Source organism: Heterodontus francisci, chromosome 12 (assembly GCF_036365525.1).
Source record: "Heterodontus francisci isolate sHetFra1 chromosome 12, sHetFra1.hap1, whole genome shotgun sequence".
NCBI lineage: Eukaryota > Metazoa > Chordata > Chondrichthyes > Heterodontiformes > Heterodontidae > Heterodontus > Heterodontus francisci.
The window spans coordinates 20,844,965-21,114,317 of NC_090382.1; the positions used below are offsets into that span (position 1 = coordinate 20,844,965).

The 269,353-nt window shown below is 44.0% G+C and overlaps 3 protein-coding genes across 4 annotated transcripts in view; 2 read left to right on the forward strand and 1 right to left on the reverse strand.

The window, feature by feature from the left end:
• Window positions 1-8,381: 8,381 nt before the first annotated feature.
• Window positions 8,382-58,111, forward strand: LOC137375771 (programmed cell death protein 4-like). Of its 2 annotated transcripts, XM_068043177.1 has the most exons (11): window positions 8,382-8,928; window positions 20,245-20,496; window positions 22,834-22,931; window positions 24,965-25,078; window positions 29,431-29,652; window positions 40,581-40,678; window positions 45,001-45,112; window positions 46,404-46,511; window positions 47,746-47,856; window positions 54,166-54,305; window positions 57,554-58,111. In XM_068043177.1, exons 1-11 carry the CDS (start codon window positions 8,901-8,903, stop codon window positions 57,612-57,614), a joined length of 1,344 nt encoding a protein of 447 aa, XP_067899278.1. In that variant the 5' UTR covers window positions 8,382-8,900; the 3' UTR covers window positions 57,615-58,111. The 2 variants fall into 2 exon arrangements, with proteins under 2 accessions (XP_067899278.1, XP_067899279.1); XM_068043178.1 differs by lacking the exon at window positions 8,382-8,928 and having other exon boundaries at window positions 20,326-20,496; window positions 22,773-22,931.
• Window positions 58,112-60,439: 2,328 nt separating this feature from the next.
• On the forward strand, window positions 60,440-160,348 carry LOC137375775 (apoptosis-associated speck-like protein containing a CARD). The gene is made up of 3 exons (XM_068043182.1): window positions 60,440-60,528; window positions 74,298-74,340; window positions 155,687-160,348. Exons 2-3 carry the CDS (start codon window positions 74,328-74,330, stop codon window positions 155,953-155,955), a joined length of 282 nt encoding a protein of 93 aa, XP_067899283.1. The 5' UTR covers window positions 60,440-60,528; window positions 74,298-74,327; the 3' UTR covers window positions 155,956-160,348.
• A 38,208-nt stretch (window positions 160,349-198,556) lies between these two features.
• Window positions 198,557-269,353, reverse strand: part of LOC137375553 (serine/threonine-protein kinase 32A-like) — a 344,635-nt gene continuing 273,838 nt past the window's right edge. The window contains exons 7-12 of the mRNA XM_068042898.1: window positions 265,335-265,438; window positions 262,499-262,615; window positions 261,041-261,166; window positions 253,225-253,353; window positions 226,313-226,377; window positions 198,557-198,699 (exon numbers count right to left, since the gene is read on the reverse strand). Of these exons, the coding sequence (XP_067898999.1) occupies window positions 198,579-198,699; window positions 226,313-226,377; window positions 253,225-253,353; window positions 261,041-261,166; window positions 262,499-262,615; window positions 265,335-265,438 (662 nt within the window). The 3' untranslated portion in view covers window positions 198,557-198,578. The remainder of the gene's footprint in view (window positions 198,700-226,312; window positions 226,378-253,224; window positions 253,354-261,040; window positions 261,167-262,498; window positions 262,616-265,334; window positions 265,439-269,353) is intronic.

Here is a 269,353-nt window from a genome sequence, read left to right on the forward strand (position 1 = left end):
GGGGGCCAAGGATAGATCCTTGGGGATACCAGAGGTAACAGTAGAAGCAGGAAGAGAAACCGATTGCAAGTGATTCTCTGGTTATGGACAGATAGATAAGAATGGAACCAGGCAAGTGCAGTCTAACCAGCTGCATGATGAAGAGGAGTTGTAGGAGGATGGTGTGGTCAATGGTGCCAAAGGCTGCAGATAAGTTGAGAAGGATGGGGAGGGATAGTTTACCTTTGTCAAAGTCACACAGGATATGATTTGTGACTTTGATAAGAGCTGTTTCGCTACTGTGGCAGGGGCAGAAAGCTAATTGAAGGGATACAAACATAGAATTCCAAGAAAGATGAGCATGGATTTGGGAGGTAACAACACGTCCAAAGACTTTGGAGAGGAAAGGGGCGGTAGTTTACAGGGACGGAGGGCACAGGGTTTTTTGAGGAGGGGGTGATAACGGCAGATTTGAAGGAGAGAGGGGCAATACCTGAAAAAGAGAGAATATCAACTAACCCCAAAAGAAAAATTGTACTTCTGCAGAAAAAAGTGCTCCAAAGGGGCAAGGTACTGATGACACACCCTAACATCTTATATATCACAGAAGGAGTACATTATGTCCATCATGCCAGTCCTGGCTTTTTGAATGAGCGACCCAGTTAGTCCCACTCCCCTGCTCTTGCCCCCGAGCCTGGCAAATGTTTCCTTTTCAAGTATTTATCCAATTCCCTTTTAAAAGTTACGACTAATCAGCATCCACCACTCTTTCAGTCAGTGAACTCTCGATCATAACAACTTGCATTAATAAAATTCTCATCTCCCCTCTGGCCGTATTGCCAATTATCTTAAATCAATGCCTTCTGGTTCCCAACCCTGCTGCCAGTGGAAACTGTTTCTCCTTGTTGACTCCAACAAGACCCCTCATAATTTTGAATGCCTCTATTAAATATCCCCAAATCTTCTAAGTGCACCTTTTGTGGCTGAGACCATGGTTAACATAGAAACATAGAAAACAGGAGCAGGAGTAGGCCATTCGGCCCTTCGAGCCTGCTGCACCATTCATTATGATCATGGCTGATCATCCAACTCAGTAGCCTGTTCCTGCTTTCGCCCCATACCCTTTGATCCCTTTAGACCCAAGAGCTATATCGAACTCCTTCTTGAAAACATACAATGTTTTGGCCTCAACTGCTTACTGTGGTAGCGAATTCCATAGGCTCACCACTCTCTGGGTGAAGAAATTTCTCCTCATCTCAGTCCTGAAAGATTTACCCCATATCCTTAGACTATGACCCCTGGTTCTGGACTCCCCCCACCATCGGGAACATCCTTCCTGCATCGACCCTGTCAAGTCCTGTTACAATTAAGGTTGCAGCCTTAGTGTGCTGAAATACGGCAGTAATGTGATTCGAGTCCTGCTGCTTTTCAGTCTGCTGACAATCTGCAAGCACAAGGCACCCATTACTAACAGTTAACCTCCTCTTAAGCTATCTGTCGATTCACTCCTCCCTCCAGTCATGCAGTTGAACAGAATGCTCTATGACAATTTGATCCTCCGAATCCTTGTGAAATGTTTGTGTATCAGTTTAAACCCTGTCTTGCATTGGGCTGACTATCTGAGACCAGAAGCCCACCTCTCGAAAAAGAAAAAACTCCACTGAGGATGGAGGATGGGTTGTTAGGAACAGAGACTAAGTGCAAAACTTAATGTATTGCTACTACAGCCAAAAAGGCACATCAGAGCAGGAGTAAGTCATTGAGGCCACAGTCTTCGAGTTCAGACAAGACACAGCAGCAATGCTCCCGAGTTCAGGAAGCACATGGCGCCAGCACTTTCAATCAATCTATGTCGGTGTTTATGTGCTGCCCGAGCCTCCTCCTCCCTGACTTCATCTCACCTAATCAACATATAGAGACATGGCATATTTACACAAAAGGAAATTTAGTCTCCGAGTTACAAGGAAGACATTCAATCCCTGGAATGAGGTGCAGAGAACCAGGATTGAGAGTGGTGTGCGGCATCGGAGAGCTGAGTTATCTACAAAAAGCGAGAGACTTGGGCTTCTTTATTTCACATGTTCAAACTGATGAGAAGTTAATTTAGGACTGATAGTCATATGTTCTTCACAGAACAATCAACGTTTGTCTGCTGGGTGGGGGAATGGAGGCAACGACTGTGGAATCATTTTAAGGAACAGTTTGATGCTGCAATGGGGTCAGTAGGGGGCAGAATACGGATGCTTTTCAGTGGATGAATGAGAATGGGTAGGGCAAACCTCATCACTCCTTTTAATCTTGGTATTTTTTTGCAACATTTTGCACATTCATTGAATACTTTGGGAATTTCGTGGATGAGTCAGTTATCACGGGATACTGAAATCTGGAGGTGAAACTGCTTTCAGGAGACTTGTTTGAATCTTTGCAAAATGAGTTTCTTTTACCATTGCACTGAATAAAAGTCAACTTGTAACACTAGATTAGAAATGACACTTTTCAAAGTGTTCTTGTAGATTTGATGTTTTTCTTACAGCAAAGCTTCAACATGGTGCCTTATCCCATCTCATAAATGCCCCAAACATTGCATGTACAATGAATTACTTTGACAATTATTTATGTTGGCCAATGAGCACCTTGTGAGAAGGACGAGCAGTTGATCAGTTTAGAGCCGAGGGCGGCTCGATTAGCCCTATCAGGGTCAAGTTGGTACCAGACCAGTTGAGAATAAGGCCAGAAAAGCGCAGTCAGTATTTACTGGGAGAAAGGCAACTGATCGAATGGACATATTTCAGAACAGAAGAGTAGAGCGGTCATTCAAAGAATATTTTCCTGATCAGTGGTGATGGTTTAGTACAACTCTACGCAAACATGACTGTTTAGTTTAGTTTAGAGATACAGCACTGAAACAGGCCCTTCGGCCCACCACATCTGTGCCGACCATCAAACACCCATTTATACTAATCCTACACTAATTCCATATTCCTACCACATCCCCACCTGTCCCTATAATTTCCCTACCACCTACCTATACTAGTGGCAATTTATAATGGCCAATTTACCTACCAACCTGCAAGTCTTTTGGCTTGTGGGAGGAAACCGGAGCACCCGGAGAAAACCCACGCAGACACAGGGAGAACTTGCAAACTCCACACAAGCAGTACCCAGAATTGAACCTGGGTCACTGGAGCTGTGAGGCTGCAGTGCGAACCACTGTGCCGCCTGGTCTAGTTGGTGTTGAGTGTAACTGATGTAAAAGGTATAATAAATATATTCTAGCACTTTGCTAACTGACTTCTCAGAGTGCATCCACTGCAGCGTTTCTGAAAAGCTAATTGTTAGTGTGGACTGCCTGCCTCTTTTATCTGTGCTGTTTTGTTCCGATGGCAAATTTGGGACCGTTCAGTGTACCAAACACAGTGGCCAAGCAAGTCGGCAGTACAACAACAACCTGTATTTATATAGCACCTTTAACAGTGTAAAATGTCCCAAGGGGCTTCACGGGAACATTATCACAAAGTTTAACTCTGAGCCACATAAGATATCAGGATAGTGGTCAAAGAAGTAGGTTTCAAGGGATGTCTTACAGGAGGAGAGAGAGGCAGAGAAGTTTATGGAGGGAATTCCAGAGCTTAGGGCCAAGGCAGCTGAAGACATCGCCACCAATGGTGGAGTGATTAAAATTGGAGACCAGAAGTGGACAGGCATAGCGATCTCGGACTGGAGGAAGTTTCATAGGGTGAGGCAAGGCCATGGAGGGATCTAAACACGAAGATGAGAATTAAGAATCAAAGTATTGTTGGACTGGGAGCTCATGTAGGTCATGGATGATTGGGACGGTGCGAGTTTGGATAAAGGCAGCAGAATTTTAAAAAAGTTAGTGTTTACAGAGGGTGGAAGTTGGGAAGTGGGAGAACAGTGTGATGCATATCAGTTTGCTAGTGGTGGGGGGGTGGTTTTGTTCAAAACCTACTACACGGTGGTCACAAGCATGAGCCACTTTGGAGGCACATCTATTAAAATTGATCTCCATCTCCGTCATACACAGCCCGCTTCAGTGCGACTCTAACTAGCTCCATATGTTAAGACCGAAGACTTTTGAATACAAGAAGACCAGCTCCCCACTGTGGAGAAACAGGTAACTTTCAATTTGATAGGTAGATTAAGGGGAGCCGTTCATAGATCCACATTTTCACTATTCCACACGTCAGTTTCCTACACTTTAGGCCATTTATATTACGGAGTGTATGCACAGTCTAGGCTTTCATCTCTTTGAGTGTGGAAGATGATTAAAATTTGATAGAGTAGATAGAGAGAAACTATTTCCTTTGGAGTTCCTAACAGGGGTATAAGCTTAAAATGAAAGCTAGGCAGTTTGGGGTGATGCCAGAAACCACCTCTTCACACGAAGGGTAGTGGAAATCTGGAACTGTCCCAAAACAAAGGCTGTTGAGGCTGAAATTTCCAAACTGAGATTGATAGATTGTTGTCGGTCAAGAATATTAAGGGATATGGAGCAAAAATCTGTCATGATCTAATTGAATGATGGAGTAGGCTTGGGGGCCTACTCCTGCACCTATATTCCAATGGAGGAACAACCAGGAACAGTACAAAATTGAGGGTGGGAAAAATTTTATACTAATCACTGCTGATTTCAAATCTACTGCTTGTTAAAATTTCTTAATGGAAATATGTTTGGGGAACCTTTCTCCCGTTTCACTTACAAAGACTAAGGGGGGGGGGGGGCAATTAGATTTGGGAAGGGATGTAGTACGGGCAGAATCTCATTTGCTGCCTGTTGTATGACAGGCCTGAAGTCAATGAAACTGAATATCGGGCAAGACTTCATGTAAACCTCCAATGGAATGTGACATTGCCATGACAAAAGTAATCCACCATCTGTCTTAACACTTCAGCTTGTAGAACTTGAGAACATAATCTGGTTTGACACACCAGTGCAGTACAGAGGGAGCGCGACACTGTCAGAGGTACATTATCCTTCAGACAGCACTTTGAACCAAAGCCCTGCCTGCCCTCTCAGGTGGATGTAAAAGATCCCATAGTATTATTTTAAAGAAGTGTAGGGGAGTGCTCCTAATGTCCTTGCCAACATTCCTCCCTCAACTGACAACACCCAAACAGAACAACATGTCATTCATTTCTTCGCTGTCTGTTGGATCTTCCCATATAAACATGACTGTCAGATTAATCATTGAACCTCCAAGTAATTCGACATATGTGAAGCAGTTTGAGATGTGCTGAGATTCCTCCATGGCCTCGCACATCCCTATCTCTGTAATCTCCTACAGCCCAACAATCCTCCAAGATATATGCGCTCCTCCAGTTCAGGCCTCCTGAATGAGAACATAAGAAATAGGAGCAGGAGGAAGCTATTCAGCCCCTTGAACCTACTCTGCTATTTAATAAGATCATGGCTGATCTGATTGTGGCCTCAACTCCACTTTTGTTCCTGCCTCCATAACCTTTGACTCCCTTGTAGATCAAAAATCTGTCTAACTCAGCCTTGAATATATTCAATGACCCAGCCTCCACTGGTTCCTGGGTAAGAGAATTCCAAAGATTAACAACCCTCAGAGAAGAAATTCCTCCTTTCTCCATCTTAATTTTAAACTGTGTCCCCAAGTTCTAGGTTCCATCGCAAGGGGAAACATTTTCTCAGCATCTACCATGCCAAGACCCCTCAAAATCATATGTTTCAATAAGATCATCTCTCAATGAGTTTCGGCTCAACCTTTCCTCATAAGATAACCCCTCATCCTAGGAATCAGTCTAGTAAACCATATCTGAACTACTTCCAATGCAAGTATATCCCTCCTTAAGTAAGGAGATAAAAACTGTATGTAGTACTCTAGGTGTGGTCTCACCAATGCCCTGTACAGTTGTGTCAAGACTTCCTTACTTTTATACTCCATCCCCCTTGCAATAAAGGCCAACATTCCATTTGCCTTCCTAATTACTAGCAGTACTTGCATGCTAACTTTTTGTGATTCATGTACAAGGACACCCAGATCCCTCTGTACTGCAACATTCTGCAGTCTCTCTCCATGTAAATAAATATTCTGCTTTTTTATTCTTCCTGCCAAAGTGGACAACCTCACATTTTCACACATTATACTTCATCTACCAAATTTTTTCCCACTCACTTAACCTACCTATTTCCTACCATCTTTGTATCATCTGCAAATTTGGCTACAATACACTCGGTCCATTCATCCAAGTCATTAATATAGATTGTAAAGAGTTGAGGCCCCAGCACTGATCCCTGTCGCACTCCACTAGTTACAGTTTGCCAACCTGAAATGTCTCATTGATCCTGACGCGCTATTTGCTGTTAGCCAATCCTCTATGCTAATATATTACCCGCAACACTATGAGCTCGTCTTGTGCAGTAACCTTTTATGTGGCACCATATCGAATGCCTTTTGGAAATCCAAATACACCACATCTACTGGTTCTCCATCATCCACCCTGTTCATTACATCCTCAAAGTACTCTAATAAATTTGTCAAAACAATACTTCCCTTCGTAAAACCATGTTGACTGTGGCTAATTGCATTATGATTTTCTAAATGTCCTGCTACTACTTCCTTAAAAATGGATTCCAGCATTTTCCCAATGACAGATGTTAGGCTCACTGGCCTATAGTTTCCAGCTTTCTGTTATATTACCAGCGGCAGGTGGGCGGCTCAGGACCCCCAGGAGGCTGCTCAGTAAAACCTGCTGGCCTCTTTGCGGGTTGGGGGGGGTGGTGGGGGCCCTTGATCGGACACCCTGTGCCCACGGAGGGGCCCCCCCCATGGCACAAGCTGCCCCCATTGCAGTACATTTCCCTCCCCACACCCAAACTGACCCTCCTTGCGCTGGGGCCCGGCCGATTGTCCCCAGTGAGACCCCACACACACCTTCAATGCGGGGCTGGCTGGGTGCAGTCCCAGCAGTGGCCACTGCTCCTAGTGGCACTGCTGACCTTGGACAGCAACTCTTGGAGGCGGTACTTCCTGTCTCAGAGGGGCAGAAGTTCCGCCTAAGGCCATGTAAAGACCTGGGCCTCGTAAAATCTCTGTGCAGCTCCCAGGCCCGGTGGAGGTGGCCTTGCCCCTGACTGTTTGGCCTATGGGCAGGGTCTCCAGCCCAAAGTAAAATTCCAGTCATTAACTCTGTTTCTCTCTATATTGATGCTATACAAATATAAGTTGTTGTTGAGGTGTTAAATAAATGCACATCTGAGCTTTTAGTCCTGTTCAAAAAATAACATGCAACACATTTAGAAGACAATGGGCTGTTAAATATTTTATTGGGGAAGGGGACATTTTTAATGATGCAATCCAGTTCACCACCCGCCCCACCCCTTGTATTTAGCGAATCCCTGACAAATTGTTTACCCATGGAAAATGGTTAAATGTATTCTGTATCTGCCAAAACCATTAGCCTAGCTCAGTGTCTCAAACCCCTGCAAAACTGCTGACACAAGACCATGTATATTTCAGAACTGAAAACTTGAGAGGTCAGCAAGCCCCTTTGTAAGGGTTGGGATGAGGGAACAATTCCACCATGTGTCCTCGCTATGTGTAATCATCCTCATTTCAATGAGGAGCAGTGGACTAATTCACTGCATGGCCCCTCATGTTGAATCATCATGGTGACTTTTAATGTTTCTTTAAAGTCACAACTATCCAAAGGGGATATAAAAGTATGCATTCAATGTTTGAATTTAACCAATTTATTTGTGGTTGCTGCAGACGTGCCAATCTTATCTTCTGTGTATGGAGACCTGTCTCTGCTAGTTAGTAAGCTCCACGTCATCATAATCAAGCAGTCTATATTGACCAAAGTCTGCAGCAGCCAAGTACTGTGCTGCAGAGCAGCCTAGCCCTCTACATGCCATATCTCTTAGAAAGTGCAAAAAAGCTTTACAAGGACAATACCAGAACTAAGAGGTTACAATGATCAGGGAAGGCAGAATAGGTTAGGGGTCTCTTAAGACGGAGTGTTGATGTGATCGAGGTCCTTAACATGGTGCAGTTTAATGCGGTTGGCATAGAGAAGCTGTTTCTGCTCATGGGGAGACCAAAACTAGTGACTATAAATGGAAGATAGTCACTAATAAATCTAATAACTTCAGGAGAAACTTCTTTAGCTGGAGAGTGGTGAGAATGTGGAACTCACTACAAGGCGTAGTAGAGGAGAATTGCATTGATGCATTGGAGGGAAAGCTGGAGAAGGGAATAGAAGGATTTGCTGATTGGATGAGATGAAGTAAGATGGGAGGAGGATCAGGTAAGTCATAAACACTGGCATAGGCACAGAACTGCTGCGTCGAATGGCCTGTAAAATTCTACGTAACATTCCCTTCCGTAAACAGTTTTATGACATAGGTACACCAGTTTCTATTCATGTAGTAGTCGAACTGCCCAACCCGGCAGCCACTCCCATTGTTTTGTCAGTGCTGTCTCTGTAAGTTTCATGTTCATTTCACTGTTAATTCCTACGGACAGTTTGCTTGCGTCCTTTGCCTGGTTTCTAAACGCAACCCGAGCTTTTTATCTGTAAGCAAACATTTAAGATTTGAAAATATTCAGCACCGTTCTCCCCACCCCCCCCCCCCCCAGTGAGCCAATCGGGATCGGTGTTGGGACGGTCATGTGATTCGAAACGTGGAAAAGGAAAGTTAGCAACTGGAAGAAAAGTTTGGGCAAAGTTTTTTTTATTTTGAAAGCTGGCGAGAGGAGAAGAAAAACGTTGTGTCGGGACGAAAGGCGAAGAGGAGATCTGAAAGTGTGCAGGCCGAATTATTCATTGGAATAAAGCAAACAGCAGATCGATCGTGCTTGGTGTTGGTTGTGTTATTTTGCAACCCGAAGCCTGGAGAGAAGAATTTTTAAAAAAAGACTGCGGAGAAGCCAATGGCGACTGAAGGGAAGCAGGGTTTGGGTAAGAAGGAATGCCGTAGAAATTCAGACTGGGGGTGGGTGTTGTATTTAATGTATTGGAGAGAAGGGTGTATGTTGACAGAGAGGAGAGGACGCTGTCAATCAGTGTTTTCAACTGGCTGAGCACTTTGGGCATTTAGAGAGGTCTTCAGAATGTAGTTTCCCTTCTCTTTCTCCTCCCCCTCCAGTCTCAGTATTTGCAGTTAATGTAACAGGTTTCTGCTTTTTTCTCTCTAAAACTAGCACAGCACCAACTTGTGCATCAGTCTGTATAGAAAGATGGCATAGGAGAAGGAGCAGACTTTCAACAGTTGGGCAGAACCGTGTGTTTCTTCACGTCCTAGAATGACCGTCTTTCTCTTGTGTGAAATGTTAAACTAGTGTTTAAAAATCTGCATCGCTCAACAGTTTTGTCAATGTTTGGGCTGTGGTCACCTTTCAAACGTAATATTTAGTCCAATAACAAGCAAAGCAAAAACTGGACTGCTTCAGTCAGATACAGATACAACTTCTTAAAGAGTTTTAACATTTCCCGTCTTTCAGTAATTAGGAACACGCTGAGGGTGGCCATGCTTGAAGGAGCAGGTGACATTGGATCCAATGCTCCCTTCGCTCTCCAACGCTGGGGCTTTTCCTGGTGTTATCTCTGGCTCTGTTATAGACGAGTGCTGCTTATTTCAGGCACAATCGGGTGTTTAATGAGCGCTTGTTACCTTTATTCTATGTGGTCTCACCTAATGCAGATTATTGATCGGGTGAGATTTTTTTTTTATTTATTTAGAGATACAGCACTGAAACAGGCCCTTCGGCCCACCGAGTCTGTGCCGACCATCAACCACCCATTTATACTAATCCTACACTAATTCCATATTCCTACCACATCCCCACCTGTCCCTATATTTCCCTACCACCTACCTATACTAGGGGCAATTTATAATGGCCAATTTACCTATCAACCTGCAAGTCTTCACCGAGGAGAGGGACATGACGGATGTTGAGGTTAGGGTCAGATGTTTGATTACTCTAGGTCAAGTCGGCATAAGGAGGGAGGAAGTGTTGGGTATTCTAAAAGGCATTAAGGTGGACAAGTCCCCAGGTCCGGATGGGATCTATGCCAGGTTACTGTGGGAAGCGAGAGAGGAAATAGCTGGGGCCTTAACAGATATCTTTGCAACATCCTTAAACACGGGTGAGGTTCCGGAGGACTGGAGAATTGCTAATGTTGTCCCCTTGTTTAAGAAGGGTAGCAGGGATAATCCAGGTAATTATAGACCGGTGAGCCTGACGTCACTGGTAGGGAAGCTGCTGGAGAAGATACTGAGGGATAGGATCTATTCCTATTTGGAAGAAAATGGGCTTATCAGTGATAGGCAACATGGTTTTGTGCAGGGAAGGTCATGTCTTACCAACTTAATAGAATTTGTTGAGGAAGTGACAAAGTTGATTGATGAGGGAAGGGCTGTAGATGTCATATACATGGACTTCAGTAAGGCGTTTGATAAGGTTCCCCATGGTAGGCTGATGGAGAAAGTGAAGTCGCATGGGGTCCAAGGTGTACTAGCTAGATGGATAAAGAACTGGCTGGGCAACAGGAGACAGAGAGTAGCAGTGGAAGGGAGTTTCTCAAAATGGAGACGTGTAACCAGTGGTGTTCCACAGGGATCCGTGCTGGGACCACTGTTGTTTGTGATATACATAAATGATTTAGAGGAAAGTATAGGTGGTCTGATTAGCAAGTTTGCAGACGACACTAAGATTGGTGGAGTAGCAGATAGTGAAGGGGACTGTCAGAGAATACAGCAGAATATAGATAGATTGGAGAGTTGGGCAGAGAAATGGCAGATGGAGTTCAATCAGGGCAAATGCGAGGTGATGCATTTTGGAAGATCCAATTCAAGAGTGAACTATACAGTAAATGGAAAAGTCCTGGGGAAAATTGATGTACAGAGAGATTTGGGTGTTCAGGTCCATTGTTCCCTGAAGGTGGCAACGCAGGTCAATAGAGTGGTCAAGAAGGCATACAGCATGCTTTCCTTCATCGGACGGGGTATTGAGTACAAGAGTTGGCAGGTCATGTTACAGTTGTATAGGACTTTGGTTCGGCCACATTTGGAATACTGCGTGCAGTTCTGGTCGCCACATTACCATAAGGATGTGGATGCTTTGGAGAGGGTGCAGAGGAGGTTCACCAGGATGTTGCCTGGTATGGAGGGCACTAGCTATGACGAGAGGTTGAGTAGATTAGGATTATTTTCATTAGAAAGACGGAGGTTGAGGGGGGACCTGATTGAGGTGCACAAAATCATGAGAGGTATAGACAGGTTGGATAGCAAGAAGTTTTTTCCCAGAGTGGGGGATTCAATTACTAGGGGACACGAGTTCAAAGTGAGAGGGGAAAAGTTTAGGGGGGATATGCGTGGAAAGTTCTTTACGCAGAGGGTGGTGGGTGCCTGGAACGCATTGCCAGTGGAGGTGATAGACGCGGGCACGATAGCGTCTTTTAAGATGTATCTAGACAGATCCATGAATGGGCAGGAAGCAAGGAGATACAGACCCTCAGAAAATAGGCGACAGGTTTAGATAGAGGATCTGGATCGGCGTAGGCATAGAGGGCCGAAGGGCCTGTTCCTGTGCTGTAATTTTCTTTGTTCTTTGGCATGTGGGAGGAAACAGGAGCACCCGGAGGAAACCCATGCAGACACAGGGAGAACTTGCAAACTCCACACAGGCAGTACCCAGAATTGAACCCAGGTCTCTGGAGCTGTGAGGCTGCGGTGCTAACCACTGCGCCGCCCTAATGATGCAAGGTGGGAGGGGGCTCATAAACATAACCAGCATAGACCTGTTGGGCCGAATGGCCTTTTTCTGTTCTGTAAATACTACAAATGAAGGTGTTTGATAAAATTGTGAACACCAGTGATTGACCAATGTGTGAACAGGGACAGCTTTCAAGACTGATTTTTTTTTTAAATTAGTTGCTAATAGAGGGTTTTTCACAGGTTGAGGTGATGTTCAAATGCCGCATTCACTTTCAGTACCTCACAATTTATTTATTCTGTTTCAAGAGTTTATTTTTCAGTTTGCAATGAAAGTTCCTCCTTCAGTTCCCCTCACACACAATATAGGAACCATATGAACTGTATAGTGGGCACATCATGTTATGCACTCGCCATTAACTTGAACTTACCCAAAACTCTGCTGCCTGTACCCGAACTCTCTCTAAGTCCCATTCACCCAATGTCCCTATGGCTTACATTGGCCTCCTGTTCACTAGTGCCTCGAGTTTAAAATTCTCATCCTTGTGTTCAAGTAAATGCGTGGGCTCACCCCTCTGTATCTCTGTTATCTCCTCCAGACGCACAACTGTCCGAGATCTCTGTGCTCCTCCAATTCTGGCCTCTTGTGCAATTTCCTTTACTCTACCATTGTCAGCCTTTCCCTCGGCTGTCGGCCCGAACCTGTGGAATTCCCTTCCCAAACCTTTCCACCTCTCTTTCCATGATTAAAACCTGTCACCCATCCTAATATTTCCCCTTTGGCTCAGTGCCAGTTTTCGTCTGATTACACTCCTGTGAATGCTTTTGGGACATTTTGTTACAGTAAAAGCGCTATATAAATGCAAACTGCTACTGTTACAAGCAGTGTGGATTCTGCTGCATTGGTGTCTAATCCACCAGGTAACAGTAATGACCCATGTGCACGGAGACTGGAGTGGCTGGTGGAATGACTATGCTTAAGTCTTTAATGAAGCAAAAAAACTCGTTGCAGTCCTGATCAAAGGGTTGATCCTGAAATGGCAACATTTCTTTCCTCATTGGCACTGATTTGCCGAGTGATTCCAGCACTTTCTGCTTTTGTCTCAGCCTCTGCAGCTCTGAGTTTTATTTTTTGCTTTAATGAACAAGTTTGACAACAGGAAAGAAAGGACTTGTATTTATGTGGCGCCTTTCATGATCAAAGTTCTTCACAGCTAATGAGGTGTAGTCATTGTTGTAATGTAGGAAATGCGGCAGCTAATTTCTGCACAGCAAGATCCCACAAACAGCAGTGTGATAATGACCAAATAATCTGTTTTAATGATAGTTGAGGGATGAATGTTGATTAGAACTTGCCTGCGCTTCGAATTGTGCCATTCCTTTTCCTTCATCACAAGTTAATGGAAAAGAATTTGGGACACCCTGAGCTTTCGAAAGATGCGATATCAGTACGAGTCTTTTTCTTTTTCATGAATGGCTGGTGAGGGCTGGTGTGGCTGGTGAGGGGTGGGTGGCTGGTGAGGGGTGGGTGGCTGGTGAGGGGTGGGTGGCTGGTGAGGGGTGAGTGGCTGGTGAGGGGTGAGCCTGTCTAAACTCTTTATAAAGTCTGGAACTCCAGTCTCCGCTGCCAGGACTGTCGGGAATGAGATTTGAACCCTGCATCTTCTGATCTGGAGGTGGGAGTGCTACCATTGAGGCACAGGCTCACTTCATACTTGCAAAAGGTAGACTATACAGCAGTATAATAAGTGCTCCGTTAAAAGGAACAATTGTCTAAAAGGAATCTCCTCAGATGTGTGGAATCCTGGTGCTTGTTAAAGCGAGTAGTATTTGGGCCTTTGTCCAATTGAATCCACTCCCCCTACATTCCCCATCTGCAGTCTGTGACATTGCCCTTGTATGGGGATAGCAGCTTATCATATCTAAACATCTCAATTTTCACAAATTACATTTGCTTTGAAGTTCAGTGACTGTTCTGTTCTAATGATTTAACAAATCCGCCAGGGTCAAGAACTGTGACAAGTGCACCAATCCCACTTATGTGGATGTGGAAGGAGAGGGTTGGTTGCTGGAAGGGGAGTGGCTGGGAATGTGCAGCTGCCCAACCTGGAACTTAATCTGGAATGGCAGCTTTCGCACACAGGCTGCAATGTGTATTTGACATCTTCAACTTGCTGTACCCTGCCCTTGAAAATTCTCCCTCTGAGTCCTTTCTCGCTCTCAGCTTTCAAAGGATTCCTTAAACACCTCCTTGAACTGCGTTTTAATCCCACTCTTCGAACCTCCCTGTAAAACTCTTGTCCTTATTTTTTTTTATTCATTCATGGGATGTGGGCGTCGCTGGCCAGGCCAGCATTTATTGCTCATCCCTAATTGCCCTTGAGAAGGTGGTGGTGAGCTGCCTTCTTGAACCGCTGCAGTCCATGTGGGGTAGGTATACCCACAGTGCTGTTAGGAAGGGAGTTCCAGGATTTTGACCCAGCGACAGTGAAGGAACGGCGATATAGTTCCAAGTCAGGATGGTGTGTGACTTGGAGGGGAACTTGCAGGTGGTGATGTTCCCATGTATTTATTTTGAGATACAGCACTGAAACAGGTCCTTCGGCCCACCGAGTCTGTGCCGACCAACAACCACCCATTTATACTAACCCTACAGTAATCCCATATTCCCTACCACCTACCTACACGAGGGGCAATTTATAATGGCCAATTTACCTATCACCTGCAAGTCTTTGGCTGTGGGAGGAAACCGGAGCACCCGGCGAAAACCCACGCAGTCACAGGGAGAACTTGCAAACTCCACACAGGCAGTACCCAGAATTGAACCCGGGTCCCTGGAGCTGTGAGGCTGCGGTGCTAACCACTGCGCCACTGTGCCACCCTTGCTGCCCTTGTCCTTCTAGTTGGTAGAGGTCGAGGGTTTGGAAGCTGCTGTCTAAGGAGCCTTGGTACATTGTTGCAGTGCTTCTTGTAGATGGTACATACTGCTGTTACTGTGCGTCGGTGGTGGAGGGAGTGAATGTTTGTAGATGGGGTGCCAATCAAGCGGGCTGCTTTGTCCTGGATGGTGTCGAGCTTCTTGAGTGTTGTTGGAAGTGCACCCATCCAGGCAAGTGGAGAGTATTCCATCACACTCCTGACTTGTGCCTTGTAGATGGTGGACAGGCTTTGGGGAGTCAGGATGTGAGTTACTCACGACAGGATTCCTAGCCTCTGACCTGCTCTTGTAGTCACGGTATTTATATGGCTACTCCAGTTCAGTTTCTGGTCAATGGTAGCCCCTAGGATGTTGATAGTGGGGGATTCAGTGATGGTAATGCTGTTGAATGTCAAGGGGAGATGGTTAGATTCTCACTTGTTGGAGATGGTCATTGCCTGGCACTTGTGTGGCGCGAATGTTACTTGCCACTTATCAGCCCAAGCCTGGATATTGTCCAGGTCTTGCTGCATTTCTACACGGACTGCTTCAGTATCTGAGGAGTCACAAATGGTGCTGAACATTGTGCAATCATCAGCGAACATCCCCACTTCTGACCTTATGATAGAAGGAATGTCATTGAAGCAGCTGAAGATGGTTGGGCCTAGGACACTACCCTGAGGAACTCCTGCAGTGATGTCCTGGAGCTCAGATGAGTGACTTCCAACAACCACAACCATCTTCCTTTGTGCTAGGTATGATTCCAACCAGCGGAGGGTTTTCCTCCGATTCCCATTGACCTCAGTTTTGCCAGAGCTCCTTGATGCCATACTCGGTCAAATGCTGCCTTGATGTCAAGGGCAGTCACTCTCACCTCACCTCTTGAGTTCAGCTCTTTTGCCCATGTTTGAACCAAGGCTGTAATGTGGTCAGGAGTTGAGTGGCCCTGGCGGAACCCAAACTGAGCGTCACTGAGCAGGTTATTGCTAAGCAAGTGCCGCTTGATGGTACTGTTGATGACACCTTCCATTACTTGACTGATGATTGAGAGTGGACTGATGGGGCAGTAATTTGCCGGGTTGGACTTGTCCTGCTTTTTGTGTACAGGACATACCTGGGCAATCTTCCACATTACAGGGGAGGTGCCAGTGTTGTAGCTGTACTGGAACAGCTTGGCTAGGGGCGCGGCAAGTTCTGGAGCACAGGTCTTCAGTACTGTTACCGGAATATTGTCAGGGCCCATAGCTTTTGCAGGATCCAGTGCCTTCAGTCGTTTCTTGATATCACGTGGAGTGAATCGAATTGGCTGAAGTCTGGCATCTGTGATGCTGAGGACTTCAGGAGGAGGCCAAGATGGATCGTCAATTCGGCACTTCTGGCTGAAGATTGTTTCAAATTCTTCAGCCTTCTCTTTCGCACTGATGTGCTGGGCTCCCCCATCATTGAGGATGGGGATTTTGTGGAGCCACCTCCTCCAGTTAGTTGTTTAATTGTCCACCACCATTCATGGCTGGATGAGGCAGGACTGCAGAGCTTAGATCTGATCCCTTGGTTATGAGATCGCTTAGCTCTGTCTATCGCATGCTGCTTACGCAGTTTGGCACACAGATAGTCCTGTGTTGCAGCTTCACCAGGTTGACACCTCATTTTGAGGTATGCCTGGTGCTGCTTCTGGCATGCCCTCCTGCACTCTTCATTGAACCATGGTTGGTCTCCTGGCTTGATGGTAATGGTAGAGTGGGGGATATGCCGGGCCATGAGGTTACAGATTGTGGTTGAGTACAATTCTGCTGCTGCTGATGGCCCACAGCGCCTCATGGATGCCCAGTTTTGTATTGCTAGATCTGTTCGAAATCTATCCCATTTAGCACGGTGGTAATGTCACACAACACGATGGACGGTATCCTCAATGTGAAGGCGGGACTTCGTCTCCACAATGACTGTGTGGTGGTCACTCCTACCAATACAGTCATGGACAGAAGCAGCTGCAGCAGGCAGATTGGTGAGGACAAGGTCAAGTATGTTTTTCCCTCGTGTTGGTTCCCCCACCACCTGCCGCAGACCCAGTCTAGCAGCTTTGTCCTTTAGGACTCGACCAGCTCGGTCAGTAGTGAAGCTACCGAGCCACTCTTGGTGATGGACATTGAAGTCCCCCACCCAGAGTACATTTTGTGCCCTTGCCGCCCTCAGTGCTTCCTCCAAGTGGTGTTCAACATGGAGGAGTACTGAGTCATCAGCTGAGGGAGGGTGGTAGGTGGTAATCAGTAGGAGGTTACCTTGCCCATGTTTGACCTGATGCCATGAGACTTCATGGGGTCCGGAGTCGATGTTGAGGACTCCCAGGGCAACTCCCTCCCTACTGTATACCACTGTCCCGCCACCTCTGGTGGGCCTGTCTTGCCGGTGGGACAGGACATACCCGGGGATGGTGATGGCAGTGTCTGGGACATTGTCTGTTAGGTTTGATTCCGTGAGTATGACTATGTCAGGCTGTTGCTTGACTAGTCTGTGGGACAGCTCACCCAACCTTGGCACAAGCCCCGAGATGTTAGTAAGGAGGACTTTGCAGGGTCGACAGGGCTGGGTTTGCCGTTGTCGTTTCCGGTGCCTGGGTCGATGCCGGGTGGTCTTCGTAGCAGTTATGTACAACTGAGTGGCTTGCTAGGCCATTTCAGAGGGCATGTAAGAGTTAACCACATTGCTGTGGGTCTGCAGTCACATTCCTTATGTGAGGATTGATAATGTTGTGTACATTGAACATTCTTTTGAACTTATCTGAACCCCAATCCAGAAACTTCAACATGTAATCCAGACTGATGCTCCAGTGCAATACTGAGGGCCTGCTGCGCTTTCAAATATGATGTTAAACCCAGGCCCTGTCTTCTCCACCCCACCCCGCCTCACGTGGCTGTAAAAGACCCCACAGCACTACTCGAAGTAGAGCAGGGGAGTTCTACCTGGTCTCCTGGCAAATATTTAACCCTCAACGTCACTCAGAACCAGAATATCTGGCCATTACCTCATTGCTGCTTATGGGAGCTTGCTGTGCACAAATTGGCTGCTGTGCTTGCCTACATTACACTTACAAAAGTATTTCATTGGCTGTACTTCATAGCACTTCTTTGAATAGTATGATGGGACCTTTCATGTCCACCTGAGAGAACAGACTGGGCCTTGGTTTAATATCTTATCTGAAAGATGCCCCTCTGACTGTGCAGCACTTCCATCGTACAACCCTGTGACTCGAAGGCGGGAGTGCTACCAACTGAGCTACAGTTGACACTTAAACATGGCATTTAGCAGCTGGTACTGTGGACACTGGCACCCTATTGACCTTCTGCCTGTCACACTGACCTGAAGTTACCCCATTTAAAGAGACAGTTACAGCATACTCCAACATCAGTGTGACACTTGTCCCCTCCTCCCAGCCCTGACCATAGTTTGAGTATCGAGTCATTCTGGTTTTGTCCCATCCTCTCTTGGTTGGCGATGTGGTTACACTGGCATCAGTATCTTATCCAAACAACGATTCTTGGAATGTGAGCTTAAACAATTAATGTTAGCAGGGCTTTTAACTGGGGAAGGGATGTTGTACATGAATCACAGAAAGTTAACATGTAAATACAGTAAGCAATTAGGAAAGCAAATGGTATCTTACAAAAGAATTAGAGTGTAACACTCAGCTTTATACCAACGCCACTTCTCTCGATGACTCTGCTGTTGCTAAATTATCAGATTGTTTATCTGACTTCCAGTACTGGATGAGCCGAAATTTCCTCCAATTAAATATTGGGAAGACTGAAGCCATTGTTTTCAGTCCCTGCTCCAAAATCCGTTCACTAGCTCCTGCTTCTATCCCTCTCCCTGGCAACAGTCTGAGATTAAGCCAGTCTGTTTGTAACCTTGGTGTCACATTTGACCCCGAGATGAGCTTCCAACCTCCTATTTTCATCATCATTAAGACCGCCTATTTCCACCTCCATAACATCACCCGACTTCGCTCCTGTCTCAGCTCATCTGTTGAAACCCTCATTCATGCCTTCATTGCCTCTAGACTTGACTATTCCAATGCACTTCTGGCTGGTCTCTCGCATTCTACCCTCTGTAAACTTGAGGCCACCCAAAACTCTGCTGGCTTTGTCTTAACTCACACCAAGTCCCATTGACCTATCACCCCTGTACTTGCTGACCTACATTGGTTCCCAGTCAAGCAATGTCTTGATTTTCAAATCCCCGCACCCCCCCCCCCCCCCACCCCCATCTCTGTAATCTGTGATCTCCTTCAGCCCCACAACCCTCCAAGATATCGGCGCTCCTCCAATTCTGGCCTCTTGTGCAATTGGGGGAGAGGCTGAGTAGACTGCACCTGTATTCCCAGAATTTAGAAGAAATGATCTTGGTGAAAGGTGTAAAATTCTTAAGGGGCCTTAATGAGTAGATGCTGAGAAAATGTTTTCCCCTGGATGGAAAGTCTAGGACTAGGCATCACAGCCTCAGAATAAGGAAGTTGCCCATTTAGGACTGAGATGAAGAGAAATTTCTTCACTCAAAGGGTTGTGAATCTTTGGAATTTTCTACTTCAGGGAGCAGTGGATGCTCCATCGTTGAGTTTATTCCAGACACAGATTGATAGATTTTTGGATACGAAGAGAATTAAGGGATGTGGGAAGGTGGAGTTGAGGTAGCTCGGCTATGATCATGTTGAACGGTGGAGCAGGCTCGAAGGGCTAAATCGCCCCATGCAGCTAGTTTTTTTATGTTCTTATATTTTGTGGTGGCTGAGGGGAATAAGACTAATTGGATGGCTCTTTCAAGGTGCCAAATGGTGTCCCTCTGTGCTGTACAAACAACAATCAGAGGAACCTCTGAATGATTTGCAATTGACAGTGAGATCAATTTTAGATCCCACCATCAGGGAATCAGCTAACTTGGCACACACTGCAGGGGGAAGGGTTGTCACAGATTGTGAGAAAGGGACATGCTGCCACGATTGTGTTGGTTGGGAACATTAATCTGTTGTCTCAGTACCTTGAGTGTTCCTTGAACCATGACTCAGTAAGTAGCACTGTCACCTCAGAAAGTTATGTGTTCAAATCCCACTCCAGGACTGAAACACCAAAATCTGTGCTGATACTCTAGTGCGGCACTGAGGGAGTGCTGCACTGTTGAAGGTGCGGTCTTTCAGACAAGAAGTTAAACTGAGTTTTCGATCTTGATGTAAAAGATCCCTCAGCAACATTGTGAAGAACAGGGGAGTTCTCCGTAGAGATGTGGTCAATATTTAATACCTCAACCAACATCACTAAAATAGACTCTCATTGTTTTTACATTACTGTTTGTTGGAGCTTGCTGTGTGCAAATTGGCTGCCACATTTCCCAAGATTATAACTTTGAAAGTACCTAATTGGCTATAAAGTTCATTGGGATTTCTTGAGGGTGTGAAAGGTGGTATAGAAACAGGCAGTTCTTAAAATGCTCCTTAAAACCTATCTCTTAGACCAAGCATCTGGCCACCTCTTCTAAAGTCTTCTTCTTTGGCTTAGTGTCAATTTTTATTTGATAACATTCTTTGAAGCTCATTGGGATGTCTTGCTATGTTAAGGATGCTATATAAATGCAAGTCGTTGTTGCCTTGTTATTGCAGCAGCTGATAACTGCACTTTGACTGAAGCTGGAAACGAAGATGGGCAAGATGGGACCCGGGTGTCCCGGGAGGAGGAGTTACAGAAAGCACGTCTTAGTGCTAAGGCAAAAAGGAAGTTGAGAAAAAATTCTTCACGTGACTCCGAGTCTGGCCGCGAGTCCTTCTCCGACAATGCAGAGGCTGCTGGCACGAAAGGCAAAATGGGAGACAAGAAATCCCGATCCGGGAAAGGCCGGGGGCTTCCAAAGAAAGGTAATTGGAGAAGTTGGGGCAGAAGCATGGTGGGGAGGGGATGTTGAAGTTCAAAGGTAAATTTCAAGTCTTTCTTTGTATTTCTACATCTTCATACCAGGTAGCATCCCAGTTGTACCCTCTCCAAAGCCTCACTATAGTCTGGAGCCCAATACTGCACACAGCACTCCCTGAGGCCTTATTAAGGTTTTACATACGGTCTTCATCACACTTTGACATGCTTTGGCGAGTACTCTGCCCGGTTCTTGAAGAGATGATGGAGGTGAATTCTGATGGTGGGAATAGACTTGCTTTAATAGGTCCCTTAAAGGATTGCTCCTCGATGCCAGGCTGCCTGTGTTGTAAAGGTACAATGTACAGGGAGGAGCAGTGCAAATGGAGCTTTGGTTAAGCCAAAGTAATTGTTCCTGTGGGATTTGTAGCAGCTTCAGTGTTGGTTCGCTTTTCCCTGTCACCCTCACCAAATGCAGTGAGTTATGATGGAATATGTTAAGTAGTGCCAGCGCCAGGGTTTCCAACTCGGGGAGGTTTCATCACATGACTTCCTGACTCCAACCATCTGGCCCCAAGTTGGTCACTCAGTGCATTGATCTCTCTCAATGATGGCTACAAGACCCATAATAAACTGAGCCCCAGAAACTGCTCTATCCATTTAGTGTTCTTTTTCAGAGTGGGCATGCCCCGAGGCCCTGTTGCATCCCAGGAATGTTGCTGTCCCTATTATAAAAGCAAAATACTGCGGATGCTGGAAATCTGAAATAAAAACAAGAAATGCTGGAATCACTCAGCAGGTCTGGCAGCATCTGTGGAAAGAGAAGCAGAGTTAACGTTTCGGGTCAGTGACCCTTCTTCGGAACTGACAAATATTAGAAAAGTCACAGGTTATAAGCAAGTGAGGTGTGGGGGCATTGCTGTCCCTATTGTTTGTCAAAATCTGGTCAGAGCCAAATTTGGGTGGGGGGGTGGGGGGGCGGTTGGTGGGTGGAATGCGGAATGCCCGCTGCAAATGTCATTCTTTAATTCTGGAAAACTCCAGGACGAGTCGGGGGCATTGGCTTCCCTGACCCAGCACCAGGAGCATTTTGCTGCAAACTGTTTCGATTCATATGCGCTTGCCCTTTGAACCATTAGGGGGAGCTACTGTCTTTCCCCCCCCCCCCCCCCCCCCCTTTCCCACTGATGCTTCACTGTCTACAAGAAATTAAACAAGCCTAAATATAAATGAAACAGGAAAGGAGCATTAAGGACAGACTAAGCTTCTGGAGGACATAAATGGCCTGGAAATAAATAGTTGCAGAATAGAAGTGTGAAAAAATGGTTAAAAATAACGTGAGAGGAACTGCTATTAAAAATGAGTTAAAATGTCAGTATAGCCATGCACACAGTGTCTGTAACAAAACGGGGAAACTGCAAGCAATGATACATTGCGAGGAGCCAGACGTAGTAGGGATTACTGAGACATGGCTACTGAAAAATTAGAACTGGGAATTTAACATTGCAGGGTGTAACATTTCTAGGAAAGAGACAGAGTGAAAAGGGGAGGTGGAGTAACTACTTATTAGAGATAACAATGGCAGGAGACAAAAGGAGCACAAGACAGAAATAGAATCCATATGGATAGAGATAAATGATAATAAAGGGTCAATCATCATTGTTACGTGTTGTCTACAGACCATCCAATAGTGGAAGGGAGGTGAGGATGAAATGTGCAGATAAATTAGGGAACTGGATTTAAAAAATATGTAGAATAATAATCATGAGCAATTTCAACTACTAATGTAATTGGCCAGAAGAGTTGGATAAAGTTAAGGGAATGTGTACAGGATTCCCTTCCAACCCAGAATGTAAGAAGCACAATAAGGGAGATTTTTCTGCTGGATCTATTAATAGGAATGAACAAGAGCAAATAAAAGAAGTAGGGGAACAGTTAGGCAATAGTGACTATAATGTAATATGGTTTAGGATAATAATCCAGGAAGGACATGAGCATGATAAAGACCAGGTTAATAGATTGGAGAAAAGCTGATTTTGAGGGACTGAATAGAACTTTGGCGGGGGGGAAATAAAATGGACAACTATATTGGCAAAAATGATGTCGAACAGCAATGGGAAACACTTAAAACAGTGCTCAACAGAGTCCAGGAAAATATATTCCACTAAAAAACAAGAACTTAAGCTTCTGAGGGAGACAGGAATAGTGCTCTGTTGATAGTTAGATGAGGAAGGATGTGCTGTATATTTTAATTCTATGTAATTCACATGGTTCCCGCTGAAAGGTGGCACAGTTTCACTTCAGAAAATATGAGGCTCAATCTGATGCCGGTGTGTGTGTTGAAGGAGGCGCTGGCGGCAAAGGTGTCTGGGGTGCTGCAGCCCAGGTGTACGATGTGGAGCAGCCGGACATCCACGATCCCAACTATGATGATGATAAACAGGTAATCTTGCCTTGGTTTCAGATTTCGATGGTTAAGAGGTGACCTGGTTGAGGTCTTTAAAATGTTAAAATGACTCTCGAGTCAAAAATACTATTGTTGGTGGAGGACTCTCAAATGTTGGTTTTATGGAGGATGTTGTCATATATCCCTATTGCCCTGAGGTGACTAGTGGAGGCTATTGCCATTTATCCCTATTACTATTATTTGGAGGTATTATAGGATATTGTCATAAATGCCTATTGCCCTCCTGTGGTGATATTATTATAGAATCATAGAGTAATTTATGGCAAAGGAGGCCATTCAGCCAATCAAGTCCATGCTGGCTCTCCACAGAGCTATGCAGTCAATTCCACTCCCTGGTTCGATCCCTGTAACCCTGCAAGTCTATTTCTCTCAGGTGGCCATCCAACTTCCTCTTGAAGTCATTGATCGTCTCCGCTGCCAACACCCTTGAGGATAGCGAGATACATCCTTTACTTTTAGTAAAGGTTTGACGACTAGATAACACTGAAAATGTCTGGTTAATACTTTATTAAATCAAGGCAGTGAGCTGATAAAGAATAACTCCTTACATGCAGTGTCTGAGATACAGATAGCAATCACACTCCCTTACCCTAGGAGATACCATCTTTGCTGCTTACGCTAACCTCAAAGACTAGATTGAAGAGTCCCATTTTGAGTTTCTGAATGTTGTCTTATATAAAGAACAAAGAACAAAGAAAATTACAGCACAGGAACAGGCCCTTCGGCCCTCCAAGCCTGCGCCGATCCAGATCCTCGATCTAAACATGTCGCCTATTTTCTAAGGGTCTGTATCTCTTTTCTTCCTGCCCATTCATGTATCTGTCTAGATACATCTTAAAAGACGCCATCGTGCCCGCATCTACCACCTCTGCTGGCAACGCGTTCCAGGCACCCACCACCCTCTGCGTAAAGAACTTTCCACGCATATCCCCCCTAAACTTTTCCCCTTTCACTTTGAACTCGTGTCCTCTAGTAATTGAATCCCCCACTCTGGGGAAAAAGCCTCTTGCTATCCACCCTGTCTATACCTCTCATGATTTTGTACACCTCAATCAGGTCCCCCCTCAACCTCCGTCTTTCTAATGAAAATAATCCTAATCTACTCAACCTCTCTTCATAGCTAGCGCCCTCCATACCAGGCAACATCCTGGTGAACCTCCTCTGCACCCTCTCCAAAGCATCCACATCCTTTTGGTAATGTGACGACCAGAACTGCACGCAGTATTCCAAATGTGGCCGAACCAAAGTCCTATACAACTGTAACATGACCTGCCAACTCTTGTACTCAATACCCCGTCTGATGTTTCATTCTGTAGGACAAACATGTGTACCATTATGTCATCACCACCTCTCTGGGTGTATCCTGTTGCCATTGTTATTATTTAGTTTATTAGCTGTTATCTTTTGTTGCATTTAATATCTTCCAATCTTTATTAGCAAATAAACATTTCCTCTTGTCTACACTGGTAATCAAAGTTCCTACTTTACACTTTCCCTTTGCTGTGACAGAAACCTGTTTCTTTCAGCCTTGTGTGTGTTTTAACCTAACCCCTCCAGCTCAATATTATATAGTGCGCATTAGCTTCTGTTTAACCTATGTGTGCCTATCCTTCCATAGAGCAAGGGAGCATAATCTTAACATTAGAGCTAAGCCATTCAGGAATGAAATCAGGAAGCACCTTTTTGCACATAGGGTAGTGGAGATTCAGAAACTCTCACCCAAAAGGCTGTGAATACTGAGTTAATTAAACTATGCAAGGTTGAGCACAATAGATTTGTTTTTTAGTTGGATAAGGGTATCGAGGGATATGGAGCAAAGGTGGAAAAATAGAATTGAGATGCAGATAGCTCTGATCCATTTGAATGTGGGAGTAGGCTTGAGGGGCTGAATTGCCTTCTCCTGTTCTTGTGTTCCTCTAGTTAGGTAAATTCCACACTTAGCTTGCTGGTGTGTAGTCAAAATGATGAGTCTCCAAGTCTAACAGTGACTGATGTTTGGTTTGTTGTAGGGTGAGACTGTTTACCAAACGGTTGTTCCTGAACTGGATGACTGCGAGTTTGAAAAAGCGGTGACACCAATCATCCAGGAGTACTTTCAGCACGGAGATACCAAGGAGGTTGCTGTAAGTGAGATTCCCATGGCTATCCCATATCGTTCTGCATCAGAAATCTCATGGCAAAGCTGATGGAATCCTATCCCGAATCATTGATGGTTAGGTATCAATCTGAGTGAGACTTCAGAAACTCACTCCACAGAGCCACCCTGTGACCAAAGCCTGTGACCAAATGATACAAAAACATTTAAATATCCACACGATTATATTATCATTAAACGAGAATTAAGATCTAAAGTCTAGCCCCTTTGATGACCTAGCAGGTACAGGCACCTCCTGGTGTATTCCTGAGCCATACAGTTCAGATGGTCCCCGATTTAATTCACAGTCTATGCATACTTTTTCTGAATTCTTTGGATGTGGGCATCACTGGCAAGGCTGGCATTGCCCATCCCTAACTGCCCTGAGAAGACAACTAGGATCAGAAATTAGTTAAGTTCAAGTCTGGAGTCTCATCTCGGCAAGATTGGGTAAGGGCATCAGGTATCCTGTCCTAAAAGATAATGGTGAACCAACAACAACAACTTGTATTTATATGGTGCCTTTATCATGGTAGAATGTCCCAAAGTGCTTTACAGCAGTGTTACCACACAAAATTTGATACTGAGCCACATAAGGAGATATTGGGGCAGATGACTGAATGCTTGATCAAAGTGATAGGTTTTAAGGACCATCTTAAAGGGGGGAAGAGAAGTATAGAGTTTTATGGAGGGAATTCCAGTGTTTAAAGCCTTGGCAGCTGAAGGCACGACTGCCAGTGGTGAAGTGATTAAAATCGAGGATGCCAAGGACGCCGGAACTGGAGGAGTGCAGATATCTCGGAGGATTTTAGAGCTGTTGAAGATTACAGAGATAAGGAGGTGAGGCGATGGAGTGGTTTGAAAACATGGATGAGTATTTTAATAGCGAGGGATTGCTTAACCATGAGCCAATTTAGGTCAGAGAGTGCAGGGGTGATAGGTGAATAGGACTTGGTGTGAGTTCGGACATGAGCAGCAGAATTTTGGAAGACCTCAGTTTTACAGAGGGTAGAATGTGGGAGACCAGCCAGGAGTGTATTGGAATAGTCAAATTTCGAGGTAATAAAGGCACAGATGAGGGTTTCAGCAGCAGGTGAACGAAGGCAGGGATGTGTCAGGCAATGTTACAGAGGTGGAAATGGACGGTCTTAGTGATGGCGCGGATATATGGTCAAAAGTTCATCTCGGGGTCAAATACGACACCAAGATGGCGAGCAGTCTGGTTCAGCCTCTGACTTTTGCCGGGGAAAGGGATGGATTGGTGGCTAAGGAACAGAGTTTTAAAGGAAATAGGTGAGAATATTGCTGATGCCATAACTATAATCTTCCAAAGTTCTCTCAATTCAGGAACCTTTAAATTGAAAAATTGTGCATGTCGCTCTACCATTTAAGAAAACTGAGAAAGGGAAACCAGGGAATTATAGGTCAGTTAGCCTAACATCTGTTGTCAGGAAATTACTAGAGGCTATAATTAAGGATAGGGTGACTGAGCGCTTTAAAAATTTTCAGTTGTTCAGAGAGAGCCAGCATAGTTTTGTAAAGGGTAGATCATGCCTGAAGAATCTGATTGAGTTTTTTGAAGAGGTTATTAAAGTAGTGGACAGGGAATGTTTATGAATGTTATGGATTTCCAGAAGGCATTTTATAAAGTCCCTCATAAGTGACTGTTAGCTATAGTTGAAGCTCATGGAATTGTAGGAAAATTATTGACCTGTTTAGGAAATTGGCTGAGTAACCGGAGACAGCGAGTAGGGATAACGGGCAGGTAGTCTAATTGGCAGGATGAAACGAGTGGTGTCCCGCAAGGATTTGTGCTGGGGCCACAGATAGTCGTCATGTTTATTAACAACTTAGAGCCAGGTATCCAAATGTGCTAACGACAGTAAACAGTGTAGGTGGAAGCACAAAATTGCAAAGAGATGTTAATAAATTAAGTGGGCAAAACTGTGGCAAATGGATTTCATTGTCGGCAAATGTGAGATCTTCCACTTTGGACCTAAAAAGTATAGAACTTTCTAAATGGTGAAAATTTCAAAACAGTGGGGGTCCAGGTACATAGACCATTAAAATGTCATGAACAGGTTCAGAAAATAATCAAAAAGTTTAATGGAATGCTGGCCTTTATATCCAGAGGAATAGAATACAAGGGGATAGAAGTCATGCTTCAGCTATACAAAGCCCTGGTTAGACCACACCTGGAGCACTGAGCGCAGTTCTGGGCACCACATCTTAGGAAGGAAATATTGGCCTTGGAGGGAGTGCAGTGTAGATTTACCAGAATGATAGCTGGACTCCAAGGGTTAAATTACAATGAGAGATTAAACAAACTAGGGTTGTATTCTTTGGGAATTTAGATTAAGGGGTGATTTGATTGAAGTTTTCAAGATATTAAGGGGAACAGAAAGGGTAGATGGAGAGAAACTATTTCCGCTGGTGGGAGTTTAGGACTAGGAGCATTGTCTAAAAATTAGAGCCAGACCTTTCAGGAGTGAAATTCGGAAACACTTCCAGATATAAAGGGTGTTAGATGTTTGGAACTCTCTTCCGCAAATGGCAATCGATGCTAGATCAATTGTTAACTCGGTTTTAAAATGTTGTTAAACAAGGGTATTAAGGGATTTTGGGCAAAGGCAGGTATATGGAGTTAGGTTAAATTAGGCCTTGATTCTATTGAATGGCAGAACAGGCTCGAGGGTCTAAATGACCTCCTTCTGTTCCGATATTCAATGATCTTTGAAACTGCGCTTCATTTTCTGATCCTAGCAATGACTTGTGTGGCAGCGTGACAACTTTCTTTTGTGTCTCCAAGTTAAAGTTGGGGTGTGGGTGGGGGTGACCAGTTTGGAAGACTGGACAGTCTAGGGCTCTTCAGAAAAGAAAAAGCTGAGGGATGATCTAATGGTGGTCTTTTACAATTGTGAAGTGGTTTGATAGGAAAGACATAAAGAAGATGTTTCAACTTGTGGGGGAATCTAAAACTATTGGCCATAAATATACGATAGTTATAATAAATCCAACAAGGAATTCAGGAGGAACTTCTTTACCCAGAGAGTGGTTAGAATGTGGAATTCACGACCACATTGAGCGGTTGTGGTGAATTGTATTGATGTATTTAAGGGGAAACTGGATAAACACATGAGGGAGAAAGGAAAGAAGGATATGCTGATGGGGTGAGATGAAGTAGGGTGGGAGGAGGCTCATGTAGCATAGACCAGCTGGGCCGAATGGCCTGTTTCTGTGCTGTGTATTCTACATAACTCTTTTTGTGCTGGAATGCCTATGTCCAATCATTGCCTGGGCTTGGCTGTGATTCCTGTGTGGTATAGGAGCTTGCCCACTCATTGCCTTAATTGTCAATGGAGAACAGGACAGTGGAGGTGTAAATCAGTTTGACAGTTCAACTTATACAATAGCAATCAGGAAGTTTAAAGATCAAATACAATTATTTACACACTGTAACAAGGTGATAAGGACAAAAGACAGATATTACCTCAACAAGGTGTTCAAACTGTCTCAGCATTTGTTCTGACTCCTCTTGCTCTACCTTCCCCTTTTTAAGGCAGTTTTTTTTTTTACAAATCACCAGCTCCATGCAGCATCCACATGACCATGACATCATTCACCATGAGCTAATTTTCCTTGTATATGAAACTCTGCTGCCCAAGCCCTGTTCACCCATTATCTCTGTGCTCACTGACCTACATTGGTACCTGGTCTAGCAGTGCCTTGAAGTTAGAATTTTCATCCTTCTTGTCAAATCTCTCCATTGCCTCGCCCCTCACTAGATCTGTAACTTGCTCTAGTCGCTCAATCCTCTGAGATTTCTGTGCTCGTCCAATTCTGGCCTCTCGCACATCTCTGTTTTTAATTGCTCCACCATTGGTGATGTGCCTTCAGATGCGTAGGCCCGAGCTCTGGAATTCCCTCTCTACCTCGCTTTGCTGCTTTAAATCACTCTTAAAATCCAAGCTTTTGGCCACCTGTCCTAATATCTCCTTATGTGGCTCAGTTTGTCGATCATGCTCCTGTAAAGTAGCTTGGGATGTTTTACTACATGAAAAGCCCTATATAAATACAACTTGTTATACAGATGTGCTTCCAGTTTGTTTCCGTCAAACGCACTTTAAGGCATGTTGTAGAAAGTTAAGGTGACAGGAGGTGTGGGAGGAGGTGCTGATTCCTGCAGCGTCAGAATCCCTGGGAGAGGATGGAGGTGGGTGGGGAGGGAAGGGGATAAGAGACAGTGGCACACGTTGACACTCTGTGGGTATGGACACAGCAGTTGGTTGATGTAGTGGGTCTACACAAGCAATTGCTTGACACTGTTTCACCACTTTGCAGACCCTCCTGGACCAAATGAACCTCGGCAGCAACAAGAGCAAGCTCCCATTCCTGTCTGTGACCATGTCCCTGGAGGGCAAGGCAAGTCACCGCGAGCTGATGTCTCGTCTCCTGGCCGACCTGACAGGGAAGCGGCTGTCAGTTGAAGATGTGGCCTCGGCCTTTGACCAGCTGTTGCGCGATCTGCCAGACCTCGTCCTCGATACACCCGAGGCTCCTCAGGTACGTGGAACTGATTGATCCTGTCTGTATCTCTGCTATTAGAGGAAGCGTGGTGCAGTACTCACCGCACGTAACAGGTGGGTTCATGCTGATACTGCTATGCATGTTGGACAATTCAGAGAGGTAAGTATATTGCAGTACTGTACTATTGAACAAGAATGAAGAAGGCTGTCAGCCACAGCTCAGTTGTAGCACTGAGAGTGGAACACAGTGTCATCAGGGAACTTTGTAAACAGAGTGCTTAAGTTGGGAATTTTGTGCTTTTTTTCTTTTATCTCCAGCATCAGGCGAGTGTTTGTTTCTAAGCTAGGAGACTGTAAATTTCTATTACTTTACTAAATTAGTAACTAATTAACTAATCAAACAAATAAATAAATAAAAGCAAAATACTGCAGATGCTGGAAATCTGAAATAAAAACAAGAAATGCTGGAACCACTCAGCAGGTCTGGCAGCATCTGTGGAAAGAGAAGCAGAGTTAACGTTTTGGGTCAGTGACCCTTCTTCGGAACTAGCAAATATTAGAAATGTCAAAGGTTGTAAGCAAGTGAGGTGGGGGTGGGGCAAGAGATAACAAACGAGAAGGTGTAGATTGGACAAGGCCACATAGCTGACCAAAAGGTCATGGAGCAAAGGCAAACAATATGTTAATGGTGTGTTGAAAGATAAAGCATTAGTACAGATAGGGTGTCAACGGACTGAAGGTTGAACAGCAGCAAGTACAGACATGAAAAAAAACAGTGGGTAAGCAAACTGAACAAGCTAAGATGAAATGAAATAAACATGGAAAAAAAAGTTGTAAAAAATAACTAAAAATAAAAGTAAAATGGGGGGCCCGTCATGCGCTGAAATGATTGAACTCATTGTTCAGTCTGGCAGGCTGTAGTGTGCCTAATCGGTAGATGAGATGCTGTTCCTTGAGCTTGCGTTGATGTTCACTGGAACACTGCAGCAATCCCAGGACAGAGATGTGAGCATGAGAGCAGGGGGGAGTGTTGAAATGGCAAGCAACCGGAAGCTCAGGGTCCTGCTTGCGGACTGAGCGGAGGTGTTCCACAAAGCGGTCACCCAGTCTGCATTTTGTCTCCCCAATGTAGAGGAGACCACATTGTGAGCAGCGAATTCAGTATACTACATTGAAAGAAGTACAAGTAAATCAACGCAAGCTCGAGGAACAGCATCTCATTTACCGATTAGGCACTCTACAACCTGCCGGACTGAACATTGAGTTCAATAATTTCAGAGCATGACGGGTCCCCCATTTTACTTTTATTTTTAGTTATTTTTCTTTTTTACATTTTTTACAACTTTTTTTTCATGTTTATTTCATTTCATCTTAGTTTGTTCAGTTTGCTTACCCACTGTTTTATTTCATGTTTGTACTTGCTGCTGTTCAATATTCAGCCCGTTAACACCCTATCTGTACCAATGCTTTGTCTTTCAACACACCATTAACATATTGTTTGCCTTTGCTCCATGACCTTTTGGTCAGCTATGTGTCCTTGTGCAATCTACACCTTCTCCTTTGTTATCTCTTGCCCCACCCCCACCTCACTTGCTTATAACCTTTGACATTTCTAATATTTGCTAGTTCCGAAGAAGGGTCACTGACCCGAAACGTTAACAGATGCTGCCAGACCTGCTGACTGGTTCCAGCATTTCTTGTTTTTATTTCAGATTTCCAGCATCCGCAGTATTTTGCTTTTATTTCATTGAAAGAATAGTGGTTAAATAAAATAAAGGTTCTTTATCTGAATGCATGAAGCATTCGTGACAAGATAGACGAACTAGTGGCGGAAATAGAGATAAATGGGTTTAATATAATCCCCATGACAGAGACATGGTTACAAGGTGGCCATCGTTGGGAAATAAATATTCCAGGGTATACAACGTTTCAAAAAGACAGACCGAATGGAAAAGGAGGAGGAGGGTAAATAGACTAAAAGGTATGGTGATAAATAACTAGTGGGGAATATTTGAAGAAATGATTCAAAATGTTCAACAAATTACTAAACAAAAACTGAGAGAGATCCATCTGTGGCTTGCGAGGGAAGTTAAGGACAGTGTTAGATTAAAAGGAGAGGTATAATGGTCTGTAGAATAGTAGTAAGCATGAGCATTGGGAGAGTTTTCGAAACTGACAAAGGGTGACCAAAAAGCTGATTAAAATGGGAACAAAGTAGACCATGACATTAAACTGACCAGGAATATAAATATGGATTGTCAGAGCTTTTCTAAGTACATAAAAAGGAAGAGAATAGCTAAAGTAAACCTTGGTCCCTTAGACGCAGAGACTGGAGAATTTGTCACTGGGAATGAGGAAATGGCAGAGCCGTTGAGCAAATATTCTTGTTCACAGTAGAAGACACAAATTACATACCAGAAATAGATGGTAATCAAGGGGCGAATAGTGAGAAACTTAAAGTTATTAATATCAACAGAGAAAAAGTATTGGAGAAATTTAAAGGACTAAAAACTGACTAATCCCATGGAACTGATGGCCTACATCCGAGGATTCTAAAAGAGATAGCTGCAAAGATAGTGAATGCACTGGTTCGGATTGGAAGATAACAAATGTTGCACCGCTTTTCAAGAAAGGAGAGAGAAAAGAGTTGGCCTGATATCAGTCATTGGGAAAATGCTGGAATCTATTATTAAGGAAATCTTAATGCATTTAGAAAATTATAAGATCAGACGGAGTCAACGTGGCTTTACAAAAGGGAAGTTGTGTTTGATAAATTTGAGTTTTTAAAGGAATTATCTAGTAGGGTAGATAAAAGGAAACGAGTCGATGTAGTATATTTGGATTTTCAAAACACATTTGATAAGGTGCCACACAAAAGGTTAATACTCAAGGTAAGGGCTCATGGAGTTTGGGGTAATATATTAGCATAGCTAGAGGATTGGTTAAAAAGCAGGAAGCAGATTGGGGATCAATGGGTATTTTCCAAGTTGGCAGGCTGTAATTAGTGGAGTGCCACAAGGATCAGTGCTGGGTCTTCAGAATATTAATGACTTAAATGAAGAGACCAAGAGACCTATAAAATTCTAACAGCACTAGACAGGCTAGATGCAGGGAGGATGTTCCTGATGGCTGGGGATTCCAGAACCAGGGGTCACAGTCTGAGGATACGGGGTATGCCATTTAGAACTGAGATGAGGAGAAATTTCTTCGCTCAGAGGGTGGTGAACCTGTGCAATTCTCTACCGCAGAAGGCAGTGGAGGCCAAGTCATTAAATATATTCAAGAAGGAGATAGATATATTAATGCCAAAGGGATCAAGGGATATGGGGAGAAAGTGGGAACAGGGTACTGAATTAGACGATCAGCCATGATCATTGAATGGCCTACTCCTGCTATTTTCTATGTAATGTATTCAAGATACAAAGCCAGGTGGGAAAGTAAGCTGTGAGGAAGGACACAAAGAGGCTGCGAAGAGATCTAGACAAATTGTGAGTGTGCAACAAGGTGGAAGATGGAGTATAATGTGGGGAAGTGTGAGGTTATTCACTTTGGTAATTAAAAATAAAGCATAATATTTTTAAAAAGGGGTGAACTTTTAAATGTTGATGTTTAGAGAGACTTGGGTGTACTCGTATAAGGAACACAGGAAGTTAGCATGCAGGTACAGCAAGCCAGTAAAAAGACAAATGATATGTTGGCCTTTATTGCAAGGGGGATTGGAGCACAAGAATAAGGAAGTCTTTCAACAATTATATAGGGCTTTGGTGAGACCACAGTAGGAGCACTGTGTGCAGTTTTTGTCTCTATATCTGAGTGAAGATATACCTGCCTTGGAGGAGGTGCAGCCAAGGTTCACTAGCTTGGTTCCTGGGATGAGAGGATTGTCCAATGATGAAACACACAAGATTCGGAAGGGGCTTGACAGGGTCGACATAGAGGTCGTTTCCCCTGGCTGGGGAATCTAGAACACAAGGGCACAGCCTCAGGATAAGTGGTCGATCATTTAGGACTGAGGTGAGGAGAAATTTCCACTCCAGAGGGTTGTGGATACTCCATTGTTGAATATATTTAAAGCTGAGACAGACAGATATTTGGTGTCTCGGAATCGAGGAATATGGGGAGTGGGTGGGAAAGTGGAGTTGAGTCCGAGGATCAGCCATGATCGTATTGAATGGTGGAGCAGGCTCGAGGGCCCGTATGGTCGACTCCTGCTCCTATTTATGTTTCTCTCTCTCATCTGAGTCAGAGGTTGTGGGTTCAAACCCCACTATAGAGACCTGAGCGCACAATCCAGGCTGACACTCCAGTGCGGTACTGAGGGGGTGCTGCACTGTCCGATGTGCTGTCTTTCTCGTGAGACATTAAACCAAGGCTCCATCTTCTCTCGCAGGTTGACATTTTTATTTATCATTCGTTTCGTGAGATGTGGGCATCGCTGGCAAGGCCAGAATTTATTGCCCACCCCTATTTGCCCTTGAGAAGGTGGTGGTGAGCTGCCTTCAGGAACCACTGCAATCCATGTGGTGTAGTTACACCCACAGTGCTGTCGGGAAGGGAGTTCCAGGATTTTGACCCAGCGACAGTGAAGGAACAGTGATTATAGTTGCAAGTCAGGATGGTGTGTGATTTGGAGGGTAACTTGCAGGTGATGGTGTTCCCATGCGTCGGCTGCCCTTGTCCTTCTAGGTGGTAGAGGTCATGAGTTTGGAAGGTGCTGTTGAAGGAGTCTTAGTGAGTTACTTTTTTTTACTCATTTGTGGGCTGTGGGTGTCGTTGACTAGGCCAGCATTTATTGCCCATTCCTAATTACCTTGAACTGAGTGGCTTGCTGTATCTGGTATATAGTACACGCTGCTGCCACTGTGTGTGGTGCTGGAAGGAGTGAAAGTTGAAGGTGGTAAATGGGGTGCCGATCCAGCAGGCTGCTTTGTCCTGGATGATGTCGAGCTTCCCGCGTGTTGGAACTGCACTCATTCAGGTAAGTGGAGAGTATTCCATCACACTCTTGACTTATGCCTTGTAGATGACGGACAGGCTTTGGGGAGTCAGGAGGTGGGTTATTCACCGCAGAATTCCCAGCCTCTCCTGCTCTTGCAGCCACAGTATTTATATGGCTACTCCAGTTCAGTTTCTGGTTAACAGTAACCCCCGGATGTTGATTTTATTGGGAATTCAGCGATGGTAATGCCATTGAATGTCAAGGAGAGATGGTTAGATTCTCTCTTGTTTGAGATGGTCATTGCCTGACACTTGTGTAGCATGAATGTTACTTGCCACTTATCAGCCCAAGCCTGAATGTTGTCCAGATCTTGCTGCACATGGTCATGGACTGCTTCAATATCTGAGTTGTTGCAAATAGTTTAGATTAGATTAGAGATACAGCACTGAAACAGGCCCTTCGGCCCACCGAGTCTGTGCCGAACATCAACCACCCATTTTATACTAATCCTACACTAATCCCATATTCCTACCAAACATCCCCACCTGTCCCTATATTTCCCTACCACCTACCTATACTAGTGACAATTTATAATGGCCAATTTACCTATCAACCTGCAAGTCTTTTGGCTTGTGGGAGGAAACCGGAGCACCCGGAGAAAACCCACGCAGACACAGGGAGAACTTGCAAACTCCACACAGGCAGTACCCGGAATCGAACCCGGGTCCCTGGAGCTGTGAGGCTGCGGTGCTAACCACTGCGCCACTGTGCCGCCCCAAAAAAATTTTTTTTTTTTATACCCGGGTACAGTGAGGCCCGGACATCCCTGATTTGTTGCAGAGAGTGGGGAAGGGCTGGGTTGAGAGTCACCAGGGAACCTGGATTTACTTCAAATCATTTCTAGGTGAAATGTGCACACGACTGCGGGACAGGGATCATTTGATCGGGGGATCAGCTCTTTCCTGAGAGACGTGGGTGCTGAACGTGGTACAATCATCAGTGAACATCCCCACTTCTGACCTTTATGGTGGAGGGAAGGTCATTGATGAAGCAGCTGAAGATGGCTGGGCCCAGGACACTACCCTGATGAACTCCTGCAGCAATATTCTGGGGCTGAGATGATTGACCCCCAATAACCACAACCATCTTCCTTCGTGCTAGGTATGCTAGAAAGAGAGCTTTCCATTGACTTCCGTTTGGCTAGGGCTCCTTGATGCTGTAATCAGTCAAATGCTGCCTTGATATCCAGGGCAATCACTTGCAGCTCATCTCTTGAGTTCAGCTCATTTGTCCATGTTTGGACCAAGGCTGAAATGAGGTCAGGAGCCTCAGTGAGCAGGTTGTTGCTGTTTTAAGTGGGGCTTGATGTTGTGTTTCACTTTCTTTAACACAAACACGCCAACCACGAGGTTAGGTAACTAAGTTAAGTTGATTCTTTATTTGAAAATCTGAAACTCTGTATAACAATAACTGGGAGATTCACTAACACGTCTGGTCACTCTGACTGCTCCTAACTTCTGCTCGATGATTAAATGAGAATATACATCATATCCTGTCTGGTGATAGACAGCAGTTTTCGACATGCCCCTGAAAGGTCTACCACAACACTTGATAGCACTGTTGATGATACCTTCCATCACTTTGCTGATGATCGAGAGTAGACTGATAGGGTAGTAATTGGCCAGATTGAATTTGTCCTGCTTTTTGTGCACAGGATGTACTTGGGCAATTTTCCACATTGTCGAGTCAATGCTAGTGTTGCAGCTGTACTGGAACAGCTTAGCTAGGGGCGTGGCTAGTTCTGCAGCACAAGTCTTCAGTACCACAGCCAGGATGTTGTCAAGACTCATAGCCTTTGCAGTATCCAGTGCCTGCAGCCATTTCTTGATATCATGTGGATTTAAAATATCCCATGGTACTATTTGAAGAAGGACAAAGGAGTTCTCTCCAGTGTCCCTATCAATATTTATCCCTCAACCAACATCAACAAAAATATTATTGCATTTCTGTTTGTGGCAGCTTGCTGTGCACAAACAAAGTGATTCTTGACAACGTAGCCGGCCGCTGACGTCATCGGATTGCGCCAACGTGCGCACATGCGCAAACGGGCTCCTGCTCTCCGCGTGTGTTGCGTTCCACATTGCCAGGACCGGTTGGCGCATGCGCAGATGACGTCATTGCATAACGTGGGAGAGAGAGAGCATGGGAGAAGCAGCAGCTGAAGACCTTGGTGGCGGTGGGTGTGCTCTCCTCCTCCTCCTCCTCCTCCTTCCCCCCCCCCCCGGATCTCTCTGGCCATTCAGCAACCCCACCCCCTCCGTCCGATCTCTCCGGCCATTCTCTCCCCACCCCCCAATCTCTCCGGCCATTCCCCCCCAATAGTACATCACGATTGAATAAGTTGCTGCAGTCAGTGCTTAGTCAAACTGTAACCTCACACTTGTAAAAGGGATTAGCAGGGATTGGGTACACAAGGTACAACCAATAAGTTGACTTTAGGAAGGTACAAACTGCTGAGTAAGCACAGTTCTTTCTGCCTAAAATACACAGCACTTAACACACTTTGAGCAACTACTTTTGGTACTGGTTGATGTTTTAGTGCATTTTGGTGCTTACCTAATTTAAATCTAGGTGTTCGAGACTGTGGTACTAAAAGTACTTTCTCATTTGACCCACTCCTGAACCTCTTGGTTTTGGTCTTAGTTTGGCTGACAGTGCAGCCTGGCCTCCTCCTGTTGTTTCCTTGTGGGATTGATATATACTTATGCTCAGGTACAATGGTACAAAAGAATGATCTAAAAGGCTAATGGAATGTTGGCCTTTATCCCCAGGGCTGGAATACAAAGGGGTTGGAAGTTGTGTTACAGTTGTATAAAGCTCTGGTTGGACCCCATCTGGAATACGGCATTTAGTTCTGGGCACCATGCCTCAGGAAGAATCTGTTGACCTTGGAGGGGTGCAGTGCACATTCACCAGAATGATACCAGGGCTAAAAGGATTAAATTATGAGAGCTAGTTGCACAGACTAGGATTATAGTCCCTTGAGTATAGAATACTGAGGGGTGATGTGACTGAGATGTTTACAATAATTCGAGGATTTGATCAGTAGATGGAGAGAAACTATATCCTATGGTGAGTGTGTTCAAAGCACTTTTTCACACAAAGGGTATGGAAACTTCGAACTCCCTCAAAAAGCCGGTGGTCAACTGAAAATTTTAAAACTGAGATGAATAGATTTTTGTTGGTAAGGATATAGAGGGTTACGGAACTAGGGTGGGTCGTTGGAGTTAAGATCCAGATCATCCACTATCTATTTGAATGGCGGAACAGGCTTGAGGGGCTGAATGGTCTTGTCCTGTTCTTAATATTCCTAATTTTCAATACTGGCAACAACATTTGGTCCTCTGAAGGGCTTTGTATATATTAGAAAGAACTTGCAATTATCTAAATTAATTTCCTCAGGACATCCCAAGTTGTTTCACTGCCCGTGAGTCACTTGTGGAGACATAGTACACATCTCCAGCCAAGAAATTGGTCATGTTAGTGTTTCAATTCTGATTAGCAAGACCAGTTCATCCTCAATAAAAGGGTGGCAAAAAAAAATTCTGGTTGAAAAGTTCAGCTGAGCTTTGATGAAAGATCATCGACCTGAAATGTTAACTCTGTTTCTCTCTCCACAGGGGCTGCTGAGTATTCCTCGTATTTTCCATTTTTTTTTCCTGATTTCCAAAGCATTTTGCTTTTGTGTTAGTGATCCCTGAAACCCCTGGTTAAAAACCTCAGTAGCCCTTGCACTCTGAAAGGAGTTGGTCCATTTAGTGGGCCTGAGAATCTACCAGCTTAACTAGGCCTGGTGTGTGCTGCTTTCAGTCCAACTGGCACTTGGATCTCACCCGTGCCATCTGAGGACAAAGAGACCTCTCTGAGTCACCGATTCTGGGTAGGTGAGATTGTCCTGGGGGACTGTTTCACCCTGGTCAGTTTCTCTCCCTTTCCACCGTGTAAGAAAATCCACCGGCCTCAAGTTGGATGGCACCTGAATCCTGGTGCAGCAAACCCTTTGCTTACCTAAAGACAGTAAGGACATCGGCATAAAAACTGAAAGTGCTGGAAATACTCAGCAGGTCAGGCAGCACTTGTGGAGAGGCAGAGTTAATGGCTCAGGTCAGTGACCGTTCATCAGAACTGGCAAAGGTTAGGAAAGCATTAGGTTTTAAGCAAGTGTCTTTTTGTGGGATATGTCAAACATTCCTTGTTCCAGTCCGAGTCAGGCCCCCTCCCTCACTTCTTTTTCCGGTACATTGATGATTGTATTGGTGCCACTTCCTGCTCTTGCCCCGAACTGGAAAAGTTCATCAACTTTGATTCCAATTTTCACCCTTCTCTCACCTTTACATGGTCTATCTCTGACACTTCCCTTCTCTTCCTGAACTTCTCAGTCTCCATCTCTGGGGATAGGCTGTTTACTAAAATTCATTATAAACACACTGACTCCCACAGTTACCTTGATTACACTTCCTCACACCCTGTTTCCTGTAAGGACTCCTTCCCATTCTCTCAGTTTCTCCGTCTCTGATGCATCTGTTCTGATGATGCAACCTTCTGACATGTCTTCCTTTTTCCTCAACCGAGGATTCCCCCCCCACTGTGTTTGACAGGGCCCTCAACCGTGCCCGGCCCATTTCCTGCGCTTCTGCCCTCACCCCATCCCCTCCGCGCCCCCCCCCCCCCCCCCCAATAGAACTGCGACAGGGCTCCCCTTGTCCTCACTTTCCACCCCACTGGCCTCCACATCCAAAGGATCATCCTGTGCCATTTCCGCCACCTCCAGCGTGATGCCACCAAATACATCTTCCCCTCCCCTGTCAGCATTCTGAAGGAATTGTTCCCTCCATCACCCTGACACCTCGTTCCCTTCCCACGGCACCGTCCCATGCAATCGCAGGAGGTGTAATACCTGCCTTCTTATCTCCTCTCTCCTCACTATCCAAGGCCTCAAACACTCCTTTCAGGTGAAGCAGTGATTTATTGTACTTCCTTCAATTTGGTATACTGTACTTGCTGCTCACAATCCGGTCGCCTTTATAGTGGGGAGACCAAACACAGATTGAGTGACCACTTTGTGGAACACCTCCTCTCATCCGAGAGCATGACCCCAAGCTTCTGGTTGCTTGCCATTTCAACACTCCCCCGCCCCCCCCCACCTGCTCTCATGCCCACCTTTCTGTCTTTGGCCTGCTTCAGTGTTCCAGTGAACAACAATGCAAGCTCGAGGAGCAGCACCTGATATTTCGATTCGGCGCTGTGCAGCCTTGCGGACTCGACATCGAGTTCAATAACCAGAGCATGATTGGCCCATTTTTAATAATATTTTTATTTTTTAACCTTGTGCCTGTTTTTCATGCAGACAGAGCTGCTCATTATTCTGCTATTAACACTCTCTCTGGACTAATGCTTTGTCTTTCACCACAAGCATTAACACACCCTTTATCTTTGTCCCAGGACAGCTTTGTTATTTAATCTGTCCTGTCCTCTGCCCTATTTTGTTCTCTTCCCCACCAACCACCCCCACCCCCTTCACTTGCTTAAAACCTAATTCTTTCTAACCTTTGCCAGTTCTGATGGTCACAGACCTGAAACATTAACTCTGCTTCTCTCTGCACAGATGCTGCCTGACCTGCTGAGTATTTCCAGGACTTTGTTTTTATTTCAGATTTCCAGCATCTGCAATATTTTGCTTTTATTCTAAGAACATTTACATTCCGGCTTTGTTTGCTTATTGGCGGAATTGGGTGCAGCCCCAGAGGCAGCTCGGTGGTGTGAAGATGGAGCCCCTCAAAATGGTGACAAAACATGGGACACAGTTATCCAGAATTCTGGGGTGGTGGTGGTGATGGTGGTGGGAGTTGTCATGATGCGATGGGGCCTGGTTCGGTATCGAGTATCTGTGATGTTTTGAAAAGTGAGGCCTGTTTTAAATTTTCCTTCCTTCTCGTTGATGTATAATGCGCTGTCTTTGTGTGCAGATGCTAGGCCAGTTTGTAGCCCGGGCCATGGCTGACCACGTCCTACCTCCTGGTTTCCTGGACAGCTACAAAGGGAAGGTTGATTGTGAGCAGGCCCGGTAAGCACAGTCAGGCTGGCGGATACATCCAGACGATCTCATTGCAGGATCTTCTTGTGACAGTTGGATCCCTGCCCATCTTTGTCATTCCAGAATGCTGGATTGGGGTCATGTTGGAGGAAGCATGCTTGAGTAGGGCAGAGGCAAACATCTTCCCCCGCCCTCCCCTTTCCCTTTCCATATCATCCTCTATGAGGGCAGAGTGACCGTATCAGTGGAGACGAGGGCCCGGAGGTTCTGCCCCCACACTCACTCTGGCCTCCAGGTAGAGACCTCATTCCAAATCCCGGTTATTTGCTTTGTGCCAGTGATGCCGGTTCACAGACGTCAGCCAGAGTGTTGGAATGGCACCATGCCTCCTGCTCCCAATGACAGGGAGGTCCAGCGAGGAGAATCTGCTGCTTTGGGTACAATTACCAATCGCAGAAAAGGTTTGGGGCCTGCAAAGAGCGCAACTTCCTGTATAGCCCAGGCGCTCCTATGGACATTACTCCCTTGCCGTGGGTGGGGAGGGGTTTGACGGAAAATTCACACACAGCCCCACTCTAATTTAAAGAGTCACAGCAAGCTGGGAGACCTCCCAATTGAAATAGATTGCACCCCAAATTCCACGGTGGAGGCCTAGTAGCTTCGGCTTCCCAGAACATTGGGAGAGTGCCGGAATCTCTGAATTATGTTCTGACCAAGGCGGGAGGAGTGCACTGTTTATTCTAGTCCCACTTCTCCACGGGTTTCAACATATATTTACATTTTTTTCCCACTTACCGATACGGTCAATCATAGACTCTATTTTTATCCCAGAATAAAACACACTAACCAGGTTTCTTTAATAAACAACAATATTATCAGTTTATTATAAAACAAGTCTTAACCAGTAATGAATTAAAGCACAAACACACAGATTGAAATACTAAAGTTCCCTTTTTAACGCACACACACAACACCGGTTAATCGGAAAAATAAAAAGGATTTTTGTTTCGAGCTCTGTTACAAAAAGGAAAAAGACAAAAAAACCTCTTAGGTTGAATACTTGCTCATTCTTGAAGAACAAAGAGAAGATCTAGAAAGATGTCCCTTGTTTTGGTTTGGCATCCCAAATGCATATAAACGGCTGTCACTGGGATCTTCCTAGAACAGTTCTTTCCAGGCGCTATTGAAGATCAGTTTGGGTAGGCTTTCCAAGAAGTGCAGCAACAGAGTCTTCAGATAGGCCTTGCAGCAGAAGTGTGGCAACAGGGATTTCAGTTCCCACGCATTTGATATGCAGGGTTTTTTCAAATACAGGAAGAAAGAGGAGACTGCCACACTGCATATGCAGGGTTTCTTTCTAAGAGGGGCAAACAGATAAGCTGGGTTTTTCTTGGCAGGCAAAAACCAACTGTCTTTTTTAACAATTCAAAGTGAAACCAAAAACATTCCAGAAGTCAAGCCTCCTGACTTCTATAAATCTTGACCTGTCATTTCTTTGTAAACATCTCCCCAAGTCAAAACAACAAGCTCCCTATTAAAATACCCGCAGAAAACGGGTGCCTTCCAGTAAGGGCTTGTTTACAAGCCATGTCCAGGAACCTTCTGGCGACTTCTTAAAAAAAACCACAAAGTTCAGCATCTCTTCAAGCTTCCAGATGAATCAATGTCTGTAATTCAACTATAAGTCCTTAAAAATATATTTTACAAAAATAGAGCACTCTTGTAACAATTGCATAAAATTTCATACATTTACTGAGAATTATAAAGAATTGACTTACATAGAATAACATAAATTTACCGAGAACAATATAGATTTCCATGCAATTATATAGAATTTACAGCACAGAAACAGGCCATTCGGCCTGTATATGCTGGTGTTTAGGTTCCATATGAGCCTCCTCCCACCTGACTTCATTTCACCCTATCAACATACCTTTCTATTCCTCTCTCTCCCTTGTATCTCTCGCTTCCCTCTAAATGCATCTATGCCAGTCACCTTAGCCACTGCATGTGGTAGCGAGTTCTACGTTCTCACCACTCTGTGGGTAATAAACCAGTTTCTCCTGTATTCCTTGTTGGAATTATTAGTGACTATCTAATATTTATGGCCACGAGTTTTGGACTCCCTACAGGTGGAAACATCTCTGTCTAGCCTATTCCACTCTTTCATAATTTTAAAGACCTCTATCAGGTCTATTCTAGAGGAAGGAGCCCCAGCCTGTTCAGTCTTTCATGATAATTGTACCGCCTCAGTTTTGGTTTCATCCTTGCAAATCTTTTTTTTTAACTTCTCCAGTGCTTCTATATCCTGTTTTATAATGTGGAGACCAGAACTGAGCCAGTTTCATTTGTTCAGTTTAGTAGGTATTTGTTGTTTGCCTCATTAGGGACTGTAGAGGAGAAAAAAAGATTCAAGGATCAGTGATACAAATCATGAAAAGCCAGTTGTCAGGTACCGCAAGCAATTAAAAAGACTAATAGTATTTTCTGGTTTTATTATGGGGGTACCAGGATAGGTGACCAAACGCTTGGTCAAAGATGTATGTTTAAAGGAGTGTCTTTGAGAGGTGGAGACGTTTAGTTTAGGATCTAGGTGAACAGCCACCAATGATGGGCCGAAGGAAACAAGATTAACTGCCTTTATACTCTGTGGGAGCAGCTTATAGCTTTAATAGTGTTCAGCATTTTGTAACTTGTGGGTTTAGGGCACTTGGTGTCCAACTGGTGAGTGTGGACTGAGGCCACGTGTGTGAAATGAAAAGCAAAATATTTCTCTCTTCATTGGGAACGCTGAGCCATGACCTCACTATTAAAAAAGGGCTGTGCTCTCCTGCAATCATTGGCACATCAAGGGGAGATTGTATTGACCAGGATGCTGATCACCATAGTAACAGACAGCTCAAGCTAGGCCTCACTGTCAGCAATGGCTGAAAGATCTGCCTTCCTCTCAAACGGCTTGACCAGGAGAGATCCCGGCTAACAGGCTGATCTCTCACTACGCTCCAACATCTTTGGGGGAGTAGTATCTGGAGCGATTAGAGAAACTGGGATTGTTCTGCTTTGTGCAGAGAAGGTTAAGGGGCGATTTAATAGAGGTCTTCAAATTGGAGCTTTAATAGAGTAAATAGGGAGATCTGTTTCCACTAGCAGGAGACTCAGTAACCAGAGGGCACAGATTTAAGATAAATGGCAAAAGAACCAGAGTGTAGATGAGGTGAATTAGATCCTGTGATTCTAAGGGTTGGATATTAGCTTGGAGGCAAATTCTGTGCGCGGAAAGTGTCGGTGTGTGGGGGATGGGGGGTGGGGTGGAAACAGACGGTGGTGGTGGTGGCTAGTTTGAGGTTGGGAAAACCGGAAATGCAGTCAGCCTAGTTGACACACTAGAGGCCTGACGGGTGGGAAAGCCTGCAGCACAAGGCCACAGCTGAGCTGAGAGCAGGTAGGGTTAGTGGGGATGGGTGGCCTAGGGACGTCTGGTCTCTATGCAGGGTGGGGATCATGGCAGCGTAGGCGTGCCTGGGGGGAGCACGTGGTGGTTGGGAGGGATCCGATGGTGCTCGGGAGGGAACAGATGCAGCTGGAATGCTGGAGGTAGGGGTGGAAGGAACACCATTGCTGTTCCTGGCCCAAAACTGGTGCTGTAAAGATACATATCTCATGGAGTCAGCCCATCTCACCACCTTGCAGCTGCCGGGTTTCCCAAAGCCTGAGAAAACCAGCTGACTGTGGTTTAATAACAGAATCACTGTTAGCGGCACAGCGGCGCAGTGATTAGCACCGCAGCCTCACAGCTCCAGGGACCCGGGTTCGATTCTGGGTACTGCCTGTGCGGAGTGTGCAAGTTCTCCCTGTGACCGCGTGGGTTTTCGCCAGGTGCTCCGGTTTCCTCCCACCGCCAAAGACTTGCAGGTGCTAGGTAAATTGGCCGTTGTAAATTGCCCCTAGTGTAGGTAGGTGGTAGGGAATATGGGATTACTGTAGGGTTAGTATAAATGGGTGGTTCTTGGTCGGCACAGACTCAGTGCTGTATCTCTAAATAAATAAAATAAAAAAAATAAAATGAGAGCATGCAACCTTATTGATAGAATGGATTGATGGCCCACCCCTCATTTTGCCTCCATTAAAATCGGAAGTGGGGGGGAATTGAGGTGGGTTGCATTCCTGTTTCAGATTTTTAGTTTTAAACCTCGGACCTGACCCAAACCCACCCATTTTTGGAGGCTACAATTTCCCTCTGCATGTCATTCTAAACGCTCCCCCCATCGCTCTGCATGACTGACATTCTGACAACGGAGAGGCTTGGAGTATTGACAGTGCCCCCGCTGACCTCTGTACCTGTTTCCCATTAGTGTGGCGCTGGACAAGGCCACCGTGCTGCTGAACATGAAGCGAGGCATGCGTCTGGACAATGTCTGGGGAGTCGGAGGTGGCCTGAGACCCGTGAAGCAGCTCGTCAAAGAGGCAAGTCGGCAATCACTGGGGGGGTGGGGGGGCGATTCAGCTCCATCCTGCCAGTAGAATGGGAAAATTGGTGCAGCTGGCTGCAGGCATAGGGGTGGGGTGGGGGTTGGTGGTGGTTGCTGGTGAGGGCAGTGGCAGTATGGGCTGTTTTCACGGGTTCCAGCTGCAAAGAGGCCTCCCCCCCACCACCCCCCTGCAATTTTGAGACCTCGAAACGAATATGAATTCGACAGGCGAGCTGCAGAGAGCCAAACAGGCTTTACCAACACAGCTCGCCTGTTTGGGGCCTCACAAGGGCACCAGGATGGTGGCCAGACAGGTAAGCTATTGGGGAGGGCGTGTGACCATGGAGGCTCCTGGCTCAGCTGTGGCCTAGATATAATACTGTCCTAGATAGTTCTGTTCCTGCAGACCCTTTACATTTACCCTGGGCTCTTATACAGCCAGCGGAATCGGTCAGAGTGTGAACTGTGTGGACTCTGACCTAAAATGGTAGTTGGGGTCCTATTTTGACCACGTGAACTGGATTTCCATATTACAAGGGTAGACAAATCATTTGTAGTGTTTACACTGTGACCTATTGCATCCAGTAACTCCTTAAATCCAGCCTTTGTGAGACTGTTGGAAAGACAGGACTTGAGTTTATAACATCGCCTTTCACGTCCTCTGGATGTCCCAAAGCACCTTCACCGTCAAGGAGTTACACTTGAAGGATATCATTGTTATAGCAGAGGCAAACTTGGCAGCCAGCTTGTGCACAGTTAACGGCAGTTGCCCGTGGTTCAGCTGGTAACATGCCCCTTCCAGAGTCAGAAGGTTGTGGGTTCAAGTCCCAGTCCAGGGACAAAATCTCAGCTGACAGTCTGAGGGACTGCACTATTGGAGCTGCCATTTATAAACCGCTACCCCGTCTGTCCTATAAGATAGACGTAAAAACTTGCATGGCGCTATTCAAAGCAGGGGAGTTCTTTAGAGTGTCCAGGCCAATATTTATCACTCAATGAACATCACTATAATAGATGGTCTGGATATTATCACATTGTTTGTGGGATCTTGCTGTGTGCAAATTTGCTGTGGTATTTCCTACATTACAACAGTGACTATACATCAGCGAAAGGACTTCTTTGACTGTGAAGCACTTTGGGACACGCTGAGGTCGTGAAAGGTGCTATATGAATGCAATTCTTTCTTTTGTTGGAGCATGTACTGATCTGTTTAATGGAAGTTTTGCTATGCACACTGAGTAGTGGAAGGAGTTGGGGCAGCAGTAATCCTTTCAACTCTTCACCAGATGAACCTGTTGCTGAAGGAATACCTGCTGTCTACAGACACAACTGAAGCCGGGCTCTGCCTGCAGAACCTGGAGGTTCCCCACTTTCACCACGAGTTGGTCTATGAGGTACGTTACCCTTTGTCTCGCCAGATGGTCTGCCCTTTCAACCCCGTCCCCCTCCTCCATTTCTCCATCTGCTGATGCACATAAATCAGAGGTTCAGCTGTATCCCCTTCACAATTTTTTTTACGAAAGCAAAATACTAGAAATCCCAAATAAAAACACAAAATGCAGAAAATACTCAGCAGGTAAGACAGCACCTGTGGAAAGTTGAAAGGCCATCGACCTGAAACATTGGGGTGGATCTTATCGGACCCCCTTCGACACCAGGAAGGCCCTGCCCCATATTACTGGCGGCTGCGAGGCCTTGTGCTGACAGCCCCCGCCCCCACTGCTTGGCGACGGGACATCCATTTGAATATGTTAAAACATTAAAATGATGGAATAATTACTTACCTTGTCCCTATGGCCATCCCGCTCCGATATTACAGTCGGTGGCTGACACTCCTGCGCCGTTGGATCTCCAACCAGATATCTGATGCAGGACGCTGGTGGGGAGGGATGGGGGTTGCAGGGTGGGGGGAGGTCAGTATTTCTGTATGGGGGGTGGGGGGGGAGTGGGGTCAAACTTACCTGATTGGTTGACGGGAAGAGGTAAAGGGTAAAGGTAAAAGTTTCTGAAATCTGTTGAGGGGGAAAGGTCAGTCCGGAAGCTAAGTATTTGAGGGGGTGGGGGGAAGAGGGCAGGAATGACGTAAGGCTATTGGTGGGGGGGGGGGGGGGGGGGTGGGAGAGAGGCTGGAAAGATTTTTTAAAAATTATTTTTTAACACTTTTAAATGCACTGCTTCTTTAAAATTTTAAATTGCCATTTAGGGCTATAAGCCCTTTAAAAATGGCGCCTGTGTAGTGGTGCCGGACGCCGTTGCTGGGGGTGGATCGCCCGGCCCTCCACGTCATCATGGGGGGTGGTCCACCCCGGTCATCCAAATGAGCCGCCACATATAATATTGTGGCGGCTCCGCAGAATAAAGCCCGCGCGTGTAGACCGTCATCCTTGAAGCTCGCCCCTAAGATTGTCAGCGAGCTAGTAAAATTCAGCCCATTAACTCTGTTTCTCTCTCTACCGATGCTGTCTGACCTGCTGAGTATTTCCAGCATTTTCTGTTTCCATATCCGTAGTATTTTTGCCTTCTGTCACTCGCTGGCCCCCGCCGCCTTGGCGTTGCCCCTGGCCCCTTCCCTGTCATTTTCAGTGTTGCTGTGACCTTATTGACCGTATCCTCTAATATACTCTGCAGGCTGTGGTGATGGTTCTTGAATCCAACAATGGCAATGCCTCTGACCTGATTGTAAAACTCCTGAAGAGTTTCTGGGAGTCTGGCTTTGTTACTCTCGACCAGATGAACCGGGTGAGTTTGTTGAATACACCTCAGCATCTTAACAATTCTGCTCACAAGGGAAGAACACTGGAAACAAAATAAATTGAAAATCAAAGGGCTAGTCAAACATCTGAATTTTCATTGGTTCAGTCACCTTCTGATAGAATCATACAACACAGAAGGAGACCATTGGGCCAGTCACGACTCTCTGAAAGAGCTACCTAATTAGTCCCACTCCCCTGCTCTTTCCCTATAGGCCGGCAAGTTTCTCCTTTTCAAGTATTTATCCGATTCCCTTTTGAAAGTTACTTTTGAATCTACTTCCACTGCCTCTTCAGGCAGTACATTCCAGATCATAACAAATCATTGTGTAGAAGGATTTCTCCTCCACTCCACTCTGGTTCTTTCGCAAATCACCTTAAATCCGTGTCCTTTGGTCAATGACCCTTCTGCCACTGGAAACCGTTTCTCCTTATTTATTCTATCAGAGCCCTTCGTAACTTTGAACACTGCTAATCATTCTTCCCTTAATGCCACGGATTTCCAGGGGCTGTGAAAGTGATTGCCTCCGAATCCTTCCATGGCGCTACTGACAACATATCCAGGATCTTCCAGTTAGCTGCACATTAATACATAAGGCTGGTCACTGAGGAATTGTTTGCCAGGGCTGACATTTAAGACTGAGTTGAGGAGGAATTTCTTTACTCAGAGGGTGGTGAATCTGTAGAACTCTCTACATAGAAACATAGAAAATAGGAGCAGCAGTAGGCCAATCGGCCCTTCGGACATGCTGCACCATTCAAAAAAGATCATGACTGATCGTCTAATTCAGGACCATGTTCCCTCTTTCTCCCCATATCCCTTTGGCATTAAGAAATATATCTATCTCCTTCTTTAACATATTTAATGACTTGACCGCCACTGCCTTCTGCGATAGAGAATTCCACAGGGTCACCACCCTCTGAGTAAAGAAATTTCTCCTCATCTCGGTTCCAAATGGCATACCCCGTATCCTGAGACTGTAACCCCTGGTTCTGGACTCCCCAACCATTGGTAATATCCTCCCTGCATCTAGCCTGTCTAGTCCTGTTAGAATTTTATAGGTTTCTATGAGATCCCCTCTCATTCTTCTAAAGTCTAGTTTGGGCCTAGTCGACCCAATCTCTCCTCAATCGTCAATCCTGCCAAGAATCAGCCTAGTAAATCATCTTTATACTCCCTTCGTGGCAAGAACATCCTTCCTCCGATAGGGAGACCAAAAATTCTGATGTCTTACCAAGGCCCTGTATAACTGCAGTAAGACATCCTTGCTCCTGTACTCAAATCCTCTTGCAATGAAGGCCAACATACCATTCGCCTTCCTAACTGCTTGCTGCACCTGAATGCTTGCTTTCAGCGACTGGTGTACAAGGACACCCAGGTCTCATTGCACCTCCCCCTTTCCCAATCTCTCACCATTCAGATAATATGCCTTTCTGTTTTTACAACTAAATGGATAACCTCACATTGATCCACGTTATATTGCCAGGCATTTGCGCACTCACCCAACTTGTCCAAATCACATTGGAGCCTCTTTGCATCCTCAAAGCTCGCATTCCCCCCCAGCTTTGTGTCGTCTGCAAACTTGGAAATGTTACATTTATTTCCCTCACCCAAGTCATTAAGATATATTGTGAATAGCTGGGGCCCAAGCACTGATCCCTGCGGTACCCCACTAGTCACTGCCTGCCACCCGGAAAAGGACTCATTTATTCCTACCCTCTGTTTCATGCCTGTCAACCAATTCTCAGTGCTTTAATTTTGCACACTAATCTCTTATGTGGGACCTTTGTCAAAAGCCTTCTGAAAATCCAACTACACCACATGCACAGGTTCTCCCTTATCTATTCTACTGGTTACATCTTCAAAAAAACTCCAGTAGATTTGTTAAGCATGATTTCCCTTTGATAAACCCATGCTGACTTTGTCCAATCCCATTTATGCTTTTCAGGTGTTCTGCTATCACATCCTTCATAATAGACTCTAGCATTTTCCCCAATACTGGTGTAAGGCTAACTGGTCTGTAACTTCATGTTTATTTCTCTCCCTCTTTTTTTAAAATAGTGGGGTTACATTTGCCACCCTCCAATCTGTAGGAACTGCTCCAGAGTCTATAGAATATTGGAAGATGATCACCAATGCATCCACTATTTCCAGGGCCACTTCTTTTAGTACTCTGGGATGTAGATTATCAGGCCCTGGGGATTTGTCAACCTTTAACCCCATTAATTTCTCTAGCACTTTTTTTTAACTAATACTGATTTCCTTCAGTTCCTCCCTCTCATTAGACCCTTGGTTCCCTAACATTTCTGGGAGGTTATTTGTGTCCTCCTTTGTGAAGACAGAACCAAAGTATGTGTTTAAATTTTCTGCCATTTCTTTGTTCCCCATTATAATTTCCCCCGTTTCTGACTGTAAGGGACCTACATTTGTCTTCACAAGTCTTTTTCTCTTCACGTATTTATAGAAGTTTATAGAGTCAGTTTTTATGTTCCCCACAAGTTTACTCTCGTACTCTATTTTCCCTCGCTTATTAATCTCTTTGACCTCATTTGCTGAATTCTAAACTGCTCCCAATCCTCAGACTTGGTGCTTTTTCTGGCAATTTTATATGCCTCCTCTTTGGATCTAATGCTATCCCTAATTTCTTTTGTAAGCCACAGTTGAGCCACCTTTCCCGTTTTACTTTTGCGCCAGACAGGAATGAATAATTGTTGTAATTCAGGCACACGTTCTTTAAATATTATCCATTGCCTATCCACCGTCAACCCTTTTAACAAAGTTCCCCAATCTACTATAGCCAACTTGTGCCTCACACCGTTGTAGCTTCCTTTATTTAGATTCAGGACCATAGTTTTGGATTCAACTACTTCACTCTCCATCTTAATGAAGAATTCTATCATTCTACCATGCCAAGGGATCCCGCACAACAAGATTGTTAATGAATCCTTTCTCATTGCACAATACCCAGTCTAGGATAGCCTGTTCTCTAGTTGGTTCCTCAACGTATTAGTCTAAAAGACCGTCACGTACACACTCCAGGAAATCCTTCTCCACAGTATTATTGCTAATTTTGTTTGACCAATCTATATGTAGATTAAGGTCACCAATGATTACAGTTGTACCCTTATTGCATGTGTCTCTAATTTCCTATTTATTGCCATCCCTTACATCTCCACTACTGTTTGGAGGCTTATAGACAACCCCCACCAACGTTTCCTGCCCCTTGGTGTTTCTTAGCTCCGCTCATACAGATTCCACATCATGATTTTCCGAGCCAATATCCTTCCTCACTATTGCATTGATTTCCTCCTTTACGAACAATGCTACCCCTCCTCCTTTCCCTTTTTGCCTGTCCTTCCTAAATATTGAATACCCCTGGATGTTCTGTTCCTATCCTTGGTCACCCTGCAGCCATGTCTCCGTAATCGCAATAATATCATAACCTTTAATATCTATTTGCACTGTTAATTCATCGACCTTATTGCGAATGTTACGCGCATTAAGACACACTGCCTTTAGACTTGTCCTTTTAACATTGTTAGTCATCTTAGCTTTATTTTGCACTATTGCTCCATTTGTTTCTCGCCCTTGTTTTCTCTGCCTTCCACTTTTGCTTCTTACCTTTCTGTCTTTCATTTCTATCCTTGTTTCCCTTCCTCTGTCTCCCTGCTCAGATTCCCATCCCCCTGCCATTCCAGTTTAAACCCTCCCCGACAGCACTAGCTGAGGAAATTGGTCCTGCCCAGATGCAACTTGTCCAGCTTGTACTGGTCCCACCTTCCCCAGAACCGGTCCCAATGTCCCAGGAATCTGAATCCCTCCCCGCTACACCATTTCTCCAGCCACGTATTCATCTGATATATCCTGCTATTTCTGCTCCCGCTAGCACATGGCACTGGTAGTAATCCTGAGATTAGTACCTTTGAGGTCCTACTTTTTAATTTACGACCTAACTCCCTGTATTCAGCTTGTCGGGCCTCATCCCTTTTTATCTATGTCATTGGTACCGATATGTACCACGACAACTGGCTGCTCACCCTCCCCTCTCAGAATGCCCTGCAGCCGCTCGAAGACATCCTTGACCCTAGCACCAGGCAGGCAACATACCATTCTGGAGTCTCTTTAGCGGCCACAGAAACGCCTGTCTGTTCCCCTTGTGATTGAATGCTCTATCACTATCGCCCTGCCACTCATCTTCCTTCCCTCCTGTGCAGCAGAGCCACCCATGGTGCCATGAACTTGGCTCTTGCTGCTTTCCCCTGAGCCTTCTCCCCCAACAGTATACAAAGTGGTATATCTGTTAGAGAAGGGGATGGCCACAGGGGACTCCTGCACTACCTGCCTTCCTCTACTCTGCTTGGTGGTCACCCATTCCCTTTCTGCCTTTTCAGCATTTGCCTGCGGTGTGACCACCTCACTAAACGTGCTATCCATGATGTCCTCAACATCGCGGATGCTCCACAGTGAATCCACCTCCAGCTCCATAATGCGGATAGTCAGTAGCTGCAGCTGGATACACTTCCTGCACACATGGCCGTCAGGGACACTGGAAGCGTCCCTGATTTCCCACATAGCGCAGGAGGAGCATATCACGAGTGTGAGATCTCCTGCCATGACTTATCTTTAGATTACTTAGTTACTCCCTTTAATTAAAAAATACTAATTACGCTAGGGGCCTTGTTCTACTCCAAACACTACCCACTACAATCCAAAGTCCTTACCTATTTTAAACGTTAGGATTAGAAAGGCCCTTAATCACTTACCAGATACTCACCAAACAGGTAGCTTCTTCCCTGCTCTCTCTGTTGGTTGTGACATCACTCTGATGTCACTGATTTTTCCCAACCTCTGCTTCTGCTCTGTCTCTGGTCTCTGACTTTGATTTGGCGCGCTTTTAAACCTCCGATCCTGGGGCTGTGCTCTTCTCTCTCTCTGTCTCCGAGAGGGCTGTGGAAGCTCAATCATTGAACATATTCGAGACTGAAATTATCAAGGGATATGAGGATATTGGGGAAAAGTGGCGTAGAGGTAGATGATCAGCCATGATCTGTTTGAATGGCGGAGCAGGCTCGACCGGCTGAATGGCCTACTCCTGCTCCGATTTCCTATGATCTGATCCTATCCTATGATCCTTTTCCTCCTCTGGTCTAAAGAGAACAATTCTAGCTTCTTTAGTCTCTCCATGTAACCTTGTGATGGACCTTTTGCTCCTGCCTGCAGTCCCTGATGATAGGCCTCAGCTGCACAGTTTTCTTTCAGTTGCAAACCCTGGTAGATAAGCAGGGTGACTTTCCACTGAAGCCAAGATTAGTCTCATGATCTGACCAGGACTGTTGCAAAAAATAGCTGAGAAGTCTAATAATGGAAGGGAGAGGGTTCCACTCCAGAGACACGCAATTCAGATTAACACTCCTGTTGCAGTACTGAGAGAGTGTTGCGTTCAGAGGTGCTGTGAGGAGACATTACATATGAACATACGAGTTAGGAGCAGAAGTAGGCCATTCGGCCCCTCAAGCCAGCTCCGCCATTCAACCCTCCCATCTGCCCCCGATAACCTTTGATTCCCTTGCCTAAAAAGAATTTATCTACCTCCGCCTTAAGAATATTCAATGACCCCACCTCCACCACCTTCTGAGGCAGAATATTCCAAAGTTTCACAATGCTCTGAAGGAAAATATTTCTCCTCATCTCTGTCCTAAAAGGGTGACCCCTAATTTTAAAACAGTGCCCCCTAGTTCTGGACTCACCCACAAGGGGAAACGTCCTTTCCACATCCACCTTGTCAACACTGTTCAGGATCTTATATAATTCATTCAAGTCTCCCCTCACTCTTCTAAACTCCAGTGAAAACAAGCCCAGTCTGTCCAACCTTTCCTCATAAGACAACTCGCTCATTCCAGGAATCAGTCTAGTAAACCTCCTCTGAACTGCCTCCATGCATTTACATCCTTCTCTGGTCTGCCCTCCCAGGTTGATGTACAAAGCCCCATGGCACTATTATGAAGAAAAGCAGGGGCGTTCCCCCAGTGTCCTGGGCCAATATATGTCTGTCAAACAACATCACTAAAACAGATTATCTGGTTATTGTCACATTGCTGTTTGTGGGAATCAGCTTTGCACAAGTTGGCTGCCGTGTTTTGTAACTGTGACGATACTTCAAAAATATTCATTGGCTGTAAAGCACTTTGGACCGTCATGAGGTTGTGAAAGGATCTGTATAAATACAACTCTTTCTTTCTATCCTTAACTTACTAAAGACGCATCTTCCTATTCCCTTCCTCCATTGTTTTTTGGTAGGGATTCACGCGAGTGTTTGATGCCATGCCAGACATCAGTCTAGATGTGCCAAACTCTTACAGCACTCTGAAGTGCTTTGTGGACCATTGTCACCAGCAAGGAGTCATCACCAAAGCGCTCCAGGATCAGTGCCCTAAACGGTAGGATATGAAAAAGAGCGTTTGTTAAGAGGGGAGCTGGCACTTGAGGAGTTCAACACCATGAAATTGATCTTTCAGGGTATGTCTGAGCCCAGGAAGGTCCCAATATCAGAGGCTGGGAATTCTGTGGCAAGTACCTCACCTCCTGACTTCCCAAAGCCTGTCCACCATCTACAAGGCACAAGTCAGGAGTGTGATGGAATATTCTCCACTTGCCTGGATGAATACAGCTCCAACAACACTCAAGAAGCTCGACACCATCCAGGACAAAGCAGCCTGCTTAATCAGCACCCCATCCACTTCAAACATTCATTCCCTTCCCCACTAGTGCATAGTGATAGCAGTGCGTACCATCTACAAGATGCACTGCAGCAATTCACCAAGGCTCCTTGGACAGCACCTTCCAAACCCGTGGCCTCTACCAAATAGAAGGACAAGGGCAGCAGACGCCTGGGAACACCGCCACCTGCAAGTTCCCCTGCAAGCCACACACCATCCTGACTTGGAAATATATCGCCGTTCTTTCACTGTCACTGGGTCAAAATCCTGGAATTCCCTCCCTAAAAGCACTGTGGGTGTAACTGCACCAGATGGACTGCAGCAGTTCAAGAAGGTAGCTCACCATCACCTTCTCAAGGGCAATTAGGAATGGGGCAGCAAATGCTGGTCTTGCCAGTGAGAATCACATTCCATGAATGAATTTAAAAAAAGTCATACTTCAATCTCCTGAGGTGGTTGAGAGCCTGGGTGGCACTTAAAGCAATGCAATTGGTTTAAGTATGTCTGGGCTAGAGTGGCAAAAAATCAGCTGTGGTTCCCATCTGGTGATATCTTAGTAAACCTTTTCCAGTGCTTCAATATCTCGTTAATACAGAGACCAGAGCTAAACCAGTTTTGTTTGCTTATTTGTTTTCACATTTCGTGATTATAACACATATTTGGTATCACCAAGAGCTGTATAGAAACAAAGAAGTTACAAACATACAAACATATGAATTAGGAGCAGGAGTAGACCATTTTGAGCCTGCTCCGCCATTCAATAAGTTCATGTCTGAACTGATTACTCCACATTTCCACCTACCCCTGATAACCTTCCACCCCCTTGCTTATAAAGAATCTATTTACCTCTGCCTTAAAAATATTCAAGGACTCTGCTTCCACCGCCTTTTGAGGAAGAGAATTCCAAAGACTCATGACTCTGAGAATTTCTCTTCATCTCTGTCTTCAATGGGCGACCCCTTATTTTTAAACAGTTTGAGATTCTCCCACAAGGGGAAACATCCTTTCCACATCCACCTGTCAAGACCCCTTAGAATCTTGTATGTTTCAATCAAGTCGCCTCTTACTCTTCTAAACTCCAGCGGATTCAAGTCTAGCCTGTTCAATCTTTCCTCATAAGATAGCCTGCCCATTCCAGGTATTAGTCTAGTAAACCTTCTCTATACTGCCTCCAACACATTTACATCCTTCCTTAAATACAGAGGCCAGTGCTGTACACAGTACACCAAATCTGGTCTCACCAATGCCCTGCATAGCTGAAGCATAACCTCCCTACTTTTGTATTCAAATCCCCTCGTGATAAACGATAACATTCTATTAGCTTTCCTAATTATGAGCAGGGAGAGGCTTCCTTGAAAAGAGCACGCAGAGTGCGGACGGCGGGAGCGGCTGCATTGAAAATTAAAAGGCCCAAGAACCTAAATCTAAAAGCTAGTGGGAAGGCACAAAAAGCAACCAAAAAAGCTCATGGTATGGTGGCCTTTACCTCCAGGCGTGGAGGTTATTCTTCACTTGGGGACAGGGCCTTGGTTAGATCCGATCTCGTGTTGTGTATTCAGTTCTGGGCACTGCACCGCAGGAAGGATATATCATCAAGTAAAATGTAGTGGGCCCCAAACCAAAGCTTTGCAGACCACCTCCTCGTGAATGATATTAGAGTCTGAAAGTTTAAAATCCTTGTTTGATATTCCATTGTCCTCTATTTTAATTTATATACTAACAGTAACAACTTGCATTGATATAGTGCCTTTTATGTAGTAAAATATCCAAAGGCTCTTCACAGAAGTGTAATTGGACAAAGAATTGATACTGAGCCATATAAGAAGATATAAGGAGATTATAAGTGTGCTCAAAGGGGTGGGTTTAAGGAGCGTAGAGAGACAGAGATGTATAGGGAGGGAATCCCAGAACATTGACACCTGAAGGTATTGTCAGCAGTGGTGGAGCAAAGGGAGTTGGGGAGGCAGAAGAGGCCAGAATTGGAGGAATGCTGAGATTGCGGAGTGTTGTAGGGCTGAAAGAGGTAACAATGTGAAAGAGGGGTGAGGCCACAGGGATTTACACACAAGGATGAGAAATTTTACAATTGAGGGGATGTCAGACCAGGGGCCAATGTAGGTCAGTAAGCACAGGAGTGATAAGTGAACAGGACTTGGTGTGGGTTAGGATACAGCAGCAGAGTTTTGCATGAACTGAAGATTACGGAGGCTGATCTATGGGAGGCTGGCCAGGAGAGCATTGAAATCATTGAGTCTGCAGCTGACAAAAGGCATGTATGCGGGCTTCAGCAGCCAGAGATTCCATAGCAAGCTGGCTGTATTTCATTCAATGTTGTGTGGCAACAGAAGTTACTGGAGATTGCTTCTCTTGTCTGTTAATTTGCCATCATTTGGGCTGCCCCATGATGGAGTGGGATTCTTCAGGCACCTCACACTGTTGCTCAACCGGAGAAAAGACTGGCAAGGATTACTCGGACTGAAAGCTTTTAACTATCAGGAAAGATGGAACAGTCTGGCCCTCTTTTCTCTAGAAAAGAAAAAGCTGAGGGGGTGAACTGATTGAAGTCTTTAAAATTATGACAGAATTTTAGGATAGATGTAGAGGAGATGTTTCCACTTATGGGGCAGTCCAAAATTAGGAATCACGAATCTAAGATAGTCACTAATAAATCCAACAAGGAATTCAGGAGAAACCCAGAGAGTGGTTAAAAAGTGGGACTCACTAGAGGGAGAGTTGAGGTGAATAGCGTAGAGGCATTTAAAGGGAAACTAGGTAAGTACTAGTGTCAAATTTTGTTTCATCACACTCCTGTGAAGTGCCTTGGGTGTTTCTACTATTTTACAGGCGTTCTATAAATGCAAGTTGTTATTGTCGCAGCTCATTATTTTCTGTGAGGTTGTTTATTTTCTTCACTCCATGTTGAATCATTGCTTTTTTTGTGTAACTTCAGTTTTCTTTTCCTTCCCCAGTGAAGCCAGGCCCTCCTTGAATGAGGACATGAAGAACTGCTTCACGCAGACTGCCCAGTAAGAGGCCCCCAAAAGTTGGAAAGGACGCGCCTGAGCGGAGTGGATCGTTCACCGTATCTGAGGCGCAGCAAGAGTCGCATTTGGGTTCCACAGAATAAAGATGGGGTGAAGGATGTGTCAGGCGGGAAGGAATCCTTTTGAGGTTCCAATTAATTGGGCTGCCTTCCTGTCGTGATTTTAATAACAGCAAACTTGCTAAAAATGTGCTTTTGAACTCGGCTGTCAAAGGGAGTATGTCTCCTGCTCCATTTTGATCTTAGCTCAGATCATGGGGAGTCAGTACTCGAGAGTTCAGTTTCGAACTAAGGCTTGCAGAATGCGAAACTTTGAAATGTTTCCTGTTAGAAATGAGTGTCTTTTAAAGGAAAACTTATTGGGGAATTTTCTTTTTTACTCTGGGTGTGTTACACACTGCGGTGTAGAAAAGTCAACTGTGTAATTGCAGTTTGGTGCATTTATATTCTTGATGGCCTCTTGACAATAAAGCTTTACATTTTATTACTAGAGTCTGCATTTTTTAAATTCCAAACAACCCTGGGACCATGGGTGGATTAACACACAGGCCTACAGGGCCTGTGCCCGGAGCCGGGGGTGGATTAACACTCGGACCTACAGGGTCTGTGCCCAGGGGTGGATTAACACTCGGGCCTACAGGGTCTGTGCCCAGGGGTGGATTAACATTCGGGCCTACAGGGCTTGTGCCCAGGGCCGGGGGTGGATTAACACACAGGCCTACAGGGCTTGTGCCCAGGGCTGGTGGTGGATTAACACACGGGCCTACAGGGCCTGTGCCCAGGGCCGGGGGTGGATTAACACACGGGCCTACAGGGCCTGTGCCCAGGGCTGGGGGTTGATTAACACATGGGCCTACAGGGCCTGTGCCCAGGGCCGGGGGTGGATTAACTCAAAAACTAGCAGGGACTTTTGCAATCTCAGGGCAACCCAAAGTGCTTTAAAACCAGCAAAACTCTTGAAGTGTTCTCACGGTTGTAATGTAGGAAAAGCAGAAACCAATTTCGCACAGCAAGGTCCCACCAACAGAAATGTAATAATGACCAGATAATCTTTTTTTAACAATGTTGATTGAGGGATAAATATTGTTTGGAACACTAGGGAGAACACTTCTTTGAAATTGTGCATTGGGATTTTTTACATTCGTTTGAAAGGGAAGATGGGGCCGCGGTTTAAAGTCGTGTCCAAAAGATGGTACCTCTGATAATGCAGCACTCCCTCAGTACTGCACTGAAGTGCCAGCCTGGATTTATCTGCTCAAGCATCTGGAATGGAATTTGAGAATGATTTTTTTAAAAATGATGAATTCTGTCACCGTGTTGGCCATTTAGGACTGAGATGAGGAGAAATTTCTTCACTCAGGTTGTGAAGTTTTTGGAATTCTCTACCCCAGAGACCTGTGGCTTCTCAGTCTTTGGATATATTTAAGGCTGAGATCAATTGATTTTTGGACTCTAAGAGAATCAAGGGATATGGCAATAGGGTGGGAAAGTGGAATTGATGTAGAAGTTCAGCCACAATCTTAATGAATGGCGAAGCAGGCTCGAGGGGTCATATGGCCAACTCCTGCTCCTAATTCTTATGGTCTTGTGTGTGAGATTGTATGCAAGAAGTCATTTCAGTCAACCTGCCTCTCTCAAGAATCTGCACTTTGCCCCATTTGTTGTTTGACCAGAAGTTGCACATGAACTAGATCAAGGTATTGTATTGTGAGAGATCGGTGTCAGCCTTAAAAGTAACTGATCCCAAAGATCTAGCCACAGTTAATGGTAAGATATAGCAATTAACTTGCAACTAAGACAGCCACCACTGCAAACTGAGTAGATTTAAGAACATAAGAAATAGGAGCAGGAGTTGGCCATATGACCCTCTTGAGTCTGCTCTGCCATTCACTGGGATCATGGCTGAACTTATATGTCAACTCCACTTTCCCAACCCATCCCCAAATCCCTCTATTCCAAAGATCCATCAATCTCTGTCTTGAATATACTCATTGACTGAGCACCCACATCCCTCTGGAGTAAAGAATTCCCTTGTGGAGAAATTTCTCCTCACTCAGTCCGAAATGGGCGACCCATTTACAACATTGCTGTAGATGGGATCACTATAACCCAATACAATTCATTCCTCTATCAATATTAGAGTCTAATAATAACAGGCACAATCTCTCACTGGGTGACGGATTAAATGAGATGCAAACAGTTCAATCCCTCTGGTGAACATTCTCTTGCTCTTTGACGTTTGATAAGTCAAACCATCCAAGTAAATATCTGAACATGGAGTAAGGTTTGGAAATGCCAAACCAGCTTTTAGTTCCTATAGATCTTCAATCTCGAAGTATACCATAACCCAATGAACCTTCAAGGAGCCAAGTGTAAAGTCATAAATCACCTGGATACTTTTCCCTTGTTATTCGCACTTTGTCACTGCTTCATTACTCCCTCATTTTGTTACTGTTACTCCACTACTTGCACTATGCTATTGTTAGTTTGTCACTACTTCTCTACTTTTGTTACTCTCAACATGTTGCTTTTGCTTTGTCACTCCTCATTTCTCAGTTTGTTGCTGTGACTCAATTACTCTTCGTTTGCTACTCTCGACCTGTCACTTTTCTTACTCTCCCTTTATTGCTGTTTTTTTATTACTCTCACCCTGACACTCTTTGTTACTCTCATACTGCCACTCTGCCTTTGTTAGTCTTACCCTGTTTTAACCCTTTGTCACTCTCACCTGGTCTCTCTTGGTTACTCTCTCTCTCTCTCTCTCCCCCTCTCTGCTTCGTTGCTGCTTTTAGTTCCGTTTTCACATTTCACATGTCATTTCCTCCCCCTTTCCCGAGAGCAGCTCCTCTGTAGTTGAAGTAGAGCCGGACTGAGCCCGGAGCCGGAGTAGAGCCAGGACAGGTTAGTCATTGGGATATGTGTTTGTATGCTCGGTGATTCATTCCGATGATCAAACATTGTGTCGCTTAAAGAGAATTTAAATGTTGCCATTTCTGCGATAGACTTTAGCTGACACAGGAATGGGATGGCTTCAGAGGGCTTGTGCTGGTTTAATTCCTCCTTACTGCTTACCTTGGACCCTCATAAACCGACTCACTCTTCAGAAAAAGGTCCCAACAACAACTCACATTTGCATAGCGCCTTTAACATCCCTTCTACCCATCGTGTCCGTGCCAGTCCAAAAAACCCAATCCAGCTCTTGACTGTACCCCTTACAGGTTACGGCGCCTCAAGTGCATAGCCGACTATTTTTGAAATGTTCTGAGCGGTTCTGCCTCTTCAGTCTTTCAGGCAGTGAGTTCCTGATTCACACCATCATATGGGTGAAAAATAAAACACTGCTTCAGATCTGTGCGCCTTGGTTATTGACCTCTCTGCAGAGGGAAATAGGTCGTTTCTATCCACTCTTTCTAGGCTTCTCATAATTTTGTACACCTCAATTATTTTTCCCGTCAGCTTTCTCTGTTCCAAGGAAGACAACCCCAGGCTATCCAAACTTTCCTCCTGGCGAAAATTTTCCTTTCCTGGCAAAATCCTTGTAAATCTCCTCTGTACACTCTACTACCATCACATCCTTCCTGTAATGTGGTGACCAGACTGTTCACAGTACTCGAGCTGCTGTTGAACTAGTGTTTCAGAGAACTCTAACATAATCTATCTCTCATACTCAATAACGAAGCAAACTTGGACACTGAGCCACTTAAAGAGATATCAGCACAGATGACCGAAAGCTTGGTCAAAGAGGTAAGTTTTAAGGAGCTGTTTTAAAGGAAAGAAGAGAGAGGTGGAGAGGCAGAGGGGTTTAAGGAGGGAATTCCAGAGCTTAGGGCCCAGGCAACTGAAGGCACAGCCAGCAATGGTGGAACAATTTCGATCAGGGATGCTCCAGAGGCCAGAATTAGATGACTGCCGATATCCCGGGCAGTTGTAGGGCTGGAGGAGCTTACAGAGATAGGTAATAGTGCGGCCATTGTCAGGCAAACCCCAGCTGCCAAGACTGAGGCACACATGATTTCACCACATGAACATTAAAACCTTAAAAATTGCAATCCCTGACTGGAAGGACATTTGTATAGTACCAGACAATGTGGAAACAAAGGGAGCCAGTCCCTGGTCCTCCAATACACAGAAGCGGTTGGACCAGTTTTGGTCACATGGCTGACTGGCTGTGACAGAGAAATTTGAACCTCCAGCAAAGGATGTTGAACAGACTGTTCCATATAAGGAATAAAAACAAGAAATGCTGGAACCACTCAGCAGGTCTGGCAGCATCTGTGGAAAGAGAAACAGAGTTAACGTTTCGGGTCAGTGACCCTTCTTCGGAACTAGCAAATATTAGAAATGTCAAAGGTTATAAGCAAGTGAGGCAGATGACTAATCTGCTGAGCACTCTGGGAGCTTTTTGAATTTGAACTCCCAAACGAAGGGATGTGAACAGAGACAAAAGCTGTGTGCTCATGGAGTAAAGACCTTCTCCTGGAACTAAAAGCATCTCCTCTCCTGGCTGCCTGCTTCATCTCTTTCCACAGAACTGAATCTTGTGAAAATACGTGAAACCAAAAGAGAGAAAGATTTCCTACGTGTACAAGGTTTAAGACTAATACTGGGCCCCAACGAACCGCAAGACCATATCTTCAAACAAGGACTACAGCAAGCTCGAGAAACAGGAACAAGATATTGACTCAAACTGTTCTACTTATCTTTTCTTCTGTTCTTTTCTATTCCTATCTGCATGTTTATGTCGCGTGTGCATGCTAGCATGGGCGTGTTGTATATCCGTAGGTGTGAACCATATTAGTATTTAAGTTTTAAGGTTTAATAAGTTTCCTCTTTCTGCTTTAAACCAAAGAAAGCCTGCTTGTGCTCATTTCTTTGTCTGATAATTGGAAACTATGAACAAGGATTCCCAAAAAGGGGAGCTCAAAACTCAGTGTGTTTAAAATTAAACGCTGTTACGATAAGACCAGGTGAAGACAGCCAAAGATCCCTAGACACATTGCTCACCTGGTCGTAACACCATGGACGGACTTGAAAATGAAAATAAGAGGCATTGCTTGACCGGGAGTTAGTCAATGAGCACAAGAATAACGGGTGAACAGGATTTGGTGCGAGTTTTAGATGACCTCAAGTTTATGGAGGGTAGAATGAGGGAGGCTGGCCAGGAATGCATTGGAATACTCAAGTCTAGAGGGTACAAAAGCAAGAATGATGGTTTCAGCAGTAGATGAGCTGAGGCAGGGTGGAGTTAGGCGATGTTACAGAGATGGAAATTAACAGTTTTAGTGGTGGAAGGGTGGAGGGAGGTGGTGATGAAGCAGAGCTGGGTGTTGTCGACATACTTATGAAAACAAACGCTGTGCTTTCGGATGATGTCGTGGAGGGGCAGTATGGAGATGAGAAATAGGTGGGGGGCTGAGAATAAAATCTTGGGGGGTGCCACCAGAGGTAGTAGTGCAGGAGTGGGAAGCCATTGCAAGTGCTACTCTGGCTATGATTAGGTAGATAAGCATGGAACCAGCTAGTGCAGTCCCACCCAGCTGAACAACAGTGAGGAGACATTGGAGGAGGAGGGTGTGGTCAACTGTCTCAAAGGCTGCAATCAGGTCCAGAAGGATGAGGGGGGTAGTTTACCTTGGTCACAGTCACATAGGATGTTATTTGTGACTTTGATAAGAGCTGTTCCTGGACTGTGGCAGGTGTGGCAACCTGATTGGTTGAATTCAAACATGGAGTTTTGGGTAAGATGGACATGGATTTGGGAGGCGACAACCCATTTAAGGACTTTGGAGAGGAAAGGGAGGTTAGAGTTGGGGCACTAGTTTGCAAGGATTGTGGGGTCAAGGTTGTTTTTTTTCTGAGGAAAGGGGTGATGATTTAAAGTAGCCAGAAACCTACCTGAAGAGGAAGAAGCATTTACAATATCAGCTAACATGGGAGCCAGAAAGGGAAGTTGGGTGGTCAGCAGTTTAGTGGGAATAGGGTTCAGGGAGCAGGAGAACATGGACATGATGAGCTCAGAGAGGGCAAGAGGGGAGATAGGAGGGAAACTAGGGGAAAGTACAAGTTCAGGGCTGTGGTAGGGGGAAGCTTTAGAGGAAGTTTGGCCCGGTGGGCTAGCGGAAGGGAGGACGCAGCAGAGGCAGCTGATTGGATGGTCTTGTTCTTACTGACAAAGAAGTGCATTTCACAGAGGCCTACTCACATAAGGAAACATTGGGGGAAAAATGACTTACATTTATAAAGTCCTGTCACAACCTCAGGCAATCCCCAAGCGTTTTATAATCAATGAAGTGTTGTCACTGTTGGAAAGTTGGAAATGCAACAATGTGATAATCAGCAGATAATCTGTTTCAGTGATGTTGATTGAGGGTTAGATATTGGCCAGGGCACCAGGGAACTCCACTGCTCTTCTTCAAATATTGTCTTTTATATTCTGAGAGGGAACACTTGGTTTAACATCTCATCCAACAGTGCAGCACTGGATTATGTGCTCAGTTTTCTGGAGTGAGACTGAACCGACAACCTTTTGAACTAGAGGCAAGAGTGCTACCAACATGGATTTGCAAGGTTCAAAAAAATTGAGGATTTTTTTCTTGAGAGGTTAGTAGGGTGCGGGGTGATGATGCTGGGGGAAGTACGGTACCTTTGTCACCACTAGTATCCTCCTCTCTGGCCACTGTCTCAAGCTCAACCACTCTATTTTCAACCCCAAGCTAATCTTCTGACCCCACGTGTTCTGCTTCACAAAAGCTGCTTGCTTCTCCTTCAGGGACTTTGCTCCTGCCATCTTTACCTCAGCTCATCTGCTACAGAAAACCTCATACTTGCCTTTGTTACTAAGACTGCCTAATTCCACTTGTGACATTGCTGTCTCTGCCCCACCTCAGCTCTTCTGTGAATGATGCAGGGGGAAGAGAGGGTGATGCACATGAAGCCAGAGTTAGAGGAATGGAGGTAAAAGCAAAATACTGCAGATGCTGGAAATCTGAAATTAAAACAAGAAATGCTGGAAATACTCAGCAGGTCTGGCAGCATCTGTGGAGACAGAAGCAGTGTTAACGTTTCAGGTCAGTGACCCTTCATCAGAACTGGCAGATATTAGAAATGTAAAGGGTTTTAAGCAAGTAAAGTGGGGGTGGGGCAAGAGATAACAAAAGTGAAGGTATTGATAGGACAAGGTCACAGAGAATAACTGACCAGAAAGTCATGGAGCAAAGGTATGTTAATGGTGTGCTGAAAGACAAAGCGTTAGTGCAGAGAGGGTATTAATGGACAGAAAACTGAACAGCCTGGCCCCAAGCACAGTAGAAACAAACTAAAATAAAATAAACACATAAAAAAAAAACTAAAAATAAAAAGGGGGCCCTGACATGCTCTGAAATTATTGAACTCAATGTTCAGTCCGGCAGGCTGTAGCGAGCCTAATCGGTAAATGAGATGCTGTTCCTTGAGCTTGTACTGATGTTCACTGGAACATTGCAGCAATCAAAGGAACGGAGAGTTCTGGGGTTGTAGAACTGGAGGAGATTAAAGAGATAGAAAACAGTGAGGCAAGGGAGGGGTTTAAACCTGAGAATAAGAATTTTACATTTGAGGTGTTAAGGGACCAGGAGCAGATGTAGGTTAGTGAACTGAAACCCTCATCCATGTCTTTGTTCCTCCAGACCTGTCTATTCTAATGTACTCCTGACTGGCCTCCCGCATTCTACCGTCCTTACACTTGATGTATTCCAAAACTCTGCTGCCCATCTCCTAACTTGCACCAAATGCTGTTAACCCATCACCCCTGTATTCGCTGTCCTACCCTGGCTTATGGTTAAATAGCCCCTTGATTTTAAAATTCTCATCCTTGTTTTCAAATCCCTCCATGTCCTTGTCCCTCCCTATCTGTGTAATCTCCTCCAGTCCCACAACCCTCTGAGATAACTGCACCTCTCTAATTCTGGCCTGTTGAGTATCCCTGATTTTAATCCTTCTACCATTGGTGGCTGTGCTTTCAGCTGTCTAGGTCATAAGCTCTGAAATACCTTTCCTACACCTCTCTGCCTCGCTTTCCTACACCACTCTGCCTCGCTTTCCTGTACCTCTCTGCCTCGCTTCCCTCCTTTAAGACACTCCTTAAAACCTACCTCTTTGACCAAGCTTTTGGACATCTCCCCTAATATCTTGTTATGTGCCTCAGTGTTATACTTTGTTTTATAATGCTCCTGTGAAGCGCCTTGGGGTGTTTTATTACGTTAAAGGCGCTATATAAATACAAGCTGTTGTTTATCACACCCAGACTGGATTATTTCAGTCCTCTCCTGACGAGTCTCCTTTCCTTCACTGTCCATAAACCCCCTATCTTTCAAAACTCTGTTGCCCATTTCCTCACCTGCACAAAGTTCCATCATGCTTCACTAATCTACATCTGCTCCTGATCCCTTAACTCCTCAAATGTAAAATTCTTATTCTCAGGTTTAAACCCCTCCCTTGCCTGACTACTTTCTATCTCTTTAACCTCCTCTAGTTCTACAAACCCAGAACTCTCCGTTCCTCTGACTCTGGCCTCTCTTCCCCTTGCACCATTGGCAGCCATGGCTTCAACTAAGGTCCAACTCCCTAGAATTTGCTCCTTAAACCTTTCTAACTCTCCAGCTCCCTCTTCCATTTTAAGACCCTCTTTACAACCCACCTTGCTGACCAAGGCATTGGCCACTCCCTCCTATAATCTCCTCCTCCAGCTTGGACTCCAATCTCTTGTGAAGTGGCTTGGGCCATTTTTTCTATGTTAAAGGCGCTACATAAATGCAAGTTGTTGCTGTCACAGTGCTGATTGGTGGGAGGCAGCTCTGTACACTTGCAAAATATAGGAGAGTCCAGAATGCAACTGTACTTCCAGTTAAATAGGGCAGAATTGAAACAGCCTATTTTCTTATGATGGATATAACTCTACCACCAACAATGGCAAACATTTAAATGTTTCAGTTCCATTAGGTCTCCTACAGGCCGCCAGTCAGGGAGAGATAGAGGAGCTGATATGTAGGCAAATTGCAGAGAGATGTAAAAATAATAGGGTAATAATAGTAGGGAATTTCAAATTCTCCGATATCAACTGGGGGTAGTCTTCGTGCAAAAGGCTTAAAGGGGGTGGAATTCTTAAAATGTATACAGCGAGCTTTTTGAGCCAGCATGTAGAAAGTCCTACAAGAGAAGGGGCGGCACTGGACCTAATCCTAGGGAATGAAACCAGACAGGTGGTAGGAGTGTCAGTGGGGGAGCATTTCAGGGATAGTGACCATAAATTTGTAAGATTTAAAGTAGTTATGGAAAAGGACAAAGATGGACTGGAAATAAAGGTACTGAATTGGGGGAAGGCCTATTTCAATATGATAAAACAGGATCTGGCCAAAGTGGACTAGGAGCAGCTACTTGTAGGAAAGTCTACATCAGGCCAGTGGGAGTCATTCAAAGAGGAAATAGTGAGGGTTCAGGGCCAACATGTTCCCATAATGGTAAAGGGTAGGACCAACAAGTCCAGGGAACCCTCGATGTCAAGGGATATAGAGGATTGGATAAAGAAAAAAAAAGGAGGCTTATGGCAGATTCAGAGTGCTGAAAACAGCGGAGGCCTTAGAGGAGTATAGAAAGTGTAGGGGGGTACTTAAAAAAGTAATTAGGAGAGCTAAGAGGGGACATGAAAAAGCACTGGCGGGCAAGATAAAGGAAAATCCCAAGGCGTTTTATAAGTATATTAAGGGCAAGAGGATAACCAGGGAAAGAGTAGGGCCAATTAGGGACCAAAGTGGCAATCTGTGTGTGGAGCTGGAGGACATAGGTGAGGTTTTAAATGATTACTTTTCATCTGTGTTCACTAAAGAGAAGGACGACATAGGTGTAGAGCTCAGGGAGGGGGATTGTGATATATTTGAACATACTAGCATTGAAAGGGAGGAAGTATTAGCTGTTTTAGCGGGCTTAAAAGTGGATAAATCCCCAGGCCCAGATGAGATGTATCCCAGGCTGTTATGTGAGGCAAGGGAGAAGATAGCAGGGGCTCTGACACAAATTTTCAAATCCTCTCTGGCCACAGGAGAGGCACCAGAGGGTTGGAGGGTAGCGAATGTGGTACCATTATTCAAGTAGGGTAGCAGGGATAAACCAGATATTTACAGGCCAATGAGTCTAACATCAGTGGTAGGGAAACTATTGGGAAAAATTCCGAGGGACAGGATTAATCACCATTTGGAGAGGCAGGGATTAATCAGGGATAGCCAGCATGGCTTTGTCAGGGGGAGATTGTCTCTAACTAACTTGATTGAATTTTTCGAGGCAGTGACTAGATGTGAGGATGAGGATAAAGCAGTTGATATAGACTTCAGTAAGGTCCCGCATGGGAGATTGGTTAAGAAGGTAATTTGGCAAATTGGATCCAAAATTGGCTTAGTGGCAGGAGGCAGAGAGTGATGGTCGAGGGTTGTTTTGCGAGTGGAAGCCTGTGAGCAGTGGTGTACCGCAGGGATCAGTGCTGGGACCCTTGCTGTTTGTAGTGTACATTAATGATTTAGATGTGAATATAGGAGGTATGATCAGTAAGTTTTCAGATGACACGAAAATTGGTGGTGTCGTAAATAGTGAGGAGGAAAGCCTTAGATTACAGGACGATATAGATGGGCTGGTAAGATGGGCGGAGCAGTGGCAAATGGAATTTAATCCTGAGAAGTGTGAGGTGATGCATTTTGGGAGGACTAACAAGGCAAGGGAATATAGAATGGATGGTAGGACCCTAGGAAGTACAGAGGGTCAGAGGGACCTTGGTGTACTTGTCCATAGATCACTGCAGGCAGCAGCACAGGTAGATAAGGTGGTTAGGAAGGCTTGTGGAATACTTGCCTTTATTAGCCGAGGCATAGAATATAAGAGCAGGGAGGTTGTGATTGAGCTGTATAAAATACTAGTTAGGCCACAGCTGAGCTACTATGTGCAGTTCTGGGCACCACATTATAGGAAGGATGTGATTGCACTGGAGAGGATGCAGAGGAGATTCACCAGGATGTTGCCTGGGCTGGAGCATTTCAGCTATGAAGAGAGACTGAAAAGGTTAGGGTTGTTTTCCTTAGAGCAGAGAAGGCTGAGGGGGTACCTGATTGAGGTATACAAAATTCTGAGGGGCACTGATAGGTTAGATAGGAAGAAATTTTTTCCCTTAGCGGAGGGGTCAATAACCAGGGTACATAGATTTAAAGTAAGGGGCAGAAGGTTTAGAGGGGATTTGAGGAAATATTTTTTCATCCAGAGGGTGATCAGAATCTGGAACACACTTCCTGAAGGGGTGGTAGAGGCAGGAACCCTCACAACATTTAGGAAGTATTTAGATGAGCACTTGAAACGCTATAGCATACAGGGCTATGGGCCAAGTGCTGGAACATGGGATTAGAATAGTTAGGTGCTTAATGGCCGGCACAGACATGATGGGCCAAAGGTCCTGTTTCTGTGCTGTATAACTCTATGACTCTATGTACTGGAGCTGTTGGGAACTAATGATACAACCGACAGCTGCCAAGTTATCTGCGTACGATGTGTCACCCATCCTGTATAGTGGCACACCAACAATGCAATACAGCGGTGGCAAGTTGGCAAGGAAACTGCAAACATTCTAACTGGTAGACACGAGTGGATCAGCAGTGGCAAGACTACCAGTGTGTAAGTACCTCAACATCATAATGATCAACAAGAGTATTACCAAGGGGATGTCTCCAAGGACCGGAGCCCACTTGCAGACTCTGGCTAGCGTCAAATAGTGCAGTCTGGAAACCCAGCAACAGCACAACGATGCTACGTCCTCACCTCTGCTATCCAGAGAACCGCTAGCACCACAACGAGCCAGAACAGACAGGTACTGCCATGAGGCCAAGTACTCTTCCCCCTAATAGGTCCTCGACCTTGAGCCCAAAACCGTTAGCCATGGAGGATGAGAAGAGGCGATGGACGATGGACTCTACCTGAGGAGGCAGAGGAGGAATGAGTTGAAGCATTGTCTGTTGGATCTTTGAGATGAGGTGCCGGAACTCTCCAAGAATGACAAGGCTGCAAAAATGGTCGTCTTGAGAAAAGCAGCAGAGTATATTAGCAGGCTGAAGGCAGAGCAACAGAAACTGAATGCAGAGAGGGAGAAACCTCAGAAAGAAGAGCAACAAATGAGACACAAGAATTCAAGGAGCAAGAATTGTCAAACCACCAAAATCATCTATGGACTTTTAAGCCTCTGCACTTGTAAAGTTTATAATCTCTATACCTGTTATTAATTTTGATATCTAATTTTATGTATTTTTACTTTTAGCATACAAGATGTACCTTGGAAAGAAAGGGGATGTTGTATGATTGTTTTTAAGAGTGATGTCCCTTTAAGATCTTAGTATACTAATGAGCCAAGTACCAGGATGCAATCATGTGACTCGAAGCCTGAATCACTCTGTAACTGTAACACCTAGAGTAAGGTTCTGTAAATAGTTAGCTTAGTACGGTATATAATATTTAGCTGTAATAAACCTGTTTTGAGATCTTCAAACAACTGGACTTCCATGCATCCCATTTATCTTGCATCAGACAATATAAAAAGAACTCATTACAGCAGTTAGCTTGGGCTGCCGCTAGATGCTCCTCCTGTCTCCCTTGCTTTTTACCACCATCTTTCCTTTTTTATATTTAACAAACTGAATTGAGTCGGCTGTTTTCGAGATGGGGCTTTCCCTATCACCTCGAACCACGTATTGATTCTGTTTCCAGACCTTTGCTTGTCTGCTCAGTTGGATTGCCTTTGTTACGGTTGACTGAGATGAAGAGGAATTTCTTTACTCAGAGAACAAAGAAAAGAACAAAGAAAATTCCAGCACAGGAACAGGCCCTTCAGCCCTCCAAGCCTGCGCCGATCCAGATCCTCTATTTAAACATGTCGCCTATTTTCTAAGGGTCTGTATCTCTTTGCTTCCTGCCCATTCATGTATCTGTCTAGATACAACTTAAAAGACGCTATCGTGCCCGCGTCTACCACCTCCGCTGGTAATGTGTTCCATGCACCCACCACCCTCTGCGTAAAGAACTTTCCACGCATATCCCCCCTAAACTTTTCCCCTCTCACTTTGAACTCGTGACCCCTAGTAATTGAATCCCCCACTCTGGGAAAAAGCTTCTTGCTATCCACCCTGTCTATACCTCTCATGATTTTGTACACCTCAATCAGGTCCCCCCTCAACCTCCGTCTTTCTAATGAAAATAATCCTAATCTACTCAACCTCTCTTCATAGCTAGCGCCCTCCATACCAGGCAACATCCTGGTGAACCTCCTCTGCACCCTCTCCAAAGCATCTACATCCTTTTGGTAATGTGGCGACCAGAACTGCACGCAGTATTCCAAATGTGGCCGAACCAAGAGGGCGGTGGAGGCTCAGTCATTGAGTATATTCAAGACAGAGATTGATAGATTTCTAGATATTAAAGATATCAAGAGAAATGGGGATAGTGCAGGAAAATGGGGTTGATCTAGAAGATCAGCCATAATCTAGTTGAATAGTAGAGCAGGCTCAAGGAGCCGAATGACCTACTTCTGCTCCTATTTCCTATGTACCTATGTTCTTGACTGCAAGTGGTCAGACAAGGCATCTCAAACACTCGAACAACAATTCTGTCTCTGATTATTTTGTCTTTCAAGCCGCTGTACTCTCAGTCCTCTGCACGTTTGTATAGGTCATTTATAAATGCATCAACACTTTCTCCTTGACGTTGGGTACATTTGTTAAATTTGGCATGCTTCACGATGATATTCTTTCTCAGATTAAAGTATGTATCGAGTGCTTTGATTACTTCATCGTACGTGGCTTTCTGTTCATCGATACCTTACGTGACGAGTCACCCATCACATATAACCGACCTGATCACTGCTCGGTTTTGTAGCTAGGCCTGATGTGGTGTGATACCGGGCAAATCTTCAATACCACTTTGGCCGTGCCTCAGCTCGATTTAGGCCTGCAACTTTTCTCAAAGCTTTCTGGTAGGGACTTTTCCATCATTATTTTTCACCGCTGCCACCATTAAATATTCTGCACGTTGTTAGTCTAATACAGAGTATCTAAAGAGTCTGCTGGTTTAAAAGAAACGGGGCCTTTTGTTACGACTGAGGCGGGAAGAATGCACTGTTTATTCTACTCCCACTTCTCCACACGTCACAAAATATATTTACATTTTCCCACTTACAGATTCGGTCAATCATATGCTCTATTTTTCCCAGAATAAAACACACTAACCAGGTTTCTTTAATAAACAACAAAATTATCAGTTTATTATAAAACAAGTCTTAAACAATAATGAAGCAAGCATAAACATACAGATTGAAATATTAAAGCCCCTTATTTATCCCAACTCCTCACACACACACATCCATACACCGGTTATCCGGGAAAAATAAAAGGGATTTTTCTTACAAAGAAAACAAACAAAAAACCACTTAGGTGGAATGCTGGACCTTGGTTTTGGTTTGGCATCACAAATGCAAATAGATGCTGTCACTGCGAACTTCCTAGAACAGTTCTTTCCAGGTGATGTTGAAGATCAGTTTAGGTAGGCTTTCCCAGAAATGCAGCTATAGAGGCTTCATATAGGTCTTACAGCAGAAATGCAGCAACAAGAATTCAGTTCCCACACTTTCGATATGCAGGGTTTCTTCAAATATGAGTGGAACTAGGAAATGGACACACTGGAAATGCAGGCTTTCTTTTCAGGAGAGAGAGAGAGAGCTGGGTCTTCTTTGGCAGGCAAAAATTAAGTGTCTTTTCTAACAGTTCAAATTGAAACTTAAAACAGTCCAGGAGTCAAGCCTCCTGACCTCTATAAATCTTGACCTGTCACTTCTTTGTAAACATCACTCCAAGTTAAAAACAACCCTACTGGGTGATTATCCACAGATAGGTGCCTTACAGTAAGTCTTGTTTACAAGCCAAATTCAGGAACCTTCTGGTGACTTCTTCTTTTAAAAGAAAACACAAAGTTCAGCATCTCTTCAAGATAAATCAATGTGCATAATTCAACTATAAAGTCCTTAAAACATATTTTACAAAAACAAAAAAGGACTCTCATAATACTTTAGAAAACACATCTTACTGCTATGGCTTACATCTTCCAAGAGACTGCACGAGGGATCCATACCATGTATGGTATTACATCACTGCCTGTGATGAGGTATACAGTATGATTAGCATATTGGCCCAGTAACAACCCGATGCCCAGTATAACCCATTATACTACAGGAGTGTCTGCCTGGCTGCCCTTTCTCTTCAGACAACTATAAATCAATTTGTGAAAAGTGCAGGAAGAGCAGCTCGTGTTCCCATTCGAGCAGTGATTTCCCACTAAGCCTGTTCTAGCAACATCAGCTACAGAAATTACAGGCTTACATCATCAACAACAGCAGCTTGAATTTATATAGCACATTTAGTGTAGTAAAATGTCCTGAGGTGCTTCACAAGAGCATTAGCAAACAGAATTTGACAATGAGCCAAAAAAAGGATATATTATAGCTGATGACCAAAGCTTGATTGAAGAGGTAAGTTTTAAGGTATGCCTTAAGGAGGAAAGCGAGGTAGTGAGGCGGAGAGGTTTAGGAAGGAATCCTGGACTTAGGACCTTTGCATTTGAAGGCACAGCTACCAATGATAGAACAATTCAATTTGGGGATGCCTAAGAGATCAGAATTGGAGGAGTAATCTTGGAGGATTGTAGGGCTGGAGGAGGTTGCAGAGATGGCGGGGGGGGGGTGGGGGGGGGGGAAGGAGGGGTGGGGGGTGGTGAGGCCATGGAGGGATTTGAAAACAAGGATAAGAATTTTAAAATTGAGGTATTGCTTAATGGGGGCCAATTTAGGTCAGTGAGCACAGGGGTGATAGGAGAACGGAACTTGGTGCGAGTTAGCAGAGTTTTTGATGATCTCAAATGTATAGAGGGTGGAAATTGGGATGCTGACCAGGAAAGCATTGGCATAGTCAAGTCTAGAGGGATCAAAGGCATGGATGAGGGTTTCAGCAGCAGATGAGCTGAACCCATGTGGAGTCGGACGATGTTATGGAGGTAGAAAAATTGTGGTCTTCTAAAATTCCATCACATTTAGTTTTCTACCAATTTTCTCCCTGCTGTGTTGGATGGCTCCATGGACACTTAAAGCCTTCAGCTATCTGAATGAAGTGTGAGGTTTTGCTCTGTGCCAGTGGTTTGTACAGTAGAGAAGCTATTATAAGCTAAGTCTGATCATGCCCTTATATGACATCTCCACAAGGTTACTGCACAGTGTTGAGGAACAGGGGCCCTGCTTGGATTTCTGACTTCCTGAGACCAGTTGTGGCAGCTCAGCTTTTGTTCTGGCTCAAGTAACTGAGAATGGAAGTGAGGCCTCCCTGCTCTGCCTGGCTACCTTTCACACTGTGTAGTCGACATGAGCCTAGTCATTAAGTGACCTCTTATTTATATCTCTATTAAGCATTTTCTGTGACTATTGTAGACTTTGTTCATCTAGTGATTCCTGTGTTCTTAGAGCTGACAACCCTGAAGCATTTGGAAAGATTTGCAGATAGCAAAATTAGTGTCCTTCGGAGCTGATTGTAGTTACCATAATTTTATCTGAATCCATGTCCATGTTGTTTCCACAGGACAGGACACGCTGGCTGTGTGACTGAGCAATGAGTGGAACAGGTAATTCTGATATTGATTGTCAAATCTTAATCAAGTGACTTTTACAGACAGGAAAACTCCTTTAAGCTTACTTAGCCTGATTTCAATGCTGTTCCCTTTCAGTATTGTTCATTCCACATACATTGACATCCATTACCCCTGAATACCATCATTTTGTCCATTATGCTATCAATTCTGTTTGTCATTGACATACACTATGTCTTCATTAGCGTCACTCCCCCCTTCATTGCAATCCATCCTCCTCCATTACCATCCCTCGTTCATTACAATCTCCCCCCCTTCATCACTGTCACTCCACCTTCATTATAATCCATCCTCCTTCATTATAATCCATCCTCTTTCATCACCATCCCCCTTCATTACTATCCATCCATCCTTCATTACCATCCCTCCCTTTCTTCATTACTGTCCATCCTTCATTACCATCCATCCCTCTTTCACTACAATCCCTCCTTCATTACTACCCATCTTCTTTCAATTCCATCTATCCTTCATTACCATCCCTCCTTCATTACTATTCCTCCTTATTTCCTGCCCCTCCCTCTTTCATGACTATCACTCCTTCATTACTGTCCTTCCCTCCTTCATTACTATCCATTCCTCCTTCATTACTATTGCTCCTTCATTACCATCCCTCCCTCCTTCATTACCATCCATCCCTCCTTCATTATCGTCCATCCTTCATTACCATCCGTCCCTCCTTCATTACTATTGCTCCTTCATTACTATCCATGGGTCCTTCATTACCATCGTTTCTTCATTATCATCCATCCTTCCTTCGTTACTATCGCTCTTTCATCATCATCATCCATCCTTTATTACCGTCCCACCCTTCTTCATTACCATCCATCATTTGTTAAAATCCATCTCTCTCTCATTACCATCCATACGTCATTACCATCTCTCCTTAGGCAGCATCTGTGTCACTCTTCATTGTTATCCATTTTCTCATTCCGCCTCGTCTCAAAGCTGCCTCTACCTCAGTTCTGCTGGTAAATTAATGATGAAGTCCTTCTACTTCAGCACTAATCTTAACAATAAAGTAAGTGAACCTGACTCCATGGTGTGATGCATCTCCTCAGTGTCCCTCACATGGTGTGATATAATTTCGACGCAATGACCCTCCCATGGTGTGATATAATATCTCCTCATTACCCCTCTCATGGTGTGATATAATATCTCCACTGTGTCCCTCCCATGGTGTGACATTATATCTCCTCAATGTCTCATTCAGGGTGTGATACAATATTTACTGAATCCCCTCCAATGCTGTGATATATCTTCTCAACATCTCATAGAATCATAGAGTCATAGAGAGATAATGCACAGAAACAGGCCCTTCGGCCCAACAATTCCGTGCCGACCAACAACAACCCATTTGTACTAATCCTACATTAATCCCATTTTCCCTCTCACATCTCCACCGTCCCTCAATTGTCCCACCACGTACCTACACGAGGGGCAAATTTTACAATGGCTAATTTACCTATAAACCCGCAAGCCATGGTATGATATAATATTTCCTCATTCCCCTCAAATGGTGTGATATAATATATCCTCAGTGTCCTTCCTATGGTGTGATATAATATCTCCTCAATGACCCTCCCATGGTGTGATATAATATCTCCTCATTCCCTCTCAAATGGTGTGATATATCTCCTCAATGTCTCCGTGGTGTGATATAATATGTCCTCAATGACCCGTCCATGGTGTGATATATCTCCTCAATGACCCTCCCATGGTGTGATATAATATCTCCTCAATGACCCCGTCTATGGTGTGATATAATATCTCCTCAATGACCCTCCCATGGTGTGATATAATATCTCCTCAATTTACCTCCCATGGTGTGATATAATATCTCCTCAATAACCCTCCCAAGGTGTGATATAATATCTCCTCAATGACCCTCCCATGGTGTGATATAATATCTCCTCATTCCCTCTCAAATGGTCTGATATAATATCTCCTCAATGTCTCTGTAGTGTGATATAATATGTCCTCAATGACCCGTCCATGCTGTGATATATCTCCCCAATGACCCTCCCATGGTGTGATATAATATCTCCTCAATGACCCTCCCATAGTGTGATATCATATCTCCTCAAAGACCCTCCCATGGTGTGATATAATATCACCACAATGACCCTCCCATGGTGTGATATAATATCTCCGCAGTATCCCTCCCGTGGTGTGATGTAATATCTCCTCAATGACCCTCCCATGGTGTGATATAATATCTCCTCAATGACCCTCCCAAGGTATGATATAATATCTCCGCAATTTCCCTCCCATGGTGTGATATAATATCTCCACAATGACCCTCCCATAGTGTGATATAATATCTCCTCAATGTCCCTCCCAAGGTGTGATATAATATCTCCACAATGACCCTCCCATGGTGTGATATAATATCTCCTCAATAACCTTCCCATGGTGTGATATAATATCTCCACAATGACCCTCCCATGGTGTGATATAATATCTCCTCAATGACCCTCCCATGGTGTGATATCATATCTCCTCAAAGACCCTCCCATGGTGTGATATAATATCTCCACAATGACCCTCCTATGGTGTGATATAATATCTCCGCAGTATCACTCCTGTGGTGTGATGTAATATCTCCTCAATGACCCTCCCATGGTGTGATATAATATCTCCACAATTTCCCTCCCATGGTGTGATATAATATCTCCACAATGACCCTCCCATGGTGTGATATAATATCTCCTCAATGACCCTCCCATGGTGTGATATAATATCTCCACAATGACACTCCCATGGCGTGATATAATATCGCCACAATGACCCTCCCATGGTGTGATATAATATCTCCTCAATGACCCTCCCATGGTGTGATATAATATCTCCTCAATGACCCTCCCATGGTGTGATATAATATCTCCTCAATGACCCTCCCATGGTGTGATATAATATCTCCACAATGACCCTCCCATGATGTGATATAATATCTCCACAATGACCCTCCCATGGTGTGATATAATATCCCCACAATGACCCTCACATGGTGTGATATAATATCTCCTCAATAACCCTCCCAAGGTGTGATATATCTCCTCAATGACCCTCCCAATTTGTGATATAATATCTCCTCAATGACCCTCCCAAGGTATGATATAATATCTCCACAATGACCCTCCCAAGGTGTGATATAATATCTCCTCAATGACCCTCCTATGGTGTGATATAATATCTCCTCATTGACCCTGCAAAGGTGTAATATAATATCCCCTCAATGATCCTCCCATGGTGTGATATAATATCTCCACAATTTACCTCCCATGGTGTGATATAATATCTCCTCAATGACCCTCCCAAGGTGTGATATAATATCTCCTCAATGATCCTCCCATGGTGCGATATAATATCTCCTCAATGATCCTCCCATGGTGTGATATAATATCTCCACAATGACCCTCCCATGGTGTGATATAATATCTCCGCAGTATCCCATCCATGGTGTGATATAATATCTCCTCAATGACCCTCCCATGGTGTGATATAATATCTCCTCAATGATCCTCCCATGGTGTGATATAATATCTCCACAATGCCCCTCCCAGGGTGTGATATAATATCTCCTCAATGACCCTCCCAGGATGTGATATAATATCTCCTCAATGACCCTCCCAATGTGTGATATAATATCTCCTCAATGTCCCTCCCATGGTGTGATATAATATCTCCTCAATGTCCCTCCCATGGTGTGATATAATATCTCCTCAATGCCCCTCCCAGGGTGTGATATAATATCTCCTCAATGACCCTCCCATGTGTGATATAATATCTCCTCAATGTCCCTCCCATGGTGTGATATAATATCTCCTCAATGACCCTCCCATGTGTGATATAATATCTCCTCAATGTCCCTCCCATGGTTCGATATAATATCTCCTCAATGACACTCCCAGGGTGTGATATAATATCTCCTCAATGACCCTCCCATGTGTGATATAATATCTCCTCAATGTCCCTCCCATGGTGTGATATAATATCTCCTCAATGACCCTCCCATGGTTCGATATAATATCTCCTCAATGACACTCCCAGGGTGTGATATAATATCTCCTCAATGACCCTCCCATGTGTGATATAATATCTCCTCAATGAACCCGCCCATGGTGTGATATAATATCTTTTCAATTTCCCTCCCAAGGTGTGATATAATATCGCCTCAATGACCCCGTCCATGGTGTGATATATCTCATTATTTTTCTCATGCTGTGATATAAAATATCCTCAATGTCCCTCACATGATGTGATATAATATTTCCTCAATGACTCGTCCATGGTGTGATTTAATATCTCCACAATGACCCCGTCCATGGTGTGATATAATATCTCCACAATGACCCTCCCATGGTGTGATATAATATCTCCACAATGACCCTCCCAAGGTGTGATATAATATCTCCTCAATGACCCTCCCAAGGTGTGATATAATATCTCCTCAATGACCCTCCCAAGGTGTGATATAATATCTCCTCAATGACCCCGTCCATGGTGTGATATAATATCTCCCCAATGACCCTCCCATGGTGTGATATAATATCTCCACAATGACCCTCCCATGGTGTGATATAATATCTCCACAATGACCCTCCCATGGAGTGATATAATATCTCCACAATGACCCTCCCATGGTGTGATATAATATCTCCACAATGACCCTCCCATGGTGTGATATAATATCTCCACAATGACCCTCCCATGGTGTGATATAATATCTCCACAATGACCCTCCCATGGTGTGATATAATATCTCCACAATGACCCTCCCATGGAGTGATATAATATCTCCACAATGACCCTCCCATGATGTGATATAATATCTCCACAATGACCCTCCTATGATGTGATATAATATCTCCTCAATGACCCTCCCATGGTGTGATACAATATCTCCACAATGACCCTCCCATGGTGTGATATAAGATCTCCTCAATGACCCTCCCATGTTGTGATATAATATCTCCACAATGACCCTCCCATGGTGTGATATAATATCTCCACAATGACCCTCCTATGGTGTGATATAATATGTCCACAATGACCCTCCCATGGTGTGATATAATATCTCCACAATGACCCTCCCATGGTGTGATATAATATCTCCTCAATGACCCTCCCAAGGTGTGATATAATATCTCCTCAATGACCCGTCCATGGTGTGATATAATATCTCCTCAATGATGCCGTCCATGGTGTGATATAATATCTCCCCAATGACCCTCCCATGGTGTGATATATCATCTCAACCTCCCTCTCATGCTGTGATGTAATATCTCCTCAATGACCGTCCCATGGTGTGATATATCTCCTCAATGAACCCGCCCATGGTGTGATATAATATCTCCTCAATTTCCCTCCCAAGTTGTGATATAATATCTCCTCAGTGACCCCGTCCATGGTGTGATATATCTCGTCATTTTTCTCATGCTGTGATATAAAATATCCTCAGTGTCCCTCACATGGTGTGATATAATATTTCCTCAATGACCCGTCCATGGTGTGATATAATATCTCCACAATGACCCTCCCATGGTGTGATATAATATCACCGCAGTATCCCTCCCGTGGTGTGATGTAATCTCTCCACTATGACCCTCCCATGGTGTGTTATAATATCTCCACAATTTACCTCCCATGGTGTGATATAATATCTCCACAATGACCCTCCCATGGTGTGATATAATATCTCCGCAGTATCCCTCCCGTGGTGTGATGTTATATCTCCACAATGACCCTCCCATGGTGTGATATAATATCTCCACAATGACCCTCCCATGGTGTGATATAATATCTCCGCAGTATCCCTCCCGTGGTGTGATGTAATATCTCCTCAATAACCTTCCCATGGTGTGATATAATATCTCCACAATGACCCTCCCAAGGTGTGATATAATATCTCCACAATGACCCTCCTATGGTGTGATATAATATCTCCTCATTGACCCTCCCAAGGTGTAATATAATATCTCCTCAATGATCCTCCCATGGTGTGATATAATATCTCCACAATTTACCTCCCATGGTGTGATATAATATCTCCTCAATGACCCTCCCAAGGTGTGATATAATATCTCCTCAATGATCCTCCCATGGTGTGATATAATATCTCCTCAATGATCCTCCCATGGTGTGATATAATATCTCCACAATGACCCTCCCATGGTGTGATATAATATCTCCTCAGTATCCCATCCATGGTGTGATATAATATCTCCTCAATGACCCTCCCATGGTGATATAATATCTCCTCAATGACCCTCCCATGTGTGATATAATATCTCCACAATGACCCTCCCATGGTGTGATATAATATCTCCGCAGTATCCCATCCATGGTGTGATATAATATCTCCTCAATGACCCTCCCATGTGTGATATAATATCTCCTCAATGTCCCTCCCATGGTTCGATATAATATCTCCTCAATGACACTCCCAGGGTGTGATATAATATCTCCTCAATGACCCTCCCATGTGTGATATAATATCTCCTCAATGTCCCTCCCATGGTTCGATATAATATCTCCTCAATGACCCTCCCAATGTGTGATATAATATCTCCTCAATGTCCCTCCCATGGTGTGATATAATATCTCCTCAATGCCCCTCCCAGGGTGTGATATAATATCTCCTCAATGACCCTCCCAGGATGTGATATAATATCTCCTCAATGACCCTCCCAATGTGTGATATAATATCTCCTCAATGTCCCTCCCATGGTGTGATATAATATCTCCTCAATGTCCCTCCCATGGTGTGATATAATATCTCCTCAATGCCCCTCCCAGGGTGTGATATAATATCTCCTCAATGACCCTCCCATGTGTGATATAATATCTCCTCAATGACCCTCCCATGTGTGATATAATATCTCCTCAATGTCCCTCCCATGGTGTGATATAATATCTCCTCAATGACCCTCCCATGTGTGATATAATATCTCCTCAATGTCCCTCCCATGGTTCGATATAATATCTCCTCAATGACACTCCCAGGGTGTGATATAATATCTCCTCAATGACCCTCCCACGTGTGATATAATATCTCCTCAATGTCCCTCCCATGGTTCGATATAATATCTCCTCAATGACACTCCCAGGGTGTGATATAATATCTCCTCAATGACCCTCCCTAGGTGTGATATAATACCTCCTCAATGACCCGTCCATGGTGTGATATAATATGTCCTCAATGACCCGTCCATGATGTGATATAATATCTCCTCAATGACCCGACCATGGTGTGATATAATACCTCCTCAATGACCCGTCCATGGTGTGATATAATATGTCCTCAATGACCCGTCCATGATGTGATATAATATCTCCTCAATGACCCTGCCAAGGTGTGATATAATAATTCCTCAGTGATCCTCCCATGTTGCGATATAATATCTCCTCAATGATCCTCCCATGGTGTGATATATTATCTCCTCAATGATCCTCCCATGGTGTGATATAATATCTCCTCTAAGATCCTCCCATGGTGTGATATAATATCTCCACAATTTCCCTCCCAAGGTCTGATATAATATCTCCTCAATCACGCCGTCCATGGTGTGATATATCTCATAATTTTTCTCATGCTGTGATATAAAATATCCTCAGTGTCCCTCACATGGTGTGATATAATATCTCCCCAATGACCCTCCCATGGTGTGATATAATATCTCGCCAATGACCCTCCCATGGTGTGATATAATACCTCCTCAATGACCCTCCCAGGGTGTGATATAATATCTCCTCAATGACCCTCCCAATGTGTGATATAATATCTCCTCAATGTCCCTCCCATGGTGTGATATAATATCTCCTCAATGACCCGTCCATGGTGTGATATAATATCTCGCCAATGACCCCGTCCATGGTGTGCATAATATCTCGCCAATGACCCTCCCATGGTACGATATAATATCTCCTCAATGTCCCTCCCATGGTGTGATATAATATCTCCTCAATGACCCGTCCATGGTGTGATATAATATGTCCTCAATGACCCGTCCATGATGTGATATAATATCTCCTCAATGACCCGACCATGGTGTGATATAATATATCCTCAATGACCCCGTCCATGGTGTGTATAATATCTCGCCAATGACCCTCCCATGGTGCGATATAATGTCTCCTCAATTTCCCTCCCAAGGTGTGATATAATATCTCCTCAATGACCCTCCCATGTGTGATATAATATCTCCTCAATGTCCCTCCCATGGTGTGATATAATATCTCCTCAATTTCCCTCCCAAGGTGTGATATAATATCTCCTCAATGACCCTCCCATGTGTGATATCATATCTCCTCAATTTCCCTCCCAAGGTGTGATATAATATCTCCTCAATCACCCTCCCATGGTGTGATATAATATCTCCTCAATGATCCTCCCATGGTGTGATATAATATCTCCTCAATGACCCTCCCATGGTGTGGTATAATATCTCCTCAATGATCCTCCCATGATGTGTTATAATATCTCCTCAATGACCCTCCCATGGTGTGATATAATATCTCCTCAATTTCCCTCCCAAGGTGTGATATAATATCTCCTCAATGATCCTCCCATGATCTGATATAATATCTCCTCAATGACCCTCCCATGGTGTGATATAATATCTCCTCAATTTCCCTCCCAAGGTGTGATATAATATCTCCACAATGACCCTCCCATGGTGTGATATAATATCTCGCCAATGACCCGTCCATGGTGTGATATAATATCTCCTCAATGACCCCGTCCATGGTGTGTATAATATCTCGCCAATGACCCTCCCATGGTGCGATATAATATCTCGCCAATGACCCTCCCATGGTGTGATATAATATCTCCTCAATGACCCTCCCAGGGTGTGATATAATATCTCCTCAATGACCCTCCCAATGTGTGATATAATATCTCCTCAATGTCCCTCCCATGGTGTGATATAATATCTCCTCAATGACCCGTCCATGGTGTGATATAATATCTCCTCAATGACCCCGTCCATGGTGTGATATAATATCTCCTCAATGACCCCGTCCATGGTGTGTATAATATCTCGCCAATGACCCTCCCATGGTGCGATATAATATCTCCTCAATTTCCCTCCCAAGGTGTGATATAATATCTCCTCAATGATCCTCCCATGATCTGATATAATATCTCCTCAATGATCCTCCCATGGTGTGATATAATATCTCCACAATTTACCTCCCATGGTGTGATATAATATCTCCTCAATGACCCTCCCATGGTGTGATATAATATCTCCTCAATTTCCCTCCCAAGGTGTGATATAATATCTCCTCAATGGTCCTCCCATGGTGTGATATAATATCTCCTCAATGATCCTCCCATGGTGTGATATAATATCTCCTCAATGATATTCCCATGGTGTGATATAATATCTCCACAATGATCCCCCCATGGTGTGATATAATATCTCCTCAATGACCCTCCCATGTGTGATATCATATCTCCTCAATTTCCCTCCCAAGGTGTGATATAATATCTCCTCAATCACCCTCCCATGTGTGATATGATATCTCCTCAATGACAGTCCCATGTGTGATATAATATCTCCTCAAATTCCCTCCCAAGGTGTGATATAATATCTCCTCAATGACCCTCCCATGGTGTGATATAATATCTCCACAATGACCCTCCCATGGTGTGATATAATATCTCCGCAGTATCCCTCCCGTGGTGTGATGTAATCTCTCCACTATGACCCTCCCATGGTGTGTTATAATATCTCCACAATTTACCTCCCATGGTGTGATATAATATCTCCACAATGACCCTCCCATGGTGTGATATAATATCTCCGCAGTATCCCTCCCGTGGTGTGATGTAATATCTCCACAATGACCCTCCCATGGTGTGATATAATATCTCCACAATGACCCTCCCATGGTGTGATATAATATCTCCGCAGTATCCCTCCCATGGTGTGATATCATATCTCCTCAAAGACCCTCCCATGGTGTGATATAATATCTCCACAATGACCCTCCTATGGTGTGATATAATATCTCCGCAGTATCACTCCTGTGGTGTGATGTAATATCTCCTCAATGACCCTCCCATGGTGTGATATAATATCTCCACAATTTCCCTCCCATGGTGTGATATAATATCTCCACAATGACCCTCCCATGGTGTGATATAATATCTCCTCAATGACCCTCCCATGGTGTGATATAATATCTCCACAATGACACTCCCATGGCGTGATATAATATCTCCTCAATGACCCTCCCATGGTGTGATATAATATCTCCTCAATGACCCTCCCATGGTGTGATATAATATCTCCTCAATGACCCTCCCATGGTGTGATATAATATCTCCACAATGACCCTCCCATGATGTGATATAATATCTCCACAATGACCCTCCCATGGTGTGATATAATATCCCCACAATGACCCTCACATGGTGTGATATAATATCTCCTCAATAACCCTCCCAAGGTGTGATATATCTCCTCAATGACCCTCCCAATTTGTGATATAATATCTCCTCAATGACCCTCCCAAGGTATGATATAATATCTCCACAATGACCCTCCCAAGGTGTGATATAATATCTCCTCAATGACCCTCCTATGGTGTGATATAATATCTCCTCATTGACCCTCCCAAGGTGTAATATAATATCTCCTCAATGATCCTCCCATGGTGTGATATAATATCTCCACAATTTACCTCCCATGGTGTGATATAATATCTCCTCAATGACCCTCCCAAGGTGTGATATAATATCTCCTCAATGATCCTCCCATGGTGCGATATAATATCTCCTCAATGATCCTCCCATGGTGTGATATAATATCTCCACAATGACCCTCCCATGGTGTGATATAATATCTCCGCAGTATCCCATCCATGGTGTGATATAATATCTCCTCAATGACCCTCCCATGGTGTGATATAATATCTCCTCAATGATCCTCCCATGGTGTGATATAATATCTCCACAATGACCCTCCCATGGTGTGATATAATATCTCCGCAGTATCCCATCCATGGTGTGATATAATATCTCCTCAATGATCCTCCCATGGTGTGATATAATATCTCCTCAATGATCCTCCCATGGTGTGATATAATATCTCCACAATGACCCTCCCATGGTGTGATATAATATCTCTGCAGTATCCCATCCATGGTGTGATATAATATCTCCTCAATGACCCTCCCATGGTGTGATATAATATCTCGCCAATGACCCTCCCATGGTGTGATATAATATCTCCTCAATGTCCCTCCCATGGTGTGATATAGTATCTCCTCAATGACCCTCCCATGGTTCGATATAATATCTCCTCAATGACACTCCCAGGGTGTGATATATCTCCTCAATGACCCTCCCAGGGTGTGATATAATATCTCCTCAATGACCCTCCCATGGTTCGATATAATATCTCCTCAATGCCCCTCCCAATGTGTGATATAATATCTCCTCAATGTCCCTCCCATGGTGTGATATAATATCTCCTCAATGCCCCTCCCAGGGTGTGATATAATATCTCCTCAATGACCCTCCCAGGATGTGATATAATATCTCCTCAATGACCCTCCCAATGTGTGATATAATATCTCCTCAATGTCCCTCCCATGGGGTGATATAATATCTCCTCAATGTCCCTCCCATGGTGTGATATAATATCTCCTCAATGACCCTCCCATGTGTGATATAATATCTCCTCAATGACCCTCCCATGTGTGATATAATATCTGCTCAATGACCCTCCCATGTGTGATATAATATCTCCTCAATGTCCCTCCCATGGTGTGATATAACATCTCCTCAATGACCCTCCCATGTGTGATATAATATCTCCTCAATGTCCCTCCCATGGTTCGATATAATATCTCCTCAATGACACTCCCAGGGTGTGATATAATATCTCCTCAATGACCCTCCCATGTGTGATATAATATCTCCTCAATGTCCCTCCCATGGTGTGCTATAATATCTCCTCAATGACCCTCCCATGGTTCGATATAATATCTCCTCAATGACACTCCCAGGGTGTGATATAATATCTCCTCAATGACCCTCCCATGTGTGATATAATATCTCCTCAATGAACCCGCCCATGGTGTGATATAATATCTTTTCAATTTCCCTCCCAAGGTGTGATATAATATCGCCTCAATGACCCCGTCCATGGTGTGATATATCTCATTATTTTTCTCATGCTGTGATATAAAATATCCTCAATGTCCCTCACATGATGTGATATAATATTTCCTCAATGACTCGTCCATGGTGTGATTTAATATCTCCTCAATGACCCCGTCCATGGTGTGATATAATATCTCCACAATGACCCTCCCATGGTGTGATATAATATCTCCACAATGACCCTCCCAAGGTGTGATATAATATCTCCTCAATGACCCTCCCAAGGTGTGATATAATATCTCCTCAATGACCCTCCCAAGGTGTGATATAATATCTCCTCAATGACCCTCCCAAGGTGTGATATAATATCTCCTCAATGACCCGTCCATGGTGTGATATAATATCTCCTCAATGACCCCGTCCATGGTGTGATATAATATCTCCCCAATGACCCTCCCATGGTGTGATATAATATCTCCACAATGACCCTCCCATGGTGTGATATAATATCTCCACAATGACCCTCCCATGGAGTGATATAATATCTCCACAATGACCCTCCCATGGTGTGATATAATATCTCTACAATGACCCTCCCATGGTGTGATATAATATCTCCACAATGACCCTCCCATGGTGTGATATAATATCTCCACAATGACCCTCCCATGGAGTGATATAATATCTCCACAATGACCCTCCCATGATGTGATATAATATCTCCACAATGACCCTCCCATGGTGTGATATAATATCTCCGCAGTATCCCATCCATGGTGTGATATAATATCTCCTCAATGATCCTCCCATGGTGTGATATAATATCTCCTCAATGATCCTCCCATGGTGTGATATAATATCTCCACAATGACCCTCCCATGGTGTGATATAATATCTCTGCAGTATCCCATCCATGGTGTGATATAATATCTCCTCAATGACCCTCCCATGGTGTGATATAATATCTCGCCAATGACCCTCCCATGGTGTGATATAATATCTCCTCAATGTCCCTCCCATGGTGTGATATAGTATCTCCTCAATGACCCTCCCATGGTTCGATATAATATCTCCTCAATGACACTCCCAGGGTGTGATATATCTCCTCAATGACCCTCCCAGGGTGTGATATAATATCTCCTCAATGACCCTCCCATGGTTCGATATAATATCTCCTCAATGACCCTCCCAATGTGTGATATAATATCTCCTCAATGTCCCTCCCATGGTGTGATATAATATCTCCTCAATGCCCCTCCCAGGGTGTGATATAATATCTCCTCAATGACCCTCCCAGGATGTGATATAATATCTCCTCAATGACCCTCCCAATGTGTGATATAATATCTCCTCAATGTCCCTCCCATGGTGTGATATAATATCTCCTCAATGTCCCTCCCATGGTGTGATATAATATCTCCTCAATGACCCTCCCATGTGTGATATAATATCTCCTCAATGACCCTCCCATGTGTGATATAATATCTGCTCAATGACCCTCCCATGTGTGATATAATATCTCCTCAATGTCCCTCCCATGGTGTGATATAATATCTCCTCAATGACCCTCCCATGTGTGATATAATATCTCCTCAATGTCCCTCCCATGGTTCGATATAATATCTCCTCAATGACACTCCCAGGGTGTGATATAATATCTCCTCAATGACCCTCCCATGTGTGATATAATATCTCCTCAATGTCCCTCCCATGGTGTGATATAATATCTCCTCAATGACCCTCCCATGGTTCGATATAATATCTCCTCAATGACACTCCCAGGGTGTGATATAATATCTCCTCAATGACCCTCCCATGTGTGATATAATATCTCCTCAATGAACCCGCCCATGGTGTGATATAATATCTTTTCAATTTCCCTCCCAAGGTGTGATATAATATCGCCTCAATGACCCCGTCCATGGTGTGATATATCTCATTATTTTTCTCATGCTGTGATATAAAATATCCTCAATGTCCCTCACATGATGTGATATAATATTTCCTCAATGACTCGTCCATGGTGTGATTTAATATCTCCTCAATGACCCCGTCCATGGTGTGATATAATATCTCCACAATGACCCTCCCATGGTGTGATATAATATCTCCACAATGACCCTCCCAAGGTGTGATATAATATCTCCTCAATGACCCTCCCAAGGTGTGATATAATATCTCCTCAATGACCCTCCCAAGGTGTGATATAATATCTCCTCAATGACCCTCCCAAGGTGTGATATAATATCTCCTCAATGACCCGTCCATGGTGTGATATAATATCTCCTCAATGACCCCGTCCATGGTGTGATATAATATCTCCCCAATGACCCTCCCATGGTGTGATATAATATCTCCACAATGACCCTCCCATGGTGTGATATAATATCTCCACAATGACCCTCCCATGGAGTGATATAATATCTCCACAATGACCCTCCCATGGTGTGATATAATATCTCCACAATGACCCTCCCATGGTGTGATATAATATCTCCACAATGACCCTCCCATGGTGTGATATAATATCTCCACAATGACCCTCCCATGGAGTGATATAATATCTCCACAATGACCCTCCCATGATGTGATATAATATCTCCACAATGACCCTCCTATGATGTGATATAATATCTCCTCAATGACCCTCCCATGGTGTGATACAATATCTCCACAATGACCCTCCCATGGTGTGATATAATATCTCCTCAATGACCCTCCCATGTTGTGATATAATATCTCCACAATGACCCTCCCATGATGTGATATAATATCTCCACAATGACCCTCCTATGATGTGACATAATATCTCCTCAATGACCCTCCCATGGTGTGATATAATATCTCCACAATGACCCTCCCATGGTGTGATATAATATCTCCACAATGACCCTCCCATGGTGTGATATAATATCTCCACAATGACCCTCCCATGGTGTGATATAATATCTCCACAATGACCCTCCCATGGTGTGATATAATATCTCCTCAATGACCCGTCCATGGTGTGATATAATATCTCCTCAATGATGCCGTCCATGGTGTGATATAATATCTCCCCAATGACCCTCCCATGGTGTGATATATCATCTCAACCTCCCTCTCATGCTGTGATGTAATATCTCCTCAATGACCGTCCCATGGTGTGATATATCTCCTCAATGAACCCGCCCATGGTGTGATATAATAATTCCTCAATTTCCCTCCCAAGTTGTGATATAATATCTCCTCAGTGACCCCGTCCATGGTGTGATATATCTCGTCATTTTTCTCATGCTGTGATATAAAATATCCTCAGTGTCCCTCACATGGTGTGATATAATATTTCCTCAATGACCCGTCCATGGTGTGATATAATATCTCCACAATGACCCTCCCATGGTGTGATATAATATCACCGCAGTATCCCTCCCGTGGTGTGATGTAATCTCTCCACTATGACCCTCCCATGGTGTGTTATAATATCTCCACAATTTACCTCCCATGGTGTGATATAATATCTCCACAATGACCCTCCCATGGTGTGATATAATATCTCCGCAGTATCCCTCCCGTGGTGTGATGTTATATCTCCACAATGACCCTCCCATGGTGTGATATAATATCTCCACAATGACCCTCCCATGGTGTGATATAATATCTCCGCAGTATCCCTCCCGTGGTGTGATGTAATATCTCCTCAATAACCTTCCCATGGTGTGATATAATATCTCCACAATGACCCTCCCAAGGTGTGATATAATATCTCCACAATGACCCTCCTATGGTGTGATATAATATCTCCTCATTGACCCTCCCAAGGTGTAATATAATATCTCCTCAATGATCCTCCCATGGTGTGATATAATATCTCCACAATTTACCTCCCATGGTGTGATATAATATCTCCTCAATGACCCTCCCAAGGTGTGATATAATATCTCCTCAATGATCCTCCCATGGTGTGATATAATATCTCCTCAATGATCCTCCCATGGTGTGATATAATATCTCCACAATGACCCTCCCATGGTGTGATATAATATCTCCGCAGTATCCCATCCTTGGTGTGATATAATATCTCCTCAATGACCCTCCCATGGTGATATAATATCTCCTCAATGATCCTCCCATGGTGTGATATAATATCTCCACAATGACCCTCCCATGGTGTGATATAATATCTCCGCAGTATCCCATCCATGGTGTGATATAATATCTCCTCAATGATCCTCCCATGGTGTGATATAATATCTCCTCAATGATCCTCCCATGGTGTGATATAATATCTCCACAATGACCCTCCCATGGTGTGATATAATATCTCTGCAGTATCCCATCCATGGTGTGATATAATATCTCCTCAATGACCCTCCCATGGTGTGATATAATATCTCGCCAATGACCCTCCCATGGTGTGATATAATATCTCCTCAATGTCCCTCCCATGGTGTGATATAGTATCTCCTCAATGACCCTCCCATGGTTCGATATAATATCTCCTCAATGACACTCCCAGGGTGTGATATATCTCCTCAATGACCCTCCCAGGGTGTGATATAATATCTCCTCAATGACCCTCCCATGGTTCGATATAATATCTCCTCAATGACCCTCCCAATGTGTGATATAATATCTCCTCAATGTCCCTCCCATGGTGTGATATAATATCTCCTCAATGCCCCTCCCAGGGTGTGATATAATATCTCCTCAATGACCCTCCCAGGATGTGATATAATATCTCCTCAATGACCCTCCCAATGTGTGATATAATATCTCCTCAATGTCCCTCCCATGGTGTGATATAATATCTCCTCAATGTCCCTCCCATGGTGTGATATAATATCTCCTCAATGCCCCTCCCAGGGTGTGATATAATATCTCCTCAATGACCCTCCCATGGTGTGATATAATATCTCCTCAATGACCCTCCCATGTGTGATATAATATCTCCTCAATGTCCCTCCCATGGTGTGATATAATATCTCCTCAATGACCCTCCCATGTGTGATATAATATCTCCTCAATGTCCCTCCCATGGTTCGATATAATATCTCCTCAATGACACTCCCAGGGTGTGATATAATATCTCCTCAATGACCCTCCCACGTGTGATATAATATCTCCTCAATGTCCCTCCCATGGTGTGATATAATATCTCCTCAATGACCCTCCCATGGTTCGATATAATATCTCCTCAATGACAGTCCCAGGGTGTGATATAATATCTACTCAATGACCCTCCCATGTGTGATATAATATCTCCTCAATGAACCCGCCCATGGTGTGATATAATATCTTTTCAATTTCCCTCCCAAGGTGTGATATAATATCTCCTCAATGACCCCGTCCATGGTGTGATATATCTCATTATTTTTCTCATGCTGTGATATAAAATATCCTCAATGTCCCTCACATGATGTGATATAATATTTCCTCAATGACTCGTCCATGGTGTGATTTAATATCTCCTCAATGACCCCGTCCATGGTGTGATATAATATCTCCACAATGACCCTCCCATGGTGTGATATAATATCTCCACAATGACCCTCCCAAGGTGTGATATAATATCTCCTCAATGACCCTCCCAAGGTGTGATATAATATCTCCTCAATGACCCTCCCAAGGTGTGATATAATATCTCCTCAATGACCCTCCCAAGGTGTGATATAATATCTCCTCAATGACCCGTCCATGGTGTGATATAATATCTCCTCAATGACCCCGTCCATGGTGTGATATAATATCTCCCCAATGACCCTCCCATGGTGTGATGTAATATCTCCACAATGACCCTCCCATGGTGTGATATAATATCTCCACAATGACCCTCCCATGGAGTGATATAATATCTCCACAATGACCCTCCCATGGTGTGATATAATATCTCCACAATGACCCTCCCATGGTGTGATATAATATCTCCACAATGACCCTCCCATGGTGTGATATAATATCTCCACAATGACCCTCCCATGGAGTGATATAATATCTCCACAATGACCCTCCCATGATGTGATATAATATCTCCACAATGACCCTCCTATGATGTGATATAATATCTCCTCAATGACCCTCCCATGGTGTGATACAATATCTCCACAATGACCCTCCCATGGTGTGATATAATATCTCCTCAATGACCCTCCCATGTTGTGATATAATATCTCCACAATGACCCTCCCATGATGTGATATAATATCTCCACAATGACCCTCCTATGATGTGACATAATATCTCCTCAATGACCCTCCCATGGTGTGATATAATATCTCCACAATGACCCTCCCATGGTGTGATATAATATCTCCACAATGACCCTCCCATGGTGTGATATAATATCTCCACAATGACCCTCCCATGGTGTGATATAATATCTCCTCAATGACCCTCCCAAGGTGTGATATAATATCTCCTCAATGACCCGTCCATGGTGTGATATAATATCTCCTCAATGATGCCGTCCATGGTGTGATATAATATCTCCCCAATGACCCTCCCATGGTGTGATATATCATCTCAACCTCCCTCTCATGCTGTGATGTAATATCTCCTCAATGACCGTCCCATGGTGTGATATATCTCCTCAATGAACCCGCCCATGGTGTGATATAATATCTCCTCAATTTCCCTCCCAAGTTGTGATATAATATCTCCTCAGTGACCCCGTCCATGGTGTGATATATCTCGTCATTTTTCTCATGCTGTGATATAAAATATCCTCAGTGTCCCTCACATGGTGTGATATAATATTTCCTCAATGACCCGTCCATGGTGTGATATAATATCTCCACAATGACCCTCCCATGGTGTGATATAATATCACCGCAGTATCCCTCCCGTGGTGTGATGTAATCTCTCCACTATGACCCTCCCATGGTGTGTTATAATATCTCCACAATTTACCTCCCATGGTGTGATATAATATCTCCACAATGACCCTCCCATGGTGTGATATAATATCTCCGCAGTATCCCTCCCGTGGTGTGATGTTATATCTCCACAATGACCCTCCCATGGTGTGATATAATATCTCCACAATGACCCTCCCATGGTGTGATATAATATCTCCGCAGTATCCCTCCCGTGGTGTGATGTAATATCTCCTCAATAACCTTCCCATGGTGTGATATAATATCTCCACAATGACACTCCCATGGTGTGATATAATATCTCCGCAGTATCCCTCCCGTGGTGTGATGTAATATTTCCACAATAACCTTCCCATGGTGTGATATAATATCTCCACAATGACCCTCCCATGGTGTGATATAATATCTCTGCAGTATCCCTCCCGTGGTGTGATGTAATATCTCCTCAATAACCTTCCCATGGTGTGATATAATATCTCCACAATGACCCTCCCATGGTGTGATATAATATCTCCGCGGTATCCCTCCCGTGATGTGATGTAATATCTCCACAATGACCCTCCCATGGTGTGATATAATATCTCCACAATGACCCTCCCGTGGTGTGATATAATATCTCCTCAATGACCCGTCCATGGTGTGATATAATATCTCCTCAATGACCCTGCCAAGGTGTGATATAATATCTCCGCAATGACCCTCCCATGGTGTGATATAATATCTCCACAATGACCCTCCCATGGTGTGATATAATATCTCCACAATGACCCTCCCATGGTGTGATATAATATCTCCACAATGACCCTCCCATGGTGTGATATAATATCTCCACAATGACCCTCCCATGGTGTGATATAATATCTCCTCAATGACCCTCCCATGGTGTGATATAATATCTCCACAATGACCCTCCCATGATGTGATATATCTCAACAATGACCCTCCCATGGTGTGATATAATATCTCCTCAATAACCCTCCCAAGGTGTGATATATCTCCTCAATGACCCTGCCATGGTGTGATATAATGTCTCCTCAATGACCCTCCCAAGCTGTGATGTAATATCTCCACAATGACCCTCCCAAGGTGTGATATAATATCTCCTCAATGACCCTCCCATGGTGTGATATAATATCTCCTCAATGACCCTCCCTAGGTGTGATATAATATCTCCTCAATGACCCTCCCAAGGTGTGATATAATATCTCCTCAATGCTCCTCCCATGGTGTGTTATAATATCTCCTCAATGACCCTCCCATGGTGTGATATAATATCTCCTCAATGACCCTGCCAAGGTGTGATATAATAATTCCTCAGTGATCCTCCCATGTTGCGATATAATATCTCCTCAATGATCCTCCCATGGTGTGATATATTATCTCCTTAATGATCCTCCCATGGTGTGATATAATATCTCCTCTATGATCCTCCCATGGTGTGATATAATATCTCCACAATTTCCCTCCCAAGGTGTGATATAATTTCTCCTCAGTGACCCCGTCCATGGTGTGATATATCTCACAATTCTTCTCATGCTGTGATATAAAATATCCTCAGTGTCCCTCACATGGTGTGACATAATATCTCCTCAATGACCCTCCCATGGTGTGATATAATATCTCGCCAATGACCCTCCCATGGTGTGATATAATACCTCCTCAATGACCCTCCCAGGGGGTGATATAATATCTCCTCAATGACCCTCCCAATGTGTGATATAATATCTCCTCAATGTCCCTCCCATGGTGTGATATAATATCTCCTCAATGACCCGTCCATGGTGTGATATAATATCTCCTCAATGACCCCGTCCATGGTGTGTATAATATCTCGCCAATGACCCTCCCATGGTGCGATATAATATCTCCTCAATGACCCTCCCAAGGTGTGATATAATATCTCCTCAATGATCCTCCCATGGTGTGTTACATTATCTCCTCGATGACCCTCCCATGGTGTGATATAATATCTCCTCAATGACCCTGCCAAGGTGTGATATAATAACTCCTCAGTGACCCTCCCATGGTGTGATATAATATCTCGCCAATGACCCTCCCATGGTGTGATATAATATCTCCTCAATGTCCCTCCCATGGTGTGATATAGTATCTCCTCAATGACCCTCCCATGGTTCGATATAATATCTCCTCAATGACACTCCCAGGGTGTGATATATCTCCTCAATGACCCTCCCAGGGTGTGATATAATATCTCCTCAATGACCCTCCCATGGTTCGATATAATATCTCCTCAATGACCCTCCCAATGTGTGATATAATATCTCCTCAATGTCCCTCCCATGGTGTGATATAATATCTCCTCAATGCCCCTCCCAGGGTGTGATATAATATCTCCTCAATGACCCTCCCAGGATGTGATATAATATCTCCTCAATGACCCTCCCAATGTGTGATATAATATCTCCTCAATTTCCCTCCCAAGTTGTGATATAATATCTCCTCAGTGACCCCGTCCATGGTGTGATATATCTCGTCATTTTTCTCATGCTGTGATATAAAATATCCTCAGTGTCCCTCACATGGTGTGATATAATATTTCCTCAATGACCCGTCCATGGTGTGATATAATATCTCCACAATGACCCTCCCATGGTGTGATATAATATCACCGCAGTATCCCTCCCGTGGTGTGATGTAATCTCTCCACTATGACCCTCCCATGGTGTGTTATAATATCTCCACAATTTACCTCCCATGGTGTGATATAATATCTCCACAATGACCCTCCCATGGTGTGATATAATATCTCCGCAGTATCCCTCCCGTGGTGTGATGTTATATCTCCACAATGACCCTCCCATGGTGTGATATAATATCTCCACAATGACCCTCCCATGGTGTGATATAATATCTCCGCAGTATCCCTCCCGTGGTGTGATGTAATATCTCCTCAATAACCTTCCCATGGTGTGATATAATATCTCCACAATGACACTCCCATGGTGTGATATAATATCTCCGCAGTATCCCTCCCGTGGTGTGATGTAATATTTCCACAATAACCTTCCCATGGTGTGATATAATATCTCCACAATGACCCTCCCATGGTGTGATATAATATCTCTGCAGTATCCCTCCCGTGGTGTGATGTAATATCTCCTCAATAACCTTCCCATGGTGTGATATAATATCTCCACAATGACCCTCCCATGGTGTGATATAATATCTCCGCAGTATCCCTCCCGTGATGTGATGTAATATCTCCACAATGACCCTCCCATGGTGTGATATAATATCTCCACAATGACCCTCCCGTGGTGTGATATAATATCTCCTCAATGACCCGTCCATGGTGTGATATAATATCTCCTCAATGACCCTGCCAAGGTGTGATATAATATCTCCGCAATGACCCTCCCATGGTGTGATATAATATCTCCACAATGACCCTCCCATGGTGTGATAAAATATCTCCACAATGACCCACCCATGGTGTGATATAATATCTCCACAATGACCCTCCCATGGTGTGATATAATATCTCCACAATGACCCTCCCATGGTGTGATATAATATCTCCTCAATGACCCTCCCATGGTGTGATATAATATCTCCACAATGACCCTCCCATGATGTGATATATCTCAACAATGACCCTCCCATGGTGTGATATAATATCTCCTCAATAACCCTCCCAAGGTGTGATATATCTCCTCAATGACCCTGCCATGGTGTGATATAATGTCTCCTCAATGACCCTCCCAAGCTGTGATGTAATATCTCCACAATGACCCTCCCAAGGTGTGATATAATATCTCCTCAATGACCCTCCCATGGTGTGATATAATATCTCCTCAATGACCCTCCCTAGGTGTGATATAATATCTCCTCAATGACCCTCCCAAGGTGTGATATAATATCTCCTCAATGCTCCTCCCATGGTGTGTTATAATATCTCCTCAATGACCCTCCCATGGTGTGATATAATATCTCCTCAATGACCCTGCCAAGGTGTGATATAATAATTCCTCAGTGATCCTCCCATGTTGCGATATAATATCTCCTCAATGATCCTCCCATGGTGTGATATATTATCTCCTTAATGATCCTCCCATGGTGTGATATAATATCTCCTCTATGATCCTCCCATGGTGTGATATAATATCTCCACAATTTCCCTCCCAAGGTGTGATATAATTTCTCCTCAATGACCCCGTCCATGGTGTGATATATCTCACAATTCTTCTCATGCTGTGATATAAAATATCCTCAGTGTCCCTCACATGGTGTGACATAATATCTCCTCAATGACCCTCCCATGGTGTGATATAATATCTCGCCAATGACCCTCCCATGGTGTGATATAATACCTCCTCAATGACCCTCCCAGGGGGTGATATAATATCTCCTCAATGACCCTCCCAATGTGTGATATAATATCTCCTCAATGTCCCTCCCATGGTGTGATATAATATCTCCTCAATGACCCGTCCATGGTGTGATATAATATCTCCTCAATGACCCCGTCCATGGTGTGTATAATATCTCGCCAATGACCCTCCCATGGTGCGATATAATATCTCCTCAATGACCCTCCCAAGGTGTGATATAATATCTCCTCAATGATCCTCCCATGGTGTGTTACATTATCTCCTCGATGACCCTCCCATGGTGTGATATAATATCTCCTCAATGACCCTGCCAAGGTGTGATATAATAACTCCTCAGTGACCCTCCCATGGTGTGATATAATATCTCGCCAATGACCCTCCCATGGTGTGATATAATATCTCCTCAATGTCCCTCCCATGGTGTGATATAGTATCTCCTCAATGACCCTCCCATGGTTCGATATAATATCTCCTCAATGACACTCCCAGGGTGTGATATATCTCCTCAATGACCCTCCCAGGGTGTGATATAATATCTCCTCAATGACCCTCCCATGGTTCGATATAATATCTCCTCAATGACCCTCCCAATGTGTGATATAATATCTCCTCAATGTCCCTCCCATGGTGTGATATAATATCTCCTCAATGCCCCTCCCAGGGTGTGATATAATATCTCCTCAGTGACCCTCCCAGGATGTGATATAATATCTCCTCAATGACCCTCCCAATGTGTGATATAATATCTCCTCAATGTCCCTCCCATGGTGTGATATAATATCTCCTCAATGTCCCTCCCATGGTGTGATATAATATCTCCTCAATGCCCCTCCCAGGGTGTGATATAATATCTCCTCAATGACCCTCCCATGGTGTGATATAATATCTCCTCAATGACCCTCCCATGTGTGATATAATATCTCCTCAATGTCCCTCCCATGGTGTGATATAATATCTCCTCAATGACCCTCCCATGTGTGATATAATATCTCCTCAATGTCCCTCCCATGGTTCGATATAATATCTCCTCAATGACACTCCCAGGGTGTGATATAATATCTCCTCAATGACCCTCCCACGTGTGATATAATATCTCCTCAATGTCCCTCCCATGGTGTGATATAATATCTCCTCAATGACCCTCCCATGGTTCGATATAATATCTCCTCAATGACAGTCCCAGGGTGTGATATAATATCTACTCAATGACCCTCCCATGTGTGATATAATATCTCCTCAATGAACCCGCCCATGGTGTGATATAATATCTTTTCAATTTCCCTCCCAAGGTGTGATATAATATCTCCTCAATGACCCCGTCCATGGTGTGATATATCTCATTATTTTTCTCATGCTGTGATATAAAATATCCTCAATGTCCCTCACATGATGTGATATAATATTTCCTCAATGACTCGTCCATGGTGTGATTTAATATCTCCTCAATGACCCCGTCCATGGTGTGATATAATATCTCCACAATGACCCTCCCATGGTGTGATATAATATCTCCACAATGACCCTCCCAAGGTGTGATATAATATCTCCTCAATGACCCTCCCAAGGTGTGATATAATATCTCCTCAATGACCCTCCCAAGGTGTGATATAATATCTCCTCAATGACCCTCCCAAGGTGTGATATAATATCTCCTCAATGACCCGTCCATGGTGTGATATAATATCTCCTCAATGACCCCGTCCATGGTGTGATATAATATCTCCCCAATGACCCTCCCATGGTGTGATGTAATATCTCCACAATGACCCTCCCATGGTGTGATATAATATCTCCACAATGACCCTCCCATGGAGTGATATAATATCTCCACAATGACCCTCCCATGGTGTGATATAATATCTCCACAATGACCCTCCCATGGTGTGATATAATATCTCCACAATGACCCTCCCATGGTGTGATATAATATCTCCACAATGACCCTCCCATGGAGTGATATAATATCTCCACAATGACCCTCCCATGATGTGATATAATATCTCCACAATGACCCTCCTATGATGTGATATAATATCTCCTCAATGACCCTCCCATGGTGTGATACAATATCTCCACAATGACCCTCCCATGGTGTGATATAATATCTCCTCAATGACCCTCCCATGTTGTGATATAATATCTCCACAATGACCCTCCCATGATGTGATATAATATCTCCACAATGACCCTCCTATGATGTGACATAATATCTCCTCAATGACCCTCCCATGGTGTGATATAATATCTCCACAATGACCCTCCCATGGTGTGATATAATATCTCCACAATGACCCTCCCATGGTGTGATATAATATCTCCACAATGACCCTCCCATGGTGTGATATAATATCTCCTCAATGACCCTCCCAAGGTGTGATATAATATCTCCTCAATGACCCGTCCATGGTGTGATATAATATCTCCTCAATGATGCCGTCCATGGTGTGATATAATATCTCCCCAATGACCCTCCCATGGTGTGATATATCATCTCAACCTCCCTCTCATGCTGTGATGTAATATCTCCTCAATGACCGTCCCATGGTGTGATATATCTCCTCAATGAACCCGCCCATGGTGTGATATAATATCTCCTCAATTTCCCTCCCAAGTTGTGATATAATATCTCCTCAGTGACCCCGTCCATGGTGTGATATATCTCGTCATTTTTCTCATGCTGTGATATAAAATATCCTCAGTGTCCCTCACATGGTGTGATATAATATTTCCTCAATGACCCGTCCATGGTGTGATATAATATCTCCACAATGACCCTCCCATGGTGTGATATAATATCACCGCAGTATCCCTCCCGTGGTGTGATGTAATCTCTCCACTATGACCCTCCCATGGTGTGTTATAATATCTCCACAATTTACCTCCCATGGTGTGATATAATATCTCCACAATGACCCTCCCATGGTGTGATATAATATCTCCGCAGTATCCCTCCCGTGGTGTGATGTTATATCTCCACAATGACCCTCCCATGGTGTGATATAATATCTCCACAATGACCCTCCCATGGTGTGATATAATATCTCCGCAGTATCCCTCCCGTGGTGTGATGTAATATCTCCTCAATAACCTTCCCATGGTGTGATATAATATCTCCACAATGACACTCCCATGGTGTGATATAATATCTCCGCAGTATCCCTCCCGTGGTGTGATGTAATATTTCCACAATAACCTTCCCATGGTGTGATATAATATCTCCACAATGACCCTCCCATGGTGTGATATAATATCTCTGCAGTATCCCTCCCGTGGTGTGATGTAATATCTCCTCAATAACCTTCCCATGGTGTGATATAATATCTCCACAATGACCCTCCCATGGTGTGATATAATATCTCCGCAGTATCCCTCCCGTGATGTGATGTAATATCTCCACAATGACCCTCCCATGGTGTGATATAATATCTCCACAATGACCCTCCCGTGGTGTGATATAATATCTCCTCAATGACCCGTCCATGGTGTGATATAATATCTCCTCAATGACCCTGCCAAGGTGTGATATAATATCTCCGCAATGACCCTCCCATGGTGTGATATAATATCTCCACAATGACCCTCCCATGGTGTGATATAATATCTCCACAATGACCCTCCCATGGTGTGATATAATATCTCCACAATGACCCTCCCATGGTGTGATATAATATCTCCACAATGACCCTCCCATGGTGTGATATAATATATCCTCAATGACCCTCCCATGGTGTGATATAATATCTCCACAATGACCCTCCCATGATGTGATATATCTCAACAATGACCCTCCCATGGTGTGATATAATATCTCCTCAATAACCCTCCCAAGGTGTGTTATAATATCTCCTCAATGACCCTCCCATGGTGTGATATAATATCTCCTCAATGACCCTGCCAAGGTGTGATATAATAATTCCTCAGTGATCCTCCCATGTTGCGATATAATATCTCCTCAATGATCCTCCCATGGTGTGATATATTATCTCCTTAATGATCCTCCCATGGTGTGATATAATATCTCCTCTATGATCCTCCCATGGTGTGATATAATATCTCCACAATTTCCCTCCCAAGGTGTGATATAATTTCTCCTCAATGACCCCGTCCATGGTGTGATATATCTCACAATTCTTCTCATGCTGTGATATAAAATATCCTCAGTGTCCCTCACATGGTGTGACATAATATCTCCTCAATGACCCTCCCATGGTGTGATATAATATCTCGCCAATGACCCTCCCATGGTGTGATATAATACCTCCTCAATGACCCTCCCAGGGGGTGATATAATATCTCCTCAATGACCCTCCCAATGTGTGATATAATATCTCCTCAATGTCCCTCCCATGGTGTGATATAATATCTCCTCAATGACCCGTCCATGGTGTGATATAATATCTCCTCAATGACCCCGTCCATGGTGTGTATAATATCTCGCCAATGACCCTCCCATGGTGCGATATAATATCTCCTCAATGACCCTCCCAAGGTGTGATATAATATCTCCTCAATGATCCTCCCATGGTGTGTTACATTATCTCCTCGATGACCCTCCCATGGTGTGATATAATATCTCCTCAATGACCCGGCCAAGGTGTGATATAATAACTCCTCAGTGATCCTCCCATGTTGTGATATAATATCTCCTCAATGATCCTCCCATGGTGTGATATAATATCTCCTCAATGATCCTCCCATGGTGTGATATAATATCTCCTCAATGACCCTCCCAAGGTGTGATATAATATCTCCTCAATGACCCTCCCAAGCTGTGATATAATATCTCCTCAATGACCCGTCCATGGTGTGATATAATATCTCCTCAATGATCCCGTCCATGGTGTGATATAATATCTCCCCGATGACCCTCCCATGGTGTGATATATCATCTCAACCTCCCTCTCATGCTGTGATGTAATATCTCCTCAATGACCGTCCCATGGTGTGATATATCTCCTCAATGAACCCGCCCATGGTGTGATATAATATCTCCTCAATTTCCCTCCCAAGTTGTGATATAATATCTCCTCAGTGACCCCGTCCATGGTGTGATATATCTCGTCATTTTTCTCATGCTGTGATATAAAATATCTTCAGTGTCCCTCACATGGTGTGATATAATATTTCCTCAATGACCCGTCCATGGTGTGATATAATATCTCCACAATGACCCTCCCATGGTGTGATATAATATCACCGCAGTATCCCTCCCGTGGTGTGACGTAATCTCTCCACTATGACCCTCCCATGGTGTGTTATAATATCTCCTCAATGACCCTCCCATGGTGTGATATAATATCTCCTCAATTTCCCTCCCAAGGTGTGATATAATATCTCCTCAATGGTCCTCCCATGGTGTGATATAATATCTCCTCAATGATCCTCCCATGGTGTGATATAATATCTCCTCAATGATATTCCCATGGTGTGATATAATATCTCCACAATGATCCCCCCATGGTGTGATATAATATCTCCACAATTTACCTCCCATGGTGTGATATAATATCTCCTCAATGACCCTCCCATGGTGTGATATAATATCTCCTCAATTTCCCTCCCAAGGTGTGATATAATATCTCCTCAATGGTCCTCCCATGGTGGGATATAATATCTCCTCAATGATCCTCCCATGGTGTGATATAATATCTCCTCAATGATATTCCCATGGTGTGATATAATATCTCCACAATGATCCCCCCATGGTGTGATATAATATCTCCTCAAATTCCCTCCCAAGGTGTGATATAATATCTCCTCAATGACCCTCCCATGGTGTGTTATAATATCTCCACAATTTACCTCCCATGGTGTGATATAATATCTCCACAATGACCCTCCCATGGTGTGATATAATATCTCCGCAGTATCCCTCCCGTGGTGTGATGTAATCTATCCACTATGACCCTCCCATGGTGTGTTATAATATCTCCACAATTTAACTCCCATGGTGTGATATAATATCTCCACAATGACCCTCCCATGGTGTGATATAATATCTCCGCAGTATCCCTCCCGTGGTGTGATGTAATATCTCCACAATGACCCTCCCATGGTGTGATATAATATCTCCACAATGACCCTCCCATGGTGTGATATAATATCTCCGCAGTATCCCTCCCGTGATGTGATGTAATATCTCCACAATGACCCTCCCATGGTGTGATATAATATCTCCACAATGACCCTCCCGTGGTGTGATATAATATCTCCTCAATAACCTTCCCATGGTGTTATATAATATCTCCGCAATGACCCTCCCATGGTGTGATATAATATCTCCACAATGACCCTCCCATGGTGTGATATAATATCTCCACAATGACCCTCCCATGGTGTGATATAATATCTCCACAATGACCCTCCCATGGTGTGATATAATGTCTCCACAATGACCCTCCCATGGTGTGATATAATATCTCCTCAATGACCCTCCCATGGTGTGATATAATATCTCCGCAATGACCCTCCCATGATGTGATATATCTCAACAATGACCCTCCCATGGTGTGATATAATATCTCCTCAATAACCCTCCCAAGGAGTGATATATCTCCTCAATGACCCTCCCAAGGTGTGATATAATATCTCCTCAATGACCCTCCCAAGGTGTGATGTAATATCTCCACAATGACCCTCCCAAGGTGTGATATAATATCTCCTCAATAACCCTCCCAAGGTGTGATATATCTCCTCAATGACCCTTCCAAGGTGTGATATAATATCTCCTCAATGACCCTCCCATGGTGTGATATAATATCTCCTCAATGACACGTCCATGGTGTGATATAATATCTCCTCAATGACCCTCCCTAGGTGTGATATAATACCTCCTCAATGACCCGTCCATGGTGTGATATAATATGTCCTCAATGACCCGTCCATGATGTGATATAATATCTCCTCAATGACCCGACCATGGTGTGATATAATAATTCCTCAGTGATCCTCCCATGTTGCGATATAATATCTCCTCTAAGATCCTCCCATGGTGTGATATAATATCTCCACAATTTCCCTCCCAAGGTCTGATATAATATCTCCTCAATCACGCCGTCCATGGTGTCATATATCTCATAATTCTTCTCATGCTGTGATATAAAATATCCTCAGTGTCCCTCACATGGTGTGATATAATATCTCCCCAATGACCCTCCCATGGTGTGATATAATATCTCGCCAATGACCCTCCCATGGTGTGATATAATACCTCCTCAATGACCCTCCCAGGGTGTGATATAATATCTCCTCAATGACCCTCCCAATGTGTGATATAATATCTCCTCAATGTCCCTCCCATGGTGTGATATAATATCTCCTCAATGACCCGTCCATGGTGTGATATAATATCTCGCCAATGACCCCGTCCATGGTGTGCATAATATCTCGCCAATGACCCTCCCATGGTACGATATAATATCTCCTCAATGTCCCTCCCATGGTGTGATATAATATTTCCTCAATGACCCGTCCATGATGTGATATAATATCTCCTCAATGACCCCGTCCATGGTGTGTATAATATCTCGCCAATGACCCTCCCATGGTGCGATATAATGTCTCCTCAATTTCCCTCCCAAGGTGTGATATAATATCTCCTCAATGACCCTCCCATGTGTGATATAATATCTCCTCAATGTCCCTCCCATGGTGTGATATAATATCTCCTCAATTTCCCTCCCAAGGTGTGATATAATATCTCCTCAATGACCCTCCCATGTGTGATATCATATCTCCTCAATTTCCCTCCCAAGGTGTGATATAATATCTCCTCAATCACCCTCCCATGGTGTGATATAATATCTCCTCAATGATCCTCCCATGGTGTGATATAATATCTCCTCAATGACCCTCCCATGGTGTGGTATAATATCTCCTCAATGATCCTCCCATGATGTGTTATAATATCTCCTCAATGACCCTCCCATGGTGTGATATAATATCTCCTCAATTTCCCTCCCAAGGTGTGATATAATATCTCCTCAATGATCCTCCCATGATCTGATATAATATCTCCTCAAGGACCCTCCCATGGTGTGATATAATATCTCCTCAATTTCCCTCCCAAGGTGTGATATAATATCTCCTCAATGACCCTCCCATGGTGTGATATAATATCTCGCCAATGACCCGTCCATGGTGTGATATAATATCTCCTCAATGACCCCGTCCATGGTGTGTATAATATCTCGCCAATGACCCTCCCATGGTGCGATATAATATCTCGCCAATGACCCTCCCATGGTGTGATATAATATCTCCTCAATGACCCTCCCAGGGTGTGATATAATATCTCCTCAATGACCCTCCCAATGTGTGATATAATATCTCCTCAATGTCCCTCCCATGGTGTGATATAATATCTCCTCAATGACCCGTCCATGGTGTGATATAATATCTCCTCAATGACCCCGTCCATGGTGTGATATAATATCTCCTCAATGACCCCGTCCATGGTGTGTATAATATCTCGCCAATGACCCTCCCATGGTGCGATATAATATCTCCTCAATTTCCCTCCCAAGGTGTGATATAATATCTCCTCAGTGATCCTCCCATGATCTGATATAATATCTCCTCAATGATCCTCCCATGGTGTGATATAATATCTCCACAATTTACCTCCCATGGTGTGATATAATATCTCCTCAATGACCCTCCCATGGTGTGATATAATATCTCCTCAATTTCCCTCCGAAGGTGTGATATAATATCTCCTCAATGGTCCTCCCATGGTGTGATATAATATCTCCTCAATGATCCTCCCATGGTGTGATATAATATCTCCTCAATGATATTCCCATGGTGTGATATAATATCTCCACAATGATCCCCCCATGGTGTGATATAATATCTCCTCAATGACCCTCCCATGTGTGATATCATATCTCCTCAATTTCCCTCCCAAGGTGTGATATAATATCTCCTCAATCACCCTCCCATGTGTGATATGATATCTCCTCAATGACCCTCCCATGTGTGATATAATATCTCCTCAAATTCCCTCCCAAGGTGTGATATAATATCTCCTCAATGACCCTCCCATGGTGTGATATAATATCTCCACAATGACCCTCCCATGGTGTGATATAATATCTCCGCAGTATCCCTCCCGTGGTGTGATGTAATCTCTCCACTATGACCCTCCCATGGTGTGTTATAATATCTCCACAATTTACCTCCCATGGTGTGATATAATATCTCCACAATGACCCTCCCATGGTGTGATATAATATCTCCGCAGTATCCCTCCCGTGGTGTGATGTAATATCTCCACAATGACCCTCCCATGGTGTGATATAATATCTCCACAATGACCCTCCCATGGTGTGATATAATATCTCCGCAGTATCCCTCCCGTGGTGTGATGCAATTTCTCCTCAATAACCTTCCCATGGTGTGATATAATATCTCCACAATGACCCTCCCATGGTGTGATATAATATCTCCGCAGTATCCCTCCCGTGGTGTGATGTAATATCTCCTCAATAACCTTCCCATGGTGTGCTATAATATCTCCACAATGACCCTCCCATGGTGTGATATAATATCTCCGCAGTATCCCTCCCGTGATGTGATGTAATATCTCCACAATGACCCTCCCATGGTGTGATATAATATCTCCACAATGACCCTCCCGTGGTGTGATATAATATCTCCTCAATAACCTTCCCATGGTGTGATATAATATCTCCGCAATGACCCTCCCATGGTGTGATATAATATCTCCACAATGACCCTCCCATGGTGTGATATAATATCTCCACAATGACCCTCCCATGGTGTGATATAATATCTCCTCAATGTCCCTCCCATGGTGTGATATAATATCTCCTCAATTTCCCTCCCAAGGTGTGATATAATATCTCCTCAATGACCCTCCCATGTGTGATATCATATCTCCTCAATTTCCCTCCCAAGGTGTGATATAATATCTCCTCAATCACCCTCCCATGGTGTGATATAATATCTCCTCAATGATCCTCCCATGGTGTGATATAATATCTCCTCAATGACCCTCCCATGGTGTGGTATAATATCTTCTCAATGATCCTCCCATGATGTGTTATAATATCTCCTCAATGACCCTCCCATGGTGTGATATAATATCTCCTCAATTTCCCTCCCAAGGTGTGATATAATATCTCCTCAATGATCCTCCCATGATCTGATATAATATCTCCTCAATGATCCTCCCATGGTGTGATATAATATCTCCTCAATGACCCTCCCATGGTGTGATATAATATCTCCTCAATTTCCCTCCCAAGGTGTGTTATAATATCTCCTCAATGACCCTCCCATGGTGTGATATAATATCTCGCCAATGACCAGTCCATGGTGTGATATAATATCTCCTCAATGACCCCGTCCATGGTGTGTATAATATCTCGCCAATGACCCTCCCATGGTGCGATATAATATCTCGCCAATGACCCTCCCATGGTGTGATATAATATCTCCTCAATGACCCTCCCAGGGTGTGATATAATATCTCCTCAATGACCCGCCCAATGTGTGATATAATATCTCCTCAATGTCCCTCCCATGGTGTGATATAATATCTCCTCAATGACCCGTCCATGGTGTGATATAATATCTCCTCAATGACCCCGTCCATGGTGTGATATAATATCTCCTCAATGACCCCGTCCATGGTGTGTATAATATCTCGCCAATGACCCTCCCATGGTGCGATATAATATCTCCTCAATTTCCCTCCCAAGGTGTGATATAATATCTCCTCAATGACCCTACCATGTGTGATATAATATCTCCTCAATGTCCCTCCCATGGTGTGATATAATATCTCCTCAATTTCCCTTCCAAGGTGTGATATAATATCTCCTCAATGACCCTCCCATGTGTGATATAATATCTCCTCAATGACCCTCCCATAACATGATATAATATCACCTCAATGACCCTCCCATGGTGCGATATAATATCTCCTCAATGACCCTCCCATGATGTGATGTAATATTACCTCAATGGCCCTCTCATGGTGCGAAAGAATATCTCCTCGATGACCCTCCCATGGTGCGATATAATATCACCTCAATGGCCCTCCCATGGTGTGATATAATATCTCCTCAATGATCCTCCCATGGTGTGATATAATATCTCCTCAATGATCCTCCCATGGTGTGATATAATATCTCCTCAATGACCCTCCCATGGTGTGATATAATATCTCCTCAATGATCCTCCATGGTGTGTTATAATATCTCCTCAATGACCCTCCCATGGTGTGATATAATATCTCCTCAATTTCCCTCCCAATGTGTGATATAATATCTCCTCAATGATCCTCCCATGATCTGATATAATATCTCCTCAATTTACCTCCCATGGTGTGATATAATATCTCCTCAATGACCCTCCCATGGTGTGATATAATATCTCCTCAATTTCCCTCCCAAGGTGTGATATAATATCTCCTCAATGATCCTCCCATGGTGTGATATAATATCTCGCCAATGACCCTCCCATGGTGTGATATAATACCTCCTCAATGACCCTCCCAGGGTGTGACATAATATCTCCTCGATGATCCTCCCATGGTGTGATATAATATCTCCTCAATGATCCTCCCATGGTGTGATATAATATCTCCTCAATGAGCCTCCCATGGTGTGATATAATATCTCCTCAATGATCCTCCCAAGGTGTGATATAATATCTCCACAATGATCCTCCCATGGTGTGATATAATATCTCCTCAATGATCCTCCCATGGTGTGATATAATATCTCCTCAATGACCCTCCCATGGTGTGCTATAATATCTCCTCAATGACCCTCCCATGGTTTGATATAATATCTCCTCAATTTCCGTCCCAATGTGTGATATAATATCTCCTCAATGATCCTCTCATGATCTGATATAATATCTCCTCAATGATCCTCCCATGGTGTGATATAATATCTCCTCAATTTCCCTCCCAAAGTGTGAAATAATATCTCCTCAATGATCCTGCCATGGTGTGATATAATCTCTCCTCAATGATCCTCCAATGGTGTGATATAAGATCTCCTCAATGATCCTCCCATGGTGTGATATAATATCTCCACCATGATCCTCCCATGGTGTGATATAATATCTCCTCAATGATCCTCCCATGGTGTGATATAATATCTCCTCAATGATCCTCCCAAGGTGTGATATAATATCTCCTCAATGATCCTGCCATGGTGTGATATAATATCTCCTCAATGATCCTCCAATGGTGTGATATAAGATCTCCTCAATGATCCTCACATGGTGTGATATAATATCTCCACAATGATCCTCCCATGGTGTGATATAATATCTCCTCAATGACCCTCCCATGGTGTGATATAATATCTCCTCAATGATCCTCCCATGGTGTGTTATAATATCTCCTCAATGACCCTCCCATGGTCTGATATAATATCTCCTCAATTTCCCTCCCAATGTGTGATATAATATCTCCTCAATGATCCTCCCATGATCTGATATAATATCTCCTCAATGATCCTCCCATGGTGTGATATAATATCTCCACAATTTACCTCCCATGGTGTGATATAATATCTCCTCAATGACCCTCCCATGGTGTGATATAATATCTCCTCATTTTCCCTCCCAAGGTGTGATATAATATCTCCTCAATGATCCTCCCATGGTGTGATATAATATCTCCTCAATGATCCTCCCATGCTGTGATATAATATCTCCTCAATGATCCTCCCATGGTGTGATATAATATCTCCACAATGACCCTCCCATGGTGTGATATAATATCTCCGCAGTATCCCATCCATGGTGTGATATAATATGTCCTCAATGACCCCGTCCATGGTGTGATATATCTCATCATTTTTCTCATGCTGTGATATAAAATATCCTCAGTGTCCCTCACATGGTGTGATATAATATCTCCTCAATGACCCTCCCATGGTGTGATATAATATCTCGCCAATGACCCTCCCATGGTGTGATATAATATCTCCTCAATGTCCCTCCCATGGTGTGACATAATATTTCCTCAATGACCCGTCCATGGTGTGATATAATATCTCCTCAATGACCCGTCCATGGTGTGATATAATATCTCCTCAATATCCCTCCCATGGTGTGATATAATATCTCCTCAATGACCCTCCCAGGGTGTGATATAATATCTCCTCAATGACCCTCCCAATGTGTGATATAATATCTCCTCAATTTCCCTTCCAAGGTGTGATATAATATCTCCTCAATGACCCTCCCATGTGTGATATAATATCTCCTCAATTTCCCTCCCAACGTGTGATATAATATCTCCTCAATGACCCTCCCATAACACGATATAATATCACCTCAATGACCCTCCCATGGTGCGATATAATATCTCCTCAATGACCCTCCCATGATGTGATGTAATATTACCTCAATGGCCCTCTCATGGTGCGAAAGAATATCTCCTCGATGACCCTCCCATGGTGCGATATAATATCACCTCAATGGCCCTCCCATGGTGTGATATAATATCTCCTCAATGATCCTCCCATGGTGTGATATAATATCTCCTCAATGATCCTCCCATGGTGTGATATAATATCTCCTCAATGATCCTCCCATGGTGTGATATAATATCTCCTCAATTTCCCTCCCAATGTGTGATATAATATCTCCTCAATGATCCTCCCATGATCTGATATAATATCTCCTCAATTTACCTCCCATGGTGTGATATAATATCTCCTCAATGACCCTCCCATGGTGTATATAATATCTCCTCAATTTCCCTCCCAAGGTGTGATATAATATCTCCTCAATGATCCTCCCATGGTGTGATATAATATCTCGCCAATGACCCTCCCATGGTGTGATATAATACCTCCTCAATGACCCTCCCAGGGTGTGACATAATATCTCCTCAATGATCCTCCCATGGTGTGATATAATATCTCCTCAATGATCCTCCCATGGTGTGATATAATATCTCCTCAATGAGCCTCCCATGGTGTGATATAATATCTCCTCAATGATCCTCCCAAGGTATGATATAATATCTCCACAATGATCCTCCCATGGTGTGATATAATATCTCCTCAATGATCCTCCCATGGTGTGATATAATATCTCCTCAATGACCCTCCCATGGTGTGTTATAATATCTCCTCAATGACCCTCCCATGGTGTGATATAATATCTCCTCAATTTCCGTCCCAATGTGTGATATAATATCTCCTCAATGATCCTCCCATGATCTGATATAATATCTCCTCAATGATCTTCCCATGGTGTGATATAATTTCTCCTCAATTTCCCTTCCAAGGTGTGATATAATATCTCCTCAATGATCCTGCCATGGTGTGATATAATCTCTCCTCAATGATCCTCCAATGGTGTGATATAAGATCTCCTCAATGATCCTCCCATGGTGTGATATAATATCTCCACAATGATCCTCCCATGGTGTGATATAATATCTCCTCAATGATCCTCCCATGGTGTGATATAATATCTCCTCAATGATCCTCCCAAGGTGTGATATAATATCTCCTCAATGATCCTGCCATGGTGTGATATAATATCTCCTCAATGACCCTCCAATGGTGTGATATAAGATCTCCTCAATGATCCTCCCATGGTGTGATATAATATCTCCACAATGATCCTCCCATGGTGTGATATAATATCTCCTCAATGACCCTCCCATGGTGTGATATAATATCTCCTCAATGATCCTCCCATGGTGTGTTATAATATCTCCTCAATGACCCTCCCATGATCTGATATAATATCTCCTCAATGATCCTCCCATGGTGTGATATAATATCTCCACAATTTACCTCCCATGGTGTGATATAATATCTCCTCAATGACCCTCCCATGGTGTGATATAATATCTCTTCATTTTCCCTCCCAAGGTGTGATATAATATCTCCTCAATGATCCTCCCATGGTGTGATATAATATCTCCTCAATGATCCTCCCATGCTGTGATATAATATCTCCTCAATGATCCTCCCATGGTGTGATATAATATCTCCACAATGACCCTCCCATGGTGTGATATAATATCTCCGCAGTATCCCATCCATGGTGTGATATAATATGTCCTCAATGACCCCGTCCATGGTGTGATATATCTCATCATTTTTCTCATGCTGTGATATAAAATATCCTCAGTGTCCCTCACATGGTGTGATATAATATCTCCTCAATGACCCTCCCATGGTGTGATATAATATCTCGCCAATGACCCTCCCATGGTGTGATATAATATCTCCTCAATGTCCCTCCCATGGTGTGACATAATATTTCCTCAATGACCCGTCCATGGTGTGATATAATATCTCCTCAATGACCCGTCCATGGTGTGATATAATATCTCCTCAATGTCCCTCCCATGGTGTGATATAATATCTCCTCAATGACCCTCCCAGGGTGTGATATAATATCTCCTCAATGACCCTCCCAATGTGTGATATAATATCTCCTCAATGTTCCTCCCATGGTGTGATATAATATTTCCTCAATGACCTGTCCATGGTGTGATATAATATCTCCACAATGACCCGTCCATGGTGTGATATAATATCTCCTCAATGTCCCTCCCATGGTGTGATATAATATCTCCTCAATGACCCTCCCATGGTGTGATATAATATCTCCTCAATGACCCTCCCATGGTGCCATATAATATCTCCTCAATGACCCTCCCATGATGTGATGTAATATTACCTCAATGGCCCTCTCATGGTGCGAAAGAATATCTCCTCGATGACCCTCCCATGGTGCGATATAATATCACCTCAATGGCCCTCCCATGGTGTGATATAATATCTCCTCAATGATCCTCCCATGGTGTGATATAATATCTCCTCAATGATCCTCCCATGGTGTGATATAGTATCTCCTCAATGACCCTCCCATGGTGTGATATAATATCTCCTCAATGATCCTCCCATGGTGTGTTATAATATCTCCTCAATGATCCTCCCATGATCTGATATAATATCTCCTCAATTTACCTCCCATGGTGTCATATAATATCTCCACAATTTACCTCCCATGGTGTGATATAATATCTCCTCAATGACCCTTCCATGGTGTGATATAATATCTCCTCAATTTCCCTCCCAAGGTGTGATATAATATCTCCTCAATGATCCTCCCATGGTGTGATATAATATCTCCTCAATGATCCTCCCAAGGTGTGATATAATATCTCCTCAATGATCCTGCCATGGTGTGATATAATATCTCCTCAATGATCCTCCAACGGTGTGATATAAGATCTCCTCAATGATCCTCCCATGGTGTGATATAATATCTCCACAATGATCCTCCCATGGTGTGATATAATATCTCCTCAATGACCCTCCCATGGTGTGATATAATATCTCCACAATGATCCTCCCATGCTGTGTTATAATATCTCCTCAATGACCCTCCCATGATCTGATATAATATCTCCTCAATGATCCTCCCATGGTGTGATATAATATCTCCACAATTTACCTCCCATGGTGTGATATAATATCTCCTCAATGACCCTCCCATGGTGTGATATAATATCTCCTCATTTTCCCTCCCAATGTGTGATATAATATCTCCTCAATGATCCTCCCATGGTGTGATATAATATCTCCTCAATGATCCTCCCATGCTGTGATATAATATCTCCTCAATGATCCTCCCATGGTGTGATATAATATCTCCACAATGACCCTCCCATGGTGTGATATAATATCTCCGCAGTATCCCATCCATGGTGTGATATAATATGTCCTCAATGACCCCGTCCATGGTGTGATATATCTCATCATTTTTCTCATGCTGTGATATAAAATATCCTCAGTGTCCCTCACATGGTGTGATATAATATCTCCTCAATGACCCTCCCATGGTGTGATATAATATCTCGCCAATGACCCTCCCATGGTGTGATATAATATCTCCTCAATGTCCCTCCCATGGTGTGACATAATATTTCCTCAATGACCCGTCCATGGTGTGATATAATATCTCCTCAATGACCCGTCCATGGTGTGATATAATATCTCCTCAATGTCCCTCCCATGGTGTGATATAATATCTCCTCAATGACCCTCCCAGGGTGTGATATAATATCTCCTCAATGACCCTCCCAATGTGTGATATAATATCTCCTCAATGTCCCTCCCATGGTGTGATATAATATTTCCTCAATGACCCGTCCTTGGTGTGATATAATATCTCCTCAATGACCCGTCCATGGTGTGATATAATATCTCCTCAATGTCCCTCCCATGGTGTGATATAATATCTCCTCAATGACCCTCCCATGGTGTGATATAATATCTCCTCAATGACCCTCCCATGGTGCGATATAATATCTCCTCAATGACCCTCCCATGGTGTGATGTAATACCTCCTCAATTTCCGTCCCAATGTGTGATATAATATCTCCTCAATGATCCTCACATGATCTGATATAATATCTCCTCAATGATCCTCCCATGGTGTGATATAATATCTCCTCAATTTCCCTCCCAAGGTGTGATATAATATCTCCTCAATGATCCTGCCATGGTGTTATATAATATCTGCTCAATGATCCTCCAATGGTATGATATAATATCTCCTCAATGATCCTCCCATGGTGTGATATAATATCTCCACAATGATCCTCCCATGGTGTGATATAATATCTCCTCAATGATCCTCCCATGGTGTGATATAATATCTCCTCAATGACCCTCCCATGGTGTGATATAATATCTCCTCAATGATCCTCCCATGGTGTGTTATAATATCTCCTCAATGACCCTCCCATGGTCTGATATAATATCTCCTCAATTGCCCTCCCAATGTGTGATATAATATCTCCTCAATGATCCTCCCATGATCTGATATAATATCTCCTCAATGATCCTCCCATGGTGTGATATAATATCTCCACAATTTACCTCCCATGGTGTGATATAATATCTCCTCAATGACCCTCCCATGGTGTGATATAATATCTCCTCAATTTCCCTCCCAAGGTGTGATATAATATCTCCTCAATGATCCTCCCATGGTGTGATATGATATCTCCTCAATGATCCTCCCATGGTGTGATATAATATCTCCACAATGACCCTCCCATGGTGTGATATAATATCTCCGCAGTATCCCATCCATGGTGTGATATAATATGTCCTCAATGACCCCGTCCATGGTGTGATATATCTCATCATTTTTCTCATGCTGTGATATAAAATATCCTCAGTGTCCCTCACATGGTGTGATATAATATCTCCTCAATGACCCTCCCATGGTGTGATATAATATCTCCTCAATGACCCTCCCATGGTGTGATATAATATCTCGCCAATGACCCTCACATGGTGTGATATAATACCTCCTCAATGACCCTCCTAGGGTGTGATATAATATCTCCTCAATGACCCTCCCAATGTGTGATATAATATCTCCTCAATGTCCCTCCGATGGTGTGATATAATATTTCCTCAATGACCCGTCCATGGTGTGATATAATATCTCCTCAATGACCCGTCCATGGTGTGATATAATATCTCCTCAATGACCCTCCCAATGTGTGATATAATATCTCCTCAATGTCATTCCCATGGTGTGATATAATATTTCCTCAATGACCCGTCCATGGTGTGATATAATATCTCCTCAATGTCCCTCCCATGGTGTGATATAATATCTCCTCAATTTCCCTCCCAAGGTGTGATATAATATCTCCTCAATGACCCGTCCATGGTGTGATATAATATCTCCTCAATGTCCCTCCCATGGTGTGATATAATATCTCCTCAATTTCCCTCCCAAGGTGTGATATAATATCTCCTCAATGACCCTCCCATGTGTGATATAATATCTCCTCAATTTCCCTCACAAGGTGTGATATAATATCTCCTCAATGACCCTCCCATGTGTGATATATCTCCTCAATGACCCTACCATGTGTGATATAATATCTCCTCAAATTCTCTCCCAAGGTGTGATATAATATCTCCTCAATGACCCCGTCCATGGTGTGATATATCTCATGATTTTTCTCATGCTGTGATATAAGATATCCTGATTGTCCCTCACATGATGTGATATAATATCTCCTCAATGACCCTCCAATGGTTCTGTATAAGATATCCTCAATGACCCTCCCATGGCGTGATGTAATATCACCTCAATGACCCTCCTAAGGTGCAATATAATATCACCTCAATGACCCTCCCATGGTGTGATATAATGTCTCCTCAATGGCCCTCCCATGGTGCAATATAATATCTCCTCAATGGCCCTCCCATGGTGCGATATAATATCTCCTCAATGGCCCTCCCATGGTGTGATATAATATCTCCTCAATGGCCCTCCCATGGTGTGATATAATATCTCCACAATGATCCTCCCATGGTGTGATATAATATCTCCTCAATGACCCCGTCCATGGTGTGATATATCTCATCATTTTTCTCATGCTGTGATATAAAATATCCTGAATGTCCCTCACATGATGTGATATAATATTTCCTTAATGACCCGTCCATGGTGTGATATAATATCTCCTCAATGACCCCGTCCATGGTGCGATATAATACCTCCTCAATGACCCTCCCAGGGTGTGATATAATATCTCCTCAATGACCCTCCCAATGTGTGATAAAATATCTCCTCAATGTCCCTCCCATGGTGTGATATAATATCTCCTCAATGACCCGTCCATGGTGTGATATAATATCTCCTCAATGACCCCGTCCATGGTGTGTATAATATCTCGCCAATGACCCTCCCATGGTGCGATATAATATCTCCTCAATGTCCCTCCCATGGTGTGATATAATATCTCCTCAATGACCCGTCCATGGTGTGATATAATATGTCCTCAATGACCCGTCCATGATGTGATATAATATCTCCTCAATGACCCGACCATGGTGTGATATAATATCTCCTCAATGACCCCGTCCATGGTGTGTATAATATCTCGCCAATGACCCTCCCATGGTGCGATATAATGTCTCCTCAATTTCCCTCCCAAGGTGTGATATAATATCTCCTCAATGACCCTCCCATGTGTGATATAATATCTCCTCAATGTCCCTCCCATGGTGTGATATAATATCTCCTCAATTTCCCTCCCAAGGTGTGATATAATATCTCCTCAATGACCCTCCCATGTGTGATATCATATCTCCTCAATTTCCCTCCCAAGGTGTGATATAATATCTCCTCAATCACCCTCCCATGGTGTGATATAATATCTCCTCAATGATCCTCCCATGGTGTGGTATAATATCTCCTCAATGATCCTCCCATGATCTGATATAATATCTCCTCAATGATCCTCCCATGGTGTGATATAATATCTCCTCAATGACCCTCCCATGGTGTGATATAATATCTCCTCAATTTCCCTCCCAAGGTGTGAAATAATATCTCCTCAATGACCCTCCCATGGTGTGATATAATATCTCGCCAATGACCCGTCCATGGTGTGATATAATATCTCCTCAATGACCCCATCCATGGTGTGTATAATATCACGCCAATGACCCTCCCATGGTGTGATATAATATCTCGCCAATGACCCTCCCATGGTGTGATATAATACCTCCTCAATGACCCTCCCAGGGTGTGATATAATATCTCCTCAATGACCCTCCCAATGTGTGATATAATATCTCCTCAATGTCCCTCCCATGGTGTGATATAATATCTCCTCAATGACCCGTCCATGGTGTGATATAATATCTCCTCAATGACCCCGTCCATGGTGTGATATAATATCTCCTCAATGACCCTCCCATGGTGCGATATAATATCTCCTCAATGACCCTCCCATGGTGTGATGTAATATCTCCTCAATTTCCGTCCCAATGTGTGATACAATATCTCCTCAATGATCCTCCCATGATCTGATATAATATCTCCTCAATGATCCTCCCATGGTGTGATATAATATCTCCTCAATTTCCCTCCCAAGGTGTGATATAATATCTCCTCAATGATCCTGCCATGGTGTGATATAATATCTGCTCAATGATCCTCCAATGGTGTGATATAATATCTCCTCAATGATCCTCCCATGGTGTGATATAATATCTCCACAATGATCCTCCCATGGTGTGATATAATATCTCCTCAATGATCCTCCCATGGTGTGATATAATATCTCCTCAATGACCCTCCCATGGTGTGATATAATATCTCCTCAATGATCCTCCCATGGTGTGTTATAATATCTCCTCAATGACCCTCCCATGGTCTGATATAATATCTCCTCAATTTCCCTCCCAATGTGTGATATAATATCTCCTCAATGATCCTCCCATGATCTGATATAATTTCTCCTCAATGATCCTCCCATGGTGTGATATAATATCTCCACAATTTACCTCCCATGGTGTGATATAATATCTCCTCAATGACCCTCCCATGGTGTGATATAATATCTCCTCAATTTCCCTCCCAAGGTGTGATATAATATCTCCTCAATGATCCTCCCATGGTGTGATATGATATCTCCTCAATGATCCTCCCATGGTGTGATATAATATCTCCTCAATGATCCTCCCATGGTGTGATATAATATCTCCACAATGACCCTCCCATGGTGTGATATAATATCTCCGCAGTATCCCATCCATGGTGTGATATAATATGTCCTCAATGACCCCGTCCATGGTGTGATATATCTCATCATTTTTCTCATGCTGTGATATAAAATATCCTCAGTGTCCCTCACATGGTGTGATATAATATCTCCTCAATGACCCTCCCATGGTGTGATATAATATCTCCTCAATGACCCTCCCATGGTGTGATATAATATCTCGCCAATGACCCTCCCATGGTGTGATATAATACCTCCTCAATGACCCTCCCAGGGTGTGATATAATATCTCCTCAATGACCCTCCCAATGTGTGATATAATATCTCCTCAATGTCCCTCCGATGGTGTGATATAATATTTCCTCAATGACCCGTCCATGGTGTGATATAATATCTCCTCAATGACCCGTCCATGGTGTGATATAATATCTCCTCAATGACCCTCCCAATGTGTGATATAATATCTCCTCAATGTCCCTCCCATGGTGTGATATAATATTTCCTCAATGACCCGTCCATGGTGTGATATAATATCTCCTCAATGTCCCTCCCATGGTGTGATATAATATCTCCTCAATTTCCCTCCCAAGGTGTGATATAATATCTCCACAATGACCCGTCCATGGTGTGATATAATATCTCCTCAATGTCCCTCCCATGGTGTGATATAATATCTCCTCAATTTCCCTCCCAAGGTGTGATATAATATCTCCTCAATGACCCTCCCATGTGTGATATAATATCTCCTCAATTTCCCTCACAAGGTGTGATATAATATCTCCTCAATGACCCTCCCATGGTGTGATATAATATCTCCTCAATGATCCTCCCATGGTGTGTTATAATATCTCCTCAATGACCCTCCCATGGTCTGATATAATATCTCCTCAATTTCCCTCCCAATGTGTGATATAATATCTCCTCAATGATCCTCCCATGATCTGATATAATTTCTCCTCAATGATCCTCCCATGGTGTGATATAATATCTCCACAATTTACCTCCCATGGTGTGATATAATATCTCCTCAATGACCCTCCCATGGTGTGATATAATATCTCCTCAATTTCCCTCCCAAGGTGTGATATAATATCTCCTCAATGATCCTCCCATGGTGTGATATGATATCTCCTCAATGATCCTCCCATGGTGTGATATAATATCTCCTCAATGATCCTCCCATGGTGTGATATAATATCTCCACAATGACCCTCCCATGGTGTGATATAATATCTCCGCAGTATCCCATCCATGGTGTGATATAATATGTCCTCAATGACCCCGTCCATGGTGTGATATATCTCATCATTTTTCTCATGCTGTGATATAAAATATCCTCAGTGTCCCTCACATGGTGTGATATAATATCTCCTCAATGACCCTCCCATGGTGTGATATAATATCTCCTCAATGACCCTCCCATGGTGTGATATAATATCTCGCCAATGACCCTCCCATGGTGTGATATAATACCTCCTCAATGACCCTCCCAGGGTGTGATATAATATCTCCTCAATGACCCTCCCAATGTGTGATATAATATCTCCTCAATGTCCCTCCGATGGTGTGATATAATATTTCCTCAATGACCCGTCCATGGTGTGATATAATATCTCCTCAATGACCCGTCCATGGTGTGATATAATATCTCCTCAATGACCCTCCCAATGTGTGATATAATATCTCCTCAATGTCCCTCCCATGGTGTGATATAATATTTCCTCAATGACCCGTCCATGGTGTGATATAATATCTCCTCAATGTCCCTCCCATGGTGTGATATAATATCTCCTCAATTTCCCTCCCAAGGTGTGATATAATATCTCCTCAATGACCCGTCCATGGTGTGATATAATATCTCCTCAATGTCCCTCCCATGGTGTGATATAATATCTCCTCAATTTCCCTCCCAAGGTGTGATATAATATCTCCTCAATGACCCTCCCATGTGTGATATAATATCTCCTCAATTTCCCTCACAAGGTGTGATATAATATCTCCTCAATGACCCTCCCATGTGTGATATATCTCCTCAATGACCCTCCCATGTGTGATATAATATCTCCTCAAATTCTCTCCCAAGGTGTGATATAATATCTCCTCAATTTCCCTCCCAAGGTGTGATATAATATCTCCTCAATGACCCTCCCATGTGTGATATAATATCTCCTCAATTTCCCTCACAAGGTGTGATATAATATCTCCTCAATGACCCTCCCATGTGTGATATATCTCCTCAATGACCCTCCCATGTGTGATATAATATCTCCTCAAATTCTCTCCCAAGGTGTGATATAATATCTCCTCAATGACCCCGTCCATGGTGTGATATATCTCATCATTTTTCTCATGCTGTGATATAAGATATCCTCAATGTCCCTCACATGATGTGATATAATATCTCCTCAATGACCCTCCAATGGTTCTGTATAATATATCCTCAATGACCCTCCCATGGCGTGATGTAATATCACCTCAATGACACTCCTAAGGTGCAATATAATATCACCTCAATGACCCTCCCATGGTGTGATATAATGTCTCCTCAATGGCCCTCCCATGGTGCGATATAATATCTCCTCAATGGCCCTCCCATGGTGTGATATAATATCTCCTCAATGACCCGTCCATGGTGTGATATAATATCTCCTCAATGACCCCGTCCATGGTGCGATATAATACCTCCTCAATGACCCTCCCAGGGTGTGATATAATATCTCCTCAATTTCCCTCCCAAGGTGTGATATAATATCTCCTCAATGACCCTACCATGTGTGATATAATATCTCCTCAATGTCCCTCCCATGGTGTGATATAATATCTCCTCAATTTCCCTTCCAAGGTGTGATATAATATCTCCTCAATGACCCTCCCATGTGTGATATAATATCTCCTCAATTTCCCTCCCAACGTGTGATATAATATCTCCTCAATGACCCTCCCATAACACGATATAATATCACCTCAATGACCCTCCCATGGTGCGATATAATATCTCCTCAATGACCCTCCCATGATGTGATGTAATATTACCTCAATGGCCCTCTCATGGTGCGAAAGAATATCTCCTCGATGACCCTCCCATGGTGCGATATAATATCACCTCAATGGCCCTCCCATGGTGTGATATAATATCTCCTCAATGATCCTCCCATGGTGTGATATAATATCTCCTCAATGATCCTCCCATGGTGTGATATGATATCTCCTCATTGACCCTCCCATGGTGTGATATAATATCTCCTCAATGATCCTCCCATGGTGTGTTATAATATCTCCTCAATGACCCTCCCATGGTGTGATATAATATCTCCTCAATTTCCCTCCCAATGTGTGATATAATATCTCCTCAATGATCCTCCCATGATTTGATATAATATCTCCTCAATTTACCTCCCATGGTGTGATATAATATCTCCTCAATGACCCTCCCATGGTGTGATATAATATCTCCTCAATTTCCCTCCCAGGGTGTGACATAATATCTCCTCAATGATCCTCCCATGGTGTGATATAATATCTCCTCAATGATCCTCCCATGGTGTGATATAATATCTCCTCAATGAGCCTCCCATGGTGTGATATAATATCTCCTCAATGATCCTCCCAAGGTGTGATATAATATCTCCACAATGATCCTCCCATGGTGTGATATAATATCTCCTCAATGATCCTCCCATGGTGTGATATAATATCTCCTCAATGACCCTCCCATGGTGTGTTATAATATCTCCTCAATGACCCTCCCATGGTGTGATATAATATCTCCTCAATTTCCGTCCCAATGTGTGATATAATATCTCCTCAATGATCCTCCCATGATCTGATATAATATCTCCTCAATGATCCTCCCATGGTGTGATATAATATCTCCTCAATTTCCCTCCCAATGTGTGATATAATATCTCCTCAATGATCCTGCCATGGTGTGATATAATCTCTCCTCAATGATCCTCCAATGGTGTGATATAAGATCTCCTCAATGATCCTCCCATGGTGTGATATAATATCTCCATAATGATCCTCCCATGGTGTGATTTAATATCTCCTCAATGATCCTCCCATGGTGTGATATAATATCTCCTCAATGATCCTCCCAAGGTGTGATATAATATCTCCTCAATGATCCTGCCATGGTGTGATATAATATCTCCTCAATGATCCTCCAATGGTGTGATATAAGATCTCCTCAATGATCCTCCCATGGTGTGATATAATATCTCCACAGTGATCCTCCCATGGTGTGATATAATATCTCCTCAATGACCCTCCCATGGTGTGATATAATATCTCCTCAATGATCCTCCCATGGTGTGTTATAATATCTCCTCAATGACCCTCCCATGGTCTGATGTAATATCTCCTCAATTTCCCTCCCAATGTGTGATATAATATCTCCTCAATGATCCTCCCATGATCTGATATAATATCTCCTCAATGATCCTCCCATGGTGTGATATAATATCTCCACAATTTACCTCCCATGGTGTGATATAATATCTCCTCAATGACCCTCCCATGGTGTGATATAATATCTCCTCATTTTCCCTCCCAAGGTGTGATATAATATCTCCTCAATGATCCTCCCATGGTGTGATATAATATCTCCTCAATGATCCTCCCATGCTGTGATATAATATCTCCTCAATGATCCTCCCATGGTGTGATATAATATCTCCACAATGACCCTCCCATGGTGTGATATAATATCTCCGCAGTATCCCATCCATGGTGTGATATATGTCCTCAATGACCCCGTCCATGGTGTGATATATCTCATCATTTTTCTCATGCTGTGATATAAAATATCCTCAGTGTCCCTCACATGGAGTGATATAATATCTCCTCAATGACCCTCCCATGGTGTGATATAATATCTCGCCAATGACCCTCCCATGGTGAGATATAATATCTCCTCAATGTCCCTCCCATGGTGTGACATAATATTTCCTCAATGACCCCGTCCATGGTGTGATATAATATCTCCTCAATGACCCGTCCATGGTGTGATATAATATCTCCTCAATGTCCCTCCCATGGTGTGATATAATATCTCCTCAATGACCCTCCCAGGGTGTGATATAATATCTCCTCAATGACCCTCCCAATGTGTGATATAATATCTCCTCAATTTCCCTTCCAAGGTGTGATATAATATCTCCTCAATGACCCTCCCATTTGTGATATAATATCTCCTCAATTTCCCTCCCAACGTGTGATATAATATCTCCTCAATGACCCTCCCATAACACGATATAATATCACCTCAATGACCCTCCCATGGTGCGATATAATATCTCCTCAATGACTCGCCCATGATGTGATGTAATATTACCTCAATGGCCCTCTCATGGTGCGAAAGAATATCTCCTCGATGACCCTCCCATGGTGCGATATAATATCACCTCAATGGCCCTCCCATGGTGTGATATAATATCTCCTCAATGATCCTCCCATGGTGTGATATAATATCTCCTCAATGATCCTCCCATGGTGTGATATAATATCTCCTCAATGACCCTCCCATGGTGTGATATAATATCTCCTCAATGATCCTCCCATGGTGTGTTATAATATCTCCTCAATGACCCTCCCATGGTGTGATATAATATCTCCTCAATTTCCCTCCCAATGTGTGATATAATATCTCCTCAATGATCCTCCCATGATCTGATATAATATCTCCTCAATTTCCCTCCCAATGTGTGATATAATATCTCCTCAATGATCCTCCCATGGTGTGTTATAATATCTCCTCAATGACCCTCCCATGGTGTGATATAATATCTCCTCAATTTCCCTCCCAATGTGTGATATAATATCTCCTCAATTTACCTCCCATGGTGTGAAAGAATATCTCCTCAATGACCCTCCCATGGTGTGATATAATATCTCCTCAATTTCCCTCCCAAGGTGTGATATAATATCTCCTCAATGATCCTCCCATGGTGTGATATAATATCTCGCCAATGACCCTCCCATGGTGTGATATAATACCTCCTCAATGACCCTCCCAGGGTGTGACATAATATCTCCTCAATGATCCTCCCATGGTGTGATATAATATCTCCTCAATTTCCCTCCCAAGGTGTGATATAATATCTCCTCAATGATCCTCCCATGGTGTGATATAATATCTCCTCAATGATCCTCCCATGCTGTGATATAATATCTCCTCAATGATCCTCCCATGGTGTGATATAATATCTCCACAATGACCCTCCCATGGTGTGATATAATATCTCCGCAGTATCCCATCCATGGTGTGATATAATATGTCCTCAATGACCCCGTCCATGGTGTGATATATCTCATCATTTTTCTCATGCTGTGATATAAAATATCCTCAGTGTCCCTCACATGGTGTGATATAATATCTCCTCAATGACCCTCCCATGGAGTGATATAATATCTCGTCAATGACCCTCCCATGGTGTGATATAATATCTCCTCAATGTCCCTCCCATGGTGTGACATAATATTTCCTCAATGACCCGTCCATGGTGTGATATAATATCTCCTCAATGACCCGTCCATGGTGTGATATAATATCTCCTCAATGACCCTCCCAGGGTGTGATATAATATCTCCTCAATGACCCTCCCAATGTGTGATATAATATCTCCTCAATGTCCCTCCCATGGTGTGATATAATATTTCCTCAATGACCCGTCCATGGTGTGATATAATATCTCCTCAATGACCCGTCCATGGTGTGATATAATATCTCCTCAATGTCTCTCCCATGGTGTGATATAATATCTCCTCAATGACCCTCCCATGGTGTGATATAATATCTCCTCAATGACCCTCCCATGGTGCGATATAATATCTCCTCAATGACCCTCCCATGATGTGATGTAATATTACCTCAATGGCCCTCTCATGGTGCGAAAGAATATCTCCTCGATGACCCTCCCATGGTGCGATATAATATCACCTCAATGGCCCTCCCATGGTGTGATATAATATCTCCTCAATGATCCTCCCATGGTGTGATATAATATCTCCTCAATGATCCTCCCATGGTGTGATATAATATCTCCTCAATGACCCTCCCATGGTGTGATATAATATCTCCTCAATGATCCTCCCATGGTTTGTTATAATATCTCCTCAATGATCCTCCCATGATCTGATATAATATCTCCTCAATTTACCTCCCATGGTGTCATATAATATCTCCACAATTTACCTCCCATGGTGTGATATAATATCTCCTCAATGACCCTTCCATGGTGTGATATAATATCTCCTCAATTTCCCTCCCAAGGTGTGATATAATATCTCCTCAATGATCCTCCCATGGTGTGATATAATATCTCCTCAATGATCCTCCCATGGTGTGATATAATATCTCCTCAATGATCCTCCCATGGTGTGATATAATATCTCCACAATGACCCTCCCATGGTGTGATATAATATCTCCGCAGTATCCCATCCATGGTGTGATATAATATGTCCTCAATGACCCCGTCCATGGTGTGATATGTCTTATCATTTTTGTCATGCTGTGATATAAAATATCCTCAGTGTCCCTCACATGGTGTGATATAATATCTCCTCAATGACCCTCCCATGGTGTGATATAATATCTCGCCAATGACCCTCCCATGGTGTGATATAATAACTCCTCAATGACCCTCCCAGGGTGTGACATAATATCTCCTCAGTGATCCTCCCATGGTGTGATATAATATCTCCTCAATGATCCTCCCATGGTGTGATATAATATCTCCTCAATGAGCCTCCCATGGTGTGATATAATATCTCCTCAATGATCCTCCCAAGGTGTGATATAATATCTCCACAATGATCCTCCCATGGTGTGATATAATATCTCCTCAACGATCCTCCCATGGTGTGATATAATATCTCCTCAATGACCCTCCCATGGTGCGATATAATATCTCCTCAATGACCCTCCCATGGTGTGATATAATATCTCCTCAATTTCCGTCCCAATGTGTGATATAATATCTCCTCAATGATCCTCCCATGATCTGATATAATATCTCCTCAATGATCCTCCCATGGTGTGATATAATATCTCCTCAATTTCCCTCCCAAGGTGTGATATAATATCTCCTCAATGATCCTGCCATGGTGTGATATAATATCTGCTCAATGATCCTCCAATGGTGTGATATAATATCTCCTCAATGATCCTCCCATGGTGTGATATAATATCTCCACAATGATCCTCCCATGGTGTGATATAATATCTCCTCAATGATCCTCCCATGGTGTGATATAATATCTCCTCAATGACCCTCCCATGGTGTGATATAATATCTCCTCAATGATCCTCCCATGGTGTGTTATAATATCTCCTCAATGACCCTCCCATGGTCTGATATAATATCTCCTCAATTTCCCTCCCAATGTGTGATATAATATCTCCTCAATGATCCTCCCATGATCTGATATAATATCTCCTCAATGATCCTCCCATGGTGTGATATAATATCTCCACAATTTACCTCCCATGGTGTGATATAATATCTCCTCAATGACCCTCCCATGGTGTGATATAATATCTCCTCAATTTCCCTCACAAGGTGTGATATAATATCTCCTCAATGATCCTCCCATGGTGTGATATGATATCTCCTCAATGATCCTCCCATGGTGTGATATAATATCTCCTCAATGATCCTCCCATGGTGTGATATAATATCTCCACAATGACCCTCCCATGGTGTGATATAATATCTCCGCAGTATCCCATCCATGGTGTGATATAATATGTCCTCAATGACCCCGTCCATGGTGTGATATATCTCATCATTTTTCTCATGCTGTGATATAAAATATCCTCAGTGTCTCTCACATGGTGTGATATAATATCTCCTCAATGACCCTCCCATGGTGTGATATAATATCTCGCCAATGACCCTCCCATGGTGTGATATAATACCTCCTCAATGACCCTCCCAGGGTGTGATATAATATCTCCTCAATGTCCCTCCGATGGTGTGATATAATATTTCCTCAATGACCCGTCCATGGTGTGATATAATATCTCCTCAATGACCCGTCCATGGTGTGATATAATATCTCCTCAATGACCCTCCCAATGTGTGATATAATATCTCCTCAATGTCATTCCCATGGTGTGATATAATATTTCCTCAATGACCCGTCCATGGTGTGATATAATATCTCCTCAATGTCCCTCCCATGGTGTGATATAATATCTCCTCAATTTCCCTCCCAAGGTGTGATATAATATCTCCTCAATGACCCGTCCATGGTGTGATATAATATCTCCTCAATGTCCCTCCCATGGTGTGATATAATATCTCCTCAATTTCCCTCCCAAGGTGTGATATAATATCTCCTCAATGACCCTCCCATGTGTGATATAATATCTCCTCAATTTCCCTCACAAGGTGTGATATAATATCTCCTCAATGACCCTCCCATGTGTGATATATCTCCTCAATGACCCTCCCATGTGTGATATAATATCTCCTCAAATTCTCTCCCAAGGTGTGATATAATATCTCCTCAATGACCCCGTCCATGGTGTGATATATCTCATCATTTTTCTCATGCTGTGATATAAGATATCCTGAATGTCCCTCACATGATGTGATATAATATCTCCTCAATGACCCTCCAATGGTTCTGTATAAGATATCCTCAATGACCCTCCCATGGCGTGATGTAATATCACCTCAATGACCCTCCTAAGGTGCAATATAATATCACCTCAATGACCCTCCCATGGTGTGATATAATGTCTCCTCAATGGCCCTCCCATGGTGCGATATAATATCTCCTCAATGGCCCTCCCATGGTGCGATATAATATCTCCTCAATGGCCCTCCCATGGTGTGATATAATATCTCCTCAATGGCCCTCCCATGGTGTGATATAATATCTCCACAATGATCCTCCCATGGTGTGATATAATATCTCCTCAATGACCCCGTCCATGGTGTGATATATCTCATCATTTTTCTCATGCTGTGATATAAAATATCCTCAATGTCCCTCACATGATGTGATATAATATTTCCTTAATGACCCGTCCATGGTGTGATATAATATCTCCTCAATGACCCCGTCCATGGTGCGATATAATATCTCCTCAATGACCCTCCCATGTGTGATATAATATCTCCTCAATGACCCCGTCCATGGTGTGATATAATATCTCCTCAATGACCCTCCCATGGTGTGATATAATATCTCCTCAATGATCCTCCCATGGTGTGATATAATATCTCCACAATGACCCTCCCATGGTGTGATATAATATCTCCGCAGTATCCCATCCATGGTGTGATATAATATGTCCTCAATGACCCCGTCCATGGTGTGATATATCTCATCATTTTTCTCATGCTGTGATATAAAATATCCTCAGTGTCCCTCACATGGTGTGATATAATATCTCCTCAATGACCCTCCCATGGTGTGATATAATATCTCGCCAATGACCCTCCCATGGTGTGATATAATACCTCCTCAATGACCCTCCCAGGGTGTGACATAATATCTCCTCAGTGATCCTCCCATGGTGTGATATAATATCTCCTCAATGATCCTCCCATGGTGTGATATAATATCTCCTCAATGAGCCTCCCATGGTGTGATATAATATCTCCTCAATGATCCTCCCAAGGTGTGATATAATATCTCCACAATGATCCTCCCATGGTGTGATATAATATCTCCTCAATGATCCTCCCATGGTGTGATATAATATCTCCTCAATGACCCTCCCATGGTGCGATATAATATCTCCTCAATGACCCTCCCATGGTGTGATATAATATCTCCTCAATTTCCGTCCCAATGTGTGATATAATATCTCCTCAATGATCCTCCCATGATCTGATATAATATCTCCTCAATGATCCTCCCATGGTGTGATATAATATCTCCTCAATTTCCCTCCCAAGGTGTGATATAATATCTCCTCAATGATCCTGCCATGGTGTGATATAATATCTCCTCAATGATCCTCCCATGGTGTGATATAATATCTCCTCAATGACCCTCCCATGGTGTGATATAATATCTCCTAAATGATCCTCCCATGGTGTGTTATAATATCTCCTCAATGACCCTCCCATGGTCTGATATAATATCTCCTCAATTTCCCTCCCAATGTGTGATATAATATCTCCTCAATGATCCTCCCATGATCTGATATAATATCTCCTCAATGATCCTCCCATGGTGTGATATAATATCTCCACAATTTACCTCCCATGGTGTGATATAATATCTCCTCAATGACCCTCCCATGGTGTGATATAATATCTCCTCAATTTCCCTCCCAAGGTGTGATATAATATCTCCTCAATGATCCTCCCATGGTGTGATATGATATCTCCTCAATGATCCTCCCATGGTGTGATATAATATCTCCTCAATGATCCTCCCATGGTGTGATATAATATCTCCACAATGACCCTCACATGGTGTGATATAATATCTCCGCAGTATCCCATCCATGGTGTGATATAATATGTCCTCAATGACCCCGTCCATGGTGTGATATATCTCATCATTTTTCTCATGCTGTGATATAAAATATCCTCAGTGTCCCTCACATGGTGTGATATAATATCTCCTCAATGACCCTCCCATGGTGTGATATAATATCTCCTCAATGACCCTCCCATGGTGTGATATAATATCTCGCCAATGACCCTCCCATGGTGTGATATAATACCTCCTCAATGACCCTCCCAGGGTGTGATATAATATCTCCTCAATGACCCTCCCAATGTGTGATATAATATCTCCTCAATGTCCCTCCGATGGTGTGATATAATATTTCCTCAATGACCCGTCCATGGTGTGATATAATATCTCCTCAATGACCCGTCCATGGTGTGATATAATATCTCCTCAATGACCCTCCCAATGTGTGATATAATATCTCCTCAATGACCCTCCCATGGTGTGATATAATATTTCCTCAATGACCCGTCCATGGTGTGATATAATATCTCCTCAATGTCCCTCCCATGTTGTGATATAATATCTCCTCAATTTCCCTCCCAAGGTGTGATATAATATCTCCTCAATGACCCGTCCATGGTGTGATATAATATCTCCTCAATGTCCCTCCCATGGTGTGATATAATATCTCCTCAATTTCCCTCCCAAGGTGTGATATAATATCTCCTCAATGACCCTCCCATGTGTGATATAATATCTCCTCAATTTCCCTCACAAGGTGTGATATAATATCTCCTCAATGACCCTCCCATGTGTGATATATCTCCTCAATGACCCTCCCTTGTGTGATATAATATCTCCTCAAATTCTCTCCCAAGGTGTGATATAATATCTCCTCAATGACCCCGTCCATGGTGTGATATATCTCATCATTTTTCTCATGCTGTGATATAAGATATCCTCAATGTCCCTCACATGATGTGATATAATATCTCCTCAATGACCCTCCAATGGTTCTGTACAATATATCCTCAATGACCCTCCCATGGCGTGATGTAATATCACCTCAATGACCCTCCTAAGGTGCAATATAATATCACCTCAATGACCCTCCCATGGTGTGATATAATGTCTCCTCAATGGCCCTCCCATGGTGCGATATAATATCTCCTCAATGGCCCTCCCATGGTGCGATATAATATCTCCTCAATGGCCCTCCCATGGTGTGATATAATATCTCCTCAATGGCCCTCCCATGGTGTGATATAATATCTCCACAATGATCCTCCCATGGTGTGATATAATATCTCCTCAATGACCCCGTCCATGGTGTGATATATCTCATCATTTTTCTCATGCTGTGATATAAAATATCCTCAATGTCCCTCACATGATGTGATATAATATTTCCTTAATGACCCGTCCATGGTGTGATATAATATCTCCTCAATGACCCCGTCCATGGTGTGATATAATATCTCCTCAATGACCCTCCCATGTGTGATATAATATCTCCTCAATGACCCCATCCATGGTGTGATATAATATCTCCTCAATGACCCTCCCATGGTGTGATATAATATCACCTCAATGTCCCTCCCATGGCACGATATAATATCTCCTCAATGACCCTCCCATGGTGTGATATAATATCTCCTCAATGGCCCTCCCATGGTGTGATATAATATCTCCTCAATGGCCCTCCCATGGTGCGATATAATATCTCCTCAATTTCCTTCCCAAGGTGTGATGTAATATCACATCAATGACCCTCCTCAGGTGCAATATAATATCACCCCACTGACCCTCCCATGGCACGATATAATATCACCTCAATGACCCTCCCATTGCGCGAAATAATATCTCCTCAATGACCCTCCCATGATGTGATATAATATCTCCACAATGACCCTCCCATGGTGTGATATAATATCTCCTCAATTTCCCTCCCAAGGTGTGATATAATATCTCCTCAATGATCCTCCCATGGTGTGATATAATATCTCCTCAATGACCCTCCCATGGTGTGATATAATATCTCCACAATGACCCTCCCATGGTGTGATATAATATCTCCTCAATTTCCCTCCCAAGGTGTGATATAATATCTCCACAATGACCCTCCCATGGTGTGATATAATATCTCCTCAATTTCCCTCCCAAGGTGTGATATAATATCTCCTCAATGATCCTCCCATGGTCTGATATAATATCTCCACAATGACCCTCCCATGGTGTGATATAATATCTCCTCAATTTCCCTCCCAAGGTGTGATATAGTATCTCCTCAATGATCCTCCCATGGTGTGATATAATATCTCCTCAATTTCCCTCCCAATGTGTGATATAATATCTCCTCAATGATCCTCCCATGATCTGATATAATATCTCCTCAATGATACTCCCATGGTGTGATATAATATCTCCACAATTTACCTCCCATGGTGTGATATAATATCTCCTCAATGATCCTCCCATGGTGTGATATAATATCTCCACAATGACCCTCCCATAGTGTGATAGAATATCTCCTCAATTTCCCTCCCAAGGTGTGATATAGTATCTCCTCAATGATCCTCCCATGGTGTGATATAATATCTCCTCAATTTCCCTCCCAATGTGTGATATAATATCTCCTCAATGATCCTCCCATGATCTGATATAATATCTCCTCAATGATCCTCCCATGGTGTGATATAATATCTCCTCAATGACCCTCCCATGGTGTGATATAATATCTCCTCAATTTCCCTCCCAAGGTGTGATATAATATCTCCTCAATGATCCTCCCATGGTGTGATATAATATCTCCTCAATAATCCTCCCATGGTGTGATATAATATCTCCTCAATGATCCTCCCATGGTGTGATTTATCTCCACAATGACCCTCCCATGGTGTGATATAATATCTCCACAATGACCCTCCCATGGTGTGATATAATATCTCCTCAATGACCCCGTCCATGGTGTGATATAATATCTCCTCAATGACCCTCCCATGGTGTGATATAATATCTCCTCAATGACCGTCCCATGGTGTGATATAATATCTCCTCAATAGCCCTCCCATGGTGCGATATAATATCTCCTCAATTTCCCTCCCAAGGTGCGATGTAATATCACCTCAATGACCCTCCTAAGGTGCAATATAATATCACCTCAATGACCCTCCCATGGCACGATATAATATCTCCTCAATGACCCTCCCATGATGTGATGTAATATTTCCTCAATGGCCCTCCCATGGTCTGATATAATATCTCCTCAATGACCCTCCCATGGTGTGATATAATATCTCCTCAATGGCCCTCCCATGGTGTGATATAATATCTCCTCAATGACCCTCCCATGGTGTGATATAATATCTCCTCAATGATCCTCCCATGGTGTGATATAATATCTCCTCAATGACCCCATCCATGGTGAGATATAATATCTCCTCAATGACCCCATCCATGGTGTGATATAATATCTCCTCAATGACCCCATCCATGGTGTGATATAATATCTCCTCAATGATCCTCCCATGGTGTGATATAATATCTCCTCAATGATCCTCCCATGGTGTGATATAATATCTCCACAATGACCCTCCCATGGTGTGATATAATATCTCCGCAGTATCCCATCCATGGTGTGATATAATATGTCCTCAATGACCCCGTCCATGGTGTGATATATCTCATCATTTTTCTCATGCTGTGATATAAAATATCCTCAGTGTCCCTCACATGGTGTGATATAATATCTCCTCAATGACCCTCCCATGGTGTGATATAATATCTCGCCAATGACCCTCCCATGGTGTGATATAATACCTCCTCAATGATCCTCCCAGGGTGTGTCATAATATCTCCTCAATGATCCTCCCATGGTGTGATATAATATCTCCACAATTTACCTCCCATGGTGTGATATAATATCTCCTCAATGACTCTCCCATGGTGTGATATAATATCTCCTCAATTTCCCTCCCAAGGTGTGATATAATATCTCCTCAATGATCCTCCCATGGTGTGATATAATATCTCCTCAATGATCGTCCCATGGTGTGATATAATATCTCCACAATTTACCTCCCATGGTGTGATATAATATCTCCTCAATGACCCTCCCATGGTGTGATATAATATCTCCTCAATGATCCTCCCATGGTCTGATATAATATCTCCACAATGACCCTCCCAATGTGTGATATAATATCTCCTCAATGATCCTCCCATGATCTGATATAATATCTCCTCAATGATCCTCCCATGGTGTGATATAATATCTCCTCAATGACCCTCCCATGGTGTGATATATTATCTCCTCAATTTCCCTCCCAAGGTGTGATATAATATCTCCTCAATGATCCTCCCATGGTGTGATATAATATCTCCTCAATAATCCTCCCATGGTGTGATATAATATCTCCTCAATGATCCTCCCATGGTGTGATATATCTCCACAATGACCCTCCCATGGTGTGATATAATATCTCCACAATGACCCTCCCATGGTGTGATATAATATCTCCTCAATGACCCCGTCCATGGTGTGATATAATATCTCCTCAATGACCCTCCCATGGTGTGGTATAATATCTCCTCAATGACTGTCCCATGGTGTGATATAATATCTCCTCAATGGCCCTCCCATGTTGCGATATAATATCTCCTCAATTTCCCTCCCAAGGTGTGATGTAATATCACCTCAATGACCCTCCTAAGGTGCAATATAATATCACCTCAATGACCCTCCCATGGCACGATATAATATCTCCTCAATGACCCTCCCATGATGTGATGTAATATTTCCTCAATGGCCCTCCCATGGTCTGATATAATATCTCCTCAATGATCCTCCCATGGTGTGATATAATATCTCCTCAATGACCCCATCCATGGTGAGATATAATATCTCCTCAATGGCCCTCCCATGGTGTGATATAATATCTCCTCAATGACCCTCCCATGGTGTGATATAATATCTCCTCAATGATCCTCCCATGGTGTGATATAATATCTCCTCAATGACCCCATCCATGGTGAGATATAATATCTCCTCAATGACCCCATCCATGGTGTGATATAATATCTCCTCAATGACCCCATCCATGGTGTGATATAATATCTCCTCAATGATCCTCCCATGGTGTGATATAATATCTCCTCAATGATCCTCCCATGGTGTGATATAATATCTCCACAATGACCCTCCCATGGTGTGATATTATATCTCCTCAGTATCCCATCCATGGTGTGATATAATATGTCCTCAATGACCCCGTCCATGGTGTGATATATCTCATCATTTTTCTCATGCTGTGATATAAAATATCCTCAGTGTCCCTCACATGGTGTGATATAATATCTCCTCAATGACCCTCCCATGGTGTGATATAATATCTCGCCAATGACCCTCCCATGGTGTGATATAATACCTCCTCAATGATCCTCCCAGGGTGTGTCATAATATCTCCTCAATGATCCTCCCATGATCTGATATAATATCTCCTCAATGATCCTCCCATGGTGTGATATAATATCTCCACAATTTACCTCCCATGGTGTGATATAATATCTCCTCAATGACCCTCCCATGGTGTGATATAATATCTCCTCAATTTCCCTCCCAAGGTGTGATATAATATCTCCTCAGTGTCCCTCACATGGTGTGATATAATATCTCCTCAATGACCCTCCCATGGTGTGATATAATATCTCGCCAATGACCCTCCCATGGTGTGATATAATACCTCCTCAATGATCCTCCCAGGGTGTGTCATAATATCTCCTCAATGATCCTCCCATGATCTGATATAATATCTCCTCAATGATCCTCCCATGGTGTGATATAATATCTCCACAATTTACCTCCCATGGTGTGATATAATATCTCCTCAATGACCCTCCCATGGTGTGATATAATATCTCCTCAATTTCCCTCCCAAGGTGTGATATAATATCTCCTCAATGATCCTCCCATGGTGTGATATAATATCTCCTCAATGATCATCCCATGGTGTGATATAATATCTCCACAATTTACCTCCCATGGTGTGATATAATATCTCCTCAATGACCCTCCCATGGTGTGATATAATATCTCCTCAATTTCCCTCCCAAGGTGTGATATAATGTCTCCTCAATGATCCTCCCATGGTGTGATATAATATCTCCTCAATGATCCTCCCATGGTGTGATATAATATCTCGCCAATGGCCCTCCCATGGTGTGATATAATACCTCCTCAATGACCCTCCCAGGGTGTGATATAATATCTCCTCAATGACCCTCCCAATGTGTGATATAATATCTCCTCAATGATCCTCCCATGGTGTGATATAATATCTCCACAATGACCCTCCCATGGTGTGATATTATATCTCCTCAGTATCCCATCCATGGTGTGATATAATATGTCCTCAATGACCCCGTCCATGGTGTGATATATCTCATCATTTTTCTCATGCTGTGATATAAAATATCCTCAGTGTCCCTCACATGGTGTGATATAATATCTCCTCAATGACCCTCCCATGGTGTGATATAATATCTCGCCAATGACCCTCCCATGGTGTGATATAATACCTCCTCAATGATCCTCCCAGGGTGTGTCATAATATCTCCTCAATGATCCTCCCATGATCTGATATAATATCTCCTCAATGATCCTCCCATGGTGTGATATAATATCTCCACAATTTACCTCCCATGGTGTGATATAATATCTCCTCAATGACCCTCCCATGGTGTGATATAATATCTCCTCAATTTCCCTCCCAAGGTGTGATATAATATCTCCTCAGTGTCCCTCACATGGTGTGATATAATATCTCCTCAATGACCCTCCCATGGTGTGATATAATATCTCGCCAATGACCCTCCCATGGTGTGATATAATACCTCCTCAATGATCCTCCCAGGGTGTGTCATAATATCTCCTCAATGATCCTCCCATGATCTGATATAATATCTCCTCAATGATCCTCCCATGGTGTGATATAATATCTCCACAATTTACCTCCCATGGTGTGATATAATATCTCCTCAATGACCCTCCCATGGTGTGATATAATATCTCCTCAATTTCCCTCCCAAGGTGTGATATAATATCTCCTCAATGATCCTCCCATGGTGTGATATAATATCTCCTCAATGATCATCCCATGGTGTGATATAATATCTCCACAATTTACCTCCCATGGTGTGATATAATATCTCCTCAATGACCCTCCCATGGTGTGATATAATATCTCCTCAATTTCCCTCCCAAGGTGTGATATAATGTCTCCTCAATGATCCTCCCATGGTGTGATATAATATCTCCTCAATGATCCTCCCATGGTGTGATATAATATCTCGCCAATGGCCCTCCCATGGTGTGATATAATACCTCCTCAATGACCCTCCCAGGGTGTGATATAATATCTCCTCAATGACCCTCCCAATGTGTGATATAATATCTCCTCAATGTCCCTCCCATGGTGTGATATAATATCTCCTCAATGACCCTCCCATGGTGTGATATAATATCTCGCCAATGGCCCTCCCATGGTGTGATATAATACGTCCTCAATGACCCTCCCAGGGTGTGATATAATATCTCCTCAATGTCCCTCCCATGGTGTGATATAAGATCTCCTCAATTTCCCTCCCAAGGTGTGATATAATATCTCCTCAATGACCCTCCCATGTGTGATATAATATCTCCTCAATTTCCCTCCCAAGGTGTGATATAATATCTCCTCAATGACCCTCCCATGTGTGATATAATATCTCCTCAATGACCCCGTCCATGGTGTGAAATATCTCATCATTATTCTCATGCTGTGATATAAGATATCCTCAATGTCCCTCACATGATGTGATATAATATCTCCTCAATGACCCTCCAATGGTTCTGTATAATATATCCTCAATGACCCTCCCATGGTGTGATGTAATATCACCTCAATGACCCTCCTAAGGTGCAATATAATATCACCTCAATGACCCTCCCATGGTGTGATATAATATCTCCTCAATGGCCCTCCCATGGTGTGATATAATATCTCCTCAATGGCCCTCCCATGGTGCGATATAATATCTCAATGGCCCTCCCATGGTGTGATATAATATCTCCACAATGATCCTCCCATGGTGTGATATAATATCTCCTCAATGACCCTCCCATGGTGTGATATAATATCACCTCAATGACCCTCCTAAGGTGCAATATAATATCTCCTCAATGGCCCTCCCATGGTGTGATATAATATCTCCTCAATGACCCCGTCCATGGTGTGATATAATATCTCCTCAATGTCCCCGTCCATGGTGTGATATAATATCTCCTCAATGACCCCGTCCATGGTGTGATATCATATCTCCTCAATGACCCTCCAATGGTTCTGTATAATATCTCCTCAATGACCCCGTCCATGGTGTGATATAATATCTCCTCAATGTCCCCGTCCATGGTGTGATATAATATCTCCTCAATGACCCTCCAATGGTTCTGTATAATATCTCCTCAATGACCCCGTCCATGGTGTGATATAATATCTCCTCAATGACCCTCCCATGGTGTGATTTAATATCTCCTCAATGGCCCTCCCATGGTGTGATATAATATCTCCTCAATGACCCCGTCCATGGTGTGATATAATATCTCCTCAATGTCCCCGTTCATGGTGTGATATAATATCTCCTCAATGACCCAGTCCATGGTGTGATATAATATCTCCTCAATGACCCCGTCCATGGTGTGATATAATATCTCCTCAATGACCCTCCAATGGTTCTGTATAATATCTTCTCAATGACCCTGTCCATGGTGTGATATAATATCTCCTCAATGGCCCTCCCATGGTGTGATATAATATCTCCTCAATGACCCCGTCCATGGTGTGATATAATATCTCCTCAATGTCCCCGTCCATGGTGTGATATAATATCTCCTCAATGACCCCGTCCATGGTGTGATATAATATCTCCTCAATGTCCCCGTCCATGGTGTGATATAATATCTCCTCAATGTCCCCGTCCATGGTGTGATATAATATCTCCTCAATGACCCCGTACATGGTGTGATATAATATCTCCTCAATGTCCCCGTCCATGGTGTGATATAATATCTCCTCAATGACCCCGTCCATGGTGTGATATAATATCTCCTCAATGTCCCCGTCCATGGTGTGATATAATATCTCCTCAATGACCCCGTCCATGGTGTGATATAATATCTCCTCAATGACCCCTTCCAGCGTGTGATATAATATCTCCTCAATGACCCCGTCCATGGTGTGATATAATATCTCCTCAATGTCCCCGTCCATGGTGTGATATAATATCTCCTCAATGACCCACCAATGGTTCTGTATAATATATCCTCAATGAGCCTCCCATGGTGTGATGTAATATCACCTCAATGACCCTCCTAAGGTGCAATATGATATCACCTCAATGAACCTCCCATGGTGTGATATAATATCTCCTCAATGACCCTCCCATGGTGTGATATAATATCTCCTCAATGACCCTCCCATGGTGTGATATAATATCTCCTCAATGTCCCCGTTCATGGTGTGATATAATATCTCCTCAATGTCCCCGTCCATGGTGTGATATAATATCTCCTCAATGACCCTCCCATGGTGTGATATAATATCTCCTCAACGTCCCCGTCCATGGTGTGATATAATATCTCCTCAAAGACCCTCCCATGGTGTGATATAATATCTCCTCAATGGCCCTCCCATGGTGTGATATAATATCTCCTCAATGGCCCCGTCCATGGTGTGATATAATATCTCCTCAATGGCCCTCCCATGGTGTGATATAATGTCTCCTCAATGGCCCTCCCATGGTGTGATATAATATCTCCTCAATGGCCCTCCCATGGTGTGATATAATATCTCCTCAATGACCCCATCCATGGTGTGATATAATATCTCCTCAATGGCCCTCCCATGGTGTGATATAATATCTCCTCAATGGCCCTCCCATGGTGTGATATAATATCTCCTCAATGGCCCTCCCATGGTGTGATATAATATCTCCTCAATGACCCCATCCATGATGTGATATAATATCTCCTCAATGACCCTCCAATGGTTCTGTATAATATCTCCTCAATGTCCCCGTCCATGGTGTGATATATCTCATCATTTTTCTCATGCTGTGATATAAAATATCCTCAATGTCCCTCACATGATGTGATATAATATCTCCTCAATGACCCCATCCAAGGTGAGATATAATATCTCCTCAATGGCCCTCCCATGGTGTGATATAATATCTCCTCAATGGCCCTCCCATGGTGTGATTTAATATCCCCTCAATGACCCCTTCCATGGTGTGATATAATATCTCCTCAATTTCCCTCCCAAGGTGTGACATAATATCTCCTCAATGACCCCGTCCATGGTGTGATATAATATCTCCTCAATGGCCCTCCCATGGTGTGATTTAATATCCCCTCAATGACCCCTCCCATGGTGTGATATAATATCTCCTCAATTTCCCTCCCAAGGTGTGATATAATATCTCCTCAATGACCCCATCAATGGTGAGATATAATATCTCGCCAATGACTTTCCCATGGTGTGATATAATATCACCTCAATGACCCTCCCATGGTGCGATATATTATCACCTCAATGGCCCTCTCATGGTGCGATATAATATCTCCTCGATGACCCTCCCATGGTGCGATATAATATCACCTTAATGGCCCTCCCATGGTGCAATATAATATCACCTCACTGGCCCTGCCATGGTGCGATATAATATCACCTCAATGGCCCTCCCATGGTGCGATATAATATCACCTCGATGACCCCGTTCATGGTGTGATATAATATCTCCTCAATGACCCCGTCCATGGTGTGATATAATATCTCCTCAATGACCCCGTCCATGGTGTGATATAATATCTCCTCAATGACCCTCCAATGGTTCTGTATAATATCTTCTCAATGACCCCGTCCATGGTGTGATATAATATCTCCTCAATGGCCCTCCCATGGTGTGATATAATATCTCCTCAATGACCCCGTCCATGGTGTGATATAATATCTCCTCAATGTCCCCGTCCATGGTGTGATATAATATCTCCTCAATGACCCCGTCCATGGTGTGATATAATATCTCCTCAATGACCCTCCCATGGTGCGATATATTATCACCTCAATGGCCCTCTCATGGTGCGATATAATATCTCCTCGATGACCCTCCCATGGTGCGATATAATATCACCTTAATAGCCCTCCCATGGTGCAATATAATATCACCTCACTGGCCCTGCCATGGTGCGATATAATATCACCTCAATGGCCCTCCCATGGTGTGATATAATATCTCCTCAATGGCCCTCCCATGGTGTGATATAATATCTCCTCAATGACCCCGTCCATGGTGTGATATAATATCTCCTCAATGTCCCCGTCCATGGTGTGATATAATATCTCCTCAATGTCCCCGTCCATGGTGTGATATAATATCTCCTCAATGACCCCGTACATGGTGTGATATAATATCTCCTCAATGTCCCCGTCCATGGTGTGATATAATATCTCCTCAATGACCCCGTCCATGGTGTGATATAATATCTCCTCAATGTCCCCGTCCATGGTGTGATATAATATCTCCTCAATGACCCCGTCCATGGTGTGATATAATATCTCCTCAATGACCCCTTCCATGGTGTGATATAATATCTCCTCAATGACCCCGTCCATGGTGTGATATAATATCTCCTCAATGTCCCCGTCCATGGTGTGATATAATATCTCCTCAATGACCCTCCCATGGTGTGATATAATATCTCCTCAACGTCCCCGTCCATGGTGTGATATAATATCTCCTCAAAGACCCTCCCATGGTGTGATATAATATCTCCTCAATGGCCCTCCCATGGTGTGATATAATATCTCCTCAATGGCCCTCCCATGGTGTGATATAATATCTCCTCAATGTCCCCGTCCATGGTGTGATATAATATCTCCTCAATGGCCCTCCCATGGTGTGATATAATGTCTCCTCAATGGCCCTCCCATGGTGTGATATAATATCTCCTCAATGGCCCTCCCATGGTGTGATATAATATCTCCTCAATGACCCCATCCATGGTGTGATATAATATCTCCTCAATGGCCCTCCCATGGTGTGATATAATATCTCCTCAATGGCCCTCCCATGGTGTGATATAATATCTCCTCAATGGCCCTCCCATGGTGTGATATAATATCTCCTCAATGACCCCATCCATGGTGTGATATAATATCTCCTCAATGACCCTCCAATGGTTCTGTATAATATCTCCTCAATGTCCCCGTCCATGGTGTGATATATCTCATCATTTTTCTCATGCTGTGATATAAAATATCCTCAATGTCCCTCACATGATGTGATATAATATCTCCTCAATGACCCCATCCAAGGTGAGATATAATATCTCCTCAATGGCCCTCCCATGGTGTGATTTAATATCCCCTCAATGACCCCTTCCATGGTGTGATATAATATCTCCTCAATTTCCCTCCCAAGGTGTGACATAATATCTCCTCAATGACCCCGTCCATGGTGTGATATAATATCTCCTCAATGGCCCTCCCATGGTGTGATTTAATATCCCCTCAATGACCCCTCCCATGGTGTGATATAATATCTCCTCAATTTCCCTCCCAAGGTGTGATATAATATCTCCTCAATGACCCCATCAATGGTGAGATATAATATCTCGCCAATGACTTTCCCATGGTGTGATATAATATCACCTCAATGAACCTCCCATGGTGCGATATATTATCACCTCAATGGCCCTCTCATGGTGCGATATAATATCTCCTCGATGACCCTCCCATGGTGCGATATAATATCACCTTAATGGCCCTCCCATGGTGCAATATAATATCACCTCACTGGCCCTGCCATGGTGCGATATAATATCACCTCAATGGCCCTCCCATGGTGCGATATAATATCACCTCACTGGCCCTCCCATGGTGCGATATAATATCACCTCAATGACCCTCCCATGGTGCGATATAATATCACCTCGATGACCCTCCCATGGTGCGATATAATATCACCTCAATGGCCCTCCCATGGTGCGATATAATATCACCTCCATGGCCCTCCCATGGTGTGATGTAATATCTCCTCAATGGCCCTCCCATGGTGCGATATAATATCTCCTCAATTTCCCTCCCAAGGTGTGATGTAATATCACCTCAATGACCCTCCTAAGGTGCAATATAATATCACCTCAATGACCCTCCCATGGCACGATATAATATCACCTCAATGACCCTCCCATGGCGCGATATAATATCTCCTCAATGACCCTCCCATGAGGTGATGTAATATCACCTCAATGACCCTCCTAAGGTGCAATATAATATCACCTCAATGACCCTCCCATGGCACGATATAATATCACCTCAATGACCCTCCCATGGCGCGATATAATATCACCTCAATGACCCTCCCATGATGTGATGTAATATCTCCTCAATGGCCCTCCCATGGTCTGATATAATATCTCCACAATGACCCACCCATGGTGTGATATAATATCTCCTCAATGGCCCTCCCATGGTGCGATATAATATCTCCTCAATTTCCCTCCCAAGGTGTGATGTAATATCACCTCAATGACCCTCCTAAGGTGCAATATAATATCACCTCAATGACCCTCCCATGATGTGATGTAATATCTCCTCAATGGCCCTCCCATGGTCTGATATAATATCTCCACAATGACCCTCCCATGGTGTGATATAATATCACCTCAATGACCCTCCCATGATGTGATGTAATATCTCCTCAATGGCCCTCCCATGGTCTGATATAATATCTCCACAATGACCCTCCCATGGCGCGATATAATATCTCCTCAATGACCCTCCCATAATGTGATGTAATATCTCCTCAATGGCCCTCCCGTGGTCTGATATAATATTTTCTCAATGACCCCATCCATGGTGTGATATAATATCTCCTCAATGACCCCATCCATGGTGTGATATAATATCTCCTCAATGTCCCCGTCCATGGTGTGATATATCTCCTCAATGACCCCATCCATGGTGTGATATAATATCACCTCAATGACCCCATCCATGGTCTGATATAATATCTCCTCAATGACCCCAACCATGGTGTGATATAATATCACCTCAATGACCCCATCCATGGTGTGATATAATATCTCCTCAATCACCCTTCCATGGTGCGATATAATATCACCTCGATGACCCTCCCATGGTGCGATATAATATCACCTCAATGACCCTCCCATGGTGCGATATAATATCTCCTCGATGGCCCTCTCATGGTGCGATATAATATCACCTCAGTGGCCCTCCCATGGTGCGATACAATATCACCTCAATGACCCTCCCATGGTGCGATATAATATCACCTCAATGACCCTCCCATGGTGCGATATAATATCACCTCAATGACCCTCCCATGGTGCGATATATCACCTCGCTGACCCTCCCATGGTGCCATATAATATCACCTCAATTTCCCTCCCAAGGTGTGATATAATATCACCTCAATGACCGTCCTAGGGTGCAATATAATATCTCCACAATGACCCTCCCATGGTGTGATATAATATCTCCTCAATGACCCTCCCATGGTGCGATATAATATCACCTCGATGACCCTCCCATGGTGCGATATAATATCACCTCGATGACACTCCCATGGTGCGATATAATATCACCTCAATGGCCCTCCCATGGTGCGAAGTAATATCACCTCAATGGCCCTCCCATGGTGCGATATAATATCACCTCAATGACGCTCCCATGGTGCGATATATCACCTCGATGACCCTCCCATGGTGCGATATAATATCACCTCAATGGCCCTCCCATGGTGCGATATAATATCACCTCAATGACCCTCCCATGGTGCGATATAATATCACCTCAATGGCCCTCCCATGGTGCGATATAATATCACCTCAATGGCCCTCCCATGGTGTGATATAATATCACCTCCATGGCCCTCCCATGGTGTGATATAATATCTCCTCAATGGCCCTCCCATGATGTGATGTAATATCTCCTCAATGGCCCTCCCATGGTCTGATATAATATCTCCACAATGACCCTCCCATGGTGTGATATAATATCACCTCAATGACCCTCCCATGATGTGATGTAATATCTCCTCAATGACCCCATCCATGGTGTGATATAATATCTCCTCAATGACCCCATCCATGGTGTGATATAATATCTCCTCAATGTCCCCGTCCATGGTGTGATATAATATCTCCTCAATGACCCCATCCATGGTGTGATATAATATCTCCTCAATGACCCCATCCATGGTGTGATATAATATCACCTCAATGACCCCATCCATGGTGCGATATAATATCACCTCGATGACCCTCCCATGGTGCGATATAATATCACCTCAATGACCCTCCCATGGTGCGATATAATATCTCCTCGATGGCCCTCTCATGGTGCGATATAATATCACCTCAGTGGCCCTCCCATGGGGCGATACAATATCACCTCAATGACCCTCCCATGGTGCGATATAATATCACCTCAATGACCCTCCCATGGTGCGATATAATATCTCCTCGATGGCCCTCTCATGGTGCGATATAATATCACCTCAGTGGCCCTCCCATGGTGCGATACAATATCACCTCAATGACCCTCCCATGGTGCGATATAATATCACCTCAATGACCCTCCCATGGTGCGATATAATATCACCTCAATGACCCTCCCATGGTGCGATATATCACCTCGCTGACCCTCCCATGGTGCCATATAATATCACCTCAATTTCCCTCCCAAGGTGTGATATAATATCACCTCAATGACCGTCCTAGGGTGCAATATAATATCTCCACAATGACCCTCCCATGGTGTGATATAATATCTCCTCAATGACCCTCCCATGGTGCGATATAATATCACCTCGATGACCCTCCCATGGTGCGACATAATATCACCTCGATGACCCTCCCATGGTGCGATATAATATCACCTCAATGGCCCTCCCATGGTGCGATATAATATCACCTCAATGGCCCTCCCATGGTGCGATATAATATCACCTCAATGACCCTCCCATGGTGCGATATAATATCATCTCGATGACCCTCCCATGGTGCGATATAATATCACCTCAATGGCCCTCCCATGGTGCGATATAATATCACCTCAATGGCCCTCCCATGGTGTGATATAATATCACCTCCATGGCCCTCCCATGGTGTGATATAATATCTCCTCAATGGCCCTCCCATGGTGCGATATAATATCTCCTCAATTTCCCTCCCAAGGTGTGATGTAATATCACCTCAATGACCCTCCTAAGGTGCAATATAATATCACCTCAATGACCCTCCCATGGCACGATATAATATCACCTCAATGACCCTCCCATGGCGCGATATAATATCTCCTCAATGACCCTCCCATGAGGTGATGTAATATCTCCTCAATGACCGTCCCATGGTGTGATGTAATATCTCCTCAATGGCCCTCCCATGGTCTGATATAATATCTCCTCAATTTCCCTCCCAAGGTGTGATGTAATATCACCTCAATGACCCTCCTAAGGTGCAATATAATATCACCTCAATGACCCTCCCATGGCGCGATATAATATCACCTCAATGACCCTCCCATGATGTGATGTAATATCTCCTCAATGGCCCTCCCATGGTCTGATATAATATCTCCACAATGACCCACCCATGGTGTGATATAATATCTCCTCAATGTCCCTCCCAAGGTGCAATATAATATCACCTCAATGACCCTCCCATGATGTGATGTAATATCTCCTCAATGGCCCTCCCATGGTCTGATATAATATCTCCACAATGACCCTCCCATGGTGTGATATAATATCACCTCAATGACCCTCCCATGATGTGATGTATTATCTCCTCAATGGCCCTCCCATGGTCTGATATAATATCTCCACAATGACCCTCCCATGGTGTGATGTAATATCACCTCAATGACCCTCCCATGATGTGATGTAATATCTCCTCAATGGCCCTCCCATGGTCTGATATAATATCTCCACAATGACCCTCCCATGGCGCGATATAATATCTCCTCAATGACCCTCCCATGATGTGATGTAATATCTCCTCAATGGCCCTCCCATGGTCTGATATAATATCTTCTCAATGACCCCATCCATGGTGTGATATAATATCTCCTCAATGACCCCATCCATGGTGAGATATAATATCTCCTCAATGACCCAATCCATGGTGTGATATAATATCTCCTCAATCACCCTCCCATGGTGTGATATAATATCACCTCAATGACCCTCCCATGGTGTGATATAATATCACCTCAATGACCCTCCCATGGCACAATATAATATCTCCTCAATGACCCTCCCATGATGTGATGTAATATCTCCTCAATGGCCCTCCCATGGTGTGATATAATATCTCCTCAATGACCCCATCCATGGTGTGATATAATATCACCTCAATGACCCCATCCATGGTGTGATATAATATCTCCTCAATCACCCTCCCATGGCGCGATATAATATCACCTCAATGACCCTCCCATGATGTGATGTAATATCTCCTCAATGGCCCTCCCATGGTCTGATATAATATCTCCACAATGACCCACCCATGGTGTGATATAATATCTCCTCAATTTCCCTCCCATGATGTGATGTAATATCTCCTCAATGGCCCTCCCATGGTCTGATATAATATCTCCACAATGACCCACCCATGGTGTGATATAATATCTCCTCAATTTCCCTCCCAAGGTGCAATATAATATCACCTCAATGACCCTCCCATGATGTGATGTAATATCTCCTCAATGGCCCTCCCATGGTCTGATATAATATCTCCACAATGACCCTCCCATGGTGTGATATAATATCACCTCAATGACCCTCCCATGATGTGATGTAATATCTCCTCAATGGCCCTCCCATGGTCTGATATAATATCTCCACAATGACCCACCCATGGTGTGATATAATATCTTCTCAATGACCCCATCCATGGTGTGATATAATATCACCTCATTGACCCCATCCATGGTGTGATATAATATCTCCTCAATGACCCCATCCATGGTGTGATATAATATCTCCTCAATGACCCTCCCATGGTGTGATATAATATCACCTCAATGACCCTCCCATGGTGTGATATAATATCACCTCAATGACCCTCCCATGGCGCGATATAATATCTCCTCAATGACCCTCCCATGATGTGATATAATATCTCCTCAATCACCCTCCCATGGTGTGATATAATATCACCTCAATGACCCTCCCATGGCACGATATAATATCTCCTCAATGACCCTCCCATGGTGCGATATAATATCACCTCAATGACCCTCCCATGGTGTGATATAATATCACCTCAATGACCCTCCCATGGTGTGATATAATATCACCTCAATGACCCTCCCATGGCGCGATATAATATCTCCTCAATGACCCTCCCATGATGTGATATAATATCTCCTCAATCACCCTCCCATGGTGTGATATAATATCACCTCAATGACCCTCCCATGGCGCGATATAATATCTCCTCAATGACCCTCCCATGGTGCGATATAATATCACCTCAATGACCCTCCCATGGTGTGATATAATATCACCTCAATGACCCTCCCATGGCGCGATATAATATCTCCTCAATGACCCTCCCATGGTGCGATATAATATCACCTCAATGACCCTCCCATGGTGCGATATAATATCACCTCGATGACCCTCCCATGGTGCGATATATCACCTCGATGACCCTCCCATGGTGCCATATAATATCACCTCAATTTCCCTCCCAAGGTGTGATATCATATCACCTCAATGACCGTCCTAGGGTGCAATATAATATCTCCACAATGACCCTCCCATGGTGTGATATAATATCTCCACAATGACCCTCCCATGGTGCCATATAATATCACCTCAATGACCCTCCCAAGGTGTGATATAATATCACCCCAATGACCGTCCTAGGGTGCAATATAATATCTCCACAATAACCCTCCCATGGTGTGATATAATATCACCTCGATGACCCTCCCATGGTGCGATATAATATCACCTCAATGGCCCTCCCATGGTGCGATATAATATCACCTCGATGACCCTCCCATGGTGCGATATAATATCACCTCGATGACCCTCCCATGGTGCGATATAATATCACCTCGATGACCCTCCCATGGTGCGATATAATATCACCTCGATGACCCTCCCATGGTGCGATATAATATCACCTCGATGACCCTCCCATGGTGCAATATAATATCACCTCAATGGCCCTCCCATGGTGCGATATAATATCACCTCGATGACCCTCCCATGGTGCGATATAATATCACCTCAATTACCCTCCCATGGTGCGATATAATATCACCTCAATGTCCCTCCCATGGTGTGATATAATATCTCCTCAATGTCCCTCCCATGGTGTGATATAATATCTCCTCAATGTCCCTCCCATGGTGTGATATAATATCTCCTCAGTGTCCCACCTGTGGTGTAATATAATATCTTCTCATACCCCCTCCTGTGGTTTTATATCATATCTCCTCAACGTACCTCTGATGGTGTGATATAATATCTCCTCATTCTCCCTCCCATGGTTTGATATAATATCTCTTCAACATCCCTCACATGGTGTGATATAATATCTCCTCATTCTCCCTCCCATGGTGTGATATAATATCTCTTCAACATCTCTCACATGGTGTGATATAATATCACCTCGATGACCCTCCCATGGTGCGATATAATATCACCTCGATGACCCTCCCATGGTGCGATATATCACCTCGATGACCCTCCCATGGTGCCATATAATATCACCTCAATTTCCCTCCCATGGTGCGATATAATATCACCTCGATGACCCTCCCATGGTGCAATATAATATCTCCTCATTCTCCCTCCCATGGTGTGATATAATATCTCTTCAACATCTCTCACATGGTGTGATATAATATCACCTCGATGACCCTCCCATGGTGCGATATAAATTCACCTCGATGACCCTCCCATGGTGCGATATAATATCACCTCGATGGCCCTCCCATGGTGCGATATAATATCACCTCAATGGCTCTCCCATGGTGCGATATAATATCACCTCAATGGCCCTCCCATGGTGCGATATAATATCACCTCAATGGCCCTCCCATGGTGCGATATAATATCACCTCAATGACCCTCCCATGGTGCGATATAATATCACCTCAATGGCCCTCCCATGGTGCGATATCATATCACCTCAATGGCCCTCCCATGGTGCGATATAATATCACCTCAATGGCTCTCCCATGGTGCGATATAATATCACCTCAATGGCCCTCCCATGGTGCGATATAATATCACCTCAATGGCCCTCCCATGGTGCAATATAATATCACCTCAATGGCCCTCCCATGGTGCGATATAATATCACCTCAATGGCCCTCCCATGGTGCGATATAATATCACCTCGATGACCCTCCCATGTTGCGATATAAATTCACCTCGATGACCCTCCCATGGTGCGATATAATATCACCTCGATGGCCCTCCCATGGTGCGATATAATATCACCTCAATGGCCCTCCCATGGTGCGATATAATATCACCTCAATGGCTCTCCCATGGTGCGATATAATATCACCTCAATGGCCCTCCCATGGTGCGATATAATATCACCTCAATGGCCCTCCCATGGTGCGATATAATATCACCTCAATGACCCTCCCATGGTGCGATATAATATCACTTCGATGACCCTCCCATGGTGTGATATAATATCACCTCCATGGCCCTACCTTGGTGCGATATAATATCACTTCGATGACCCTCCCATGGTGCGATATAATATCACTTCGATGACCCTCCCATGGTGTGATATAATATCACCTCCATGGCCCTACCTTGGTGCGATATAAATTCACCTCGATGACCCTCCCATGGTGCGATATAATATCACCTCAATGACCCTCCCATGGTGCGATATAATATCACCTCGATGACCCTCCCATGGTGCGATATAATATCTCCTCGATGACCCTCCCATGGTGCGATATAATATCACCTCGATGACCCTCCCATGGTGCGATATAATATCACCTCAATGACCCTCCCATGGTGCGATATAATATCACCTCAATGGCCCTCCCATGGTGCGATATAATATCACCTCGATGACCCTCCCATGGTGTGATATAATATCACCTCCATGGCCCTACCTTGGTGCGATATAATATCACCTCGATGACCCTCCCATGGTGCGATATAATATCACCTCGATGACCCTCCCATGGTGTGATATAATATCACCTCAATGGCCCTCCCATGGTGCGATATAATATCACCTCGATGACCCTCCCATGGTGTGATATAATATCACCTCGATGACCCTCCCATGGTGCGATATAATATCACCTCAAATGGCCCTCCCATGGTGCGATATAATATCACCTCGATGACCCTCCCATGGTGTGATATAATATCACCTCCATGGCCCTACCTTGGTGCGATATAATATCACCTCGATGACCCTCCCATGGTGTGATATAATATCACCTCCATGGCCCTCCCATGGTGCGATATAATATCACCTCGATGACCCTCCCATGGTGTGATATAATATCACCTCCATGGCCCTACCTTGGTGCGATATAATATCACCTCGATGTCCCTCCCATGGTGCGATATAATATCACCTCAATGGCCCTCCCATGGTGCGATATAATATCACCTCGATGACCCTCCCATGGTGCGATATAATATCTCCTCGATGACCCTCCCATGGTGCGATATAATATCTCCTCGATGACCCTCCCATGGTGCGATATAATATCTCCTCGATGACCCTCCCATGGTGTGATATAATATCACCTCGATGACCCTCGCATGGTGCGATATAATATCACCTCGATGACCCTCCCATGGTGCGATATAATATCTCCTCGATGACCCTCCCAAGGTGTGATATGATATCACCTCGATGACCCTCCCATGGTGCGATATAATATCACCTCGATGGCTCTCCCATGGTGCAATATAATATCACCTCGATGACCCTCCCATGGTGCGATATAATATCACCTCGATGACCCTCCCATGGTGCGATATAATATCTCCTCAGTGTCCCACCTGTGGTGTAATATAATATCTTATCATACCCCCTCCTGTGGTTTTACATCATATCTCCTCAACGTACCTCTGATGGTGTGATATAATATCTCCTCATTCTCCCTCCCATGGTGTGATATAATATCTCCTCAATGTCCCTCCCCTGGTGTGATATAATATCTCCTCAATGTCCCTCCCATGGTGTGATATAATATCTCCTCATTCTCCCTCCCATGGTGTGATATAATATCTCTTCAACATCCCTCACATGGTGTGATATAATATCTCTTCAACATCCCTCACATGGTGTGATATAATATCTCTTCAACATCCCTCACATGTTGTGATATAATATCTCCTCATTCTCCCTCCCATGGTGCGATATAATATCACCTCAATGACCCTCCCATGGTGCGATATAATATCACCTCGATGACCCTCCCATGGTGCGATATAATATCACCTCGATGACCCTCCCATGGTGCGATATAATATCACCTCGATGACCCTCCCATGGTGCGATATAATATCACCTCGATGACCCTCCCATGGTGCGATATAATATCACCTCGATGACCCTCCCATGGTGCGATATAATATCACCTCAATGGCCCTCCCATGGTGCGATATAATATCACCTCGATGACCCTCCCATGGTGCGATATATCACCTCGATGACCCTCCCATGGTGCCATATAATATCACCTCGATGACCCTCCCATGGTGCGATATAATATCACCTCGATGACCCTCCCATGGTGCGATATAATATCACCTCGATGACCCTCCCATGGTGCGATATAATATCACCTCGATGACCCTACCATGGTGCGATATAATATCACCTCGATGACCCTCCCATGGTGCGATATAATATCACCTCAATGGCCCTCCCATGGTGCGATATAATATCACCTCGATGACCCTCCCATGGTGCGATATAATATCACCTCGATGACCCTCCCATGGTGCGATATAATATCACCTCGATGACCCTCCCATGGTGCGATATAATATCACCTCGATGACCCTCCCATGGTGCGATATAATATCACCTCGATGACCCTCCCATGGTGCGATATAATATCACCTCGATGACCCTCCCATGGTGCGATACAATATCACCTCGATGACCCTCCCATGGTGTGATATAATATCTCCTCAATGACCGTCCTAGGGTGCAATATAATATCTCCACAATGACCCTCCCATGGTGTGATATAATATCTCCACAATGACCCTCCCATGGTGTGATATAATATCTCCTCAATGACCCTCCCATGGTGCGATATAATATCACCTCAATGGCACTCCCATGGTGTGATATAATATCTCCTCAATGACCCTCCCATGGTGTGATATAATATCACCTCGATGACCCTCCCATGGTGCGATATAATATCACCTCAATGGCCCTCCCATGGTGCGATATATCACCTCAATTTCCCTCCCAAGGTGTGATATAATATCACCTCGATGACCCTCCCATGGTGCGATATCATATCACCTCGATGACCCTCCCATGGTGCGATATAATATCTCCACAATGACCCTCCCATGGTGCGATATAATATCTCCTCAATGTCCCTCCCATGGTGTGATATAATATCTCCTCAATGTCCCTCCCATGGTGTGATATAATATCTCCTCAACGTCCCTCCCATGGTGTGATATAATATCTCCTCAATGTCCCTCCCATGGTGTGATATAATATCACCTCGATGACCCTCCCATGGTGCGATATAATATCTCCTCAATGTCCCTCCCCTGGTGCGATATAATATCTCCTCAATGTCCCTCCCATGGTGTGATATAATATCTCCTCAATGTCCCTCCCATGGTGTGATATAATATCTCCTCAATGTCCCTCCCATGGTGTGATATAATATCTCCTCAGTGTCCCTCCCATGGTGTGATATAATATCTCCTCAGTGTCCCACCCATGGTGTGATATAATATCTCCTCAATGTCCCTCCCATGGTGTGATATAATATCTCCTCAATGTCCCTCCCATGGTGTGATATAATATCTCCTCAATGTCCCTCCCATGGTGTGATATAATATCTCCTCAATGTCCCTCCCATGGTGTGATATAATATCTCCTCAGTGTCCCACCCATGGTGTGATATAATGTCTCCTCAATGTCCCTCCCATGGTGTGATATAATATCTCCTCAATGTCCCTCCCATGGTGTGATATAATATCTCCTCAGTGTCCCACCCATGGTGTGATATAATATCTCCTCAATGTCCCTCCCATGGTGTGATATAATATCTCCTCAATGTCCCTCCCATGGTGTGATATAATATCTCCTCAATGTCCCTCCCATGGTGTGATATAATATCTCCTCAGTGTCCCACCTGTGGTGTAATATAATATCTTCTCATACCCCCTCCTGTGGTTTTATATCATATCTCTTCAACATCCCTCACATGGTGTGATATAATATCTCCTCATTCTCCCTCCCATGGTGTTTACTGCTTTTAAGACTAGAATTGAGACTTGTGATTTATTTCTTTACCTGTACCAAATTCCACCAGATGCTCAGTGAACAGTTCTTCCTGCTCAGCTACCTGGACTGTTTGGAGCCAGACTGATCCTTGGGCTCTCCTGTGCTTGCACCATGCCACCATCACCAAACCTAGGTTAACACTATGTGCATTCAGAGATGGGTAAAGACTTCCCAGATTTGGCCATACTGGCACTGTGGACACACACCTGATGAATGGATATTTCTTTTCCACCAGCAGTAGAACTGGCAAGGAGTCAGGACCTTCAGGGACTGAAAGGAGAGGAGAGAATATCCTTTCTTTCCTGCCTGCAATGGGCACAAAGTGGTTTGATGGTTAATTTGTACATGGGCTTTTTTCCAGATCTCAGATCACCACGGCATTTCATTGAGGAACATCGGCGGGACCTGGTAGAAAGGGTTTCCCTTGTTGAACCTCTGGTGGACATCCTGAGGCAGGGAAGTGTTCTCAACCAGGATGAATGTGAGACAATCCGAGCCGGAGAAACAAGGGGTGAGCTAGCCAGGCGGTTACTGGATGCTGTCATCCATAAAGGAAGGAAAGCTATGGATGTTCTTCGAGAAGCACTGTGGCAACAAGACCCCTACCTTATGCGAGAGCTCGATGAATAATAATTAAATAGCAAGCTAGTCTTTTATACTGAAATGTTTGAGCTATATTGTAAAAATTGCATTCGAAGAGGGCTTTTCAGGACTTCAGGACGTCCCACAACCTTTACAGTCACTCTTGTGATATAGGAAGCACAACAGTCAATTTGCACATAGAAAGGTCCCAAAAACAGCAATGTGATAATGACCCATTAATTTGTTTATAGGCATTGAATGAGGGATAAATATTGGTCAGGACACCAGGGAAAATACTCTCACTCTTCTTCAGTATAGTGCCATGGGCTATTGTATGTCCACCTGTGAGGGTAAACAGGACATTGGTTTAATGTCTCAGCTGAAAGTCAGAACCTCTGACAAAGCAGCACTGACTCAGTAGCACACTCGAACATCAGTCTGGAATACGTGCTCAAGCCTCTGGAGTGGAGGCTCAAACCTGAACCTGCCAAGTAAGAGGCAAGTGTTCTATCAACTGAGCCACGGCTTAACCTCAATACCTTTTAAAGGGTGTTTGTCATAACAATTTAATAATAAAATATTAATAGAAAGAGCTCATTTGTTCTTGGTTGCACTATTCTATTCATTAAATAAATTACCAAAAAGACAAGATGACATCCCAGGGCAATGTCACATGCAATGTGGCCCTGGGAGCAGCAAAACTCAGTATGGGGCTCTTGGGCTGGGTTCTGATATAGCCCTGTAAATGGTTCAAATGGATCTGATGCTGCTACAGTGGCTGACAGGCTCCTGATTCTTCTGTCGGTCGAGGAGTGGGCTGGAATTGGCACCATGCCAAGAGGCAGTGACCCCATCCAGGCCCACTTGGGCCACACCCCTTGCATCCTGTCCCCACATCTGCTTAGGAACAGACCTCTGTAAAGCAACCAGGTTGGTGAGCCCTACTTAAGACCTCACTCCATCCAATTCTTTGGCCTATTGAAGTTGGACAGCAGATCTGCTGTATGTTAGACCTCAAGGTTTCCATACTAGCGATGCTGCCACTGTGCAACCTTTGTACTTGTACTGTAACTGGAGAGGTGCTTATGCCCACAATGTCCACAGTGGGCTCTCATGCTGCTGAGTTAGGTGGTTCAGTGGATAGCTGTTTTTGTCAGAAGGTTGTTAGTTCAAGTCCAGTTCCAGAGACATGAGTGCTACTCCAGTTAATGACTGAGGGAATGTTGTGCTGTCTTTTGGATGAGACATTAAACTGTGACCCTGTCTGCTCTCATAGGTGGATATTAAAGATGCCATGGTACTGTTTCGAAGAGCAGCAGGAGAGCTCCTCCTAATATCCTGTCCAATGTTTATTCCGCAACTACTATCACAAAAACGCAGATTATTTGGTCATTACCGCCTTCCTGTATGTGGGAGCTTGCTGTGTTTCCTACATTACAACAGTGACCACACTTCATAAGTACTCATTGCCTGTAAAGTGCTTTGAAATGTCCTGAGGATGCTTCTATTGAAACATACGAGATAAAATAGAAGTTACAAAACCAACCCAGGAAGATGTCCCTGGATCTTCCAGGAACTTGAACAGAATTTCCCTGGTATTCCCACATGGGTTCCCCTGCTGTAACTTCTGCAGAGGTTTATGATGTAAATGGCTATTTTACCCCATTTCTGCTGCTCTCTTCTGCCCCGCTCTCCATGAAGGCTTGGGAATACACCCCTGTGTATTGTTTCAAATGTAATTGCAGTACAGATTCTCTACCATTAGATGTCAGCATACATGCTTTATTTAAAACCAGCAATCTGCTGGAGAGCAGTCACCTTCATTAAAACTGTGAAACCACACCAGTGATGTGTAGCTGCAGATATAAGTGGTCAACAGCTCCGCAGTCACCCAGCAGCCCAGCTGGACCATTGACCTTTGGTTGTGTGGCTGTATTGGGCAGCTAGCATTTTATCAACTGTGGCTCAGTAATACCACTGTCACCCGTGGGTTCAAGTCCCACGCCAGAGGCATGAGCACATAATCCAGGCTGACACTTGATTGCAGGATTGAGGGAGTGCTGCACTGTCAGACATACCATCTTTCAGATGAGACATTAAACCTAACTCATGTCTGCCCTTGCAGGTGGAGGTAAAATCTCCCATCTATATGTTGGAAAAGAAGGAAGCCATTCAGTCTATCCTACTTATAGCTAATTTGTATCGTAACTCCATTGACTTACCTTGGTTCTGTAAACCTTATCTAACGAAAACCTAGTTCTAATTTTAAGGTTATGTTCTCTTGTTTTGGACTCCTACACTTGAGGAAATGGTTTCTGTCTATCCACTGTATCAAATCCTTTAAACACCTCAATTAGATCATCCCTTAATCTATATTTAAGGGAATACTCGCCTAATCTATGCAACCTGTTCTCACATTTTAACCCTTTTAGCCTCCGTATCATTCTGGTGAATCTGAGCTGCACCCCCTTCAAGGCCAATATCCTGAGGAACAGTACCTACCTGAACTGAATGCAGCTCCAGATGGCATTTTACCAGAATTTTATACAACTGTAATTTAAGTTCCACCCCTGTGTATTCCAGCCCTCTTGAGATAAAGGCCAACATCCCATTAGCCTTTTAATTAAAATATTCTGATCTAAAATTAAATGTTATATTAAATTCAATGTGGATCAATCACACCTCTCCACATTAAACAACAACAACTTGCATTTATATAACAGTTTTAAAACAGTAAAACATCCCAAGGCACTCACAGGAGCCACATAAGGCGATATTAGGGCAGGTGACCAAAAGCTTGGCCCAAGAGGTAGGTTTTATGGAGCATCTTAAAGGAGCGAAGAGAGGGGGAAAGGTTTAGGGAGGCAATTCCAGAGGAGCGTAGAGGTCTTAGAGGATTGCAGGGCTGGAGGAGGTTACAGACATAGGGAGGGGTGGGACCATGGAGGGATTTGAAAACAAGGATGAAAATGTTAAAATTGAGGCTTTGCCAGACTGAAGCCAATGTAGGTCCAGAGGCACTAACTCCATTCCAAATTAGATTACCTGTCCTTTATAGAATCCATCTACTTTTCAGTTGATTGATTCCAATGAAATCAGGCAGGGTCTATAATGGGTGGGTTAATCCACCAGCTTATCTCCCAGTCAGTGAAGACATAAATCTACTGCTCGAATTCAAAGTTGGATCTCCGAATTGCGAGTTCAATGTTGTAACTACTAAATATTCCAGCAGAGGGAGCAAAAGAGCAACTCATCATGTATATGATGGAGGTAACTGGACTGTATCAAATGGAGGAATTTATCTTTCAATTTTATTTACGGCCAATGCAAATATTCAGACAAATATTCTGTTAAGATCATTCTTTTAAGATTCCTTTATTAGTCTGTGCATAGGCATGTAGTTATTAAACAGACGCAACCCATATTTAATTACATCCAAAAACAGCAAATATCTGTGCTGCATTAGACCCCAAACATACCTTTTCAAACACTCAGACTCCATGTAAAGTAACAATGGAACACGAATAATAGGTGTCTAGTTGTAAAGAAAATTATATTTGAGCACAGATAGCTTCACTACCCTGGCTCTTGTCATCAGATAAATCTTGTTTTCTCCTGAGCATCCACTGTTGTTTTAATTCATGGTTTTATAGAATTAGAATTAGAACATAGAACATTACAGCGCAGTACAGGCCCTTCGGCCCTCGATGTTGCGCTGACCTGTGAAACCATCTGACCTACACTATTCCATTTTCATCCATATGTCTATCCAATGACCACTTAAATGCCCTTAAAGTTGGCGAGTCTACTACTGTTGCAGGCAGGGCGTTCCATGCCCCTACTACTCTCTGAGTAAAGAAACTACCTCTGACATCTGTCCTATATCTATCACCCCTCAACTTAAAGCTATGTCCCCTCGTGTTTGCCATCACCATCCGAGGAAAAAGACTCTCACTATCCACCCTATCTAACCCTCTGATTATCTTATATGTCTCTATTAAGTCACCTCTCCCCCTCCTTCTGTCTAACAAAAACAACCTCAAGTCCCTCAGCCTTTCCTCGTAAGACCTTCCCTCCATACCAGGCAACATCCTAGTAAATCTCCTCTGCACCCTTTCCATAGCTTCCACATCCTTCCTATAATGTGGTGACCAGAACTGCACGCAATACTCCAGGTGCGGTCTCACCAGAGTCTTGTACAGCTGCAGCATGACCTCGTGGCTCCGAAACTCGATCCCCCTACTAATAAAAGCTAACACACCATATGCCTTCTTAACAGCCCTATTAACCTGGGTAACCTGGGATGCTGCTTTAACATCTCACACTGAAGAATGCCTGCAGAGTCTCATCGACAGTTTTGCGTCTGCCTGCAATGAATTTGGCCTAACCATCAGCCTCAAGAAAACGAACATCATGGGGCAGGATGTCAGAAATGCTCCATCCATCAATATTGGCGACCACGCTCTGGAAGTGGTTCAAGAGTTCACCTACCTAGGCTCAACTATCACCAGTAACCTGTCTCTAGATGCAGAAATCAACAAGCGCATGGGTAAGGCTTCCACTGCTATGTTCAGACTGGCCAAGAGAGTGTGGGAAAATGGCGCACTGACACGGAACACAAAAGTCCGAGTGTATCAGGCCTGTGTCCTCAGTACCTTGCTCTACGGCAGCGAGGCCTGGACAACGTATGCCAGCCAAGAGCGACGTCTCAATTCATTCCATCTTCGCTGCCTTCGGAGAATACTTGGCATCAGGTGGCAGGACTATATCTCCAACACAGAAGTCCTTGAAGCGGCCAACATCCCCAGCTTATACACACTACTGAGTCAGCGGCGCTTGAGATGGCTTGGCCATGTGAGCCGCATGGAAGATGGCAGGATCCCCAAAGACACATTGTACAGCGAGCTCGCCACTGGTATCAGACCCACCGGCCGTCCATGTCTCCGTTATAAAGACGTCTGCAAACGCGACATGAAATCGTGTGACATTGATCACAAGTCGTGGGAGTCAGTTGCCAGCATTCGCCAGAGCTGGCGGGCAGCCATAAAGACAGGGCTAAATTGTGGCGAGTCGAAGAGACTTAGTAGTTGGCAGGAAAAAAGACAGAGGCGCAAGGGGAGAGCCACATGTGCAACAGCCCCAACAAACAAATTTCTCTGCAGCACCTGTGGAAGAGCCTGTCACTCCAGAATTGGCCTTTATAGCCACTCCAGGCGCTGCTTCACAAACCACTGACCACCTCCAGGCGCGTATCCATTGTCTCTCGAGATAAGGAGGCCCAAAAGAACCTGGGTAGCAACCTTCAGGGATTTTTGCACCTGGACACCAAGATCTCTCTGTTCATCTACACTACCAAGAATCTTCCCATTAGCCCAGTACTCTGCATTCCTGTTACTCCTTCCAAAGTGAATCACCTCACACTTTTCCGCATTAAACTCCATTTGCCATCTCTCAGCCCAGCTCTGCAGCCTATCTATGTCCCTCTGAACCCTACAACATCCTTCGGCACTATCCACAACTCCACCGACCTTAGTGTCATCCGCAAATTTACTAACCCACCCTTCTACACCCTCTTCCAGGTCATTTATAAAAATGACAAACAGCAGTGGCCCCAAAACAGATCCTTGCGGTACACCACTAGTAACTAAACTCCAGGATGAACATTTGCCATCAACCACCACCCTCTGTCTTCTTTCAGCTAGCCAATTTCTGATCCAAAGCTCGAAATCACCTTCAACTCCATACTTCCATATTTTCTGCAATAGCCTACCATGGGGAACCTTATCAAACGCCTTACTGAAATCCATATACACCACATCCACTGCTTTACCCTCATCCACCTGTTTGGTCACCTTCTCGAAAAACTCAATAAGGTTTGTGAGGCACGACCTACCCTTCACAAAACCGTGCTGACTATCGCTAATGAACTTATTCTTTTCAAGATGATTATAAATCCTGTCTCTTATAACCTTTTCCAACATTTTACCCACAACCGAAGTAAGGCTCACAGGTCTATAATTACCAGGGCTGTCTCTACTCCCCTTCTTGAACAAGGGGACAACATTTGCTATCCTCCAGTCTTCCGGCACTATTCCTGTCGACAATGACGACATAAAGATCAAGGACAAAGGCTCTGCAATCTCCTCCCTAGCTTCCCAGAGAATCCTAGGATAAATCCCATCTGGCCCAGGGGACTTATCTATTTTCACACTTTCCAAAATTGATAACACCTCCTCCTTGTGAACCTCAATCCCATCTAGCCTAGTAGCCTGAATCTCAGTATTTTCCTCGACAACATTTTCTTTCTCTACTGTAAATACTGACGCAAAATATTCATTTAACACTTCCCCTATCTCCTCTGATTCCACACACAACTTCCCACTACTATCCTTGATTGGCCCTAATCTAACTCTAGTCATTCTTTTATTCCTGATATACCTATAGAAAGCCTTAGGGTTTTCCCTGATCCTATCCGCCAATGACTTCTCGTGTCCTCTCCTTGCTCTTCTTAGCTCTCCCTTTAGATCCTTCCTGGCTAGCTTGTAACTCTCAAGCGCCCTAACTGAGCCTTCACGTCTCATCCTAACATAAGCCTTCTTCTTTCTCTTGACAAGCGCTTCAACTTCTTTCGTAAACCACGGCTCCCTCGCTCGACAACTTCCTCCCTGCCTCACAGGTACATACTTATCAAGGACACGCAGTAGCTGCTCCTTGAATAAGCTCCACATTTTGATTGTTCCCATCCCCTGCAGTTTCCTTCCCCATCCTACGCATCCTAAATCTTGCCTAATCTCATCATAATTTCCTTTCCCCCAGCTATAATTTTTACCCTGCGGTATATACCTGTCCCTGCCCATCGCTAAGGTAAACCTAACCGAATTGTGATCACTATCACCAAAGTGCTCACCTACATCTAAATCTAACACCTGGCCGGGTTCATTACCCAGTACCAAATCCAATGTGGCATCGCCCCTGGTTGGCCTGTCTACATACTGTGTCAGAAAACCCTCCTGCACACACTGGACAAAAACTGACCCATCTAAAGTACTCGAACTATAGTATTTCCAGTCGATATTTGGAAAGTTGAAGTCCCCCATAACAACTACCCTGTTACTCTCGCCCCTGTCGAGAATCATCTTCGCTATCCTTTCCTCTACATCTCTGGAACTATTTGGAGGTCTATAAAAGACTCCCAACAGGGTGACCTCACCTCTCCTGTTTCTAACCTCGGCCCATACTACCTCAGTAGACGAGTCCTCAAACGTCCTTATCTATTCTCTTTCTCATGACATGGTTTGTGGACAAAATTATTTAAAATGGGAACATTCCCCCACCCCCTTTGTCACTGCCTCTTACTGTGTCACCAAATCTCTATATCGTTCTGTTTCTGTCTTCAATTCTTTCTATCTCCCTCTTTCTAATCTTAACATTCCTTTCTTTTCTTGGGCGATGGTGGGGTGAGTGTAAGGGGTGAGGCCTTGCCCCAGTACCCGAAACCGCTTCAAGAGTCGAATGTCTTGTCTAAACGAGTGATCCTTATTCCGAGCTTGCAAGGAGAGGTCCTACTCTCACGAATGATCGTAGGGATTCTACAAGTACAATGTTTGAGAAATCATTTTATACAGTTTACAGGAGATTTACTTGACACGCTATTACTTTAATTACACCATCTCCCACCTACTGTCTTCCCTAATCTCAACCTGCCTTGATTATATTATTCACCTCGTTAACCTCTTGATTAGGTTATTCATGTGATTTGTGTGACTCTCCCCCGATCTCGTTTACCTTTTGATTAGGTAGTAATGTGATTTGTGAGTCTAACAGGCAAGCTTTTCTCATGTTTCAGGGACCTAAGTTACGCCAAGTATCCCATGATTCCGTACAGATCCCCCTTTTGGCCCATGGCCAGCGTCTGGCCCAAGGTAGCCATTACCCTAGAATCCTCTGCCTGTTGAATAATCCGGGAATCCTATCGGTTTCAATGAACTTCGGATCCTTCTCTCGTATCCTTTTACGACCTCACCTGTGTCCTAGTCATCCGGCTTAGTCTGGGATTGATACTTTATACTATGCTACATAAATTACAGCAATTTTAGTCAAGCCTGTTGTACTCCCAGGGTACACCACTTCAGTCCCCCCTTTTGACCATAGGCTTCTAGCTGTGATAAAACATAGGTATAATAGGCTTAAGTAGGTAGAATTTATATATAATTAATATAATACCTTTTAGAATTAAAAATTGAATAAAAGGTCAGTTTTCAAGACTCACTGAAATTCCCCTTTAAGGAGGTAGAGTTAATAATTTCACGGTCCTTGCTACAATAGAATGTGAACCAGAAACACCTTTTAAGTTGGAAAATCCATTTCAAGGTTTCTGTTGCCGGGGAGTTAGAGGATAAACACACATTGAAACATTCTGTGTGACAGTGGTAAGAGATAGCAATAAACTGAATTAATTGATAGTGTTGGTAAAAGCTAGACAGATTGACTCAAAAGAAGGGTTCAAGCTACCATAAAGAACAAATATGGATAATAAAATGGAATAGTACTTACAAAAACAGATGCCAAGTAAAGCCATTTATACACATTTTGACCAGATAAATGCTCACAACTTCAAGAGCAGAGGAATTCCAGCAAAACATTAAGTGGAGATATTAGTTCATGATATTACCATATATGGATCTTAAAAGCAGGAAAATGCACACCTATCTGCTAAAAAGTCAGATGAAAGTTTACTTTAAATTTTGATGGCTATTCGAAGATATTTTGCTGTTACAATATCAAGCTTTTGGATTCTATTTTAGAAATAAGATTATGTGTTACATCGCTTAGTAATCTTTGATATTGTGATATCTGCTTAAAGTGTATTGCATGTTCAATTCTTTAATAAATATATAAAAGTTAATAAATCGTCTCATGTAGCATTCTGTATACAACTACACGAACCCCCCTCTCTGTGTCTCTTTGAGTGGAGAGATACGTATTGAAGAGAGTTTCCCAGACTCTTATAATATCTGGGATATTTACGACTTAGCCATAATTGTTAAAAAAATAGGCTATCCGAAAGATGGTAATATTCTCTGTTAGTTTTCTTTCTTTGAGGGAAAACTAGTTCAATTCTTTGGACCCAAATAAGTGTCCTTAAGAATTTGTCTGGTTTGAATTTAATTAAAGGAGATTCATAGGGATGTACTCCTCATTTGGTTTAGTTCCTATAAGGGGTTAAAGTCATAAATCATTTCATAGCAAGATGGCCAACTAAAGCTAAGTGCTCCTTGCTCCATCCCTGCTGGCCAGACAGGCGGTTAGATTTGCATGGTTACATTTTCTAAATTATGTCTAACATCTAAATTTAGGTGCGAGGATACAAAATTCAACCATAAGTCCGATAGCAATTAGCAACTACACTCCCACCAGTACATAGGAAGCAATTCTAATCCAGGGGTGAATGTCCACCCCAATGCCTCAGTTCCAAACTGTCTCCCACCATGATGCGTCCTCCAGTTCGGCTTCCACATCTTCTCCCAGTTCCTTGACCTCCTCTTTGATTTGGTGATACTGCTTCATCACTGTCCGGGCCATTTCCCTCACCTTCAGTAGCTGCTCCAGCAGTTTAGGATTCGCTTCCCCTCGGGAAGCAGGTATCGCAACAAGTCCTCCGTTAGATCGTCAGTTATGTTCATCCACTCCCTACCGGGAGGCTGGATGTGAGTTATCACTGAACGTCCGATTGTCGTTGGGGCCTGGGGGTGGAAGCAGAAACACGAGTTGATCACTGGGCAGTGGATGTTACCGTACTGGTACTGAGGTTCGCTGGTGGTCACGCAGTATTCCGCTTCTCCACAGTGTGCCACCTGCGTCGGTTCATGGCAGGCACTGGAAGTTTCAAGGGTACAGTTTAGGGTAGTATTAAAACCATGCGTGGCTCTCGTCCCTATTCCTATAGGATGTGGACAGACAACATTATTCCCTACACCCAGCCAGCGAGATCCCGTAAGGAGGGAATCTCTCTGGGCCACGTATTTGGGTACGAGGTAGTACTTTGGCCAATTGTTATCTCCCATGATCCCTGTATTCTCTACCCTGAGAAGGGTTTGGATGCCCCTGGTTCTTTCGTGTTTTGCTAGCCTGTTGTTTAAATTCAAATCTAACTTAAAAATTGCTTTGCTCAATATGGTTCAGAGACAACAAGCTCATTATGGCTAACAGCTGTAATTCATTAATAAATACTGACTGGCTCTACACAATTATTCTAGCAATTCAATTTTTTTTAAATTAAGAGTTATAATTGAATCAGTGAATCTGGCTATGCAGTTCAGCCATAAAGCTAGCCAATGTGCTCATGTGGATGGAGTCCAACAACCTCACTTGTTCAGGATACAAATAATGAACAGATTACTCAAAATGGGACTCTGCAGTCAACATTCACCTTGGTTGGACAATTTAATAACAAATAACTTGAATAGAACTTAATCCAACAACTAGCTGCATACAGATATAACAGGGGTTATAAAGTTAGAACGACAGTGGATGATACTGGCGCTAGAATTATGCATAGACTGCTTTAAGTATAAAGAGAACCTTCATTGCCATGCTTTGCAACTTCAGTCACTGCTGTTCCCCATTCCCAACTGCCCTGAGCTACTCCTTAGGTATACTAGTTTGTTTACCGGTCCACACGCACAATCACAATTGGCATCATTCAAGTTCTTATAGAACAGGCCTTGTTGGGTTCCCCAGTCAACCGACTTGGTTCCTTCCACGATCGAGGTTGCCAGACATATCAGCAGTACTGTGGTTTTCATGGTCTTGTAAAGAGAGAACATAGCGGACGCCAGTTGTCCCCGGTTAGTCCCTATTATTCTTTGCGTTTCCATACTCCTTGATCTGTGTCCCGTGTTTCCACCAGCCTTTCCCTTCCACATCCACATGTACAAGTGTTGCTGGTCATCAGGACCTCGTAAGGTCCTTGTCAGTAAGATGCTAAGCCTGGTTTAGCAAGTAGGACCCTAATAATCACTTGATCCCCTACTCCTGGCAACTTTTCCCCGTCCTTTAGAATAACTTCCAAGTTCTGATCCCTATTTAATTCTCCATTTGAATTGCGTCTTCTTTAACTTGCTGCAAAAGTTTGAAAGGTTAAAACTGGGTTTCTGCTGGACTTCTACAAGGCTCCGGACTTACCTCTATTTGGAAAACAAACTGGAGCTTCATCCCCAGTTGCCAGTAGTTTGTGCCGACATGTCTTAGTTTTAAAATCTCACTGAAAATCATAAATTCAAGCACACAAACATTATGCGCCCAAATAAAATAAATAAATCCACACACACCCACAGACAGAAAAGGGCAGCACATTTGTTTAAAGGAAGGGGAACAGAAATAAATCAATTATGTCAACGATTCCAAACTCTGTTGACCTCTGGTGGGGTCTATACCTCTTCTAGCGTATCGGGGTCATTCTACCCAGTTGGATACTCTGTCATTTGGTCATCCTCATCCAGCCCGATCCACCTTACATTTTCACCTTTACTATCATCATCAGTCCCCCCCGTTGTCTGTCCTGGGTTCAGAGCCCTCTCCCCCAGTTACTTGCAGAGCACAAATGCTCCCTCTCTTTTGCTGTAATTTACCTTTTAAACTACCGATTATTGTGTGACATAATGCATGGTCTACCCTGGTCTCGCACTCTGACTGCAAAACCCGGTAGGTCTTAAAATCGTCTTGTTTCTGTTCAGCTTCACTATGCCTTTGCTTCAATAATCTCTCATCTGCCTCCCTCTTTTCCCTTTCCCTTGATATATCCGCACAGTATGCTTTCAGGAATTCCACTTTTCCAGCCCACCGACCTGTCTCTTCTATATGGCTGGGTCGTTCCTCCCTTGTTTATTCCTTTCTTTCTGTAATTGACTCTTTTGTCCTGTCAACTATGGCATCCTTCTCTTTCCTTAATTTACTCAATTCTAACTCCGACTGTTGACACTTTTCCTCTTGCTGCTTACACTTAACCTGAGACACCAACAGCCAGACTGCTTTCATTTGTCTGTCTTTACATGTGGATTCCTGCATCTACTGATCTGCCTCATTGACAGGGTTGTCTGAAATCTGTACAACCCGGACCCATCTTATAAGCTTCACTACTACCAAACAAAGCAAGTTAGAAAGCAATGCTTTCTAATAACTTAAACACTCAACTTTATCATAGCTTCTTCTAGCTTCTTCTTTTAACTTACACCAATTTAATACAACTTCACTCAGAGACACTTCACACACATTCACATTTACCATTCAACAATTTCTGAACACACAAAGAGACCAAGCACCAACAAAATTTACACACACACACGCACAGACACACACACACATATACACGCACACACACACAGAGACACACGCACATACACACACATGCACACACACACACACATACAGACACGCACACACACACAAGTTTTCCTTCTTTTGTCCATTCAACAGAATTCTAGACTACTGTGGTACTTCCAATGTAATTTCTACCAATCATTTTCTAAAACTTGTTTCTATCTCTGGACTTGTTTCTGGACTTCCTGTTAATTGGTTTCTGATTTTGGAATGTATGTGGACTCGCCGGAAGAGTCCCATGTAAGAATTGATTCTGATCCTAATTGCATTATCCTTCCAACCTTTCTTTTGACCTTTCCACCATGCTCTTTGTGCTTCTGGGGGGAGGTCATTAGATTTCCACCCACCTTTTTTCATTTAACAGATCAAATTTTCATCTTTATCTGCAACAAAGCTAATAATGGCCCCTCCGGTTGCCAATCTAGGCCTCCTGCACTATTGGTCATTCTGTCAGAGTGTGGTCTGCCCGAGCAGTATATGGACCGACGGGATACCCTGCACAGCTCGACCTCTTGTGAAGGTCTGCCTTGTGGTCTTTCTCAGTGCGGTCTCCTGCGCAGTAACGGCCTTTGGGATACCTCTAAATCCCCTATGCGGCTTCACCTACTATGTGGCTCTGCGTTGTGGCTTTCTCAGTGTGGCTCTCTGCTCGGTTTTCTCAACTCGTGACCTACTATCCTGGCGTAGGCTTTGATTGCTCGGCACTCGAGTCTCCAGGCGTTGGTTCTTTGATATCCACATGACTTGCCAGTCCCGCAGCTGTGAGGTAGACCTTTCTAACTATGGGTATTAATAAAAGGTACTTACCCCTTGATTGGTCTCCTCACTCTTGTGGTTCCAATGTGGTGTATCCTACCGACTATGCCAATATAAGGGGTGAGGGCTTGCCCCGGTACCCAAAAATGCTTCGAGAGTTGGATGTCTTGGCCAAATGAATGATCTTTATTACGAGCATGCAAGAAGAAGTCCTACTCTCACGAATGATCGTTGGGATTCTACTGGTACAATTTATGAGCAGTCAGTTTATACAGTTACAGGAGGTTTACTTGACAAGCTGTTTCTTTAATTATATCATCTCCCATCTACTGTCTTCCCTAATCTCATCCTGCCTTGATTATATTATTCACCTCGTTAACCTCTTGATTAGGTTATTCATGTGATTCGTGTGACTCTCCCCCGATCTCGTTTACCTTTTGTTTAGGTATTAATGTGATTTATGTGTCTAACAGGCAAGCTTTTCTCAAGTTTCAGGGACCTAAGTTACGCCAAGTATCCCATGATTCCCTAAGCCAGGCTCCGCTACAGCGAGTTACAGCCGGAATTCCTATTGTTGAAGACTGTTGTCCTTCTGGAAAGAGGTTGCTGTAAAGGATGGGTGGGGATGGGATCAGGCTTGGCTCTGAGAATTTCTCTGTTGAATAACTTGGCAATGTTAAATTCCACTGCCCCCTCCTTTTCCTTCTGGCCCACAAGCATATCTTTTCCACATTAAAACAATGACTTACCTTCTCGGCCCTCTTCTGGGTCTGGTGCTCCCCTGCACCAGGTTTTCCTGGCAAGGCTGGCACCGGACATTGATGTTGGGTTAGGTGTATTGGGTATAGGGTTGTGGTTAGGTGTATTGGGTATAGGGTTGTGGTTAGGAGTATTGGGTATAGGGTTGTGGTTAGGAGTATTGGGTATAGGGTTGTGGTTAGGTGTATTGCGTATAGGGTAGTGGTTAGGAGTATTGCGTATAGGGTTGTGGTTAGGAGTATTGGGTATAGGGTTGTGGTTAGGTGTATTGGGTATAGGGTTCTGGTTAGGAGTATTGCGTATAGGGTTGTGGTTAGGTGTATTGGGTATAGGGTTGTGGTTAGGAGTATTGGGTATAGGGTTGTGGTTAGGTGTATTGGGTATAGGGTTGTGGTTAGGAGTATTGGGTATAGGGTTGTGGTTAGGTGTATTGCGTATAGGGTTGTGGTTAGGAGTATTGGGTATAGGGTTGTGGTTAGGAGTATTGGGTATAGGGTTGTGGTTAGGTGTATTGGGTATAGGGTTGTGGTTAGGTGTATTGGGTATAGGGTTGTGGTTAGGAGTATTGGGTATAGGGTTGTGGTTAGGAGTATTGGGTATAGGGTTGTGGTTAGGAGTATTGGGTATAGGGTTGTGGTTAGGTGTATTGCGTATAGGGTTGTGGTTAGGAGTATTGGGTATAGAGTTGTGGTTAGGAGTATTGGGTATAGGGTTGTGGTTAGGTGTATTGGGTATAGAGTTGTGGTTAGGAGTATTGGGTATAGGGTTGTGGTTAGGTGTATTGGGTATAGGGTTGTGGTTAGGAGTATTGGGTATAGGGTTGTGGTTAGGTGTATTGGGTATAGGGTTGTGGTTAGGTGTATTGGGTATAGGGTTGTGGTTAGGTGTATTGCGTATAGGGTTGTGGTTAGGTGTATTGGGTATAGGGTTGTGGTTAGGTGTATTGCGTATAGGGTAGTGGTTAGGAGTATTGCGTATAGGGTTGTGGTTAGGAGTATTGGGTATAGGGTTGTGGTTAGGTGTATTGGGTATAGGGTTCTGGTTAGGAGTATTGCGTATAGGGTTGTGGTTAGGTGTATTGGGTATAGGGTTGTGGTTAGGAGTATTGGGTATAGGGTTGTGGTTAGGTGTATTGGGTATAGGGTTGTGGTTAGGAGTATTGGGTATAGGGTTGTGGTTAGGTGTATTGGGTATAGGGTTGTGGTTAGGTGTATTGCGTATAGGGTTGTGGTTAGGTGTATTGGGTATAGGGTTGTGGTTAGGTGTATTGCGTATAGGGTAGTGGTTAGGAGTATTGCGTATAGGGTTGTGGTTAGGAGTATTGGGTATAGGGTTGTGGTTAGGTGTATTGGGTATAGGGTTCTGGTTAGGAGTATTGCGTATAGGGTTGTGGTTAGGTGTATTGGGTATAGGGTTGTGGTTAGGAGTATTGGGTATAGGGTTCTGGTTAGGTGTATTGGGTATAGGGTTGTGGTTAGGAGTATTGGGTATAGGGTTGTGGTTAGGAGTATTGGGTATAGGGTTGTGGTTAGGAGTATTGGGTATATGGTTGTGGTTAGGAGTATTGGGTATAGGGTTGTGGTTAGGTGTATTGCGTATAGGGTTGTGGTTAGGAGTATTGGGTATAGAGTTGTGGTTAGGAGTATTGGGTATAGGGTTGTGGTTAGGTGTATTGGGTATAGGGTTGTGGTTAGGTGTATTGGGTATAGGGTTGTGGTTAGGTGTATTGCGTATAGGGTTGTGGTTAGGAGTATTGGGTATAGGGTTGTGGTTAGGTGTATTGGGTATAGGGTTGTGGTTAGGAGTATTGGGTATAGGGTTGTGGTTAGGTGTATTGCGTATAGGGTTGTGGTTAGGAGTATTGGGTATAGAGTTGTGGTTAGGTGTATTGCGTATAGGGTTGTGGTTAGGAGTATTGGGTATAGAGTTGTGGTTAGGTGTATTGCGTATAGGGTTGTGGTTAGGAGTATTGGGTATAGGGTTGTGGTTAGGAGTATTGCGTATAGGGTTGTGGTTAGGAGTATTGGGTATAGTGTTGTGGTTAGGAGTATTGGGTATAGGGTTGTGGTTAGGAGTATTGGGTATAGGGTTGTGGTTAGGAGTATTGGGTATAGGGTTGTGGTTAGGAGTATTGGGTATAGGGTTGTGGTTAGGTGTATTGGGTATAGGGGTGTGGTTAGGTGTATTGGGTATAGGGTTGTGGTTAGGTGTATTGCGTATAGGGTTGTGGTTAGGTGTATTGGGTATAGGGTTGTGGTTAGGTGTATTGGGTATAGGGTTGTGGTTAGGTGTATTGGGTATAGGGTTGTGGTTAGGTGTATTGGGTATAGGGTTGTGGTTAGGTGTATTGGGTATAGGGTTGTGGTTAGGTGTATTGGGTATAGGGCTGTGGTTAGGTGTATTGGGTATAGGGTTGTGGTTAGGAGTATTGGGTATAGGGTTGTGGTTAGGAGTATTGGGTATAGGGTTGTGGTTAGGAGTATTGGGTATAGGGTTGTGGTTAGGTGTATTGGGTATAGGGTTGTGGTTAGGAGTATTGGGTATAGGGTTGTGGTTAGGTGTATTGGGTATAGGGTTGTGGTTAGGAGTATTGCGTATAGGGTTGTGGTTAGGTGTATTGGGTATAGGGTTGTGATTAGGTGTATTGGGTATAGGGTTGTGGTTAGGAGTATTGGGGATAGGGTTGTGGTTAGGAGTATTGGGTATAGGGTTGTGGTTAGGAGTATTGGGGATAGGGTTGTGGTTAGGTGTATTGCGTATAGGGTTGTGGTTAGGTGTATTGGGTATAGGGTTGTGGTTAGGAGTATTGGGTATAGGGTTGTGGTTAGGTGTATTGCGTATAGGGTTGTGGTTAGGTGTATTGGGTATAGGGTTGTGGTTAGGTGTATTGGGTATAGGGTTGTGGTTAGGTGTATTGGGTATAGGGTTGTGGTTAGGAGTATTGGGTATAGGGTTGTGGTTAGGAGTATTGCGTATAGGGTTGTGGTTAGGAGTATTGGGTATAGGGTAGTGGTTAGGTGTATTGCGTATAGGGTTGTGGTTAGGAGTATTGGGTATAGGGTTGTGGTTAGGAGTATTGGGTATAGGGTTGTGGTTAGGTGTATTGGGTATAGGGTTGTGGTTAGGAGTATTGGGTATAGGGTTGTGGTTAGGAGTATTGGGTATAGGGTTGTGGTTAGGTGTATTGGGTATAGGGTTGTGGTTAGGTGTATTGCGTATAGGGTTGTGGTTAGGTGTATTGGGTATAGCGTTGTGGTTAGGTGTATTGGGTATAGGGTTGTGGTTAGGTGTATTGGGTATAGGGTTGTGGTTAGGTGTATTGGGTATAGGGTTGTGGTTAGGTGTATTGGGTATAGGGTTGTGGTTAGGTGTATTGGGTATAGGGTTGTGGTTAGGAGTATTGGGTATAGGGTTGTGGTTAGGTGTATTGGGTATAGGGTTGTGGTTAGGTGTGTTGCGTATAGGGTTGTGGTTAGGTGTATTGGGTATAGGGTTGTGGTTAGGTGTATTGGGTATAGGGTTGTGGTTAGGAGTATTGGGTATAGGGTTGTGGTTAGGAGTATTGGGTATCGGGTTGTGGTTAGGAGTATTGGGTATCGGGTTGTGGTTAGGAGTATTGGGTATAGGGTTGTGGTTAGGTGTATTGCGTATAGGGTTGTGGTTAGGTGTATTGGGTATAGGGTTGTGGTTAGGTGTATTGGGTATAGGGTTGTGGTTAGGTGTATTGGGTATAGGGTTGTGGTTAGGAGTATTGGGTATAGGGTTGTGGTTAGGAGTATTGGGTATAGGGTTGTGGTTAGGAGTATTGGGTATAGGGTTGTGGTTAGGTGTATTGGGTATAGGGTTGTGGTTAGGTGTATTGCGTATAGGGTTGTGGTTAGGTGTATTGGGTATAGCGTTGTGGTTAGGTGTATTGGGTATAGGGTTGTGGTTAGGTGTATTGGGTATAGGGTTGTGGTTAGGTGTATTGGGTATAGGGTTGTGGTTAGGTGTATTGGGTATAGGGTTGTGGTTAGGAGTATTGGGTATAGGGTTGTGGTTAGGTGTATTGGGTATAGGGTTGTGGTTAGGTGTGTTGCGTATAGGGTTGTGGTTAGGTGTATTGGGTATAGGGTTGTGGTTAGGTGTATTGGGTATAGGGTTGTGGTTAGGAGTATTGGGTATAGGGTTGTGGTTAGGAGTATTGGGTATCGGGTTGTGGTTAGGAGTATTGGGTATCGGGTTGTGGTTAGGAGTATTGGGTATAGGGTTGTGGTTAGGTGTATTGCGTATAGGGTTGTGGTTAGGTGTATTGGGTATAGGGTTGTGGTTAGGTGTATTGGGTATAGGGTTGTGGTTAGGTGTATTGGGTATAGGGTTGTGGTTAGGAGTATTGGGTATAGGGTTGTGGTTAGGAGTATTGGGTATAGGGTTGTGGTTAGGTGTATTGGGTATAGGGTTGTGGTTAGGTGTATTGGGTATAGGGTTGTGGTTAGGAGTATTGGGTATAGGGTTGTGGTTAGGTGTATTGGGTATAGGGTTGTGGTTAGGAGTATTGGGTATAGGGTCGTGGTTAGGAGTATTGGGTATAGGGTCGTGGTTAGGTGTATTGGGTATAGGGTTGTGGTTAGGTGTATTGGGTATAGGGTTGTGGTTAGGAGTATTGGGGATAGGGTTGTGGTTAGGTGTATTGGGTATAGGGTTGTGGTTAGGTGTATTGGGTATAGGGTTGTGGTTAGGTGTATTGGGTATAGGGTTGTGGTTAGGAGTATTGGGTATAGGGTTGTGGTTAGGAGTATTGGGTATAGGGTTGTGGTTAGGAGTATTGGGTATAGGGTTGTGGTTAGGTGTATTGGGTATAGGGTTGTGGTTAGGAATATTGGGTATAGGGTTGTGGTTAGGAGTATTGGGTATAGGGTTGTGGTTAGGTGTATTGGGTATAGGGTTGTGGTTAGGTGTATTGGGTATAGGGTTGTGGTTAGGAGTATTGGGTATAGGGTTGTGGTTAGGAGTATTGGGTATAGGGTTGTGGTTAGGAGTATTGGGTATAGGGTTGTGGTTAGGAGTATTGGGTATAGGGTTGTGGTTAGGTGTATTGCGTATAGGGTTGTGGTTAGGTTTATTGGGTATAGGGTTGTGGTTAGGAGTATTGGGTATAGGGTTGTGGTTAGGTGTATTGGGTATAGGGTTGTGGTTAGGTGTATTGGGTATAGGGTTGTGGTTAGGAGTACTGGGTATAGGGTTGTGGTTAGGAGTATTGGGTATAGGGTTGTGGTTAGGTGTATTGGGTATAGGGTTGTGGTTAGGTGTATTGGGTATAGGGTTGTGGTTAGGTGTATTGGGTATAGGGTTGTGGTTAGGAGTATTGGGTATAGGGTTGTGGTTAGGAGTATTGGGTATAGGGTTGTGGTTAGGTGTATTGGGTATAGGGTTGTGGTTAGGAGTATTGGGTATAGGGTTGTGGTTAGGAGTATTGGGTATAGGGTTGTGGTTAGGTGTATTGGGTATAGGGTTGTGGTTAGGTGTATTGGGTATAGGGTTGTGGTTAGGAGTATTGGGTATAGGGTTGTGGTTAGGTGTATTGGGTATAGGGTTGTGGTTAGGTGTATTGGGTATAGGGTTGTGGTTAGGTGTATTGGGTATAGGGTTGTGGTTAGGAGTATTGGGTATAGGGTTGTGGTTAGGAGTATTGGGTATAGGGTTGTGGTTAGGTGTATTGGGTATAGGGTTGTGGTTAGGAGTATTGGGTATAGGGTTGTGGTTAGGAGTATTGGGTATAGGGTTGTGGTTAGGTGTATTGGGTATAGGGTTGTGGTTAGGAGTATTGGGTATAGGGTTGTGGTTAGGAGTATTGGGTATAGGGTTGTGGTTAGGTGTATTGGGTATAGGGTTGTGGTTAGGAATATTGGGTATAGGGTTGTGGTTAGGAGTATTGGGTATAGGGTTGTGGTTAGGTGTATTGGGTATAGGGTTGTGGTTAGGTGTATTGGGTATAGGGTTGTGGTTAGGAGTATTGGGTATAGGGTTGTGGTTAGGAGTATTGGGTATAGGGTTGTGGTTAGGTGTATTGCGTATAGGGTTGTGGTTAGGTGTATTGGGTATAGGGTTGTGGTTAGGAGTATTGGGTATCGGGTTGTGGTTAGGTGTATTGGGTATAGGGTTGTGGTTAGGTGTATTGGGTATAGGGTTGTGGTTAGGAGTATTGGGTATAGGGTTGTGGTTAGGAGTATTGGGTATAGGGTTGTGGTTAGGTGTATTGGGTATAGGGTTGTGGTTAGGTGTATTGGGTATAGGGTTGTGGTTAGGAGTATTGGGTATAGGGTTGTGGTTAGGAGTATTGGGTATAGGGTTGTGGTTAGGAGTATTGGGTATAGGGTTGTGGTTAGGAGTATTGGGTATAGGGTTGTGGTTAGGTGTATTGGGTATAGGGTTGTGGTTAGGAGTATTGGGTATAGGGTTGTGGTTAGGTGTATTGGGTATAGGGTTGTGGTTAGGTGTATTGGGTATAGGGTTGTGGTTAGGTGTATTGGGTATAGGGTTGTGGTTAGGTGTATTGGGCATAGGGTTGTGGTTAGGAGTATTGGGTATAGGGTTGTGGTTAGGAGTATTGGGTATAGGGTTGTGGTTAGGTGTATTGGGTATAGGGTTGTGGTTAGGAGTATTGGGTATAGGGTTGTGGTTAGGAGTATTGGGTATAGGGTTGTGGTTAGGTGTATTGGGTATAGGGTTGTGGTTAGGAGTATTGGGTATAGGGTTGTGGTTAGGTGTATTGGGTATAGGGTTGTGGTTAGGGGTATTGGGTATAGGGTCGTGGTTAGGAGTATTGGGTATAGGGTCGTGGTTAGGTGTATTGGGTATAGGGTTGTGGTTAGGTGTATTGGGTATAGGGTTGTGGTTAGGAGTATTGGGGATAGGGTTGTGGTTAGGTGTATTGGGTATAGGGTTGTGGTTAGGTGTATTGGGTATAGGGTTGTGGTTAGGTGTATTGGGTATAGGGTTGTGGTTAGGAGTATTGGGTATAGGGTTGTGGTTAGGAGTATTGGGTATAGGGTTGTGGTTAGGAGTATTGGGTATAGGGTTGTGGTTAGGAGTATTGGGTATAGGGTTGTGGTTAGGTGTATTGGGTATAGGGTTGTGGTTAGGAATATTGGGTATAGGGTTGTGGTTAGGAGTATTGGGTATAGGGTTGTGGTTAGGTGTATTGGGTATAGGGTTGTGGTTAGGTGTATTGGGTATAGGGTTGTGGTTAGGAGTATTGGGTATAGGGTTGTGGTTAGGAGTATTGGGTATAGGGTTGTGGTTAGGAGTATTGGGTATAGGGTTGTGGTTAGGAGTATTGGGTATAGGGTTGTGGTTAGGTGTATTGCGTATAGGGTTGTGGTTAGGTGTATTGGGTATAGGGTTGTGGTTAGGAGTATTGGGTATAGGGTTGTGGTTAGGTGTATTGGGTATAGGGTTGTGGTTAGGTGTATTGGGTATAGGGTTGTGGTTAGGAGTATTGGGTATAGGGTTGTGGTTAGGAGTATTGGGTATAGGGTTGTGGTTAGGTGTATTGGGTATAGGGTTGTGGTTAGGTGTATTGGGTATAGGGTTGTGGTTAGGTGTATTGGGTATAGGGTTGTGGTTAGGAGTATTGGGTATAGGGTTGTGGTTAGGAGTATTGGGTATAGGGTTGTGGTTAGGTGTATTGGGTATAGGGTTGTGGTTAGGAGTATTGGGTATAGGGTTGTGGTTAGGAGTATTGGGTATAGGGTTGTGGTTAGGTGTATTGGGTATAGGGTTGTGGTTAGGTGTATTGGGTATAGGGTTGTGGTTAGGAGTATTGGGTATAGGGTTGTGGTTAGGTGTATTGGGTATAGGGTTGTGGTTAGGAGTATTGGGTATAGGGTTGTGGTTAGGAGTATTGGGTATAGGGTTGTGGTTAGGTGTATTGGGTATAGGGTTGTGGTTAGGTGTATTGGGTATAGGGTTGTGGTTAGGAGTATTGGGTATAGGGTTGTGGTTAGGTGTATTGGGTATAGGGTTGTGGTTAGGTGTATTGGGTATAGGGTTGTGGTTAGGTGTATTGGGTATAGGGTTGTGGTTAGGTGTATTGGGTATAGGGTTGTGGTTAGGAGTATTGGGTATAGGGTTGTGGTTAGGAGTATTGGGTATAGGGTTGTGGTTAGGAGTATTGGGTATAGGGTTGTGGTTAGGTGTATTGGGTATAGGGTTGTGGTTAGGAATATTGGGTATAGGGTTGTGGTTAGGAGTATTGGGTATAGGGTTGTGGTTAGGTGTATTGGGTATAGGGTTGTGGTTAGGTGTATTGGGTATAGGGTTGTGGTTAGGAGTATTGGGTATAGGGTTGTGGTTAGGAGTATTGGGTATAGGGTTGTGGTTAGGAGTATTGGGTATAGGGTTGTGGTTAGGTGTATTGCGTATAGGGTTGTGGTTAGGTGTATTGGGTATAGGGTTGTGGTTAGGAGTATTGGGTATCGGGTTGTGGTTAGGTGTATTGGGTATAGGGTTGTGGTTAGGTGTATTGGGTATAGGGTTGTGGTTAGGAGTATTGGGTATAGGGTTGTGGTTAGGAGTATTGGGTATAGGGTTGTGGTTAGGTGTATTGGGTATAGGGTTGTGGTTAGGTGTATTGGGTATAGGGTTGTGGTTAGGAGTATTGGGTATAGGGTTGTGGTTAGGAGTATTGGGTATAGGGTTGTGGTTAGGAGTATTGGGTATAGGGTTCTGGTTAGGTGTATTGGGTATAGGGTTGTGGTTAGGTGTATTGGGTATAGGGTTGTGGTTAGGTGTATTGGGTATAGGGTTGTGGTTAGGTGTATTGGGTATAGGGTTGTGGTTAGGTGTATTGGGCATAGGGTTGTGGTTAGGAGTATTGGGTATAGGGTTGTGGTTAGGAGTATTGGGTATAGGGTTGTGGTTAGGTGTATTGGGTATAGGGTTGTGGTTAGGAGTATTGGGTATAGGGTTGTGGTTAGGAGTATTGGGTATAGGGTTGTGGTTAGGTGTATTGGGTATAGGGTTGTGGTTAGGAGTATTGGGTATAGGGTTGTGGTTAAGAGTATTGGGTATAGGGTTGTGGTTAGGAGTATTGGGTATAGGGTTGTGGTTAGGAGTATTGGGTATAGGGTTGTGGTTAGGTGTATTGGGTATAGGGTTGTGGTTCGGTGTATTGGGTATAGGGTTGTGGTTAGGAGTATTGGGTATAGGGTTGTGGTTCGGTGTATTGGGTATAGGGTTGTGGTTAGGAGTATTGGGTATAGGGTTGTGGTTAGGAGTATTGGGTATAGGGTTGTGGTTAGGAGTATTGGGTATAGGGTTGTGGTTAGGTGTATTGGGTATAGGGTTGTGGTTAGGTGTATTGGGTATAGGGTTGTGGTTCGGTGTATTGGGTATAGGGTTGTGGTTAGGAGTATTGGGTATCGGGTTGTGGTTAGGAGTATTGGGTATAGGGTTGTGGTTAGGTGTATTGGGTATAGGGTTGTGGTTAGGTGTATTCCTGCAGGTTTCATCACATGACCTCCCGCTTTGAACTACTGCACCCCCACACTCCTGCCATTGGTTTATCCTCCAGGTGTGCTGCCTTCCAATTGGAAAAAGAACTAGACTCTTTGTCACCCAATTAGATTACTCTTGACTATTAGAGAAGATGCCATTTTTACCCATCTCCAATATATTTATAACTAATAAGTGAAAGCGTCAAAAAAAAATTTTTAAAAATGTTTTAATGCCAATTTGATTTTTCCCTTTTATTACTTACAGGAGTGTCCTGGAGATTAGTCTTCAACTCCTCATGTCAATCATGGCTTGGCAACCCTAGCTGTAACACAAATATCACAAAGGTAATTACAGACAAGGAACATCCTTCACCAAATTGAGTTCATTCCTCCACTAAAACCTATAGTTCCCAAACCCACCGTTCCCCCGACCACAATGTTTAACAAGTTCTTGAGTGATTCCCCTACCCCGTTTACAGGAGCACTCCAGATATTGATCAGTTTGTATGCAACGAAGTGCTTCCTGACATCAGTCTCGAACCCGCTTTTCACCAGTTTAAACCTACAACATTCTACTCCTCCTACGGATCAATGAATGAAGATTTTCTATCTCATTCAGAATCTTACACATGTCTATCCATTCCCGTCTCTTTTGCCTCCTTTCAAGGTGGAAGGGTCAGAGATTTTCTGACCTTTCCTCTCGGCTCTTAGTCCTCTGGCACTGGATCAACTTGGACATCCTGTTCCTAGGAGTCAAGGTCCAACCTGACCAGAGCACAGCACAGCACAGCTTCAGATCTAAACCAATATGTGGAAACAAAAACACTCACTATTTCTTCACATAACCTGTCCTTGCAATACAGCACACATGTTGGCCTCAAACTGGACACTAATACAGAAGAGGGCACAAATCTAAGACAAATGAATTGCAGTGGAGGTTAGGAAAAAGAAAAAGAAGAATATTAAGGGTATAGGGAGCATTCTGGAGACCGTGATTAGACTAGCTGTCTCTTGTGGAGAAAAGTTCCGCATAAAATTGAGTGGTTGAATGGTTTGCTTCTCTGCTGTGACATTCTATGATTCAATGGTGGTTTTCATATGTGTTGAAAATTTAAGGGAAGGATGCAAAATGTGAAAAGGCCACTTGTCCCATCTGGCTTGCTCTGACATCAGGGTTTTTTCCAAGACCCAACATGACCACTTTTAAAATCATTTGCTCACATCCCATCCGTATCCTTTAGTCTTTGCCGAATCAATCTTCTTTTCAATGATTTAGAAGTCGATATTTATGGCACTTGTTGGCATCTTAAACCCATAAATATTAGCTTATTGCTTTTGTTCAGTTTAGTGATTGTCTCATGTCTAATCATGTTCTCAAGTTCCCCTGTCCTGGATTTGCAAAGGAAATCCACTTTATTATGAGAGGTTTTGATAGAGTAAACAGGCAAAAATGGTTTCCACTGACAGGAGGATGGGCAACCAGAGGGCATAGATTGTAGACAATTGGCAAAAGAACCGAAGGCGAGATTAGGAATCTTTTTTATGCAGTGACTTGTTATGATTTCGAATGTGTTGCCTGAAATGGCAGTAGAAGCAGATTCAACAATAAACTTCAAAAGGGCATTGGATAAATACTTAAAAAAGAAAACAACTACAGTGCTCTAAAGGGAGAAAGCAAGGGCTATCTCTTTCAGAGAGCTGACACAGGCATGATGGGCTGAATGGCCTCCTTTTATGTGGTATCATTCTGTGATTATTGCATCCTATCATTATTAAAAAAAACTTTGAATCATGTTCTCCCCGTTAATCTTTTTCCAGGAGATTAATGCTTGTGGTTTTCTAATCTCTAATCTCTCGCAGAATGTGGTGATTTTGATTTCCAGCAGCCTCCCTGACTCCTGACAATAACCCTAGAACAAAGAACAGGACAGTACAGGAACAGGCCATTCGGCCCTCCAAGCCTGTGCCGATCTTGATGCCTGTCTAAACTAAAACCTTCTGCACTTCCGGGGACCGTATCCCTCTATTCCCATCCTATTCATGTATTTGTCAAGATGCTTCTTAAACGTCACTATGGTACCTGCTTCCACCACCTTCCCCGGCAGCAAGTTCCAGGCACTCACCACCCTCTGTGTAAAGAACTTGCCTCGCACATCCCCTCTAAACTTTGCCCCTCGCACCTTAAACCTATGTCCCCTAGTAACTGACTCTCCCACCCTGGGAAAAAGCTTCTGACTATCCACTCTGTCCATGCCACTCATAACTTTGTAAACCTCTATCAAGTCACCCCTCTACCTCTGTCGTTCCAGTGAAAACAATCCGAGTTTATCCAACCTCTCCTCATAGCTAATACCATCCAGACCAGGCAACATCCTGGTAAACCTCTTCTGTACCTTCTCCAAAGCTTGCACATCCTTCGGGTAGTGTGGCGACCAGAATTGTACGCAATATTCCAAGTGTGGCCTAACTAAGTTTCTGTACAGCTGCAGCATGACTTGCCAATTTTTATACTCTGTGCCCCAACCAATGAAGGCAAGCATGCCGTATGCCTTCTTGACTACCTTATCCACCTGCGTTGCCACTTTCAGTGATCTGTGGACCTGTACGCCCAGATCTCCCTGCCTGTCAATACTCCTAAGGGTTCTGCCATTTACTGTATACTTCCCACCTGTATTAGACCTTCCAAAATGCATTACCTCACATTTGTCCAGATTAAACTCCATCTGCCATTTTTCCGCCCAAGTCTCCAACCAATCTATATCCTGCTGTATCCTCTGACAATCCTCATCACTATCCGCAACTCCACCAACCTTTGTGTCATCCGCAAACTTACTAATCAGACCAGCTACATTTTCCTCCAAATCATTTTTATATGCTACAAACAGCAAAGGTCCCAGCACTGATCCCTGCGGAACATCACTAGTCACAGCCCTCCATTCAGAAAAGCACCCTTCCACTGCTACCCTCTGTCTTCTATGACCGAGCCAGTTCTGTATCCATCTTCCGAAGAAGGGTCACTGACCCGAAACGTTAACTCTGCTTCTCTTTCCACAGATGCTGCCAGATCTGCTGAGTGACTCCAGCATTTCTTGTTTCTGTATCCATCTTGCCAGCTTACCTCTGATCCCGACTTCACCTTTTGTACCAGTCTGCCATGAGGGACCTTGTCAAAGGCTTTAATGAAGTCCATGTAGACAACATCCACTGCCCTTCCCTCATCAATCATCTTCGTCACTTCCTCAAAAAACACGATCAAGTTAGTGAGACACAACCTTCCCTTCACAAAACCATACTGCCTCTCGCTAATAAGTCCATTTGTTTCCAAATGGGAGTAAATCCTGTCTTGAAGAATCTTTTCCAGTAATTTCCCTACCACTGATGTAAGGCTCACCGGCCTGTAATTTCCTGGATTATCCTTGCTACCCTTCTTAAACAAAGGGGACTTCTGGGACCTCACCTGTAGCCAATAAGGATACAAAGATTTCTGTCAAGGCCCCAGCAATTTCCTCCCTTGCCTCCCTCAGTATGCTGGGGTAGATCCCATCAGGCCCTGGGGACTTATCTACCTTAATGTTTTTCAAGACGCCCAACACCTCCTCCTTTTTGATATCGACATGACCTAGACTGTCCCTTCCCTAGACTCATCATCCACCATGTATTTCTCTTTGGTGAATACTGATGCAAAGTACTCATTTAGTACCTCGCCCATTTCCTCTGGCTCCACGCATCGATTCCCTCCTCTGTCCTTGAGTGGGCCCACCCTGGCTACCCTCTTGCTCTTTATATACGTATAAAAAGCCTTGGGATTCTCCTTAATCCTATTTGCAAATGACTTTTCATGACCCCTTTTAGCCCTCCTGACTCCTAGCTTAAGTTCCTTCCTACTGTCTTTATATTCCTCAAGGGCTTCGTCTGTCCCCAGCCTTCCAGCACTTACGAATGCTTCCTTTTTCTTTTTGACTAGGCTCACAATATCCCTCGTTATCCAAGGTTCCTGAATCTTGCCAAACTTATCCTTCATCCTCACAGGAACATGCTGGTATTGGATTCTAATCAACTGACATTTGAAAGACCCCCATATGTCAGATGTTGACTTACCCTCAAACAGCCGCCCCCAATCTAAATTCTTCAGTTCCTGCCTAATATTGTTATTATTAACCTTCCCCCAATTTAGCACCTTCACCCGAGGATTACTCTTATCCTTATCCACAAGTACCATAAAACTTATAGAATTATGGTCACTGTTCCCGAAATGCTCCCCTACTGAGACTTCGACCACTTGGCCGGGCTCATTCCCCAATACCAGGTCCAGTGCGGCCCCTTCCCTAGTTGGACTATCTACATATTGTTTCAAGACGCCCTCCTTGATGCTCCTTACAAATTCTGCCCCACCCAAGCCCCGAGCACTAAGCAAGTCCAGTCAAAATAGGGGAAGTTAAAATCACCCACCACAACAACCCTGTTGCTTTTACATCTTTCCCAAATCTGCCTACATTTCTGCTCCTCGATTTCCTGCTGCCTGTAGTAAACCCCCAACATTGTGACTGTACCCTTCCTATTCCTGAGCTCTACCCATATTGCCTTGCTGCATGATCCCTCCGAGGTGTCCTCCCACAGTACAGCTGTGATATTCTCCTTAACCAGTAATGCAACTTCCCCATCTCTTTTACATCCCCCTCTATCCCGCCTGAAGCATCTAAACCCTGAAACGTTTAGTTGCCAATCCTGTCCTTTCCTCAACCAAGTCTCTGTAATTTAATTTTATTTAAAGATACAGCACTGAAACAGGCCCTTCGGCCCACCGAGTCTGTGCCGACCATCAACCACCCATTTATACTAATCCTACACTAATCCCATATTCCTACCACATCCTCACCTGTCCCTATATTCCCCTACCAATACTAGGGGAAATTTATAATGGCCAATTTACCTATCAACCTGCAAGTCTTTGGCGGTGGGAGGAAACCGGGGTACCCGGCGAAAACCCATGCAGACACAGGGAGAAGTTGCAAACTCCACACAGGCAGTACCCAGAATTGAACCCGGGTCGCTGGAGCTGTGAGGCTGCGGTGCTAACCACTGCGCCACTGTGCCACCCATAAATAGACCGCATGGATTGGTTGGAGCAGCAATCGGATGCACTTAGGAACATGCAAGTGGCAGAAAGCGTCATAGACAGGAGTTTTAGAGACGTGGTTACACCCAAGGTGCAGGCAGCTAGATGGGTGACTGCTAGAAGGGGCAGGCAGTCAGTGCAGGAATCCCCTGTGGCTATCCCCCTCTCTAACAAGTATATAGTTTTGGATACTGTTGTGGGGGGGGGGTTGGCCTATCAGGGGGAAAACAGCAGCAGCCAGAGCAGTGGCACCACGGCTGGCACTGTTGTTCAGCAGGGAGGGACAAAGCGCAGAAGAGCAATAGTTATAGGGGACTCTATAGTCAGGGGCACAGATAGGCACTTCTGTGGACGTGAAAGAGACTCCAGGATGGTATGTTGCCTGCCTGGTGTCAGGGTCAAGGATGTCTCTGAACAGGCAGGAGGCATTCTGAAGGAGGAGGGTGAACAGCCAGAGGTTGTGGTACACATTGGTACTAACGACATAAGCAGGAAGAGTGACGAGGTCCTGCAGGGGGAGTTCAGGGAGTTAGGTAGTAAGTTAAAAAACAAGACCTTTAGGGTTGTAATCTCGGGATTACTCCCTGTGCCACGTACCAATGAGGCTAGAAATAGGAAAATAGCGCAGCTAAACACGTGGCTAAACAGCTGGTGTATCCATGCGGTCTGTGAGGAGCTGCAACTGGGTACACTTCCTGCAGATGTAGTTGTCCGGAACACTGGAAGCGTCACAGACCTCCCACATCTCACAGGTGAAGCACTTTACCCTCTAACTGACATTTCTAGCACTAATTAATTTAAAATAAATACTTATTAAATCCTCACTAAATTAAGTTACAATTAACTATATGGTCCCTAGCGCTAGATTTCTACTGTAAATATTAAATGCTAAATACAGTAATCTCCTCCCTCCGGTTTAGTTACTCCTCTACTTATTAATTAATTAGGGCTAATTAGTTTATCAATGTTTTATTTTCAAATTCAGTGCAGATTCCCTACCAGCCAATCAGGTCACAGCTTTCCTGTACACTCTATATACTCACCGCTCCGGAACTCCACCCTCCGAGTCTTCTCCCAACCAATCACCTTGCAGCTCCCCTCTGACGTCGCTGTTGGCTTTCTTTTTCAAAACTCCGGTGCGCTGGAAGAACTCCTCTCCGCTCCGCTCCCAGAAGGTAAGAGACTGGGCCTCGATCCTCGGGGTCGATTTGAGTGACAAAGTGAATGGCAAAAAAATCCAACAACATCATTTTTTACGCAGTGTGTGGTCGGGATCCGGAGTTCACTGCCTGAGACTTTGGTGGAGGCAGATTCAATCGTGGCTTTCAAAAGAGAATTGGAGAAGCAACTGAAGAGAAGCATTTTCAGGGCAATGGGGAAAGGGTGGGGACGAGAGAGTGGGACTAGCTGAGTTGCTGTTGCAGAGAGCCAGCACAGACGCAATGGGCTAAATGGCGTCCTTCTGTGCAGTAACCATTCAATGATTCAATGAATCAGGTCTGCAAATACTCTCCATCCAAAGTTCAATCTAAGTGGAAGTGAACCTTATTTGCATAGGGCCAAACTTCAAAGTATTAAAATCAACATTTTCCCAACTTTATGGGATCCTTCCTCCCTCAGGAGGATGCTCACTACCATCCTTAAGGAAGCCTGTATGTCTCATCCACTGGGGCCTTACGGAAGGAGGAAGCAGAATTCCCGCTGTAGGGATAGGGTTGCCAACCCTCCAGGATTGCCCTGGAGTCTCCAAGAACTGAAAATTAATCTCCAGGACATTGCCACAGCAAACTTAAGGGGAAAAAAATCATAGGAGCATTAAAAATGTAATATCTTTGAACACTTATTATTAATATAGAAATTATGGAAATGGGAAAAAGTGCTGTTTGACAATGCAGGGCCATTAGAGGTGAAAGATCATGTGATGAAACCTCAAGAAATATGTCCAATCGGAGGGAGGCCCCACACATGGCTGGCTCTGCCTGTTACCAGGCCCACAGGGATCTTCCAGTAAAGTTTGGATCTTGCCTTAACCAGATCCTGTCCATTTCCTGAATCGCTCCACTGGCCTCATCCTGGAGTACTGGAAGGAGTCTGGGGAACAACTGAGGGAATTCAAATGCAGTCATTGACACTGCATGGATCAGGAGAGGTTACGAAAACCGACAGTGTAAGGAAGCTGTCAAAAGCGAAACAATCATTAACAATGGGTGTTAGCTGGAATGACTTACTGAACTTGAGCATGACTGAACTGAGTGAATAGCAGAGATGCAATCATTAAAACAGGGAAGAGCTGAGTTAACAAACACTAATGATAATTAATTGAAATGGTTTAATTTTGAGCAGAGTTTTCAGTGTAGCTTCTGTTTTTGATTCCTAGAGCTATGACCATAGTTCCCTGTTTCATTCACTGGCAACAGTCTCGTCACACTTTGCTGGAACACTCAGTTCACACTTTTGAATATGCAGATGAAGGTCTGCACTCAGTTCATTCTCACCTGTGGTATCTCATCTATTCAATACAAATATGAAGTCAATAAACCGAACTGGAGCATAATAAGAACAGAAGTCTTCAAAATGCCTTCAAGTTATTTTTTTTTTACACAATCTAAATGGCTTCTTGGCCAGTGTGATATCACATCTTGCAGAACCATGGCAGTCCTTAGCAACATGCCATGGCAACAGCATGTCAAACCACATCACATGACCTGGGTACCACTATGCCTTCAAGGCAGTAATTATAGCAAAAATGGAAAAGAGATTTTCTAAAAAAGAGAGATAAAGATGTCTCTTAGAGGTGTATCAAATTGCTGCACCAACAGCGAGTTCTTACGCTGGCAAAACAGCTGTCGTTTTGTGCATAGCAAGATCCCACAGACACCAATGAGAAGGAAAATGCAGAAAAAGGAGAAACCAAAGGAAGAGAGAGAAAGCAGACATACAGCTGAGAGAGGAAAGAAAGAGACAGGAGAGAGAAAGGAGATACGAGAGAGACAGAGCAAGGAGAGAGAGAGAGAAATGAGATGAGAGAGAGGGGAGAGAAAAATCAGAGGAAGGAGAGGGATAAAATAGAAACAGGAGACGAAGGAGAGAGAAAATAGAGAGAAGGAGAAAGGAAAGATAGCGAAGGAAAAGAGAAACAAAGAAAAGGGTGCAAACATGAGAATAGAGACATGGATAAAGAGAGAAAAGAGATTGGGAGCAGTGGCAGACAGACAGACAGCAGAGGACTTGAAATAAAAACAGAAAGTTCTGGAAATACTCAGTAGGTCTGGCAGCATCTGTGGAGAGGCAGAGTTGATGTTTCAGATGAAAGGTCACAGACCTGAAACGTTAACTCTGCTTCTCTCTCCACAGATGCTGCCAGACCTGCTGAGTATTTCCAGCACTTTGTTTTTATTTCAGATTTCTAGCATCAGCAGTATTATGCTTTTGAATAGCAGAGGACTTGCTCAGAGTTCTAATATTAAGACCAAACATTACTAAATCCCTAGAATCTGCTCTATAGTATCACAAAGTATTCGAGGTCAACAACAATGACATTTATATTCGAATGTGAAAACATAACCTGTTGAAAATCTTTTCAAGATTAAATGTAATTGAGTCTTCAGGAGGAACTTCATTTTTGTCACATTTCAAATACATTGTTATGGAATTCTGTAATAAATTCTTTCTCACTTTCGATGACAAAAGCAAAATAGTGTGATGTTTGAACCAAAGGGAAAATCTCTGATAGGGTGAAGGGCAGGACAGATTAAATGACAAAGGGGATGATGGTTCAAGGCAAAAAGATGGGTTTGAGGAGGTGTAAATGTGGATAGCAGAATTATTACCAACAGCTGCTGTCTGAAATAAATGCGAGCAGAAGCTTTGATCTGAAACCATTGAACTCCATGTTGAGTTCGGAAGGCTGTAAAGTGCCGAATCAAAGATGAGGTGCTGTTCCTCGAGCTTCTGTTGAGCTTCATTGGAACAGTATAGAAATACTATTGAAGTGTAGTCTCTGTTATAATGAAGGAGATATGGCAGCCAGTTTGCACACAGCAAGCTCCCACACACTGCAATGTGAGAATGACCAGATCATTTGTTTCTTTTTTCCAGTGATGTTGGTTAAAGAAAAAAATATTGGCCAGGAATCCAGGAGAGCTCCCTTGCTCATCTTCGAATATTACCAAGGTGATATTATAGATTCAAGGGATTTGGTAATATTTGGTTTGAATATTAAAAATTTGAGCACTTAGACTGAGCAAGTCGTCTGCTTTCTGGCTCTGTCATTTCTCAAATTTATTATCTCCCTCTGAGTTGGTGCCTCTATTCTCATTAATCTCTACAAGAGCAGGTCAGAGGCTGGGAATTCTGTGGCAAGTAACTCACCTCCTGACTCCCCAAAGCCTGTCCACCATTTACAAGGCACAAGTCAGGAGTGTGAAGGATTACTCTCCACTTGTCTGGATGGGTGCAGCTCCAACAACACTCAAGAAGTTCGACGCCATCCAGGACAAAGCAGCCCGCTTGATTGGCACCCCATCTACAAACATTCACACCCTCCAGCACCGACGCACAATAGCAGCAGTGTGTACTATATATAAGATGCACTGCAGCAATGCACCAAGGCTCCTTTGATAGCACCGTCCAAACCCGCATCCTCTACCATCTAGAAGGACAAGGGCAGCAGATGCATGAGAACACCACCACTGGCAAGTTTCCCTCCAAGTCACACACCATCCTGACTTGGAACTATATTGCCGTTCCTTCACTGTCGCTGGGTCAAAATCCTGGAACTCCCTTCCTAACAGCACTGTGGGTATACCTACCCCACATGGACTGCAGCGGTTCAAGAAGGCAGCTCACCACCACCTTCTTAAGGGCAATTAGAGATGGGCAATAAATGGTGGCCTAGCCAGCTACGCCCACAACCCACGAATGAATTAAAAAAAATTCTCAAACCAAAACTAATCCCACTGACATATTCCTTCCAATAACACTGTAACAATTGACAACAAATTCCTTTCTCTCCTGACAACCCTTTAACATTTTAACAAAATTAACCCCGTTGCAGTCACTCTCCAAAGCCCTATGTCATCCTGTGCTTCAAAATGCTTATCTACTATTCCCTTAAAAAATTCAAAGGTCTCTGTCTAACCCATAGAGTCACTGGCTGGACTTTTATGCACCCATTAGGAGAGGACTGGTGGCTGGGGGTGTAAAATCGGATGGGATGACAGGGGCACTGAGCCTGTCACCTACCCACCTCCACTGGTATTTTACCAGTGGTAGCCCGCTTGCACTTGGGTCAATCAAGGCCCTTAAGTGCCAATTAAGGGCTTCTTTCCGCCACCACTGTTATTTTACCAGCAGTAGATGGGCACTTCACCACATGGGGATGCCACCCAGTAAAAACTGGCAGCCTCCCTGTGTGATGGTGGAGGGGTCCCTCCTGATTGGCACCCTGTGTACCACAGAGGGACCCCGAGTGACAAGTGTCACCCCAGCTGGAAGAACCCCCGCTGCCCTTGCAATTGATCACCGACCTCTCGCTGGGCCTGCCTGACTGGCCCTGGCATTCCCCGATCCTGCTTACCTACGTGCCAGGCCTCTTCGATGGCTGCTGCTGTGGGCACTGCTGCAGTCCCAGCAGTGGCAACTGCACCCAGTAACACTGCAGGACTGAAGAGCTGCCGGCCCTCTGATTGGCCAGCAGCTCTTGAAGGAAGGAGTTAACTGCCTGACAACTATAAAATATAGTCATGGCTCCCAGCATCGACGAAGGTGGACATGTCCCCTTTGAGGCCAATGAGTGGGGCCAACAGCTCCTCACTAAACTTTGGCCATAGAATATTACGGTAAAGAGGGAGGCATCCAATACTTTGTCTATGTGCCAGCTCTTGAAAGAGCAATCCAAATTAGACCCACATTCCCCTTCGAAACCATCCTGACAATATTTGCACCCTGGATTGCATCTATTTTAACGCAAGGATCTTACTTGTAAGGCAGACGAATTGAGGGTGTTGATTAACACATGGGAATATGATATTATTGCTATCACTGAGACATGGTTGAGGGAAGGTCAGGACTGGCAACTAAATATTCCAGGGTAAAGAATCTTCAGGCGTGACAGGAGGGAGTGTAAAAGAGGAGGTGGCATTACAGTAGTGACGAAGGAGTCAATTAGACAGTTACGAGGGATGATATCTTAGAAGGTTCCTCAAATGAGGCCATATGGGTAGAACTTAAAAACAAAAACAAAGTGATTCCTGACAACGCTGGCCACCACTGACGTCATCAGGCTGCGCCGAGGTGCGCACATGGGCAGACGGTCTCCTGCTCTCTGCGCATGTGCTGCGTTCCGGCTTGCCAGGACTGGTTAGCGCATGCGTCGAAGACGTTATCGCGTGACGCTTGCATCTTCGGGCAACGCGCCTGGTCGGCCTCTGCGCATGCGTTTTATGCAACACCAACGGGTATTCACGCATGCATCAAGCTCCGGTGCGAGTTTCTGAAAGTGGAAGGAGGAGAGCTTTAGTCGGGCATTTTCTCACATTTTCTCAGTTATTTAGTCGTTTTGAAGATTTCAGTCTGCTTCATTTTTATCAGAAAGAGGAGATTTCTCCAAGGTAAGTTGTTCTGAAAACATTTCCATTGTCTGGGGCACTGCATGTGCTCCAGTCTATTGCACTGCACTAAAATCCTTTCCATTGTCTGGGGCTGTGTGCAGGCAGTACATGTGCTCCAGTCTCTGTTGTAAGTTGCTCTGTTCCTGCTCCCATCAGAGCAGTGCACATGGACACACAGCCACCTGCTCCTGAACCCATCAGAGCAGTGCACATGGACACACAGCCACCTGCTCCAGAACCCATCAGAGCAGTGCACATGGACACACAGCCACCTGCTCCTGCACCCATCAGAGCAGTGCACATGGACACACAGCCACCTGCTCCTGCACCCATCAGAGCAGTGCACATGGACACACAGCCACCTGCTCCTGAACCCATCAGAGCAGTGCACATGGACACACAGCCACCTGCTCCTGAACCCATCAGAGCAGTGCATATGGACACACAGCCACCTGCTCCTGAACCCATCAGAGCAGTGCACATGGACACACAGCCACCTGCTCCTGAACCCATCAGAGCAGTGCACATGGACACACAGCCACCTGCTCCTGCACCCATCAGAGCAGTGCACATGGACACACAGCCACCTGCTCCTGCACCCATCAGAGCAGTGCACATGGACACACAGCCACCTGCTCCTGAACCCATCAGAGCAGTGCACATGGACACACAGCCACCTGCTCCTGAACCCATCAGAGCAGTGCACATGGACACACAGCCACCTGTTCCTGCACCCATCAGAGCAGTGCACATGGACACACAGCCACCTGTTCCTGCACCCATCAGAGCAGTGCACATGGACACACAGCCACCTGCTCCTGAACCCATCAGAGCAGTGCACATGGACACACAGCCACCTGCTCCTGAACCCATCAGAGCAGTGCACATGGACACACAGCCACCTGTTCCTGCACCCATCAGAGCAGTGCACATGGACACACAGCCACCTGTTCCTGCACCCATCAGAGCAGTGCACATGGACACACAGCCACATGTTTCCCCATCCGCCCTTGAAACAACCATGCAGAGCCTTGTGAGACTCCGCAATTGCCAGCTGCTGCCTGTCAAGCAGAGAGGGCATCCAAAGCGGTCAAGCACTTGGGGAACATCCAGCAAGAAGAGACAAAGCACTAAAAGAAACAAGCATGCTGTGTCCAGTGGTAGCACAAATGTGAATGCTCTTGCTGTGTACACAACTAGTGAGGTGGGAGTGCAGCCACACCGTTCTCCATCCTCAATGTTGCTTTAAGGCAAAGATAGATAAGAGTGAAAGAAATGGAAGGTGATGCTGATAAGAGTAGGCAGGATTAAATGGGGGTGGATGGGAAGGCGCAGGAGTAGCATAACCACTAGCAGGGAACAGCTGGGCTAAATGGCCTGCTTTATGTTCATAGTCCCAAAAAAATGTGCTTCTTTTTCCAGCACCCTCACATCATTCATGTTTTCCCTGAGAGCAGCATTGAACCATCACGAGATAGGGGCAGTTACATCATCCTGACTCCTACAGCTGAGGTGGGTACTAAGTGATTCATTGGCGGTGTTATCAGTACATGCCTTTACTGCAGAACATAAAGCATGCTCAACAGTAATTTCATTGGAGGAGGGAAGCTCTGACACTGATGTTCTTTCCTTATTTCTTTTCATGTAAAACATGCCGTCGAGAAAACAATCCTTGAGACTTAAGGTCAGCATTCAAGCAACGAAGGCAACTGGATCATGCTGCGGAGCTTGTCACGATGTGGAAAGGAACATTGCATTTATGGATGAATTGGGAATGCACATTGGGAAGCGCTTGGGGAACATTCACCAAGAATAGATTGAGCTCAGACTCTTGTGACTTTGCCTTCTTCACATGGACAATACAGTAGTGGAATAGAGAGCCATGCGTTCATTCACCACAAGGCTCTCCAGGAACAATCTCTTTAGTTCTGTATAGCAGAGACTAGGCCTGTCTGTCTCACGGGAATGCTGGAAACACAACACTCATGTATCCATGCACAGCAGTGCCTCGAATGTTTAACGCACTTGATAAAATTTCTCAATAATTAAACCTGGAATTGTTGAGGTTTTTGATGTTATTTTCCCGACTTTGCAACTGCACTTCAGATATTCAACTGCGGTGTGGTCCTTGCGGGGGTGGGGTGGGGGGGAGAGGGAAGAGGGAGGGGGTTGTGAAGAGGTGGGGTGGGAGAGGGGGGAGGAGAGGGGGAGGTGGGGGAGGAGAGGGGGAGGTGGGGGGAGCGGGGAGGAGAGGGGGAAGAGGGGAGGAGAGGGGGAAGAGGGGAGGAGAGGGGGAGGTGGGGGAAGAGGGGAGGAGAGGGGGAGGTGGGGGAAAAGGGGAAGAGAGGGGGAGGTGGGGGAAGAGGGGAGGAGAGGGAGAGGTGGGAGAGGTAGAGAGGGGGGTGGGGGGAGAGGGGGTGTGGAGGTGTAGTGGGAGGGAGTTAAATTCAGAAGTTCCTGAAGAGGGCGATGCGAAAGGCATGGAGCAGACAGCTGCAATGCCTGAAGTACAGTTGAGAAGTAGGGGAGAAAGCGGCTGGATGGGGGATCTGCAGTTGGAGGGAATGGCTGGATGGAGAGGGCCGGAAGCGAGAAGCCGTAGGGAGCCGCAGGGAGTGAGCGGCCGAAGACCTTGGTGTCGCAGGGTGTGGGGACCGGCCGCTGCGTCTTTTGCTGTTGCAAATTTATGGCGCATGCGCAGAAAAACGCACTCTCCCCACCCCCCAGCTCCCCCACCCGCCCGCTCCCCCCCCCACTCCCGCCCCCCCCGCTCCCCACCCCCCCTGCTCCAACCCCCCCAGCTCCCGCCGCCCCGCTCCCGCCCCCCCCTCCACTCCCCGGCCCGGCCCCGGCCCACTGTCTGGCCCCAGTTCACTCTCTCCCTCCCACTATGTGTTTAGGTTAGGTTGCCTCTGTGTGATTATTTGAGCAGCGCCATCTTTAGTCCTGGCAGCTGCCTAAAGTCACAGACTGTGTCGTTTTCGTGGCACCTGCTGCATTTGCGCATGTGCCACAGCAGCGCCACCTAGTGGTAGCGTTGTCAGCAAATGCAGCCAAACAAAAAAGGGGCAATGACTTTGCTGGGAGTGTACTGCAGGCCTCCAAACAGTCAGGAAGAGATAGAGGAGCAGATATGTAGGCAAATCTCTGAGAGGTGTAAAAATAATAGGGTGATAATAGTTGGGAATTTCAACTTCCCCAATATTATCTGGGCTAGTCTTACTGCAAAAGGCTTAAAGGGGGCGGAATTCTTAAAGTGCATCCAGGAGAGCTTTTTGAGCCTGTACGTAGAAAGTCCTGCAAGAGAAGGGGCGGTACTGGACCTAATCTTAGGGAGTGAAGCAGGACAAGTGGTAGAAGCGTCAGTGGGGGACCATTTCAGGGATGGTGACATGGAAAAGGATAAAGATGGACTAGAAATAAAGGTACTGAATTGGGGGAAGGCAGATTTCAATATGATAAAACAGGATCTGGCCAAAGTGGACTGGGAGCAGCTACTTGTAGGAAAGTCTACATCAGACCAGTGGGAGTCATTCAAAAAGGAAATAGTGAGAGTTCAGAGCCAACATGTTCCCATAAAGGTGAAGGGTCAGGGAACCCTGGATGTCAAGGGATATAGAGGATTGGATAAGGAAAAAAAAGGTTTATGGCAGATTCAGAGGGCTGAAAACAGTGGAGGCCCTAGAGGAGTATAGAAAGTGTAGGGGGGTTCTTAAAAAAGTAATTAGGAGAGCGAAGAAGGGGCATGAAAAAACACTGGTGGGCAAGATAAAGGAAACTCCCAAGGCGTTTTATAAGTATATTAAGGGCAAGAGGATAGCCAGGGAAAGAGTAGGGCCCATTAGGGACCCTGTGTGTGGAGCTGGAGGATGTGGGTGAGGTTTTAAATTACTTTTTTTCTGTGTTCACTATGGAGAAGGACGATGTAAGTGCAGAGATCAGGGAGGGGAATTGTGATATACTTGAACAAATTAGCATTGAAAGGGAGGAGGTAATAGCGGTTTTAGCAGGCTTAAAAGTGGATAAATCCCTAGGCCCAGATGAGATGTATCCCAGGCTGCAATGTGAGGCAAGGGAGGAGATAGCAGGGGCTCAGACACAAATTTTCAAATCCTCTCTGCTCATTGGAGAAGTGTCAGAGAACTGGAGGACACGGAATGTGGTACCATTATTCAAGAAGGGTAGTAGGGATAAAGTAGGCAATTACAGGCCGGTGAGTCTAACATCAGTGATTGGGAAACTATTGGAAAAAATTCTGAGTGACAGGATTAATCTTCATTTGGAGAGGCAGGGATTAATCAAGGATAGTCAGCATGGCTTTGTGGAGGGAGATCATGTCTAACAAACTTGATTGAATTTTTTGAGGAGATGACTAGATGTGTAGATGAGGGTAAAGCAGTTGATGTAGTCTACATGGACTTCAGTTAGGCTTTTGATAAGGTCCCGCATGGAAGATTGGTCAAGAAGATAACAGCCCCTAGGATCCAGGGCAATTTGGCAAATTGGTTCCAAAATTGGCTTAGTTGCAGAAGGCAGAGGGTGATGGTCGAGGGTTGTTTTTGCGATTGGAAGCTTGTGACCAGTGGTGTACCGCTGGGACCCTTACTGTTTGTAGTGTACATTAATGATTTAGATGTAAATATAGGAGGTATGATCAGTAAGTTCGCAGATGACACGAAAATTGGTGGTGTCGTAAATAGTGAGGCGGAAAGCCTTAGATTACAGGATGATATAGATGGACTGGTAAGATGGGAGGAGCAGTGGCAAATGGAATTTAATCCTGAGAAGTGTGAGGTGATGCATCTTGGGAGGACTAACAAGGCAAGGGGATATACATTGGATGGTAGGACCCTAGGAAGTACAAAGGGTCAGAGGGACCTTGGTGTAATTGTTCATAGATCACTGAAGGCAGCAGCACAGGTAGATAAGGTGGTTAGGAAGGCATATGGGATACTTGCCTTTATTAGCTGAGGCATAGAATATAAGAGCAGGGAGGTTATGATGGAGCTGTATAAAATGCTAGTTAGGCCACAGCTGGAGTACTGTGTACAGTTCTGGGCACCACACTATGGGAAGGATGTGATTGCAATGGAGAGGGTGCAGAGGAGATTCACCAGGATGTTGCCTGGGCTGGAACATTTCAGCTATGAAGAGAGACTGGAGTGGGTTGTTTTCCTTAGAGCAGAGAAGGCTGAGGGGGGACATGATTGAGGTATACAAAATTGTGAGGGTGATAAGGTAGATAGGAAGAAACTTTTTTCCCTTAGTGGAGGTGTCAATAACCAGGGGGCATAGATTTAAGGTCAGGGGCAGGAGGTTTAGAGGGGATTTCAGGAAATAATTTTCATCCAGAGGGTGGTTGGAATCTGGAACGCACTGCCTGAAGAGGTGGTAGAGGCAGGAACCTTCACAACATTTAAGAAGTATTTAGATAAGCACTTGAAATGCCATATCATACAAGGCTACGGGCCAAGTGCTGGAAAATGGGATTAGAATAAATAGTCTTGATGGCCGGCCTGGACACGGTGGGCCTAAGGGCCTGTTTCTGTGCTAAATAACTCTATGACTCTTTCATTATTGCCCATTGTTGATATTTGCTCTTTCACCATTCCCCTATTGATATTTGCTCTTTCACCATTCCCCATGTTGATATTTGCTCTTTCACCATTCCCCTATTGATATTTGCTCTTTCACCATTCCCCATGTTGATATTTGCTCTTTCACCATTCCCCTATTGATATTTGCTCTTTCACCATTCCCCTATTGATATTTGCATTCGTTTGTCATTCCGTCTTTTTGATGCTGTCACTCTATTCTCCCCTACTAGCTGAAGGGTGCATTGTGCTACTTCACAGTGCCTCATGACTCTGGCCTTTTCTTTATCTCTGCCTATTCACACTGGGCTTCCTCATTTCCGATTCACCATTGCCCCTGGTTCCCAACTGATGCTCCTGCTGTTGGGTGGGATTGAACTCTCCTGCCAGTGTAGGCAGGAGCCCCTGATCTTGCAGTACTATTGCAATACCACGAGTTCCCATATATGGTGCATCGAAGAGTACCATCTTCTTGTTGAGCAGTATCAGCATCAGGTATGGGTGACAGGAGATGCAGTAAGTCGTGCTGACTTTTGTCAGTAAAGGCAAACCAGAGGACCCTGGGTGCAGCTTGCGATCTGTATAACTGGAGATGGTATGGATTTATCAGGGTCATCGAAAGGTGAGTTTCAAAGGAAATCTTTTTTTAATAATGACAAACACCGAGATGTCAGATTATTTATTTTGGTGAAAAAGTGCTACATTTGTTCTGAAAAGCTTCAAATGACATTAGTCTTTAGTTTGTGTACATTTTAAAAGTGCATTTTTTCCTACTTAATAATGGTAACATCCAGAAATAGAAGGTACAATTATAAACCCGAAGTATAGAAAACCCTTTTTTCTACTGCATTTCCCAAAGACATAAACATAAAGCTACTAGTTGCGAGATCTAGTGTAGAGTGCAGCTGAACCCTGGATTATAGCCGTCAGTGGCAAAAACTTTTCAGTAGGTTAAGGCGCGGGGCAGCTGGGTAGGGTTCGGTCCTTATTGGCAACTGAGCTGTTATATGTCTGGAATGAATTCATGACCTGCTCTACAGACACTGTCGCTCCAAGCCTGTAACAAATGTACATGATGTTTTGATCTGCTGCTGAGCCAACATGGCATAATTGCTTTGCATAATATGGTTCGTTTTATCACCTCATTAACACACATGGTTAAAGGGGCATTGCTTTGTTTAGTCAACCTTCATTGTGATGGGAATGATGTACATTTCTTCAGGTTTGTTATGAAAACAGGAAATGCTGGAAATACTCAGCAAGCCAGGCAGTATCTGTCGAGAGGTTGACTTGAAACATTAATTCGGATTCTCTTTCCACAGACACAGCCTGACCTGCTGAGTATTGCCAGTATTTTGTTTTTATTTCAGAGTTCTGGTATCTGCAGTATTTTGCTTTTGTCTTCTGGTTTGTTCTCTCTCTCTTCAAAACATAAAGAAAAGTGACAAAACACTTTCAGAAAGACTTCCCAATCTTCTCCCTTGCTCTCCTTAAGGTGCTGACTCCTGCTGGGTACAGCTGTGGGAGTAGTGGCAGCTCACCTGGTATCTTGCCTGAGCAACCATTCCTCATGTACTTGCCCAGTTGGCAGGTTAAGACAACCATTCTCTTTTCATTAAAGTTCCATCAGGTACTTCCAAAACAATGATCAGATGTAGGAATTGGGGTTGTTTCCCACCTCCCCCATCCCCCCCACAGCCCCCGCCTTGCCCAGAGGTGCTGAGGCCAATTGTAGCACCCCTTCACCTGCTACCCCAGCTGAGGTTACCTCAGTCAGCACAGGTCAGGGAATTAACCCGGGACTTTCAGGCCTGTATTGCTCAGTACTACACTATATGGTGCATTCAAGCACTGAGCCATGACAGTAGCTATGATAATGCCTCTTTAATGCGTAGGACTGACATGTACTATGAATAGATGCACTGTGTACTTCCTATCTAGTTTAGAAGGTCCCAGAGGTGACATGCTCCCGGTGCGAAACCTAACATGGCTGCGTGTGAGGCGACTTTATCACATTGTTGTTCTTTCCGTCATCCTCTTCCTCGTGGTGCTGCCCTTTGTCTGCACATTTTCGTTGGGCTTGACCTGGATTTCGTTTGAGCCTGAAAGAAATGAACAGAAGTGTGAAGTGCTGCTGGCTGCTCAGAAAGTGACTTGTGGCGGTGTTCCCTTTTCAGACATCAAGTGGGTCAGAGTAACTAAAGAACAAAACACCTCTCTCCCCCTCCAAGCTGATAGCTTCAAACATAAGGAAACTCAATGCACAGAGAAACCTGCTAATGATCAGAAAATAACCTTCAAACTGACCTTGGGAATCATACTGAAAGAAAAAGTAAGAAAGAAAGCCAATCAGATTTCTAATTGACCTGAAGATCTGCCTGAGGATAATTGACCTCTAACTGGCGTTTGATAAGGTTCCCCATGGTAGGCTCATTCAGAAAGTAAGGAGGCATGGGATTCAGGGAAAGCTGGCTGTCTGGATACAAAATCGGCTGGCCCATAGAAGTCAGAGGGTGGTAATAGATGGAAAGTATTCAGCATGGAGCTTGGTGACCAGTGGTGTTCCGCAGGGATCTGTTCTGGGACCTCTACTCTTTGTGATTTTTATAAATGACTTGGATGAGGAAGTGGAAGGCTGGGTTAGCAAGTTTGCCGATGACACGAAGGTTGCTGGAGTTGTGGATAATGTGGAAGGCTGTTCTAGGTTGCAACGGGACATTGACAGGATGCAGAGCTGGGTTGAGAAGTGGCAGATGGAGTTCAACCTGGAAAAGTGTGAAGTGATTCATTTTGGAAGGTCGAATTTGAATGCGGAATACAGGCTTAAAGACAGGATTCTTGGTAGTGTGGAGGAACAGAGGGATCTTGGGGTCCATGTCCATAGATCGCTCAAAGTTGCCACCCAAGTTGATAGGGTTGTTAAGAAGGCGTATGGTGTGTTGGTTTTCATTAACAGGGGGATTGAGTTTAAGAGCCGCGAGGTTATGCTGGAGTTCTAGAAGGCCCTGGTTCGACCACACTTGGAATTTTGTGTTCAGTTCTGGTCGCCTCATTATAGGAAGGATGTGGAAGCTTTAGAGAGGGTGCAGAGGAGATTTACCAGGATGCTGCCTGGACTGGAGGGCATGTCCTACGAAGAAAGATTGAGGGAGCTAGGGCTTTTCTCATTGGAGCGAAGAAGGATGAGAGGTGACTTGATAGAGGGGTACAAGATGATGAGAGGCATAGATAGAGTGGATAGTCAGAGACTTTTTCCCAGGGTGGAAAGGGCTATCACCAGGGGGCATAATTTTAAGGTGATTGGAGGAAGGTTTCGGGGAGATGTCAGAGGTAGGTTCTTTACACAAAGAGTGGTGGGTGCGTGGACTGCGCTGCCAGCGGTGGTAGTAGAAGCAGATACATTAGGGGCATTTAAGCGACTCTTGGATAGGTACATGGATGATAGTAGTATGAAGGGTAGGTAGTTAGTTTGATCTTAGAGTAGGTTAAAGGTTCGGCACAACATCGTGGGCCAAAGGGCCTGTACTGTGCTGTACTGTTCTATGTTCTATGTTCTATGTTCTGACCTCAAGAAGGCATGACCATTACAGCGTATGGCCTTAAATGGACATGTTAAATTTGCCTTTAGCTGCAGAACAATACACTGTGTGCTACATGGCAGAATGGGACCAGTTCCTTGATGCGTTGCACCAGTGCTGATCATGAGTGTATTGGCTCCATGATTCTGTGCAGGACTTCAACCCAGAGACTGCCCAAAACACCTGCCAAGAATGAGGCATATTCATTTTGTCACATGAACATAATATGCTGAGACAGCGACAGGAGAGCAGGGAACAAATGTATATTGCACGCATTCCTTTTGTTAAGGGCTGAGAAAATACCTATGGTGGTTATTCTCACTGTAACACAGTACCAGCCACGGAAATATGCTGTTTTCTCTCATTACTCCTGCAAAACGAGAGTGGGACTAATTGGATAACTCTTTCAAAGAGCTGGCGTAGGCATGAGGAACCAAATGGCCTTCTTCTGTACTGCATCTTTCTATGATTCTTTGAAGATAACTGGAAGACCCCTTCAGCCACATTGAGGCTTGCTGTCTTAAAGAGAATTTGAAATTTTAGGTGCTGAAAATCTTTTGGCAGCCTAATTTTGTTTTTTTCCCCATTTCTTTTCTACTATTGTATTTCTATATGTTACTCTCTATTAGGACACGGTCTCTAAGAGTCATAGAGTTATTTACAGCACATTCAGCCCACTGAGTCTATGCTGACTCTCCATAGAGCAATCCAGTCAGTCCCACTCCCTTACTCTAGCCCTGTAGCCCAGCAAGCTTATTTCATTCAAGTGTCTATCCAATTTCCTTTTGAAATCATTGATTGTCTCCAATCCCACCACCCTTGTACGCAGGTCATTACCATCGCTGCACAAAAAAAGTTCATCCTCACATTCCCCTGTGTATCTCTTGCCCAAAACCTTAAATCTGTGCCCTTATTTCTTGTACCATCAACTAAGGGGAACAGTTTTTTTTTGTCTACTGTCGTGAAGAACCCCACCTGCCAAGAATGAGGCATATTCATTTTGTCACATGAACATTGATTTTAAACTGTTGCTGGAGTGGAGAGATGACTTGTTTAGAGAAATCAGCAGTGGCTGGAAAAAATTTGCATTCTCCGAGAGATTCGCCTAGGAAAAGACAATGGGAACTGCTCACAGATTCAGTGAACAGGGATTGGTCTGGCCAATTGTGATCCACATCTTGTCGGTGTAAGAGACAGCACTACACCCCTCCCCACCGGGAGCTTTGACATCCACAAACGCAGGAGTTTGTTAAAAAAAGCGAGTCACATGACTAACCTGTTGGCCGGAGTCTGGTTTTGAACTGCTCACAGGACAGCTTGGGTCAGACTGCAGATTGCAACTTGGAAGAAGAGAGCCTCTCTCTCTCTCTCTCTCACTAATCTCTGGATCCAATGAAGTCATTTAAACCTCAAGATAGAAAAGACTCCTATATTGAAACAAGGTTAAAGCATGCATTGGGCCCCAACGAAACGTCAAGACTTACTGGCAACCAAAGAATCAACATCTTGCTTAAAGGACTGTAAATAGAAACCCAGCTATTGCCTCAAATCTTTCCCCTTTATTCTTTCTACTTTTTCTGTCTCTATCTGTGTGTGTGTTTATTGTGTATGCATGTTAGAGTGGTCGTGTCACGTATTCATAGTCGTTAACTGAATTAGAGTTTAAGATTCATAAACTTCTACCTTTCTTGGTTTAATCAAGGAAAACCTGTCTGATTGATTTCTTTGCCTTACAATTGGAAAGCAGTGAACAAGCATTCCCTGAGCGGGAGCAAAAAACATGGTGTTTTAAAAATTAAACCCTGTTACAGTTAAACCAGGCAAAGGCTGAAAGGGAACCCCTAGACCCCTTTCTCACCTGGTCGTAACCCTACCTTATCAAATCTGATAATCTTGAACACCTCTATCAAATCTCCCCTCAATTTCCTTTGCTCCAAGGGGAACAACCCCAGCTTCTCCAAACTAACGTTGTGACTAAAGTCCAGCATCCCTGGAACCATTCTGCGCCCTCTCAAAGACCCTCACATCCTTCCCAAAGTGTGGTGACCTGAAATGGGTGCCATACTCTAGTTATGGCCTAACCAGAGTTTTATAAAGGTTCAGCATTACTTCCCTGCTTTTGTACTCAATAATTCGATTTATGAAGCCCAAGATCACATATGCTTTACTAACTACTCTCTCAATATGTCCTGCAACCTTTAAAGATCGATGCACATGCGCCTCCAGGTCCCTCTGTCCCTGCTAGAACTATGCCATTCAGTCCATGTGGGCCCCCATCCCTTCTGCCATAATGTATCACCTCACACTTCTCTGCTTTACATTCCTTTTGCCACGTCAGCCCATTCTGCTAGCCTATCCATGTCCTGCTGCAGTCAATTTGTATCATCCTCACTGTTTGCCACTCCTCCAAGTCTAGCGTCATCGGCAAATATTGAAATGTTACTCTCTATTGCAATATCCAAGTCATTTAGATATGTCAAAAAAGCAGTGGCCCTATACTGACCCTTGGGGAACAACACTGTTTACCATCCTCCAGTCTTAAAAATAACCATTTACCATGACTCGCTGTTTTCTGTTCTTAAGCTAATTTTTTTATCCAACCTGACACTGGCCTTTTTTTATGTTCTTTTATGGAATGTAAGTATTGCTGGCTAGGCCAACATTTGTTGCCCATCCCTAATGCCTTGAGAAGGTGGCAGTGAGCCGCCTTCCTGAACTGCTGCAATCCATCTGGTGTAGATACACCTACACTGCTGTTAAAAAGGGAGTTTCAGATTTTGACCCAGCGACAGTGAAGGAACGGCGATACAGGTTCAAGTCAGGATGACGTGTGACTTGGAGCGGAACTTGCATCTGCTGCCCTTGTCCTTCTAGGTGTTAGAGATCGTGGGTTTGGACAGTGCTGCCGAAGGAGCCTGCGTGCATTGCTGCAGTGCCTCTTGTAGATGGTACACACTGTGGGTTGCTTTGTCCTGGATGGTGTCAAGTTTCTTGAGCGTTGTTGGAGCTGCACCCATCCAGGCAAGTGGAAAGTATTCCATCACACTCCTGACTTGTACCTTGTAGATGGTGGACAGGCTTTGGGGAGTCAGGAGGTGAGCTACTCACTGCAGAATTCCCAGCCTCTGACCTGCTCTTGTAGCCACAGTATTTATATGTGTTCTGATGAAAGGTCACTGACCTGAAATGTTAACTCTGCTTCTCTCTCCACAGATGCTGCCAGACCTGCTGAGTATTTCCAGCACTTTCTGTTTTTATTATATGGCTGGTCCAGTTAAGTTTTTGGTCAATGGTAACCCCCAGGATGTCAATGGTGGGGGATTCAACGATGGTAATGCCATTGAATGTCAAGGGAAGATGGTTAGATTCTCTCTTGTCAGAGATGGTCATTGCCTAATACTTGTATTATGTGAATGTTACTTGTCACTTATCAGTCCAAGCCTGAATATTGTTCAGGTCTTGCTGCATCTGAGTACAGACTGCTTCAGTACCTGAGGAGTTGCGAATGTTACTGAACATTGTGCAATCATCAGTGAACATCCCCACTTCTGACCTTATGATGGAGGAGAGGTCATCAATGAAGCAGCTGAAGATGATTGGGACTAATAAACTACCCTGAGGAACTCCTGCAGTGATGTCCTGGGGTTTTGATGTTTGGCCTCCAACAACCACAACCATCTTCCTTTGTATGAGGTATGACTCCAACCAGTGGAGAGTTCCCCACCCACCCCCCCCCCCCACCGATTCCCATGAGCCACTATTTTGTTAACCAGCTTTTAATGTGGTACTTTGTCAAACACTTTCTTAAAATCTAAATAGATAACAGCCATTGCATTCCTTTCATCAACCTTCCCTGTTACTTCATCAAAAATTTCAATTAGTCAAGCATCATCTGCTTTTTACAAATCCATGCTGGCTCTCCTTAATTCATTAAAACCTCTCCAAGTGCCTGTTGATTTTTTTCCTTGATTATTGTTTGTAAAAGAACTGTGGTTACTAGGACTGTCCTTGGACCCTTTCTTGAATAAGAGTGTCACATATGCCACTCTTGAATCCTCTGGCACCACCACACTCCCCCCCCTTATCAAGGGAAGACCGGACGATAATGGCAAGCCCTTCTGCTATCTCCATCCCCACTTCCTCCAGCTTGAATTCAAACTATCTGGACAAGGTGACTTATTCACTCTATGCATAGCCAGCCTTTCCAGTACATCCTGCCTATCAATTTTCACCCCATCCATCTCCACTTTTTATTTATTTATTTAGAGATACAGCACTGAAACAGGCCCTTCAGCCCACTGAGTTTGTGCTGACCAACAACCACCCATTTATACTAATCCTACTTTCATCCCATATTCCCTACCACATACTGACACTAGGAACAATTTACAATGGCCAATTTACCTATCAACCTGCAAGTCTTTGGCTGTGGGAGGCAACTGGAGCACCCAGCAGAAACCCACACAGTCACAGGGAGAACTTGCAAACTCCACACAGGCAGTACCCAGAACGCTAGAGCTGTGAGGCTGCAGTGCTAACCACTGCGCCATCTGTAATTTAAATTCAACCAGCTGCTATGGTGGGATTTGAACCCTGTCCCCAAAGTACAGGCCTCTGGATTACTAGACCAGTGACATTACCACTATGCCATCCTCTCCCCATAGAAGATGACCAACTTGAAATGTTAACTCTGTTTCTCTCTCCACAAATGCTGCCTGACTTACTGAGTGTTTCCAAACTTTTCTGTATTATTATAGGATGTTTAGAAAATTGGTTAAAGGACAGAAAATGAAGAGTAGCGGTTAAAGAATATTTCTGGGACCAGAGGGATGCAAATGGTGATGTCCCCCAGAAATCAATGTTGGGATCACTACTCTTCTCAATATATGTATGATTAGTTTTTAGGAATGTATTTCACAATAACTCTACAGCCTCCTGTGCTGTAAATGACTCTTTGGGCTGAATTTTACCAGCCACCCGACAATGGGGTCGTGACGGGGGAGCCCGGAAAATACTTCCAGGAGAGGCCCGCCACGGGCCTTGACGCCGGGAAGGGCCTGCCTCATTTTATTGGCAGCGGCGAGACCTCGGGGCGGCCCCCCGCCGCTCGGTGGTAGAGCCTCATTTAAATATTGAAATAAATGTAAATCAATGAATAAACACTTACCTTGTCCCGATGGCTGTCCCATGCTGGAACTCACGAACCTTCAGGTCTCCCAGGGTGGGGAGAGGGGAGGAGTGAATTTTTCAGGGTGGGACTGGGATGGGGGTGGGGGGTGGGGGAGTGGCAAAAATGAACGCAATTGGTTGAGAGGATGGTGGGAAGGAGTTAAAGGTTAAAGGAAAGAAAGCTCAATGGGGAAAAGTTGTGATGGAAAATTAAGTTTTGAGCGGGGGGGGGGGGGGGGGGATGGGTAGTACAAATAATACACAGATTATTCATGGGGCGGGGTGTTGGGAAAGGGGATTGGAAGTGTGCATAAAATGTTATTGCAGTTTATCTGAAAATCTGCCACTTTAAAAATTTAAATGTAAGTGAAGAACTCGAAACCCTTTAAAAATGGCACAACACGGTGGAGCCGGAGGCCATTGCCAAGGATGCTCTGCCCGCCCCCATGTCATCGGGATGGGTGTTCCGCCCACTCCATGTTAATGAGCCGCCGCGCGAAATATCGCAGCAGCTCTGTGGCGCATGTCTTGCGTGTGCACCGCGCAATTTTTGAAGCTCACCGCTGAGAACGGTGGCAAGCTATAAAAATTCAGTCCTCTGTCTCTATGACTCTAGGTGCCACACCCTATTAAACACTGTTACCCACCATGATATTAGGCATTGTGCCGCAGTGTGGCTGGAATGAACAAGTGAGAGAATAGGGAGAGAATGAACAAAAAGCAAGTACTAAAAGGAAAGGGTGGTGCGGCTTGTGAGACTGGGTCAACAAACTACCCCCTCCCCCACTACCCTATGCCTGCAGCCCCAGAGTTTAAAGAAAGAGTGACTTGTGTCTATATAGCTCCTGTTGTAATGTAGAAAATGCAGCAGTCAATTTGCGCAGAATAAGGTCCCACAAATAGCAATGTGATTAAATTTAGAAGACAATTTCCTCATGGGGAGTCAATAGCTACAATTAGAAGATTCACTTGAGACCTTCAACTGTTCTGCCTATTATATGTGACCTTCCCCTACAAACGGATCATTGCATGTTGGATTTTGGAAGTGTAGAGACAGCGTTGCCATGTTCCCAGCCCACCTGCTACTTTGTTCCAGTGCATGGTCATGCAGCATGCAGGTAGCTTTATGTGGGCAGCTAGGGGCATTAGAGGCAGATTCCTGTGCCAGCGAGTGCCCAGCTGCGACCTGTGTATTTAGTTATCAGGTGAATGGGTTGCCTGAATGATGTGAGCATTTATGTAATGCTGCACCAAGGATGAAAGTAAATAACTGACAAATTTCATCATGAGGTCACACACTAAAAGTTGCCAATGCACTTACCTCAGCAACCTTCTTGAGTCTTTATTATCTGTCATCCATTGATACTACATTCATCTTCTCTATTGCCTCCACCCAAGAATTGGACTCACTGTGATCAGTATTGGAGACTGTTGGAGATTCAAAGTAGGCCACCTTGCTGGTCAATACCTCATGGAGCAGGGCTGCCAAAGCCGTTCCCGCTCCTCCACCACCTTGTTGTCATGGCAGCTTTTTGTCAACAGAAGGGCAAGCTTTTCATTGTGTCAGTCAACTTTCTGGCCAACCTTTAAGGGGTGCTGTCATTGGATATCCCGCCCATTGACCCTCGTTCACTCTCCTCTCACCCAGTGAACTGCACAGAAATGAGCTGTCCCGTAGAATGTGGGAAAGGTCAGGATAGTATGCAAGTGGTGTGCAAAGAACAGCACTCCTGTCCTGGTAGAATTTAGAATATACTGGTGTCTTACCATTGCCCCTCGTTATTGTGTTCATCTGCTGGTCAGAGGGAATCTATCAGCAGATCTTTCATATGGGACTGACCTTCTAAAGTCTTGAACACATAATCCAGGCTGACACTCTACTGCAGTACTGAGGGATTGCTGCACTGTTGGAGGTGCTGTCTTGCAGGTGAGAATTTAAACTGAGGCTCCGTCTGCCGTCTCAGGTGGATGCAAAAGGTCCAATGGCACTATTTTATAGAACAGCAGGAGAGTTCTCCCTGATATTCTCGTCAATGTTTAGCTCTCAACCAACATCACAAAAGCATATTATCGGGTCCTTATTACATTGCTCTTTGTGGGATCTTGCTGCGTGTAAATTGGCTGCTGCGGTTCCTATATTGCAACAATGACTATTCTTTAAAAGTACTTCATTGGCTGTAAAGCCCTTTGGAACGTCTTTAGGTCGTGAAAGGTGTTATGTAATAACACGCTCTTCCTATCTTTCTTTCTTTTGTACTCCCCAAAAACATCAATGGGAATTGTTGCCCTCAGTCTACTGGTCCCAATCATCATGACAAATATCGAGGGGTAGAAATCCCAAGAGTTCTCCCAATTGCTCACTGGTTCTGCCAATTCTCCGGGGCTCTTATGGAGATCAGGAGAACCTCTGTGGAATTTTATTCCCCTCTCACAGGATGCCTGTAACCAAAAGCTTCGAAGTGTAAGCTCCTGTAACAAGAAAAAGCCAATCTCGCTCTGTATAATTGTTAGGATTTTGGGTCACTGTGAATGAGGCTGTGCTTACTAATATTACATTTTGTAAGCAATGCAGATTTTAAAGTAAAGCTAAAACATATATTAACATCTTTACAAGAAAGAAACCTCAGTCTTCTGCTGTAGGAATCAGAGTGATAAAATTAAATTGAGCAACATGTCTATACTGGTCTGCTGAGTGACAAGTTTTTGAATTGTCATTTAATTTTCCGTTGATTACACATTGAAAGAAAAATGAATTAAGATTCATTACAGTTGGAACAGCCTAACCACTGAGTTAGCTAGGTCTTCTGCACAAATTAAGTAACATCTCAGAAAACACACTGTTAGTGTGACTGATTATTGCTGTCATTCTTAGAATCCAACTGTGCTACCCACAGAGAGACTTCAGGTTTTGAGGTCATATGTGCAATGGTTATTTTCTCAGATTTCTTTGAAAAACATGACAATCAGATAATGCTGTAAACTTTTTGAAGCAAAGCATTGTTATTATTACTTGGTCCCTGTCTGTTTTCTTTTTAGCTTTTGGGGGATTTTATGTATGCATCAAGATGGGGGTCGTCAGTGCAATGGAATGAAACAGTTTCCCATTTTTGTCAGCATCAAGCAATCCCAGTTCAGGTAGCACAGGCCAGTTTATTTTATTTATTTAGAGATACAGCACTGAAACAGGCCCTTCGGCCCACCAAGTCTGTGCTGACCAACAACCACCCATTTATACTAACCCGACAGTAATCCCATATGCCCTACCACCTACCTACACTAGGGGCAATTTATAACTGCCAATTTACCCATCAACCTGCAAGTCTTTGGCTGTGGGAGGAAACCGGAGCACCTGGCGAAAACCCACGCGGTCACAAGGAGAACTTGCAAACTCCGCACAGGCAGTACCCAGAATTGAACCCGGGTCCTTGGAGCTGTGAGGCTGCGGCGCTATCCACTGCGCCACTGTAGAATACAGGAACAGAAGGAGGCCATTCAGCCCCTTGAGCCTGTTCTGTCATTCAGTTAAATCATGGCTCATCTTTATCTTAACTCCATTTACCTTTACCTGCCGTGGTTACATATCCCTTAATACTCCTACGCAATAAAAATCTATCAATCTCAGTTTTGAAATTTTCAATTGACCCTGGCTGCAACAGCTTTTTGGGAGTTCCAGATTTCCACTACACTTTGTACGAAGAAGTGCTGCTTGATGTCACCCCTGCACAGCCCTAGCTCTTATTTTAAGGTTATGCAAAATTCCCGTTTACTATGGCTAACAATGTGCATCGGCTTCCTTACTTGGAAAAGCACCCATTGCTGCATGAGTGTACCTCCCACACCCAGCCATTCATTCTGGTCTCTCTGAGTCATACTAGCTGAATTATGGGGAGTTTGATATGTGAACTGGATTGAGGCTTCCCCCAAACTCATTGCACATAGCCATGCAGCCTGCAGAGAAGGGAGGCCAACTCTATCAGCCTCAGTTGGATTCAAACCTATCTCCCAGAGGTGAAAAGACATGGGCAAGAAATTGCCCTGTGTAGCACTCGTTGTGGAGCTATAGAAGCCTTGCACTGCTCTAACTATGTCACCCAAGCCTGCTTCCTGTGCAGCTCACGTGATGCTCCGTCAGGATAAGGGTGCGTGCGGTCTGTCCCTTGCATGCATTGGAAGGCTCGGATTTGGTGCTATTCTGAAGTCAAACAGCCCAACTAGTTGATGTAAAATCAGGATCCCAAATTTGGGCAATGAACATCCAGGCAGCGTCTGCGTTATTTAAGAAAAAAAAACAAGCATGAAGTAGCAAGATGGGCCCTGTACAACTGCTATTTAAAGGACCAGGCATCCTGATTGCAACTAAGTTAAATTTTTGGACCTTTTCCTATGACTGAATGTCTGGAAATACTCTGGAGTGTTCTTGGTGCTGTTTTGGTGAGTTCCTGGGTTCACCAGTGAGTATTGCCGCATCCTCACAGTGAGGGCAGAAGGGAGGATGTCCTGCCCTCAAAGGCTGCAGTAAGTACGGGGGCAGCAGTGTCAGTGCCTCTGGGTCTTCAGCACAACAGGGCAATAGAGCAGAGGCTGTGGAGAAGGTAAGCTCTCTATGATGCCCTCTGCCAAGTTGGAGCCGGATTCCTCCATGCTCCTTAACAGTGACAGCAGGCTGCCTAGCAGGCCAGACAATGCACCCAGCATCTCCATGTGCATATCCATTTAGCACTCTCCTGTATGACACCGCATCAAGTTCCTCATCTCAGTCCTCTGCAGCAGAACACGTTTGTCACCTCACCCTCTGGTCAGCTGGTCAACAAACCATTCTTTACACCTGTCCAGGGTGCAGCCCACTCCTGCCCAGATGACTCACCACATGCTGATAGCAACTCTATACTAGCCTTCAAGGTACATGCAGTGCCAGTATCTGAGCTGGTGGCTGCTAGTGTTAGAACAAGTGATGGGGCCATTTCATTATAGTGCTGTGCTGTTGCTCTCTTTCCTCCTCCTGGGACACCTGTGGCTGGGCAGATGGCAGTTCTTGGGTGTCTGAAGGCAGAAAATCAGAAGTGGAAAGTTGGTTTGAGGGAAGGGGGTTGGAGTGGGAAGCAAGAAGTCCATGGTTACACCATCAGCAGCTTGCTCATCATGCCATCATCTTCAATTTTCTCAGCAATGTCAGATGCCACTGGCCCTGTAACAGCCAGCCCCACAATGCAGGAAACCATCTCCTCCTTAGAGCTCAAGAGATACAGGCGTCCTTGTCCCCCTCCAGTTCTGTTCTGCTCCCTTCTACTGTGTGCCACCTTGCCCTGAGAGAGAGAGTGCAGAATATCAGTGGTTGTGTAGCACTGTGTTTGGATAATGTTCCTGTCAAAGCTGGAGGTACGTGGAGGCAGTGAGAGGTGGGTGTGAGGCTGGCAGTGTTGATAGGTGTGTGAGGGTGAGGTGGAGTATCTGGATGTTAGATATAAGTTCTGACTGCCAGGGAGTGCTGCTGGCAGTGTGTTGTGTTGAGCGGTGGGTAGGAGATGCCATGTGAAGTCCATTCACTGACCTTGATCATCCATGTGAGGTCATTAGACTTCTTGTGGCATTGCTGACCGGTTCTCGGGTCCACACTCTGGGAGTTGACCTACCTTGCTATCATTTTTAAAAATTCAATCTTGAGATGTGAGCATCACTGCCAAGGACAGCATTTACTGGCCATCCCTAATTGTCCTTGAGAAGGTACTTGAACCGCGGCAGTCCATTTGGTGTAGATATACCCACAGTGCTTTCTGTAGGGGCTTGATACAACTGAATGGCTTGCTAGGCCATATCAGAGGACAGTTAAGAGTCAATCACATTGCTATGGATCTGGAGTCACATGTCGGCCACATCAGGTAAGGACAGCAGATTTCATCCATTGAAGGGTATTATTGAACCAGATGGGTTTTTACGACAATCTGGTGGTTTCATGACCAGTATTAATGAAATTAGCTTTTTAATTCCATATCTATTAATTAATTGAATTTAATTCCCCCAGCTGCCATGGTGGGATTTGAACACATGTCACCGGAGCATTAGTTCAGGCCACTGGATTACTAGTTCAGTAGCATTACCACTATGCTTCCATCCCCCATGCTACCTACTCCCATTGGAGCATGGTCTTTGAGAGTGTCCTGGGTCCCCCTGTGGGACCATGGCATCTCTCCTTCTGTCCACCTGCATCATGAATGCTTTCAATGCTGCATCTGTTACTGTGGATCCCTCTGTCTGCTCTGGTGTTCTCGCTGCAATTTACACTGCAGCAATATTTTTGTGCATCTTTCCTTGAAGATACAGCCTGCCTTTAACAGTAGGCTGGCTATACCATTTTTTAAATATTCATTTCATGGGATGTGGACGTTGCTGGCATTTGTTGCCCATCTGTAATTGCCCTTGAGAAGGCCTTCTTGAACCGCTTCAGTCCATCTGATGTGGGTACTCTCACAGTGCTGTTAGTGATGTGCAAACAATGCTGCTGGGCTCTCCTGCACAGCACAGAGGCTGCTGGTAGCGTTCAGGAGCAGAAATTGGTGTGGGAGCCACTTGGGCCAACGGGACAGTCATTCAGAAGTTGGCGTGTTGCCCACCTCGATCTGAACGGGCATGGGCAGGTTAAAAATTGTGACCCCCATGACCAAAAAAAGGGCTAACCAATTTCTAATCCAGTGTACTGACTCTGCTTGATTTATGATATGGTCTCTATCTTACTGCAACAGGCCAAGATGGTCATTTGGGCTGCAAAGAAAGCTTCTCCAATGTCTGTTTACTGCAAGCTGTCAACATACCAAAATAATGATCGTTTACCTCACATCATCTTTTAAAGGTTATATCATCAATGAATATTACCAGTGTTTTGTTATTATTCATGGATATCAATAGTGCGCCACATCTGAATTTTCTTCAATATGAAAGATGGTACAGCTATTAAAAAGATAGCAGCAAACCATTATGCCATCAAGATATAAAAATCTGTTACTGCAATGACCAAAACATCAGCTTCCCAATGTCATTGCATTGGATGCTCAATGAAGGAGACTGCATTATCATCAAACTCTAACTCTGCCCTTCTGCATGGTGCTTTAATACTTGCACAGTAAGATACGTTTTTATGTAGTATACAAAGCAACAATTCCAATAGCTCCCTAAGGCAGTGCATAATGAAAGCCATTAGGAGAAACCCATCTCTTGCTGAATATTAGCATTAGTTTGTTACTAATAAACTAATAAACAAGAATAAACAAAAATACATTCAAAAGATGAGCAGAAACACATCATAAAGAAAGACTTGCATTTATAGAGTGCATTGTGTTACATCAGGACGTCCCAAAACATTTTACAGCTAATGAAGCTTTTTTTTGAAATGCAGTCAGTCTTATAATGTAGGAAATGTGGCAGCCAGATTGTGCACAGCAAGCTCCCACAAATATCAATCTGTTTTTGCCATGTTGTTTGAAGGATAAACATAGTCCAGGACACCGGAGATAACTCTAAAATAAAAGCAAAATACTGCAGATGCTGGAAATCTGAAATAATAACAAGAAATGCTGGAAATACACAGCAGGTCTGGCAGCATCTGTGGAGAGAGAAGCAGAGTTAACATTTCAGGTCAGTGACCCTTCTTCAGACCCTTCTTCAGTGCAGCACTTCAGTTCTGAAGGATCACTGACCTGAAATGTTAACTCTGCTTCTCTCTCCATAGATGCTGCCAGACCTGCTGAGTATTTCCAGCATTTCTTGTTTTTATACCTGGGATAACTCCCCTGCTCTTCTTCTAAATAGCATCTTTTACATCCACCTGAGAGGGCAGACGTTGAACGTCACATCTGAAAGACGGGTACCTCCAATAGTGCAGCACTCCTTCAATAATGCACTGAAGCGTCAACCGAGATTTTATGCTCAAGTCTCTGGAATGGGACATAAAGCATAATCATCTAATGGAGAGATATGTGCCATTGGTTGTAGTTGTAATTATTTGCTATTGTGGATGGTTTAGCCTGTCTCTCTGATCCAATTGTGCATTAGACCTTTGCAGCAGCAGGAATCCATTCAACAATACTCTTGTGATTGATTTTGCCAGTTGCTGTATCTTTTGTGTTGCATTGACCCTGCTGCCATATTACAAAGTAGAGTTGTTGGCATGAAAGAGACAAATGGTTTTCATATCATTTTCATATGTTTTTGCATGTATGAAAACTGAGAATGCATTTAAGCAAAGTAGTGATTGAAAGTAAAAATGCAATCGTTGCACACTTACAATAACTGGGTGAACACATTGAGACTAAAATGCTTTTCCACAATTAAAATATTTAATTTTTCTCCAGCATATTGAATTAAAACTATTAATAACTATACATAACAATTACATACTGTTGTATGTTGTATTTGTAGTGTTGCTCGGGCATTCTGGAGGAAGTCTTAGACTCCAGAGAAAGTCAACGAACAACTCTATTATTTACATTTACCATAAATACACTCTCCACAAGCCTCCTAAGCTAGCATCCTCTGTGCTGCTATCTCTTTTTTGCCTCAAGCCCATACCATGTGACTGTTACAATCATCACTCCTACAGTGGGGGGAATCACTCTCACTGTCTTCAGTATTAACACTTTACATCCTTATACTACATATTCTCCCAAGTCTTATCTACTACCTGCTCTCTCTCCCCAGATCTCTGACTTCACAGATTTAGTCTGATAGGAGGTTTGACAACTCTCCCCAATCTGGATGTAGTCTGTCTGGGATGATAAGTAGTCTCCTTTGTAAGCCTGGATTGCTGACTTGGTTGAAATTTACTACGGAGTGTAGCATTCTGTTCGGTTTGGGTTTGTTCATCTTCCTTTCGGTCTTCCAAATGAATTATTGGCTGTTGCTTTTGGGGAATAGGTATGATATTCCTTCAATTTCTTCATATGTTCCCTTCAGTCATGCATATCACATATGATCGCCAATAGTATTCGTTTTTATGGATTACTTACTTTCTCTTTCCTGGTCACGTATCCATACTCTGACCATTGTTTAATGTGGGTAAGCTTCTTGCTCAAAATCTTCTATTATAATTCCGGGTTTGTTTCCTTCTATACGAGTTTTCCATATCTCTAACTTTCTCGTCGTCTTGAGCCTTCAGTCCAGGAATCAATTTCTGTGGCAACACTGGAAGCTGTTTATAACTTCTTTCCCATCAGTAATTTTGCTGGTGATAATCCAGAAATTAATGTCATTAAACAATAAATTAGGAGTGAGATTGGAAGATCTTCATTTTTCTTTAGTAAAGACTTTATGGTTCTCACACCTCTTTCCGTCTCACCACTGGACTGTGGATAGCTCGGTGAGCTTGTGAGATGCTGAAAGCCCATTTCACCACAAACTGTCCGATAATATTTCATCTGGAATCCCATGTCTTGCAAAGATGTCTTGACAAATCCTGATAACTACCTCAGTGGTTGTAGAATGCAATTTCTGGACATCCATCCACCTTGAAAAGTAATTGATGATGATTATACATGTCTTCTCATGAAAGATGAATACGTCTATACCTGGTCTTTGCCAAGGTCTAGTTGGAAATTGGGTAGTTAACAAAGGTTCGCCCTGTTCTGGCCTCTGTGTCGCACATGTCTGACAATTCTGGATCATGGTCTCAATATCCTTAGATATTCCAGGCCACCATAGTGAAGATTGAGCCCCTGCTCTGCACTTGGTTATACCCAAATGGCCTTGGTGTAGACAATCTAAGATATCAGACCTCATTGAACTAGAAATAACAATTCTATCATTCTAAAATAATAATTCGTTGATTATGTTATAGTATTTCCTATAATCATGGAATGTCTTAATTGTTCTCCCTCCTGGACTTTCTTCTGGCCACCTTGTGTACAATATTGTCTAATTCGAACGCAATCTTCATTGCTTTTTTGGGCTTGTCGTATTTCTCGCAACTTGTGTGTGCGTGCTGGCCAATTTTGTGCTGTGTGTTGCGAATGTTATTCTATGTCAGATACAAAATTCACGTCTTCCTGTGTGGGATGGTCTACTGTCACCCTTGATAGTGCATCGGCTGATGATTGCAACTTCCCTTGTATGTATACTGTCTCATATGTATACCTCACCAATCTTAGACAAAATCTTTGTGTACGTGGAGGCATTTTTGCAATTTCCTTTTTGTCTAAGAAGGATACCAAAGGTTTATGGTCTGTCTCGATGATGGCACGTAATCCAATGATGCAGTAAGAAAATTTTTCGCCTGCCCACGTGACGGCTAGAGCTTATTTTTCTATAACCACATCACGCGTCTCTGTTTCCGACAAAGCTCTTGATGTGTAGAATGTTGGTCTAGGGGAGCCATCAGGTTTTTCCTGAAAGAGAACTGCGCCCAAAACCAAGCTGAGAAGGGATCTGCCACTATTGTCGTAGGTAGTGTAGGGTTGTAGTGTGCCAAGATGTCCGGTGATAAAAACATCTCTTTAATTTTCTGGAATGCTTGTTCTTGGTAGGAATTCCAACACCTTGCTTGCTGTTTTCTGAGGAGTTGCCTCAGTAGATCAGTTACCTGTGCTATGTGAGGTAGAGAATTTGATAATTGATTTACCATTCCCAGGAATCTGTAGAGCTGTTGAATGGTAGTAGGAGTAGGAAATTCTGTAATGGCCCTTGTCTTCTGTGGATCTGCCATTATACCTTCACTATGTGTCCCAAGAAACAAATCGAAGTCTTGGAAAATTCACACTTCTTGTTTAGAGTCAGTTCTACTTCTTGAAGTCTCTATAGAACCTGTCGAACTCTTTGGTTATGTTCCTCTACTGACAAATAACTCCTTTGAGCCTATCTAAGGTGTTGGACATAGACCATCGAAAGATCTCTGGTGCGGATGTTATTCCAAATGGAAACCTATTGAAACAAAACTGCCCAAAAGGTGTTATAAATGTGGTCAATAATCTTGAGGTCTCATCTAGGGATACCTGCCAAAGCCCACTTTTGGCACTGAGTTTAATAAACAGTGTGCTCTGAGAGAGTTTTGCTAAACTGTTATCAACTGTGGACATTGGGTGAATCTCATGCACTACTGCTTTGTTGAGCTGCGTTTAATCCATGCAAATACGTAGAGTTCCATTTTCCTTTGTGCCAAGAACAATGGCTGAACGCCATTCTGTTTGTTGTGTTACCGGAGAGATAACCCTCATTCTTGTCATCTGTTCCAACTGTTCTTGGACATAAGTCAGCAATGGATGAGGTATCCTTCTAGGTGTGAGGATACACACTGGCCTGGCCCCTTCCTTCAGTATGAGCTTGAGTCTTCCGAGCCCTGTAAAAAACTTCAGGTATTCTGCTTGTAAGCGATTGTTTGCTTTTGTTTGCTTGACTTCGTCTATCTTCTTAATTAACTGCAATTCTAAACATGCATTCCTACTCAGTATGGAAAATTCTTGATTATGCAAGACACATATGACAAGTCAACCAGCTGTCTCCCTTTATGCTGAAGACTTGCTTGGAGTTTACCTTTTACTCTCAGTTGTGTCCCGCCTGGACCATGCAACTGTATATCCGCTGGTTGTAGGCAATATCTCATCACCCATGGCTCTTGGTCAGATAGTACTGTGATGCTAGCCCTTGTGTCAAGTTTAAAATTTAGAACCATAGAATCATTGAAAAGTTACAGCACAGAAAGAGGCCATTCAGCCCATTGTGTCCACGCCAGCTGAAAAAACTAGCTGCCCACTCTAATCCCACCTACCAGCACTTGGTCCATAGCCTGGCAGGTTACAGCACTTCTAGTGCATGTCCAGGTGCCTTTTAAATGAGTTGAAGGTTTCTGCCATCACCACCAATCCAGGCAGTGAATTCCAGACATCCACCACCCTCTGGGTGAAAATGTTTTTCCTCATGTCTCCTCTAATCCTTCTACCAATCACCTTAAATCTGTGACCTCAATTAAGTCACCCCTCAGCCTCCTCTGTTCAAAGGAAAACAACCCCAGCCTATCCAATCTTTCCTCATAGCTGAAATTTTCAAGCCCTGGCAACATTCTTGTAAATCTCCTCTATACTCTCTCCAGAGCAATTATGTCCTTCCTGTAATGTGGTGACCAGAACTGTATGCAATACTCCAGCTGTAGCTGAACCAGTGTTTTATACAGTTCCAGCATTACATCCTCGCTTTTGAATTATATACCTCTGCTGATAAAGGAAAGCATTCCACATGCCTTCTTCACCACTTTATCTACCTGTTCTGCCACCTTTAGGGACCTGTGAACATGCACTCCAAGGTCTCTCACTTCCTCTACCTCTCTCAATATCCTCCCATTTATTGTGTATTCCCTTGCTTTGTTTTCCCTCCCCTATTGCATTACCTCACTCTTCCCCGGATTGAATTACATTTGCCACATTTCTGCCTACTCAACCAAACCATTGATATCATTCTTGAGTCTGCATTATCCTCTTCACTATCACGGCCAATTTTATGTCATCTGCATAGTTCCCATTCATGCCTCCCAAATCATTAATATATGCTACAAACAGCCAGGGACCCAACACTGAGCCCTGTGGAACACCACTGGAAACCACCTTCCATTCGCAAAAACATCTGTCGGCCATTACCCTTTGTTTCCTGTCACTGAGCCAATTTTGGATCCAACCTGCCACAGTCCCCTGTATCCCATGGGCTTTTATTCTTCTGACCAGTCTGTCATGTGGGACCTTGTTAAATGCCTCACTAAAATCCATGTAGACAACATCCACAGCACTACCCTCATCAATCCTCCTTGCTACTTCCTCAAAAAATTCAATTAAGTTAGTAAGACATGATCTTCCCTTAATAAATCCCTGCTGATAATCCTTGATTAATCCATGCCTTTCTAAGTGACAGTTTATCCTATCTCTCAGAATTGATTCTAATAATTTGCCCACTATCAAGTTCAGACTGACCAGCCTATAATTATTTGATCTATCCCTTACACCCTTTTTAAACAATGGTACAACACTCGTAGACCTCCAATCCTCTGGTATCTCACCTGTAGCTAGTGAGGATTTGAAGATGATCCTCAGAGCATCTGCTATTTCCTCCCTGGCTTCCTTTAACAGTCTGGGATACAATCCATCCAGCCCTGGTGATTTATCCACTTTCAAGGATGTCAGGCCCTCTAGTATTTCCTTTCTCATTATGCTTATCATATCTAATATTTCACACTCTTCTTCTTTAACTATAATGTCTGAATCATCCCTCTCCTTTGTGAAGAGAGACGAAGTACTCATTAAGAACCCTGCACACATCTTCTGCATTCCTTGCACATCTCTGATAGGCCCGACCCTCTCCTTAGTTATCCTTTTGCTCTTAATTTACTGATAAAACATCTTTAGGTTTTCCTTGATTTTACCTGCCAATATCTTTTCATGTCCTCTCTTTGTTTTCCTAATTTCCTTTTTTACTTCACCCCTGCACTGTCCATGCTCCTCTCGGCTTTCTAAAGTATTAAGTTTTATGTGACTGTCATAAGCTTTCTTTTTCTCCTTTATCTTACCCTGTATGCTTCTAGATAACTGGGGGGCTCCAGATTTGGCAGTACCACCCTTTTTCTTTGTGGGAACATGTCTACACTATGCCCGTAGAATCTCGCTTTTGAATGCCTCCCACTGGTTTGCCACTGATTTTCCTTCAAGTAGTTGTATCCAGTCCATTTTCGCCAGATCACCTCTCAGCTTCGTAAAATTTGCCTTCCCACAATTTAGAACTTTTGTTCCTGTTCTATCCTCGTTCTTTTCCATAATAATGCTAAATCTAACTGTATTATGGTCACTATCTCCAAAATGGTCACCCACTGCACTTCATCCACTTGCCCAGCTTCATTTCCTAAGACTAAATCTTAGATTGCATCCTCTCTCATTGGGCTTGCTACATGCTGGCTAAAAAAGTTCTGTGAGGTGCCCACTCACGTAGATGTCCGCCATTCAGTAATCTTGATCTGGATTAGTAATTTCTCCCAGGAAATCTCACAGCTCTTTGCGTGAAGGTGTTCTGCTCTGTACTCTTAAGTGAAGAAATTTTGCTCTGGCACATTTTCTCATAACGTCCAGTTTTTTTACAATTAAAACACTCGGCTTTACTTGCTGGATATTGCTCCTGTCTGTGGGTCGTCCTGGCTCCACAATGCATGGTTTCCCTGTGTCATGCACCTTCTCATCTGTCTGTGTTTTCTTTTCCACAAAGTTTTTCTCTGACTTTGGCCTCACAAACTGTACTGGCATTGGACTTCTTCTCATCTACGGCTTGTCCTCAGCTCATAGAATGGCCCAATTCTGTTTGCAGACTTCACTCTGTCTTACAATCTGAATGGCCTTTTCCAGTGTAAGATCTTCCTTGGATTGCAAAAGATCTGTTAAGGATTCATCAGCTGTGCCGATGATTATCCTGTCGCCAATTAGTTCTGCTTTTAATTTATCGTATTTGCATCCTTCTGCCAATCTACACATATCATTAATATAGGCAACTACAGAATCACTAATCTTCTGAGCCCACTTATTAAATTTGCTTCTTCCCAAGATTTTATTGCTGCAAAGATTGAAATATTTATCAAAAGCTTGAAGTACCTCTTCAAATTTATTGGAAGCCTCATTGATCCCTTGTCGGACAATTACGCTATCCGCAATCGCACCTGCTGAATATAAAAGGGTGTTCACTTGCTCCATTTCTGATTTGGTATGGAGCTGAGAAGCAATCCTAAACCTTAGGAATCTTTTCCACCATAAGGACCAATTTTGACAGGGCCCTTCTTGATCATGGAAGTTATCAGGCATCGCAAATTTTGAAGCCATATTGCTTTCTTTAATAGGAATTTTAGGGTGTTCCCCCTACTTTAAGAAATTCTGTTTGCTTTTTATCCTGGGCTTGGTTGCTTTAATGGAGGTGTCCCTGCTGCTTTTGGGAGTTCCCCACTGTTTTAATATGCTTTTTTTAGGGTGTTTCCCTTTCTTTGAGAAATTCAGTTTGTTTTTTTCAGGATTGGTTGTTTTACTGGAGGTGTCCCTGCTCTTTTGGGGGGTTCCCGTGCTTTTCAGGAGTTCCCAAGCTTTTGGGGGGTTTCCTTCTCTTTGCCCTTGCATTCAGCCCAAGTGAAGGATTGGGCTTTCCCCTCTTTTTCACTTTCAGAGCACAATGCCTTTAGAGACTTACTTCAAGCTTTTCAAAGGGCTTCTAACCTGATGTAAGACCGTTGGTATCGTGACTCACCCGATCACTGGATTCTGCTTGCAGACCACCGCACATCTGTGGTGCAGCCTGTATTTCTGTGCTCTGACTCACCACAGCTCCGGAGCTCTTCACAGCCTCTTCAGCAGGTAAGTAGTTTTCTTCTGTACCAACCCAGTATTTATCTTTAAATTTGTCTGTTGTTCATCACAGTTTTACTGCTGTTTTACCGCTGTTTTACGGTTGCCACCAGATTGTGTGCTGTTGTTATATTTGTAGCATTGCTATGGCATTCTGGAGAAAGTCTTAAGCTCCAGATAAAGTCAACCAACAACCTTTTCTTATTTACATTTACTACGTACACTCTCCACAAGCCTCCTAAGCTAGCATCCTCTGTGCTGCTATCTCTTCTCCTCAAGCCAATACCATGTGACTATTACATCATCACTCTTCCAGTAGGAGGCGGTCACTCTCACTGACTTCAATATTAAACCTTTACATCCCTATACAACACATACTATGTATCAATACTACATATTCATAACTACATTATTACTATATATTATGTTATATTATTATATATTATACACTATAACTAGGAACATAGGAAATAGGAGTAAGAGTAGGCCATCTGGCCCATCGAGCCTGCCCTGCCATTCAACTAGATCATGGCTTATCTTTTACCCCAGTGCCATTTTCCCACACTATCCCCATACCCCTTGATACCTTTAATATCCAGAAATCTATCGATCTCTGTCTTGAATGTTCTCAATGACTGAGCCTCCACAGCCCTCTGGGATAGAGAATTCCAAAGATTCACCACCCGCTGAGTGAAGAAATTCCTCCTCATCTCAGCCCTAAATGGCTTACCTCTTATTCTGAGACTGTGTCCCCTGGTTCTAGACACCCACCCTAGCCAGGGAAAACATCCTTCTTGCATTTACCTTGTTGAGCCATGTAAGAATTTTGTATGCCTCAATGAGATCACCTCTCATTCTTCTAAACTCTAGAGAATGAAGGCCCAGTCTCCTCAATCTCTCCTCATAGGACAATCACGCCATCCCAGGGATCAGTCTGATGAACCTTCATTGCACTCCCTCTAAAAGCAAGTATATCCTTCCTTAGATAAGGAGACCTAAATTCATAAATTCATGTTGACTATGCCAAATCAGGTCATTATTATCTAAGTTTCCATTTATCACATCCTTTAGAATAGATTCTAGCTTCTTCCATACTACTGATGTCAGGCTAACAGGCCTGTAGTTCCCCATTTTCTCTCTCCCTCCTTTCTTAAATAGTGGGGTTACATTTGCCACCTTCCATTCTGCAGGAACCGCTGCAGAATCTGTAGAATTTTGGAAGATGATCACCAGTGCATCCAATATGTATGCAGTCACCTCTTTCAACACTCAGGGGATCTATCAACTTTCAGTCCCATTAATTTCTCCAGTGCCACTTTTTTACTAATACTAATTTCTTTCAGTTCCTCTTTCTTATTATTCCCTTGGTTCTCTAGTATTCCTGGGAGGTTTTTTTGTACCTTCCTCTGTGAAGACAGACACAAAGTATTTGCTTAGTTGCTCTGCCATTTCCTTATTCCCATGACAAATTCACCTGTCTCTGTCTGTAATGGGTCCACATTTGTCTTTGCTAATCTTTTACTTTTTACATACCTATAGAAGATTTTACAGTCCATTTTTAATGTTTCTCGCTAGTTTACATTCATATTCTATTTCTCTTTCTTTATCAATTTCTTGGTCCTTCTCTGCTGAATTCTAAAATGCTCCCAATCCTCAGGCTTACTACTTTTTTGGCAATTTTATAAGCCTCTTCCTTTGATCTATTACAATCTTTAACTTCTCTTGTTAGCCATGGTTGGATCACCTTTCCTGCTGGGTTTTTGTGCCTCAAAGGAATGTAAATTTGTTGAAAACCATGTATTAATTTTTTTAATGCTATCCACTTCCTGTCTACCATCATATCTTTTAATGTATTAGGGGGTAGAGTTTCCACTTTGGCTGCATGTGGCCATGGGGATGCAAATTGTACCTAAAGTTGCATCGGTTTTGAGAAGTGTTTTTTGCTTCTTGAGAGTCTGTTCAAACTCATTTGCATATTAGAAAACACAAAGGGCTGGATCTTGAAGGCTCTCTGATGCCGGGAACGGTGGTGGGGGGAGAATGAAGATCGCAACGGATGAGGGCCGCTACTGATCCCCATGATGGCAGGCCCCATCCCGATCTTGGCAGGGGCGGCGAGGCTTTGTGGCAGACGCCCTGCCGCTCAGCGGCGGGACCCGCATTATAATATGCAAATAGCTACTTAGCTTTAATTAATATGCAGGCCGCAGCGAATCTGCCAGCAGGTTGGGATCTTCATTCCGGCGGCTGGCAATGCCGCTCCTTCGAATCCCTGTTCGGGGAAACGAGGCACGACACCTATGGAGAGGGGGGAGGAGGTGATTTTCTGCGAGCGGGGTGGGATGGGGGAGAGCGGGGTCAAACGCTTCAGATTGATTGGGGGGGGATGATGGAAAGAGGTAAAGGAGAAGGGGTATGAACTTTGCGAGGAGGGGGGAAAGGTCATTTAATAATGGTAGGTATTCGGGGGTGGGGGGAAGGGCAGGAATGATGTTTAATGCCTTGAGGGAGGGGTGGGAGAGGGCATGTTGGGCACTGTTGCATTCATTTTTTCAAACTGTACAATAACTGGCTCTTTAAAAATTGCACTTGCCATTTAGGGCTCTAAGCCCTTTAAAAATGGTGCCGGCGCCTGCATATTGGCGCTAGACTCTGTTGCCAGGGATGGCTCACCTGCCCCCTCCACGTCATGAGGTTCGGGGGTGGGGGGGGGGGGGGCAGCCGTTTAGAATTGCGGTGGCTCCATGATGTGGGCCCCCTGAGTGCGGGCTGCAAATTTCTCCGCCCGCCAACTATTTCGGAGTTGGGCTTTTAAAATGCAGCCCAAAATCTTCCATGTACAGAGCAATTGGGCAGCATTTTAAAATGTAATTTAGACATTAAAATTGCTTTAAAAATATTTCTTGATATATTTAAGAGTGCTAACATAGTGCAGTTTTATTAATAAAGCTGAAAATGGGTTTATCACAAAAATAAGCAATTTAATCAGAGTGTCTACAAAAGTACTGCAAATGTGCTCAATTTGCGGAAACTCGCAACGGATATTAGTTTGATCTGGGACTTGGCCAGTTTTGTAGGTTTTAGTTTTAGTTTTAGAGATACAGCACTGAAACAGGCCCTTCGGCCCACCGAGTCTGTGCCGACCATCAACCACCCATTTATACTAATCCTACACTAATCCCATATTCCTACCACATCTTCACCTGTCCCTATATTTCCCTACCACCTACCTATACTAGGGGCAATTTATAATGGCCAATTTACCTATCAACCTGCAAGTCTTTGGCATGTGGGAGGAAACCGGAGCACCCGGAGGAAACCCACACAGACACAGGGAGAACTTGCAAACTCCACACAGGCAGTACCCAGAATTGAACCCGGGTCCCTGGAGCTGTGAGGCTGCGGTGCTAACCACTGCGCCACTGTGCAGCCCTGTATGGTGCTGATGAAATTGAGAGAAGTCAGTTCTGAAGAACAGGTTTTTTTTCCTTCCACTCTCACACAATGTCAGCATCAAGCAATCCCAGGTCAGGTATAAGCATTGTGAAATTTGCACTTCCTAAGTCGGCTAATTTTAAAAGCGAGTTTAGTGATCCATGGTCCAGAGGCATGGATTCATTCATCATTGTGATCTCTGCACATTCGACACTCAAATAAGAAGTCCTGAAATCACTTACTCAGAGAACTCACTGCTAGCAGAGAAGAGACCTTCAACATTTCAATCTTAGCACTGAATAAAGCTTTTAATCTTTTGAGGGCTGGAGCACCTGTAACTATTTCTGAGCAATTTATATTTGACATCATGGTATTTTGTTTGAAACAACACTCAAAAATAAACAATGGTTTAGGTTGTGGTCTGCTGCAGTCAGTGACTTACTATTGCTTGCATTTGCTCAGTAACCGGCATTTTCATACAATATTGTTGTACTCAGGATACACACAAAGTGTACAAATTCATGGGATCTGACTTGTGGGATCACATCATGCTGTGCTGTGCACAAGCATGTTCCACAATGATGGTCAATGTCAAAACCCAGGACAGACATTCATTCCAAGCAAATAATGTTACTCTGGAATTTAGAAATCCAGTAGGAAAGAAAATTCCTGGCGTTACAGTCCCTTCTCACTAATGAGCCACCAATTTTGTTGAGCACAGAAATAGGGCACAGGTTTAAAATCAACCAGCCTGAGAAATTAGGAGAAATATTCCCTGCTCCCATCAACAGCAGTGGAAATATGGAACAGATTCTCAGTGAAAGCTTGTTTTTTCCTTATTCAGTAATAAATATGAAGGTCAAGGCCAATATTGCAGGAAACCTTGTACCTCAGCAAAGAGTCAAAAAGAAATAGAGGTAATTTAGGAAGTATCAATTGGGAAAATTGCCAAGCTTGGGTCTGAAAAGACATTGAGAGAGAAAAAAAGATGGAGGGGGCAGGTATAGAATTTCACAGCTAGCAAGGCCTGAACAACACTGAGTTAAAATAGCAAACTTTTTGATGATCCTTGATTTCAACACAATGTTATTTGTAAGGTGGAGGGAGAATGCATGGGACAGGTTTAGAAGAAACAAGACGGGAAAATTTATAAGAGCACTGATCTTACTGGTATCACATAAGTGATGCAGACAGATTGGAACCAACCAGCTGACAACAGTGGGAGAGAAGAGCTAGAGGAGACTGCCCTGATATAGAATGAGCATTTTTTTAAATTGCTCATTGGATGTGGGTGTCTCTGGCAAGGAGACCATTTATTGCCCATCCCTAACTGCCCTTGAGAAGGTGGTGTTGAGCTGCCTTCTTGAACTGTTGCAGTCCATGCAGTGTAGGTACACCCACAGTGCTGTTAGAGAGGGAGTTCCATGATTTTGACCCATTGGCAATGAAGAAATGGCGATATATTTCCATGGTGTGTGATTTGGAGGAGAACATGCAGGTGGTGGTGTTCCCATGCGCCTTGTCATTCTAGGCAGTAGAAGCTGCGGGTTTGGGAGGTGCAGAATACCCAGTCTCTGACCTGCTCCTGTGGCTGATCTGGGTATGTTTCTGGATAATGGTGATCCACGGGGATAAATAAAGAAGAATGAATAGTGGCGTTGATTGGAGATAAAGAACTGTAGTTACGTTTTTGCATAGTTTAGCTAAATATTTTTGGGGGTTCCAGCATCCCAGCCCACCCTTAAAAGGTAACCCGTCACTCACTATGATTTGACATTTGCCTTTATCTGTCCTATCGACTGTAAAATGTTAGATGTTTCCTTTCTGCGAGAAGCCAGAATCAACATTGATGATGAAGTTGGAGGGTAAACACTCTCCACAGAAGAACCAGTGAGGATCACACACCAATACAAGGACGAAGGGTCTACTTCTGTACTGAAATTTCAATGGTAAGGAAGTGAGAAGCTTAAAAACTGAGACTCAGAATCCAATGTTGGTCAGGGAACAGTGTCAATGAATTTATGTAATATAGTAAAAAAACTGCAATCCAGTCCCATCAAAAAAAATGGAAGTCAGGTCACATGACAAGACCAAATTGTGTTAAGACTTATTTTTAAGGGACTGAAAATCTCACAATGTAGATTTGTATATCATATTATATGGCTGTACTATATAGAAAATTGACGGAACTGCTTACTTACTTCTCTCTGTTAAAAACAATAAATTCCTTCTGGACTGTGTCTAGATGTTGCTGAAGGTATCCATTCTTCAGACATTTAACCAGTTGATGATGCAAGAGGCATTGAAAATAAAGAAAAACATTGTAAGCAATTATACACCATAATTTTTCTCTCTCAATATTAAACACCACGAGCAAAACCAGCTTCTATTAAAGCACATAGCTGGTAAACAGAGTGTAACGTGCAGCCCCTGACTGTTAACTGCTAACGCAGCCTCCAAGTTGCATTCCAAGTGAGCTGTCATCTGATTGTCCAGAACCCTATGTATTCTGAGATGAATTTCGTAAAAAGTTTTCCTCAAGCAATTTTCTGAGTCAAATGAGTAAACCTTTCTTGCCCTGTTCTCCCCGAGCCAGCCATTTTATTTTTGAACCTTTCATCTCACGTGGTATGTGACTCTGCAACCTCCTCCAGTCTTAAAGCCCTCTGAGAACTCTGTTCCGCTAGTTCTAGCCTCTGGTGCATCCCTCACTTCCTTTGCCCCACAATTGGCAGCCATGCCATCAGCTGCCTTTGCACTAAGTTCTGGAATTCCCTGCCTAAACCTCTCCAGCTCTCTACCTCTCTCTCCTCCTTCAAGATGTTCTTTCAAAGCTACCTTCTTTGGCCACACTTTTGATCACCTGTCCTAATGTCTCCTTCTTTGCCTTCTTTTGTCTGGTTACACACATGTGAAGTGCTTTGGGACATTTTACTATGTTAAAGTGCGATATAAATGCAACTTGTTGCAGATTCGTTCAATATTACTGAGATGTTAGCAGTACTGAGAAAATATGCTAAAATATCTAAATGACACTGTTCTCATCTTCTTCCCATTTTTTCTAACCTATACTTTGTTTAATTATTTACTTATTTTCTCTCTGCCTCCCCAGCTGGACTGCTCATTTTCAGAATTGGAGTCATGTCACTTATAATCCGCTTTCAATTGATTGAAAGTCTACCATTCAGCAAACCAGGAGATGGATCAGTAAAGTCTGAAATGATTGCATTGTCAGAGCAACAGCTCAAACCTATATGTTTCTTTGAGCCAAATGGGCTGACTCCAGGAAATGAAAAGCACAGAACAAAATAAGTAAGGGCTGTACAGATTGGGGAGGTGGATCACCAAAATAAATGATCTCAGTAGTGGTGCTGGGGTGGGCAAGGGCATTAAGATGCACAGTCAATACTCAGCAAGTTAATAGGTCTGTATTAAAAGTCTGAAGGTAACTTTAATCCTGAATGGACTGGGTTTACACAGTATACTGTATTACAGAGTTTCCTCTGAAGGGTGCTGCCATGTAGATGATCAATTTCTGTCAGAGTGGGCGGCATATAGTGACACCACAAGTTCCAACCAGATTGGATAATTCCCCTGTCAATCATACCTGGAGTAAGTAACTGGGATTGATCTTACACACATAATTTGTATTATGTAACTATCCTCCGCGCACTCTATTTTGCAACAAAATTATTGTGCTCTACTCAGGACACTTTGTTTACTATAGTTTGGCTATGACATTCATAAATTAAATCCCGTTCCACTTGCTGAGACCGTGGTGTCACTATTTACTCTATAAAATATATTGCCTAAATCCCCAAAGACACATTGTACAGCGAGCTCGCCACTGGTATCAGACCCACCGGCCGTCCATGTCTCCGTTATAAAGACGTCTGCAAACGCGACATGAAATCGTGTGACATTGATCACAAGTCGTGGGAGTCAGTTGCCAGCATTCGCCAGAGCTGGCGGGCAGCCATAAAGACAGGGCTAAATTGTGGCGAGTCGAAGAGACTTAGTAGTTGGCAGGAAAAAAGACAGAGGCGCAAGGGGAGAGCCAACTGTGCAACAGCCCCAACAAACAAATTTCTCTGCAGCACCTGTGGAAGAGCCTGTCACTCCAGAATTGGCCTTTATAGCCACTCCAGGCGCTGCTTCACAAACCACTGACCACCTCCAGGCGCGTATCCATTGTCTCTCGAGATAAGGAGGCCCAAAAGAAAGAATATTGCCTAAATAAAAGTAAATGCATGGAACAGAGTTCACTTTTTTGAAGGAATAAATATTTTGAGTTGTGTGATTTCGCAAATCCACATGAAATTCCTTTGCCCGCTATTTTTGTGGTGCCATTAAGCAGTTTCCATAAAGGTTAATGCTTCTGTTAAAATGACAGAGATTTTCATAACAAGGCATCAATACACCTTTTACTAACACCGCATAGCGCAATTTCAACTTGTGAATATTCATCATTTGCTGCAATTCTTGAAAATAGATGCCCCTTTTTGATAGACATACAAAAATGAACATTTCAGAATTCACTTCAATCCACTCTGCCTTTTAACAGCCGGTTGACAAGATCAGATAAGGAGTCACTTTGTCGAATTCATTACAGATATCACAATATAACACAATTGCACTTCACAGGAACGGTTACCTTGTCAGAACAAAAAGCCTGTCACTCAATGCATTCACCAGTAACCTGATGGATTTGTGAGGTGCTACGTCATTAGATATGAAGAATATTAAGATATCAGATGATTACATGTTACTTAAATCACATCATTTTAATTCATTCTCATTACATCTCATTGACCTTATGGTTTAAAACTGTTACTGTTATCAACAAAGACCACTGCAAAGAATTCACAGAAAATTCCTTTCTCTGTTACGCTAATGAAGCTGTTAATTAAGTCAATTCATAGAGTTTTACAGCACAGAAACAGGCCATTCAGCCCAATAGGTCTATGCTTCAAACAAGCCTCCTCCTACCTTACATCACCTCAACTTATCAACAAACCCTTCTATTCCTTTCTATCTCAGGGACTTTTCCAGCTTCCCCTTTAACGCATCTATGCTACTTGCCTCAGCTACTCTTATGGTAGTGTGTTCTACATTCTAACCTCCCTCAGCTGGGTAAAGACGTTTCTCCTAAATTCTCTATTGGATTTATTAGTGACTGTCTTATAATTTTGTCTCTTAGTTTTGGGACTCCCCCACAAGTGGAAAATCGGGTGCATTTTACAGCCCGCCTGACGTCAGGGGTCGTAGCGGGGGGAGCAGGAAAATGCCTCCGACAGAGGCCCGCCACAGGCCTCCACACTGGGAAGGCCGGCCCAATATTGCCAGCAGTGGTGAGGCTGCATGGCGGCACCCCCCAGCTTGGCGACAGGGGTCAAATTTACATATTTAACCAACAAATTAATTACCTGCTCGCCTCTGCCTTCCATCCCGCTCCAATATTGGTGCCAATAGCCGGCATTCCTGCGCCTTTGGATACCTGTCTGGGAATCCGAGGCAGGACACTGGTAGGGAGAGGGGAGCAGGTAAATTTTTCAGTGCGGGCTGGGGGAGCAGCATCAAAGTGATTTGATTGGTATAGGGGATGGTGGGGAAGGGGTAAAGGTTAAAGTTTGTCAACTTTTGGGGGGGGGGGGGGAAGGTCAGGTGCACGAGGTAAGTGGTTTGTGGGGGGGGGGGGAGAGGGCAAGGGATTAAAGGGATTAAGGGTTGTTGGGGCGGGGGGGTTGGGAAAGAGGCTAGATCAATTAAATTAATTTTTAAAAACCCATTTCCCTTTAAAGCTTTAATTGTAACGATCGCGCTCGAAGCCCTTTAAAAATGGCGTCAGAGCCTGTGCAAAGGTTGCTGATGCCATTGCTGGGGATGGACTGCCCACCCCTTCCATGTCATCAGGGTGGGCAGTCCACCCCTGCCATTTAAATGAGCCACTGCGCTGAATATCGCAGCGCCTTGGTGGCGTGCTGTCCGCGCAGGTGGACCGCCATTTTTGAGGGCGGCAAGCTTATACAATCTAGCCCATCTTCTCTACATTTACTCTATTGAATGCTTTTATAATTTTAAAGACCTCTATCAGGTCATCTTCTACTCTTCCCTTTTCTAAAGAAAAGAGTCCCAGCCTATTTAGGAACAGATGAACATAGGGAATAGGAGCAGGAGTAGGCCATTCAGCCCCTCTTGCCTGCTCCACCATTCAACTAGATCATGGCTGATCTTCTACCTCAATGCCATTTTCTCGCATTATCCCCATATTCCTTGATAACATTAATATCTCGAAATCTATTGATCTCGGTCTTGAATATACCCAATTACTGAGCCTCCACAGCCCTCTGGGGTAGAGAATTCTAAAGATTTACCACCCTCTGAGTGCGGAAATTCCTCCTCATCTCAGTCCTAAATGGCTTAACTCTTATTCTGAGACTGTGTCCCCTGGTTCTAGACTCCCCAACCATGGGGAAACATCCTTCCTGCATCCGCCTTATCAAGCCATGTAAGAATTTTGTATGCTTCAATGAGATCACCTCTCATTCTTTGAAATTCCAGAGAATGCAAGCACAGATTTTATGAGGACACAGACAGACTAATGAAATGGACAGACACATAGTAAATGAAATTTAATACAGAGAAGTGTGAAGTAATGTATTTTGGAAGGAAAAATGGTGAGAGGAAATATGAACTAAATGGTACAATTTTAAACAGAATGCAGTTATAGAGCAAGGTGGGGATTCACATACACAAATCTTTGAAGGTGACAGGACAAGTTGACAAAGCTGTTAAATAACAATACTAGATCCTCTTTATAAATAGAGGCATAGAGTGGAAAAGTAAGGAAGTTATGCTAAATCTTTATAAATCACTGGTTAGTCCTCAGCTAAGTACTGAGCTGAGTCTGGGCACCAAACTTTAAAATGGACATCAAGGCCTTAGAGAGGGCACAGAGGAGATTTACACGAATGGCACCAGGGATAAGGGACTTCAGTTATGTGGAGAAACTAGAGAAGCTGGGAATGTTCTTCTTCGAGAAGGTTAAGGGGAGATTGAATGGAGTTGGTCAAAATTATGAAGGTTTTGATAGAGTAGATAGGGAGAAATCGTTTTCCACTGGCAGGAGGGTCGGTAACTAGAAGACACAGATTTAAAATAAATGTTAAAAAACACAGCGGGGAGATGAGACTTTTTTTTACACAACAAATTGTTATGATCTGGAATGCACTGCCTGAAAGGGTGGTGGAAGCAGATTCAACAGGAACTTTCAGAAGGGAATTAGATAAATACTTGAAAATGAGAAATTTACATGGGGAAAGAGCTGGAGAGTGAGACTAATTGGATGCCTCCTTCAAAGAGCTAGCATAGGCATGATAGGCCAAATGGTCTCCCTTGGTGCTGTATGATTCTATGACAAATGCACTCTTAAACTATTTACAGGTTAGTATTTCTTCGCTATTTGTTGCCTTCTCTACACTTGGATCTTTAATAATCAGTTCAATTTATTAAAATGTAAAATGTATTATTTTCATGTGTAACACATAAGGGTCTGGGAATGAATCCTTTAAATTAATTTTATGCTCATGCTAAGTAATTAAATGTATTCTTCTACAGTTGTATTTTTTCATTAAATATTACTAGACCTCCTGTGGCATAGCTCATAGTGAGTCAGCGGGTACACTGTTTTCTAACTATATAGGTGCCATCAAAAAAGCAAAACAAGACTCAGCTCAGTACTTAGCTCCTTTTATGACCACAGTATGCTCCAAAGTACTTTTACAACCAATGAAATACCTCTGAAGTGCAGTCACTGTTGTACTATGGGAAAGCGTGGCAACCAATCTGCACACAGCAAAATCAACCCACTGGCAATGTGTAATGACCAGATACTCTGTTTTACTGATATTGGTTGGGGAATAAATACTGACCAGGATCCCGGGTCTTCTTTGAATGGTGCCATGGAACCTTTTCCATCCACCTGAGAGAGCAAATGGATCATATCTTAATGTCTCATCTAAAAGACAGCACCTCTGACAATGCCACAATCTCTCAGACTGCATTGGAGTGTCATCTTAGATTATGTGCTCAAGTCTCTGGAGTGGCGCTTGAACCCACAACTTACTGACTCAGAGGCAACATGCTCCTTGGATCTTGGAATACAGAGTAGAATCTCAAAATTTGTTGATGACACCAAACTTGGAGGTGTGACAAACAGTAAAAATGATATGAGCTGCCTACAACCAGACATAGGCTAGCAGAATGGGCAGAGAGGTGGCAGATGGAATTTAATACTGACAAGTGTGAGGTGATGCATTTTGGCAGAAGGAATAGGGTGAGGCAATATATACTTAATGGCACAGTTCTAAAGAGTGTGCAGAAATAGAGGGATCTGGGGGTGCATGAGCATCGATCTTTGAAGGTAGCAGGACATATTGAGAGAGTGGTTAGTAAAGTGTTACGACCAGGTGAGGAAGGGGTCTCAGGCTTCCCATTTTGCCTCTTCTCTGGTTTGATCGCAAAAGAGTTTATCCTTTTTACACAGTGATTGAACTTACCACCTCAGTGAGCGTTTGCTCATGTTCCTCTAATATAATTATAAATGAACCAGACAGGTTTTCTTGAGTTTAAACAAGAAAGCGGTAAGTTTATTATCCTTAAAACTCTAAACCTGTTGATATTACTAAAATACGCTATGCATCAATGCCCACATTCACACGGGAGACACACACACAAATAGATTACAGAGGGAAAACAAAGTTGGGTGGTTGGAGTAGAGTCTGAAATAAATGGAATTTAAATACTGAATCTCAATCCCAAATTCCTTAGTTGAAATTGTAGTCCTGAAGCCCTCATTGGGCCACATGCACGGTTGTAGGTTTCCTTCTTAGTCTCTGGAAGGCAGAAGAGGAGGTTTTGACCCTTAAATCCTAGTTGTTAGTTGTGCTGGTGTGTAGACTTGGCTTTACCAGCTGACAATGAGGCTTCTCTAGATCTTTACTGGAGAGAGAGTGAGACAGAGAGAGAGCTGTTCCCTTGATGGCTTTCAGTTACTGTTTGCTGTCTGACTGAGAAAGCTTAGTGTCTCCAAAGCTGCACAGTAGTCAAATGATATTCCCAAACCTCTTTGTTGGATTAGTGAGGCCCTTCTGGAAAATTCTTTGAGATTCAAGATACCAGACCTTAAGCTGTTCAGTCACACTTGGAGGGGGTTGGCTCTTTCAAAGTCAATGGGTGTTGATGGCTCTTGACGACTATATTGACAAAGCCATTTTAGGTAATTTAATCAGAAAGCACCCCATTGTTCTGGCTTGGTTGAATCAGTCATGTTATCTCCCGTCTAATCCTTTGGTGTTTCAAATGCAAATTTTCGTGGCCATCTTGGCTGCCAGGTTACTCTTTTTAAAAGAAGTTATTTGTAAGAATTTCCAGAAAAAGTCAGGCAACGTTCCAATCGATGAAATTAATATTTTCCATTTGGCATGTGGGTTTTCATAACAAAATCATATGGGATCTTGGGCTTCAGAAATAGAGGCATTAAGAACAAAAGCAGGGATGTTATACTGAACCTTTATAAAGTTCTGGTTAAGCCCCAATGGGAGTATCGTGTCCAGTTCTGGTCACCACACTTCAGGAAGGATGTGAGGGTCCTTCAGAGGATGCAGAGGAGATTTACCAGAATGGTTCCAGGGATAGGGGATTTTAGTTACAAGATTATGTTGAAAAAGCTAGGTTAGTTCTCCTTAGAACAAAAGAGATTGAGGGAGATTTAATAGAAGTGTACAAGATTGTGACAGGCTTAGATAAGTTAGACAAAGAAAAACTGTTCCCATTAACAAATAGTACTAGGACTAGGGGACACAGATTGACAGTTTTGGGCAAAAGATGCAGGGGGAAGATGAGGAAGCACATTTTTATGCAGCAGGTGGTAATGACCTGGAATCCGCTGCCCAGAATGGTGGTGAAAGTGGAGACGATCAATGGCTTCAAGAGGAAGTTGGATGGTCACCTGAGAGAAACAGACTTGCAGGGTGACGGAGATCAAGTTGGGGAGTGGGACTGACTGCATAGCTCCGTGGAGAGCCAGCATGGACTCAATGGGCCGAATGACCTCCTTCTGTGCCGTAAATGACTCTATTGCTCTAACTGATCTATGACTGACATCTAAATCATCAGCAAGAAAAGTGTGACAGGAAATAAGGATGACACTTGCAGGAAGTGCATGAAAAGTATTTAATCTATTCAGATAGATTGTGTATAAAACTGTTCTACGAATTGTATTTTCACATGACTTTACGCATTCTGTTTTTGAAATAGCTATTCCCTTTCAAATCACAGTGAATACTTTGTTTAGTCACAGCACTATATATAAGGTTGTAGATAATTAGGTGGTAAAATATGTATTTTCAACATGAATGCAGTGCAGTATGTTTTAAAGCCCATAGTGCAGGACACTAACAAAGTTGAAAAGAGTAATTAATTGAAATTGGCAATGACAGCAATTTAATCCTACTGAAACTCTATAATGGCACCACTAAAGGCTCACCGTTCCAATATAAAGTCTACCCATTACATAATTCTCATTTATATAGTTAAATTGATGATGTATGAGAATGAGAGATATATTGCTATGATACAAGAACATTCCATAACACCCATAACAATCAGCAAAGCACCAATATCTTAGGCAGCAAGCTGGCCTAAAACTGAAGAGTGATGAGCAACTTTGATGGTCAGCTTTGCCACGTTGATAAGTTTCATTGATTAATGTTTGCAATTTTCTCTCCTCATCTCCTGAAGCTGCTGACTCTTAGCTAGTTAGAGTTCTGCTGGCACCAACAACCCTCTGGCAGCTTAACTTGGAGCCCATCCTTCATGTGTGAACGTAGTCTATTAACTGTGGGGTTCAACATAACCCTATCATGCTCTCTACCTGGATGCCCATACTTGTAAGGTTATCTGCTGGACAGTAATCAAGGCTGTGGGTAGGATATTGGATTTTGCATCAAGACCCTGATGTCAAGGTCAAACGTGGATCATAACCCCAAACTGTGTGGGAAACAGTCACCTGAGACTGATTTTCCCCAAATTGGCCAATTAGTGGCTGGCGCGTGGGCTCGCCATCCAATTAAGGACCAATAGAAGGCCCTCCAGTTTGATGGAAGCAACAGTCTGCGGTTCAGCTAAGGGAGAAAGAGGGATCTTCCATCTTGAGGCGTCCTCTCTCCAACTTTCGAAACTTTTAAATTAAAAAATGGCCTTAGCAGCCGGGCCACCACTCCACAAGGTGGCCTTCAGCAGCAGAAGTAACCAGGCAGGTGAGGAGGACCTCAAAGCTTGCCTGGAATGCTGGTCCCCAGGTCAGGAAGGTGCCTCCAGGCAGCTGGCCTAGTTCCTAAGGCGACAGGCAGCCCATCGGCTGACTGGAAAATTTCAGTCGGCCTCTGATAATTTGCCTTTAAGTCCCATTAATTGGCTACCTGCAAGTGGCAGGCAGCCATTCTGCCGCTAATCCCGCCTCTGGGAAAATGGCTCCAGGACAGGATGGTGCTGGGAAACTGGCACGCCGGCCAGCGGTGCAGATTTTCACGCCTGCCTGCCTCTACACTCGCCCCCCATGTGCAGGCAAAAATCCTGCCCTGAACTCCCTACCTCCTTCAGGAATTCCTAGGTCACTACAGTCAATTCAAACATGTCAAACACCTCTCTCAGCTCTGTGCCAACATTAAAATTGAACCAAAATTAAAACTGAACCAACATTTAGCTTCACAGAATTCATCTATATGGCTTGGGTCTGATGGCTCCGGGATGCTCTTACCAAATGCTGAACTATAAAAATCCCCTAAGCAGTAAATGTGCCTTAGTTCAGCGAGTTCTGAATCACACAGCTATCAGAAATCACGAAAATCCTTGGGCCTACTCCCTCTTCAAAGGAGATTAGGCAGTTAGGATTTAACAGGAAAATGAGAAAAACAACAAATAAAGAAATTGCTAAATTGTATAGTATTCTCCTGTCACCATTTGAGGTTTAACAGCCACCAATGACAGGTTGTTCTGTTGCTGCCCTGAGACCTCATCATAAATATGTTGTCGTATTCTAAATTTAGTAAGATGGTCTCCCCAGATGATGCCATCACTGGAACAAGCCTTTGGCAATTTGAAGGCACCTTTGTGCCAACAATGTTACAAATTAATTTCCAATGTAGTTAAATAGGAAACAGAAGTGTTGCTATGCCTCATTGGAAACAACAACCGATTTATTCCACAATCCTTCTGGACTCAGTGTAATTCTTTGCCCGTCCAATTTTAAAGCTACTTTGATTCTCGGTTTTGGGACATTTTGTGATAGGTGTATAGACAACTTTTCAGATACCTATCAGTCTCAGTTTTGAACCAAAATAAAAGCAAAATACTGCGGATGCTGGAACTCCGAAGAAGGGTCACTGACCCGAAACGTTAACTCTGCTTCTCTTTCCACAGATGCTGCCAGACCTGCTGAGTGATTCCAGCATTTCTTGTTTTTATTTCAGTTTTGAACCAGCCTGTCAAACAGCTCCTTTAGACTCTGGTACTAAATTACCCTCTAATTATTCACCTCTTCTTCAAGAGAAATGTCTCCCTTTTGTTTATTCAGCAAATAAAGCGCAGCTTATACAGTTAATATTTTTATTTTTTGACTGAATTGATTATGGCCTTTACGGAACATCTTCATCTCCATTCAACTGGTTTCAATCAGACAGCTAACATTCCAGATTCAAATGAAGTCTGTGCCCCAATTGCCATAATACAATAACGCCCATAACAATCAGCAAAGCACCAATATCTTAGGTAGCAAGCTGGCCTAAAACTCTGAAGAGTGATGAGTGCCTTTGCTAGTCAGCTTTGTCACGTTAATAAGTTTTATTGATTAATGTTTGCAATTTTCTCTCCTCATCTTCTGAAGCTGCTAAATCTTAGCTGGGTTAGAGTTCAGCAGGCACCAACAACCCTCCAGCAGCTTACCTCAGAGCCCATCCTTCACGTGTGAAGCTAGTCTATTAACTGTGGGGTTCAACATAACCCTATCCTGCTCTCGAAGAACTGAAGGGTGAGTTAGTCCCAGAGGCTGAGAGAGATGTTTGACTGGCTAGTTCAAAACAGGTATCTGAAAGGTTGTCTACACACTCATTGGCAGGAGATGCGAATGTTTCAAAGTGTCCCAAAGTAGGGAATCAAAGTAGCTTTAAAATTGGACAAAGAATTACAGCTCAGCAGCTAATTTGTTAAGTCCACCATAGCACACCCACACTAACAGCAAGAAGGGCTGGGCTGGACTAGATGGATTTCAGGAGTCCAGCTCCACGTAATACCCCAAACCTTCATTTTAAATTATTTCCTGCACATGGAAAATGGGCATAGGGTGCCTGACTAAGAATGCAACTTTTGGGTATTGGGAAATCTGGTCGGAGGCAGCTCTTAAAGGCTGCTGCTGACCCTTAAGATAGAGGGTATTTTCCTTTTTGTCACAAAATCACTTTGGTTGCAAGTAGAGATCATAGAAACAATAATAAATGTGGGCAAAACATTTTCCCAGGACATCTTAAAGGCTCTGGGGCAGGAGGCCCAGCAAGGGATGGTGGCCCTCATGGAGCCAATGTGGGCCCTTTCCTAAAAGAAGAAAAATTGTGAGCCGCTTGGCTGGCACGGTCCACAGAAAGGAGGCAATTGGAACCACACAAAGGTAGTGGAAATTTGCAACTCTCACCCCAAAATGGTTGTGGATGCTGGGTGGGTTGGAGCTTTTGAGACGAGGGGTAGATTTTTGTTGGATGATGGTATCGAGGGATATGGAGTAAAGGCAGGCCAATGGAGTTGATGGGCATGATCACCCATGATCTAATTGAATAGTGGAGCAGGGTCGTGGGGCTCAATGACCAAATGCTGTTTCTAATGTTCCTGTTATCAGGAGTGCCAAAGTGAATGTGCCTATCTTGGCACACATTGCTAATACTGGGTATAGCATGCATACATGAAATTGTAAGTTGTGGTATCTTGTAAAAGAACAGCCTTTCCCCATTCCCACGTGCCCTTATATCGCAGAATAGCTGTAGGGCTCACATCTTGGGAGAGACACGCACACAAATAGCTTACACCAAGACCAGAAAGATTGTAAAACAACTCAGCCACAAGAAACAACATGCCGGTGCATTGGGATGCAGTGGCACAAGGACAGATAGGCACTGTGCACAGTGCTGGCTGGCTGGATGCTTTGTCAGTTTCCAACATCTTGTGTGCACGTCTAGTAAAAGGCTCCTCATGATCATCAAAGCGCACCAGCAGCGGACCAGCTAAAATGAGGAAGATATTTTGGTCTGGAGACTGTGCTAGAAGTGGATGAGAGAGAAATCAGAGGTGCACTTCCCCCTGTCTTACAGATGTGAGCCTTCGAGCAATGTGGGCCCTGCTGGCTGGCCCATATCAAAGAATTGTGGTTGCTTTCTGGATAATGTGCATTTCTGTACATAATTAAAGAAAGAACTTGCATTTATATAGCGCCTTTTTGAGCTCAGTATGTCCCAAAGTGCTTTACAGTCAATGAAATAATTTTTTGAGGCGTAGTTACTGCTGTAATGTAGGAAACTGCTGTAATGTAGGTGGGGTCTGTATAAGATGGACGGGTTGCACCTGAACCGAACCGGAATGGGACCAGCATCCTTGCTGGGAGGTTTGCTAGTGCTGTTGGGGGCGGGGGTTTAAACTAATTTGGCAGGGGGATGGGATACAGAATGGAAGCACAGTCGGGGGTGATGTACAATCAAATATAAATGAGAAGCGAAGTCAGTCTGGAGGGCAGAATAAATGTAGACCTGTTACGGCTCAAGCAAATAATACAAGGCTGGATTGTATCTATTTTAATGCAAGGAGTCTTACTAGTAAGGCAGATGAATTGAGGGTGTTGATTAACACATGGGAATATGATAATATTGCTATCACTGAGACATGGTTGAGGGAAGGGCAGGATTGGCAGCTCAATATCCCTGGGTATAGAATCTTCAGATGTGATAGGGGAAGGGGTAAAAGAGGAGGTGGCTTTGCACTGTTGGTTAAAGAGTCAATTACTGCAGTAAGGAGGGATGATATCTTAGAAGGGTCCTCTAATGAGGCCATATAGGTAGAACTTAGAAACAAAAAGGGGGCTGTCACTTGGCTGGGAGTGTACGACAGGCCTCCAAACAGTTAGGCAGTGATAGAGGAGCAGATATGTAGGCAAATCTCAGAGAGGTGCAATAATAATAGGGTAATAACTTCCCCTCTATTAGAAGGGATAGTATTAATGCAAAAAGCTTAAAGGGGGCGGAATTCTGCAAATGCATTCAGGAGAGCTTTTTGAGCCAGTACGTAGAGAGTCCTACAAGAGGAGGAGTGGTACTGGTCTTAATCCGAGGGAATGAAGCCGGACAAGTGGTAGACGTGGCAGTGGGGGAGCATTTTGGGGATAGTGACATAACTCTGTCAGGTTTAAGGTTGTTATGGAAAAGGACATAGAGGGACCGGAAATAAGAGTACTGAATTGGGGGAAGGCAGATTTCAATATGATAAAACAGGATCTGGCCAAAGTGAACTGGGAACAGCTTCTTATAGGAAAGTCTGCATCAGACCAGTGGGAGTCATTTAGAAAGGAAATTGTGAGGGTTCAGGTCCAGTAAAGGTGAACAGCAGGACTAGTAAGTCCAGGGAACCCTGGATGTCAAGGATATAGAGGATTGGATATGGAAAAAAAAGGAGGCGTATAGCAGATTCAGAGTGCTGAAAACACCGAGAAGGGTATAGACAGTGTAGGGGAGTACTTAAAAAAGTAATTAGGAGAGTGAAGAGGGGGCATGAAAAATTACTGGCAGACAAGATAAAGGAAAATCCCAAGGCATTTTCCAAGTATGTTAGGGGCATGAGGATAACCAAGGAAAAAGTGGGGCCCATTAGGGATTGAAGAGGCAATCTGTGTGTGGAGCCGGAGGACATAGGTGAGGTTTTGAACGATTACTTTTCATCTGTGTTCACTATGGAGAGGGACGATGTAGGTGTAGTGATCAGGGAGGGGGATTGTGATATACTTGATCAAATTAGCATTGAAAAGGAGGAAGCATTAGCTGTATTAGCAGGCTTAAAAGGTGGATAAATCCCTAGGCCCAGATGAGATGTATCCCAGGCTGCTGTGTGAGGCAAGGGAGGAGATTGCAGGGGCGCTAACAAAATTTTCAGATCCTCTCTGTCCACAGGAGGGGTGCCAGATGACTGGAGGACAGCGAATGTGGTACCATTATTTAAGAAGAGTACAGGGATAAACCAGGTAATTACAGGACTGTGAGTCTAACATCAGTGGTCGGGAAACTATTGGAAAAAATTCTGAGGGACAGGATTAATGTCCACTTGGAGTGGCAGGGATTAATCAGGGATAGTCAGCATGGCTTTGTCAGGGGGAGATTGTGTCTAACAAATTTGATTTAAATTTTCGAGGAGATGATTAGAGGTGTAGATGAGGGTAAAGCAGTTGATGTAGTCTACATGGACTTCAGTAAGGATTTCGATAAGGTTCCGCATGGGAGATTGGTTAAGAAAGTAAGAGCCCATGGGGTCCAGGGTAATTTGGCAAATTGCATTCAAAATTGGCTTAGTGGCAGGAGGCAGAGGGCGATGGTAGAGGGTTGTTTTTTGCAAATAGAGGCCTGTGACCAGTGGGGTACTGTTTGTAGTTTACATTAATGATTTAGACGTGAATATAGGAGGTTTTTTTTTAAGAGATACAGCACTGAAACAGGCCCTTCGGCCCACCGAGTCTGTGCTGACCATCAACCGCCCATCCATACTAATCCTACACTAATTCCATATTCCTACCACATCCCCACCTGTCCCTATATTTCCCTACCACCTACCTATACCAGGGGCAATTTTATAATGGCCAATTAACCTATCAACCAGCAAGTCTTTGGCATGTGGGAGGAAACCGGAGCACCCGGAGGAAACCCACGCAGACACAGGGAGAACTTGCAAACTCCACACAGGCAGTACATAGAATTGAACCTGGGTCACTGGAGCTGTGAGGCTGCGATGCTAACCACTGTGCCACTGTATGATCAGTAAGTTCGCAGATGACATGAAAATTGGTGGCGGTGTAGTGAGGAGGAAAGCCTTAGATTACAGGACGATATAGATGGGTTGGTAAGATGGGCGGAGCAGTGGCAAATGGAATTTAATCCTGAGAAGTGTGAGGTGATGCACTTTGGGAGGACTAACAAGGCAAGAGAATATACAATGGATGGTAGGACCCTAGGAAGCACAAAGGGTCAGAGGGACCTTGGTGTACTTGTCCATTGATCACTGAAGGTAGCAGCACAGGTAGATAAGGTGGTTAGGAAGGCATAAGGGATACTTGCCTTTATTAGCCGAGGCATGGAATATAAGAGCAGGGAGGTTATGATGGAGCTGTATAAAACACTAGTTAGGCCACAGCTGGAGTACTATGTACAGTTCTGGGCACCACACTATAGGAAGGATGTGATTGCACTGGAGAGGGTGCAGAGAAGATTCACCAGGATGTTGCCTCGGCTGGAGCATTTCAGCTATGAAGAGAGACTGGATAGGCTGAGGTTGTTTTCCTTGGAGCAGAGAAAGCTGAGGGGGGACCTGATTGAGGTATACAAAATTATGAGGGGCATAGATAGGATAGATAGGAAGAAACTTTTTCCCTTAGCGGAGATGTCAATAACTAGGGTGCATAGATTTAAGGTAAGGGGCAGGAGGTTTAGAGGGGATTTGAGGAAAAATGTTTTCACCCAGAGGGTGGTTGGAATCTGGAACACACTGCCTGAAGGGGTGGTAGAGGCAGGAACACTCACGACATTTAAGAAGTATTTAGATGAGCACTCGAAACACCATAGCATACAAGACTACGGGCCAAGTGCGGGGAAGTGGGATTAGTTTTGGATGGGTACTTGATGGTCGGCACAGGTGCATTGGGCCGAAGGGCCTGTTTCTGTGCTGTAAAACTCTATGACTCTATGAAATGTGGGAGCCAATTTATGCACAGCAAGCTCCCACAAAAAGCAATCTGATAATGACCAGATCATTTGCTTTTTGGTAATAAAAGCAAAATACTGAGGATGCTGGAAATCTGAAATAAAAACAAGAAATGCTGGAAATACTCAGCAGGTCTGGCAGCATCTGTGGAGAGAGAAGCAGAGTTAACATTTTGGGTCAGTGACCCTTCCAGTTGAAGGGTCACTGACCCGAAACGTTAACTCTGCTTCTCTCTCCACAGATGCTGCCAGACCTGCTGAGTATTTCCAGCATTTCTTGTTTTTATTTGCTTTTAGGTGTTGGTTATGGGCTAAAGATTGGTCGGGATACCTGGGAGAACTCGCCTGCTCCTCTTCTGAATTATGCTATGCAAGTTTTACATCCACCGAGAACGCAGGTGGGGCCTCGGTTTAACGTCTTATCTGAAAGATATTTTTTGATGTTTTTGTGGTGAGATACTGCCTCATCATTGATAGATTGGAAGTCTTTTTGGGTCAAATTATTGGATTGATATGAAGAGCTCCAATGGCTGCTTTGGTGCTATTGTCAATGCCTTGGACCCAAGGGGGACCTCTGTGTGGGGAAGTTAGGAGAAAAGTCTTTGCACTTAAGTGGTTCAATTGGCTACATTGCTGAGATGCCTGTCACTGGCAATATGCCTCGGCGGCGGGAAGCCATTGGGCTCCCATCCCGACACCTTCCCCTGCCATATTGCCAGCCGTCCCAACAACTAGCCTGTCTCCAACAGCCACCTTCTCTGCTGCAAATGCCTATAGTTTGTTACTTTGTGCTGGAGAAAAAGGTGAAGATTTTGTCCTTTGCAAAGATTGTGCTGGTCACATGCTTGAGACAGGCTCAAAGCTCTCTGTCCATGATCCAGGCTCACAGATTTCTGAGTTCTGATGAAAGGCTATCGACCCGAAACAGTGGGATGAATTTTCCCAAATCCCATGTTTCCCTGCCGCTAACAATAGCAGGTGCCAAGCCTGCATGGCCAGGTGGCAGGACATAGGATGGGATATTCCTGATGGCGGACAACTAAGAGGCCGCTGCCGGGACTGCCCTCCAATTGAGGATGGCGGTCAGACCAATCAGAGGGCCGGCATTTGACAGCCTCAGCAGTGTCACTGACAGAGGAAGAAGAAGAGGGCACACCTTCATGTTGAGGTGCCCTCGAAGGCCAGTTAAGTATTTTTTTCACTGTGCCGGGACCAGACAGGCAGGTCCCAGGGATTGGAGGGGAGAACACAAAAGGTGGGTAGCACTCCTCCTGACACCAATAAAATGCCAGCGGGGGTGGGAAGTGGCCTTTTATTGGCCAATTAATTGGCCACTCACCTCCAGTTGGTGGGTGGCTGCACCACTGCCATTCCCATTGAGAATATCCAATGGTAGCACAAAATCATTGGGCTTCCCTCCGGACGCCTTCCACCACCTTTTTAGGAGGCTTCCTGCCTCCTAGTCCAGCTCCAGAGGGCTGGAAAATCCATTGCATTAATTCTGTTTCTCTCTCCGCAGATTCTGCCTGACCTGCTGAGTGTTCTGTTTTTAATCACAGCTCTCTCGATGAAAGTTGAATGCTCAGACTTTGAGGGTGTTTCTTAGACCCCCATTTATTAATAGAGCAAGTCGTCTTAGGAGTAAACCCTGTTGTTTTGAAAATATCCCCTGCAGAGTCCGACGTTTGCCCCGTTTAGCAGTGAAACTGGAAATTAATTTAGCTAATAATATTGAGTTCACAGACAGGGCTATAGAGTAAAGGAGGCAGCACCAGGTACTGAGACAGCACACACCCTACACCACAAGATCAGGTTCCAAGGAGGCTCCAGAAGCAAAGCATGTGTGGCTGCAAGTAAATGGGTGGCTGTGTAATCACTCCTCTGGCCATGGGTAGGCTCATTCCCTCTTCCCCTCATCCAGGCTGAAAATGTTTTCCAATGCAAAGAGAAGATGTGCAATCAGAAACTTCAAATCACAAATGCGACATTTGAGCAACTGCCCACAAATAATCTCCCAGAAAGCACAGGTGCCGCTGTTGCGGTCGGTATGCTACATCTGTCTGATACAGTGGGCTGAATTTTACCGCAGGCTTCTGGACCCTGACGTCAGGGCGAAAAGTGGGCCCAAGCCAGCATTTGCCAGCAGCAGTACAGCTCGGTGATTTTACCGCAGGCAGCCTCCTAATTGGCTGCCTGTGGCCCGTGTCCAATTAAGGATGGTGGGCAGGCCCGTGATGTTGCTGGCCCAATCAAAGGGCCAACAGCACATTCTCCCTTAAGTTCAGGAAATGCAACAGCTGCCCTTTTACCCCTTGTTTCCAGGTGAGTTGCTGGCACTTCTTTCAATATAGTATACTGCATTCACTGCTCCCAATGCGGTCTCCTCTACACTGGGGAGACCTCACCAGTATCTAGTGAGGATTTGAAGATGATCCTCAGAGCATCCGCTATTTCCTCCCTGGATTCCTTTAACAACCTGGGATACAATCCATCCGGCCCTAGTGATTTATTCACTTTCAATGATTCCAGGCCCTCCAGTACTTCCTCTCTCATTAGGCTTATTGTATCTAATATTTCACACTCCTTTTCTTTAACGACAATGTCTGCATCATCCCTCTCCTTTGTGCAGACAGAGATAATGTACTCATTAAGAACCCAGCCCACATCTTCTGCATCCACGCATAAGTTACCTTGTACATATCTGATAGGCCCTACTCTTTCCTTAATTGACCTCCTGCTCTTAATGTACTGATAAAACATCTTTGGGTTTCCCTTGATTGTAAATTGGGTGACTGCTTTGCAGAACACCTCTGTTCAGTCTGCAAGCATGGCCTGAGCTTCTAGTTGTCTGTCATTTTAATTCTCTGCTCCACTCCCACTCTGACTTCTCTGTCCTTGGCCTCCTACACTGTTCCAATGAAGCTCAACATTTGGCACTTTACAGTCTTCTGGACTCAACATTGAGTTCAACAATTTCAGATCATAACCTCTGATCCTATTTTTTGTACAGCAGCTGTTGTTAATGACTCCGCTATTTCCACTTACACCTTCTCTAGACCATCTTTTGTTTCTTTACTTGTCCATCTCCTTTTGCCATGCACCATCACCCCTGTTGTCATTTAACAAAGTGAATCCTGACAACGCAGCGGCCTGCTTATGTCATCAGAGTGCGCCAAGTGCGTACATGCGCAGCGACATCTTGCCATGACTAACTGGCACATGCGTGGGATGATGTCATTGCGTACCCACGCCTAGTCCATCTTCGCGCATGCGCAATAACGTGTCATCAGGTACCCAGCCCCTCACTCGGCTGGAGGAAGCGGGTGAATGGGAGACTTGAGGCTTGAGCTCGATCCCCGTCCCTCGCTCCTGTCCCACAGGCCGTTCTCCCCCCTCGGCAACTCACTCCAGGCCTCAACTGTTCCTCCCCTCAGCTGCTCGCATCAGACCTTGCTGCTCACCCCCACTCCCTTGGCCAATAGTTCCGCGATTCGCGCCACCCTGCTCTCCAGCCGCTCACTCCCTGTCTCCCCTCCCCTGCCCACACCCCCACACCCCCAGCTGCTAGCTCTAGGCCACGCTGCTTCCCTCCTCTTGGCCATTTGCTCTTACATGGCCTGGTCACCACTTACGGCCCACCTTGCTTCTTCGAACGCCGCCTGGTGACTGATGAAACGTGGGAGCAAGTAGCGAGAGGAGGGAAGCAGAGCGGCCTAGAGCTAACGGCTGGAAGGGGGGGGTGGTGGGAGGCGAAGTGAGCAGCCGGAGAGCGGGTGGCGCAAGTGGGGAACAATTGGGCAGGGAAGTGGGGGGAGGGGGGGGCGGGTAGCAGCGAGGTCTGGAGCAAGCGACTGAGGAAGGGGAAGTGGCCAGTGGGGAAGAGGGGGAGATAGCGAGTTGCCAAGGGGGAGAGTGGCCAGTGGGGCAGCAGCTAGTAGCTGTGTTTGGGTAAAATCAGTCCTGCTCAGTCATATACAATTGGCAGCACATTTTATACTCTGCCCGATTTTCGATCGGGGTGATAATTCACTATCTTCCAATGGAAATTCAAATTTAAAATTCCTTTTGTATTTAATAGGATTACTGGAATATTAAATGGATCTGAGGATTACAGTTAGTATCCTATAACTACATAGTAGCAGATTACTGGGCTTCCATCCAACTTAATGTAAGGTTAGCTTGCTAGGACAATCCAGCCATAAGTACTTCCTGTGATAAATTGAGCAGCGCCATCTTTAATCCTGGCAGCTGCCTGAACGTCACAGACACTAACGGTTGAAAAGCCTGCATTTGTGCATGTGCAAGTACTGCGCCACCTAGTGGTTGCGTTGTCAGCAAATGCAGCCACCATTTAATCTCTTCAGTTTTCCACTTGATCACAGACCTTCTCTTTTGCTCTTTCCTGCCCTTTCATCCCTTTTCCCTGCCTCTGGACTTGCTTACCTGTTACATCTCTAACTTTACCCAGCTCTGACGAAAGGTCATCAACCTGAAATGTTGGGCTGAATTTTATGAGCCCTTTAGGGATGGGAAGGGTTGTGGGGGCCCATAAAATTGTACGGGAAGGCAGGGGGTGAAGTGCCTGTCACCTTCCCGATGCCATTCAACATAGTCCGGGGCGGGGAAGGCCAAGGATGGCCTTGCTGTCAGAGTCCAAATGAGGCTCTTAGGTGGTCAATTAATGGCCCCTTAAGGGGCTCTTCCCACCACTTCTGGCATCTTACCAGCCATGGTGAGGGGTGGGGGGGGGGGGCGCGTCTCCGCCATTCACCATGTGTGGAGGCCACCCAGTTTAACCAGGCGGCCTCCATGTGGGCAGGTTTGTGGGAGGTCCTCCACCTTGGGAAATCTGTGGCCCATGGAGAGCCCTCAGTGGCAAAGGGCACCCCTGTGCCACCATCCCCCCGCCCTCAATGACCCACCGCCCGCCCCCACCCCTCGCCGGGGCCTGCCTGATTGGCCCCAGTGAGCTCGCCCCCACTTACCTGCAGTCCGGGGCTCTATGGCTGCACCTAGTCTGGTGGACGCTGCAGTTCCAGTAGCGGCCACTAATCCTCGTGGGCCTGCTTGGACTGCTGCACTGCCGGCCCTCTGATTGGCTGGCAGTTCTCGGAGGTGGGATCCTCATCCTTAAAGGGACAGGGATCCCAGTGCCAGGCATTTAATTGCCTGTGCAGTGTGAAATGCTGCTCGGGGTCCCCCAAGCGGCCGAGCAGTTTGTCCTGCCTTTGTTCATTCTCTCAGTCATGCTGTATTCCAAGCAGAATGGCTACTAGTGCACCATGTCTGGGAGCAAACTGCTTTGTGCAGAAGCCTTAAATCAGCAAATGTCCTTCAGCACCTACCACACCACTCCCTGTCGATTTTTGCAGCTTGAAACAACTGCAGAAAGTACAAAACACTTGTCGAATAGAAGCAACAGCCAAAAGAAATCAAACAACAATTAACCCGCAAGTAGTTGATGATCCCTTTAAATGGTGTTGGTGGGAGAGGGGTCTTTCCTGCTGCTGAATGTGTGTTCAGATTGAGGGAGGATGTTAGATGGAGTATTGAGCTCAAAGATGGCACCACTGGCATCAAATCAGCATGTGACATTGTGATCTGCCTGCTCTACATACTTCCAGTGGACATTCACTGATGTGAGCTAACGTCTGCTCCAAAATGGCATCCAGCAAGATTCGCCCCAAGAGTGTGTGTCTGCACTGTGCATGCCATTTTAGAACTCAAAGGGTACATGCAGCTGGCAAAAAAAAGGTTGCTAATGAGCCCGAGGTCTTTTTAATTTGCAGTTTGCTGAAGTCAGCAAGCATTTTTTTTAACTAAGGAAACTAGAATAAATTAAAGGGACATGGCTGATGAACATTTGTTGGGTTAATATAACTCTTTAGGGAGTGAGAAGTCCCACAAAAGACATGGCCCTCTGACATCACAACAATGTCACATGCAAGTGATTTGTGGGTGCGTAATCTGTTCCAATATAAGTGACATCAATGTTACCTTTTCCCCACTTGAACACCAATGGGAAAACTGCCATTTACTCCTGTCCTGTGGAAATTAGCAGCCTTGTTGTTTGTCTTCCAAAACACAATGCAGGGAAATTAGCTGGATGAGCGCCTGAGGAACACAACGTTTATAGGAGAAAGGAAAATAACTTTTCCACAACAAGCTCTCCTGATGGAAACCTTTACTAGGGATAGAGCATGGTACTATGGCTCTCAGGTGTTGAGATTTGAGTTCCTGATCTTTGCCCTTTCTATGTAGGGATGGGGGGGGTAAAAAGGAGGGTCACAAGTGCAGTCAACCTGTGCAGAGCTCAGGTTAAGATGGTCAACCTGCCACCAGGCTGTTTAACTGGTGAAGCAGATTACCCGCACGCGGTCTTCATTTCTTTAAAATTAACAGATTGGAAAGATAGTGAGGTTTCTATAACAGGCAGCCAAACCGCAACACTAGTTGTACAGGTAGATGGAGAATTGATAATCTACTGCCAGTAAGAGCAGGATTCAATGTAAAGTTGTTAAGTATGTGAAAGGTCAGCATGAACTTGGACACAATAGAAGATTTTACAGTCCGCTCAACTAACAGCCATTTCTTATTACATTTCGACTGTAACTTTATTTTAAATGAATACTATTTGGATGACAATGGTTGTTAATTGAGTCCTTTCGCCCTCAGCCCCACAGTCTGGCACTGAGCCAAATAGACCAGAAAGGTCCAGGTTCGAGTGCTGCCCTCAGCTGAGGAGCCGATTGGTTTTTAAAACTAGAGCTCGGCCTTTCAGGGCGATGTCAGAAAGCACTTCTTCACACAAAGAGTAGTGGAAATCTAGAACTCTCTCCCCATTAAAGCTGTTGAGGCTAGGGGTCAATTATAAATTTCAAAACGGAGATTGATAGATTTTTGTTAGGTAAGGGTATTAAGGAACCAGGGTGGGTAGATGTAGTTAAGTATATTATGTGGTACCTTATGCTAACTTGTATGGAACCTTGGTTCGACCACATTTGGGAGTATTGAGTACAGTTCTGGTCATCATATTATAAAAAGGAAACAGAGGCACTGGAGAGGGTGAAAAAAAGATTTACAAGGATGATACCAGAAATGCAATGTTATACCCATCAGTAATGAATTAACAGATGGGTCTTTTTTCTTTTGAATAGACAAGGCTGAGCAGCAACCTAATAGATGTCTTTAAAATTATGTGAAGTTTTGATAAAGTGGGCACAGAGTGAATATTTCCACTTGTGGGGAGGAGGAAAACTAGAGGCCATCAATAAAAGATATTCACCAAAATACCTAATAGGGAATTCAGAAGAATCTTCTTTACCCAGAGATTGGTGAGAATGTAGAACTCGCTACCATATGGAGTAGTTGAGGTGAACAGTATAGATGCATTTAAAGGGAATCTAGATTAGCATGAGGCAGAAGGGAATACAGGGTTATGATGATAGAGAGAGACGAGGACAGATGGGAGGAGGCTCGACTGCAGCATACATGCTGACACGGACCGGTTGGCCTGAATGGCCTGGATGGCCTGTTTCTGTGCTGTATATTCTATGTAATTCCATGTAAGATACAGATCAGCCATGATCTAGTTGAATGATGGAACAGGCTTGAAGGGCTGTTCCTATATTCCCAGGTTCCAAATGCCCCAGGAAGGAGTCAAAAGGACCAATCGTATGAAATCATGCTCCTGGAGGACAGTATCTAGCAGGAAATTATGGTCACACTTCCATTAAAATGAATGATTTCCCATTAGACGCCATGAGAAGGAGAACCTCTGGTGGGAAGCATGCACTCATAAAGGAGAGAAAACTGGCGACAGAGAAAAGGGAATATGCAATGACAATGAGTCATTGTCACTGCAACCCCTTTACCAACACACGGCATATACACGCTATCCTATTGTAGGTTTCAGCCCATTGGTTTTAGGGTGCACTTTTAGGGTGCATTTGGCAAGCACTCCAATGCTGCAGTTACTGTGCAAATGCAGCCTGAATCTGGAGTCACAGCCCAAGCAAAATGAGAATTCCTGAAGGGCTAGTCTCATGCTGCAGAATTTCAGTATCACTTTGGGTCTTCAGACTTGACTTAGAACATTACAGCGCAGTACAGGCCCTTCGGCCCTCGATGTTGCGCCGACCTGTGAAACCATCTGACCTACACTATTCCATTTTCATCCATATGTCTATCCAATGACCACTTAAATGCCCTTAAAGTTAAACATTTCACGTTTAGTCTCAATATAAAATGGTTTTGGTTTGACACTAAACTTGTGGTGAATGAAGGCGCCACTAATCTCAGTGATTGAGCGAGGTTGGAAAGCGTGTGGTTGAGTCAGGTCGACAAACAGATTTGGCCGTCTTAAAATTAGCGCTAGGTCGTTCAGGAGTGATATCAGGAAGCACTTTTTCACACAAAGAGTAATGGATATTTGGAGCTCTCCCCCAACAAAAAGCTCTTGAGCTTTGGGGTCAATTGAGAATGTCAAAACTGAGATTGATTGATTGATTTGAGGAACACAGGAAATAGGAGCAGGAGTAGGCTATTCGACCCCTCGAGCCTTCTCTGCCATTCAACTAGATCATGGCTGATCTTCTACCTCAATGCCTTTTTCCCCCACTTTCCCCATCCCTTGATATCTTTAATAATGAGAAGATAGTGAACAGTAAACTAGTCAATATATTGAAATAGTAACAATGACACAAATTAGGCCACCATAAGGAGCTTCTCAGTATAAAACAATAACTTCTGCACTAAGTTTTCATTAGGTAATAGCATTAGAGTTACAGAACCAAAGCGGGCAAATAGAGTTAAGATACAGAGCAGCCAGGATTTAACTGATTGATGGAACAGATTCAAGGGGCTGAATGGCATATTTCTGTTCTTATGTTTATGGGCATGACCACCCTTTAGCTCCTCGACAAAGGGGCATTCTCCAAAAACAAGCAGGCCATTTGTGGCATTGCATCTGTCCGCACCTGATGCACACACGCATATACACACACACACAGACAGGAGGAACTTTTATGGAGGCAACAGGGGTCTCAGCCACCGACTCGCGAGCTGGCGAGAGACCCACATTGCCTCCTCCTGGGAAGGCCTGCCGAATTACGAGACAATCAGGTAATTAACATGTCACCGACAGGCCTTCCCCGGGATCAGGACCCCAGGGGCAGGAAGTCACACTCGGCGAGTGCTGCTGGCTAATCAGAGGTCAGCAGCTCTTTTGATCAGCAGTGCTGCGAGGGAGGCAGTGACTGTTGCTGGAATAACATCCACCAGAGACCTCGGATCGCGGAGTAACCCAGGCCAGAGGTGAATGATGGCGTGAGGGGTTTCGCAGGATGGGAGTGATGGGGGACGGGAGTGTCGGGAGGTCGGCAGAAAGGGCAGAGCGGTGGCTCTCATTGGGCCCCCCCTTCCCCCATGTCGGGTCCCGCGATCAGGCACTGAGTGCCTTTGAATGAGGGATGCCCCTCTGCGAGACCACAAGTAACCCCGGATGGGTTTGTATGTCTTGCTCCCTGTGTGGCGACAGGCTTGTCTGCTGCTGGGTCAATACCAGCGGCGGTGGAAAGAGGCCTTTCATTTGGCATTAATTTCCCATTAAGGGCCTCAATTGGCAGTGCGGAGGGAAGACTTCATCGGGGTGGAGGTGAGAACGGGTGGGGTCCCCATCCGCCACCATCTCGTCCAATTAAATGCCCTCCTGCCTCCAAACTCACCATAAGGGAGAGCATAAATTACCATCCACACACATACACATACACACATACACACATACATACAGTCATCAGCAAGGCTTGCTGGATAGAGATTGGATGCATTGAAATACCGCATGGTTTTTACCACTGCCAGTGCAGGAATGCCATGGGCAATTGGAGCATCCTTAGCCCCAGCACAGCTAACATCAGCTTGCTCAGCACAGTGGGAATCAAAGCTGGGGCCCTCCTCATCTGTATCATTCAGATTCCACACTCAGCAAATACATTTATCAATCAACCAAATCACCAAGGCAAAGTCTGTTATTTAACAATCAATAAACATTTTAGAAAGCAATATCAACTATAGAGAGCAAACATAGATCAGTGCAAATTAAGATTACTTAATTTTAGCTGTACTTTTTAGAAGTTGTTAAAGACCTTTTAACATTCCTTAAATAAGGATGTAATTATAAAGTGATAACCCAGCAATTACAACATTCATTCAGAGCAAAATTTCAGTTATCAACCACCATTTAATTTTAATTACAAGTTATTCATTTGTAATTATGTGGAACTGCAATGAAACTCTATGAAATGGCCAAGGCATTCCTATCAATTAATATTTTAATTATAAAGCTATTACTTGATAATTATAATTCTTATTTCCTATCCTAAGGCAAATTGTTAAACATATGATTTTCTGAATTGATTTTTTTTACACCAGTTATTTTCTGTTCTGTCCTGATGGTGCCCATTCCTGTTAGAAAATGATTTAATTCCAAGGTATTGGTCACCTTTTGGTATCTTACCCAAATGGCCATTCTTTGTAACTCTAGGAACAGTGAATTGCCAGAAAACTGTTCAACTAACTAAGGCATCATAGCTAAGCCTGATTGGCATACCGTCCAGCAGAGATCACTGGATAGCAATCTGGGGAAGACATCATTGGATGACGACCCTCGGCTTCCCCACCTTCCCCCCAACACCCCACCCCCAACCAGAGCAGCATGTCGGGACTAACAGTAATACTCCAACTGAGGTCAGCACAGATTGAGAATCAAAACTAAGATCTTCCAGTGGTATCTATATTCATACTGGGCAGAGACTTAGCTTTTGAGATTTGTCAATCTCACTGTGAAATTAGCTGTTAATAATCATGTAACATTAACTCCCTCCTAGCCCATTTCCTTATGGCCCATTCCCTTACCACCACAACCAGCATCCATGATGGGGCAGCTGAAACCAGTGACTCACCCAAAGGGGAAACACAAGCCTTAACCCATAACCAACTCTTCCTCATTACTTCTGAACCAGCCCCCTCAGGTCCCAGTTGGGGTTTGAAGTGTTTTCACTGACCAGTGATGAATTGTCTTTTCTGTTTTCCTTCAGCTTTTTCGCCAGCCGTTTTTTCTTCTTATGAAGGGGTTTCGACTCTAGAATCATTTCCTCGAGTTCAAATGTCGGGTCACAGTTTAATTGTCCTTTCTACAAACAAAGCAAAATAAATATATCAGAGAAACCCCGCCTGTTAGATGAATGGATTCATAAAGTTAGCTTTCATCTCTTCCTCTTAAGCTCTGGCTTGTACTGGGAGTTGTTTCTGTAGGGACGTACAGTTTGCTGGTAACTGGCCGAAGTTAATACTCATCATACAAGCAATAATGACAACCTGTTCCACTCAATGGTGATGCCTTGTTCATCACAACATATACACTCCCCATCTGACCTGAAAGCCACGGAAACACCCAGGAGGTATGGAAAATACTCCAGATAAAATCCCAGGCCAATTACGAGAGGAAAATCTTAAAAATTCTCTCCAACCCGCTTTAGACAATCAAAACCAGCTCGAGACACCACTCTGGTCCTGATTAATATTACATAGTACCTACCTTTTATATGAGGCATCTGCGCTCCAGTCAGAAACAGGTCTAGCTCACGCTTGAATTAACTGTGAACCTGGACAGTAATGTTTGCAAATTATTCATCACAGCCGAGTGTGATCCTGCCCTTAAACTGGCATTTTCAATTTGGAGTCACTAGACAGCGCTCATCGACAGGCACCCTGGCTCAGTTTTCCTCTCCCTAGTTCAAGGGCACCAAGTCCAGCTGTGGCACCTTCACTGCCATCCCAGCTGCTGAGGTTACCAACTCTGCTCAGGCGAGGGGTTGAACCTTGGACCGTTATTTTGCTTTATCTAGTCACACTGTGCCATCTGTCAGTGTGTTTATATTGCATACATTAGAAGCTTCACTGTACATTTGAAATGTTTAGAACAAATCATTCTGTCTGTCACTGCATTACAGAAAGAGGCCATTCGGCCCAACTGGTCTGTGTCAGTGTTTATGTTCCACAGGAGCCCTCTCCCATTTCTGACATAAACAGGCCAGTGAGATCCTTAAACACGCACATTTTGCAATTTAGGAGAGGCCTTAACAGGTTAAGATTAGGGGGTTGTCTGTAATGCCTTCCACAGTTGAATAGGCTGCTGATACTCATTGCCCACCTTCACGATGAAGGCTTTGGAACCCACTCTCCGGAACAAAGTAGTCCTTTCTTTAGTAGGAGAGAACATGGAGGAGAAAGAACTTTCCAAAGAGGTGAAGAGCATGTGACTTCCTTTCATTGGGGCTCTTCCTCTGTTTGCAGCAGTGCTCAGTCAGTGAAAAGCTGTTTTCTCACCTCTCTAAATCTCTGCATGTTGGCCTTTCTACAGTCCATGCGATGAAGTAAATACAAGAAAGCAAGACTAATAACCCATCATCCCCATGTAAACACTGCCCTATCGAGATTCTACTGCACACCTTTAAGGGGAACTCCCACCTCACTAGACTGGATCATGGGTCGCAGACTTGGCCCCTTATACCATTACAAAGCGATCTTCGAACCACACTCTCATCTCATGAGGCTCCCCACCGGTGGCGGAACCTCCTAAATTACCCTTTTAATCTCAGGGCAAACATCGGCATAAATCTGGCTTTATTTGCGGAAGAAGATCAATCCATCCTCACACCTCCACAGCCTGCTGCTGTGCAGCCTCACCTGACAGGACAGGAATCAGACGAGCTATCCTTGGATACCCTGAAGGGGAGAAGGTGCCAGCACATTTCATTCATGCAAACAAAAGACAAAATGTGAGCAAATTGGCTACAGTTCCATGTGACACATGGATAAATAAATCCCTAGGCACTGTGCTATCAGAAGCTGAGTAGTTGTCAGGCATTTATTACCATAAAAATTATTCCTGCACACAGTACAGAAAGAAAATGTACATATTGTGAAAACCTGCAAAGGAAATTCGGGGTGATCCATTAACCTAGCCTTAGTACTCTTTGAAATAACTTTATTTCTGATTTAAGTAATGTAATGAAAGTGACACACAAATGTGATTCCAAATAAATAACGGGCCTCGAGACTCATCTATTATTTGCTCTGCTTTCGAATCTTGCTATTCATTAACTGTTCAATTATATGGATTTGGAAGTATTTAAAATAAACTCTGGAAATCTGAAATCAAAACAGCAATTGTCAGTCAGCGTCTGAATGGAGAAGGCGGTGTGTTGGACTGATCCACTGCATACTTCTGGCATGTTCTGTTGTGATTTTGGAGTGTATCATCTTTTTACTGCAATTAAGTATCAATCTCCATGCTGGCAAGTCATTTCCCAGCATTATGGAGTTCCCTGAAACTCATGAGCTTGGCCTTCAGCCACTGGCTATGGGCAGTAGAACTGCAATTGACCACACTCCCAGTGATCACACTGTCAATTACCTGTATTTTGCTTGGGAATTTTGACTGAGATTTGCATAAAATGCAATTGAATATTTTAAGCTGTGTCTGGTGCTCGGTAGAATTTATTATATTCCCCATGTAGCTCTGAATTTTCACATTGAGTCAGGACACCACAACTTTACAGCAGGAGAGCAGCACGAGTCACGGTTTTGGGGCAGGAGACCAGCAGGAGTTTGGGCTTTGGGACAGGAGACTAGCAGGAGTCAGGGCTTTGGGACAGGAAACCAAAATGAGTCAGACTTTTGGAACAGGAGACCAGCAGGGGTTAGGGCTTTGGGCAGGAGCCCAGCATGAGTCAGGGTTTTGGGGCAGCAGACCAGAAGCAGTTTGTGTTTTGTGATTGCCTTTAAGAGAGTTATCCCTTTAAGATCTTAGTATGCCAATAAGCTGAGTACCAGAATGTAGTCAGATGCCACTCGAAGTCTCCAAGTGAATTCGATGAACAGTCTTTAATGGATAGGTGTTCAAAATTGCCACAGGCGTCACACAGTTCTTTCAACAAAGAGTATAGCAACAGGTCTATTTGGATTTTTTTAATTGGAAGTCTATCGGTAGAAACTTTACTGAGAATTCCAGAACTCCCGGAAACAGAGAAAGGCAATGGAAAGTCACTCCTGAGGCAAAGACTTCTTCGAGATTGGAAGTAAAAAGGAATTTGCTACCAGCAACAATACAAAGATCTCCTCTCTGGGGGGTTTTCCCCTGCCTTAGACAATACACAGCCTGTAGATCAATGTAGATTTTTCTGCTAAGAGAAATCTGGTCTCCAGATCAAACTGGTTCTAGCTCGTCTTTAAACACACAGTCAACTGATACAATACAGCAGGTGACTTCTCTCTCCTATTGTTGCCTCGGAAACAGGCTTGCAGCTTGCACATATTGTTCCCAGAGAGAGAACAAATATCAGTCTTAAAGGTACACTGCCCCCCTTAGTTTTTAAACAGGGGGAAAAAACTATATTTCCATGACACTACCTACAGCTAAAAGAGAGAAAGTTAAAAGAAACACTGGCCCAAAGGAGATGAGTAGGTGTCAGGGCTTTGGGCACAAGTCCAACAGGAGTTAGGGCTTTGGGACAGGAGACCAGCAGGTGACAGGGCTTTGGGACAGGAGACCAACCAGAGTCAGGGTTTTGGGACAGGAGACCAGTAGGTGTTCGGGCTTTGGGACAGCAGCCCAGCAGAATCATAGAATCATAGGAAGTTTAAGGCATTGAAAGAGGTCACTTGGCCCATCGTATCTGTGCCAGCCGAAAAATGATCCACCCATTCTAATCCCACCTTCCAGCATTTGGTCCATAGCCCTGAAGATTACGGCACTTGAGGTGCATATCCAGACTCCTTTTGAATGAGTTGAGGCTTTCCACCTCAACTACCCTTTCAGGCAGTGAGTTCCAGACCCTCTGGGTGAAAAAGTTTCCCCTCATCTCCCCTCTAATTTTTCTACCAATCACTTTAAATCTATGCCCCCTCGTCACTGACCTCTCTGCTAGGGTGAGTAGGCCCTGCACCTCCACTCTATCCAGGCCCCTCAAAATTTTGTACATTTCAATCAGATCTCCTCTCAGCCTTCTCTGTTCCAAGGAGAACAACCTCAGCCTATTCAATCTTTCCTAATAGCTGCAATTTCCAGTCCTGGCAAACTCCTCGTAAATCTCCTCTGTACCCTCTTTCGTGTAATTACATCTTTTCTGTAATGAGATGACCAGAACTGCACACAGTACTCAAGTTGTGGCCTAACCACTGAGTTATACAGTTCCAACATAACCTCAGTTCTGATGAAGGGTCACTGACCCGAAACGTTAACTCTGCTTCTCTCTCCACAGATGCTGCCAGACCTGCTGAGTGTTTCCAGCATTTCATGTTTTTATTTCAGATTTCCAGCATCCGCAGTGTTTTGCTTTTAATCCAACATAACCTCCCAGCTCTTATATTGTATACCTTGGCTAATAAAGGAAAGGATTCCATATGCCTTCTTAACCACCTTATCGACCTGAACTATCTTCAGGGATCTGTGAACATTCACTGCTACTGAACTTCTCAGTCTCTTTTTCTCTTTTGGGCCTCCTTATCTCGAGAGACAATGGATACGCGCCTGGAGGTGGTCAGTGGTTTGTGAAGCAGCGCCTGGAGTGGCTATAAAGGCCAATTCTGGAGTGACAGGCTCTTCCACAGGTGCTGCAGAGAAATTTGTTTGTTGGGGCTGTTGCACAGTTGGCTCTCCCCTTGCGCCTCTGTCTTTTTTCCTGCCAACTACTAAGTCTCTTCGACTCGCCACAATTTAGCCCTGTCTTTATGGCTGCCCGCCAGCTCTGGCGAATGCTGGCAACTGACTCCCACGACTTGTGATCAATGTCACACGATTTCATGTCGCGTTTGCAGACGTCTTTATAACGGAGACATGGACGGCCGGTGGGTCTGATACCAGTGGCGAGCTCGCTGTACAATGTGTCTTTGGGGATCCTGCCATCTTCCATGCGGCTCACATGGCCAAGCCATCTCAAGCGCCGCTGACTCAGTAGTGTGTATAAGCTGGGGATGTTGGCCGCTTCAAGGACTTCTGTGTTGGAGATATAGTCCTGCCACCTGATGCCAAGTATTCTCCGAAGGCAGCGAAGATGGAATGAATTGAGACGTCGCTCTTGGCTGGCATACGTTGTCCAGGCCTCGCTGCCGTAGAGCAAGGTACTGAGGACACAGGCCTGATACACTCGGACTTTTGTGTTCCGTGTCAGTGCGCCATTTTCCCACACTCTCTTGGCCAGTCTGAACATAGCAGTGGAAGCCTTACCCATGCGCTTGTTGATTTCTGCATCTAGAGACAGGTTACTGGTGATAGTTGAGCCTAGGTAGGTGAACTCTTGAACCACTTCCAGAGCGTGGTCGCCAATATTGATGGATGGAGCATTTCTGACATCCTGCCCCATGATGTTCGTTTTCTTGAGGCTGATGGTTAGGCCAAATTCATTGCAGGCAGACGCAAACCTGTCGATGAGACTCTGCAGGCATTCTTCAGTGTGAGATGTTAAAGCAGCATCGTCAGCAAAGAGGAGTTCTCTGATGAGGACTTTCCGTACTTTGGACTTCGCTCTTAGACGGGCAAGGTTGAACAACCTGCCCCCTGATCTTGTGTGGAGGAAAATTCCTTCTTCAGAGGATTTGAACGCATGTGAAAGCAGCAGGGAGAAGAAAATCCCAAAAAGTGTGGGTGCGAGAACACAGCCCTGTTTCACACCACTCAGGATAGGAACTTCTCAGTATTTTCCCATTAATCATGTATTCTTTTGCCTTGTTTGACATGCCCAAATGCATCACCTCACACTTCTCTGGGTTGAATTCCATTTGCTAGTTTTATGTCCATCTGACCAGACCATCAATATCTTCTAGCAACCTACAGCTATCCTCCTCGCTATCTACCACGCGGCCAATCTTTGTGTCGTCTGCAAACTTCTTGATCACGCCTCCTACATTTACGTCCAAATCGTTAATCTATACCACAAAAAGCAGGGAACCCAGTACTGAGATCTGTGGAACACCACTGGAAACAGCCCACAAGTCGCAAAAACACCAGTCAACAATTACCCTTTGTTTCCTGCAACTGAGACAATTTTGTATCCACCTTGCTGCATTTCCTGGGATCCCATGGGCATTTATTTTTTAACCAGTCTGCCAAGTGGGACCTTGTCAAAGCCAAAAGTCAGGGATTTGGGCGGGAGTCCTGCAGGAGTTAGGGCTTTGGGACAGGTGTCCAGCAGGAGTTAGGGTTTTGGGACAGGAGACCAGCAGGAGTTAGGGCTTTGGGACAGGAGTCCAGCAGGAGTTAGGGCTTTGAGACAGGAGTCCAGCAGGAGTTAGGGCTTTGGTACAGGAGTCCAGCAGGAGTTAGGGCTTTGGGACAGGAGTCCAGCAGGAGTTAGGGCTTTGGGACAGAAGTCCAGCAGGAGTTAGGGCTTTGGTACAGGAGACCAGCAGGAGTTAGGGCTTTGGGACAGGAGTCCAGCAGGAGTTAGGGCTTTGGGACAGGAGTCCAGCAGGAGTTAGGGCTTTGGGACAGGAGTCCAGCAGGAGTTAGGGTGCCCAGAATTTCCTATGATATCTAATTTGTAAAATGACTAATGTGAGCTGTTTCTCCACGTGCAGCAAACTTGATGTGAGATCTCAATCAGACGTCAAAACCTGATAACTGTATCAGGTGAAGATTAGGGGAACACTTAATTATCCAACATTCTGCCAAGCGGGCAGGAATAATTGTGAATCCACTGTGATCATGTTGTTAATTATTACAATTATAATTGATATTATTGTGTGTCCCAGTCACTCTCCATCTGCCATAAATAGAGAAAGTCCAATGTTTGATCCATGGTCTGTGTTCAGTTAGATAATCTCAGATAGGATGCGGGTTCAGGGTGGGTGTGGAGGGGCACAGTTGGTCCGCAGCTAGCCTCAATATATGGGCATAAAGAGGAGAAAAATCAGCCAATGTTCCCAGTTCAGATCTTTTCCAGTCATTGCTGCCAAATGCCGACATGTGGAGGATTTTGAAAGCAACGGATTTGCCTTGCAATAGTTGCTAGGGACAAAATGGCTGCTATGGCCCCAAATGCATCACCAAGGAGGAATGCCACTTGTAAAGGGTAACAGAAGGATGATAAGAAGGTACCACACCTCAGTATGGCACCACCCCCTCCCCCCTTAACCACCCCGCCCCCCCCCCCACTCCTCCAAACAGGAATATAAAGGACATTGAATAAAATATTGGTATCATTTTATGGCACACAGATTTCTTGCGTCTGATTCTGAAGGTCAGTGGGTTCAAGTCCCACTCCACAGACTGCAACACAAAATTTAGACAGATGCTCCAGTGCAATACTGAAGGGATGCGACACTATCGGAGGTGCCATCTTTCGGATAAGATGTTAAACTGAGTCCCCATCTGCCGAGATGCTACGATCACTATTTCAAAGAAGGGACGGAGGTGGGGGTTCCCCTCTCTGGTGTCCTGGCTAATATTTATCCCTCAACCAACATCAGTAAAACAAATTATCTAGCCATTATCTTGTTACTGTTTGTAGGATCTTGCTGTGTGAAAATTGGCTGCTGTGCATCCTATATTACAATAGTGACTACATTTCAAAAAAATACTTAATTGGCTGCAAAGCCCTTTGAGATGCCTGGAGGTCATGAAAGGTGCTACAGAAGGGTTTTATATCTTAGATTACCCCACATAACTTGCGAACGCCAAAAAATTGTTTAAAATGTTAACCAACAAATAGGAAGAGATACAAACACACAAGGATCCTACAAATGACTGGCTGAGATTCATATAATGATATGTTATGCATGGTTAGACAACTAGCAAAGGTCTAGATGGAGATGACTTACATTGGGAATAAAACCTGCTGTGAGCTTCTTCTCCAGAACAGCATCCCAGTTTATGTCCGCAAGGTAAGGAAAGCCCTGTATATCTGCCAGGCTGGAGAGGCGCTGGATTGAATTTACTGTAAGCAGCTGAAAAGAATGAATAAACATTACTAATGGAAGGAGGGTAAATCTGACAGATTTACTGCAAAACAACCTCTCTGACACTGAAAATTAACGTTAACAAATGTGGAGTCTCATTCCTTCAGCTTTTAATTATTGGTGGAAATTGCAAAAAGTTAAAAATTGAAATTTTTAAAGAACTTTTTCTTTCAGTCTCTTTTATCTCTCTCTCTTTCTCTCAATTCAATTTTTCTTCCTTTCCTTTATTTTTCTGTGTCTGATTTTACATTGAATTCAATATTCGAGCTGACACTTTCTGGTTTAGACTCTGTACTGCTCATTAGCAATCTTTAATCTGATTGGTTAAGGAGATACACAGTTGCTTGCTCTGCTCACACAGGTCCTAGATGCTCTGTAGAAGGTGTTGTGCTGTTTGCATGGTTGGCTGACAGCAAAAGCCTAAAATGTCCATTTGTCTAACATTTGTTGGCTGCTGACTGCAAAATCCAGCCTAATATTTTTCTGTGTATTCAAATTCAACCCACAAGTCTTCCTGTTTAGTTGGCTATTAAAGATCCCATGTCACCATTTGAAACGAGCGAGGAGGAGGGGAAAATGTTGCCAAGAAACAGAAAAAAGTAATAACTTTCTTTGCACTCAGACTCTCTTGCACTTTTTCCCCAAGTTACACTTCCATATTCCTCTCTCAGTATGATTGCGGGTTTAATTTTATTAGATTCTACTCAATTCAATGTAAGTTATGATTTTGATATTGCTGGCTTCTCATTAACTCTAAGGTAGATATTCAAAGAGACAGAATTGCAGAGGAAAACCCTGCAAGTATCAGAATGATGGATTATTAGAAGACCCGCCAGTAACCTACACAAAGAATTTAATCATTGTCATTTTCCACACCTCCCACCACAGAGGGCAGTAGCCTAGCCTCATCCGGAGCTTTCCCTATTATACAAATATCAATCAACTTGCCAACCCTCCAGGATGGTCCTGGAGTCTCCAGGAATTAATTTCTTGGACACTGCTGTGAGCAACCAGGTTGAAAATCAAAAGGGTATTAAAAAGTTGTTTGTCTTTTCTTCATTTTCTTTGAAGACTTCTGGTGTTAGTTGTAGAATTATTGGTGATGGGTAGAAAGACTGTTCCACTGACACTGAAGAACCATCCAATCGGGTAACAAAGAGTCTGTGCACTTTCCAATTGGCATGGAAAGGTGGCCCACCACAAGGATGGACCATGGGGAGGGATGGCTTGATAAAGGGGATGCGGTCAGGTGTTGAAACCCTCCAGAATGTGTTCAATTAGAGTTGGGAACCCTATATTTGGTGCTGAATCTGTCCTTACCTTCCGAAGCAGTGACACCAATCCACTTGACCAGGTAGAGGGGTAGTTTATGCTGACAGAGTTGAATATGTGAAGGGCTTCATTAACCGAAGTGCTGGAACGGATTTCATATGGTCTCTGTGAAAGGGCATAAACAGCGTTGTATATATATAGCACGAAAAATCAGAGACAGCCATCTAGCAAACATTTGCTTTCTTTGTCTAATTTTTGTTATTATTATTTCATGCGATGTGGACATCATTGGCAAGGCCAGCACTTGTTGCCCATCCCTAATTGTCCTTGACAACTGAGTGGCTTACTAGGCCATTTCAGAGGAGAGTTAAGAGCCAACCACATTGCTGTGCATCTGGAGTCACATGTAGGTCAGACCAGGTAAGGACGGCAGATCTCCTTCTTTGAAGGACATTAGTGAACCAGATGGGTTTTTACAACAAACAATGATAGTTGCATGGCACCATTGAGACCAGCTTTCAATTCCATTTTTTGTATTCGTTAAATTTTCATTAATTCATTTTTAAATTCCACCAGCTGCCATGGTGGGATTTGATCCCATGTTCCCAGAGCATTAGCCTAGGCCTCTGGATTACTGGCTCAGTGATAGTGCCACTATGCCACCGTTTCCATGATTACTAAGTCACTATAATTATTTCATTATCTTTTGAATTTTATAACCAATAAGCTCTGAGAAAAGTAAAGGAAAAATTTCTGATAGAAGAATCCATTAGAGGGGTCTGTCATTTGGCTAAAATGGCAAAGAAGGGCTTTGTGGTGGTTTTGTGAGTAATGCACCATGTGTGGGATTAGACCATACTGAATTGGACAATCCTAGGCTTGACCCCAGATCTGTGATAAGTTAATTAATCTCAACTGTGGGGTGGACAGTGGGAAGGGGACAACAACAGGCCTCAACATCCCTGTGCCAGGCAACATTTGCTATTCAGTGACCTATGCCAGAGACTGTTTATATGCGTATGTGCTTGAACGTTGGTCGATGATTGGATTGGACTTGTTCTTTATCCCTTTCCCTCTCCCCACTTCAGAAAGTCTACAAACTCTCATTGTTTTGGCTATTTGGGTCATGGTGCTGAGATGCTGCCAACGTCCATGGAACATTGGAACATAGGCACATAGGAGCAGGAGCAGGCCATTCAGCCCGTCGAGCCTGCTCTGCCATTCAATTAGATCATGGCTGATCATCTACCTCAATGCCACTTTCTCGCACTATCCTCATATCTCTTAATGCCATTAGTGTCCAGATATCCATCGATTTCTGTCTTGAACATGCTCAATGATTGAGCTTCCATAGCCCTCTGGGGTAGAGAATTCCAAAGAATCAACACCCTCTGAAGAAATTCCTCCTCATCTCAGTCTTAAATGGCCCACCCCTTATTCTGAGATTGTGTCCCCTGGTTCTGGACTCACCAGCCAGGGGAAACATCCTATCTACATCCACCCTGTCATGCCCTGTAAGAATTTTGTAAGTTTCAATGAGATCACTCTCATTCTATGAAACTCTAGAGAATACAGGCCCAATTTCCTCAATCTCTCCTCATAAGACAATCCCACCATCTCAGGGATTAGTCTGGTGAACCTCCGTTGCACTCCCTCTGTGGCAAGTATATCTTTCCTGAGATAAGGAGACCAACACTGCACACAATACTCCAGGTGCAGTCTCACCAAGGCTTTATACAATTGCAGCAATACTGCTTTACTCCTGTTGAGATGAATGCCAACATACCATTTGCCTTCCTAATTGCTTGCTGCACCTGCATGCTAACTTTTAGTGACTCATGAACAAGGACACCAACACTTCCCAACCTCTCACCATTTAAGAAATATTCTGTCTTTGTTTTTTTCGACCAAACTGCTTAACTTCACACTTATTCACATTATATTCCATCTGCCATGTTCTTGCTCATTCTCTCAGCCTGTCCAAGTCCCCTTGAAGCCTCCTTGCATCCTCCTCACAACTTACATTCCAACCTAGTTTTGCGTCATCAGCAAGTTTGGAAATATTACATTTGGTCCCCACATCCAAATCATTTATAAAGATTGTGAACAGCTGTGGCTCCAGCACTAATCCTTATGGTACCCCACTAGCAATAGACTGACATCTTGAGAATGGCCCATTAATTCCTACTCTCTGTTTTCTGTCAGTTAATCAATTTTCAATCCATAGCAGTATATTACCCCCAATCCCATGTGCTCTAATTTTGTTTACTAACCTCCTGTGTGAGACCTTATCAAAAGCCTTCTGAAAATCCAAATACACCACATCCACTGGTTCTCCTTTATCTATGCGGCAAGTAACATCCTCAAAAAACACCAACATGGACCAGGGCCCTAGCACAAGTCACCAATTTTAGCGAGAAAAGGTTCTGAAGTGGGTCACTATTTATGCAGAGTTCTACCAATGGATCAGTGGATTTATGCAGTAGTTGTGGGGCGGGAGGTGGGGGAGAGAGAAGGATGGGGTTATGGTGGAGGGGGCAGCTGAAACCTAAAGCATCTCCAGTTTCGGGTCTAATCCCTTGTTGGTACTCTGCTAACTAATATCACCATAGTGTCAGCCAGATTAGAGGCCATGGCACCCAAAGAGCCTGACAACCCTTGTAGCCACAGTTCATACACGAGTAATAACACCAGAGAGCAACTGGCAGCTATGCAACCAGAACCAGCAAGGTAAGAATACTTTGGAGAGGGAAGAGAATGGGTGAAAATTAGCATGGGGAGAAAAATGATAGAGTACCCATATCCTTAGACTCATTGATAGATTGTGTTGGAAGTGGTGTGTGTATGAGTTCACTGAATGAGAAAAAGGGACAACTCTCTGTACCTGTCCTTTAAGGAGCTCATAGGCCGTGATTCCAAGAGACCACCAATCCACAGCAAAGAGATAACCAGTACATCCATTTACAAATGGATGAAATATTTCTGGAGCTAGGGAAAGAGAAGGAAAAAAGCACAATTAATATTGTAGCTTTTCATTACAATTAATATTCTTTGTTCATTAGCACTGGTAGGGAATAAGCATAGTTTTTCACTCATGTCTCATGATAGATTCTTCCAGATTGGAGAATATTTGCAGAGATGAAGGTTGGAGGAAAATGCAAACCAGCAGCAGTGTGAAAACAGACATGTTTGAGCATTTCAACACTTCCAAGCATTATGGTTGCTCCCTCAGCGTGTCTGGAAAGTTCCCAGGAGCTTCCAGCAAGCTTAGCTGCACCTCCTTACTCAAGGGAGAAGCAGTTGATCACATGACCACAACTATTCCTGGCTTAATCTTTCAGGAACTGCTACAGGTGACACCATACAAGGTTAGAAAAGGCTACTGGAGTCCATCTCCCCAGTAACAAAGTTCGAACAATACTTTATAAAAACAAGAAATGCTGGGAATACTCAGCAGGTCTGGCAGCATCTGTGGAGAGAGAAGCAGAGTCAATGTTTCAGGTCAGTGACCCTTCTTCAGAACTAGCAGTTATTAGAAATGTGAAAGGTTTTGAGCCAGTAAAGCAGGGGTGGGGCAAGAGATAACAAAGAAGATGTAGATAGGACAAGGTCACAGAGAATAACCAACCAGAAGGTCATGGAGCAAAGGCAAACAATATGTTAATGGTGTGCTGAAAGACAAAGCATTAGTACAGATAGGGTGTTAATGGACTGAAAACTGAACAGCTGCAAGTACAAACATGAAAAAAACAGTGGGTAGGCAAACTGAACAAAGTAAGATAAAATAAAATAAAATAAACACAAAAAAAATTTTAGAAAGAAAAAATAACTAAAAATAAAAGTAAAATGGGGGGCCCATCATGCTCTGAAATTATTGAACTCAGTGTTCAGTCTGGCAGGCTGTAGTGTGCCTAATCGGTAAATGAGATGCTGTTCCTCGAGCTTGCATTGATGTTCGCTGGAACATTGCAGCAAGCCCAGGACACAGATGTGAGCATGAGAGCGGGGGGAGTGTTGAAATGGCAAGCAACTGGAAGCTCGGGGTCATACTTTCGGAGGTGTTCTGCAAAGCGGTCACCCAGTCTACGTTTGGTCTCCCCAACGTAGAGGAGATCACATTGTGAGCAGTGAATACAGTATACTACATTGCCAGACTGAACAGTGAGTTCAATAATTTCAGAGCATGACAGGCCCCCAATTTAACTTTTATTTTTAGTTCGTTTTCCTTTTTTTAAAAATTGTTTTTGTGTTTATTTTATTTTATCTTACTTTGTTCAGTTTGCCTACCCACTGTTTTTTTCATGTTTGTGCTTGTGGCTGTTCAGTTTTCAGTCCATTAACACCCTATCTGTACTAATGCTTTGTCTTTCAGCACACCATTAACATATTGTTTGCCTTTACTCCATGACCTTCCGATTGGTTATTCTCTGTGACCTTGTCCTATCTACATCTTCTCCTTTGTTATCTCTTGCCCCACCCCCGCTTTACTGGCTCAAAACCTTTCACATTTCTAATAACTGCTAGTTCTGAAGAAGGGTCACTGACCTGAAAGGTTAACTCTGCTTCTCTCTCCACAGATGCTGCCAGACCTGCTGAGTATTTCCAGCATTTCTTGTTTTTATTTCAGAATTCCAGCATCCGCCGTATTTTGCTTTTATTCGAACAATACATTCAAACAATACAATACATTAGCATTTCCTTGGCGGTGTCGTGGCAGTATGTTAAGCACAGAGTGGCGAGGGGTTCTATCATGATCCTACCTCAAAAAAAAGTCTGCCTTTAGTTTCATCCCAAGAACCCATTAGTCAACTTGGCTGCTCAGCCAGAACCTGTGTGTAATTATTGGCTGGTTGGTGAGCAGATGAACACTTTGAATCTCCACCACTTTGCTCAGTTTCTGCCTCTACACCACCCTCCACCTCCTAGGAAACAATGTCACGACATAAGTGGCTTTAGGAAGAGCATGAAGGTGACCCAGAGACAGCTTGGCTGTGTGAAGATCATTGTCATCAGAGAACTCTCTTCTAACTTGCAACTTTCTCAAATACTGGTAAAGCAATGAGTCTCTTTTGACTTTCCTGTTCTCCTGTGAATTATAGTGCAAAAATCAAAAGATTATTAACCGTTTTGAATATCTCAACAACACCAACTTGTATTTATCTTTTTTTGAAGAGAAAGATGACAAGGATTTGGAAGCGGCAAGACCTGATGAAGTGAGTGTGAGACACACCATAAACATGTAAATCACATCATCACATCTCCTCTTAATCTGTCAATGCATTGGTTAGTCGCTCTTCCCTTTCAGAGACTACTGGGGAATTATTCTGGCTGCTAGTCAAAGCCTTGAAACCTGCATTGCCAAGGGGCCCATCATTATCTGTGGCTAATAAAGTGACCGCTGAATTGCATTTCTTGCAACCGCTGCATAAAGAAAGCCACTAATGTTTTATGGAAGAGATTCTATTCTGCTAACATTTAAGTAGTGTGTGATGCCTATCATGTAATATGCATTCAATCCCCGTAGCCGGAGGAGCTCAGAAGGATGGAACTATTCTTAGATCCTCCTGACACCTTATCACCATTTTCTCACTGTCTGTCAACAACGGTGAGCTCAAAAAAGTCTCCGTGGTTGACCGCAGACCAAGGATATCTCTTATTGTTATGACTGTTGACATCCACACACAGAAGGAGCAACACGGAACAAATAGTATTGTTATGAGTAGACTATAAGAATATTGAAATCTCGCTTCAGGTCCCTTAACAAATCTAGTGCAACCAGGCAAGGGTATCAGGAATTCATAGAATCATACATAGAATAAAACAGCACAGAAGGAGACCATTCGGTCCATTGTGTCTGAACTGGCTCTTTGGAAGAGCAACCATTTTGTTCCGCTTGGCTGCTCTTTCCCTAAAGCCCTGCAAATGTTTCAGCTTCAAGCATTTATCCAATTCCCTTTTGAATCTTCTACCACCCTTTCAGTCAGTGTATTCCAGATCATAACAACTCAAAGCATATATAAATTTTTTTCCTTGTGTTGCCTCTGGTTCTTTCGCCAATTATCGTAAATCTGTGTTCACTGGTTACGAACCTTCAGCCAGTGAAAACAGTTTCTCCTTATTTACTCTGTCCAATAAACCTTACATGCCAAATGAGAAATATTAATTCATTGGTTGGAAACTTACATTAGACTTTTAATTGAGAAAATCTTACAGTTAACTTTAAAAGATAAACTGCAGCCAAGATGGCCACTGAAATTTTCCTCTGAAACATCTTTGCACATTCCAAGGTCCAACCAGAGTCGAATGTCTAACAAGAAGCCCAGCCAGAACAATACTTTGACTAACTGAGTAGATTATCAAGATCATCCATGTTTGCAAGACATCTAAAGCCATCTCAAGGCATTCATAAGTGGAGACGTCCTTCCAGAGGATAAACACTGACATCACCACCTGAGCGAGATTTTGGGTTTTAGACTTTGGGCCTCATTAAAAACAAAGGGGATTGAGAGAACCATGTGACTGTCTGTCCACCTCTGAAAAAACTGGGAGTTTTGTTACACAGGGAGGAGACAAGGCTGAAACTGAGTAGCAGCAGAAGGCTGTGTGCTTCCCTCTCTTTCCCTCAAGTTTCAAAACTGTCTGTGACTGTGGAACCTCCAAGCCTGCAGATTGCTACAGCCAGAGATCAGGGGAAGAGACCCACAAGTCTGCCTTTAAGAAAACCCTGAGCAAAGTGGGCCAGCCACAAAGTGCACTTTGACCAGCCAAGGACTTCAAGAATTCAACTTCAGCTGGAAGAACATCGAATTATCCAACCATCAATGGTATATTTAACTTTTATTTATTCTGCACTTTAATCCAACCATAAAAACCTACTTTCCACTTTGTAATCTATTTGTGTGT

What these genes read in the sequence shown, in the direction of transcription:
- LOC137375771 (XM_068043177.1), top strand. Translation starts at nt 8,901, where the DNA reads ATGGCGACTGAAGGGAAGCAGGGTTTGG. An exon ending in TGAAGGGAAGCAGGGTTTGG is followed by an intron (nt 8,929 to 20,244) that starts GTAAGAAGGAAT and finishes TTGTTATTGCAG; the next exon opens with CAGCTGATAACTGCACTTTG. An exon ending in ATACACCCGAGGCTCCTCAG is followed by an intron (nt 29,653 to 40,580) that starts GTACGTGGAACT and finishes CTTTGTGTGCAG; the next exon opens with ATGCTAGGCCAGTTTGTAGC.